Source organism: Lampris incognitus, chromosome 1 (assembly GCF_029633865.1).
Source record: "Lampris incognitus isolate fLamInc1 chromosome 1, fLamInc1.hap2, whole genome shotgun sequence".
Taxonomy (NCBI): domain Eukaryota; kingdom Metazoa; phylum Chordata; class Actinopteri; order Lampriformes; family Lampridae; genus Lampris; species Lampris incognitus.
Genome location: NC_079211.1, coordinates 66,830,600 through 67,118,957, shown reverse-complemented (window position 1 = coordinate 67,118,957; position 288,358 = coordinate 66,830,600). Strand labels below are relative to the sequence as shown.

At 45.0% G+C, this 288,358-nt stretch overlaps 1 protein-coding gene across 1 annotated transcript; it reads left to right on the top strand.

Moving 5' to 3' along the window:
* The first annotated feature begins 57,495 nt into the window (after positions 1 to 57,495).
* fnbp1a (formin binding protein 1a) lies at positions 57,496 to 245,222 on the top strand. The gene is made up of 17 exons (XM_056278074.1): positions 57,496 to 57,522; positions 58,916 to 59,031; positions 82,797 to 82,853; positions 106,657 to 106,804; positions 130,815 to 130,877; positions 131,003 to 131,101; positions 131,279 to 131,293; positions 137,489 to 137,617; positions 145,742 to 145,888; positions 155,740 to 155,931; positions 160,622 to 160,813; positions 209,949 to 209,963; positions 211,666 to 211,775; positions 223,578 to 223,710; positions 228,209 to 228,363; positions 241,867 to 242,003; positions 245,044 to 245,222. The coding sequence occupies exons 1-17, from the start codon at positions 57,496 to 57,498 to the stop codon at positions 245,220 to 245,222; spliced, it is 1,914 nt and encodes a 637-aa protein (XP_056134049.1).
* The last annotated feature ends 43,136 nt before the right edge of the window (positions 245,223 to 288,358 follow it).

Here is a 288,358-nt window from a genome sequence, read left to right as displayed (position 1 = left end):
TACCCTACTGTGACTCTCACATGTCCAGTAGTTTTTATTTATTGTTTAGATATACAGATGTACCCTACTGTGACTCTCAGATGTCCTGTAGCTTTATTTGTTCTTAAGCTGTACAGATGTACCCTACTGTGACTCTCAGATGTCCTGTAGTTTTATTTGTTGTTAAGCTGTACAGATGTACTCTACTGTGACTCTGATGTCCAGTAGTTTTTATTTATTGTTAAGCTGTACAGATGTACCCTACTTTGACTCTCAGATGTCCAGTAGTTTTTATTTATTGTTAAGCTGTACAGATGTACTCTACTGTGACTCTCAGATGGCCTGTAGTTTTTATTTGTTGTTAAGCTGTACAGATGTACCCTACTGTGACTCTCAGATGTCCTGTAGTTTTATTTGTTGTTAAGCTGTACAGATGCACCCTACTGTGACTCTGATATCCTGTAGTTTTTATTTGTTGTTAATCTGTACAGATGTACGCTACTGTGGCTCTCAGATGTCCTGTAGTTTTATTTGTTGTTAAGCTGTACATATGTACTCTACTGTGAGTCTCAGATGTCCAGTAGTTTTATTTATTGTTAAGCTGTACAGATGTGCCCTACTGTGACTCTCAGATGTCCAGTAGTTTTATTTATTGTTAAGCTGTACAGATGTACCCTACCGTGACTCTCAGATGTCCTGTAGTTTTATTTGTTGTTAAGCTGTACAGATGCACCCTACTGTGACTCTCAGATATCCTGTAGTTGTTATTTGTTGTTAAGCTGTACAGATGTACCCTACTGTGACTCTCAGATGTGCTGTAGTTTTATTTGTTGTTAAGCTGTACAGATGTACTCTACTGTGACTCTGATGTCCAGTAGTTTTTATTTATTGTTAAGCTGTACAGATGTACCCTACTGTGACTCTCAGATGACCTGTAGTTTTTATTTGTTGTCAAGCAGTACATATGTACTCTACTGTGACTTTCAGATGGCCTCTAGTTTTATTTATTGTTAAGCTGTACAGATGTACCCTACTGTGACTCTCAGATGGCCTGTAGTTTTTATTTGTTGTTAAGCTGTACAGATGTACCCTACTGTGACTCTCAGATGTCCTGTAGTTTTATTTATTGTTAATCTGTACATATGTACTCTACTGTGACTCTAATGTCCAGTAGTTTTTATTTAATGTTAAGCTGTACAGATGTACCCTACTGTGACTCTCAGATGTCCTGTAGTTTTATTTGTTGTTAAGCTGTACAGATGTACCCTACTGTGACTCTCAGATATCCTGTAGTTTTTATTTGTTGTTAAGCTGTACAGATATACCCTACTGTGACTCTCAGATGTCCTGTAGTTTTATTTATTGTTAAGCTGTACAGATGTACCCTACTGTGACTCTCAGATGACCTGTAGTTTTTATTTTTTGTTAAGCTGTACATATGTACTCTACTTTGACTTTCAGATGGCCTGTAGTTTTTATTTGTTGTTTAGCTGTACAGATGTACCCTACTGTGACTCTCAGGTGGCCTGTATTTTTATTTATTGTTAAGTTGTACAGATGTACCCTACTGTGACTCTCAGATGACCTGTAGTTTTTATTTGTTGTTAAGCTGTACATATGTACTCTACTTTGACTTTCAGATGGCCTGTAGTTTTTATTTGTTGTTTAGCTGTACAGATGTACCCTACTGTGACTCTCAGGTGGCCTGTATTTTTATTTATTGTTAAGTTGTACAGATGTACCCTACTGTGACTCTCAGATATCCTGTATTTTTTATTGGTTGTTAAGCTGTACAGATGTACCCTACTGTGACTCTCAGATGGCCTGTAGTTTTTATTTATTGTTAAGCTGTACAGATGTACTCTACTGTCACTCTCAGATAGGCTGTAGTTTTTATTTATTGTTAAGCTGTACATATGTACCCTACAGTGAATCTCAGATGTCCTGTAGTCTTATTTGTTGTTAAGTTGTACAGATGTACCCTACTGTGACTCTCAGATGTCCTGTAGTTTTATTTGTTGTTAAGCTGTACAGATGTACCCTACTTTGACTCTCAGATGTCCTGTAGTTTTATTTGTTGTTAAGCTGTACAGATGTACCCTACTGTGACTCTCAGATGTCCTGTAGTTTTATTTGTTGTTAAGCTGTACAGATGCACCCTACTGTGACTCTCAGATATCCTGTAGTTTTTATTTGTTGTTAAGCTGTACAGATGTACCCTACTGTGACTCTCAGATGTCCTGTAGTTTTATTTGTTGTTAAGCTGTACATATGTACCCTACTATGACTCTAAGATGTCCTGTAGTTTTATTTGTTGTTAAGCTGTACAGATGTACCCTACTGTGACTCTCAGATGTCCTGTAGTTTTATTTGTTGTTAAGCTGTACAGATGTACCCTACTGTGACTCTCAGATATCCTGTAGTTTTTATTTGTTGTTAAGCTGTACAGATGTACCCTACTGTGACTCTCAGATGTCCTGTAGTTTTATTTGTTGTTAAGCTGTACAGATATACCCTACTGTGACTCTCAGATGTCCTCTAGTTTTATTTGTTGTTAAGCTGTACAGATGTACCCTAATGTGACCCTCAGATGTCCTGTAGTTTTATTTGTTGTTAAGCTGTACAGATGTAACCTACTGTGACTCTGAGATGTCCTGTAGTTTTTATTTATTGTTAAAAAGTACAGATGTACTCTATTGTGACTCTCGGATAGACTGTAGTTTTTATTTATTGTCAAGCTGTACAGATGTACCCTACTGTGAATCTCAGCTGTCCTGTAGTTTTATTTATTGTTAAGCTGTACAGATGTACCTTACTGTGACTCTCAGATGTCTTGTAGTTTTATTTGTTGTTAAGATGTACAGATGTACCCTACTATGACTCTCAGATGTCCTGTAGTTTTATTTGTTGTTAAGCTGTACAGATGTACCCTACTGTGACTCTCAGATGTCCTGTAGTTTTATTTGTTGTTAAGCTGTACTGATGTACCCTACTGTGACTCTAAGATGTCCTGTAGTTTTATTTGTTGTTAAGCTGTACAGATGTACCCTACTGTGACTCTCACATGTCCAGTAGTTTTTATTTATTGTTAAGCTGTACAGATGTACTCTACTGTCACTCTCAGATAGCCTGTAGTTTTTATTTATTGTTAAGCTGTACATATGTACCCTACTGTGACTCTCATATATCCTGTAGTCTTATTTGTTGTTAAGCTATACAGATGTACCCTACTGTCAGTCTCAGATGTCCTGTAGTTTTATTTGTTGTTAAGCTGTACAGATGTACCCTACTGTGACTCTCAGATGTCATGTAGTTTTATTTGTTGTTAAGCTGTACAGATGTACCCTACTGTGACTCTCACATGTCCAGTAGTTTTTATTTATTGTTAAGCTGTACAGATGTACTCTACTGTCACTCTCAGATAGCCTGTAGTTTTTATTTATTGTTAAGCTGTACATATGTACCCTACTGTGACTCTCAGATGTCCTGTAGTCTTATTTGTTGTTAAGCTATACAGATGTACCCTACTGTCAGTATCAGATGTCCTGTAGTTTTATTTGTTGTTAAGCTGTACAGATGTACCCTACTGTGACTCTCATATGTCCTGTAGTTTTATTTGTTGTTAAGCTGTACAAATGTACTCTACTGTGACTCTGATGTCCAGTAGTTTTTATTAATTGTTAAGCTGTACAGATGTACCCTACTGTGACTCTCTGATGTCCAGTAGTTTTTATTTATTGTTAAGCTGTACAGATGTACCCTACTGTGACTCTCACATGTCCAGTAGTTTTTATTTATTGTTAAGCTGTACAGATGTACTCTACTGTCACTCTCAGATAGCCTGTAGTTTTTATTTATTGTTAAGCTGTACATATGTACCCTACTGTGACTCTCAGATGTCCTGTAGTCTTATTTGTTGTTAAGCTATACAGATGTACCCTACAGTCAGTCTCAGATGTCCTGTAGTTTTATTTGTTGTTAAGCTGTACAGATGTACCCTACTGTGACTCTCATATGTCCTGTAGTTTTATTTGTTGTTAAGCTGTACAAATGTACTCTACTGTGACTCTGATGTCCATTAGTTTTTATTTATTGTTAAGCTGTACAGATGTACCCTACTGTGACTCTCTGATGTCCAGTAGTTTTTATTTATTGTTAAGCTGTACAGATGTACTCTACAGTGACTCTCAGATGACCTGAAGTTTTTATTTGTTGTTAAGCTGTACATATGTACTCTACTGTGACTTTCAGATGGCCTGTAGTTTTTATTTGTTGTTTAGCTGTACAGATGTACCCTACTGTGACTCTCAGGTGGCCTGTATTTTTATTTATTGTTAAGTTGTACAGATGTACCCTACTGTGACTCTCAGATATCCTGTATTTTTTATTGGTTGTTAAGCTGTACAGATGTACCCTACTGTGACTCTCAGATGGCATGTAGTTTTTATTTGTTGTCAAGCTGTACAGATGTAACCTACTGTGACTCTCAGATATCCTGTAGTTTTTATTTGTTGTTAAGCTGTACAGATGTACCCTACTGTGACTCTCAGATGTCCTGTAGTTTTATTTGTTGTTAAGCTGTACAGATATACCCTACTGTGACTCTCAGATGTCCTGTAGTTTTATTTGTTGTTAAGCTGTACAGATGTACCCTACTGTGACCCTCAGATGTCCTGTAGTTTTATTTGTTGTTAAGCTGTACAGATGTAACCTACTGTGACTCTGAGATGTCCTGTAGTTTTTATTTATTGTTAAACTGTACAGATGTAACCTACTGTGACTCTCAGATGTCCTGTAGTTTTTATTTATTGTTAAAAAGTACAGATGTACTCTATTGTGACTCTCAGATAGACTGTAGTTTTTATTTATTGTCAAGCTGTACAGATGTACCCTACTGTGACTCTCAGCTGTCCTGTAGTTTTATTTATTGTTAAGCTACACAGATGTACCTTACTGTGACTCTCAGATGTCTTGTAGTTTTATTTGTTGTTAAGATGTACATATGTACCCTACTATGACTCTCAGATGGCCTGTAGTTTTTATTTGTTGTTAAGCTGTAGAGATGTACCCTACTGTGACTCTCAGATGTCCTGTAGTTTTATTTGTTGTTAAGCTGTACAGATATACCCTACTGTGACTCTCAGATGTCCTCTAGTTTTATTTGTTGTTAAGCTGTACAGATGTACCCTACTGTGACCCTCAGATGTCCAGTAGTTTTTATTTATTGTTAAGCTGTACAGATGTACCCTACTGTGACTCTCAGATGACCTGTAGTTTTTATTTGTTGTCAAGCTGTACATATGTACTCTACTGTGACTTTCAGATGGCCTGTAGTTTTTATTTATTGTTAAGCTGTACAGATGTACTCTACTGTGAACCTCAGATATCCTGTAGTTTTTATTTGTTGTTAAAAAGTACAGATGTACTCTATTGTGACTCTCAGATAGACTGTAGTTTTTATTTATTGTCAAGCTGTACAGATGTACCTTACTGTGACTCTCAGATGTCTTGTAGTTTTTATTTATTGTTAAGCTGTACAGATGTACTCTACAGTGACTCTCAGATGACCTGTAGTTTTTATTTGTTGTTAAGCTGTACATATGTACTCTACTGTGACTTTCAGATGGCCTGTAGTTTTTATTTGTTGTTTAGCTGTACAGATGTACCCTACTGTGACTCTCAGGTGGCCTGTATTTTTATTTATTGTTAAGTTGTACAGATGTACCCTACTGTGACTCTCAGATATCCTGTATTTTTTATTGGTTGTTAAGCTGTACAGATGTACCCTACTGTGACTCTCAGATGGCCTGTAGTTTTTATTTGTTGTTAAGCTGTACAGATGTACCCTTCTGTGACTCTCAGATGTCCTGTAGTTTTATTTGTTGTTAAGCTGTACAGATATACCCTACTGTGACTCTCAGATGTCCTCTAGTTTTATTTGTTGTTAAGCTGTACAGATGTACCCTACTGTGACCCTCAGATGTCCTGTAGTTTTATTTGTTGTTAAGCTGTACAGATGTAACCTACTGTGAATCTGAGATGTCCTGTAGTTTTTATTTATTGTTAAACTGTACAGATGTAACATACTGTGACTCTCAGATGTCCTGTAGTTTTTATTTATTGTTAGAAAGTACAGATGTACTCTATTGTGACTCTCAGATAGACTGTAGTTTTTATTTATTGTCAAGCTGTACAGATGTACCCTACTGTGACTCTCAGCTGTCCTGTAGTTTTATTTATTGTTAAGCTATACAGATGTACCTTACTGTGACTCTCAGATGTCTTGTAGTTTTATTTGTTGTTAAGATGTACATATGTACCCTACTATGACTCTTAGATGTCCTGTAGTTTTATTTGTTGTTAAGCTGTACAGATGTACCCTACTGTGACTCTCAGATGTCCTGTAGTTTTATTTGTTGTTAAGCTGTACTGATGTACCCTACTATGACTCTCAGATGTCCTGTAGTTGTATTTGTTGTTAAGCTGTACAGATGTACCCTACTGTGACTCTACGATGACCTGTAGTTTTATTTGTTGTTAAGCTGTACATATATACTCTACTGTGACTTTCAAATGGCCTGTAGTTTTTATTTGTTGTTTAGCTGTACAGATGTACCCTACTGTGACTCTCAGGTGGCCTTTATTTTTATTTATTGTTAAACTGTACAGATGTAACCTACTGTGACTCTCAGATGTCCTGTAGTTTTTATTTATTGTTAAAAAGTACAGATGTACTCTATTGTGACTCTCAGATAGACTGTAGTTTTTATTTATTGTCAAGCTGTACAGATGTACCCTACTGTGACTCTCAGCTGTCCTGTAGTTTTATGTATTGTTAAGCTATACAGATGTACCTTACTGTGACTCTCAGATGTCTTGTAGTTTTATTTGTTGTTAAGATGTACATATGTACCCTACTATGACTCTCAGATGTCCTGTTGTTTTATTTGTTGTTAAGCTGTACAGATGTACCCTACTGTGACTCTCAGATGTCCTGTAGTTTTATTTGTTGTTAAGCTGTACTGATGTACCCTACTATGACTCTCAGATGTCCTGTAGTTTTATTTGTTGTTAAGCTGTACAGATGTACCCTACTGTGACTCTCAGATGACCTGTAGTTTTATTTGTTGTTAAGCTGTACATATATACTCTACTGTGACTTTCAAAAGGCCTGTAGTTTTTATTCGTTGTTTAGCTGTACAGATGTACCCTACTGTGACTCTCAGGTGGCCTTTATTTTTATTTATTGTTAAGTTGTACAGATGTACCCTACTGTGACTCTCAGATGTCCTGTAGTTTTATTTGTTTTTAAGCTGTAGAGATGTACCCTACTGTGACTCTCAGATGTCCTGTCGCTTTATTTGTTCTTAAGCTGTACAGATGTACCCTACTGTGACTCTCAGATGTCCTGTAGTTTTATTTGTTGTTAAGCTGTACAGATGTACCCTACTTTGACTCTCAGATGTACAGTAGTTTTTATTTATTGTTAAGCTGTACATATGTACCCTACTGTGACTCTCAGATGTCCTGTAGTTTTATTTGTTGTTAAGCTATACAGATGTACCCTACTGTCAGTCTCAGATGTCCTGTAGTTTTATTTGTTGTTAAGATTTACAGATGTACCCTACTGTGACTCTCAGATATCCTGTAGTTTTTATTTGTTGTTAAGCTGTACAGATGTACCCTACTGTGACTCTCAGATGTCCTGTAGTTTTATTTGTTGTTAAGCTGTACAGATGCACCCTACTGTGACTCTGATATCCTGTAGTTTTTATTTGTTGTTAAGCTGTACAGATGTACGCTACTGTGGCTCTCAGATGTCCTGTAGTTTTATTTGTTGTTAAGCTGTACAGATGTACCCTACTGTGACTCTCAGATGTCCTGTAGTTTTATTTGTTGTTAAGCTATACAGATGTACCCTACTGTCAGTCTCAGATGTCCTGTAGTTTTATTTGTTGTTAAGCTGTACAGATGTACCCTACTGTGACTCTCAGATGTCCTGTAGTTTTATTTGTTTTTAAGCTGTAGAGATGTACCCTACTGTGACTCTCACATGTCCAGTAGTTTTTATTTATTGTTTAGATATACAGATGTACCCTACTGTGACTCTCAGATGTCCTGTAGCTTTATTTGTTCTTAAGCTGTACAGATGTACCCTACTGTGACTCTCAGATGTCCTGTAGTTTTATTTGTTGTTAAGCTGTACAGATGTACTCTACTGTGACTCTGATGTCCAGTAGTTTTTATTTATTGTTAAGCTGTACAGATGTACCCTACTTTGACTCTCAGATGTCCAGTAGTTTTTATTTATTGTTAAGCTGTACAGATGTACTCTACTGTGACTCTCAGATGGCCTGTAGTTTTTATTTGTTGTTAAGCTGTACAGATGTACCCTACTGTGACTCTCAGATGTCCTGTAGTTTTATTTGTTGTTAAGCTGTACAGATGCACCCTACTGTGACTCTGATATCCTGTAGTTTTTATTTGTTGTTAATCTGTACAGATGTACGCTACTGTGGCTCTCAGATGTCCTGTAGTTTTATTTGTTGTTAAGCTGTACATATGTACTCTACTGTGAGTCTCAGATGTCCAGTAGTTTTATTTATTGTTAAGCTGTACAGATGTGCCCTACTGTGACTCTCAGATGTCCAGTAGTTTTATTTATTGTTAAGCTGTACAGATGTACCCTACCGTGACTCTCAGATGTCCTGTAGTTTTATTTGTTGTTAAGCTGTACAGATGCACCCTACTGTGACTCTCAGATATCCTGTAGTTGTTATTTGTTGTTAAGCTGTACAGATGTACCCTACTGTGACTCTCAGATGTGCTGTAGTTTTATTTGTTGTTAAGCTGTACAGATGTACTCTACTGTGACTCTGATGTCCAGTAGTTTTTATTTATTGTTAAGCTGTACAGATGTACCCTACTGTGACTCTCAGATGACCTGTAGTTTTTATTTGTTGTCAAGCAGTACATATGTACTCTACTGTGACTTTCAGATGGCCTCTAGTTTTATTTATTGTTAAGCTGTACAGATGTACCCTACTGTGACTCTCAGATGGCCTGTAGTTTTTATTTGTTGTTAAGCTGTACAGATGTACCCTACTGTGACTCTCAGATGTCCTGTAGTTTTATTTATTGTTAATCTGTACATATGTACTCTACTGTGACTCTAATGTCCAGTAGTTTTTATTTAATGTTAAGCTGTACAGATGTACCCTACTGTGACTCTCAGATGTCCTGTAGTTTTATTTGTTGTTAAGCTGTACAGATGTACCCTACTGTGACTCTCAGATATCCTGTAGTTTTTATTTGTTGTTAAGCTGTACAGATATACCCTACTGTGACTCTCAGATGTCCTGTAGTTTTATTTATTGTTAAGCTGTACAGATGTACCCTACTGTGACTCTCAGATGACCTGTAGTTTTTATTTTTTGTTAAGCTGTACATATGTACTCTACTTTGACTTTCAGATGGCCTGTAGTTTTTATTTGTTGTTTAGCTGTACAGATGTACCCTACTGTGACTCTCAGGTGGCCTGTATTTTTATTTATTGTTAAGTTGTACAGATGTACCCTACTGTGACTCTCAGATGACCTGTAGTTTTTATTTGTTGTTAAGCTGTACATATGTACTCTACTTTGACTTTCAGATGGCCTGTAGTTTTTATTTGTTGTTTAGCTGTACAGATGTACCCTACTGTGACTCTCAGGTGGCCTGTATTTTTATTTATTGTTAAGTTGTACAGATGTACCCTACTGTGACTCTCAGATATCCTGTATTTTTTATTGGTTGTTAAGCTGTACAGATGTACCCTACTGTGACTCTCAGATGGCCTGTAGTTTTTATTTATTGTTAAGCTGTACAGATGTACTCTACTGTCACTCTCAGATAGGCTGTAGTTTTTATTTATTGTTAAGCTGTACATATGTACCCTACAGTGAATCTCAGATGTCCTGTAGTCTTATTTGTTGTTAAGTTGTACAGATGTACCCTACTGTGACTCTCAGATGTCCTGTAGTTTTATTTGTTGTTAAGCTGTACAGATGTACCCTACTTTGACTCTCAGATGTCCTGTAGTTTTATTTGTTGTTAAGCTGTACAGATGTACCCTACTGTGACTCTCAGATGTCCTGTAGTTTTATTTGTTGTTAAGCTGTACAGATGCACCCTACTGTGACTCTCAGATATCCTGTAGTTTTTATTTGTTGTTAAGCTGTACAGATGTACCCTACTGTGACTCTCAGATGTCCTGTAGTTTTATTTGTTGTTAAGCTGTACATATGTACTCTACTGTGACTCTGATGTCCAGTAGTTTTTATTTATTGTTAAGCTGTACAGATGTACCCTACTGTGACTCTCAGATGACCTGTAGTTTTTATTTGTTGTCAAGCTGTACATATGTACTCTACTGTGACTTTCAGATGGCCTGTAGTTTTTATTTATTGTTAAGCTGTACAGATGTACTCTACTGTGAACCTCAGATATCCTGTAGTTTTTATTTGTTGTTAAAAAGTACAGATGTACTCTATTGTGACTCTCAGATAGACTGTATTTTTTATTTATTGTCAAGCTGTACAGATGTACCTTACTGTGACTCTCAGATGTCTTGTAGTTTTTATTTATTGTTAAGCTGTACAGATGTACTCTACAGTGACTCTCAGATGACCTGTAGTTTTTATTTGTTGTTAAGCTGTACATATGTACTCTACTGTGACTTTCAGATGGCCTGTAGTTTTTATTTGTTGTTTAGCTGTACAGATGTACCCTACTGTGACTCTCAGGTGGCCTGTATTTTTATTTATTGTTAAGTTGTACAGATGTACCCTACTGTGACTCTCAGATATCCTGTATTTTTTATTGGTTGTTAAGCTGTACAGATGTACCCTACTGTGACTCTCAGATGGCCTGTAGTTTTTATTTGTTGTTAAGCTGTACAGATGTACCCTTCTGTGACTCTCAGATGTCCTGTAGTTTTATTTGTTGTTAAGCTGTACAGATATACCCTACTGTGACTCTCAGATGTCCTCTAGTTTTATTTGTTGTTAAGCTGTACAGATGTACCCTACTGTGACCCTCAGATGTCCTGTAGTTTTATTTGTTGTTAAGCTGTACAGATGTAACCTACTGTGAATCTGAGATGTCCTGTAGTTTTTATTTATTGTTAAACTGTACAGATGTAACATACTGTGACTCTCAGATGTCCTGTAGTTTTTATTTATTGTTAGAAAGTACAGATGTACTCTATTGTGACTCTCAGATAGACTGTAGTTTTTATTTATTGTCAAGCTGTACAGATGTACCCTACTGTGACTCTCAGCTGTCCTGTAGTTTTATTTATTGTTAAGCTATACAGATGTACCTTACTGTGACTCTCAGATGTCTTGTAGTTTTATTTGTTGTTAAGATGTACATATGTACCCTACTATGACTCTTAGATGTCCTGTAGTTTTATTTGTTGTTAAGCTGTACAGATGTACCCTACTGTGACTCTCAGATGTCCTGTAGTTTTATTTGTTGTTAAGCTGTACTGATGTACCCTACTATGACTCTCAGATGTCCTGTAGTTGTATTTGTTGTTAAGCTGTACAGATGTACCCTACTGTGACTCTACGATGACCTGTAGTTTTATTTGTTGTTAAGCTGTACATATATACTCTACTGTGACTTTCAAATGGCCTGTAGTTTTTATTTGTTGTTTAGCTGTACAGATGTACCCTACTGTGACTCTCAGGTGGCCTTTATTTTTATTTATTGTTAAACTGTACAGATGTAACCTACTGTGACTCTCAGATGTCCTGTAGTTTTTATTTATTGTTAAAAAGTACAGATGTACTCTATTGTGACTCTCAGATAGACTGTAGTTTTTATTTATTGTCAAGCTGTACAGATGTACCCTACTGTGACTCTCAGCTGTCCTGTAGTTTTATGTATTGTTAAGCTATACAGATGTACCTTACTGTGACTCTCAGATGTCTTGTAGTTTTATTTGTTGTTAAGATGTACATATGTACCCTACTATGACTCTCAGATGTCCTGTTGTTTTATTTGTTGTTAAGCTGTACAGATGTACCCTACTGTGACTCTCAGATGTCCTGTAGTTTTATTTGTTGTTAAGCTGTACTGATGTACCCTACTATGACTCTCAGATGTCCTGTAGTTTTATTTGTTGTTAAGCTGTACAGATGTACCCTACTGTGACTCTCAGATGACCTGTAGTTTTATTTGTTGTTAAGCTGTACATATATACTCTACTGTGACTTTCAAAAGGCCTGTAGTTTTTATTTGTTGTTTAGCTGTACAGATGTACCCTACTGTGACTCTCAGGTGGCCTTTATTTTTATTTATTGTTAAGTTGTACAGATGTACCCTACTGTGACTCTCAGATGTCCTGTAGTTTTATTTGTTTTTAAGCTGTAGAGATGTACCCTACTGTGACTCTCAGATGTCCTGTCGCTTTATTTGTTCTTAAGCTGTACAGATGTACCCTACTGTGACTCTCAGATGTCCTGTAGTTTTATTTGTTGTTAAGCTGTACAGATGTACCCTACTTTGACTCTCAGATGTACAGTAGTTTTTATTTATTGTTAAGCTGTACATATGTACCCTACTGTGACTCTCAGATGTCCTGTAGTTTTATTTGTTGTTAAGCTATACAGATGTACCCTACTGTCAGTCTCAGATGTCCTGTAGTTTTATTTGTTGTTAAGATTTACAGATGTACCCTACTGTGACTCTCAGATATCCTGTAGTTTTTATTTGTTGTTAAGCTGTACAGATGTACCCTACTGTGACTCTCAGATGTCCTGTAGTTTTATTTGTTGTTAAGCTGTACAGATGCACCCTACTGTGACTCTGATATCCTGTAGTTTTTATTTGTTGTTAAGCTGTACAGATGTACGCTACTGTGGCTCTCAGATGTCCTGTAGTTTTATTTGTTGTTAAGCTGTACAGATGTACCCTACTGTGACTCTCAGATGTCCTGTAGTTTTATTTGTTGTTAAGCTATACAGATGTACCCTACTGTCAGTCTCAGATGTCCTGTAGTTTTATTTGTTGTTAAGCTGTACAGATGTACCCTACTGTGACTCTCAGATGTCCTGTAGTTTTATTTGTTTTTAAGCTGTAGAGATGTACCCTACTGTGACTCTCACATGTCCAGTAGTTTTTATTTATTGTTTAGATATACAGATGTACCCTACTGTGACTCTCAGATGTCCTGTAGCTTTATTTGTTCTTAAGCTGTACAGATGTACCCTACTGTGACTCTCAGATGTCCTGTAGTTTTATTTGTTGTTAAGCTGTACAGATGTACTCTACTGTGACTCTGATGTCCAGTAGTTTTTATTTATTGTTAAGCTGTACAGATGTACCCTACTTTGACTCTCAGATGTCCAGTAGTTTTTATTTATTGTTAAGCTGTACAGATGTACTCTACTGTGACTCTCAGATGGCCTGTAGTTTTTATTTGTTGTTAAGCTGTACAGATGTACCCTACTGTGACTCTCAGATGTCCTGTAGTTTTATTTGTTGTTAAGCTGTACAGATGCACCCTACTGTGACTCTGATATCCTGTAGTTTTTATTTGTTGTTAATCTGTACAGATGTACGCTACTGTGGCTCTCAGATGTCCTGTAGTTTTATTTGTTGTTAAGCTGTACATATGTACTCTACTGTGAGTCTCAGATGTCCAGTAGTTTTATTTATTGTTAAGCTGTACAGATGTGCCCTACTGTGACTCTCAGATGTCCAGTAGTTTTATTTATTGTTAAGCTGTACAGATGTACCCTACCGTGACTCTCAGATGTCCTGTAGTTTTATTTGTTGTTAAGCTGTACAGATGCACCCTACTGTGACTCTCAGATATCCTGTAGTTTGTATTTGTTGTTAAGCTGTACAGATGTACCCTACTGTGACTCTCAGATGTGCTGTAGTTTTATTTGTTGTTAAGCTGTACAGATGTACTCTACTGTGACTCTGATGTCCAGTAGTTTTTATTTATTGTTAAGCTGTACAGATGTACCCTACTGTGACTCTCAGATGACATGTAGTTTTTATTTGTTGTCAAGCAGTACATATGTACTCTACTGTGACTTTCAGATGGCCTCTAGTTTTATTTATTGTTAAGCTGTACAGATGTACCCTACTGTGACTCTCAGATGGCCTGTAGTTTTTATTTGTTGTTAAGCTGTACAGATGTACCCTACTGTGACTCTCAGATGTCCTGTAGTTTTATTTATTGTTAATCTGTACATATGTACTCTACTGTGACTCTAATGTCCAGTAGTTTTTATTTAATGTTAAGCTGTACAGATGTACCCTACTGTGACTCTCAGATGTCCTGTAGTTTTATTTGTTGTTAAGCTGTACAGATGTACCCTACTGTGACTCTCAGATATCCTGTAGATTTTATTTGTTGTTAAGCTGTACAGATATACCCTACTGTGACTCTCAGATGTCCTGTAGTTTTATTTATTGTTAAGCTGAACAGATGTACCCTACTGTGACTCTCAGATGACCTGTAGTTTTTATTTTTTGTTAAGCTGTACATATGTACTCTACTTTGACTTTCAGATGGCCTGTAGTTTTTATTTGTTGTTTAGCTGTACAGATGTACCCTACTGTGACTCTCAGGTGGCCTGTATTTTTATTTATTGTTAAGTTGTACAGATGTACCCTACTGTGACTCTCAGATGACCTGTAGTTTTTATTTGTTGTTAAGCTGTACATATGTACTCTACTTTGACTTTCAGATGGCCTGTAGTTTTTATTTGTTGTTTAGCTGTACAGATGTACCCTACTGTGACTCTCAGGTGGCCTGTATTTTTATTTATTGTTAAGTTGTACAGATGTACCCTACTGTGACTCTCAGATATCCTGTATTTTTTATTGGTTGTTAAGCTGTACAGATGTACCCTACTGTGACTCTCAGATGGCCTGTAGTTTTTATTTATTGTTAAGCTGTACAGATGTACTCTACTGTCACTCTCAGATAGGCTGTAGTTTTTATTTATTGTTAAGCTGTACATATGTACCCTACAGTGAATCTCAGATGTCCTGTAGTCTTATTTGTTGTTAAGTTGTACAGATGTACCCTACTGTGACTCTCAGATGTCCTGTAGTTTTATTTGTTGTTAAGCTGTACAGATGTACCCTACTTTGACTCTCAGATGTCCTGTAGTTTTATTTGTTGTTAAGCTGTACAGATGTACCCTACTGTGACTCTCAGATGTCCTGTAGTTTTATTTGTTGTTAAGCTGTACAGATGCACCCTACTGTGACTCTCAGATATCCTGTAGTTTTTATTTGTTGTTAAGCTGTACAGATGTACCCTACTGTGACTCTCAGATGTCCTGTAGTTTTATTTGTTGTTAAGCTGTACAGATGTACTCTACTGTGACTCTGATGTCCAGTAGTTTTTATTTATTGTTAAGCTGTACAGATGTACCCTACTGTGACTCTCAGATGACCTGTAGTTTTTATTTGTTGTCAAGCAGTACATATGTACTCTACTGTGACTTTCAGATGGCCTCTAGTTTTATTTATTGTTAAGCTGTACAGATGTACCCTACTGTGACTCTCAGATGGCCTGTAGTTTTTATTTGTTGTTAAGCTGTACAGATGTACCCTACTGTGACTCTCAGAGGTCCTGTAGTTTTATTTGTTGTTAAGCTGTACAGATGTACCCTACTGTGACTCTCAGATATCCTGTAGTTTTATTTGTTGTTAAGCTGTACAGATGTACCCTACTGTGACTCTCAGATATCCTGTAGTTTTTATTTGTTGTTAAGCTGTACAAATGTACTCTACTGTGACTCTGATGTCCAGTAGTTTTTATTTATTGTTAAGCTGTACAGATGTACCCTACTGTGACTCTCTGATGTCCAGTAGTTTTTATTTATTGTTAAGCTGTACAGATGTACTCTACAGTGACTCTCAGATGACCTGTAGTTTTTATTTGTTGTTAAGCTGTACATATGTACTCTACTGTGACTTTCAGATAGACTGTAGTTTTTATTTGTTGTTTAGCTGTACAGATGTACCCTACTGTGACTCTCAGGTGGCCAGTATTTTTATTTATTGTTAAGTTGTACAGATGTACCCTACTGTGACTCTCAGATATCCTGTATTTTTTATTGGTTGTTAAGCTGTACAGATGTACCCTACTGTGACTCTCAGATGGCCTGTAGTTTTTATTTATTGTTAAGTTGTACAGATGTACCCTACTGTGACTCTCAGATGTCCTGTAGTTTTATTTGTTGTTAAGCTGTACAGATATACCCTACTGTGACTCTCAGATGTCCTCTAGTTTTATTTGTTGTTAAGCTGTACAGATGTACCCTACTGTGACCCTCAGATGTCCTGTAGTTTTATTTGTTGTTAAGCTGTACAGATGTAACCTACTGTGACTCTGAGATGTCCTGTAGTTTTTATTTATTGTTAAACTGTACAGATGTAACCTACTGTGACTCTCAGATGTCCTGTAGTTTTTATTTATTGTTAAAAAGTACAGATGTACTCTATTGTGACTCTCAGATAGACTGTAGTTTTTATTTATTGTCAAGCTGTACAGATGTACCCTACTGTGACTCTCAGCTGTCCTGTAGTTTTATTTATTGTTAAGCAATACAGATGTACCTTACGGTGACTCTCAGATGTCTTGTAGTTTTATTTGTTGTTAAGATGTACATATGTACCCTACTATGACTCTCAGATGTCCTGTAGTTTTATTTGTTGTTAAGCTGTACAGATGTACCCTATTGTGACTCTCATATGTCCTGTAGTTTTTATTTATTGTTAAGCTGTACAGATGTACCCTACTGTGACTCTCAGATATCCTGTAGTTTTTATTTGTTGTTAAGCTGTACAGATATACCCTACTGTGACTCTCAGATGTCCTGTAGTTTTATTTATTGTTAAGCTGTACAGATGTACCCTACTGTGACTCTCAGATGACCTGTAGTTTTTATTTGTTGTTAAGCTGTACATATGTACTCTACTTTGACTTTCAGATGGCCTGTAGTTTTTATTTGTTGTTTAGCTGTACAGATGTACCCTACTGTGACTCTCAGGTGGCCTGTATTTTTATTTATTGTTAAGTTGTACAGATGTACCCTACTGTGACTCTCAGATATCCTGTATTTTTTATTGGTTGTTAAGCTGTACAGATGTACCCTACTGTGACTCTCAGATGGCCTGTAGTTTTTATTTATTGTTAAGCTGTACAGATGTACTCTACTGTCACTCTCAGATAGGCTGTAGTTTTTATTTATTGTTAAGCTGTACAGATGTACCCTACAGTGAATCTCAGATGTCCTGTAGTCTTATTTGTTGTTAAGTTGTACAGATGTACCCTACTGTGACTCTCAGATGTCCTGTAGTTTTATTTGTTGTTAAGCTGTACAGATGTACCCTACTTTGACTCTCAGATGTCCTGTAGTTTTATTTGTTGTTAAGCTGTACAGATGTACCCTACTGTGACTCTCAGATGTCCTGTAGTTTTATTTGTTGTTAAGCTGTACAGATGCACCCTACTGTGACTCTCAGATATCCTGTAGTTTTTATTTGTTGTTAAGCTGTACAGATGTACCCTACTGTGACTCTCAGATGTCCTGTAGTTTTATTTGTTGTTAAGCTGTACAGATGTACTCTACTGTGACTCTGATGTCCAGTAGTTTTTATTTATTGTTAAGCTGTACAGATGTACCCTACTGTGACTCTCAGATGACCTGTAGTTTTTATTTGTTGTCAAGCTATACAGATGTACCCTACTGTCAGTCTCAGATGTCCTGTAGTTTTATTTGTTGTTAAGCTGTACAGATGTACCCTACTGTGACTCTCATATGTCCTGTAGTTTTATTTGTTGTTAAGCTGTACAAATGTACTCTACTGTGACTCTGATGTCCAGTAGTTTTTATTTATTGTTAAGCTGTACAGATGTACTCTACTGTCACTCTCAGATAGCCTGTAGTTTTTATTTATTGTTAAGCTGTACATATGTACCCTACTGTGACTCTCAGATGTCCTGTAGTCTTATTTGTTGTTAAGCTATACAGATGTACCCTACTGTCAGTCTCAGATGTCCTGTAGTTTTATGTGTTGTTAAGCTGTACAGATGTACCCTACTGTGACTCTCATATGTCCTGTAGTTTTATTTGTTGTTAAGCTGTACAAATGTACTCTACTGTGACTCTGATGTCCAGTAGTTTTTATTTATTGTTAAGCTGTACAGATGTACCCTACTGTGACTCTCTGATGTCCAGTAGTTTTTATTTATTGTTAAGCTGTACAGATGTACTCTACAGTGACTCTCAGATGACCTGTAGATTTATTTGTTGTTAAGCTGTACATATGTACTCTACTGTGACTTTCAGATGGCCTGTAGTTTTTATTTGTTGTTTAGCTGTACAGATGTACCCTACTGTGACTCTCAGGTGGCCTGTATTTTTATTTATTGTTAAGTTGTACAGATGTACCCTACTGTGACTCTCAGATATCCTGTATTTTTTATTGGTTGTTAAGCTGTACAGATGTACCCTACTGTGACTCTCAGATGGCCTGTAGTTTTTATTTGTTGTCAAGCTGTACAGATGTAACCTACTGTGACTCTCAGATATCCTGTAGTTTTTATTTGTTGTTAAGCTGTACAGATGTACCCTACTGTGACTCTCAGATGTCCTGTAGTTTTATTTGTTGTTAAGCTGTACAGATATACCCTACTGTGACTCTCAGATGTCCTCTAGTTTTATTTGTTGTTAAGCTGTACAGATGTACCCTACTGTGACCCTCAGATGTCCTGTAGTTTTATTTGTTGTTAAGCTGTACAGATGTAACCTACTGTGACTCTGAGATGTCCTGTAGTTTTTATTTATTGTTAAACTGTACAGATGTAACCTACTGTGACTCTCAGATGTCCTGTAGTTTTTATTTATTGTTAAAAAGTACAGATGTACTCTATTGTGACTCTCAGATAGACTGTAGTTTTTATTTATTGTCAAGCTGTACAGATGTACCCTACTGTGACTCTCAGCTGTCCTGTAGTTTTATTTATTGTTAAGCTATACAGATGTACCTTACTGTGACTCTCAGATGTCTTGTAGTTTTATTTGTTGTTAAGATGTACATATTTACCCTACTATGACTCTCAGATGTCCTGTAGTTTTATTTGTTGTTAAGCTGTACAGATGTACCCTACTGTGACTCTCAGATGTCCTGTAGTTTTATTTGTTGTTAAGCTGTACTGATGTACCCTACTATGACTCTCAGATGTCCTGTAGTTTTATTTGTTGTTAAGCTGTACAGATGTACCCTACTGTGACTCTCAGATGACCTGTAGTTTTATTTGTTGTTAAGCTGTACATATATACTCTTCTGTGACTTTCAAATGGCCTGTAGTTTTTATTTGTTGTTTAGCTGTACAGATGTACCCTACTGTGACTCTCAGGTGGCCTTTATTTTTATTTATTGTTAAGTTGTACAGATGTACCCTACTGTGACTCTCAGATATCCTGTATTTTTTATTTGTTGTTAAGCTGTACAGATGTACCCTACTGTGACTTTCAGATGTCCAGTAGTTTTATCTGTTGTTAAGCTGTACAGATGTACCCTATTGTGACTCTCATAAGTCCTGTAGTTTTATTTGTTGTTAAGCTGTACATATGTACTCTACTGTGATTCTCAGATGTCCAGTAGTTTTATTTATTGTTAAGCTGTACAGATGTACCCTAATGTGACTCTCAGATGTCCAGTATTTTTATCTGTTGTTAAGCTTTACAGATGTACCCTACTGTGACTCTCAGATATCCTGTAGTTTTATTTGTTGTTAAGCTGTACAGATGTACCCTACTGTGACTCTCAGATATCCTGTAGTTTTTATTTGTTGTTAAGCTGTACAAATGTACTCTACTGTGACTCTGATGTCCAGTAGTTTTTATTTATTGTTAAGCTGTACAGATGTACCCTACTGTGACTCTCAGATGGCCTGTAGTTTTTATTTGTTGTTAAGCTGTACAGATGTACCCTATTGTGACTCTCAGATGTCCTGTAGTTTTATTTGTTGTTAAGCTGTACAGATGTACCCTACTGTGACTCTCAGATATCCTGTAGTTTTATTTGTTGTTAAGCTGTACAGATGTACCCTACTGTGACTCTCAGATATCCTGTAGTTTTATTTGTTGTTAAGCTATACAGATGTACCCTACTGTGACTCTCAGATATCCTGTAGTTTTTATTTGTTGTTAAGCTGTACAAATGTACTCTACTGTGACTCTGATGTCCAGTAGTTTTTATTTATTGTTAAGCTGTACAAATGTACCCTACTGTGACTCTCTGATGTCCAGTAGTTTTTATTTATTGTTAAGCTGTACAGATGTACTCTACAGTGACTCTCAGATGACCTGTAGTTTTTATTTGTTGTTAAGCTGTACATATGTACTCTACTGTGACTTTCATATGGCCTGTAGTTTTTATTTGTTGTTTAGCTGTACAGATGTACCCTACTGTGACTCTCAGGTGGCCTGTATTTTTATTTATTGTTAAGTTGTACAGATGTACCCTACTGTGACTCTCAGATATCCTGTATTTTTTATTGGTTGTTAAGCTGTACAGATGTACCCTACTGTGACTCTCAGATGGCCTGTAGTTTTTATTTGTTGTTAAGCTGTACAGATGTACCCTTCTGTGACTCTCAGATGTCCTGTAGTTTTATTTGTTGTTAAGCTGTACAGATGTACCCTACTGTGACCCTCAGATGTCCTGTAGTTTTATTTGTTGTTAAGCTGTACAGATGTAACCTACTGTGAATCTGAGATGTCCTGTAGTTTTTATTTATTGTTAAACTGTACAGATGTAACATACTGTGACTCTCAGATGTCCTGTAGTTTTTATTTATTGTTAGAAAGTACAGATGTACTCTATTGTGACTCTCAGATAGACTGTAGTTTTTATTTATTGTCAAGCTGTACAGATGTACCCTACTGTGACTCTCAGCTGTCCTGTAGTTTTATTTATTGTTAAGCTATACAGATGTACCTTACTGTGACTCTCAGATGTCTTGTAGTTTTATTTGTTGTTAAGATGTACATATGTACCCTACTATGACTCTCAGATGTCCTGTAGTTTTATTTGTTGTTAAGCTGTACAGATGTACCCTACTGTGACTCTCAGATGTCCTGTAGTTTTATTTGTTGTTAAGCTGTACTGATGTACCCTACTATGACTCTCAGATGTCCTGTAGTTGTATTTGTTGTTAAGCTGTACAGATGTACCCTACTGTGACTCTCAGATGACCTGTAGTTTTATTTGTTGTTAAGCTGTACATATATACTCTACTGTGACTTTCAAATGGCCTGTAGTTTTTATTTGTTGTTTAGCTGTACAGATGTACCCTACTGTGACTCTCAGGTGGCCTTTATTTTTATTTATTGTTAAACTGTACAGATGTAACCTACTGTGACTCTCAGATGTCCTGTAGTTTTTATTTATTGTTAAAAAGTACAGATGTACTCTATTGTGATTCTCAGATAGACTGTAGTTTTTATTTATTGTCAAGCTGTACAGATGTACCCTACTGTGACTCTCATCTGTCCTGTAGTTTTATGTATTGTTAAGCTATACAGATGTACCTTACTGTGACTCTCAGATGTCTTGTAGTTTTATTTGTTGTTAAGATGTACATATGTACCCTACTATGACTCTCAGATGTCCTGTTGTTTTATTTGTTGTTAAGCTGTACAGATGTACCCTACTGTGACTCTCAGATGTCCTGTAGTTTTATTTGTTGTTAAGCTGTACTGATGTACCCTACTATGACTCTCAGATGTCCTGTAGTTTTATTTGTTGTTAAGCTGTACAGATGTACCCTAATGTGACTCTCAGATGACCTGTAGTTTTATTTGTTGTTAAGCTGTACATATATACTCTACTGTGACTTTCAAAAGGCCTGTAGTTTTTATTTGTTGTTTAGCTGTACAGATGTACCCTACTGTGACTCTCAGATGTCCTGTAGTTTTATTTGTTTTTAAGCTGTAGAGATGTACCCTACTGTGACTCTCAGATGTCCTGTCGCTTTATTTGTTCTTAAGCTGTACAGATGTACCCTACTGTGACTCTCAGATGTCCTGTAGTTTTATTTGTTGTTAAGCTGTACAGATGTACCCTACTTTGACTCTCAGATGTACAGTAGTTTTTATTTATTGTTAAGCTGTACATATGTACCCTACTGTGACTCTCAGATGTCCTGTAGTTTTATTTGTTGTTAAGCTATACAGATGTACCCTACTGTCAGTCTCAGATGTCCTGTAGTTTTATTTGTTGTTAAGATTTACAGATGTACCCTACTGTGACTCTCAGATATCCTGTAGTTTTTATTTGTTGTTAAGCTGTACAGATGTACCCTACTGTGACTCTCAGATGTCCTGTAGTTTTATTTGTTGTTAAGCTGTACAGATGCACCCTACTGTGACTCTGATATCCTGTAGTTTTTATTTGTTGTTAAGCTGTACAGATGTACGCTACTGTGGCTCTCAGATGTCCTGTAGTTTTATTTGTTGTTAAGCTGTACATATGTACTCTACTGTGAGTCTCAGATGTCCAGTAGTTTTATTTATTGTTAAGCTGTACAGATGTACCCTACCGTGACTCTCAGATGTCCTGTAGTTTTATTTGTTGTTAAGCTGTACAGATGCACCCTACTGTGACTCTCAGATATCCTGTAGTTTGTATTTGTTGTTAAGCTGTACAGATGTACCCTACTGTGACTCTCAGATGTCCTGTAGTTTTATTTGTTGTTAAGCTATACAGATGTACCCTACTGTCAGTCTCAGATGTCCTGTAGTTTTATTTGTTGTTAAGCTGTACAGATGTACCCTACTGTGACTCTCAGATGTCCTGTAGTTTTATTTGTTTTTAAGCTGTAGAGATGTACCCTACTGTGACTCTCACATGTCCAGTAGTTTTTATTTATTGTTTAGATATACAGATGTACCCTACTGTGACTCTCAGATGTCCTGTAGCTTTATTTGTTCTTAAGCTGTACAGATGTACCCTACTGTGACTCTCAGATGTCCTGTAGTTTTATTTGTTGTTAAGCTGTACAGATGTACTCTACTGTGACTCTGATGTCCAGTAGTTTTTATTTATTGTTAAGCTGTACAGATGTACCCTACTTTGACTCTCAGATGTCCAGTAGTTTTTATTTATTGTTAAGCTGTACAGATGTACTCTACTGTGACTCTCAGATGGCCTGTAGTTTTTATTTGTTGTTAAGCTGTACAGATGTACCCTACTGTGACTCTCAGATGTCCTGTAGTTTTATTTGTTGTTAAGCTGTACAGATGCACCCTACTGTGACTCTGATATCCTGTAGTTTTTATTTGTTGTTAAGCTGTACAGATGTACCCTACTGTGACTCTCAGATGTCCTGTAGTTTTATTTGTTGTTAAGCTGTACAGATGCACCCTACTGTGACTCTGATATCCTGTAGTTTTTATTTGTTGTTAAGCTGTACAGATGTACGCTACTGTGGCTCTCAGATGTCCTGTAGTTTTATTTGTTGTTAAGCTGTACATATGTACTCTACTGTGAGTCTCAGATGTCCAGTAGTTTTATTTATTGTTAAGCTGTACAGATGTGCCCTACTGTGACTCTCAGATGTCCAGTAGTTTTATTTATTGTTAAGCTGTACAGATGTACCCTACCGTGACTCTCAGATGTCCTGTAGTTTTATTTGTTGTTAAGCTGTACAGATGCACCCTACTGTGACTCTCAGATATCCTGTAGTTTGTATTTGTTGTTAAGCTGTACAGATGTACCCTACTGTGACTCTCAGATGTCCTGTAGTTTTATTTGTTGTTAAGCTGTACAGATGTACTCTACTGTGACTCTGATGTCCAGTAGTTTTTATTTATTGTTAAGCTGTACAGATGTACCCTACTGTGACTCTCAGATGACCTGTAGTTTTTATTTGTTGTCAAGCAGTACATATGTACTCTACTGTGACTTTCAGATGGCCTCTAGTTTTATTTATTGTTAAGCTGTACAGATGTACCCTACTGTGACTCTCAGATGGCCTGTAGTTTTTATTTGTTGTTAAGCTGTACAGATGTACCCTACTGTGACTCTCAGATGTCCTGTAGTTTTATTTATTGTTAATCTGTACATATGTACTCTACTGTGACTCTAATGTCCAGTAGTTTTTATTTAATGTTAAGCTGTACAGATGTACCCTACTGTGACTATCAGATGTCCTGTAGTTTTATTTGTTGTTAAGCTGTACAGATGTACCCTACTGTGACTCTCAGATATCCTGTAGTTTTTATTTGTTGTTAAGCTGTACAGATATACCCTACTGTGACTCTCAGATGTCCTGTAGTTTTATTTATTGTTAAGCTGTACAGATGTACCCTACTGTGACTCTCAGATGACCTGTAGTTTTTATTTTTTGTTAAGCTGTACATATGTACTCTACTTTGACTTTCAGATGGCCTGTAGTTTTTATTTGTTGTTTAGCTGTACAGATGTACCCTACTGTGACTCTCAGGTGGCCTGTATTTTTATTTATTGTTAAGTTGTACAGATGTACCCTACTGTGACTCTCAGATGACCTGTAGTTTTTATTTGTTGTTAAGCTGTACATATGTACTCTACTTTGACTTTCAGATGGCCTGTAGTTTTTATTTGTTGTTTAGCTGTACAGATGTACCCTACTGTGACTCTCAGGTGGCCTGTATTTTTATTTATTGTTAAGTTGTACAGATGTACCCTACTGTGACTCTCAGATATCCTGTATTTTTTATTGGTTGTTAAGCTGTACAGATGTACCCTACTGTGACTCTCAGATGGCCTGTAGTTTTTATTTATTGTTAAGCTGTACAGATGTACTCTACTGTCACTCTCAGATAGGCTGTAGTTTTTATTTATTGTTAAGCTGTACATATGTACCCTACAGTGAATCTCAGATGTCCTGTAGTCTTATTTGTTGTTAAGTTGTACAGATGTACCCTACTGTGACTCTCAGATGTCCTGTAGTTTTATTTGTTGTTAAGCTGTACAGATGTACCCTACTTTGACTCTCAGATGTCCTGTAGTTTTATTTGTTGTTAAGCTGTACAGATGTACCCTACTGTGACTCTCAGATGTCCTGTAGTTTTATTTGTTGTTAAGCTGTACAGATGCACCCTACTGTGACTCTCAGATATCCTGTAGTTTTTATTTGTTGTTAAGCTGTACAGATGTACCCTACTGTGACTCTCAGATGTCCTGTAGTTTTATTTGTTGTTAAGCTGTACAGATGTACTCTACTGTGACTCTGATGTCCAGTAGTTTTTATTTATTGTTAAGCTGTACAGATGTACCCTACTGTGACTCTCAGATGACCTGTAGTTTTTATTTGTTGTCAAGCAGTACATATGTACTCTACTGTGACTTTCAGATGGCCTCTAGTTTTATTTATTGTTAAGCTGTACAGATGTACCCTACTGTGACTCTCAGATGGCCTGTAGTTTTTATTTGTTGTTAAGCTGTACAGATGTACCCTACTGTGACTCTCAGAGGTCCTGTAGTTTTATTTGTTGTTAAGCTGTACAGATGTACCCTACTGTGACTCTCAGATATCCTGTAGTTTTATTTGTTGTTAAGCTGTACAGATGTACCCTACTGTGACTCTCAGATATCCTGTAGTTTTTATTTGTTGTTAAGCTGTACAAATGTACTCTACTGTGACTCTGATGTCCAGTAGTTTTTATTTATTGTTAAGCTGTACAGATGTACCCTACTGTGACTCTCTGATGTCCAGTAGTTTTTATTTATTGTTAAGCTGTACAGATGTACTCTACAGTGACTCTCAGATGACCTGTAGTTTTTATTTGTTGTTAAGCTGTACATATGTACTCTACTGTGACTTTCAGATAGACTGTAGTTTTTATTTGTTGTTTAGCTGTACAGATGTACCCTACTGTGACTCTCAGGTGGCCTGTATTTTTATTTATTGTTAAGTTGTACAGATGTACCCTACTGTGACTCTCAGATATCCTGTATTTTTTATTGGTTGTTAAGCTGTACAGATGTACCCTACTGTGACTCTCAGATGGCCTGTAGTTTTTATTTATTGTTAAGTTGTACAGATGTACCCTACTGTGACTCTCAGATGTCCTGTAGTTTTATTTGTTGTTAAGCTGTACAGATATACCCTACTGTGACTCTCAGATGTCCTCTAGTTTTATTTGTTGTTAAGCTGTACAGATGTACCCTACTGTGACCCTCAGATGTCCTGTAGTTTTATTTGTTGTTAAGCTGTACAGATGTAACCTACTGTGACTCTGAGATGTCCTGTAGTTTTTATTTATTGTTAAACTGTACAGATGTAACCTACTGTGACTCTCAGATGTCCTGTAGTTTTTATTTATTGTTAAAAAGTACAGATGTACTCTATTGTGACTCTCAGATGTCCTGTTGTTTTATTTGTTGTTAAGCTGTACAGATGTACCCTACTGTGACTCTCAGATGTCCTGTAGTTTTATTTGTTGTTAAGCTGTACTGATGTACCCTACTATGACTCTCAGATGTCCTGTAGTTTTATTTGTTGTTAAGCTGTACAGATGTACCCTACTGTGACTCTCAGATGACCTGTAGTTTTATTTGTTGTTAAGCTGTACATATATACTCTACTGTGACTTTCAAAAGGCCTGTAGTTTTTATTTGTTGTTTAGCTGTACAGATGTACCCTACTGTGACTCTCAGGTGGCCTTTATTTTTATTTATTGTTAAGTTGTACAGATGTACCCTACTGTGACTCTCAGATGTCCTGTAGTTTTATTTGTTTTTAAGCTGTAGAGATGTACCCTACTGTGACTCTCAGATGTCCTGTCGCTTTATTTGTTGTTAAGCTGTACAGATGTACCCTACTGTGACTCTCAGATGTCCTGTAGTTTTATTTGTTGTTAAGCTGTACAGATGTACCCTACTTTGACTCTCAGATGTACAGTAGTTTTTATTTATTGTTAAGCTGTACATATGTACCCTACTGTGACTCTCAGATGTCCTGTAGTTTTATTTGTTGTTAAGCTATACAGATGTACCCTACTGTCAGTCTCAGATGTCCTGTAGTTTTATTTGTTGTTAAGATTTACAGATGTACCCTACTGTGACTCTCAGATATCCTGTAGTTTTTATTTGTTGTTAAGCTGTACAGATGTACCCTACTGTGACTCTCAGATGTCCTGTAGTTTTATTTGTTGTTAAGCTGTACAGATGCACCCTACTGTGACTCTGATATCCTGTAGTTTTTATTTGTTGTTAAGCTGTACAGATGTACGCTACTGTGGCTCTCAGATGTCCTGTAGTTTTATTTGTTGTTAAGCTGTACATATGTACTCTACTGTGAGTCTCAGATGTCCAGTAGTTTTATTTATTGTTAAGCTGTACAGATGTACCCTACCGTGACTCTCAGATGTCCTGTAGTTTTATTTGTTGTTAAGCTGTACAGATGCACCCTACTGTGACTCTCAGATATCCTGTAGTTTGTATTTGTTGTTAAGCTGTACAGATGTACCCTACTGTGACTCTCAGATGTCCTGTAGTTTTATTTGTTGTTAAGCTATACAGATGTACCCTACTGTCAGTCTCAGATGTCCTGTAGTTTTATTTGTTGTTAAGCTGTACAGATGTACCCTACTGTGACTCTCAGATGTCCTGTAGTTTTATTTGTTTTTAAGCTGTAGAGATGTACCCTACTGTGACTCTCACATGTCCAGTAGTTTTTATTTATTGTTTAGATATACAGATGTACCCTACTGTGACTCTCAGATGTCCTGTAGCTTTATTTGTTCTTAAGCTGTACAGATGTACCCTACTGTGACTCTCAGATGTCCTGTAGTTTTATTTGTTGTTAAGCTGTACAGATGTACTCTACTGTGACTCTGATGTCCAGTAGTTTTTATTTATTGTTAAGCTGTACAGATGTACCCTACTTTGACTCTCAGATGTCCAGTAGTTTTTATTTATTGTTAAGCTGTACAGATGTACTCTACTGTGACTCTCAGATGGCCTGTAGTTTTTATTTGTTGTTAAGCTGTACAGATGTACCCTACTGTGACTCTCAGATGTCCTGTAGTTTTATTTGTTGTTAAGCTGTACAGATGCACCCTACTGTGACTCTGATATCCTGTAGTTTTTATTTGTTGTTAAGCTGTACAGATGTACCCTACTGTGACTCTCAGATGTCCTGTAGTTTTATTTGTTGTTAAGCTGTACAGATGCACCCTACTGTGACTCTGATATCCTGTAGTTTTTATTTGTTGTTAAGCTGTACAGATGTACGCTACTGTGGCTCTCAGATGTCCTGTAGTTTTATTTGTTGTTAAGCTGTACATATGTACTCTACTGTGAGTGTCAGATGTCCAGTAGTTTTATTTATTGTTAAGCTGTACAGATGTGCCCTACTGTGACTCTCAGATGTCCAGTAGTTTTATTTATTGTTAAGCTGTACAGATGTACCCTACCGTGACTCTCAGATGTCCTGTAGTTTTATTTGTTGTTAAGCTGTACAGATGCACCCTACTGTGACTCTCAGATATCCTGTAGTTTGTATTTGTTGTCAAGCTGTACAGATGTACCCTACTGTGACTCTCAGATGTCCTGTAGTTTTATTTGTTGTTAAGCTGTACAGATGTACTCTACTGTGACTCTGATGTCCAGTAGTTTTTATTTATTGTTAAGCTGTACAGATGTACCCTACTGTGACTCTCAGATGACCTGTAGTTTTTATTTGTTGTCAAGCAGTACATATGTACTCTACTGTGACTTTCAGATGGCCTCTAGTTTTATTTATTGTTAAGCTGTACAGATGTACCCTACTGTGACTCTCAGATGGCCTGTAGTTTTTATTTGTTGTTAAGCTGTACAGATGTACCCTACTGTGACTCTCAGATGTCCTGTAGTTTTATTTATTGTTAATCTGTACATATGTACTCTACTGTGACTCTAATGTCCAGTAGTTTTTATTTAATGTTAAGCTGTACAGATGTACCCTACTGTGACTCTCAGATGTCCTGTAGTTTTATTTGTTGTTAAGCTGTACAGATGTACCCTACTGTGACTCTCAGATATCCTGTAGTTTTTATTTGTTGTTAAGCTGTACAGATATACCCTACTGTGACTCTCAGATGTCCTGTAGTTTTATTTATTGTTAAGCTGTACAGATGTACCCTACTGTGACTCTCAGATGACCTGTAGTTTTTATTTTTTGTTAAGCTGTACATATGTACTCTACTTTGACTTTCAGATGGCCTGTAGTTTTTATTTGTTGTTTAGCTGTACAGATGTACCCTACTGTGACTCTCAGGTGGCCTGTATTTTTATTTATTGTTAAGTTGTACAGATGTACCCTACTGTGACTCTCAGATGACCTGTAGTTTTTATTTGTTGTTAAGCTGTACATATGTACTCTACTTTGACTTTCAGATGGCCTGTAGTTTTTATTTGTTGTTTAGCTGTACAGATGTACCCTACTGTGACTCTCAGGTGGCCTGTATTTTTATTTATTGTTAAGTTGTACAGATGTACCCTACTGTGACTCTCAGATATCCTGTATTTTTTATTGGTTGTTAAGCTGTACAGATGTACCCTACTGTGACTCTCAGATGGCCTGTAGTTTTTATTTATTGTTAAGCTGTACAGATGTACTCTACTGTCACTCTCAGATAGGCTGTAGTTTTTATTTATTGTTAAGCTGTACATATGTACCCTACAGTGAATCTCAGATGTCCTGTAGTCTTATTTGTTGTTAAGTTGTACAGATGTACCCTACTGTGACTCTCAGATGTCCTGTAGTTTTATTTGTTGTTAAGCTGTACAGATGTACCCTACTTTGACTCTCAGATGTCCTGTAGTTTTATTTGTTGTTAAGCTGTACAGATGTACCCTACTGTGACTCTCAGATGTCCTGTAGTTTTATTTGTTGTTAAGCTGTACAGATGCACCCTACTGTGACTCTCAGATATCCTGTAGTTTTTATTTGTTGTTAAGCTGTACAGATGTACCCTACTGTGACTCTCAGATGTCCTGTAGTTTTATTTGTTGTTAAGCTGTACAGATGTACTCTACTGTGACTCTGATGTCCAGTAGTTTTTATTTATTGTTAAGCTGTACAGATGTACCCTACTGTGACTCTCAGATGACCTGTAGTTTTTATTTGTTGTCAAGCAGTACATATGTACTCTACTGTGACTTTCAGATGGCCTCTAGTTTTATTTATTGTTAAGCTGTACAGATGTACCCTACTGTGACTCTCAGATGGCCTGTAGTTTTTATTTGTTGTTAAGCTGTACAGATGTACCCTACTGTGACTCTCAGAGGTCCTGTAGTTTTATTTGTTGTTAAGCTGTACAGATGTACCCTACTGTGACTCTCAGATATCCTGTAGTTTTATTTGTTGTTAAGCTGTACAGATGTACCCTACTGTGACTCTCAGATATCCTGTAGTTTTTATTTGTTGTTAAGCTGTACAAATGTACTCTACTGTGACTCTGATGTCCAGTAGTTTTTATTTATTGTTAAGCTGTACAGATGTACCCTACTGTGACTCTCTGATGTCCAGTAGTTTTTATTTATTGTTAAGCTGTACAGATGTACTCTACAGTGACTCTCAGATGACCTGTAGTTTTTATTTGTTGTTAAGCTGTACATATGTACTCTACTGTGACTTTCAGATAGACTGTAGTTTTTATTTGTTGTTTAGCTGTACAGATGTACCCTACTGTGACTCTCAGGTGGCCTGTATTTTTATTTATTGTTAAGTTGTACAGATGTACCCTACTGTGACTCTCAGATATCCTGTATTTTTTATTGGTTGTTAAGCTGTACAGATGTACCCTACTGTGACTCTCAGATGGCCTGTAGTTTTTATTTATTGTTAAGTTGTACAGATGTACCCTACTGTGACTCTCAGATGTCCTGTAGTTTTATTTGTTGTTAAGCTGTACAGATATACCCTACTGTGACTCTCAGATGTCCTCTAGTTTTATTTGTTGTTAAGCTGTACAGATGTACCCTACTGTGACCCTCAGATGTCCTGTAGTTTTATTTGTTGTTAAGCTGTACAGATGTACCTTACTGTGACTCTCAGATGTCTTGTAGTTTTATTTATTGTTAAAAAGTACAGATGTACTCTATTGTGACTCTCAGATAGACTGTAGTTTTTATTTATTGTCAAGCTGTACAGATGTACCCTACTGTGACTCTCAGCTGTCCTGTAGTTTTATTTATTGTTAAGCTATACAGATGTACCTTACTGTGACTCTCAGATGTCTTGTAGTTTTATTTGTTGTTAAGATGTACATATGTACCCTACTATGACTCTCAGATGTCCTGTAGTTTTATTTGTTGTTAAGCTGTACAGATGTACCCTATTGTGACTCTCATATGTCCTGTAGTTTTTATTTATTGTTAAGCTGTACAGATGTACCCTACTGTGACTCTCAGATATCCTGTAGTTTTTATTTGTTGTTAAGCTGTACAGATATACCCTACTGTGACTCTCAGATGTCCTGTAGTTTTATTTATTGTTAAGCTGTACAGATGTACCCTACTGTGACTCTCAGATGACCTGTAGTTTTTATTTGTTGTTAAGCTGTACATATGTACTCTACTTTGACTTTCAGATGGCCTGTAGTTTTTATTTGTTGTTTAGCTGTACAGATGTACCCTACTGTGACTCTCAGGTGGCCTGTATTTTTATTTATTGTTAAGTTGTACAGATGTACCCTACTGTGACTCTCAGATATCCTGTATTTTTTATTGGTTGTTAAGCTGTACAGATGTACCCTACTGTGACTCTCAGATGGCCTGTAGTTTTTATTTATTGTTGAGCTGTACAGATGTACTCTACTGTCACTCTCAGATAGGCTGTAGTTTTTATTTATTGTTAAGCTGTACAGATGTACCCTACAGTGAATCTCAGATGTCCTGTAGTCTTATTTGTTGTTAAGTTGTACAGATGTACCCTACTGTGACTCTCAGATGTCCTGTAGTTTTATTTGTTGTTAAGCTGTACAGATGTACCCTACTTTGACTCTCAGATGTCCTGTAGTTTTATTTGTTGTTAAGCTGTACAGATGTACCCTACTGTGACTCTCAGATGTCCTGTAGTTTTATTTGTTGTTAAGCTGTACAGATGCACCCTACTGTGACTCTCAGATATCCTGTAGTTTTTATTTGTTGTTAAGCTGTAGAGATGTACCCTACTGTGACTCTCAGATGTCCTGTAGTTTTATTTGTTGTTAAGCTGTACAGATGTACTCTACTGTGACTCTGATGTCCAGTAGTTTTTATTTATTGTTAAGCTGTACAGATGTACCCTACTGTGACTCTCAGATGACCTGTAGTTTTTATTTGTTGTCAAGCAGTACATATGTACTCTACTGTGACTTTCAGATGGCCTCTAGTTTTATTTATTGTTAAGTTGTACAGATGTACCCTACTGTGAATCTCAGATGGCCTGTAGTTTTTATTTGTTGTTAAGCTGTACAGATGTACCCTACTGTGACTCTCAGAGGTCCTGTAGTTTTTATTTATTGTTAAGCTGTACAGATGTACCCTACTGTGACTCTCAGATATCCTGTAGTTTTATTTGTTGTTAAGCTGTACAGATGTACCTTACTGTGACTCTCAGATATCCTGTAGTTTTTATTTGTTGTTAAGCTGTACAAATGTACTCTACTGTGACTCTGATGTCCAGTAGTTTTTATTTATTGTTAAGCTGTACAGATGTACCCTACTGTGACTCTCTGATGTCCAGTAGTTTTTATTTATTGTTAAGCTGTACAGATGTACTCTACAGTGACTCTCAGATGACCTGTAGTTTTTATTTGTTGTTAAGCTGTACATATGTACTCTACTGTGACTTTCAGATAGACTGTAGTTTTTATTTGTTGTTTAGCTGTACAGATGTACCCTACTGTGACTCTCAGGTGGCCTGTATTTTTATTTATTGTTAAGTTGTACAGATGTACCCTACTGTGACTCTCAGATGTCCTGTAGTTTTATTTGTTGTTAAGCTGTACAGATATACCCTACTGTGACTCTCGGATGTCCTCTAGTTTTATTTGTTGTTAAGCTGTACAGATGTACCCTACTGTGACCCTCAGATGTCCTGAAGTTTTATTTGTTGTTAAGCTGTACAGATGTAACCTACTGTGACTCTGAGATGTGCTGTAGTTTTTATTTATTGTTAAACTGTACAGATGTAACCTACTGTGACTCTCAGATGTCCTGTAGTTTTTATTTATTGTTAAAAAGTACAGATGTACTCTATTGTGACTCTCAGATAGACTGTAGTTTTTATTTATTGTCAAGCTGTACAGATGTACCCTACTGTGACTCTCAGCTGTCCTGTAGTTTTATTTATTGTTAAGCTATACAGATGTACCTTACTGTGACTCTCAGATGTCTTGTAGTTTTATTTGTTGTTAAGATGTACATATGTACCCTACTATGACTCTCAGATGTCCTGTAGTTTTATTTGTTGTTAAGCTGTACAGATGTACCCTATTGTGACTCTCATATGTCCTGTAGTTTTTATTTATTGTTAAGCTGTACAGATGTACCCTACTGTGAATCTCAGATGTCCTGTAGTCTTATTTGTTGTTAAGTTGTACAGATGTACCCTACTGTGACTCTCAGATGTCCTGTAGTTTTATTTGTTGTTAAGCTGTACAGATGTACCCTACTTTGACTCTCAGATGTCCTGTAGTTTTATTTGTTGTTAAGCTGTACAGATGTACCCTACTGTGACTCTCAGATGTCCTGTAGTTTTATTTGTTGTTAAGCTGTACAGATGCACCCTACTGTGACTCTCAGATATCCTGTAGTTTTTATTTGTTGTTAAGCTGTACAGATGTACCCTACTGTGACTCTCAGATGTCCTGTAGTTTTATTTGTTGTTAAGCTGTACAGATGTACCCTACTGTGACTCTCAGATATCCTGTAGTTTTATTTGTTGTTAAGCTGTACAGATGTACCCTACTGTGACTCTCAGATATCCTGTAGTTTTTATTTGTTGTTAAGCTGTACAAATGTACTCTACTGTGACTCTGATGTCCAGTAGTTTTTATTTATTGTTAAGCTGTACAGATGTACCCTACTGTGACTCTCTGATGTCCAGTAGTTTTTATTTATTGTTAATCTGTACATATGTACTCTACTGTGACTCTGATGTCCAGTAGTTTTTATTTAATGTTAAGCTGTACAGATGTACTCTACTGTGACTTTCAGATGGCCTGTAGTTTTCATTTGTTGTTTAGCTGTACAGATGTACCCTACTGTGACTCTCAGGTGGCCTGTATTTTTATTTATTGTTAAGTTGTACAGATGTACCCTACTGTGACTCTCAGATATCCTGTATTTTTTATTGGTTGTTAAGCTGTACAGATGTACCCTACTGTGACTCTCAGATGGCCTGTAGTTTTTATTTGTTGTTAAGCTGTACAGATCAACCCTACTGTGACTCTCAGATGTCCTGTAGTTTTATTTGTTGTTAAACTGTACAGATATACCCTACTGTGACTCTCAGATGTCCTCTAGTTTTATTTGTTGTTAAGCTGTACAGATGTACCCTACTGTGACCCTCAGATGTCCTGTAGTTTTATTTGTTGTTAAGCTGTACAGATGTAACCTACTGTGACTCTGAGATGTCCTGTAGTTTTTATGTATTGTTAAACTGTACAGATGTAACCTACTGTGACTCTCAGATGTCCTGTAGTTTTTATTTATTGTTAAAAAGTACAGATGTACTCTATTGTGACTCTCAGATAGACTGTAGTTTTTATTTATTGTCAAGCTGTACAGATTTACCCTACTGTGACTCTCAGCTGTCCTGTAGTTTTATTTATTGTTAAGCTATACAGATGTACCTTACTGTGACTCTCAGATGTCTTGTAGTTTTTATTTGTTGTTAAGATGTACATATGTACCCTACTATGACTCTCAGATGTCCTGTAGTTTTATTTGTTGTTAAGCTGTACAGATGTACCCTACTGTGACTCTCAGATGTCCTGTAGTTTTATTTGTTGTTAAGCTGTACTGATGTACCCTACTATGACTCTCAGATGTCCTGTAGTTTTATTTGTTGTTAAGCTGTACAGATGTACCCTACTGTGACTCTCAGATGACCTGTAGTTTTATTTGTTGTTAAGCTGTACATATATACTTTACTGTGACTTTCAAATGGCCTGTAGTTTTTATTTGTTGTTTAGCTGTACAGATGTACCCTACTGTGACTCTCAGGTGGCCTTTATTTTTATTTATTGTTAAGTTGTACAGATGTACCCTACTGTGACTCTCAGATATCCTGTATTTTTTATTTGTTGTTAAGCTGTACAGATGTACCCTACTGTGACTCTCAGATGGCCTGTAGTTTTTATTTGTTGTTAAGCTGTACAGATGTACCCTACTGTGACTTCCTGATGTCCTGTAGTTTTATTTGTTGTTAAGCTGTACAGATGTAACCTACTGTGACTCTCAGATGTATGTAGTTTCTATTTATTGTTAAGCTGTACAGATGTACCCTACTGTGACTCTCAGATGTCCTGTAGTTTTTATTTATTGTTAAGCTGTACAGATGTACCCTACTGTGACTCTCAGATGTCCTGTAGTTTTATTTGTTGTTAAGCTGTACAGATGCACCCTACTGTGACTTTCAGATATCCTGTAGTTTTTATTTGTTGTTAAGCTGTACAGATGTACCCTACTATGACTCTCAGATGTCCTGTAGTTTTATTTGTTGTTAAGCTGTACATATGTACTCTACTGTGAGTCTCAGATGTCCAGTAGTTTTATTTATTGTTAAGCTGTACAGATGTACCCTATTGTGACTCTCAGATGTCCTGTAGTTCTTTTTGTTGTTAATCTGTACAGATGTACCCTATTGTGACTCTCATATGTCCTGTAGTTTTTATTTATTGTTAAGCTGTACAGATGTACCCTACTGTGAATCTCAGATGTCCTGTAGTCTTATTTGTTGTTAAGTTGTACAGATGTACCCTACTGTGACTCTCAGATGTCCTGTAGTTTTATTTGTTGTTAAGCTGTACAGATGTACCCTACTTTGACTCTCAGATGTCCTGTAGTTTTATTTGTTGTTAAGCTGTACAGATGTACCCTACTGTGACTCTCAGATGTCCTGTAGTTTTATTTGTTGTTAAGCTGTACAGATGCACCCTACTGTGACTCTCAGATATCCTGTAGTTTTTATTTGTTGTTAAGCTGTACAGATGTACCCTACTGTGACTCTCAGATGTCCTGTAGTTTTATTTGTTGTTAAGCTGTACAGATGTACCCTACTGTGACTCTCAGATATCCTGTAGTTTTATTTGTTGTTAAGCTGTACAGATGTACCCTACTGTGACTCTCAGATATCCTGTAGTTTTTATTTGTTGTTAAGCTGTACAAATGTACTCTACTGTGACTCTGATGTCCAGTAGTTTTTATTTATTGTTAAGCTGTACAGATGTACCCTACTGTGACTCTCTGATGTCCAGTAGTTTTTATTTATTGTTAATCTGTACATATGTACTCTACTGTGACTCTGATGTCCAGTAGTTTTTATTTAATGTTAAGCTGTACAGATGTACTCTACTGTGACTTTCAGATGGCCTGTAGTTTTCATTTGTTGTTTAGCTGTACAGATGTACCCTACTGTGACTCTCAGGTGGCCTGTATTTTTATTTATTGTTAAGTTGTACAGATGTACCCTACTGTGACTCTCAGATATCCTGTATTTTTTATTGGTTGTTAAGCTGTACAGATGTACCCTACTGTGACTCTCAGATGGCCTGTAGTTTTTATTTGTTGTTAAGCTGTACAGATCAACCCTACTGTGACTCTCAGATGTCCTGTAGTTTTATTTGTTGTTAAACTGTACAGATATACCCTACTGTGACTCTCAGATGTCCTCTAGTTTTATTTGTTGTTAAGCTGTACAGATGTACCCTACTGTGACCCTCAGATGTCCTGTAGTTTTATTTGTTGTTAAGCTGTACAGATGTAACCTACTGTGACTCTGAGATGTCCTGTAGTTTTTATGTATTGTTAAACTGTACAGATGTAACCTACTGTGACTCTCAGATGTCCTGTAGTTTTTATTTATTGTTAAAAAGTACAGATGTACTCTATTGTGACTCTCAGATAGACTGTAGTTTTTATTTATTGTCAAGCTGTACAGATTTACCCTACTGTGACTCTCAGCTGTCCTGTAGTTTTATTTATTGTTAAGCTATACAGATGTACCTTACTGTGACTCTCAGATGTCTTGTAGTTTTTATTTGTTGTTAAGATGTACATATGTACCCTACTATGACTCTCAGATGTCCTGTAGTTTTATTTGTTGTTAAGCTGTACAGATGTACCCTACTGTGACTCTCAGATGTCCTGTAGTTTTATTTGTTGTTAAGCTGTACTGATGTACCCTACTATGACTCTCAGATGTCCTGTAGTTTATTTGTTGTTAAGCTGTACAGATGTACCCTACTGTGACTCTCAGATGACCTGTAGTTTTATTTGTTGTTAAGCTGTACATATATACTTTACTGTGACTTTCAAATGGCCTGTAGTTTTTATTTGTTGTTTAGCTGTACAGATGTACCCTACTGTGACTCTCAGGTGGCCTTTATTTTTATTTATTGTTAAGTTGTACAGATGTACCCTACTGTGACTCTCAGATATCCTGTATTTTTTATTTGTTGTTAAGCTGTACAGATGTACCCTACTGTGACTCTCAGATGGCCTGTAGTTTTTATTTGTTGTTAAGCTGTACAGATGTACCCTACTGTGACTTCCTGATGTCCTGTAGTTTTATTTGTTGTTAAGCTGTACAGATGTAACCTACTGTGACTCTCAGATGTATGTAGTTTCTATTTATTGTTAAGCTGTACAGATGTACCCTACTGTGACTCTCAGATGTCCTGTAGTTTTTATTTATTGTTAAGCTGTACAGATGTACCCTACTGTGACTCTCAGATGTCCTGTAGTTTTATTTGTTGTTAAGCTGTACAGATGCACCCTACTGTGACTTTCAGATATCCTGTAGTTTTTATTTGTTGTTAAGCTGTACAGATGTACCCTACTATGACTCTCAGATGTCCTGTAGTTTTATTTGTTGTTAAGCTGTACATATGTACTCTACTGTGAGTCTCAGATGTCCAGTAGTTTTATTTATTGTTAAGCTGTACAGATGTACCCTATTGTGACTCTCAGATGTCCTGTAGTTCTTTTTGTTGTTAATCTGTACAGATGTACCCTATTGTGACTCTCATATGTCCTGTAGTTTTATTTGTTGTTAAGCTGTACAGATGTACCCTACTGTGACTCTCAGATGTCCTGTAGTTTTATTTGCTCTTAAGCAGTACAGATGTACCCTACTGTGACTCTCAGATATCCTGTAGTTTTATTTATTGTTAATCTGTACATATGTACTCTACTGTGACTCTGATGTCCAGTAGTTTTTATTTAATGTTAAGCTGTACAGATGTACCCTACTGTGACTCTCAGATGTCCTGTAGTTTTATTTGTTGTTAAGCTGTACAGATGTACCCTACTGTGACTCTCAGATATCCTGTAGTTTTTATTTGTTGTTAAGCTGTACAGATATACCCTACTGTGACTCTCAGATGTCCTGTAGTTTTATTTGTTGTTAAGCTGTACAGATGTACCCTACTGTGACTCTCAGATGTCCTCTAGTTTTATTTGTTGTTAAGCTGTACAGATGTACCCTACTGTGACCCTAATATGTCAAGTAGTTTTATTTGTTGTTAACCTGTACAGATGTAACCTACTGTAACTCTCAGATGTCCTGTAGTTTTTATTTATTGTTAAACTGTACAGATGTAACCTATTGTGACTCTCAGATGTCATGTAGTTTTTATTTATTGTTAAAAAGTACAGATGTACTCTACTGTGACTCTCAGATAGACTGTAGTTTTTATTTATTGTTAAGCTGTACAGATGTACCCTACTGTGACTCTCAGATGACCTGTAGTTTTTATTTGTTGTCAAGCAGTACATATGTACTCTACTGTGACTTTCAGATGGCCTCTAGTTTTATTTATTGTTAAGCTGTACAGATGTACCCTACTGTGACTCTCAGATGGCCTGTAGTTTTTATTTGTTGTTAAGCTGTACAGATGTACCCTACTGTGACTCTCAGATGTCCTGTAGTTTTATTTGTTGTTAAGCTGTACAGATGTACCCTACTGTGACTCTCAGATATCCTGTAGTTTTATTTGTTGTTAAGCTGTACAGATGTACCCTACTGTGACTCTCAGATATCCTGTAGTTTTTATTTGTTGTTAAGCTGTACAAATGTACTCTACTGTGACTGACATGTCCAGTAGTTTTTATTTATTGTTAAGCTGTACAGATGTACCCTACTGTGACTCTCTGATGTCCAGTAGTTTTTATTTATTGTTAAGCTGTACAGATGTACTCTACAGTGACTCTCAGATGACCTGTAGTTTTTATTTGTTGTTAAGCTGTACATATGTACTCTACTGTGACTTTCAGATGGCCTGTAGTTTTCATTTGTTGTTTAGCTGTACAGATGTACCCTACTGTGACTCTCAGGTGGCCTGTATTTTTATTCATTGTTAAGTTGTACAGATGTACCCTACTGTGACTCTCTGATATCCTGTATTTTTTATTGGTTGTTAAGCTGTACAGATGTACCCTACTGTGACTCTCAGATGGCCTGTAGTTTTTATTTGTTGTTAAGCTGTACAGATCAACCCTACTGTGACTCTCAGATGTCCTGTAGTTTTATTTGTTGTTAAGCTGTACAGATATACCCTACTGTGACTCTCAGATGTCCTCTAGTTTTATTTTTTGTTAAGCTGTACAGATGTACCCTACTGTGACCCTCAGATGTCCTGTAGTTTTATTTGTTGTTAAGCTGTACAGATGTAACCTACTGTGACTCTGAGATGTCCTGTAGTTTTTATGTATTGTTAAACTGTACAGATGTAACCTACTGTGACCCTCAGATATCCTGTAGTTTTTATTTATTGTTAAAAAGTACAGATGTACTCTATTGTGACTCTCAGATAGACTGTAGTTTTTATTTATTGTCAAGCTGTACAGATGTACCCTACTGTGACTCTCAGCTGTCCTGTAGTTTTATTTGTTGTTAAGCTATACAGATGTACCTTACTGTGACTCTCAGATGTCTTGTAGTTTTATTTGTTGTTAAGATGTACATATGTACCCTACTATGACTCTCAGATGTCCTGTAGTTTTATTTGTTGTTAAGCTGTACAGATGTACCCTACTGTGACTCTCAGATGTCCTGTAGTTTTATTTATTGTTAAGTTGTACAGATGTACCCTACTGTGACTCTCAGATATCCTGTATTTTTTATTTGTTGTTAAGCTGTACAGATGTACCCTACTGTGACTCTCAGATGGCCTGTAGTTTTTATTTGTTGTTAAGCTGTACAGATGTACCCTACTGTGACTTTCTGATGTCCTGTAGTTTTATTTGTTGTTAAGCTGTACAGATGTAACCTACTGTGACTCTCAGATGTATGTAGTTTCTATTTATTGTTAAGCTGTACAGATGTACCCTACTGTGACTCTCAGATGTCCTGTAGTTTTTATTTATTGTTAAGCTGTACATATGTACCCTACTGTGACTCTCAGATGTCCTGTAGTTTTATTTGTTGTTAAGCTGTACAGATGCACCCTACTGTGACTTTCAGATATCCTGTAGTTTTTATTTGTTGTTAAGCTGTACAGATGTACCCTACTATGACTCTCAGATGTCCTGTAGTTTTATTTGTTGCTAAGCTGTACATATGTACTCTACTGTGAGTCTCAGATGTCCAGTAGTTTTATTTATTGTTAAGCTGTACAGATGTACCCTACTGTGACTCTCAGATGTCCAGTAGTTTTATCTGTTGTTAAGCTGTACAGATGTACCCTATTGTGACTCTCAGATGTCCTGTAGTTCTTTTTGTTGTTAATCTGTACAGATGTACCCTATTGTGACTCTCAGATGTCCTGTAGTTTTATTTGCTCTTAAGCAGTACAGATGTACCCTACTGTGACTCTCAGATGTCCTGTAGTATTATTTATTGTTAATCTGTACATATGTACTCTACTGTACTCTGATGTCCAGTAGTTTTTATTTAATGTTAAGCTGTACAGATGTACCCTACTGTGACTCTCAGATGTCCTGTAGTTTTTATTTATTGTTAAGCTGTACAGATGTACCCTACTGTGACTCTCAGATGTCCTGTAGTTTTATTTGTTGTTAAGCTGTACAGATGCACCCTACTGTGACTTTCAGATATCCTGTAGTTTTTATTTGTTGTTAAGCTGTACAGATGTACCCTACTATGACTCTCAGATGTCCTGTAGTTTTATTTGTTGTTAAGCTGTACATATGTACTCTACTGTGAGTCTCAGATGTCCAGTAGTTTTATTTATTGTTAAGCTGTACAGATGTACCCTACTGTGACTCTCAGATGTCCAGTAGTTTTATCTGTTGTTAAGCTGTACAGATGTACCCTATTGTGACTCTCAGATGTCCTGTAGTTCTTTTTGTTGTTAATCTGTAAAGATGTACCGTATTGTGACTCTCTGATGTCCTGTAGTTTTATTTGTTGTTAAGCTGTACAGATTTACCCTACTGTGACTCTCAGATGTCCTGTAGTTTTATTTGTTCTTAAGCAGTACAGATGTACCCTACTGTGACTCTCAGATGTCCTGTAGTTTTATGTATTGTTAATCTGTACATATGTACTCTACTGTGACTCTGATGTCTAGTAGTTTTTATTTAATGTTAAGCTGTACATATGTACCCTACTGTGACTCTCAGATGTCCTGTAGTTTTATTTGTTGTTAAGCTGTACAGATGTACCCTACTGTGACTCTCAGATATCCTGTAGTTTTTATTTGTTGTTAAGCTGTACAGATATACCCTACTGTGACTCTCAGATGTCCTGTAGTTTTTATTTATTGTTTAGATGTACAGATGTACCCTACTGTGACTCTCAGATGTCCTGTCGCTTTATTTGTTCTTAAGCTGTACAGATGTACCCTACTGTGACTCTCAGATGTCCTGTAGTTTTATTTGTTGTTAAGCTGTACAGATGTACCCTACTTTGACTCTCAGATGTCCAGTAGTTTTTATTTATTGTTAAGCTGTACATATGTACCCTACTGTGACTCTCAGATGTCCTGTAGTTTTATTTGTTGTTAAGCTATACAGATGTACCCTACTGTCAGTCTCAGATGTCCTGTAGTTTTATTTGTTGTTAAGCTGTACAGATGTACCCTACTGTGACTCTCAGATGTCCTGTAGTTTTATTGGTTTTTAAGCTGTAGAGATGTACCCTACTGTGACTCTCACATGTCCAGTAGTTTTTATTTATTGTTTAGATATACAGATGTACCCTACTGTGACTCTCAGATGTCCTGTAGCTTTATTTGTTCTTAAGCTGTACAGATGTACCCTACTGTGACTCTCAGATGTCCTGTAGTTTTATTTGTTGTTAAGCTGTACAGATGTACTCTACTGTGACTCTGATGTCCAGTAGTTTTTATTTATTGTTAAGCTGTACAGATGTACCCTACTGTGACTCTCAGATGTCCAGTAGTTTTTATTTATTGTTAAGCTGTACAGATGTACTCTACTGTGACTCTCAGATGGCCTGTAGTTTTTATTTGTTGTTAAGCTGTACAGATGTACCCTACTGTGACTCTCAGATGTCCTGTAGTTTTATTTGTTGTTAAGCTGTACAGATGCACCCTACTGTGACTCTGATGTCCTGTAGTTTTATTGGTTTTTAAGCTGTAGAGATGTACCCTACTGTGACTCTCACATGTCCAGTAGTTTTTATTTATTGTTTAGATATACAGATGTACCCTACTGTGACTCTCAGATGTCCTGTAGCTTTGTTTGTTCTTAAGCTGTACAGATGTACCCTACTGTGACTCTCAGATGTCCTGTAGTTTTATTTGTTGTTAAGCTGTACAGATGTACTCTACTGTGACTCTGATGTCCAGTAGTTTTTATTTATTGTTAAGCTGTACAGATGTACCCTACTGTGACTCTCAGATGTCCAGTAGTTTTTATTTATTGTTAAGCTGTACAGATGTACTCTACTGTGACTCTCAGATGGCCTGTAGTTTTTATTTGTTGTTAAGCTGTACAGATGTACCCTACTGTGACTCTCAGATGTCCTGTAGTTTTATTTGTTGTTAAGCTGTACAGATGCACCCTACTGTGACTCTGATATCCTGTAGTTTTTATTTGTTGTTAAGCTGTACAGATGTACCCTACTGTGACTCTCAGATGTCCTGTAGTTTTATTTGCTCTTAAGCAGTACAGATGTACCCTACTGTGACTCTCAGATGTCCTGTAGTATTATTTATTGTTAATCTGTACATATGTACTCTACTGTGACTCTGATGTCCAGTAGTTTTTATTTAATGTTAAGCTGTACAGATGTACCCTACTGTGACTCTCAGATGTCCTGTAGTTTTTATTTATTGTTAAGCTGTACAGATGTACCCTACTGTGACTCTCAGATGTCCTGTAGTTTTATTTGTTGTTAAGCTGTACAGATGCACCCTACTGTGACTTTCAGATATCCTGTAGTTTTTATTTGTTGTTAAGCTGTACAGATGTACCCTACTATGACTCCCAGATGTCCTGTAGTTTTATTTGTTGTTAAGCTGTACATATGTACTCTACTGTGAGTCTCAGATGTCCAGTAGTTTTATTTATTGTTAAGCTGTACAGATGTACCCTACTGTGACTCTCAGATGTCCAGTAGTTTTATCTGTTGTTAAGCTGTACAGATGTACCCTATTGTGACTCTCAGATGTCCTGTAGTTCTTTTTGTTGTTAATCTGTAAAGATGTACCGTATTGTGACTCTCTGATGTCCTGTAGTTTTATTTGTTGTTAAGCTGTACAGATTTACCCTACTGTGACTCTCAGATGTCCTGTAGTTTTATTTGTTCTTAAGCAGTACAGATGTACCCTACTGTGACTCTCAGATGTCCTGTAGTTTTATTTATTGTTAATCTGTACATATGTACTCTACTGTGACTCTGATGTCTAGTAGTTTTTATTTAATGTTAAGCTGTACATATGTACCCTACTGTGACTCTCAGATGTCCTGTAGTTTTATTTGTTGTTAAGCTGTACAGATGTACCCTACTGTGACTCTCAGATATCCTGTAGTTTTTATTTGTTGTTAAGCTGGACAGATATACCCTACTGTGACTCTCAGATGTCCTGTAGTTTTTATTTATTGTTTAGATGTACAGATGTACCCTACTGTGACTCTCAGATGTCCTGTCGCTTTATTTGTTCTTAAGCTGTACAGATGTACCCTACTGTGACTCTCAGATGTCCTGTAGTTTTATTTGTTGTTAAGCTGTACAGATGTACCCTACTTTGACTCTCAGATGTCCAGTAGTTTTTATTTATTGTTAAGCTGTACATATGTACCCTACTGTGACTCTCAGATGTCCTGTAGTTTTATTTGTTGTTAAGCTATACAGATGTACCCTACTGTCAGTCTCAGATGTCCTGTAGTTTTATTTGTTGTTAAGCTGTACAGATGTACCCTACTGTGACTCTCAGATGTCCTGTAGTTTTATTGGTTTTTAAGCTGTAGAGATGTACCCTACTGTGACTCTCACATGTCCAGTAGTTTTTATTTATTGTTTAGATATACAGATGTACCCTACTGTGACTCTCAGATGTACTGTAGCTTTATTTGTTCTTAAGCTGTACAGATGTACCCTACTGTGACTCTCAGATGTCCTGTAGTTTTATTTGTTGTTAAGCTGTACAGATGTACTCTGCTGTGACTCTGATGTCCAGTAGTTTTTATTTATTGTTAAGCTGTACAGATGTACCCTACTGTGACTCTCAGATGTCCAGTAGTTTTTATTTATTGTTAAGCTGTACAGATGTACTCTACTGTGACTCTCAGATGGGCTGTAGTTTTTATTTGTTGTTAAGCTGTACAGATGTACCCTACTGTGACTCTCAGATGTCCTGTAGTTTTATTTGTTGTTAAGCTGTACAGATGCACCCTACTGTGACTCTGATATCCTGTAGTTTTTATTTGTTGTTAAGCTGTACAGATGTACCCTACTGTGACTCTCAGATGTCCTGTAGTTCTTTTTGTTGTTAATCTGTACAGATGTACCCTATTGTGACTCTCTGATGTCCTGTAGTTTTATTAGTTGTTAAGCTGTACAGATGTACCCTACTGTGACTCTCAGATGTCCAGTAGTTTTTTTTATTGTTAAGCTGTACAGATGTACTCTACTGTGACTCTCAGATGGCCTGTAATTTGTATTTGTTGTTAAGCTGTACAGATGTACCATATTGTGACTCTCATATGTCCTGTAGTTCTTTTTGTTGTTAAGCTGTACAGATGTACCCTACTGTGACTCTCAGATATCCTGTAGTTTTATTTGTTGTTAAGCTGTACAGATGTACCCTACTGTGACCCTCAGATGTCCTGTAGTTTTATTTGTTGTTAAGCTGTACAGATGTAACCTACTGTGACTCTCAGATGTCTGTAGTTTCTATTAATTGTTAAGCTGTACAGATGTACCCTACTGTGACTCTCAGATGTCCTGTAGTTTTTATTTATTGTTAAGCTGTACAGATGTACCCTACTGTGACTCTCAGATGTCCTGTAGTTTTATTTGTTGTTAAGCTGTACAGATGTACCCTACTGTGACTCTCAGCTGTCCTGTAGTTTTATTTATTGTTAAGCTATACAGATGTACCTTACTGTGACTCTCAGATGTCTTGTAGTTTTATTTGTTGTTAAGATGTACATATGTACCCTACTATGACTCTCAGATGTCCTGTAGTTTTATTTGTTGTTAAGCTGTACAGATGTACCCTACTGTGACTCTCAGATGTCCTGTAGTTTTATTTGTTGTTAAGCTGTACTGATGTACCCTACTATGACTCTCAGATGTCCTGTAGTTTTATTTGTTGTTAAGCTGTACAGATGTACCCTACTGTGACTCTCAGATGACCTGTAGTTTTATTTGTTGTTAAGCTGTACATATATACTCTACTGTGACTTTCAAATGGCCTGTAGTTTTTATTTGTTGTTTAGCTGTACAGATGTACCCTACTGTGACTCTCAGGTGGCCTTTATTTTTATTTATTGTTAAGTTGTACAGATGTACCCTACTGTGACTCTCAGATATCCTGTATTTTTTATTTGTTGTTAAGCTATACAGATGTACCCTACTGTGACTCTCAGATGGCCTGTAGTTTTTATTTGTTGTTAAGCTGTACAGATGTACCCTACTGTGACTTTCTGATGTCCTGTAGTTTTATTTGTTGTTAAGCTGTACAGATGTAACATACTGTGACTCTCAGATGTCTGTAGTTTCTATTTATTGTTAAGCTGTACAGATGTACCCTACTGTGACTCTCAGATGTCCTGTAGTTTTTATTTATTGTTAAGCTGTACAGATGTACCCTACTGTGACTCTCAGATGTCCTGTAGTTTTATTTGTTGTTAAGCTGTACAGATGCACCCTACTGTGACTTTCAGATATCCTGTAGTTTTTATTTGTTGTTAAGCTGTACATATGTACTCTACTGTGAGTCTCAGATGTCCAGTAGTTTTATTTATTGTTAAGCTGTACAGATGTACCCTACTGTGACTCTCAGATGTCCAGTAGTTTTATCTGTTGTTAAGCTGTAAAGATGTACCCTATTGTGACTCTCAGATGTCCTGTAGTTCTTTTTGTTGTTAATCTGTACAGATGTACCCTACTTTGACTCTCAGATGTCCAGTAGTTTTTATTTATTGTTAAGCTGTACATATGTACCCTACTGTGACTCTCAGATGTCCTGTAGTTTTATTTGTTGTTAAGCTATACAGATGTACCCTACTGTCAGTCTCAGTTGTCCTGTAGTTTTATTTGTTGTTAAGCTGTACAGATGTACCCTACTGTGACTCTCAGATGTCCTGTAGTTTTATTGGTTTTTAAGCTGTAGAGATGTACCCTACTGTGACTCTCACATGTCCAGTAGTTTTTATTTATTGTTTAGATATACAGATGTACCCTACTGTGACTCTCAGATGTCCTGTAGCTTTATTTGTTCTTAAGCTGTACAGATGTACCCTACTGTGACTCTCAGATGTCCTGTAGTTTTATTTGTTGTTAAGCTGTACAGATGTACTCTACTGTGACTCTGATGTCCAGTAGTTTTTATTTATTGTTAAGCTGTACAGATGTACCCTACTGTGACTCTCAGATGTCCAGTAGTTTTTATTTATTGTTAAGCTGTACAGATGTACTCTACTGTGACTCTCAGATGGCCTGTAGTTTTTATTTGTTGTTAAGCTGTACAGATGTACCCTACTGTGACTCTCAGATGTCCTGTAGTTTTATTTGTTGTTAAGCTGTACAGATGCACCCTACTGTGACTCTGATATCCTGTAGTTTTTATTTGTTGTTAAGCTGTACAGATGTACCCTACTGTGACTCTCAGATGTCCTGTAGTTCTTTTTGTTGTTAATCTGTACAGATGTACCCTATTGTGACTCTCTGATGTCCTGTAGTTTTATTAGTTGTTAAGCTGTACAGATGTACCCTACTGTGACTCTCAGATGTCCAGTAGTTTTTTTTATTGTTAAGCTGTACAGATGTACTCTACTGTGACTCTCAGATGGCCTGTAATTTGTATTTGTTGTTAAGCTGTACAGATGTACCATATTGTGACTCTCATATGTCCTGTAGTTCTTTTTGTTGTTAAGCTGTACAGATGTACCCTACTGTGACTCTCAGATGTCCTGTAGTTCTTTTTGTTGTTAATCTGTACAGATGTACCCTATTGTGACTCTCTGATGTCCTGTAGTTTTATTTGTTGTTAAGCTGTACAGATTTACCCTACTGTGACTCTCAGATGTCCTGTAGTTTTATTTGTTCTTAAGCAGTACAGATGTACCCTACTGTGACTCTCAGATGTCCTGTAGTTTTATTTATTGTTAATCTGTACATATGTACTCTACTGTGACTCTAATGTGTAGTAGTTTTATTTAATGTTAAGCTGTACATATGTACCCTACTGTGACTCTCAGATGTCCGGTAGTTTTATTTGTTGTTAAGCTGTACAGATGTACCCTACTGTGACTCTCAGATATCCTATAGTTTTTATTTGTTGTTAAGCTGTACAGATATACTCTACTGTGACTCTCAGATGTCCTGTAGTTTTTATTTATTGTTTAGATGTACAGATGTACCCTACTGTGACTCTCAGATGTCCTGTCGCTTTATTTGTTCTTAAGCTGTACAGATGTACCCTACTGTGACTCTCAGATGTCCTGTAGTTTTATTTGTTGTTAAGCTGTACAGATATACCCTACTTTGACTCTCAGATGTCCAGTAGTTTTTATTTATTGTTAAGCTGTACATATGTACCCTACTGTGACTCTCAGATGTCCTGTAGTTTTATTTGTTGTTAAGCTATACAGATGTACCCTACTGTCAGTCTCAGATGTCCTGTAGTTTTATTTGTTGTTAAGCTGTACAGATGTACCCTACTGTGACTCTCAGATGTCCTGTAGTTTTATTTGTTTTTAAGCTGTAGAGATGTACCCTACTGTGACTCTCACATGTCCAGTAGTTTTTATTTATTGTTTAGATATACAGATGTACCCTACTGTGACTCTCAGATGTCCTGTAGCTTTATTTGTTCTTAAGCTGTACAGATGTACCCTACTGTGACTCTCAGATGTCCTGTAGTTTTATTTGTTGTTAAGCTGTACAGATGTACTCTACTGTGACTCTGATGTCCAGTAGTTTTTATTTATTGTTAAGCTGTACAGATGCACCCTACTGTGACTCTCAGATGTCCAGTAGTTTTTATTTATTGTTAAGCTGTACAGATGTACTCTACTGTGACTCTCAGATGGCCTGTAGTTTTTATTTGTTGTTAAGCTGTACAGATGTACCCTACTGTGACTCTCAGGTGGCCTGTATTTTTATTTATTGTTAAGTTGTACAGATGTACCCTACTGTGACTCTCAGATATCCTGTATTTTTTATTGGTTGTTAAGCTGTACAGATGTACCCTACTGTGACTCTCAGATTGCCTGTAGTTTTTATTTGTTGTTAAGCTGTACAGATCAACCCTACTGTGACTCTCAGATGTCCTGTAGTTTTATTTGTTGTTAAGCTGTACAGATATACCCTACTGTGACTCACAGATGTCCTCTAGTTTTATTTGTTGTTAAGCTGTACAGATGTACCCTACTGTGACCCTCAGATGTCCCGTAGTTGTATTTGTTGTTAAGCTGTACAGATGTAACCTACTGTGACTCTGAGATGTCCTGTAGTTTTTATGTATTGTTAAACTGTACAGATGTAACCTACTGTGACTCTCAGATGTCCTGTAGTTTTTATTTATTGTTAAAAAGTACAGATGTACTCTATTGTGACTCTCAGATAGACTGTAGTTTTTATTTATTGTCAAGCTGTACAGATGTACCCTACTGTGACTCTCAGCTGTCCTGTAGTTTTATTTATTGTTAAGCTATACAGATGTACCTTACTGTGACTCTCAGATGTCTTGTAGTTTTATTTGTTGTTAAGATGTACATATGTACCCTACTATGACTCTCAGATGTCCTGTAGTTTTATTTGTTGTTAAGCTGTACAGATGTACCCTACTGTGACTCTCAGATGTCCTGTAGTTTTATTTGTTGTTAAGCTGTACTGATGTACCCTACTATGACTCTCAGATGTCCTGTAGTTTTATTTGTTGTTAAGCTGTACAGATGTACCCTACTGTGACTCTCAGATGACCTGTAGTTTTATTTGTTGTTAAGCTGTACATATATACTCTACTGTGACTTTCAAATGGCCTGTAGTTTTTATTTGTTGTTTAGCTGTACAGATGTACCCTACTGTGACTCTCAGGTGGCCTTTATTTTTATTTATTGTTAAGTTGTACAGATGTACCCTACTGTGACTCTCAGATATCCTGTATTTTTTATTTGTTGTTAAGCTATACAGATGTACCCTACTGTGACTCTCAGATGGCCTGTAGTTTTTATTTGTTGTTAAGCTGTACAGATGTACCCTACTGTGACTTTCTGATGTCCTGTAGTTTTATTTGTTGTTAAGCTGTACAGATGTAACATACTGTGACTCTCAGATGTCTGTAGTTTCTATTTATTGTTAAGCTGTACAGATGTACCCTACTGTGACTCTCAGATGTCCTGTAGTTTTTATTTATTGTTAAGCTGTACAGATGTACCCTACTGTGACTCTCAGATGTCCTGTAGTTTTATTTGTTGTTAAGCTGTACAGATGCACCCTACTGTGACTTTCAGATATCCTGTAGTTTTTATTTGTTGTTAAGCTGTACATATGTACTCTACTGTGAGTCTCAGATGTCCAGTAGTTTTATTTATTGTTAAGCTGTACAGATGTACCCTACTGTGACTCTCAGATGTCCAGTAGTTTTATCTGTTGTTAAGCTGTAAAGATGTACCCTATTGTGACTCTCAGATGTCCTGTAGTTCTTTTTGTTGTTAATCTGTACAGATGTACCCTACTTTGACTCTCAGATGTCCAGTAGTTTTTATTTATTGTTAAGCTGTACATATGTACCCTACTGTGACTCTCAGATGTCCTGTAGTTTTATTTGTTGTTAAGCTATACAGATGTACCCTACTGTCAGTCTCAGTTGTCCTGTAGTTTTATTTGTTGTTAAGCTGTACAGATGTACCCTACTGTGACTCTCAGATGTCCTGTAGTTTTATTGGTTTTTAAGCTGTAGAGATGTACCCTACTGTGACTCTCACATGTCCAGTAGTTTTTATTTATTGTTTAGATATACAGATGTACCCTACTGTGACTCTCAGATGTCCTGTAGCTTTATTTGTTCTTAAGCTGTACAGATGTACCCTACTGTGACTCTCAGATGTCCTGTAGTTTTATTTGTTGTTAAGCTGTACAGATGTACTCTACTGTGACTCTGATGTCCAGTAGTTTTTATTTATTGTTAAGCTGTACAGATGTACCCTACTGTGACTCTCAGATGTCCAGTAGTTTTTATTTATTGTTAAGCTGTACAGATGTACTCTACTGTGACTCTCAGATGGCCTGTAGTTTTTATTTGTTGTTAAGCTGTACAGATGTACCCTACTGTGACTCTCAGATGTCCTGTAGTTTTATTTGTTGTTAAGCTGTACAGATGCACCCTACTGTGACTCTGATATCCTGTAGTTTTTATTTGTTGTTAAGCTGTACAGATGTACCCTACTGTGACTCTCAGATGTCCTGTAGTTCTTTTTGTTGTTAATCTGTACAGATGTACCCTATTGTGACTCTCTGATGTCCTGTAGTTTTATTAGTTGTTAAGCTGTACAGATGTACCCTACTGTGACTCTCAGATGTCCAGTAGTTTTTTTTATTGTTAAGCTGTACAGATGTACTCTACTGTGACTCTCAGATGGCCTGTAATTTGTATTTGTTGTTAAGCTGTACAGATGTACCATATTGTGACTCTCATATGTCCTGTAGTTCTTTTTGTTGTTAAGCTGTACAGATGTACCCTACTGTGACTCTCAGATATCCTGTAGTTTTATTTGTTGTTAAGCTGTACAGATGTACCCTACTGTGACCCTCAGATGTCCTGTAGTTTTATTTGTTGTTAAGCTGTACAGATGTAACCTACTGTGACTCTCAGATGTCTGTAGTTTCTATTTATTGTTAAGCTGTACAGATGTACCCTACTGTGACTCTCAGATGTCCTGTAGTTTTTATTTATTGTTAAGCTGTACAGATGTACCCTACTGTGACTCTCAGATGTCCTGTAGTTTTATTTGTTGTTAAGCTGTACAGATGCACCCTACTGTGACTTTCAGATATCCTGTAGTTTTATTTGTTGTTAAGCTGTACAGATGCACCCTACTGTGACTTTCAGATATCCTGTAGTTTTTATTTGTTGTTAAGCTGTACAGATGTACCCTACTATGACTCTCAGATGTCCTGTAGTTTTATTTGTTGTTAAGCTGTACATATGTACTCTACTGTGAGTCTCAGATGTCCAGTAGTTTTATTTATTGTTAAGCTGTACAGATGTACCCTACTGTGACTCTCAGATGTCCAGTAGTTTTATCTGTTGTTAAGCTGTACAGATGTACCCTATTGTGACTCTCAGATGTCCTGTAGTTCTTTTTGTTGTTAATCTGTACAGATGTACCCTATTGTGACTCTCTGATGTCCTGTAGTTTTATTTGTTGTTAAGCTGTACAGATTTACCCTACTGTGACTCTCAGATGTCCTGTAGTTTTATTTGTTCTTAAGCAGTACAGATGTACCCTACTGTGACTCTCAGATGTCCTGTAGTTTTATTTATTGTTAATCTGTACATATGTACTCTACTGTGACTCTAATGTGTAGTAGTTTTATTTAATGTTAAGCTGTACATATGTACCCTACTGTGACTCTCAGATGTCCTGTAGTTTTATTTGTTGTTAAGCTGTACAGATGTACCCTACTGTGACTCTCAGATATCCTATAGTTTTTATGTGTTGTTAAGCTGTACAGATATACTCTACTGTGACTCTCAGATGTCCTGTAGTTTTTATTTATTGTTTAGATGTACAGATGTACCCTACTGTGACTCTCAGATGTCCTGTCGCTTTATTTGTTCTTAAGCTGTACAGATGTACCCTACTGTGACTCTCAGATGTCCTGTAATTTTATTTGTTGTTAAGCTGTACAGATATACCCTACTTTGACTCTCAGATGTCCAGTAGTTTTTATTTATTGTTAAGCTGTTCATATGTACCCTACTGTGACTCTCAGATGTCCTGTAGTTTTATTTGTTGTTAAGCTATACAGATCTACCCTACTGTCAGTCTCAGATGTCCTGTAGTTTTATTTGTTGTTAAGCTGTACAGATGTACCCTACTGTGACTCTCAGATGTCCTGTAGTTTTATTTGTTTTTAAGCTGTAGAGATGTACCCTACTGTGACTCTCACATGTCGAGTAGTTTTTATTTATTGTTTAGATATACAGATGTACCCTACTGTGACTCTCAGATGTCCTGTAGCTTTATTTGTTCTTAAGCTGTACAGATGTACCCTACTGTGACTCTCAGATGTCCAGTAGTTTTTATTTATTGTTAAGCTGTACAGATGTACTCTACTGTGACTCTCAGATGGCCTGTAGTTTTTATTTGTTGTTAAGCTGAACAGATGTACCCTACTGTGACTCTCAGATGTCCTGTAGTTTTTATTTATTGTTAAGCTGTACAGATGTACCCTACTGTGACTCTCAGATGTCCTGTAGTTTTATTTGTTGTTAAGCTGTACAGATGCACCCTACTGTGACTTTCAGATATCCTGTAGTTTTTATTTGTTGTTAAGCTGTACAGATGTACCCTACTATGACTCTCAGATGTCCTGTAGTTTTATTTGTTGCTAAGCTGTACATATGTACTCTACTGTGAGTCTCAGATGTCCAGTAGTTTTATTTATTGTTAAGCTGTACAGATGTACCCTACTGTGACTCTCAGATGTCCAGTAGTTTTATCTGTTGTTAAGCTGTACAGATGTACCCTATTGTGACTCTCAGATGTCCTGTAGTTCTTTTTGTTGTTAATCTGTACAGATGTACCCTATTGTGACTCTCATATGTCCTGTAGTTTTATTTGTTGTTAAGCTGTACAGATGTACCCTACTGTGACTCTCAGATGTCCTGTAGTTTTATTTGCTCTTAAGCAGTACAGATGTACCCTACTGTGACTCTCAGATGTCCTGTAGTATTATTTATTGTTAATCTGTACATATGTACTCTACTGTGACTCTGATGTCCAGTAGTTTTTATTTAATGTTAAGCTGTACAGATGTACCCTACTGTGACTCTCAGATGTCCTGTAGTTTTTATTTATTGTTAAGCTGTACAGATGTACCCTACTGTGACTCTCAGATGTCCTGTAGTTTTATTTGTTGTTAAGCTGTACAGATGCACCCTACTGTGACTTTCAGATATCCTGTAGTTTTTATTTGTTGTTAAGCTGTACAGATGTACCCTACTATGACTCTCAGATGTCCTGTAGTTTTATTTGTTGTTAAGATGTACATATGTACTCTACTGTGAGTCTCAGATGTCCAGTAGTTTTATTTATTGTTAAGCTGTACAGATGTACCCTACTGTGACTCTCAGATGTCCAGTAGTTTTATCTGTTGTTAAGCTGTACAGATGTACCCTATTGTGACTCTCAGATGTCCTGTAGTTCTTTTTGTTGTTAATCTGTAAAGATGTACCGTATTGTGACTCTCTGATGTCCTGTAGTTTTATTTGTTGTTAAGCTGTACAGATTTACCCTACTGTGACTCTCAGATGTCCTGTAGTTTTATTTGTTCTTAAGCAGTACAGATGTACCCTACTGTGACTCTCAGATGTCCTGTAGTTTTATTTATTGTTAATCTGTACATATGTACTCTACTGTGACTCTGATGTCTAGTAGTTTTTATTTAATGTTAAGCTGTACATATGTACCCTACTGTGACTCTCAGATATCCTGTAGTTTTTATTTGTTGTTAAGCTGTACAGATATACCCTACTGTGACTCTCAGATGTCCTGTAGTTTTTATTTATTGTTTAGATGTACAGATGTACCCTACTGTGACTCTCAGATGTCCTGTCGCTTTATTTGTTCTTAAGCTGTACAGATGTACCCTACTGTGACTCTCAGATGTCCTGTAGTTTTATTTGTTGTTAAGCTATACAGATGTACCCTACTGTCAGTCTCAGATGTCCTGTAGTTTTATTTGTTGTTAAGCTGTACAGATGTACCCTACTGTGACTCTCAGATGTCCTGTAGTTTTATTGGTTTTTAAGCTGTAGAGATGTACCCTACTGTGACTCTCACATGTCCAGTAGTTTTTATTTATTGTTTAGATATACAGATGTACCCTACTGTGACTCTCAGATGTCCTGTAGCTTTATTTGTTCTTAAGCTGTACAGATGTACCCTACTGTGACTCTCAGATGTCCTGTAGTTTTATTTGTTGTTAAGCTGTACAGATGTACTCTACTGTGACTCTGATGTCCAGTAGTTTTTATGTATTGTTAAACTGTACAGATGTAACCTACTGTGACTCTCAGATGTCCTGTAGTTTTTATTTATTGTTAAAAAGTACAGATGTACTCTATTGTGACTCTCAGATAGACTGTAGTTTTTATTTATTGTCAAGCTGTACAGATGTACCCTACTGTGACTCTCAGCTGTCCTGTAGTTTTATTTATTGTTAAGCTATACAGATGTACCTTACTGTGACTCTCAGATGTCTTGTAGTTTTATTTGTTGTTAAGATGTACATATGTACCCTACTGTGACTCTCAGATGTCTGTAGTTTCTATTTATTGTTAAGCTGTACAGATGTACCCTACTGTGACTCTCAGATGTCCTGTAGTTTTTATTTATTGTTAAGCTGTACAGATGTACCCTACTGTGACTCTCAGATGTCCTGTAGTTTTATTTGTTGTTAAGCTGTACAGATGCACCCTACTGTGACTTTCAGATATCCTGTAGTTTTTATTTGTTGTTAAGCTGTACAGATGTACCCTACTATGACTCTCAGATGTCCTGTAGTTTTATTTGTTGTTAAGCTGTACATATGTACTCTACTGTGAGTCTCAGATGTCCAGTAGTTTTATTTATTGTTAAGCTGTACAGATGTACCCTACTGTGACTCTCAGATGTCCAGTAGTTTTATCTGTTGTTAAGCTGTACAGATGTACCCTATTGTGACTCTCAGATGTCCTGTAGTTCTTTTTGTTGTTAATCTGTACAGATGTACCCTATTGTGACTCTCTGATGTCCTGTAGTTTTATTTGTTGTTAAGCTGTACATATGTACCCTACTGTGACTCTCAGATGTCCTGTAGTTTTATTTGTTGTTAAGCTGTACAGATGTACCCTACTGTGACTCTCAGATATCCTATAGTTTTTATTTGTTGTTAAGCTGTACAGATATACTCTACTGTGACTCTCAGATGTCCTGTAGTTTTTATTTATTGTTTAGATGTACAGATGTACCCTACTGTGACTCTCAGATGTCCTGTCGCTTTATTTGTTCTTAAGCTGTACAGATGTACCCTACTGTGACTCTCAGATGTCCTGTAGTTTTATTTGTTGTTAAGCTGTACAGATATACCCTACTTTGACTCTCAGATGTCCAGTAGTTTTTATTTATTGTTAAGCTGTACATATGTACCCTACTGTGACTCTCAGATGTCCTGTAGTTTTATTTGTTGTTAAGCTATACAGATGTACCCTACTGTCAGTCTCAGATGTCCTGTAGTTTTATTTGTTGTTAAGCTGTACAGATGTACCCTACTGTGACTCTCAGATGTCCTGTAGTTTTATTTGTTTTTAAGCTGTAGAGATGTACCCTACTGTGACTCTCACATGTCGAGTAGTTTTTATTTATTGTTTAGATATACAGATGTACCCTACTGTGACTCTCAGATGTCCTGTAGCTTTATTTGTTCTTAAGCTGTACAGATGTACCCTACTGTGACTCTCAGATGTCCAGTAGTTTTTATTTATTGTTAAGCTGTACAGATGTACTCTACTGTGACTCTCAGATGGCCTGTAGTTTTTATTTGTTGTTAAGCTGTACAGATGTACTCTACTGTGACTCTCAGATGTCCTGTAGTTTTTATTTATTGTTAAGCTGTACAGATGTACCCTACTGTGACTCTCAGATGTCCTGTAGTTTTATTTGTTGTTAAGCTGTACAGATGCACCCTACTGTGACTTTCAGATATCCTGTAGTTTTTATTTGTTGTTAAGCTGTACAGATGTACCCTACTATGACTCTCAGATGTCCTGTAGTTTTATTTGTTGCTAAGCTGTACATATGTACTCTACTGTGAGTCTCAGATGTCCAGTAGTTTTATTTATTGTTAAGCTGTACAGATGTACCCTACTGTGACTCTCAGATGTCCTCTAGTTTTATTTGTTGTTAAGCTGTACAGATGTACCCTACTGTGACCCTCAGATGTCCTCTAGTTTTATTTGTTGTTAAGCTGTACAGATGTACCCTACTGTGACCCTCAGATGTCCTGTAGTTTTATTTGTTGTTAAGCTGTACAGATGTAACCTACTGTGACTCTCAGATGTCCTGTATTTTTTATTTGTTGTTAAGCTGTACAGATGTACCCTACTGTGACTCTCAGATAGCCTGTAGTTGTATGTGTTTGGAGTCAGTGGTGTGCTCAGTCCTCTCTGTAGTTAAGTAATATATTTGTTGGGTGCTCTTTGGTCCAAGGTTAGTAGTTTTAGATGAGGAAAAGAGAACAAATCTCTCTGAGCAAAGGCACTCCATGTAATTAAAATGTCTTTATTGGAACTTGGACATATCCAAAAAGGACCTAAAAAAGCCCACGCGTAGCGGCTCGGGCCTTCTGCAGGGCATAGTTAGACACAACAGGAGTGAATGGTTTTTGTGCAGCACAGAGCACAGGTGGTAGTTGCTTGACTGGATTTGAAGCAGCCAATTGCTAAGCCCCGTCCCTCACACAGATCCTAGATAGCAGTCACGTGCCAAACACAGTTCTTTGTAAAAAGAAAACAAAAACACAGATTAAGTGTACACACACCCACAACTACTATAGCACAATAAAGGTACATGTTCACAGTGACTCGGAAAGACAGTAGACTATAAATTAGACATTTTTTATAAAAAAGGCCTAACATTGCCTTAAAATTCCAGATCCAAAAAGTTTCCTGCTGCAGCAACTTTTTCAATCTATCCCCCCCACGTACAGCTTTATTTATCATCTCAATACCCTGGACTCTTAAGGATGAAGGGTCGCTATGGTGCATTTCTCTATAGTGTTTGGCCATTGGATAATCTTCATTGTTGATCCTTATTGCATGTTTGTGTTCAGAAAAACGTTCTTTTAATTTCCTCTTTGTCCTACCTACGTAAAAGCACCCACATGGGCACTGTAGGCGATATACAACAAACTCAGCATTACAACTGATAAAGCCATTGGTTTTGTATTCTTTTGGGGTTTTCAGGTCAAGGAATGTCTTGCACTGAATGACACCCACACAGTGTTTACATGATCCTTAAGAGTCCAGGGTATTGAGTTGATAAATAAAGCTGTACGTGGGGGGGATAGATTGAAAAAGTTGCTGCAGCAGGAAACTTTTTGGATCTGGAATTTTAAGGCAATGGAATATCCCGGTTTGAAGGAGGAGATAGACTATAGGCCTTTTTTATAAAAATGTCTAATTTATAGTCTACTGTCTTTCCGAGTCACTGTGAACATGTACCTTTATTGTGCTATAGTTGTGGGTGTGTGTACACTTAATCTGTGTTTTTGTTTTCTCTTTACAAAGAACTGTGTTTGGCACGTGACTGCGCTCTAGGATCCGTGTGCGGGGCGGGTCTTAGTGAGGGGCGGGTCTTAGTGAGGGGCGGGTCTTAGCAATTGGCTGCTTCAGATCCAATCAAGTAACTACCACCTGTGCTCTGTGCTGCACAAAAAACATTCACCCCTGCTTTGCCTCACACGGAGTGCCTTGCTCAGAGAGATTTGTTCTCTTTTCCTCATCGAGCCTGTACTTGTATTTGTTGTTAAACTGTACAGATGTACCCTACTGTGACTGTGAAGTAAAAAAATATATATCAGTAAGGCAAAGAGTCCACTTGATTTACCTATAAAACACACTCGCACACACATGCACACACATATGCACAAACACACACAAACACAAAGATACTGTAGTGTGTGATACTAGCTGACAGACTCATGAGAGTTGCGTGATGGAACACACAGTACCTAGAGGTTAACATTTCTGGTGTCCTTCTGGTAAGTTGACGTTGTCTTGTATTTTTTGTGATTAAGGACCAGTTTGACAATCTTGAGAGGTATACAAGCTGGGGGATTGACTTCCTGGAGCGCTACACAAAGTTTGTCAAGGAACGGGCCGACATTGAACTCAGCTATGCCAAACAGATCAGGTAACTACAACAAACACACAACTTCCCACCTTAAAGATCAGATAACTACAACAAACACACAACTTCCCACCTTAAAGATCAGGTAACTACAATAAACACACAACTTCCCACCTGAAAGATCAGGTAGCTAAAATAAACACACAACTTCCCACCTTAAAGATCAGGTAACTACAATAAACACACAACTTCCCACCTTAAAGATCAGGTAACTACTATAAACACACAACTTCCCACCTTAAAAATCAGGTAGCTACAATAAACACACAACTTCCCACCTGAAAGATCAGGTAGCTAAAATAAACACACAACTTTTCACCTTAAAGATCAGGTAACTACAATAAACACACAACTTCCCACCTTAAAGATCAGATAACTACAACAAACACACAACTTCCCACCTTAAAGATCAGGTAACTACAACAAACACACAACTTCCCACCTTAAAGATCAGGTGACTACAATAAACACACAACTTCCCACCTGAAAGATCAGGTAACTACAACAAACACACAATTTCCCACCTTAAAGATCAGATAACTACAATAAACACACAACTTCCCACCTTAAAGATCAGGTAACTACAATAAACACACAACTTCCCACCTTAAAGATCAGGTAGCTACAATAAACACACAACTTCCCACCTTAAAGATCAGGTAACTACAATAAACACACAACTTCCCACCTTAAAAATCAGGTAACTACAATAAACACACAACTTCCCACCTGAAAGTTCAGGTAGCTACAATAAACACACAACTTTTCACCTTAAAGATCAGGTAACTACAATAAACACACAACTTCCCACCTTAAAGATCAGGTAACTACAATAAACACACAACTTCCCACCTGAAAGATCAGGTAGCTACAATAAACACACAACTTCCCACCTTAAAGTTCAGGTAACTACAATAAACACACACCTTCCCACCTTAAAGATCAGGTAAATAAAAAAACAACAAAAAAAACCATGTAAAGTTGGTAAAAATCATGTAAAGTTTGGTAAAAACCATGTAAAGTTGGTAAAAACAATGTAAAGTTGGTAAAAACAATGTAAAGTTTGGTAAAAAAAACCATGTAAAGTTTGGTAAAAACCATGTAAAGTTGGGGAAAACAATGTAAAATTTGGTTAAAAAAAACCAACCATGTAAAGTTTGGTAAAAATCATGTAAAGTTGGGTAAAAACCATGTAAAGTTTGGTAAAAACCATGTAAAGTTGGGTAAAAACCATGTAAAGTTTGTTAAAAACCATGTAAAGTTGGGTAAAAACCATGTAAAGTTGGGTAAAAACCATGTAAAGTTTGCTAAAAACCATGTAAAGTTGTGTAAAAACCATGGTCTTGGTGGTCTGTGATGTTAGCATAGCAGGATAAACACACAATACCATTTTGGACCTGTTGATTATCAGCATTGACAGACACAGACATACAGACACAGACACAGTAAGAGAGAGACCCATGGACACAGAGACAGACAGACAGACACAGACAGACAGAGACACACTGACAGAGAGACAGACCGACACCCAGACACCGACACACAGACAGAAACAGACACACAGACGCACAGACATGTGTGTGTGTGTGTTTGAGTATATATATATATATATATATATATATATATATATATATATATATATATATATATATATATTCACACCACATGCCTCAGAAAACTTCTTGGCGTAAAGTGGGATGACAAGATCCCTGACACAGAGGTCCTCACTCGCTCTGGACTGCCGAGTATACACACCATCCTCATGCAATCCCAGCTTCGTTGGGTGGGCCACGTATTTCGCCTGCCAGACCACCGGCTCCCAGAGAAACTGTTATATGGTGAACTCAAGCAAGGCAAATGCTCCCATGGTGGTCAAAACAAGCGTTTCAAAGACATCTTGTAGCGCCGCATTATGTAATAATGTAACAAATTTTCACATCATTATGTATTAACGCCACATTTCGTAATAACTTGCCACATTTTGTAATAAAATTCTTGAACGCAATATGTAATAAAGTTTGCCGCATTTTGTAATAAGTTGTTGCATATTGCACCGGTTATTACAAAATGCGGATGTTACACTTTTTTATGAAGAAAATGTAATAATTTGGTGCATTATATAATAAACCACCAAAATTTATGTCTTGATTTGAAAAAAACATAACGTCAGAACAACATTGATTTTAAGCATTCTAGCATGACTCAACTAAGAATTAATTTTACAAACTAGTAAGATGTTTCATTAGTCAAAACTTATTCAAATATAACTGTTTACTATAATCATAGAGAATGTGTTTGAATGTTCAGAGACAAAAACTGCACTAAATGTGTGTTACAGACACAAACATTATCAGTGCACTGAAATGTCAGGAGACATACACACATCTGCATTATGTTATGCATATATACGTGATAGAAAGCAGACAAAAGAAAGAAACAAATATGGAATAGAAAAAACTTTATTCCAGTTCCATTTGTGTTAATGCAACATAGTTGTCCTTTTCTATAGTGGTTAACAATAGTATAAACTGACTAAAAACAGCCTAAACAATCTTTCAAATCAAAATGAGATATTTCTAATCATGTTATTAAAATAAAAAAGAAGGCTAGTCACACTTGCCGATTAACAAAAAGATTTGCAATATTTCCAATATACAAGAAATTTACTTACAACTTGAAAAAAAAACATCTTCTCTAGTAGCAACAGTAGAAATACCTTTTCCTCCAACATAGACTTCTCTTAAAACAACCATCACTTAGTAAGATTAAAGATAAACAGTCAGAAAATTATTGAACTAGGTACAACAGACACATACTGTTCAAGGTTAAATGTGATCTGTCACATTTGGAAGTTCCTCCTATCATTCTTTCCTTTATTCATTCACTATTTACATCATATCTCTCCTTCCTTCCTTCCTTCCTTCCTTCCTTCCTTCCTTCCTTCCTTCCTTCCTTCCCATACTATGTTTTCCAAAAAATGTCCTTGATTTTGAAATGTCCACAGCTTGTGTGCCTCAACAAGACCCAGGCCCTCATCCACTTGCTATTTTTTCCAAATAGCTCCTTTAATCTCGCTGAGAGACCACTCCCACGTCCAGCTGATTTATATAGCTTCATAATACTAATGACACTGCCACTGTCATGTTCCAACTGAAGGCTTTCAGCTAAAGATTCCCTGATGTAGATTTGAGGAAGAAATCGTGATGCAAGGTCTTGAAAAAGTTTAGAAACCCTGTTGAATACACCGAGCATTGACATGTCAGCATGTAGTGTCAACTGAATAACTTATGCAAGCAATTCTGTCGGCAGGTTGTGCATGTCACAATTTCCATCATCATATAGAAGGGCATCATCATGGGGTATATCCAGGGGATCATGATGGTGTTCATCCAGAGCACAGTCATCTGGTTCATCCATGAAATGGTGATGGTTTTCAACAAACGTAGCATCATGGCATTCATTCAGGGCATCATCATGGAGAACATCTGGTTCATCATCTTCTTGGTTTGATCCATTCTCATATCTTTGACATGTCCTTTCCCTCTCAGCTTCCACAATATTCTCAATGAATGAAGACGCTGACCCCTCCAGACTAAGATAATGTGCTCCATGCTCCTCTGCAATATGTCCAAGGACCAGCAATGGCAAGCTTTATGAGTATGTGTTAGACTGAGATATAATAGAAGAGGCATCAGTTCCCAGTGTGGAGATAATGAGAAATTGGACACTGAAAATCTCAGCTGCCCTTTGTAGTGTGATGTGATCTCCATAGGTCCCAAATTGTGACATGCTATCCAAGTATACATCCAAGTCATTTCCATCAACATAGTGAGACAAAGGTGTTCCATTTACGGTAAATGGATTAGACCTGAGATCTTGAACTATTTCATCCCTTAGGGTTGCTGCTGATCTGAATATTCCTAATGAAGCAAGCTGATCAGCTATGGCACTAAACTGGCAATTTCCATCGGGTGCTGGGTCAAACCGTACACTCACATCTAAGGAGCTATAGTCCCTCAGTCTGTCTTCATGTGTGTATGTCATCAAAAGTGGATGCAAAGTTAGAACTGACTTCGAAGATTTAGAGCGCTTTTTTTCTTGTTGCCGTGTTGTACTGATCACATCAGAAACAAAGAACCATTTTTCATGCACTTTAGCATCACCAGGAATCTTGAACTGAACTTTGTATTTTGAAAGCTTTATGTTACGTTTCATGATCCTACCAGGCAACACGCGATACCGTTTTGAAACTCGATGGGCACCATCTTTCACTCTCACCAAAACAGCTTCACTGACATGATAAACAGATGGAGGATTTTGTTTAGATGCATGCCGGATCATCCGTTTACTGCAATGCTCAGTGGCTTTCTTTGCCATTTGTCTTTGTCTTCTTCGTTTTTCCTCAAATCTGAGCCGCTGTTTCAGGGAGGGTAAATTACTTTGTAGATCATTTGTGGATTGTTCACCAATGCCACTGGATGGAGAACCTGCCAGGGGATGCATCACCGTGTTACTTTTTCTCCCATAGTATACTTGAAATGGAGACATCCAACTTAAAACTTCCTTTGGGTCTTCATTTAGCACTCGGGAATATGACGGCAAATGTTTAACCCAGTTAACCCCTTTCCTCTGACAATTCACAAGGTCATACATGATCTTTTTCCTCAGCACTCTGTGGGTCCTCTCTACCTTTCCTTGGCTTTGGGGATGGTACGGTGAACTCTCAATTGTTCTCACTTGCATTGATTCCATCAGCCTTCGCACAGCTCCTTTAAACTCTCTGCCTTGATCATGCTGCAAAACTTGAGGTGGGCCATGTTCAGTGTAGATATCATAAAGATGTCTTGCAATCTCTGAGCTGTCTTTACTTTTTAATGGTTTAAGCCATGTGTATCGACTAAAGACATCAATCACAGTGAGGATGTATCGATATGTGAAATGGCCATGCTTGATCTTCCACTTTCCCATATCAAGGAGGTCAATCTGATGCCGATCCTGTACTTCTTTGGCCCTGATGGGCCTCGGAATGGGTTTATTTCCAAATCTAGCCTTGTGGAGTTGGTAGCGTCTGGAGCAGTCCAGTGTTTTTTGAACCTTTCTTTCACTAATGCCAGAGTGTTGCTCATTTAGTCGCTTATTCAGCTTCCTCGCACCTGATCCCTTTGTGTCATCCAGACCTTTTTTTACAATGCCACCAACTGCAGACTTCATAGCTACTGGCTTCCCGGCACATAGCAAGGTCTCTCCATCCTCGCTCAGAGAGTAGAGATTCCTATTTCTCCACAGCCTCACCAGAGCACTTTGTTGCACTCTTGTACGTGCATTGACAGGAACATTGAACTCTCCCTTTAGTTTCTTCACAATGACTTCATAGACATATTTAGTCATTGATTGTTGTTGTCCATATCCAATGCAGACAACCCAAAGGGTACAGGCCACAATTATGCTGAACTGTAGAGCTGTCAAAAAATATTTTGTTTAATTGAATATATCACGTTGTTGTATTATGTTATAGCGGTAACTTACAGTAGTTTGCTGTTATTGGTCCCCGAAATTAATCTGTCATTTCAGAAACTTTCTAAAACCAATCTAGCATCTGCTAGTTTAGCTTATCATTGCTAATCAGATCATGGTTACTAACTTAAAAGTTTGGGCTTTAATCTGTTAGCATTTTATATTAGTTGCAAATCAATCAACATACATTTCTGAGAGATTCTCTGAATCTGAAATCTGATATTTGTTCATACCTTTCATCGTGTTGCCTTTCAAATATTTTCCATCTTAAGTGGTCAGAGGGCATGGCAAAACTGAAGCCAAAGTGTTTGGATCTCCTCCTGGTGGCTGGCTTTAGTACACGCACACATGCTATCACCACTATGTTGTGAACCAAACCAAAAAATAATGTATAATGCTAGTCCAGTTAGAGAATTTTAATTTTTCCTAATTGTTATACATATTATGAATGTAGATGGACAATGATTTTGATGGTTTATTAAATTAATTAAACTGCATTATTTTTTTTGTTTCATATTTGTTTCTGTCTTTTGTCTGCTTTCTATCACGTATATATGCATAACATAATGCAGATGTGTGTATGTCTCCTGACATTTCAGTGCACTGATAATGTTTGTGTCTGTAACACGCATTTAGTGCAGTTTTTGTCTCTGAACATTCAAACACATTCTCTATGATTATAGTAAACAGTTATATTTGAATAAGTTTTGACTAATGAAACATCTTACTAGTTTGTAAAATTAATTCTTAGTTGTGTCATGCTGGAATGCTTAAAATCAATGTTGTTCTGACGTTATGTTTTTTTCAAATCAAGACACAAATTTTGGTGGTTTATTATATAATGCACCAAATTATTACATTTTCTTCATAAAAAGTGTAACATCCGCATTTTGTAATAACCGGTGCAATATGCAACAACTTATTACAAAATGCGGCAAACTTTATTACATATTGCGTTCAAGAATTTTATTACAAAATGCGGCAAGTTATTACGAAATGTGGCGTTATTACATAATGATGTGAAAATGTACTACATTATTACATAATGCAGCGCTACACACCTTGAAGGTTTCGTTAAAGGCCGTCACCATCAATTACGACACATGGGAACAGAAAGCTCTGAACAGAGGAGAGTGGTGCGCAGCTGTCCAAAATGGTGCCAACACATATGAGGTTGGCAGGACTGCTGCAGCAGAGCGCCGCAGGCAGGCCAGGAAAGACCGTGCCAGCAACCCTCCAGCTACTCCCACTATCCCATGCCCACACTGCCAAAGAACATTCAGGGCACAGATTGGACTAACCAGCCATCTTCGCACCCACAGAATTTGGCCCCTACAGGAAGACTAGACGGTCCTTGTTACTGCGACATATATATTTGTAGCGCCTCCGGTGCAAACTAGGGGTAGCAGTAAAGGTGCTAACATCTAACTAGGTGCGCTGAGGGGTTTGCCTTGACTAACTCACGAGAGGAGTTGATGTGTAGTTGAACAGTTGACACTTTTATTGCCTCACAACTGCAAAATATGCACAACGTTGACTTTTACATAAAGAATTGAAATAAAACAAAATAGAGCTCTTTACATTAAATTAAATAATAAACCAAAGAAAACCTCGTTCAAATCACAACCCTCAATGAGTGTTAGCAGTTTCAGGTGAAATAAAGAAAAGTTCAGTTCCTTGTCCTTCAGTGTATGTGTTGGTCCAAGAGTTCGGGTCCGGATCCGTGAGTGTATTGAATATATTTCAGAGATGACTATTTCTCCCCTGGTAGAGGAAATAGGCTGGTGTGTATGAGTTCTTATCTGGTGTCTGGATGACTGATTCAGGCTTGTCAGATGTTTCCTGGGACAGATCCCACGGTAGGCCACCGCCTCTATGATCGTCCACAGTCTCATGGGGCTGGGCTCGCCATCACTATCTTCCAAATTCTACCTGGTAGTTAAAAAAAAAAAACAATCTACACAAATAGTGCAGAATAGAAAGTATTTCATTTTACATGTTTCTAACATGAGATCTCATTAATTTCTTTTCCTTCAGAACATCTTACAATATGCTTTCTGTTACACTTCTCTGGCTTGAGAACATGTATACAGATAAGTGTTCCTGTTAAACAGGATAAAAATAAATAATTAGGCAATGCAGTGTTTTCTGGTTCAGCGTTCCTCAGCATTGTAAGGAAACCGCCAAGGTCCGTCAGTCCTTGGGGGGGGACAAAAGCACCACACTGCCACCTCCTGGCGAGGCTGAAACCTTACCAGTCCCTGGATTATAGCAAAGGGAGTATTATTGTCATAATGGCTCACAGTGGAATAATAAGCATATTATTAATATAATAATGATATAACCAAAGAAAATAAATAAACAACATAACAGCATACATTACATGTGACCACACATATTGTGGGTGTCACACGCTCACTGACAAAAAGAAATTGACTCCACACATTTCCAAACTTCAAAACCCTCTACATTTTCTGAACACTAGAAGCTAAGTCTAAGGTAAGTATAAGCTCATGTGTGTGTGTGTGTGTGTGTGTGTCTCAGCAGCATGCGGGGTAAATGGGCATGTTTGGGTGTGGGTGTGTACCTATGCGTGTATGATTATCTGTATAAAATGGTGCTGCATATTGCATAGGTGAAGTGTAAGGTAGGATTTGGTGAGGTATAGGATATGGTAGCACCTGGAGCGCTGTGTGGTAAGTCACTGGGTATGTCGGCATCTCCCAGACTGGCATCGATGGTGGTCCATAGGCCCCCACTGCATGGCAGGCTGTTTGGTAAGAGGGCTGGCCTAATGAATTGTACATCAGCATCCTGGTAAGCCTTCTTTCACGAGTGGATCTCCGAGCTTGTGGCTGACTAGCCCAGTCATCATCAGGCTGCTCATTGATTGTTTGAGGGGCTTCTGGCTCATCCTCTTGCTGCAGCACCTCTTCCTGTTCACACTCCATAGGTATTTGGTCTCCAGGTATGTGTCCCTCTTCCATCCATTCCTCCTCATTTGTGCTGTGTCGAGTTTCTCTGTTCTGTTACAGGCATGCTTCCTCTTCTTTCATTGACATGTATACCTCTTCTCGGTTCTCTTTCAGGTATGTGTGCCCTGGTTGGTTCAGATCTTTTGGTGGTTGTTGTGTGATGGGAGACCCTCTGAGGCCCTCGTACAGGCTGTGGTACTGTCCTCTCCAGTCCTCTCCTTACTGGTATTCTCAGCCAGTATGTTGGTTCATCATCCGATGAGTCACTGCTTGGGTTCCATTCACTCTCTTTCCTTGTGTTTGGTTGACTGTTCCTTGTTCTCTGTCGGGGCTGGGGTTCTCTGGATGGAGCAGGTAGGTGTCTGGGTAAGTTCCTCTTTCTTCCAGATGTGGATGTCATTGACTGTCAGGGTAAGTCGACTGGTAGTTCATTGACCAGGTGGAGCAGGTTGCGGTGTAGTGTTCGTACTCTGTGCCCGTCTGTTTCTGAGGCCACTTTGTAGACTGGTCCATCAGCAATCTGCTCCTTCACCACATGAACTTTGTTTTCCCAGTAGGATGTTAGCTTCCCTGGCCCTCGTCTCTCACTCAGATTATGCACAAGGACATGGTCACCTGGTTCAAGCACAACACCCTTTGTGTGCTGGTCATAGTAGCTCTTTGCACGAGCACTTGACTGTTGACTGTTCTCAGAGGTGAGTCTGTAAGCTTCCTTCATTCTTGAGGCCCACTTTTCTGCATAGCCTCTTGGAGAAGTGGTTTCCTCTTCAGTGGCCAATCTGAAGATCATGTCCACAGGCAGACGTGGGTGACAGCCGTACATTAGGTAGAAGGGCGAGAACCCAGTCGCTTCATGCCTGGTACAGTTATAGGCGTGGATGACTTGTGGTAGGTGCTTTTTCCACCTTTCCTTTTTCTTCTCCTCCAGAGTCCTCAGCATTTGCAGCAGAGTCCAGTTGAATCTCTCAGCAGGATTTCCCTGGGGGTGGTAAGGGGTAGTCCTTGAGTGACCCACTCCACTCAGCTGTTGCAGAGTTTTGAAGAGCTCATTCTCAAATTATCTTCCTTGGTCGTGGTGTAGTTCTCATGGGTAGCCGAACCGTGGGATGAAGTCATCAAACAGCTTCTCCGCAGCTGTCTTTCCGGACTTGTTTCTGGTGGCACAGGCCTGAGCAAACCGGGTGAAATGGTCTACGACGACCAGGATGTACTCAAACCCTCCCTTGCTAGATTCCAAGTGAAGATAGTCGATGGAGACGAGCTCTAGAGGTGAGCTGGTGGTAATGCTCTTCATGGGCGCTCTGATGTGTGAGACTGGTTTTTTCTGCTTTATCCAGGGGCATCTTCTTGTCACATAGGCCTCTACATCCTGCTTCATGTATGGCCAGTAGCATCTGTCTCTCGCTAGGCCCAGTACTCTCTCAGTGCCCAGATGGCCCATGTCACCATGAAGGTGCTTCAAGACCAACGGCCGGCACTAGCCAGGTAGGACAAGTTGAGTCCTCTGGTTGGTTTTCCTGTATAGTAGGTCATCTTTGAGGTGCAGTTTCTCCCACTCGTGCAGAAGTTTCCTCGCCAGGCCACTCGCTGTCCAGGGCAGCAACATAAGCAACATCCCGATGCCTGGCAGCTCTGCTGCCTTCCCATGTCGCCAGGATAGTGTCCCTGGATAGTTCCTCCGTGCACAAGTCCACATAGCTGTTGATGTCGAATGGCAGTCTGGACAGCGTGTCTGCGTCTACGTTTGCTTTTAGGCATCCCACTGCCCGGTGTCCCTCTTCTCCACAAGTGAAGCAATGGTTGCAGTTAGTCCGGCCACTGTCAATGCAGTTACGGCAGCCAAATGGCCTCTCTCTTCTAACCTGTCTAGCCTGTCTACTGGGACCTTGGCATGCACACTGGGGCTGAGGCTCAGCTGGCGAGGGCTTGGCTGCTGCTGTAGCATTTGACTGTAGGGAGTTTACTACCTTATTCATGGCCTGTACCTGAGCAGTCAGCTGATGAACTAGCTCATCTCTAGCAGTAGTATCTCTACTACTCTTTTCTGTGTTGGCCTCACTAGTGTTAACCTCACTACTCTGCGCATGAGCTACTTTGGGACAGGTGCTACGCACGCCCAAGCATCGTTTTCTCTCACTCTCCTCACTAGTTGTCTTAGTAACTTGTTTTAGGAGTGCCTCCTCCGTAACTGTAGGGTCTGAGAGGAGGGACCTTAACTCCCGCCTGATATCATCATGTTTATAACTCATACCCTGATAGACTGTACGAAGGAATATGTTCTGTGCTGTATGTGCCTCATACTGAATATCTGCATCTGTCTGCCTAGATGTGAATATCACTTTCTGTTTGAGGCCTATCATTCTATAAAGAAACTGCTGCGGTGTTTCATGTTCATGCTGTTTGGCATTCATTAAGTCCTGAACCAATTCAGTGCTACTTTTCTCTCCTAAGTGTGACTGTAGGAAGCTCTTTAGCTCTGCTAGTGTTATCTCATCTTTGCTGGCGAGCATCTCTTTGAAGTTGCCGGGCTTTATGATGCGAAACACTGCTCTAATGATTTCGTCTTCAGTGTGCTTCTCTTTCAGGCCTTGGTCAATCTGTTTACTGGCATTGCTGTAGCTTATGTCGGATGCATTGTCCCCGATTTGTCCGCAATGGATTTTGAATTCCTTCCTCTGGAGGAGGGGGAGGTCTTTGAGAGCAATCATGCTTTCAGTGGCGTTCATGGAGTGTTGGTCAGTGCTTGAACGAGGTGACTGCATGACATGTGGACTGCGGAACAGGTTACAGTCATCATCAGTGGGCTGATTGTCTGATATGTGTGGTGGGGTGAGTGAGACACTACCCTGGTTAAGCTTTCGGCACAACTCATCATAGCTAGATATCAACTTACTTAACTGTGATTCGATGACAGTTTGAGAGGTCACCACTGTTGTGACAGTTTCAGTGTGTGTATCTGTGGCATGTGGGTTAGTGTGTACAACATTAGCAACAGCAGCATCATCAGACACATTAACAGCTCTAACATCGCCCCCACCCTCTGTAGGGGGTGCACTCTGACCATGCCCCTGAATTCTCTGGTCAATCGTCTCTTTTAAGAAGAGTAACTGTGATACACCCTCGTCTTCCAACTCAAGCAAGCATTCACTGTCCATGTATGAACAGACATAGTTAGCACAGCCCTCCTCATCATGTTTGTTCAACTTTAACTTAGCTTGGTCTTGGTCAGGTGCTCCCCTCAGAGAACATAAAAACAGCTGCGCCACGCCTCCCAATTATTATTGCTATTATTACTATTATTGTTGTTGCTATAACGTATGTTCCACTCAGGTATAAAAACGGGTTTCAACAATAAATTATATATCTTTGAAGATGATCTTTTATTTTTTATACATCTTTTTCAAACATTTTTAAACATCTTTATCTTTGTTTTAAACAGCTTTTTTAAATTTTTTAAACGTTTTAAACATCTTTTTAAACATTGTAAACATATTTTTAAAGTGGGGTTTACCTGCCTTAGCTATGCGCAGCGCCACTCGGCATGATGCTTCGGTTGCCATGGTATTTACGGTGCTAAATGTGTCACTGACTTTCTTCTGTCACCGCAGTTCCTTTAGCTTCCTATCCAACACCGCCTGTGGCTTGGTCACCAGACCTGGGTGTTTGGTATCAATATGACGCCGGAGTTTACATGGTCTCATACTGTCGTTAGCTAGCACCTCTTTAACGGCAGATAACACACTGTAGCAGTGGGGCGTCATCAGGACCAATCCATGAAAATCCAAACTGTGAATAATCCTGGTCCTACTTCCTCCGTGTTCTGCTTGCCCCAGACGCTGCCTCCTTTCTCACTGTAGGTCATGTTACTGAAAACCCATCCATTTTGCTCCAAGCATTGCTGAAGTTAACTAAATTTAGCTAGATGTTTACGGTTACTTTTTCTTCACGTTTTTTTTTCACGATGCGCCTCCCTTGAAGCTCTCTGGCGCCCCCCCAGGGGAGGCGCGCCTCACACTTTGAAAACCCCTGGTCTAGTGCACAGTCATCAGACACCCTTGGCTCTCAAAGAAGTCCCTCGCTCTGGCCACAGTCAGACGCCCTGGATTTCCGCAGCCCCTCGCTCCGATGACGTGACCCACTGGTCCACAGGTTCAGGATCACTGGATCAACAACTTCAACCACGCCGCTGATCCCGGCTCGAGCCCCCACAAATCTGTTACACTTCTCTGGCTTGAGAACATGTATACAGAGAAGTATTCCTGTCAAACAGGATAAAAAGAAATAATTAGGCAATGCAGTGTTTCCTGGTTCAGCGTTCCTCAGCATTGTAAGGAAACCGCCAAGGTCCGTCAGTCCTTGGGGGGGAACAAAAGCACCACACTGCCACCTCCTCGTGAGGATGAAACCTTACCAGTCCCTGTATTATAGCATAGGGAGTATTATTGCCATAATGGCACACAGTGGAATAATAAGCATATTATTAATATAATAATGATATAACCAAAGAAAATAAATAAACAACATAACAACATACATTACATGTGACCACACATATTGTGGGCGTCACATTTCCATTAACATGTACATATATGAATTGCAATATCATTACTTAATCACTATATAGATAATTGTCTGTGAATGTTCTCATCCATCCAGGTCATGGTTATCCAAAGGAGTTGAATCAAATGCAACTCGACTTGGTATATATCCGTGAAGACGTTTCACCTCCCATCCAAGAGGCTTCCTCAGTTCGTGCCTTTCTGACTAGACCAAGCTAGTCTGACTGGCTGGTGATGAGACTCAGAATTTATCCTGTAGGAGTCGTTGTCAGAACTATAGATGTCCATGGCTCTTTGTGTTCCGATATTTTTCGACTCACACCACCCTCTGGAACACAAACTGAGCGTCATCAGAACTCTGCAACACAGAGCTGACAATGTGCGCAGCAGCACTCAGGCCCAACGAGAAGAACACAAACACCTGAGGGAAGCTTTAAAAACCTGCGGCTACCCCAGTTGGACCATTGTGAAAACTGCAACACCTTCCAGAAAGACCAACCAGGTGAGCGACGAGGAGAAAAGGAACACCCGTATGTTTCTGGGGTCTCCGAGAAACTCAGGAGAATTTCTAACAAACACCGCATCCCGGTATACTTCAAACCCAGCAACACACTCCGACAAAGACTGGTTCATCCCAAAGACCGTGTACCACACACCCGGAAAAGCAGTCTGGTGTATGCTGTACAATGCAATGAGGATTGCACTGACCTATACATAGGGGAAACCAAACAACCACTATACAAACGGATGGCCCAACACAGAAGGCCACACTCTTCTGGACAAGACTCAGCAGTCTATCTACACCTAAAGGAGAAGACACACTCCTTCGAGGACAGCAACATACACGTTTTGGACAGAGAAGATAGACGGTGTGAAAGAGGGGTGAAGGAAGCCATCTATGAGAAACTGGAAAAACCATCCCTCAACAGAGGAGGAGGTCTGCGACACCACCTATCTCCCACCTGCAATGCCGTCCTTTCATCTCTACCCAGGAGACTCAAGAAGCCTAGCCTCCAAGAACAACAGTCGCTCACTAACGGCTCCAACCACTCTCATGACCACTGAATAATGACGTCGAAACTAACCCCCCCAACCACAGTCGCTGCTAAACAAATGCAAATCAATAATCAATAGCTCCGATGGCGACGGGCGCGGCTGGACACTGGTACACAAAAGAGCCACGCATATCAATAGCTCTGACAGCGACTCCTAGAGGCTAAATATCGGAGTCTCATCAGCAGCCAGTCAGACTAGCTTGGTCTAGTCAGAAAGGCAGGAACTGAGGAAGCCTCTTGGATGAGAGGCGAAACGTCTTCATGGATATATACCAAGCCCAGTTGCCCTTGATTCAACTCATTTGGATATATATATAATTATGTTACACAAATCAATGCGATCACAGTGTAGTCTCAATACAAACCATTTAAGTGCGCTAACCACTTAAACCTTATGGCTTTAACGTCAACAGGATAAGTGCCACGCATCTTTAATGCTACACAATTCCCCAATGCTTCGCTGGCTAAGCTAGCACTTAGCACTAGCTAACTATTGGCGTTAGCTATCTATAAAACATTCAACATGACACAATGACACAATACGTACCAAAGTACGGGCTATTCAAACATTAGACATTCTTATAACCCCGACTGGTTTCATGAAGAGTATCTTAATAGCTATATGATCCAGCGTTATCTTTTCCCTTCAGTGGTTAGCAATTAGCTAGCACAAAAACCTGCTTTACTCACTGGAGTTCCAAATACTTAAAACTCGACAGACCTTCGTCTCGGAAGCTCACAGACGAGGTTCTGATGACACATAACACGTTTCACAATCAAAAAAATGTCAATACTCTAACTTTCTGAGGCTATGTATAATAAAATTCAGTCATTGGTTCAAGAGCACAATTTCCAGGATGTTCAGAAAAAGAAAAGAGAAAAGAAATGACGACTGCGTGTAGCAGTCTCTACCCTAGAAAGTTGCATAGTGCGCCCCTTAAGGACTTGCATGTCACTACACCTCTAAATCAATGACTATTAGTAGCCCTATGTGTCATATGGGTTACACCCTCCCCCCTTGACTCTGCATGAGTCCCTTCATGCGCTGACCTATTGCCAGTCTAAAAGACTAAACAGGGGGAGCCTTATAGTCAATAATGGTGTCAAGCGCTACATTAAAGCTTTCTAAGAGACTCTGTGCAAAGGAGATTAAGGGTGTCCCCAACTGGGGGTAGTGAAAACGGCGGGGTGGCCGTCGTGACCTCTCAGATTTACGTGTAGAATCATTTGTTTCTTCATGTGCCACATCTTCACTTGCCTTTCCTTTATCAGTCGTCTTACAGTTTGGTTCATCATTCATGTCAGTATTTTGCTGAACTTTCTCAACAGCTTTGTCATCTTCAGGATCCTCCAGAATAAAAGGAGATGTGTCATATTCATCAACAGCAATTGCCGGAATTTATTTATCATGCCCGGTGAAGTTGTATCCTCTCCAGTAGGGGATTGCTCATACCTCGTGTCTGGCGTCTGTCCTTCAACCATATCAGGGGGCGTCTGAGCAGGTTCAGCTGGCATTACAGAATGACCAACATGAGATTCGTCCTGAGGATGAGAGGTCATTGGTAGAGCTGGTGAGCATTTACCATCCGCTGCTTGCATTACAGTGGCTTTCTGCATCCTTGGAATTTCATACACATGAACATATCTTTCCTCAGGAAGGACAGACAGCTGGGTGGGAACGAAAGGTGAGTCGTCCTCAAACTCAGAGTGCTCCTCTAGAGGCTGAGGTGGACCACGCCTGGTTCTTGGCCTGTGGGCCTTTGGCTCATCTTGTTCAACTTCCTCTGCTTCAGATAAGTCACCACAAGGGAGTAAGAGGTCTCTGTGTAAGGTTCGGATAGGACCATCTCCATGTATGGGCTGTACTTTGTACACAGATAGGTCTTCCATCTTTTCCAGAATTTTGTACATGGTGGATTCCCACCTACCCGCAAACTTGTGTTTGTTTTGCAACCGCAGATTTCTTACCAACACTTAATCACCTTCCTCTAGTGTTGACTCTCTTACTGCCTTGTCAAAGCGGCGTTTGTTTCATTCAGCAACCTTTTGCGAATTCTTGCGCGCAATCTGGTAACTCTCCTCGAGCCGTGCTTTCAGGTTTCTCACATAGTGGAAGTAGGATTTAGGTGAATCATCTTTAACAGGTAAGCAGAACGTAATGTCCACTGGTAACCTAGGCTGATGCCCAAACATTAACTCGTGTGGACTGAAACCGGTGACCTCTTTCTTGGTGCAGTTGTAAACATGGGTTAATGGCTTTACGTAGTCACATCAGTGACTTTTCTTCTTGTCGCTCAGGGTTCCTAACATGCCAAGAAGTGTTCGATTGAACCGTTCAACTGGATTTCCCCGTGGGTGATAGGGACTAGTGCACACTTTGGTGATACCCGCTACAGCGCAGAGCTCCTTAATGAGACGAGACTCAAAGTCCCTGCCTTGATCACTAAGTAGACATTCTGGAAAGCCGTAATGCACTAAATACTGCTCCCAAAGGCACTTCACAACTGTTGTAGCCTTCTGATCTTTGGTGGGTATGGCAACTGCATACTTGGTAAAGTGATCGGTTGTAACCAAGACATCTTTTGGGTTATGACTGTCCAGTGATAAATAGTCCATGCATACCAGTTCCATGGGACGAGTTGTTTGGATATTTACAAGAAGTGTGGATTTTTCAGGTAGGGTTTTCCTCCTGACACAGCGTCCACATGACTTGATCTTTTTCTCTACATCTGCTGCCATCTTAGGCCAATAAAATCTTGACCTAACTAAGTCAAGGGTTTTCTCCAACCCCAATATCCTCATGGAGGCATGTGAGAATGGTGGACTTTAGAGACTTGGGGACCACGAACTAGTAAGTGATGTCGTCCTCGGATCGATGAGTTCTATAGAGAAGACCATCTCTCAATTCCAACCGTTTCCATTCTTTGAGCATCAACTTGAGCTCTGAAGACTCAGGACTGAGATTGGGGTTTGCTTCACCTCCTGTCTCCAATAGATTGAAAACATGTCCAATGACTGGATCAGACCTTTGATGATGTTGGAGTTCTGCCTCACTGTAGGTACGTATGGTGGAACAACCTGGTCCCTCGTCTCCATACGCATCTGGCACCACATCAGCATGAAAGGCAAGGGATTCTACCAAGGCGATAGAGGCAGGCTGTTGCCGGCTTCACCCAAGAGATGAGGGTGATACAAGGCCTTAACCATGTCAGCTTGTAGGTCTTGTCGATCGGAGGAGACAGATGGTGAAGGCAGGTGGTGAGAAGCAAATTGTTTCCTTCACTCGCTTTCCTCGAGAGAATCATGGTTGTCATCCAGAGTGTCATGAGGCTGCCTTGATAGGCCATCAGCGTCTTGGTTGCATGTTCCAGCACGATACTTGACATTAAAGTCAAAGGTGGAGTGGGCTGCTAACCAGCGATAACTGGCAGCATCAAATTTAGCTGCCTTCAGAATGTATGTCAATAGATTGTTATCCGTAACAACCGTGAATGTGTTTCCATAGAGATAGTCTTGACATTTCTCCACAATGGCCCATTTCAAGGCTAGAAATTCCAGCTTGTGGGCCGGGTACCACTTTTCACTGGGGGAAAGACCTCTGCTTGCATAGGCAATAACTCTCATCTCGCCATCTTGTTCTTGGTACAGGGCAGCCCCTAAACCAGTAGTGCTTGTGTCTGTGTGGAGAACATACAGTAGTTTGGGATTCGCGAATCCAAGCACTGGTGAGGAAGTGAGTTTTTCTATGATTGTCTTAAAAGCCTCTTGAAAAGCAGGTGTCCACCGGTTTGCAAAGGGTTCTTTCAGGTTGAAATACCCCCCAGGGCAAGGTGTTGCTTTTCTACCCTTTAAGGGTAGAAAAGCAACACCTTGTAAGGTGGATAGCCTCTGGTAAGATCATTCAAGTGTTTGACTATTTTAGAAAAGTCCCCAACAAACCGGCGATAATATCCTGCAAAGCCTAAGAAGGACTTAAGCTCACTCAGAGTTTGAGGCCTTGGCCGGGTGCTAAGAGCACTGATTTTCTCAGGGTCGGTCTCTACCCCTCTGCTGGAAACAATATGCCCCAAATAGCGCACTGAGCTCTGGAAGAAGCGACATTTTGCTGGGGAAAGTTTCAAGCCGTTCTCTCTCAATTGCTGGAGGACATGTAAAAGCCTGGTTTCGTGCTCCTCTAATGTACTTGAAAAGACTATGACATTATCCAAGAAAACCAGTACTTCCTTCAGATTAAGACTGCCTATACATTTGTCCATTAACCGTTGGAAGGTACTGGGGGCATTGGTGATGCCCTGAGGCATGCGATTGAACTCGTCAAACCGCAGAGGACACACAAACGCAGTCCTAGGCTTATCACACTCCTCCATCTCAAGTTGGTAATAACTAGACTTGAGATCCATTGCAGAGAACCATTTGGATCCGGCAAGAGCCGAAAAAGCCTCCTCCAGGTTTAGAAGTGCATATGCGTCTCGTATCGTCAGTGCATTTAACTTGCGATAATCAATGCAAAGGCGGACTTCTCCGCTCTTCTTTCGAACCACCATGATTGGTGAAGAGTAAGGGGACTCTGATTCATGAATCACTCCTGCATCTAGGAGGGTTAGCAGATGCTTCCTCACAGCTTCATAATCATTTGGGTGAATTGGTCTGAACTTTTGCTTGAAGGGTGTTTCGTCTTTTAGGTTTATATGATGTTTCACTTTGGATGCATGCCCAAAATCCAGGTCATGCTGGGCGAAAACATCAACATAAGCACGTAGACTCTGAGTTATCCTATCCTTCCACTCTTCTTGGAGAGGAGAATCACCAAAATCAAATGTTAGATCTGACTTGGTATGTTCACTGGCTGGCTGAGAAGTGACATTACAACACTTCCCGGTGTCAACGTTTCTGTTGGAAGCAGGTAAGTTGTCCCAGATCTCTTTGGGAGTATGAAGCTCTGCAATGACACAGTTTGAGGGGAGTGTTATGGCATGCTCGGTTTAATTTTTTACCCACACAAGCAACTTGTGAGGACGCTGCTTGGGCAAAGTGACAAGACAAAACTCTGCAAGGATTCCACCAGGCAAGGCAGATGTTGTTGGGTGTTTGACAATGGTGCACTCACTGGTGGCGTTAGCCTTGATGTATCCCTCAAGAAGAACTTTACCTTGAGCAGGTATCACTTGCTGGACTTGACCTTTAAGAGTCATTATGCCCACTCTCCGTTGAGCTCACCTTTTCCCTGAGCTTAAGTGTATGAAGAATCTGTCTACAGCCATAGACAGGAGACAAGTCACTTGGCTTTTTGCCATGACAGTGTTCATCTTACAAGACGTCAAGTGCATTTGTTCCAATAAGTACAGGTAGGTCACAGTGAGAGCGCAAGTCTGGGACTATTAACGCTAAAGTAGAAACTTCAGGCTCAGACTCAACAAAATTCTCTGGAAAGTTAAAGATAAGAGGTACATATCCTAAGTATGGAACATTTTGGCCATTAGCACCTTCAACATCCAGGCCATCGATGGGTTGAATGGGGTGCTCTGACAGATTTCTGTCGTAGAAAGAAGCAGATACAGTGGTCACTTGAGACTCAGTGTCGAGGAGACAATTACAGTTAACTCCTGACACAGTGACATTAGCTATACATTTCTTTCCTACAAGGCCTTTAGATAGTTTGGGTTGACGTTCGGCCTTGTTAGAGTGAATGGATGCTTTAGTCTGAAGTTTCGCTTTGGGACATTCATGCTTAGTTTCAGTTCCTGACAGTCTCTCCTCAGGAACTGCACTCAGTTTAAATCAAGCTCATTCTGTTCCTCCCCGGCCTGCTGTCTTTGTTTAAACTCCTTATGATTTGTCGCAACCAGTTCAGCATTTGCCTCATTACTGCAGGAAGGCAAAATATGGCCATCCTCAAAACAATATCCTGGGCGGGGCTTCTTAGCGAGTTTTGACCCGCCTGGGCATAATGAATTTTGCTCAGTAGAGGCCTTGGTTTTAGCCTTTAATTTCTTACTTGGCTTAGCAGGGGTCTGGCTTGAACCACTACTCAGAGTTGCCTTCAGAGAAGACATTTGTGCTTGTAACTTAGCAAGTTGCTTTTCTATCTAACATGCATTAATGGAAGATGCCCCATCTGCAGCAGTCGCTATGTCCATGTCATCACTGGCATACTCCTCCACTGTAAGAGAATTTGCCTGGACTTTGGTTTTGGGAAATCCCAAGTGCTGTTTCATTCGGGTGGACTTAGCAGCTTGCCGGCCCTCCTCGGTGCGTACCAGAAGTAGCAACTCAGAAGACGGGGGTGGGTCATTCTTCTTCTGCTCTAGCTGGAGGCTGGTAATTAAGTTATTATTCCAGCAACATCTACAGAACTGTTTAAGCAGCTGGTGCTCTGAGTCACTAGCTGCAATGCCTCCACTTTTAACAACTTTACTCAGGGCTGTCTGCAATCGCTGTAAATAGCTAGACGCCTTTTCACCCGAGTTCTGATTAGTGTTCAGGAATTCTGTAAAAAGCTCATCTCCATCATCAACAATGCTATATGCTGAGTCCAGTTGGCTAAGATAGTCATGGGGGTTTCCTTTAGGCCAGAGATGCTTAATGATGTTGGCAGCGGGTGGAAGAAGGCTCTCAACCATTTTCCTGACAGTAAGTTTGCCAGACACAGTGGCATCTGTGAGAAGGAACTCAACATTATTGCGCCAGGTGTCATAATCAGACTCAGCATGTAGGCATGGGATTTTCCCTGAGAAAGGCCTAAGCTTGGCATGGCCATGATAATAGGAAGACATTTCACTGTATCTAACGACATGCTCAGCCACTACTTTCTGGACCTTATGAGTGGAGAGCTGGTCAGGTGGTAAGTAGAGGACTTCTTTCTTAGGTAAGGGTGATGCCTCTGCCTCCAAAATGAATGGGAGTAGGTCATGGTTATGAGTCAAATCAGTGCCAGCTGTTGGCTCAGCTTCGGCTGTATTGCTAGCGGGCTGCAGTTCCTGGCTAACTACTAATATGTCTGATCCAGTTGTGTCATAGAAGACTTCTGAATTCTAGCCAGTTCATTTAGGTTTTTAGAAGACTTCTGATGCAGTTATCTAGCAGAAGCTTCTCAAAGTCTGCTCCACTTAGTTTAGCAATACCTGCAGTTCGGCTGAGTAAGAATGGATTAAGCTTGAACTTTTGTCAGCAGTATACGACTCAGACAGAAGCTGAATGTGATGGACAACATTTGGTTTATGGCTGAATCTTTTGCAGGGCAAGGTATTCTGAAGAAACTGAATGGGTTCACCTGATGTGAATTCCACTATAGCTGTATCTTTAAACGGGGCTTCAGAACTGGTTACTTTAATTATCCTTTCAATAGAACCAAGCTCTCCTAAGTACTCAATAACTTCATTGTCTACCTCATCACCAGTCAAGCCTCCAACTAGGACAGAATTAGGCACTTTAACATTTTCAGATTGAATTACATCCATATTTTAGGCTTTCTTATTACCACAAAATAAACCTAGGTAGCTGGTATCAGTGTTCACAGATACAGTGCACAAAAGTGTCAAACTGCTCAACTTTCATTTAACAAGGAGCTCAAAAGCACTCCTAGCTGGCTCAGAAAGTTTTGTGTAGCACCTGCGGGGCAAACTAGGGGTAGCAGTAAAGGCGCTAGCATCTAACTAGGTTCGGTGAGGGGTTTGCCTTGACTAACTCATGAGAGGAGTTGATGTGTAGTTGAACAGTTGACCATTTTATTGCCTCACAACAGCAAAATATACACAACGTTGACTTTTACATAAAAGAATTGAAATAAAACAAAAGGAGCTCTTTAAAGTAAATAAAATAATAAACCAAAGAAAACCTCGTTCAAATCACAACTCTCAATGAGTGTTAGCAGTTTGAGGTGAAAGAAAAATTCAGTTCCTTGTCCTTGAGTGCATGTGTTGGTCCAAGAGTTCAGTTCCTGACCCATGAGAGTATTGAATATACTTCAATGATGACAATTCTACCCTGGGAGAGGAAATAGGCTAGTGTGTATGAGTTCTTATCTGGTGTCTGGATGACTGATTCAGGCTTGTCAGATGTTTCCTGGGACAGATCCTACGGTAGTCCACTGCTTCTATGATTGTCCACAGTCTCACTGGGCTGGGCTCACCATCACAATTTTCCAAATTCTATCTGGTAGTTAAAAAAAACCCCAATCTACACAAATAGTGCAGAACAGTAAGTATTTCTAATGTGAGATCTCATTAATTTCTTTTCATTCAGAACATCTTACAATATGTATGTGAATGTTCTCATTCATCCAGGTCATGGTTATCTAAAGGACTTGAATCAAGTGCAACTGGACATGGTATATATCCGTGAAGACGTTTCGCCTCTCATCCAAGAGGCTTCCTCAGTTCGTGCCTTTCTGACTAGACCGAGCTAGTCTGACTGGCTGGTGATGAGACTCAGAATTTATCCACGACTCCAAAGAGGATAAATTCTGAGTCTCATCACCAGCCAGTCAGACTAGCTTGGTCTAGTCAGAAAGGCACGAACTGAGGAAGCCTCTTGGATGAGAGGCGAAACGTCTTCACGGATATATACCAAGTCTAATTGCACTTGATTCAACTCCTTTGGGTCACGTTAGTTGTTCAGTTGTTTTGCTTTACGGTTGGCTAGCAAGAGACCCAATGTTTGATAATTTTTTAGGAGCTCATCTCGTGTGTGCGCTCGCTCTCTCTCTCTTGCTGTCTGAGTGTCTGCGGCTCTCTCTGTCTCTGTCTCTCTCTCTTCTCTCTCTCTCTGTTCTATTCAATTCAATGTGCTTTATTGGCATAACATACGTTTTTGTACATATTGCCAAAGCATGTAAAAGAACAACAACAATGATTATGATATCAAACAACAATAGCAGTTGTTGTTGTTTGATATCATAATTAACAATAGCAACAACAATAGCAATAGATGCCGTCACATCTCTCTCTCTCTCTCTCTCTCTCTCTATTCAATTCAATTCAATTCAATTCAATATGTGCTTTATTGGCATGACATACATTTGCGTACATATTGCCAAAGCATGTAAAACAACAACAACACAATACAACAATGATTAAAATAATAACAGCAACAACAATGATTATGATATCAATAACAACGGTAGCAATAGGTACCGTCACCCACTGTCTCTCAGGTTGTGGCAGGAAAATATAAATCTTGCTGCAATGCTCACCGCTGTCCCCCCTCCCAGGACCACCCACAGCTTACCTGCGTCCTCCATTTTCTGGTACTCTGGAATCACTTGTTCCAGCTCCTTGATAAGGAGCCGGAACATGTGAGCTGGAACACACACTCTCTCTCTCTCTTTCTCTCTCTCCAGAGTTTTGATTGATTTAAAATTTCATAAACTAATGAACAGCAGGGTTGTGTTTTTAAACCAGTGGCATTATAATGAAGTCATGTGTTCAGTGACGAATGATGAATTAATGTTTAGTGACGTTTTCCGATTATTTTATTTCTGTGTCTTTGTTTCAAAGCTGCTGTAAATGTGCGACCACATATTAAAGTTGTTTTTTTAAAACGTAAAAAAGACTCTCTCTCTCTCTCTCTCTCTCTCTCTCTCTCTCTCTCGCTCTCTCTCTCTCTCTCTCTCTCTCTCTCTCTCTCTCTCTCTCTCTCTCTCTCTTCCTTTCTCTCTGTCTCTGCAGGAACCTTTCTAAGAAGTACCAGCCTAAGAAGAGTTGTAAGGAGGAGGAGGAGAGCAGGTCAGTGCTGCAACTATGTTCGTCAGTCAGTTTATCAGAGTCCAGTGGAGATACATGTGAACTATAAGATCAGAGTGCAGTGGAGATACAAGTGAACTAGAAGATCAGAGCCCAGTGGAGATACGGGTGAAGCAGAAGATCAGAGCCCAGTGGAGAGACAAGTGAACTAGAAGATCAGAGTGCAGTGGAGATACAAGTGAACTAGAACATCAGAGTGCAGTGGAGATACAAGTGAACTAGAAGATCAGAGTCCAGTGGAGAGACAAGTGAACTAGAAGATCAGAGTCCAGTGAAGAGACAAGTGAACTAGAAAGATCAGAGGCCAGTGGATGTACAAGTGAACTCAATGATCAGAGCCCTGTGGAGATACAAGTGAACTAGAAGATCAGAGGTCAGTGGAGAGACAAGTGAACTAGAAGATCAGAGGTCAGTGGATATACAAGTGAACTAGAAGATCAGAGGTCAGTGGAGATACAAGTGAACTAGAAGATCAGAGGTCAGTGGAGAGACAAGTGAACTAGAAGATCAGAGGTCAGTGGAGATACAAGTGAAACTAGAAGATCAGAGGTCAGTGGAGATACAAGTGAACTAGAAGATCAGAGGTCAGTGGAGATACAAGTGAACTAGACGAGACTTCTGTCTGCTACATTGTGAGCGCTCATGTCCACATCATCAACTTACTATGAGACATCACACAATTACCACTTCAATCACTACTGCACATGTTGCGTTGCTATTCTCACTTTAAAGGCACAGTCTGTGATTTATTTACCAGTGGAAAATGGAGGTATGTTTACACACATATTTGAAAAATCCAAGTTTTAGATTGACAATCGGCATGTTGTGTGTTTGTGAAGTGCTGCTGATACAAAGTGTGGGTCTGTTTTACTGCAGTCTTCACAACCATGAGCCATGTGGACAAACCTTCTACAGTCTAACAACACATTAAAGTCAAGTGTAGCTGTGGTTTCATGTTAGTCCTCCTGTCCACACACCTGCCAGTCAGTTTCAGAGGTAGCAGGTCTACCCTTCTGTTTACTAAGAATGGTACCTTTACTATGGCAGTACTACTTTATTAGCATTATATACTGGCCTCACATAATTTTTCTACCATACATATCACATTACTATTATAACTTTAATATTGTACTTAGATTATATTAGTATGTATTTACAGTTCTAACTTTAATATTGTACTTAAATTATATTAGTATGTATTTACAGTTCTAACTAATATTGTACATAATGTTTATTAGTATGTATTTACAGTTCTAACTTTAATATTGTACATAATGTATATTAGTATGTATTTACAGTTCTAACTTTAATATTGTACTCAAATTATATTAGTATGTATTTACAGTTCTAACTTTAATATTGTACATAATGTATATTAGTATGTATTTACACTTCTAACTAATATTGTACATAATGTTTATTAGTATATATTTACAGTTCTAACTTTAACATTGTACTTAATGTATATTAGTATGTATTTACAGTTCTAACTTTAATATTGTACTTAATGTATGAGTATGTATTTACAGTTCTAACTTTAATATTGTACTTAAATTATATTAGTATGTATTTACAGTTCTAACTTTAATATTGTACTTAAATTATATTAGTATGTATTTACAGTTCTAACTTTAATATTGTACTTAGATTATATTAGTATGTATTTACAGTTCTAACTTTAATATTGTACTTAATGTATATTAGTATGTATTTACAGTTCTAACTTTAATATTGTACTTAATGTATATTAGTATGTATTTACAGTTCTAACTTTAATATTGTACTTAAATTATATTTGTATGTATTAACAGTTCTAACTGTAATATTTTACTTAAACTACACTGCTCAAAAAAATAAAGGGAACACATAAGCAATGCAATGTAGCTCCAAGTCAATCACACTTTTGAGATATCAACCTGTCCAGTTAGGAAGCAACACTGATTTGTGAATCAATTTCACCTGTTGGTAAATTGTCTAATTTCCACCAGGTGGAAATTAGACAATTTGCAAGACAACCCCTATAAAAGGAGTGGATTTGCAGGCGGTGGCCACAGACCATTTGCCTGTCCTCATCTTTTCTGGCCGATCTTTGGTTAGTTTTTCATTTTGCTAGTGCCCTCACCACTAGAGGTGGCATGAGGCGGTATCTGCAACCTACAGAAGTTGCTCAGGTAGTGCAGCTCATCCAGGATGGCACATCAATGTGTGCTGTGGCAAGAAGATTTGATGTGTCTCCCAGCACAGTGTCAAGAGCATGGAGGAGGTACCAGGAGACAGGCCAGTACACCAGGAGACGTGGAGGGGGCCGCAGGAGGACAACAACCCCGCAGCAGGACCGCTATCTGGTCCTTTGTGCAAGGAGGAACAGGAGGAGCACTGCCGGAGCCCTACAAAACGACCTTCAACAAGCCACTAATGTGCAGGTTTCTGCTCAAACAGTGAGAAACAGAATGCATGAGGATGGTATGAGGGCCCGACGTCCACAATTGGGGCCTGTGCTCACAGCCCAACACCGTGCAGCCCGATTGACCTTTGCCAGAGAACATCTTGGTTGGCAGATTCACCATTGGCGCCCTGTGCTCTTCACAGATGAGAGCAGGTTCACACTGAACACATGTGACAGACGTGAGAGAGTCTGGAGACGCTGTGGAGAACGTTCTGCTGATGGCAACATCCTCCAGCATGACCGGTTTGGCGGTGGGTCAGTGATGGTCTGGGGAGGCATATCCTTGGAGGGCCACACAGACCTCTACGTGCTAGCCAGAGGTACCATGACTGCCATTAGGTACCGGGATGAGATCCTCAGACCCATTGTCAGACCATATGCTGGTGCAGTGGGCCCTGGGTTCCTGCTCATGCATGACAATGCTCGTCCTCATGTGGCCAGAGTGTGTCAGCAGTTCCTGTATGTCAAGGGCATTGATGCTATGGACTGGCCTGCACGTTCCCCAGACCTGAATCCAATCGAGCACCTCTGGGACATCATGTCTCGTACCATCCGCCAACGCGATGTCGCACCACAGACTGTCCAAGGAGTTGACCGATGCCCTGATCCAGGTCTGGGAGGAGATCCCTCAGGAGACCATCCGTCGTCTCATCAGGAGCATGCCCAGACGTTGTAGGGAGTGCATACAGGCACGTGGAGGCCACACACACTACTGAGCCTCATTTTGAATCGTCTTGAAGAATTTCCACAGAAGTTGGATCAGCCTATGTTCTCATTTTCCACTTTGATTTTGAGTATGATTCTGAATCCAGACCTTAATGGGCTAATGATTTTGATTTCCATTGATCATTCTTAGGTTATTTTGCTCTAAACACATTCCTCTGTCTAATAAATAAAGATTTTCAGCAGAAATAGTTCATTCATCGAGGTCTATATTGTGTTTTTAGGTGTTCCCTTTATTTTTTTGAGCAGTGTATATTACTATGTAGTTGCAGCTCTAACTTTAATATTTACTTAAAGGATATTAGTATGTATTTATATTTCTAACTTAAATATAGTACTTCAACTATTGTTAGGGTTTGTGGAAGAACCCAAGTGCATGACACCAGACGGAGAAGGGGTTTACCCGAAACTGGTGTACTTTATTCCTCGCGCGTACAACAGTCAAACACAGACAGGCAATAAGCGACAAGAAAACGGAAAGTCCAAGGGAAAAAACTCACGGGTAATCCAAAACGGGAACACGACAGGATACTTCCACGGGGAAACTTTGCAAAGGAAACCATAAACCAAGGGCTGGGGTGAGCTCGGAGAGAAAAGCACCGTAAGGGAAGAGTAGCCACTACTGCGACGAGATTACGGCACGAACTGACAACGGGCGCTGGGAGACCACCAAACTAAGCCCAGCCCTGACGGCTAAACCCGGCCCTGACGAGCTGATTGGCTGCCGGCGCGGGGTGGGCGGGCCACGGCGCGGGGTGGGCGAGCCCTAACAGTACCCCCCCCCCTCCAAGGGAGCCACCAGGCGACTTGCCCGGCTTGTCGGGATGGGAATGATGGAACTCAGTGAGTAGCCCAGGGTCCAGGATGAGCTGGCAGGAGACCCAGCTACGTTCCTCCGGACCGTAGCCCTCCCAGTCCACCAAATACTGGAACCCCCGTCCTCCGTGCCGGACGTCCAGCAGCCGGTGGACCTTCCACTGGGGGTGCCCATCCACGATCTCAGGGGGAGGCGGAGCTGGGGCCGGAGGATTCAGAGGACTGTGGGAGACAGGCTTAACGCGAGACACATGAAAAACGGGATGGATCTTCAAGGAAGCCGGAAGCTTCAGACTCACCGCCGCGGGGCTGAGAACCTTCCTGATCTCAAAGGGGCCGACAAACCGGGGGTTCAGCTTCTTCGCGGTGGACTGAAGCGGGAGATCCTTCGAGGACAGCGACACCCTTTGGCCTGGTTGGTACGTAGGCGCTGGGGACCGGCATCACTCAGCTGCCCAGAGCAGAGCAGCTGTGGTCACCTCCCAGACGTGACAACACCGGTTCAGATGGGCCTGCATGGAGGGAACTGCCACTTCCGACTCCTGCGCAGCAAAGAGAGGCGGCTGGTAGCCCAGGGACATCTCAAAAGGTGAGAGGCCGGTGGCAGAGCTGACCAGGGAGTTGATGGCATACTCGACCCAGGGGAGGCTCCAGGAGCTGGGCTTCTTGGCAGCCACGCACCGGAGGGCGGACTCCATGCTCTGGTTCATCCTCTCCGTCTGCCCGTTAGTCTGTGGGTGATATCCAGAGGAGAGACTAACAGAGGCACCCAACCCCTTACAAAAGGCCCGCTATACCTGGGAGACGAACTGGGGCCCTCGGTCCGAGACGACATCCAGGGGAAGGCCGTGGAGACGGAACACGTGGCCCGTCAGGAGGTCCACCGTCTCAGAAGCCGATGGGAGTTTGGGGAGGGCCACCAGGTGCACTCCCTTACTGAAGCGGTCCACCACTGTCAGGATCACAGTGTTACCCTGGGAGGGAGGCAGTCCGGAGACAAAATCCAACGCCACATGGGACCAGGGCCGGCTTGGAGTTGGGAGGGGCTGCAGCAGACCCGCGGGTGCCTGGTGAGAGGCCTTGCTGCGAGCACAGACGGAGCAGGCCTTTACGAAGTCCCTGAAGTCGTTCCTCATGGTGGGCCACCAGAAACGCCCAGCCAGAAAGGTGAAGGTGCGGTGGACACCCGGATGGCAAGCAAACTGACTGGCATGGCCCCACTGAAGAACCCGGGACCGGACTGAGTCCGGGACGAACAGGCGGCGTGGAGGCACGTGGCTCGGGGCGGGATGGGAGCGCAACGCCTGCCTGACCACGGTCTCGATGCCCCAGGTAACCACGCCAACCACTCTGGCCTCAGGAAGGATGGGAGTCGGCTCCTCTGTAGCTGGCTCCCTCCTCGGGTGTTGTCGGGACAGCGAGTCTGTCTTCGTGTTGCGGGACCCGAGGCGATAAGTCAGCGTGAAGTCAAACCGACTGAGGAAGCCGGCCCACTGTGCCTGCCGACCATTGAGGCGCTTGGTTGCTCGGATGAACGTCAAGTTCTTATGGTCAGTCCAGATGGTGAACGGCTGTTCCGCCCCCTCCAGCCAATGGCGCCACTCCTCCAGAGCAGCCATCACTGCCAGCAGCTCCCGGTTCCCAAAATCGTAGTTCTCCTCGGCGGGGAGGAACCAGCGAGAGAAGAAGGCGCATGGATGGACCTTCTGGTCAGACGCTGACCGCTGGGAGAGGACAGCCCCCAACCTGGTGTCCGAAGCGTCCACCTCCACAATGAACTGCCTCTTGGGGTCGGGGTGGAGCAGGACCGGGGCGCTGGTGAACCTCTCCTTGAGGGACTGGAACGCAGAGCGGGCAGCCGGGGACCAGATGAACGGCTGGGAGGAGGAGGTCAGCCTGGTGAGAGGTTCTGCCACGCAGCTGTAGTTCCGGATGAACCTCCGATAGAAGTTCGCAAACCCGAGGAAGCTCTGTAATTCCTTCCGTGATGTGGGATCGGGACAGTCCACCACAGCCTGGATCTTGCGGGGGTCGGCCCGGGTCTGTCCCCTCTCAACGACGAAGCCCAGGTAGTCAACGGAAGGGGAATGGAACCGGCACTTCTCTACCTTGACGAAGAGCCGGTTCCGGAGGAAACGTTCGAGTACCCGGCGGACATACTGGACATATTCCTCGAGGGTCCTGGAGAAGATGAGGATGTCATCGAGGTACACCACCACAAACTCGTCGAGCATGTCGCGGAGAATGTCATTCATGAGAGCCTGGAATACCGCCGGGGCGTTGGTGAGGCCAAACGGCATGAAAAGGTACTCATAATGACCCCGGGGCGTCTTGAAGGCTGTCTTCCACTCGGCCCCCTTCCGGATCCAGACCAGATGATAGGCACACTGGAGGTCCAGCTTAGTGAAGAAGGTAGCCTGGGTGAGGGGCTCAAGGATGGAACTCATGAGAGGAAGGGGGTACTTGTTCTTGACGGTTATCTCATTGAGTTGGCGATAGTCAATGCAGGGTCGGAGGCCCCCGTCCTTCTTCTTCACGAAAAAGAATCCAGCTGCCACCTGGGAGGACGAGGGCCAAATGAGCCCCGCTGCCAAGGACTCGGAGATGTACTCATCCATCGCAGCCTTCTCGGGGATGGTCAGATTGTACAGACGACTGCTGGGAAGGGGTGCCCCAGAGTGGAGGTCGGTAGCACAGTCATAAGGCCGACGGGGAGGAAGAGATTGGGCCCGAGTCTTGCTGAAAACCTCACCTAGCTCATGGTACTCAGGGGGAACAGAGGAGAGGCCGGGAGGCGGGGCACTAGGGGCACATCCGGGGGATGGGGCGGGAGCAGCCTGGAGACATTGGGCATGACAGGAGGAGCTCCACTCCATGATGGTACCGGAGGCCCAGGCGAGGTTTGGCTCATGCTGCACGAACCAGGGGCGCCCTAGGATCACAGGGACTAACGGGGGCTGGATGATGTAGAACCGAAGTCTCTCCCCATGGTTCCCTGCTATGGTGAGAGAGACAGGGTGGGTGCGTTGGGTGACGCTGGCCAGGCAGCGCTCGTCCAGTGCGAAGGCCTCCATGGGCTTCTCCAGCGTCTCTAGCGGGATGTTAGCCTGGGCAGCAAACTCTGAGTCTAGGAAACACTCATCAGCCCCCGAGTCGAGGAGTGCACCCACCGTGAGCCGCTGGTCAGCCCAGGCCAGGGTAACGCTAACTAGATGGTTCTGTGCGGCAGGACGGCGGGAACAGGAAAGGCGGCTCACTAGGATCTCCCGGGGCCCCAGTGAGCCTAGTCTTTTGGCCGAGTGGGGCAACCGCTAATCAGATGTCCCTTCTGGCCACAGTAGAGGCATTGACCCGCCTTGAACCGGGCCTCCCGTTCGGCCGGACTATGGCGCGTGCGCCCCAGCTGCATAGGTTCCTCCCCCGTCGTGGTCTGGGGCGCGGGGGGAGAAACGGCCACAGGGAAAGTGGGGCGAGCAGGAGTAGGGGTCCTGTCAGGAGTGCTGGACGACTGGGGAAAGGACGGGGATCCACGCAAGGCTCGCTCGCGCCTCCTCTCCCGGAGGCGTCCGTCGATGCGAATGGCGAGCTTGATCAGGTCATCGAGGGAGGTGGGCTCCTCCCGGGTGGCTAGCTGGTCCTTGACAGCCTCGCTGAGACCTCTCCGGAAGGTGACCCGAAGTGACCGGTCGTTCCAGCCGCTCTCAGCTGCGGACAGCCTGAACTCCACTGAGTAGTCTGTGACACTGCCACTGCCCTGCTGGATACTGCTCAGCCGAGCACCAGGGTCCTGGCCACCGACTGGATGGTGGAATACCTTCCGTAGTTCCGCCTCAAAGTCCTGTAGGTGAGGCAGAAACTGGCCCTCATGGACCAGGAAGCAGTGGCCCACTGAGCTGCTCGACCTGTGAGCAGGTTGGTCACGTAAGCGACACGGGCAGCATCAGACGTGAACATGCTGGGTTGGTGCAGGATGACCAGCTCACACTGCATGATGAACGTGGCACAGGTCTCAAAGTCGCCATCAAACGGTCGTGGGCTGGAGAGGCAGGGCTCCCGGGGAACTGGGTTGAGCCCCACACGGTTAACCGGGGCAGCGGGCCAAGGGGGCTTGTTACCCACGACTCCAGGGGCAGGCTGGCCAGGCGGCTGGATGGTGAGAGCCGCCGTGATGGTTTGCAACTGCCGCAGGATCTCTGCTTGTTGGCTCGCCAACGCCGCCTGCTGCCTCGTTAGGTTACCCACACAGGCCTGGAGGGGCGGGACCCGAGTCTGAAGATCGCTCACCGCAGCAGAGGCCGCCGTTAGCTGCTGGGTGTGGGAGTTGATCAGTTGGATCTGTCTGATGAGAGCCGCTTGAACGGGAGTGGTCGGTATACTCTCAGCTGGGGTCGTCATGGTCAGTTCGTACTGTTAGGGTTTGTGGAAGACCCCAAGCGCATGACACCAGACAGGGATGGGGTTAGCCGAAACTGGCGTACTTTATTCCTTGCGCGTACAACAGTCAAACACAGAAAGGCAATAAGCGACAAGAAAACGGAAAGTCCAAGGGAAAAAACTCGCGGGTAATCCAAAACGGGAACACGACAGGATACTTCCACGGGGAAACTTTGCAAGGGAAACCATAAACCAAGGGCTGCGGTGAGCTCAGAGAGAAAAGCACCGTAAGGGAAGAGTAGCCACTACTGCGACGAGATTACGGCACGAACTGACAACGGGCACTGGGAGACCACCAAATGTAAGCCCAGCCCTGACGGCTAAGCCCGGCCCTGGCGAGCTGATTGGCTGCCGGCGCGGGCTATTTTACTATGTATTTGCAGTTCTAACTTTAATATTTAGTTAAAGTATATTATTATGTATTTATAGTTCTAACTTTAATATTGTACTTAAACTATATTAGTATGTTATTACATTTCTAACTTTAATACTGTTAGAACTGTAACAATGTGACTCCTCTAAGAATCGTCACCTTAACGTGGTGGAGGGGTTTGTGTCCCATGATCCTGGGAGCTGTGTTGTTGGGGGCAATAGCCCCTGATAGGGTATCCCAAGGCAAATTGGTCCCAGGGGAGGGGCCAGACTAAGAGCTATTCCCAAAAAACCCAGTTAATTTACACCAGCAGAGTTACAGCACCCTGCCCGGAAAAGGGAAACTGGGGGCCCCTCCTGGAGCCAGACCTGGGAGGGGAGCTTGCCGGCAAGTGTCTGGGGGCTGGGACCAGCCCGAAAAAACAACATGGAGCTACCACCCCATGGACCCACCACACGCGGGGATGAGCATTGGGGTAGGGTGTAATGCAAGCCGGGCGGCAGGCAAAGGCGGGACCAGGGCGTGCCAACTTCCAGCATCGCAGCTTGGTCCTCGGGACGTGGAATGTCACCTCTCTGACAGGGAAGGAGCCTGAGCTGGTATGGGATGTGGAGCGGTACCAACTAGATATAGTGGGACTCACCTCCATACATAGCATGGGCTCTGGTACCAAACACCTGGAGAGGGGTTGGACTTATTACTTTTCCGGAGTTGGCAAAGTTGACAGGTGGCGTGATTGGGAGGAACGGTCTCCCTCGTCTGAACCCGAGCGGCGCCTTTTTATCGGATTTCTGTGCGAGTCATGGATTGGTAATAACAAACACCATGTTCGAACATAAGGTAGTTCATAAGTGTATTTGGTACCAGAACACCTTAGGCTGAAGATCGATAATAGACTTTGTGGTTGTATCATCAGATCTGCGGTGTATGACACTCGGGTGAAGAGAGGAGCAGAGCTGTGAACTGATCACCACCTGGTGGTGAGTTGGATCAGATGGCCAGGAAGGCTGCCGGACAGACCTGGCAAACCCAAACATGTAGTGACGGTGAACCGGGAACATCTGGCAGAGGGCCCTGTCCGTGAGGTCTTCAACTCCCACCTCCGGAAGAAATTCTCGTGTATCCCGAGGGAGGCTGGGGACATGGAGTCTGAGTGGGCCACGTTCAAAGCCTCTATTGTAGATAAGGCAGGCAGGAGCTGTGGTCAAAAGGTCATCGGTGCCTGTCGAGGCGGCAACCCAAGAACTCGCTGGCAGACATCAGTGGTGAGGGAAGCCGTCAGGCTGAAGAAGGAGGCCTTTCAGACATGGTTGGCCCAGGGTTCCCCTGAACCAACAGACATGTACCATGAGGCCAGAAAGGCTGCTGTTTCGGCGGTCGCGAAAGCAAAAACTTGGGTTTGAGAGGAGTTCGGCAAGACTATGGAGGAGGAATTTCGGTTGGCCTCAAGGAAATTCTGGCAAACCATCCGGCGACTCAGGAAGGGGAAGCAGGGCTTGACTCAGGCTGTGTTCAGCCGGGGAGGGGAACTGTTGACCCGGACTGGGGGTGTTGTCGAGCAGTGGAAAGAACACTTTGAGGAGCTCCTGAACCCGACTAACCCGTCCTCAGTGGAGGAGGTAGAGTCTGAAGACTCAGGGGAAGTCCCACCCATATCCCTGGCAGAGGTCTCTGAGGTAGTTAAAAAGCTCCTCGGTGGCAAGGCGCCGGGTGTGGATGAGATTCGCCCTGAGATGCTGAAGGCTCTGGACATTGTTGGGCTGTCTTGGTTGACACACCTCTTCAGTGTCGCGTGGAGGTCGGGGACAGTACCTTTGGAGTAGCAGATTGGGGTGTTGGTTCCCATATTCAAAGAGGGGATCACATTGCTCAGCCGCCCTGGGAAAGTCTACTCTAGGGTGCTCGGAAGGAGGCGCCGACCCATTGTCGAAACTCAGATCCAGGAGGAACAATGCGGATTCTGTCCTGGCCATGGAACAATGGACCAACTCTTTACCCTTGCGGAAGTGCTGAGGGGGGCATGGAAGTTTGACCAGCCAGTCTACATGTGTTTTGTGGACTTGGAGAAGGCTTACGACCCTATACCCCGGGGCACTCTGTGGGGGGTACTGCGGGAGTATGGGGTACAGGGATAGTTGCTACAAGCCATCCAGTCCTTGTATAACCAAAGTGAGAGCTGTGTCATCATTCTTGGCACAAAGTCAAATATGTTTTCGGTGGGTGTTGGACTCCGTCAAGGTTGTCCCTTGTCTCCGATTCTGTTTGTGATATTCTTGGACAGGATCTCAAGGCGCAGCCATGATGAGGAGTGTGTCCATTTTGGGAACCTCGGAATTACATCTCTGCTCTTCACAGATGATGTGGTTTTGTTGGCTTCATCAGAATGCGAACTCCGGCACGCACTTGGGTGGTTTGCAGCTGAGTGTGAAATGGCCGGGATAAGAGTCAGCACCTCCAAGTCTGAGACCATGCTTCTCTACCGGAAAATGGTGGATTGCTCCCTCCAGGTTGAGAATGAGTTTTTGCCTCAAGTGAAGGAGTTCAAGTATCTCGGGTCTTGTCCATGAGTGAGGGTAGGATAGAGCGGGAGATTGACAGGCAGATTGGCGCAGCATCAGCAGTAATGCAGACGTTGTACCGGACCGTTGTGGCGAAGAGGGAGCTGAGCTGGGAGGCAAAGCTCTCAATTTACCAGTCAATCTTCGTTCCAACTCTCACCTATGGTCATGGGCTTTGGGTAGTGACCGAAAGGGTCAGGTCGTGGATACAAGTGGCTGAAATGAGTTTCCTCCATAGGGTGTCTGGGCTCAGCCTTAGAGATAGGGTGAGGAGCTCGGACATCCGAAGGGAGCTCGGGGTAGAGCCGCTGCTCCTTCGCATCGAAAGGAGCCAGTTGAGATGGTTCGGGCATCTGATTAGTATGCCTCCTGGGCGCCTTCCTTTCGAGGTTTACCGGTCACGGTCAACTGGGAGGAGACCCCGGGGTAGACCCAGAACGCGCTGGAGGGACTACATGTCCAATCTGTCCTGGGAATGCCTTGGAATCCCTCGGGAGGAGCTGGAGTGTGTTCCTAGGGGGAGGGAGGTCTGGAGTGCCCTATTTGCTTGCTGCCACTGCGACCCGACCCCGGAAAAGTGGCTGAAGATGAGATGAGATGAGATGAGACTTTAATATGGTACTTAAAGTACATTAGTGCGTATTTACAGTTCTAACTTTATATTGTACTTAAAGTATATTAGTATGTATTTACTGGCCGTACATAATTATTCTACTGTGGCGGATACTAGGGGCTATGCCTCTCACCCAGCAGGACTGTGAGCTGGGGGCGTGGTTTACGTTCCCGGGCTCGCTGGTGCAGGGTTGTTCCTGCTGCAGTTGGTTTTTGGAGTTGAGGAATAAACATCAAACTCGCCTTGGTCTGCTGTGTTTTTCCTCATTCCTGCCACATTGGTGACCCCGAATTGAACATGTTTGGAGCAGAAGAGGGGTGTGAATCCACTTTGGCCACGCCGCCCCAACTCTCACAGCCGGCCGTTCTCGCCGCGGCTGTGAAACTCTCAGAGTTCTGGCAGAGCGAGCCGGCCTCGTGGTTCCAGCATGTCGAGGCGCTGTTCCACCTGCGTGGAATCTCCGCGGACGACTCCAGATACTATTCGGTCGTCGCTGCGCTGGACCAGCAGTCCACACGCCGGGCCATGCAGCTGTTGCGCGCCCCTCCGCAACACGATAAATACGTCGCCCTCAAACATCTTCTGCTCCGGAGGTACAGTCTATCTACCGCAGAGAGGGCAGATAGAATCCTTTCCCTATCCGGTTTGGGCGACGGGACGGCTGTGGACCTCATGGACAATATGCTGTCGCTGCTAGGCTCAGACGAAGGTGGGTTCCTTTTCCCGCACGTTTTCCTGCGCCAGTTCCCGTCTCCTGTGCGCGCGGCTTTGGCTAACTCCCCGTGTCTGGCCGCTGGTGACTGCCGAGGTTTGGCTGAGGAGGCCGATCGGGTCCTGCTGGCTACCAGACGGTTCTCTGTGCAGAGAGTGGCATCGGAGCCTCTGCAGCCGACGTCGGAGGACGCGGACCCGGCAGTGGTGGCTGAAGTGACTGCCCGGAGACGGCGCGGGAGAGGCCTCTGTTTCTTCCACCAGCGGTTCGGCAGCAAAGCGAGGCGCTGCGTCCCTCCGTGCACGTTTGAGGCGGCGGGAAACTCCAGGGCAGCGCTCAGTAGCAGCAGTGGGCGCTGGCGGACGTAGGGAGATGCTCTTCATTAAGGACACGATGTCAGGAAGACGGTTTCTGGTGGACTCAGGCTCGCAAAAGAGCCTACTCCCTCCTGCTAAGATAGACAGGTCGGCGGAAGGTGGCGGCCCACAGTTGAGTGCAGCTAACGGTTCGTCCATTGCAACGTTTGGCACAAGGTTGGTGACTGTTTGCTTCCACGGGCGCCATTTTGAGTGGGACTTTTTTAGTGGCCGCCATTACTGTTCCTATTATCGGCGCGGATGTTCTGTGTGCTAATGGTCTGCTGGTTGATGTTGCAAACCGCCGTTTAATTGATGCTGTGTCTTTCGCCACTGTTCCGTGCGAGACAGGGGGAGCCGGGCCGTTAACACACGCTAACTTTTTAGCATTAGGGGATGTTTTTCAGCGTTTGCTGGCGGATTTTCCATCGGTGACTACGCCTGCCTTTTCCACCGCGGTTACTAAACACGGGGTACAACATTTCATTCCCACTCTGGGACCGCCAGTTTTTGCGCGCGCGCGGCGCCTCGACGCGGTAAAATTGGCTCCAGCTAAGGAGGAGTTCGCCATCATGGAGCGTCTGGGTATAGTGAGGCGTTCCAACAGCCCGTGGGCCTCGCCGCTTCACATGGTGCCCAAGGCGGATGGGTCGTGGCGGCCTTGCGGCGATTTTCGCCGCCTGAACAACGTCACCGCCAATGACCGTTATCCCATCCCACACATACAGGACTTTTCCATACGCCTGGCAGGTGCCACTATTTTCTCTAAGGTGGACCTGGTGCGCGGCTATCATCAGGTTCCCGTGCGCGCAGAGGACGTGCCCAAGACCGCAGTGATCACACCGTTTGGGCTTTTTGAGTTCATGCGCATGCCTTTTGGCTTGAAGGGGGCAGCGCAAACCTTTCAGAGGCTGATGGACTCAGTGTTGCGGGACCTTGCTTTCGTGTTCGTTTATCTCGACGACATATTAGTGGCCAGTCAGTCAGTTGAAGAGCACCTGGCGCACCTGAAACAGGTTTTCCGTCGTCTGGACGAACACGGCCGGATAGTCAACCCGGCCAAGTGTCATTTTGGACTGCCGGTGATTGACTTCTTGGTGTAGCACACTTGATAAGAATGACACTTACAAGGGCTGGTGTTTTTGTTGTTTTACTCTATCTGTCAAATAGACATTACAGAGGACACGTTTTCAGAGCACGGCTCACTATACGAACGGCAACACTCATCTGACGACTCTACCCGAATGTCCCAGAGTGCACCGGGAGAGCCAGCACTACGTCACACAGGCTAGAAGCAATTAACCTGCAGTGCCCTCCTGTGGCGAGAACCTGCTATCACAACAACACAGCAGACAATTCCCTCTTTACTAGTAGTGAGTGGTCAATGAAGGTAAGTATATAAAATAAAAAATAGATGGGGGGGGCTACTAAATCCCAAGTACCCCACACTCTCCCCTCAAAAAGATAATGGCGTCCCGACATAACAAATCTACCAGTCCACATTGCATAACTTTTCATTGAAAAGATAGGTTATTACTAAGCAGGAGTCAATCTGGATACTGTACTGTAATCAGTCATAACATATAACACACATCTCCTATTAAAGGTATATGTTTGCAGTAAATAATGTGCACTTGAATCCACTGCTTCGTCCGTCTTGAGGCCGGGGAGCTATAGTATCTGACTAAAAGCAAATAACTTTGTAATAGTAATATCCCTGGTGGTAACAGGTGTGTTCTAAAACACCAATGCTACAGTAACTCTATGTCTGGTGATCACAAGACAACTAAAATCACATAGCTATAACAATTGTAACATGTCAAAAGTTTTTTGGTTTTTTTTTATTTTTATTATTTTTTAAATTTATTTATTTATACTGACTTGTCTGATTTGCTTATCTACCAGACACACTAGGCTGCCCTAGTCTGTGATAAGTAAACACTGGTGTAGGTTTTCTATTTCTCAAAGGATATGTTTTTTCTCTGGCAGGCTGCACAGCTTCCCCTGGAGGAGGCTGCAAGGCATCTTCTGGTGGAGGCTGCAAGGCATCTTCCGGGCTCTTGTCGTCATCGGGCTCATCCTCTTCTTCAGCTCCAGATGTCTCGCCATTCTCTGACACTGTCCCATTGTCCTCTATTGTTGCAGGCTGCTCCGCAAAATCCTCTTCATCTTGACCGTCTCTTTCCTCCGGATAGAACTCCAAGGCGTCTGGGCTCAGCTGACTCTGGATCCGCTCACTGGCTCTGACTGTTGGTCGTCCCACGATGCATCTCCAGTTATCCTCATCATCTGAGTCACTGTCCTGTTCTTGGTTCCACTGCATTTGTCTGTCTGTCTTCTTTCTCTCCCGTCTAGGTTTCACAGGTAAGTCCTCTTCTCTTGGTTCCACCGGCAGGAAGTCGCATGGCAGAAGAAGGTTCCTATGCATGATTCTGGTTCGTCCTTTTCCATTCTCCGGCTTCAGCTCATACACAGGGCTGTCAGCGTGCTTCCTCTGTGTTACTACATGCACCTGGTCCTCCCAGAATGGTCTTAATTTCCCCGGTCCTCCTTTCTCGTTCAGGTTGCGGATGAGAACTCTGCATCCGGGATACAGCTCTGTCCCGTGGGCCTTTTTGTCGTCTAGTGTTTTGTTTCTGGCCCCCTCCTTCCAAGCTGTCTCTGATGCTAGGCGATAGGCGTCATTCATGCGGGCCTTCCACTTCTCTGCATATTCTTGATGGGATAGTGCCTGGTCCTTTGCTCTAAGGCCAAACATCAGGTCAATGGGAAGTCTTGGATTTCTGCCGAACAACAGATAGTAAGGTGCAAATCCGGTCGCTTCATTTCGGGTGCAGTTGTATGCATGTATCACCTTTGGGAGTGACGCTTTCCAATCCGTTTTCGCAACCGCTGGCAGGTTTCTCAGCATCGCCAGAACCGTTCTGTTGAAACGCTCGACCTGACCATTTCCTTGCGGGTGATACGGTGTTGTGTGAGAACCCCTGACTCCACTGTACTCCTGCAGCTTGGCGAAGAGCTTATTGTCAAACTCCTTCCCTTGGTCATGGTGCAGCGTCGCCGGGAAACCAAATCTCAGCACAAAGTCCCCGAATACCTTCTCTGCGGCGGTCTTGGCAGCTTTGTTTCTGCATGCATAGGCTTGAACAAAACGGGTAAAGTGGTCCATAACCACCAGTATATACTCGTACCCTCCCTTACACTTCTCTAAGTGTAAGAAGTCAATGGAGACCATCTCAAATGGGTGTGTGGTCACGATGTTGGTGAGAGGGGCTCTGGTTGGTTTGTTGGGGCGCTTGGTCTTCAGGCAGCTACACACCTGTGTGATGTAATGTTCCACATCTTTCTGCATGTGAGGCCAATAGAAACGGTCCCTCAACAGGTGCAACACCCTCTCCACGCCTAGATGGCCCAGGTCTCTGTGCAGTTCTTTATACACCAGCTCATGGAACTTTTTCGGCAGGACTAGCTGAGTTCGGGTAGCTGTTTTCCGGCGCAGGATGCCATCATCATCAAGGCACAGCCGATGCTTCTCTCTCATGAGTGTCGCAACACCCCTGCTCGCACACTGTGTTTTTCCCCGAGGCCACTGATTGGAGGTTATGTACTTCAGCACCCCACCAATGACAGCATCCTCCCTCTGGGCGTCTCTCACCGTCTGACTGGATATCTCTGCCACAGGTGATGTATGTTCCTTCTCAAACTCGGCTAGTGCTGTGGCTATGGTTACCGGACACATCCAAGGCTCAGCTCTCTCCAGCTGTACTGACAGCGCCTGGGTCACACTGTTCATGACCTCGGGGTGTACTTCTTGTGAACAGGTCTGCATGTACTGCTCCATCGGCATGCGTGAGAGGCCATCTGCGTCCCCATTGGCTCGTCCAGGCCGGTACTTGATAGAGAACTGGAAATCGGCTAACTCTGCTACCCACCTGTGGGTGGTCGCATTCAGTTTGGCTGTCGTGAGCACATAGGTGAGGGGATTATTGTCTGTGTAGACAGTGAATGATGGAGCGTGGTAGAGGTAATCTCTAAATCTCTCACATATGGCTCATTTCATCGCGAGGAACTCCAACTTCCCTGAGTGGAGATGGTAGTTCTTCTCAGGAGTTGTCAGTGTCCTAGACCCGTACGCGATGACTGCCAGCCCACCCTGTGACTGTCTTTGATACAATACTGCCCCGAGGCCCTCTCGTGACGCGTCGCAGTGAAGGATAAAGGGCTGTTCAAAGTCTGGGTAGCCCAACACTGGTGGCTGGATGAGGAATTCAATCAACTGACAGAGGACCTGTTGGTGTTCAGCTGTCCACTTAACTGGGTGGGAGGAGGGCAGATGGTCTCGGGAGCCCTTCCTCCCCTTGTCCTTTCTCTTTTGTTTGAGCTTCCCCGCTGCTGTCTTCTCTGGGGTGAGGAGGTCATAGAGAGGCCTTGCAATTCGGGAGAAGTTAGGTATGTAGGGCCGGTAATACGAGATGAATCCCAGCATCTTCCTGAGCTCTCCGATGGTCGTAGGTTCTCTCTCCTTCAGTGCCTGGACCGGGGCCACATCAGCGGGGTCCATTGTGTATCCATCCTTGGTCACAAGCCTTCCCAGGAACCTTACTTGGTTTTTGAAGAGTTCACATTTTCTTGCCGTCAGCTTGATTCCATGGCTTCTGTAGCGGTGCAGTACTCTTCTCAGGTGCTGGAGGTGTTCGTCGAATGTGGTTGAGTGGACCAGGTTGTCATCTAAATACGGCTGACAAATGTCGTCCCTCAGCCCAATCAAACATTCCTCCATGGACCTCTGGAACTGTGCTGGTGCTGAGGACAGTCCGAAGGGAATTCTCACCCATTCATATAATCCCCACGGGGTGATGAATGCAGTCAGTGGGCGGCTGGACTCCTCAAGAAACCCCTGGTGATATGCCTTCCCCTGATCCAAGACAGAAAACCAGGCACTCCCCTTCAGGCTGTCGAGCATATCCTGGATGCGTGGTATTGGATGGCGGTCTGGGATGGACCTCTTGTTCAACTCACGGTAGTCACAGCAGAGGCGGAGGCTCCCATCCTTTTTCCGCACACACACGATTGGGCTTGAGTAGGGTGATTTTGACTTAGTTATCCAGCCTCTGTTCAGTAAATCCTCGAGGTATTCCTTCACTTCTTTATGAAGAGGCTTTGGGACTGATGTGTATGTCCGCTTCACCGGTGTGGTGTCACTCAGGCGGATCTTGAGCTGGAGTGATGGAATAGTCCCCACATCATGGTCATCGCGTGCGAACACACTACTCTCCTCCCGCAGTAGCTCTCTCACCTGCAGTTGTTGTTCAGGTGTCAGGTGGTTCAGAGGGACAGGCGGGTCCCATAGATCTTCCTCCTGGTGTTCCGTCTTGACATCACCTGGCCCTTTCAGCTTTGTTGTGTCTCTAATCACAGGTCTTCGTTCTGTACCTGTTGTGGAGGTCCCTGGGATGACTGGGTCCACTGTACTAGTCCCATCCACATCCAACGGCTTCACGGCGGCAGCGTAGATGGCTTTAGTTCTTTGGGTCTGCCCCAGGGGAGTCCGTGGCAGCAGTGTGATGTCATGAGCTGTGACGTTAGTCACTGGGACAGCGATGCGTGACCAGGTTCCCTTCTGTAAACATACAATGTTTTCATCCACCTTCAGGCCCTCTGGCCACTTTGGGTTCACATTAGGCTCAAAGAGGACGTTCTGGTCTGCTTGGAGGGGCCCTGCTCTAACACCACACTTAACAGTCTTTGTCTGGCCCGCCGGAATAGTCATGCTTTCTCGGCCCACTTTAACCATCCCCTCACCTTCCATATCATCTCGGCTCTTTATCAGCTTCACGAGGACTTCAGCCTTCTTGTAGTCAACCGCGAACGCAATGCTTAGTGCCTTTGTGATTACACTTGATGGCTGTCCAGCTCCAGACTCTAACAGGTGTTCAATTACATTGTAACCGATGATCGGTTCTTCTGCGGTGCCCTGGTGTGTGGTTACTAGTATTGGCACAGTGAGTTCCATTGGTGGGGTCTGAGTGGTGCTATTCGGTGCTAACTGGACAGTCACTTCCACCCATCCAGAGAAAGGAATGGTTGTCTGGTTTGCTGCTTTACCAGTCAGGGTGCCAGGGCCAAGGATCTCTTCTGTGGTTCTCACCTTGGTGTGTGGGAGATGTTTTCTCCTCCATTCTTCACTGATTAGGCAGACCTGCGACCCGGTATCCCACAATGCCTGTGTGGCTACACCATCAATGTAACAGTTTATCATGTATTTCTTTCCAATTAGGTTCAGCAGCTGTGACTGGCGTTTTGAGGAGATATGACTCACTGTGGGTGCTTGCTGTTCCCGCCCTGCCTCGTCTCGCTGTCGGGCAGACACTCTGGCTTCTAGTAGCTGAATACTGTCGTCGATGAGCTTGCTGGTGACAGTACAGCTAGATGTGTCTACCTGCTCCGATTTTTCAGGCCTCTGAGCTCTACACCCTCTTGAAAGATGGCCACTCTGTCCGCATTTGAAACAGTGGTTGCACTGGTCGCCCCTTTCACTGTCTTGACAGGCTTTGCATCCGCGCTTCCTCACAGGCTGCTGCTGACGAGAAGGTCTTTGGCCAGAGGAGTGGTTCATGGCTTTTCTCATCTGTTCCATTTCTCCTTTCAGCTGTTGGATTATCTCGTAGAACGCAGACTCCTTTTGGTTCCCTGCCTGTGTCTTAAGGGCTTTCACACTCGCGGATGTTGATGGCGACGACTCCTGACCCCCGACCACTGCAGCTTCCGCTCCTAGATACTGATGTGCCTCAGCTCGCACTTCCCGCACTCTGGTTTCCTTACTGTGGGAGCTCTTCTTGAATTTCCGCTGTCTCTCTGACTCAAAACTTGCGGCCTCTATCATCTTAACAATGAGAACATCATCAGTAGTTGCTTGATCATCGAGATAGCTCTTGAGCTGATATTTTACCTGGTCACTCACTAGCCCAGTTCCCACAGCTCTTAGGAACTTCTTCTGTATCAGTTCAGGGCTGTATTGTTCATCAGAGCCAGGCTCTCTCGCTGCTGCTAAGAGTCTCTCTTTACATGCTATGGCTCGGAACAGGAAGTTCTGTGGTGACTCCTGACTGTCCTGTGTGATGTTGATTAGTCGGTGATATAAGTCCACAGAGCTATCCTCTTTGAAATGGCCTTTCAGAATGGTCCTCAGCTGAGGGAGGGTGAGTTCGGTTTTGATCTCTAACAAGTCACGGAGAGTCAGCCCAGGGCTGATGGCTCGGATTACAGCCTCTATTATCTCCAACTCGCTGTGGCCTTTTCTCACCCCCATATCAATCTGATGCGTAAGATTTATATAAGACAATTTGTCTATCTGCCCCCGTTCTCCTATTTGGCCATTTATCTTAAAGTCTCTGCGTATGGTCACTTCAGGGGGTTGGATTACTGACGGGATTGGGTTTGAAGGTTGACTAGGTCTACTGGGTTCTTTAAGACTTAGTTTCTCACTGAGGCGTGATATCTCTTCCTCAAGCGCTTTTGTGGATGCAGTAAAGCTGGACTGTAAGGCCTGATATTGTTCATGTAAGCTTGCCAATTCAGCAGCATCCTTGTTAGTACTGTCTGCACCTGCACCAGTATGTGACTCCGCCCCTCTCTGCTTCATTTCACTAGAGAGGTCCACTAGTCTGGACAGAAACTGACGTGCTACCTCTTCATCCTCCTTCTCAATTGCTTCATCCACAGTCTCACTAATAAGTCTGATCAGCGCATGCCTCTTTGTCTGGTTTTCAGTGGGGACTTTAGCAATAACACACACCTCTTTTAACTGGTCCAGCCCTAACTGCAGGAGGGTCTCACTCAGCCTGTCTTGCAGTTGCTCAAGCTCCAGTTCCATTGTTGGTCACGTGTTCTCACTCCGCTCCCCACTTCTTCTCCTGACAATGGTGGCAATGGCGCTGATCCCGGGTTTCGGCACCAATATTTGTAGCACACTTGATAAGAATGACACTTACAAGGGCTGGTGTTTTTGTTGTTTTACTCCATCTGTCAAATAGACATTACAGAGGACACGTTTTCAGAGCACGGCTCACTATACGAACGGCAACACTCATCTGACGACTCTACCCGAATGTCCCAGAGTGCACCGCGAGAGCCAGCACTACGTCACACAGGCTAGAAGCAATTAACCTGCAGTGCCCTCCTGTGGCGAGAACCGGCTATCACAACAACACAGCAGACAATTCCCTCTTTACTAGTAGTGAGTGGTCAATGAAGGTAAGTATATAAAATAAAAAATAGATGGGGGGCTACTAAATCCCAAGTACCCCACATTGGGTACCGCATTTCGCCGCAAGGCGCGGTCCCGTTGCCTTCTAAGGTCCAAGCGGTGGCGGAATTTCCCCGCCCGGTCTCTGTTAAGGCATTGCAGGAATTCTTGGGCATGGTGAATTTCTATAACTGTTTCCTCCCTCGCGCTGCCCACCTCCTTCAGCCACTTTACGAAGCCCTGCGGCTTAAGAAGGCTAACGACCTTGTCGACTGGACTCCCGAACAGGTCCAGGCCTTTGACGGAGCTAAGTGCGCCCTGGCTAACGCTGCCCTCCTCGCCCATCCCACACCCACGGCGTCCATAGCTTTAACAACCGATGCGTCTGACATAGCCGTGGGGGCTGTGGTTGAACAGCGTGTGGCGAATGCGTGGCAGCCACTCGCATTTTTTAGCCGCAAACTGCGGGATAGCGAGCGCAAGTACAGCGTTTTTGACCGGGAGTTACTGGCACTGCACCTTGCAACCCGGCATTTCCGCTTCCTGCTGGAGGGTCGCCCATTCACGGCTTATGTGGATCATAAGCCGCTGACTTTTGCCATGTCCAAGGTGACTGAGCCGTGGTCTGCACGTCAACGGCGCCACCTAGCGGCGATCTCCGAGTTCACAACGGACATTCAGCATGTGGCCGGGAAGTCCAACCCTGTTGCTGATTGTCTGTCGCGTGTGCTTGTGTGTCCTGTGCACCTCGGTGTGGATTTCTCCGCTATGGCTGCCGACCAGCCCAGCGACCCGGACGTCCTTGCCCTTAGGTCAACGCGTACCGGTCTCAAGCTAGAGGACGCTGTGATGCAGGAAGGCAGTCCTGCCCTCCTCTGCGATGTCTCCACCGGCCGTCCCCGCCCCGTTGTTCCAGTGGCCTGGCGCCGTCGAGTTTTCGATTCGATTCACTCCCTCTCGCACCCTGGAGTTCGGGCGTCGGTGAAGTTGGTCGGTTCCAAGTTCGTCTGGCCTGGCCTCCGCATGGACGTCAAGGGGTGGGCAGCTGCATGTGTAGCGTGCCAGCGCGCTAAGGTCCACCAGCACACTAAATCGCCCCTCGAACCGTTTCCGACCCCGGCCAGACGTTTCGACCACGTGCATGTGGACCTGGTGGGCCCTCTACTTTCTTCACAGGGTTTTACGCACCTACTCACAATGGTAGATCGGACCACCAGGTGGCCAGAGGCTGTTCCTCTATCCTTCACAACATCCTCGGATGTTGCAGCACTTTTCTTTCCTCCTGGGTCGCCCGTTTCGGCACTCCGTCAGATATCATCTCAGACAGGGGCCCCCAGTTCGTGTCAGAGCTCTGGTCGGCACTTGCGCGATCCTTGGGTGTGCAGGTACACCGCACTACCGCGTATCACCCTCAGGCTAACGGCTTGTGTGAACGTTTTCACCGGTCGCTCAAGGCGGCGCTGCGCTCTCGGATGGTAACTGGGTGGAGCGTTTACCTTGGGTTATGCTCGGGTTGCGTTCGGCTCCTAAGGAGGACCTCGACGCGTCACCCGCTGAGCTGGTGCTCGGTCAGCCGCTCCGCGTCCCAGGGGAATTGTTGCCTGGGAGTTCCGCTCCTCGACCCCGTCCGGCCGTTTATCATTTTTTGTCCGACAGCACTCGGGTTCCAGGCCCCGCTCACCACTGTTTTCCGCGGTCGTTCGTGCCTGCGGAGCTCATGTCGGCTCGTTTTGTTTTAGTACGGCATGGTGCTCACCGCTCGCCCCTCCAACCCCCATACGATGGCCCATTTCGGGTTCTTGAGACGGGTCCTAAGGGTTTTGTGCTAGATATGGGTGGGCGTAGGGAGCGTGTCACGCTTAATAGGCTTAAACCGGCGCACAGGGTGGCAGGCGAAGTTGTGTTTCCGGCCCAGGTTCCCCGTCGGGGTCGTCCTCCTTCCAGGACCCCGGCAGTGTCTTCACGGGTTCAGCGTTCTGCTTCTCAGCCGGCTTTGGACTGTGTTTCACCTACTGTTCCGGCTGTGGGACGGCGCAGCCGTTATGTCAGGCTGCTTAAGCCTCAAGTGAGACACTGATTTTCTTTCCAGGAGTCCCTCCTGGGTGTTCGGGGGGGGGGGGGGGCTGTGTGGCGGACACTAGGGGCTATGCCTCTCACCCAGCAGGGTTGTGAGTTGGGGGCGTGATTTACGTTCCCGGGCTCGCCGGTGCAGGGTTGTTCCTGCTGCAGTTGGTTTTTGGAGTTGAGGAATAAACATCAAACTCGCCTTGGTCTCCTGTGTTTTTCCTCATTCCTGCCACACTACTATACTTATTACATTACTATTATAACTCCAATATTGTACTTAAACTATATTAGTATGTAATTACATTTCTAACTTTAATCAGGTCAAGGAAGCCAGTCAGGTAAAAGAAGCCAATCAGGTGCAGAAAGCCAGCTAGGTGAAAGAAGCCAATCAGGTGAAAGAAGCTAACTAGGTAAACGACGCTAATCACTTGACTGCCTCCAGGTACTCATGGTGTCGTGCGTTTATGGCGACTCTGGGAGAGCTGAGCGACTACGCTGGCCAGAGGGAGGCGCTGGCGGACAACCTGCAGACACACATAATCAGCGAGCTCCTACGATACACACAGGATCTGAAGGCAGAGAGGAAGTCGGTAAACCACACACACACACACACACACACACACACACACACACACACACACAATCTGCAAAGACATCCATCCATCCATCCATCCATGCATTATCTGAACCACTTATCTTGCTATCAGGATTGCAGGGATGCTGGAGCCTATCCCAGCAGTCATTGGGCGGCAGGCGGGGAGACAACCTGGACAGGCCGCCAGACCATCACGGGGCCGACACACACACACACACACACACACAAACACACACACATTCATACCTAGGGACAATTTACTATGGCCGATTCGCCTGACCTACATGTCTTTGGTTCTCCTGAGCTACATGTCTTTGATTCACCTGACCTACTTGTTTTTGATTCACCTGACCTACATGTCTTTAATTCACCTGACCTACATGGCTTTGGTTCACCTGACCTACATGTCTTTGATTCACCTGACCTACATGTCTTTGGTTCACCTGACCTACATGTCTTTGGTTCACCTGACCTACATGTCTTTGATTCACCTGACCTACTGTTAGGGTTTGTGGGAGACCCCAAGCGCACGACACCAGGCAGAGATAGAGATCGCCGAAACTGGCGTACTTTATTAATAGTTCATACAACGGTCAACACGGAAGGACAAGGAGCAACTAGGAAACAGGAAGCCCAAAATGAACCGAAATGCCCCTTTAAGGTCCACCGAGAAAACACACACGGCAACGAAAAGAGCCCAGTAATCCACTTTGTGTGGGTAGTCCCAACAAACAGAGAAAGTACACGAAACTCGCGGGTAATCCACTTTGGGGGACGCGGCAGGATGATTCCGCAGGGAAAAACTCCACAGAGAAAACGGTAAATCCAAGGGCTGAGATAAAGAATACACATGGAGGGAAGAGTAGCCACTTCACCGAGGAGGTTACGGCACGAACTGGCAATGGGCGCTGGGAGACCATCAAACTTAAGCCCAGCCCTGACGAGCTGATTGGCTGCCGGCGCGGGTGGGCGAGCCGTAACAGTACCCCCCCCCCTCCACGGGAGCCACCGGGCGACAGGGTCCAGGATGAGCTGGCGGGCGACCCAGCTACTTTCCTCCGGACCGTACCCTTCCCAGTCCACCAAATACTGGAACCCCCGTCCTCGCGGACCTTCCACTGGGGGTGCCCATCCACGATCTCAGGGGGAGGCGGAGCTGGGGCCGGAGGCATCAGAGGACTGTGGGAGACAGGCTTAACCCGAGACACATGAAAAACGGGATGGATCTTCAAGGAAGCCGTAATTCCTTCCGGGATGTGGGATCGGGCCAGTCCACCACAGCCTGGATCTTGCAGGGGTTGTCCCGGCCGTGTCCCCTCTCGACGACGAAGCCCAGTTAGTCAACGGAAGGGAAATGGAACCGGGACTTCTCTGCCTTGACAAAGAGCCGGTTCTGGAGGAGACGTTCAAGTACCCGGCGGACATGCTGGACATGTTCCTCTAGGGTCCTGGAGAAGATGAGGATGTCATCGAGGTAGACCACAATGAACTCGTCGAGCATGTCGCGGAGAATGTCATTCATGAGAGCCTGGAATACTGCCGGGGCGTTGGTGAGGCCGAACAGCATGACCAGGTACTCATAATGACCCCGGGGCGTCTTAAAGGCTGTCTTCCACTGGTCCCCCTTCCGGATCCGGACCAGATGATAGGCACACCGGAGGTCCAGCTTAGTGAAGACAGTAGCCTGGGTGAGGGGCTCAAGGGAGGAACTCATGAGGGGAAGGAGGTACTTGTTTTTGATGGTTGTCTCATTGAGTTGGCGATAGTCAATGCAGGGTCGGAGGCCTCCATCCTTCTTCTTCACGAAAAAGAATCCAGCTGCCACCTGGGAGGACGAGGGCCGAATGAGCCCCGCTGCCAAGGACTCGGAGATGTACTCGTCCATCACAGCCTTCTCGGGGATGGTCAGACTGTACAGACGACTGCTGGGAACGGGTGCCCCAGAGTGGAGGTTGATAGCACAGTCATAAGGCCAATGAGGAAGAAGAGATTGCTGAAAACCTCACCTAGCTCATGGTACTCGGGGGGAACAGAGGAGAGGTCGGGAGGAGGGGTACTAGGGGCACATCGGGGGGATGGGGCGGGAGCAGCCTGGAGACATTGGGCATGACAGGAGGAGCTCCACTCCATGATGGTACCGGAGGCCCAGGCGATGTGTAGCTCATGCTGCACGAACCAGGGGCACCCTAGGATCATAGGGACTAACGAGGGCTGGATGATGTAGAACCGAAGTCTCTCCACATGGTTACCTGCTATGATGAGAGAGACAGGGTGGGTGCGTTGGGTGATGCTGGCCAGGCAGCGCTCGTCCAGTGCGAAGGCCTCCATGGGCTTCTCGACTCGGGGGCCGATGAGTGTTTCCTGGACTCGGAGTTTGCGGCCCAGGCTAACATCCCGCTAGAGACGCTGGAGGAGTGCACCCACCGTGAGCCGCTGGTCAGCCCAGGCCAGGGTAACGCTAACTAGATGGTTCTGTGGGGCAGGACGGTGGGAACAGGAAAGTCGGCTCACTAGGATCTCCCGGGGCCCCAGTGAGCCTAGTCTTTTGGCCGAGTGGGGCAGCCACTGATCAGATCTCCCTTCTGGCCAAAGTAGAGGCATTGACCCGCCTTGAACCGGGCCTCCCGTTCGGCCGGACTATGGCGCGTGCGCCCCAGCTGCATAGGTTCCTCCCCCGTCGTGGTCTGGGGCGCGGGGGGAGAAACGGCCACAGGGAAAGTGGGGCGAGCAGGAGTAGGGATCCTGTTAGGAGTGCTGGACGACTGGGGAATGGAGGGGGATCCACGCAAGGCTCGCTCGCGCCTCCTCTCCCGGAGGCGTCCGTCAATACGGATGGCGAGCTTGATCAGGTCCTCGAGGGAGGTGGGCTCCTCCCGGGTGGCTAGCTGGTCCTTGACAGCCTCGCTGAGACCTCTCCGGAAGGTGACCCGAAGTGACCGGTCGTTCCAGCCGCTCTCAGCTGCGGCCAGCCTGAACTCCACCGAGTAGTCTGTGACACTGCCACTGCCCTGCTGGATACTGCTCAGCCGAGCACCACGGTCCTGGCCACCGACTGGATGGTGGAAAACCTTCCGTAGTTCCGCCTCAAAGGCCTCGTAGGTGAGGCAGAAACTGGCCCTCATGGACCAGAAAGCAGTGGCCCACTGAGCTGCTCGGCCTGTGAGCAGGTTGGTCACGTAAGCGACCCGGGCAGCATCAGACGTGAACATGCTGGGTTGGTGCAGGAAGACCAGCTCACACTGCATGATGAACGTGGCACAGGTCTCAAAGTCGCCATCAAACGGTCGTGGGCTGGAGAGGCAGGGCTCCCGGGGAACTGGGTTGAGCCCCACAGGGTTAACCGGGGCCACGGGCCCAGGGGGCGGGTTACCCACGACTCCAGGGGCAGGCTGGCCCGGCGGCTGGATGGTGAGAGCCGCCGTGATGGTTTGCAACTGCCGCAGGATCTCTGCTTATTGGCTCGCCAACACCGCCTGCTGCCTCGTCAGGTTACCCACACAGGCCTGGAGGGGCGGGACCCAAGTCTGAAGATCTCTCACCGCGGCGGAGGCCGCATCTAGCTGCTGGGTGTGGGAGTTAGTCAGGCGGATCTGTTCGATGAGGGCCGCTCGAAGCGGGCTGGCCGGTACGCTCTCCGTGTCGGCTGGGGTCGTCATGGTCAGTTCGTACTGTTAGGGTTTGTGGAAGACCCCAAGCGCATGACACCAGACAGAGATGGGGTTAGCCGAAAACTGGCGTACTTTATTCAAACATAGGAAGGCAATGAGCGACAAGGAAAAAACGGAAAGCCCAAGGGGGAAAAAACTCGCGGGTAATCCAAACGGGAACAAGGCAGGATACTTCCACGGGGAAACCTTGCAAGGGAAAAACAAGAACCAAGGGCTGGGATGAGTTCGTAGAGAAAAGGACTGTGAGAGGAGAGTCGCCGCTACTGCGGGGAGGTTACAACACGAACTGACAACGGGCAAGTGGGAGGCCACCAAACTTAAGCCCAGCCCTGATGACTAAGCCCGGCCCTGACGAGCCGATTGGCTGCCGGCGTGGGGTGGGCGGGCCACGGCGCGGGGTGGGCGAGCCATAACACCAAGGCTGCCATCCATGTGAAAGACAACCCAGTTCCACGATTTTTTCGTCCCAGGTCTGTCCCCTACGCCAGCCATTCTCAACCGGTGGGCCGCGGCCCACGCAGAGCACCACCCAGTGGGCCGCGGTGGTACTGCCCAAATAGTTAGCCAGAATGAAAATATTTGTCTGTCAAGTAGTGATTTCACGTCTAATTACACAATACCTAAATGGCACAGGGATTAGTGTTAATATATAGTTTTAATTAAAATACACAGCCTTTTTTTAAATTAATAAATGATGAAGATAACTGCACATGACCCGGAACGTCATCAGTTAGAGACAAACGTCTTGTCGCTGTTAGTTCCGGTGTGTGAAGGAGAGTGCAAACAAGCATTTATATTGTATTTCGACTACAGTAAAACGAGGGATCGGTTTCTAAAGAGAAAGGGTGAAGGAGGCGAGACCTCTGCACCAGCTAAGATACCGAAGCGTGTGGTCAGAAATTACGACCCTGAATACATTAAGTTTGGATTCACAATGGCGGGTAGTGACGCAGAGCCGAAAGCACAACGTGTCGGATGTGGCGAAGTCCTCTCAAATGAATCATGAAAACCATCAAAGCTGCAGAGACACTTAACACCATCACCCTGGACGTGTTGGAAAGCCAAAAGAATACTTCCAGAGGAAGCGAGACGGGCTTCAAGCACAACAGGAAGCCGCAAGTGCGCTAACAACGCAACCAAAAGCTGTTGTGGAAGCGAGTCCCCTGGCGGCTGCTCGTGTAGCAGGAAAGCGTCTACAGTACCAGAGGATCTGGTCCGGCCTAGCGCCGCGGACATGTGCCTAGAGTTACTGGGGAGGCAGCGGCCACGGAAACCTAGACCGTGCCGCTGTCGACCCACACAGTGAGTAGGGGAACTGCTAATAGAGGCGATGACATCGAAGCCAACTTCTGGAGAGAATAAAGGCAAACCCACATTCTGCCATACAGCTGGACGAGTCCACTGACGTCAGCAGCGCCGCTTTATTGCCGGTTTTTGTGAGATACAGCTGGGACGGTCATTTTCACGAAAATCTACTTTTTTGCAAAGAGCTTCCCACCAGAAGCACGGCAGACGAATGCTTCCGCTGCCTTGATAATGACGTCACTGGAAAAGGACTAGATTGGAAACATTGTGTCGGTCGGTGTCTGCGTGGACGGCGCTGCATCGGTGACAGGACTACATCGTGGTGTTGTCAAGCAAATCCAGGAGAGGGCACCGGAGGCGAAGTGGACGCGTTGTTTCTTACATCGGGATAATCTGGCTACGAAGAAGACGTCGCCAGAGCTGCATGACGTCATGAATGTGGCTGTGAAAACTGTCAACTATGTTAATAAAAAGGCAGTCAGCTCGAGATGTGTGAGAGGACGGATGCAGATCACGTGCAGCTCTTGTATCACAGTGAAGTAAGGTGGCTTTCAAGAGGACATGTGCTTCATTGCCTGTTCTAACTGAGGAAAGAAGTGCATGCTTTTCTTGATGAGAAGCAGTCCCCTCTGACAGAGCATTACATCGATGATGCCTTTTGTGCAAAACTAGCCTCTTTATCAGACATATCTGATCAGTTGGATCAGCCGAATATGTCAATGCAAGGAAGAAACAGCACCGTGTTTTTGGTTTCAGACAAAATTGAGGGGTTCAAGAAAAAAAATACATCCTTTGGAGCAGGAGAGTCAAAGAGGGACGAATGGATGTGTTCTCACTCCTGAGTGAAACTTTGGAAGGTTCTCCTCCTGTTCACATTTCCAGTGTTGTCACCCAGCATTTAACTCGGTTGTCAAATACATTTTCTGATTACTTCCCAGAAGACCCCCGGAATGGAAATCTTTGGATTTTAGACCCGTTCTCAGTGGATCCTGCATCTGAAGACATGGCCTTGTCCACTGTGTTGGACAACCAGCTGATGTAACTAGTATCAGCTGACAGCAGCCTGAAGCTTCAACTCACACAAGTTGACCTCGCTTCATTCTGGATATTGGCTGCCAATGAATATCCTTCTCTGTCGCGACGGGCAATCAAATGTCTGTTGCCTTTCACCACCTGTGTGAGTCAGGGTTTTCCATTGGGACTGTCGCAAAATCAAAGGCTAGGGACAGATTGCAAGTAACTTTGAATGCTACTCTGCAAATCAGCCTGTCACCCATCCCACATCAGCTTGATCTGATCATTTCTCAGAAGCAACCCCACGTATCTCTCTGAGGGCAAGTAAAATATTTAATTCAATCATTGCTCCTGACAGTGACGTAGGAGCAGTCGATTACAGGTCAGAATACCCCTTTATTGATTTAATTTGTTATAAGGTTTTACATTTATTCGGTATGTGGGCCCTGACTGTCTTGACACATACCCACGTGGCCCTTGGGTTACAAAAGGTTGAGAACCCCTGCCCTACGCCGTGCGAGCAAAAGTAGATGAAGAAATAGACAGACTGTTGAAAGAAGGCATAACCACACCGGTGAAATATTCAGATTGGGCAGCCCCAGTTTTGCCAATCTTGAAGCCTGGGGGAACCGTGAGATTATGTGGAGATTACAAACTCACCATGAACACTGTTTCCTCACTGGAGCAATATCCAATACCTTGGGTAGATGACCTTTTCGCAACACTGCTTGAGGGAAAACAGTTTACAAAATTGGATATGAGTCACGCATATCAGCAAGTACTCATGGACGATGTCTGTGAATGTTCTCATTCATCCAGGTCATGGTTATCCAAAGGAGTTTTCACGGATATATACCAAGTCCAGTTGCACTCATGGACGATGAATCAAAGAAATACTTGACAGTGAACACGCACTGTGGTTTCTTCACATACTGCCGTTTGGAGTGGCCTCAGCACCAGCTATATTCCAAAGGACCATGGAGGATCTGTTAAGAGGAATTCCGCGAGTGGTAGTGTACCTTGACACAATTTTGGTGAGTGGAGTGGATGAGGCAGACCACCTAAAAAACCTTGACTCAGTGTTGACAAGGCTGGAAAAGGCTGGGCTGCGCTTAGGAGGAATAAATGCACCTTCCTAAAGGAGGAAGTGGAGTATTCGGGACATCGGGTGGATGCACAGAGACTTCACCATGTGGAAAGAAAAGTGAAAGCCATCCAGGAAGCTCCTGCTCCCAGTCATATTTAGGTTTTCTAAACTATTACAACAAATTCAATTCAATTCAATTCAATTTATTGTCATTAAAAACAATGTGCAGGCACATGTAAAAAATAAAATGAGGGCTGTGGCTTCACCAAACAGTGCAAGACAGACACAGACAAAGACAGCAAACACAGTATAAGATATGCACACATGAAGACCACACACAATTTAAGATATACACACATGAAGACCACACACAATATAAGATATACACACATGAAGACCAAACACAGTATAAGATATACACACATGAAGACCAAACACAATATAAGATATACACACACGAAGACCAAAAGCTAAAAATAAGTTAAAAGAGAGCTGGAGTACAAAATATTTAAAATATCTACAGACATTCAGTGGGTGACCAGGTTCAGGTGGGCAACAGCTTGTGGAAAGAAGCTGTTTTTGAGCCTGGTAGTGCGGGCTCTGAGGCTCCTGTAGCGCCTCCCAGAGTGCAGGGGGGAGAACAGTCCATGGTTGGGGTGGGTGGGATCTCTGCTGATGCTCAGACCCCTTCGAAGGCAGCATTTGTGATAAATGTCTTTTATGGCTGGGAGCTGGGTACCGGTGATATGCTGGGCTGCCTTGACAACCCACTGCAGAGCTTCTGGTCTACTGAGGTGCAGTTGCCGTACCACACTGACATGCAGATGGTCAGGATGCTCTCTATGGCGCAGTGGTAGAAGTTGGTGAGAATTTGGGGGGATAGATGGGGGCTCCTCAGCCTCCTCAGGAGATGCAGGTGTTGTTGGGCCTTTTTCACAAGGGCCTGGGTGTTTGATGTCCAGGAAAGGTCCTCGCTGATGTGGACTCCAAGGAATTTAAAGCTGGAAACACGCTCCACTTCCACCTCATTGATGTGTATGGGGGAGTGGCTGCAGCTTCTAGACCTCCTGAAGTCCACAATCAGCTCCTTCGTCTTCTGCACATTGAGGACAGGATTGGTGGTAGTACACCATGATGTGAGGTGCTCAATCTCGTCTCTGTAGGCCATCTCGTCATTGTTGGTGATACGGCCAATGACTGTGGTGTCATCTTCAAACTTAACTATAACGTTTGAAGGGTGAGTTGGCAGGCAGTCGTGGGTAAAGAGGGAGAAAAGGAGGGGGCTCAGAACACAGCCTCGAGGGGCACCTGTGCTGAAGGTCAGGATGGAGGAGGTGTGGTCACCTAACCTAACAGACTGAGGTCTGTTGGTCAGGAAGTCCAAGATGCAGTTACAGAGGGAGGGGTTGAGGCCAAGGGAGAGGAGTTTGGTGGTTAGTTTGGCGGGGATGATAGTGTTGAAGGCAGAGCTGTAATCTATAAACAGCATCCGGATGTATGTGTTGTTAAGTTCAAGGTGGGTCAGAGCAACGTGCAGGGCAGTGGCAATGGCATCCTCAGTAGACCTTTTGGGACGGTAGGCAAACTGATGTGGGTCGAATGTGGGGAGGGGGGGTGAGATAATGTTTTTGATGTGAGCCAGAACCAGTCTCTCACAGCACTTCATGGCAATGGGGGTGAGTGCTATGGGTCGGTAGTCATTCAGACATGTGGGTGTTGGTTTCTTGGGGACAGGAATGATAGAGGTGGTCTTAAAGCATTAGGACAGTGGATTGGGAAATTCCTTCCCAACCCAGCGACCTTGTTGGCTCCACTGCATGAACTTTTAAGATGAGATACGCAATGGAAGTGGAAAAAGGAGCAGGAAGATGCTTTTCAAAAATCGAAGGCCTTGCTGAACACATCAAATGTGTTAGTTCACTACTCAGCTGACTGAGAATTGAGTCTGTCATGTGACGCGTCACCATATGGAGTGGGCACGTTTTATCATACAGGATTGATGATGGTAGTGAGAGGCCCTTAGGATTCATGTCACGCACACTGATGCCTGCTGAGACAAGATACTTTCAGCTTGACAAAGAAGGCTTGGCAGTTATGTTTGTTGTTGAGAGGTTTCACAAGTACTTACATGGGCGAGACTTCACCATCTACATAGATCATAAACCGCCGAGCTACCTCTTCAATGAGAAAAAAAAAACCACAAATGGGTTCCCCGAGAGTTCAGAGATGGGCTGTGCACCTGAGCACCTACGAGTACAACATAGTGTACAAACCAGGAAAACCCCACGCCAACGCAGATGCGTTGAGCAGACTGCCTCTGTCTGAAACACTGAGGAAGAAGGAGAAAACAGAACAAGTCTTGGTGGTGGATCTACTAGATGAGACACTGGTGGACCCAAACCAAATAAAAAGCTGGACAGCTAAGGATATGATATTGTCACAAGTCCATGCTTACGTCCTAAAAGGCTGGCCTGCAGAGACAGACGCTTGCTTCAAGCCTTATCATCAGCGGAGAATGGAGCTGAGTGTGAGGCATGGTTGTGTGCTCTGGGGAGCCTGAGTTATCATACCTACAAAAGGCAGAGATGAAATGCTAAAGTTACTACACCAAACCCACACCGGCATGTCAAAGATGAAAGGCCTGGCTAGATCTTATCTATGGTGGCCAGGAATGGACCCGGACATTGAAAAGGCAGTGCAGTCTTGTGAGGAGCGTCAGACACACCAAAAGGCACCACCAACTGCACCGTTACATCCCTGGGGTGGCTGGAGTCGCCATGGTCAAGGATTCATGTGGACTATGCGGGGCCTTTCCTAGGAGAAATGTTTCTACTGATAGTGGACGCTCATTCAAAGTGGATGGACATTTACCCGATGAAGACAGCGACGTCACAGGCTACCATAGAGAAACTACGCCAGAGTTTCAGTGTGTTTCAGTGTGAAGATGTTGGTGTCAGACAATGGAGCCTGTTTCACAAGTGCAGAGTTCGAGTCGTTCATGAAACAAAATGGCATCTGTCATATGAGATCAGCGCTGTTCCACCCATCCTCTAATGGGCTGGCAGAGAGGCCGGTCCAAACCTTCAAAGAGGGGATGAAAAAGATGAAGGGGGAGACTGTGTAAACCAAGCTGTCAAGGTTCCTGTTCAGTTATGGCATCACACCTCACGTGACAATAGGCGTGTCACCTGCAGAGTTGATGATGTCACGGAGACTCAGATCCGCTTGGGACTTGGTCATGCCAGATGTGAAAAGTAAAGTGCAGCAGAAACAGACTCATGACACAAACAGGAAACAGAAGTTTCCCACCAGGAGATGACATTTTCATCAGAAACTACTCATATGGACTTAAATGGATTCCTGCTGTCATGGAGAGCTCCTCAGGTCCAGTATCCTACACTGCTCGTTGGAAGTGGTCAAACCATGGAGAGGCATGTGGCTCAAGTGAGAGCTAGACTAACAGACGCTGCGCCAAGCTTGGAGTCTGAAAGAGACTTGGTGTTGACCAAGGCTCTGTGGGCCCCTTGCCTGCAGTGATGACCGAGGGAGACGGATCAGCTTCAGGTGAGCCACCGGAGCCACAGCCTGCTCCGCTTATCCAGGTTCAACCAGACTCACCTGTTGCCCCAGACGTGCAACGCTCAGACAGGGAGAGACGTTCACCTGCGCACCTCAGAGATGTTGTTAGTTATTGAGATCTTTTCCAGGAATAGAGCCACAATAAAACTCTGATCTCACTGGAAGGACGTACCTTCCACGTTTGAAAAACAAACACGAAAAGAGACTTCCAGTAGGATATTAAGAAAAAAAAGGGTTACACAGCATTGTAATGTGATGCACTTTACATTGTAATGTGGTTATTGTGAGTTAAATAGTTATGGTATTTGGTATTTTCTATAAGTAGCGAGTTGTTGACTTAAAGGTGGGGGAGATGTGGTATCCTAGTGTAACCTGCACGGCAGGGGAATGGGCCTTTGCTTGTGCAGGGACAGTTTACCGTCTAATGTCTAAGTTCAGTGGAGATTGGTGTAGGTTTTTTTCTAGACCAGATTCTAGTACTCACCCCAAAGACAACACACACACTCGTGGGTATAGTTTACAATAAAAAAAACCAATTTATTTCAACAGTTCAAAGTAAAGTTATTTCAATATCAATACTAAATGAGATGTGTTACATATATATATATATATATATATATATATATATATATATATTATACGTTTTAAAAGTTCTTCCTAATATTCTATTTATTGTCTATATCTATCTATATTCTATCTTATACCCTTCTAATATATTACTTATGCAACCATATTCTACATTAACAAATTAAACAGAATAACCCAAAATAAAGTATGAGTGCACTCAAAGAAAGGAATAAAGAAAAGAAAAGGGGGAATGATTCAGTCTTCCAATTTGTGCAAGGTGCAATGTCCAGATCCTACCACAATCACAGGGGCAAGTTAATGTAGAGGGCGATGATGATGAATCCAAATCCAGGGCGATGATGGGGGCAATCCAAAAGGGGGTATCCAAGGGTTCCAAAAGGTGTAGCAAGGGGGGTTGTTCGGGGTACTAAGAAAACCAGTCTGCACAAAATTGTACAGATTCCTTATTAATTGCAATCTCTATCAAACAATTACAAGCAAAATAAAAAATACCCAAATCTAGAGTCAATTCTCAGAATCAAATCATTTTCTACATATAACTAATATGCGGCTGAATGACACCAGCCTATTGCTGTAAGAACAGTTAAAACAACGTCATCGCAGCCAGGCTGCATGACGGTCAGGCGGCACTACCAACGTGAATTCACATCTAGCTGGTTGCTATGGTTTCCATGGATGCCATGTAGCCCCAGTTGGCTCGGTGGCTAGTGGCAACCGGAGCTTACAGGTTTTTTAACAACAAGCATATTATTATATTAAAGTGTCTAACATTCCTACATCAAATAAACCCTATGGACCGGGTGTCCTGACTGGTTTTAAAGCTCTGAATCATATGGGAAACTTATAAGGATCATAGATATACGTTTTAGCTGGGTTAGCTTAGCTTAGCAACCAATGGAAAACTGTCACTCTTTAGATTTCAAGATTTTAAAGTCTTACCAGGATTCCAGCAGCGTACAACACACGAGAGACAAGAGTCTTCCTTCTTCCTTCAACAGGAGATCATCTGTCTTTGGATAAAATCAAGATATCCTACGTAAATGGCTACGATTACATGGAACACAGAAAGCTGCTTACTTTTAGCTTTGGCTAGCGGCTCATCAATGAAGCTTCGTGGGGGGGATCTTTATGTCGTAGTTCAAATGTCCTGTAGTTCAAATATCCGTAATTCAAGTATCCGTCGTCAAAGTTGTCCGTATTTCAAAATATCCGTATTTCTCTTCTCTTCCAGTCTTTCTCTCGTCAGATTCATTCTCTCTTCTCTATTGTTGACGGTTGTTTGTTATGGTTTAGCCCCCTAGAGGCTACTAGTGGAACTTACATATGTCACAGGGTACATGTAATCATGTGGGTTACACTAGCATTTGCATTGTTATTTCCTAATGATAAATACTTACCGGCTAATGGCTAAGAAAAATACTAAATAATACATATTCATACTTACCTTGGTTAATCCTGTTGTAGACTAATGATATGGTTATTACTGAAGAGTCCACTAGGCGGCGACATGGTTATGCTGTTAAGAGTGTGTGTTCTGTAACCATAGAAGAAGAGTTACCGGAGTCGGCGTCCGCAAGCTCGGTGTGGATAACACTTTCGACATGTGAATGTAACTTGCAAAAAGTTGAAACGAAGTTTGAGATGTTGTGGACAATCCATCTTTATGAGATACAACACATAATAACGAAATGAATCCATTCTTCATAAGATACAACACATAATAACGAAACGAATCCATTCTTCATAAGATACAACACATAATAACGAAACGAATCCATTCTTCATAAGATACAACACATAATAACGAAACGAATCCCGCTCCATCCTACCCTCACTCGTGAACAAGACCCCGAGGTACTTGAACTCCTTCACTTGAGGCAACAACTCATTCCCAACCCGGATGAATCAATCCACCATTTTCAGGTAGAGAACCATGGCCTCAGACTTGGAGGTGCTGACTGTCATCCCAGCCATTTCACACTCAGCTGCAAACTGCCCCAGTGCGTGCCGGAGGTCACATTCTGATGAAGCCAACAAAACCACATCATCTGCAAAGAGCAGAGATGCAATTCTGAGGTTCCCAAAATGGACACACTCCTCACCTTGGCTGCGCCTGTCCATGAATATCACAAACAGAATCGGAGAGAAAGGACAACCTTGGCGGAGTCAGACACCCACCAAAAACGTGTTTGACTGTGCCGATAATACGGACACAGCTCTCACGTTGGTTATACAAGGCCCTTTTGATGGACTGCTGCCCGCTGCTAACAGACCGCTGCTCACCGCTGCTGCTGGAACACTGAAGAGCGCAGCTAGACAACTGCAAGCTGCTGATGTAGGAGGGAATGAATGAATAATGAGAGGGACGTTTACCGTCTGGGAAAATGGTCCTAATCACATTCCATCCCAGCGGTGCCTCCAAATGTTATACCCTGAAAAGGGAGAGAATCAATAAAGAGAGTGCTCACGATGTTCACTCTTTGGCGTCTTTATGGAGAATGAGGCAGCCATGGCGTGAGCTCCCTCTTCTGGGCTTCTACAGAAATAACCAATCAGGGCGTCCATGTAGCATAACGGCCTATGCTGTTGTCTGCCAACACGGGGATCGCCAGTTTGAATCCCCGTGTTACTTCCGGTTTGGTCGGGCGTCCCTACAGACACAGTTGGCCGTGTCTGCAGGTGGGAGGCCGGATGTGGGTAAGTGTCCTGGTCGCTGCACTAGCGCCTCCTCTGGTCGGTTGGGGCGCCTGTTCGGAGGGGGGGGGTAAAGTGATCCTTTCACGTGCTACGTCCCCCTGGTGAAACTCCTCACTGTCAGGTGAAAAGAAGCGGCTGGTGACTCCACGAATATCGGAGGACACATGTGGTAGTCTGCAGCCCTCCCCGGATCGGCTGAGGGATTGGAGCAGTGACTAGGACGGCTCAAAAGAGTGAGTCAATTGGCCAAATACAATTGGGGAGAAAAAGGGGGAAACAACCGCCCCCCCCAAAAAAAGACCAATCAATCGCCGAGAACAGCTTCTCTGTCACTTGGGAGCTTGTTCCAAAAATTAGCAATACTTTTAAGTTCTAATTTACTGGACTGGTGTTGTGACTTCTCTTATGTACACTATTGTAGTGTTACTATTCGTGGGTTACTAACTTAATCACTATTATATATAAGTACACGGAGACGAGGATGCGGCACAAGTCTGATCTTTACTGACGGAGACATCACACACTACTAGGCTCGACCAGTGTATTACAGAACTCAGTAGTGGTGACAGTCCAACACAATCGAGCACCGAGTGCTCGATCCAATACACCACAACTGGTATGTGCATGAACTTAAATCTCCCACATCTGCACATTACAGTTTGTATTTTTGCATGTTGTATCTTCATTGTAACTGACAAAAAGGGTGCCACGATAGTGAAATACCACACAAGCACCCCATTACATCAACATTTCGGTTGATAATCAGCCAATATGCGAGCTGTATATGTATCTCGGTGTATCTGTGATCAGCGTGTTGGTATTGATTCTACAACATCATAATTAATGTTGCCCTAGGACAGGGGTGGACAAACTTTTTGGCTCAAGGGCCACACTGGGTTTTACACACTGTTCATCACACTGAACATTTGCTCACACACATAGGTAGAACCAAATAACACCAGCATCTTCTGTGCCATCTGTCGGATGTTTGGAAACTTGTTCTCGTTCAGTGAGGCATAAAACTCATCCAGTTTGACGGAGTTGAACTTCTCCTTCAAGACAGAGTCGCACTGGAGGTCAGTCAGCTCCAACTGCAGTTTCTGTGGTGCAGTCTCATAGTCGAGTTACAGGGGACATGACACCAGCTGCGGTGACTTCTCAATCTTTTCAAAATCAGAGAATCGACGCCAGAATTCTCCGTGCAGGTGGTTCGGTGATTTGCTGTATTTCCTTGCAAGCTGAGGCGTCTCTTCCCGCGTCGCTGGTGTCGGGAAATGAGCGAATCGTTAGTTCATTACTTGCCTTGAGAACAAAGTTAACTTGGCTTTGAAAGCTTTCACGTTCGAACACAGTTCGTGCACAAATACTTCCTTCTCCTGTAGCTTCACGTTCAGCTCGTTCATGTGTGCCCACATGTCCACAGCGAACACAAAGTCCCAAAGCCAGCCTGCGTCGCTCAGCTCAGGAAAACCGTCGGCTTTCCCCATTGACCCAATCTCCCCTCTAAGCTGCCACCCTCACTGACACACTTTTCCCAAACATAGCCAACGGACATTGGAGTGGTAAAGTGAGTCATGATGGTCAGCATCAGTTTCTTCAAGGAATCTAATGAATTGATGATGACTAAGTCCCCTCGCCCGTATGAAGTTCACAGGTTTTACGACTGGCTTCACTACGTGATCAAGCTGCAATTCAGTCTTGCAGGGGGCTTCCTGTGGACAACACAATGTAGGAAAATTACCTCCAACCCAGGGTCCTCTTCTTTCACCTTGTCCTGGATTCTTTTCAGCAGTCCGACTTTTTCCCTGTTAAATGGGCGATCCATCTGTGGTGACATCTGCCAGTTTACACCAAGGTAGCTTCAGCCTCTCAATGCAACCAGACACCCTGTCGTGTAAATCCCATCCTCTCGTTGTGCCTTTCATGGACTTCAAGGATAAAAACTCATCCGTGATTTCAGAATTGTCATTAATTCCTCTGACAAAAAAATAAGAGGTGTGCAGTGTCCTTTATGTCACCGCTTTCATCCAGTGCTAACGAATAAAACTCAAAAGGACTCTGCTTTCTTGATCAACCCACAAGCCAGGTCTTCGTCAGCTAGTTGTGTAGGGCGAGTCACTGTTCTGCGCGATAAGCTCGTGTTTTCAAATGTGCTTTTGCTCTCTGGACACAGAAGACTTGTGGTCTCCACCATACGTTCCTTCAAAAGCTCTCCTTCCCAGAAAGGCTTGCTCGCTTTCGCTAATGTAGTATATGCCAGTGGATAACTTGCCCTTGTGCTGGACTCCTGAATTGTAGACTGGCGGGTAAAAATATTTTGCTTAGCCTGTAAATTGGCTGCTAACCTCGAAGCTGTACTCACCCTTTCTTGGGATGACAAATTGCTAGCGTACACTACCATTCAAAAGTTTGGGATCACCCAAACAATTTTGTGTTTTCCATGAAAAGTCACACTTATTCACCACCATATGTTGTGAAATGAATAGAAAATAGAGTCAAGACATTGACAAGGTTAGAAATAATTATTTGTATTTGAAATAAGATTTTTTTTACATCAAACTTTGCTTTCGTCAAAGAATCCTCCATTTGCAGCAATTACAGCATTGCAGACCTTTGGCATTCTAGCTGTTAATTTGTTGAGGTAATCTGGAGAAATTGCACCCCACGCTTCCAGAAGCAGCTCCCACAAGTTGGATTGGTTGGATGGGCACTTCTTGCGTACCATACGGTCAAGCTGCTCCCACAACAGCTCAATGGGGTTCAGATCTGGTGACTGCGCTGGCCACTCCATTACCGATAGAATACCAGCTGCCTGCTTCTGCTCTAAATAGTTCTTGCACAATTTGGAGGTGTGTTTAGGGTCATTGTCCTGTTGTAGGATGAAATTGGCTCCAATCAAGCGCTGTCCACTGGGTATGGCATGGCGTTGCAAAATGGAGTGATAGCCTTCCTTATTCAGAATCCCTTTTACCCTGTACAAATCTCCCACCTTACCAGCACCAAAGCAACCCCAGACCATCACATTACCTCCACCATGCTTAACAGATGGCGTCAGGCATTCTTCCAGCATCTTTTCATTTGTTCTGCGTCTCACAAACGTTCTTCTTTGTGATCCAAACACCTCAAACTTGGATTCATCCGTCCACAACACTTTTTTCCAGTCTTCCTCTGTCCAATGTCTGTGTTCTTTTGCCCATCTTAATCTTTTTCTTTTATTGGTCAGTCTCAGATATGGCTTTTTCCTTTGCCACTCTGCCCTGAAGCCCAGAATCCCACAGCCGCCTCTTCACTGTAGATGTTGACACTGGTGTTTTGCGGGTACTATTTAATGAAGATGCCAGTTGGGGACCTGTGAGGCGTCTGTTTCTCAAACTAGAGACTCTAATGTACTTATCTTCTTGCTCAGTTGTGCAACGCGGCCTCCCACTTCTTTTTCTACTCTGGTTAGAGCCTGTTTGTGCTGTCCTCTGAAGGGAGTAGTACACACTGGTGTAGGAAATCTTCAATTTCTTAGCAATTTCTCGCATGGAATAGCCTTCATTTCTAAGAACAAGAATAGACTGTTGAGTTTCAGATGAAAGTTCTCTTTTTCTGGCCATTTTGAGCGTTTAATTGACCCCACAAATGTGACGCTCCAGAAACTCAATCTGCTCAAAGGAAGGTCAGTTTTGTAGCTTCTGTAACGAGCTAAACTGTTTTCAGATGTGTGAACATGATTGCACAAGGGTTTTCTAATCATCAATTAGCCTTCTGAGCCAATGAGCAAACACATTGTACCATTAGAACACTGGAGTGATAGTTGCTTGAAATGGGCCTCTATACACCTATGTAGATATTGCACCAAAAACCAGACATTTGCAGCTAGAATAGTCATTTACCACATTAGCAATGTATAGAGTGTATTTCTTTAAAGTTAAGACTAGTTTAAAGTTATCTTCATTGAAAAGTACAGTGCTTTTCCTTGAAAAATATGGACATTTCAATGTGATCCCAAACTTTTGAACGGTAGTGTAGTTAGCATGCTTAGTGGGAAAGTGTCAGCTGACATTATATTCCTTGAATAAATCAGACATATGGCCTTCGATCGGACTTCAGTGAAAAAAATATTTTGCAGTCCACTCTTTCCTAAAACCCCGGCAATCGCTGTCGACTTTTCGCTTCTTTGGTCCGCTCATTTTGTGAAAGTAGGCGACTGCTACATGCTGTGATGCTCAACACAAGAGGCCAAAGTGAAGGTCAGCTCAGGTGAAGAGATGAGTGACTCTTGGCCTCCACATTAGAAAGGGTCGGTTGTATTTGCATCACGCTATCTAGTGGAACCAACCTTAACGTATTGCGGAGAAAAATCGCCAGTACCAGTCATTTAAATTAATTATAGTTTTAATTTAAATGCCCGCCGGGCCGGATTAAACGCCCAATGGGCCGTATGTGGCTCGCGGGCCATAGTTTGCCCACCCCTGCTCTAGGACCATTACTGCAACTGACCGATCTCACATTGTTGTGCTGTTAGGCCTTTGCGACTCGGGGGTAGGGGTTATGGGGTGGGGGGGTGTAAAGCTTTGAAATAAAAACTCAAATACCACGAGCTGCGTTTTCGACTCTTTAGTGAAGCCTTTGCATAACAACAACGGTACATATGTTAGTGCCTCTGCTAGCCATGGCTGCTACCCATGTTCTCTCCAGCTCCCTTACTTCCAGGCGTAACGTCAACCAAGAGCATCTCACATATACAACACTTAACCTAGAGCGCCCCCTTGTGACCAGAATAAACACTAAAACTAACACCAGAAACATTACTAAACATGTTACAAAGCATGGCCATTACAACCCTCCTTTGCTTACATTTTTTTAACAATAACTATTAACCAGTCCGACTCAAACTTTATCTTGCATTGTACCTTTTAGTCAGTTGCATTGTACATTTTAGTCAGTTCACTTTAAAGTCAGAGAAAGCTTATGACAGAGTGCCGAGAGAGGAGGTGTGGTATTGTATGAGGAAGTCAGGAGTTGCAGAGAAGTATGTAAGAGTGGTGCAGGATACGTATGAGGGAAGTGTGACAATGGTGAGGTGTGCGGTTGGAATGACAGATGGGTTCAAGGTGGAGGTGGGATTACATCAAGGATCGGCTCTTAGCCCTTTCTTGTTTGCAATGGTGATGGACAGGTTGACGGACAAGATCAGGCAGGAGTCTCCATGGACAATGATGTTCGCGGATGACATTGTGATCTGTAGCGAGAGTAGGGTGCAGGTTGAGGAGAGCCTGGAGAGGTGGAGGTATGCACTGGAGAGAAGAGGAATGAAAGTCAGTAGGAGCAAGACGGAATACCTATGCATGAATGAAAGAGAGGACAGTGGAATGGTCAGGATGCAAGGAGTGGAGGTGACAAAGGCATTTGAGTTTAAATACTTGGGGTCAACTGTCCAAAGTAACGGAGAGTGCAGTAGAGAGGTGGAAAAGAGAGTGCAGGCAGGTTGGAGTGGGTGGAGAAGTGTGTCAGGAGTGATTTGCAACAGAAGGGTATCAGCAAGAGTTAAAGGGAAAGTTTACAAGATGGTTGTGAGACCAGCTATTTTATATGGTTTGGAGACAGTGGCACTGATGTAACGAAAAAGGACAGGATTAGGAACGATTATATTAGAGGGACAGCTCAGGTTGGACGGTTTGGAGACAAAGCAAGAGAGGCAAGATTGAGATGGCTTGGACATGTGTGGAGGAGAGATGCTGGGTATATTGGGAGAAGGATGCTGAATATGGAGCTGCCAGGGAAGAGGGGAAGAGGAAGGCCAAAGAGGAGGTTTATGGATGTGGTGAGGGAAGACATGCAGGTTGCTGGTGTGACAGAGGAAGACGCAGAAGACAGGAAGAAATGGAAACGGATGATCCGCTGTGGCGACCCCTAACGGGAGCAGCCAAAAGTAGTAGTAGTAGAGGTATGACGGGGGTCTTCTATTTACCCTGACTGGGTATCTCTGAACAGGTGACTGTGGCCCAGGGGGTTAGGGGCTAAAGGCTCTGGGATTTGTTCAGGGTGGCTTTCGGTCCAGTCCATGCCTTTCAAACCACATTGCTGAGAGTGGTGATTTTCAGCCACCGGGAGGATCTTGAAGTGGGATGACTTTCTAGAGATGACATAATCACTGTGTTTGGCTGTCACCATGGAGCCTTGATGGTGATGACCCTGTATGGGCGGGGACTGTAAGCAAGGGCGTAGCTTCCCTTCCTTCTTCTGACGACACAGGACCCTGTCGCCTACTTTCACAGCCAAAGGAGCAGCATGGCCATCCTGTCAGCATTGTGTTTCATCATGTTCTTTGCCACTGCATCTGCTAGTCGTAGCTTTGCATCAGCCTGAGACTGGAAGGGAAGAGGAGATTCAGGCAGCTTGATTCTGAGGGGCCTACCGAACAGCACTCTGCAGTGAGGCTCGGCACGGTAGTTGCGGAGGAATGCGTATAGAGTCTGTTTCCATGGGCGACCTTCAACATGGGCAGCACGTGGGGTCCCTTCAAGGGTACACATGAAGCGTTCAGGCCGCAAGTGCCATGGTTCTACCGAGTGAGAGGAGTTCGGTCAACGCCATCTCTGATTTCTGTAGCGCGTGACACCGCGGTTTATGACGTGTGCACGTCTGAGTGATCCTAGTTTTGATCTCTTTCAACATCAGGAAAGTCGCAAGTTGCTGCTAGTTGCCGCAGCCTGGTGTGATAGGAGTCGAGTGTTTCCCCTGCTAGTTGCTTGGCTTGTCTGAATGTGTAGGTCTCGTAGACTATGTTGATTTTAGGGGAGAAGTACTCACTCGGTTTGTCTTTTGCTCATTTATAGCCCTTTGCTTCCCCGGTGTCAGTGAGGGTATCGAGGATGTCCTGTACGCCTTCCCCTATATCATGTAGACGCATCGCACGCTTCCTTGTGTCCTCCTTTACATCCAGAGCAACTACCCAGTTGTCAATGCGCTGTAGCCGCTTCTTCCACCGGACAGCTGAGTCCTGTTCGTCACTTATATCAAAGGCAGGGAACGACGGCAATGCAGCAGCCATGTTAGTGGAAAAAACTTTGAATCCTCGTCGCCGGTGTAAAGTTTTGAAATAAAAACTCAAATACCATGAAGCTGCGTTTTGGAATCTTCAGTGGGACTTTTGCATAATGACAACGGTACATCTGCCAGTGCATCCGCTAGCCCTGGCTGCTAACACTGTTTTCCCGAGCTCTGCTACTTCCGGGCTTAACGTGAAGAAACAAGAGCGTCTCACATATTGACCCTTTGAACGTGACGTCACGTCCCACTCGCGGGGAATATGGATGTCATGACGGACGGCAGAAGATCAATGGATTTCGCCTCCTCCAGCAGAGCTTTGCCTGGTTTCCAGGGAGGCTGTCCCCCCTGTGGTGGCCCACTAGTGCAGCTCCTGTCTTGCAGGTGTTTCACGGCGGACTCTAGTGCATACAGCAGAGCCATGATGTGGGAGCAGACCTCTCCAAGGCCTGCTTTACATGTGCAGTGGCCGCACACAACGGTTCCCTCCTTCTTCACAGACACCCATGCTTTCAGCTGGCTCGAGGACAGAGCCTGACTATGATGGACCTGAAATTACACATAGTGCAGGCGGGTCATTCCATGGAAAGTGTTAAGATTGGACTTTGGAAGTTTGAGGTTTTTGATCATGTAAACTACTAATAAGACATGTTAGTCCCTAGCTAACGGGTCTGACCCTTTAGCCGAGCGGTTAGTGATGTTGCCTTGTGGTGCAGTACACCCCGTAGGGAATCCGGCATCGGGCAAGAAAATAACCGGTTACAATCATAACCAAATTATATATATATATATATATATATATATATATATATATATATATATATATATATAATTATGAGGTACATCCCCCTGCTGTGAGCGTAGCACTGTGGTTCTGTAACCCAACAAGCTACAAAGAAGTGGTCAGCATCCATACTTTTGTATGCTTTTAGGTCAGCTCCTGTGTGTGTGTGGGGACACTCTGTTGGTAACAGAGTGGTACAGACCGTGTGGACTGAACTCGGGCAGACTGGACGGTCTTGCTAGATCCGTGAACACATCGGTAGGAAGAAGGTACGGGTTGGTAGCTAACCCTGCTATCGCTAGCTAACCCTGCTATCGCTAGCTAACCCTGCTATCGCTAGCTTCCCCACATATAGCTCTTTGTCCGTGCTACAAGGTGACTCACTTCACAGGACAACTCCACAACATTACTCTGACTATTGGTAGCCATCACTTCCATTTAAACTATAATAGCTACTCATCCGTCGCAATGTTTTGTTTGTTTTTGTTCTTCGCTTTTGAATTTCCCGGTCTATCACTTCCTGCCGTCCGTCATGGCGCAGTCTCCCTCGTCACGTGATAATTGTGACGCGTTTGCAAAGGGTGAATACAACACGTAACCTAGAGCGCCCCCTTGTGACCAGAATAAACATTAAAACTAACACCAGAAACATCACTAAACATGTTACAACGCATGGACATTACAGGGGAGACGGTTGTGGGATTTTGTTGTGGGCTAGTGTGGGTCAGCCATCGCTTAGGCGAAGGTCAGCTATCGGTTAAAGTTAGGGTAAGGTAGGTGTTAGGTTAAGGTTAGCGTTAGGTTGAGTTTATGTCAGGTTATCTTTGCTAGTTTTCTGGTCTTTTCCCCCCGTGTCGCAAAGGCACGACATCACAGCGTGATGGGACCGTTGCAGTGATGGTCCTGAAGCAGCGTTAATGATGATGTGGTGGTGGGAACACCGCCAACACGGCCATACCAGAACGTGCAGGTTTTCCTGGCTGGTCAAAATTAACTTCAAAGCTTTAATCTTATGTAATCTTGATTTAACTAATTAGAATTATGGCTTGCCAAAAACTGTGACTCATGCAATATTGTGTGTTCATTATGTAGGCTTGACTACATTTAGGTCTAAACATTAAGACAAAACTTATTCATTTCATTTACAATAACATGGTGGTTTTTCAGACACAAACAATATCTTGTCTGTCGCTATTTGTGTGCATGTTCTCGCTCTTTGCGAGGAGATGAGCTACTCAAGCAAAAGCCACCAATAAATGAAACAAGTTGTGCAAGCTGTCAGTCATAGGCAGCTAAAGTAATGTAACTTGGCAAACCATTAGGTTAACTTCTGAGCTAAGTAAGTAAACATAACGACAATGTGTGTGGCAATGTTTTAGCTTTTTTGTTGCGAAGAGAAATGTACGGATGTTTGACGTATGAAAACACAAAGAAGTCTGGTGATGGCTATAAATGTTAAACACAAAGAAAAATAAAGAATAAACTGTACAAAGTGTTAACTTATGTAGCTGTAACATTACTTAGTAAGGTTTGATCTCACAAGTTCCATCTTGCATCAGCTCAGAAAGAATAGCAGAGTAGTAGAGGAGTAGCAGAAAGAGATACATAACTTCCAGATAGTGAACATAGTGAACAAAGATGCTAACTGTTTTTTAATTCCAGGAATTTTCTAGTGAGATGACGTCCCAGTGCACTAAAACAATTTTGACATTGAGACATCCGAAAAAAGGCACAGCTATCTTGGTAATTCAGTACCTACTGAAGTAGCGAGCAGTTTGAGACAAACAGTTATTAGTTGTAGTAGAAGGAGAGATAGTAGTAGTAGTAGTAGTAGTAGTATTAGTAGTGGCAACAGCCATGGGTGCATGTCCATGAATACTGGGATGGCATCCAACGCTTTACCTCTGTCCCCGTCGACAGGGTTGATAGTTGTGTCAGGAAGGGCAGAGGACATAACATTTTGCCAAATCAGTATGCATATTGACAAGAGCATACCAGATCGGTCAAGGCCCAGGTTAACAACGGCCACCATTGGTGCTGTGTCCTCACAGGGTACCGGTGGGACCTATAAAATCCACGTGGCGACCCCTGAGAAACAGGGAACAAGCTGAAAGCAGAAGAATAGTGGTAGTACAGTTGTAAAAATAGTAGTAGTAGGAAAAATGTTTCAAACAGTAGTAACAGTAGAAATAAGAACAGCATGGAAGAAGAGATAGGGTGTTACAATCAGTTTGTGTTCTTTTTGCAGCATTTCCAAGATGGCCGCCGGGCCCAGCATCACATTGAGGGTTCCTGGAAGCAGCTGGAGTCAGTGAGTGACCCCTGTGAATCATCTGTCTGTCTAGAGTTGGTCAATGGTATTCCTCCTGTTAGTTTAATGGATAGATGTGTTGGTGTTAATTTCCACAGTATCATGTTGTTGTTCTTTGTGTTTAGACTAAACGGCGGTTCGAGCGAGATTGTAAGGAGGCTGAACGAGCTCAACACAACTTTGACAGAATTGACACTGACAACAGCAAGGCTGATACAGAGAAGGTAAAGTCAACTATTAGTGAGTTGTTAGTTATTCACTAAGTTGTTGATTAGATGCCCAATGAGTTTTTACTTATTAGTAAAACAGTGAGCTGTAATTAATTATTTCTTTTCAATTACTTGGTGAGTTACTAGTTACTTGATGAGTATTGTTAACCCAGATACCCTTCTCTGTTCCAGCACTGCTCCCTTAAGGTACGTTAGACTGACACACACTCCTAACCCTAACACAAAGAAAGGTGAATCAGTTCATCTGGACACAACGTTTATTGACAGATACGTTTCATCATCATCTAAGTGACCTCTTCAGTCTCAACTGATTGCAAGTGTCCCCACCCTTATAAAAAATACAGTGGTATAACAATGGAAGCCAATGATCGGTTTCATATGCAAATTTGAGCATGACCATATTACTTGCTGGTTGTCCATCGTGCCGAGTGATGACCATCTTCTTCTACTTGTGGGTCCTTTGCGGACTCAGATAGCAGAAGATACCTGCGCAGAGATGGTTTTTAAAGTGGCATGGGGGGTGCGCTTCTCCCAATGCCACATGACTTGATTGTAGAGGAGATGGTTCCGATGGCAAGGGGGATCCCTAGACGACCGGCACCTCCACACAACTGCAGGGGGCTGCCGGAAATCCAGTTTTTCGGAAACCGCATCGAAGCGTGCCGCCACAGCTTGCTTTTCTGTTGGGGTAAGCTCCCTTAGCCTTATGTCTTCCAGACTCACCCACAAGGCAGCGGGGCAGTGGTTGATAGGTGCCAGGGCGTGTCCACCAGGGTGGGCCTGCACACCATATCTCTGGGGCCCACTGCTGCTCCGAGATCCCCTGCCAAGTTAGCCTGGGGCCGCAAGACCCCAGTTACCATGTGTGGCCACGGGGAGGCCTGGCAGGAGTCTTGGTGAAGAAGAGGCTATGTACTGGCAAGGGAAGGCTTACACGCTAGGATGCTTCCCTATTCGCCACAAAGGCTAGCCAGTGGCAGCAAGCTAAGGGCAGGAAGGACACAAGCGGGTTGGAAGAACACGTGCACCTTCCCTCCAACTACACACTGCTGCACTAGACGCATCACAACACCCTGTGTGTATGTACACGCACACACACACAACACTTTATAGTTAATGGGGGCGGGAAGTGCTATTGGTCAAACAGCACTCACCACCACCAGGCTAACTATGACCATTAACTAGAGTTACAGTGTCCATGTGTACTATTCACAGAATATTTGAGAATGTTTGCAATCACAGCATTGTAAGATGGTGAAAGATGTACTTTTAGCGGGGCTAAGAATTTATTCCTGCCACTACCGGTGCTCCCAGGGCTCTGTATTGGGACCCCTCCTATTTATCATTTACCTACTACTTCTTGACCACATTTTCAGGAAATTTGGCATTTCATTTCACTGCTACGCGGATGATACCCAGCTTTATCTATCCACCAAACCTACCTCCACTCTTCCACCCACTTCCCTTTCTGACTGCTTACTAGAAATTAAATCCTGGTTTTCATACCACTTCCTCAAACTTAATAGTGATAAAACTGAGGTCCTCCTATTAGGCACTAAATCTACTTTGACCAAACCTGATAGTTTTTCTCTGACTATTGACAATTCTATAGTTCCTCCATCGCCTCAGGTTAAGAGTCTGCATGTCATCCTGGGTGCTGGGTGTCATCCTGGATGACACCCAGCACATTTTCTTTTGAAGCCCACATCAACAATGTTACTCAGTCTGCATACTTCCACCTATGCAATATTAACCATCTTCGGCTGTCACTTACACCTAAAAACACAGCCATACGCACTCACACCCTGGTTACATCCCGTATTGACTACTGTAATTCTGTCCTCTTTGGTCTTCCCCTCAAGTGTCTTCATAAACTTCAATTGGTCCAGAATTCATCTGCCCATATCATTACCAGAACTCCTTCCATAGATCATATCACTCCTGTTCTTCAGCAGCTACATTGGCTCCCTGTTAAATACTGTATTGGCTTCATGATCTTGCTCCTCACCTTTAAGGCCCTTAATAACCTAGCACCTTCATATCTTTCCAAACTCCTTCAGATCCACATGCCCTCACGCACTCTCAGATCCTCTCCTGCTCTCCAACTCACTACACCATCGGCCCACTTGGCTACCATGGGGTCTAGAGCCTTCAGTCATTCTGCCCCCCACCTATGGATCTCTCTCCCACAAAACCTTCACAACATTGACTCTCTTTCAACCTTCACATCCCATCTCAGAACGCACCTTTTCACACTGGCATGTTCAGTCTGATCCACGCTTCATTGAGTTTTGTGCAGATGATGATTTTATACTTATCTGTTGTGTTCACGTTTGATTGTCTACCCTGCTTTGTTTTGATTTTATGCTGTCTGATACAGTGCTGCGTGTTTGTTATTGTGTTCTGTAAGGTGTCCTTGACTGCTCTGAATGGTGCTCACAAATAAAATGTATTATTATCTGTCACCATCTTACAATGTTGTGATCGCAACCATTCCCAAATCCTCTGTGAATAGTATACATAGCCTTTGTAACTCTAATTAAAGATCACACCATATTTGCATATGAAACTGATCGTTGGATTCGATCGTTATGCCACTGTATTGTGTACACTGTCTGTTTGTTCCCTTGCCATTCGGGAAAAGATACTGCACCATCAAAACCCGAACTAACAGGCTGAGGAACAACTTCTTCAACAGAGCTTTAGCCTCCATTGCCCCGCCACCCCCACTCCCCCATCTCCCACACACACACACACACACACACACACACACACACACACACACACACACACACACACACACACACACACCTGCCTATAGATGCTGAGGACTAACTGGTACCAAAGCCGCTGCAATATGGACAACTACGTGCAATAATCCCATGCACTATTTTGAAATTTAAAAGCCGCTGCTATTTTCTACTGTCTCATCATCATTTTTGCTACACTTGTTTTTGCTACCTCACTTGTTTTACTAAATGCTGTTTGTCCTTGTTTTTATCTTGTTTTTTAATCATTTACCTTGTCTAGTACTGCTGGTCTAAGAGTTCATTCATTCATCTTCAGCCACTTCTCTGGGGTCGGGTCGCAGTCACAGCAAGCTATGTAGGGCACTCCAGACATCCCTCTCCCCAGCAACGCCCTCCAGCTCCTTGTGGGGGATCCCAAGGCATTCCCAGGCCAGATTGGACATGTAGTCCCTCCAGCGAGTTCTTGGTCTACCCTGGAGTCTCCTCCCAGTTGGCTGTGCCCGGTAACCTTCAAAGGAAGGTGCCCAGGAGGCATCCTAATCAGATGCCTGGACCACCTCAACTGGCTCCTTTTGATGCGAAGGAGCAGCGGCTCTACTCCGAGCTCCCTCCGGATGTCCGAGCTCCTCACCCTATCTCTAAGGCTGAGCCCAGACACCCTACAGAGGAAACTCATTTCAGCCGCTTGTATCCACGATCTCACCCCTTCGGTCACTCCCCAAAGCTCATGACCATAGGTGAGGGTTGGAACGAAGATTGACTGGTAAATTGAGAGTTTTGCCTTCCGGCTCAGCTCCTTCTTCACCACGGCGGTCCGGTACAACGTCTGCATTACTGCTGATGCTGCACCAATCTGCCAGTCAATCTTCCGCTCGATCCCATCCTCACTCGTGAACAAGACCTCGAGATACTTGAACTCCTTCACTTGAGGCAATAACTCATCCCCAACCTGGAGGGAGCAATCAGGGCGAGAACCAGGGCCTCAGACTTGGAGGTGCTGACTCTCATCCCGGCCATTTCACACTCAGCTGCAAACTGCCCCAGTGCACACTGGAGGTCACGTTCTGATGAAGCCAACAAAACCACATCATCTGCAAAGAGCAGAGATGCAATTCTGAGGTTCCCAAAATGGACACAGTCCTCACCTTGGCTCCACCTTGAGATCCTGTCCATAAATATCACAAACAGAATCAGAGACAAAGGACAACCTTGGTTGAGCCTGACACCCACTGAAAATGTGTTTGACTTTGTGCCGAGAATATGGACACAGCTCTCATTTTGGTTATGAAAGGACTGGATGGCATATTGCAACTGCCCGGTACTCCATACTCCCGCAGTACACCCCCCCCCCCGACACACACACACGCACACAGAGTGCCCCGAGGTACACGGTCATAAGCCTTCTCCAAGTCCACAAAACACATCTAGACTGGCTGGTCAAACTCCTGTGCCAAGGTTAAGGAGTTGGTTCCTTGTTCCACAGCCAGGATTAAATCCGCATTCCTGGATCCTAGGTTCGACAATGGGTCGGAGCCTCCTTTCCAGCACCCTAGATTAGACTGTCCCATGGAGGCTAAGCAGTGTGATTCCCTCATAATTGGAGCACACCCTCCGGTCCTCTTTTTCAAATATTGGAACCACGACCCCAGTCTGCCACTCCACAGGTATTGCCCCTGGAGTGGCAGACTGGTTCTTCAGTGTCTCTATGTGACACTGAAGAAGCATGTCATCCAAAACAGCCCCACACCGTCCAGAGACCTCAGCATCTCATGGCAAATCTCATCCACACCCAGTGCCTTGTCACTGAGGAGCTTCTTAACTACCTCAGAGACCACTGCCAGGGATATGGGTGGGTCTTCCCGAGTCCTCAGACTCTACCTCCTCTACTGATTCCATGTTAGCCAGTTTCAGGAGCTCCTCAAAGTGTTCTTTCAGCCACCCGACAACATCCCCAGTCCTGGTCAGCAGTTCCCCTCATGGGCTAAACACAGCCTGAGTCAAGCCCTGCGTCCCCTTCCTGAGTTGCCGGATGGTTTGCCAGAACTTCCTTGAGGCCAACCGAAAGTCCTCTTCAATAGCCACGCTGAACTCCCCCCACACCCGAGTTTTTGCTCCTGCGACCACCGAAGCAGCAGCCCTTCTGGCCTCCTGGTACCTGTCTGCTTCTTCAGGAGACATCTGTGCAACATGATCTCACAGAAATACATGAAATGACCACGACCTCTTAACACTTGCATTATGTGGTAGTGGCACATCATGTGTTAAAATTACGTGCCGGAACCATGGAAACAAGGCCAATGGAAAGGATCATTTTGACTGAATTTATTATAATGCCTTAGTTTCGATTTTTCGTTCTCTAAAAACACTGAATTGTGTGTGATATAACTCATGTTGATGTAATGAGGTTAGGGTTAGGGTTAGGGTTTTTAGAGAACAAATATATTATCTACGGCACTATAATAAATTCAGTCAAATGACAATAAAAATAACCATAAAACAAAATTTTGTTGACTAGAAAATATTAAACACCGCTCATTGCATGATATTGTTGAATCAGGGAATTTGTGTGTCCAGCACGACAAAGGATCCTAATTGACTTTCAATTGGCATTATTTCCGCGGTGCCAGCAAGTTCTTAGGTTGCCACCACGACTGGCACCAATGACCTTATGACCACAGCTCCTACCTGCCACATCTGCAATAGAGGCTTTGAACATGGCCCACTCAGACTCCATGTCCCCAGCCTCCCTCGGGATATATGAGAACTTCCTCTGGAGGTGGGAATTGAAGACCTCACAGACAGGGCCCTCTGCCAGACGTTCCCAGTTCACCTTCACTGCACGTTCAGGTTTGCCAGGTCTGTCCGGCAGCCTTCCCTGCCATCTGATCCAACTCACCACCAGGTGATGATCAGTTGACAGCTCTGCTCCTCTCTTCACACAAGTGTCCAAAACATACGGCCGCAGATCTGATGATATGACCACAAACTCTATCATCGATCTTCAGCCTAAGGTGTTCTGGTGCCAAGTACACATATGAACTAACTTATGTTCGAAGATGGTGTTGGTAATGGCCAATCCATGATTTGAACTGAAGTCCAATACCAAGGCACTGCTCGGGTTCCGATTGGGGAGGCTGTTCCTCCCAATCATGCCCCTCCTGGTTTCTCCATCATTGTCCACGTGAGCATTGAAGTCCCCCAGCAGAATTATACAGTCCCCAGGCAGAACCCTATCCAGGACACCACCCAGAGACTCCAAGAAGGCCGGATACTTCAAGGGAAGAGGAGAAGAGGAAGGCCAAAGAGGAGGTTTATGGATGTGGTGAGGGAGGACATGCAGGTGGCTGGTGGGACAGAGGAAGATGCAGAGGACAGGAAGAGATGGAAATGGATGATGCGCTCTGGCGACCCCTAACGGGAGCAGCCGAAAGTAGTAGTAGTAGTAGTAGTGGTAGTAGTAGTTGTGGTAGTAGAATATTTTACAATATGTGTTGTGTATTTGAAATACTATGTATTATTTGTTTGTATTGTGTTTGATTTCATATCATATTGCGTTGTGTTGACTCGTTAAATGTTTTTTCTAATATTATTCAGTGTACTTGTGTGTATTTGTGCATGTGTGTTGGTCCAGGCCCGTCAGACCGCCCAGCAGAAACAACAGGCTGCTGAAGACTCCAAGAGAGAATACCTGTCCAGTTTAAACCAGTTTAACCAGGACCAGCACCAACACTACCACACACTGGTACCAGTGATATACCAGGTGACTGCCGTTTTGTCTATTTCTGTTGTAGTTGCATGTGTGTGTCTAGTGAGAAGGGGTATCGCTGTCTGAAAGAGAAAAGTAAATGATAATATAATCTTAATCGTGGGACAAAATGGCGGACATTGCGTGTCGAGGCTCAGCTGCTCCTGTTTTTAGTCGGTCTTTAACAAACCTGCGATTTACAAGACTGTGGACAGAAAAGTAAGTGTGCATGATGTGTTGCTTAACTTCCTCGCTGTATACTGCACCAGTGATATAGTCCCCAAAATGAACTGTCTCCTCCAGGCCCTCGTCACATACCCATAAGAAGTTGTTGAACTGACTTGTGCATCCCCAGTAGCTGGGTTCAGCCACAAGGGGTGCACAAACTAGTGCATTCTTAGTGCTGGTCCCAAACCCGGATAAATAGGGAGGGTTGCGTCAGGAAGGGCATCCGGTGTAAAATCTTTGCCAAATCAAACACCTACTACTACTACTACTTTCGACTTCTCTTGTTAGGGGTCACCACAGCGAATCATCCATTTCCATCTCCATCCATCCACCCATCTGCAGTAGATTTAAGTTGGATGCACTTCGTGACATCTGAGGCAAATGTGTGATATTGGGCTATACAAATAAACTTTACTTGGCTTGTCTACTTCCAGCTGCCCCCTCTAAGGGTCACCACAGTAGATCATCGTTTCCATCTCGTCCTGTCCTCTGCATCTTCCTCTGTCACACCAGCCACCTGCATGTCCTCCCTCACCACATCCATAAACCTCCTCTTTGGCCTTCCTCTTCTCCTCTTCCCTGGCAGCTCCATATTCAGCACCCTTCTCCCAATATACCCAGCATCTCTCCTCCACACATGTCCAAACCATCTCAAACTGGCCTCTCATTTTTTTTCTCCTTGCTTTGCCTTGCTTAATCAATAATAATAAATATAATCCCAGATTTTTCTTTGACAGTGTAGCTAAGTTTACTAAAAAGCAGCCATCTATTAGCAGCTTACCATTCATGGCACTTGAGTTTCTAGACTTTTTCTGCAATAAGATTGAGATCAGTAAAAAAAAAATAGTTCTTCAACTCCAGCTAATCCTGCAGATCCTGTTTTACCAGATTGATATCTATACAATGAGTCACTGATAGTCCCTGTTGTTTCAGCTTTTGAGACTAGATAGTTCTCTTGGCTTAGGTCCTACTTATCTGGAAGAACACAGTATGTCTGCTATAATAATATTACATCGAAATTCTCTGATGGTAGAAGAAGACACTTGTCATTGTACATAAATGCAACAAAATGTGTTTTCTGCATTCAACCCACACTCTGAGCAGTGGGCAACTGCAGGGCAGCACCTGGAGGCCAACTCCAGCTCTTCTTGTCATGCCTTGGTCAGGAACACCCAGGAGTATTAACCCTAACATGCAGGTTTTTTGCTGGGAGGAGGAAACCAGAGCACCTGGAGAAAACCCACAGACACTGGGAGAACATGCAAACTCCACACAGAAAGGACCTGGGAAGGCCCGAGGTTCAAACCCAGGTCCGTCTTGCTGTGAGGCAACACTGCTAACCACTGGACCACTGTGCTGCCCAGAAAATAGATATACCTCAGGGCTCAATTCTTGACCCTCTACTTTTCTCTCTTTATATTTCGCCTCTTGGCCAAATTATACGCAGTTACGGAATAAATTTCCATTGCTATGCTGATGATACTCAGCTGTATGTGCCTATAAGGGCTGATGATCATACTCAAATCACTAACTTAGAGGCCTGCTTGGCTACTGTGAAAAACTGGATGTCACTTAACTTTCTGCTTTTAAATTCAGATAAAACCAAGATGCTGGTCATTGGCCCTGCTAGACACAGACACCAATTTGATCAAGTAACGATAACAATCGACAACTCTGTGGTTTCACAAAGTGTGGCAGCCAAAAATCTTGGTGTTACGTTTGATCCCAGCCTTTCCTTTGATAAGCACATTAAAGAAATCACCAAGACTGCCTTTTTTCATTTACGTAACATAGCTAAAATTCGGTCTTTTCTCTCCATGGCTGATGCAGAGATTCTAATACATGCATTTGTTTCATACAGACTTGATTACTGTAATGTTGTGTTCTCAGGTCTGCCACATGCTAGTACTAAAAGTCTTCAGATGGTTCAGAATGCTGCTGCTAGAATCCTAACTAAAACTAGGACATTTGACCATATTACACCAATTCTTGCCTCCCTTCATTGGCTTCCTATCCATGTTAGATCAGAATACAAGGTGCTTCTGCTGACTTATAAAACCCTAAATGGGCTTGCCCCATCCTACCTGTCTGATCTCCTTAAACCTTACATGCCATCTCGAGCTCTTCGTTCTCAAAATACAGGGCTCCTGTGTGTACCCAAAGTTAAAAAAGAAGTCAGCTGGTGGCAGCAGGGCCTTTTGCTGTCGGCCCTCTTCAGAATAACCTGCCTGCTGCCGTCTGACAGTCTTTGGAGTCTTTTAAATCCAAACTTAAAACTCAAATTTTTACCTTAACTGAAGCAAGACGGTGGCCCAGTTGTTAGCAATGTTTCCTCACAGCAAGAAGGTCCTGGGTTTGAACCCCAGGCGCCCCAGGTACTTGCTGTGTGGAGTTTGCATGTTCTCCCTGTGTCTGAGTGGGTTTCCTCCGGGTGCCCCGGTTTCCTCCCACCATCAAAAAGACATGAAAGTTAGGTTAATACTTCTGCCTGCACCACTGAGCAAGGCAATAGGAAACAGAACTGGAGTTGGTCCCCAGGTGCTGCACCACAGCTGCCTGCTGCTCCTATACAATAAAATGGGTTGAATGCAGAAGACAACTTTCGTTAAAAAAGTGGCTTTCTTTCTTTCTTAACCTACAATTAGTTGCCTTTAAGTCGAGTACTTCACAACCTGTACTGCATGGTGGGTCAGTTTCTGTCTCAATGAATTTACCAACCACTGTTCTGGCGATGAGACCATCGAGTATAGATTATAGAGTACAGATTATAGAGTATAGATTATAGAGTATATCTAAAGCAATTGAATCAAGTGCAACTGGACTTGGTATACAGTGCATCCGGAAAGTATTCACACCCCTTCACTTTCCCCACATTTTGTTATGTTACAGCCTTATTCCAAAATTGATTAAATTATTTTTTTTCTCATCAATCTACACAAAATACCCCATAATGACAAAGTGAAAAAAGTTTTGTAGAAATTTTTGAAAATTTATTAAAAATAAAAAACTTAAATATTGCATGTACGTAAGTATTCACACCCTTTACTCAGTACTTGGTTGAGGCACCCTTGGCAGCGATTACAGCCTCAAGTCTTCTTGGGTATGAAGCTACAAGCTTGGCACACCTATATTTGGGGTATTTCTCCCATTCTTCTCTGCAGATCCTCTCGAGCTCTGTAAGGTTAGATGGGGAGCGTCACTGCACAGCTATTTCCAGGTCATTCCAGAGATGTTCAATGGGGTTCAAGTCTGGGCTCTGGCTGGGCCACTCAAGGACATTCACAGACTTGTTCCGAAGCCACTCCTTCGTTGTCTTGGCTGTGTGCTTAGAGTCGTTGTCGTGTTGAAAGGTAAACCTTCGCCCCTGTCTGAGGTCCTGAGCACTCTGGAGCAGGTTTTCATCAAGGCTCTCTCTGTACATTGCTCCATTCATCTTTCCCTCGATCCTAACTAGTTTCCCAGTTCCTGCCGCTGAAGAACATCCCCACAGCATGATGCTGCCACCACCATGCTTATCTATAGGGATGGTATTAGCAAGGTGATGAGAGATGCCTGGTTTCCTTCAGATGTGACATTTGGCATTCAGGCCAAAGAGTTCAATCTTGGTTTCATCAGACCAGAGAATCTTGTTTCTTATGGTCTGAGAGCCCTTTAGGTGCTTTCTGGCAAACTCCAAGCGGGCTGTCATGTGCCTTTTACTGAGCAGAGGCTTCCGTCTGGCCACTCTACCATAAAGGCCTGATTAGTGGAGTGCTGCAGAGATGGTTGTCCTTCTGGAAGGTTCTCCCATCTCCACAGAGGAATGCTGGAGCTCTGTCAGAGTGACCATCGGGTTCTTGGTCACCTTCCTGACCAAGGCCCTTCTCCCCCGATTGCTCAGTTTGGCTGGGCGGCCAGCTCTAGGAGGAGTCCTGGTGGATCCAAACTTCTTCCATTTATGATTGATGGAGACCACTGTGCTCTTCGGGACCTTCAAAGTTGTAGAAATTTTTTTGTACCCTTCCCCAGATCTGTGCCTCGATACAATCCTGTCCCAGAGGTCCACAGACAATTCCTTTGACTTCATGGCTTGGTTTCTGCTCTGACGTGCACTGTCAACAGTGGGACCTTATATAGACAGGTGTGTGCCTTTCCAAATCATGTCCAATCAATTGAATTTACTAGAGGTGGACTCCAATCAAGATGTAGAAACATCTCAAGGATGATCAGTGGAAACAGGATGAACCTGAGCTCAATTTTGAGTGGCATAGTGAAGGGTGTGAATACTTATGTACATGTAATATTTCAGTTTTTTATTTTTAATACATTTGCAAACATTTCTGCAAAACCTTTTTCACTTTGTCATTATGGGGTATTGTGTGTAGATTGAAGAGAGAAAAAAAGAATTTAATCAATTTTGGAATAAGGCTGTAACATAACAAAATGTGGGGAAAGTGAAGGGCTGTGAATACTTTCCGGATGCACTGTACGTATATCCGTGAAGACATTTCGCCTCTCATCCAAGAGGCTTCCTCAGTTCGTGTCTTTCTGACTAGACCAAGCTAGTCCGACTGGCTGCTGATGAGACTCAGAATTTATCCTCTAGGAGTCGTTGTCAGAGCTGTTGATGTCCACGGAACTTTGTGTTCCGATGTTTAGCAACGCCCGTCGTTATCAGAGTTATTGATGTGCATGGCTCTATATGATCCGATGTTAAGCAGCGACGGTCGTTGGGGGTGTTAGTTTCGACTTCATTGTTCAGTGGTCATGAGAGTGGTTGGAGCCGTTAGTGAGCGACTGTTGTTCTTGGAGGCTAGGCATCTTGAGTCTCCTGGGTAGAGATGAAAGGACGGCATTGTGAGTGGGAGGTAGGTGGTGTCACAGACCTCCTCCTCTGTTGAGGGATGGTTTTTCCAGTTTCGCATAGATGGCTTCCTTCACCCCTCTTTCAAACCATTTATCTTCTCTGTCCAAAATGTGTATGTTGCTGTGCTCGAAGGAGTGTGTCTTCTCCTTAGGTGTAGATAGACTGCTGAGTCTTGTCCTGAGGAGTTTGGCCTTCTGTGTTGGGCCATCCGTTTGTGTAGTGGTTGTTTGGTTTCTCCTATGTATAGGTCAGTGCAATCCTCATTGCATTGTACAGCATACACCAGATTGCTTTTCTGGGTGTGTGGTACACGGTCTTTGGGATGAACCAGTCTTTGTCGGAGTGTGTTGCTGGGTTTGAAGTATACCGGGATGCGGTGTTTGTTGAAAATTCTCCTGAGTTTCTCGGAGACCCCAGAAACATACGGGATGACTGTGCTATTCCTTCTGTTCCTTTTCTCCCCGTCGCTCACCTGGTTGGTCTTTTTGGAACGTGTTGCAGTTTTCACAAAGGTCCAACTGGGGTAGCCGCAGGTTTGTAAAGCTCCCCTCAGGTGTTTGTGTTCTCCCTGTTGGGCCTGAGTGCTGCTGGGCACATTGTCAGCTCTGTGTTGCAGAGTTCTGATGACGCTCAGTTTGTGTTCCAGAGGGTGGTGTGAGTCGTAAAGTAGATATTGGTCTGTGTGTGTAGATTTCTTGTGAACCCCAATGTGGAGGCTCCTGTCTTCCCCAATGTGGAGGTCACAGTCCAAGAAGGGCAAACTGTTGTTCTTTACATCTTCCCTTGTGAACTTAATGTTCTTGTCCACTGAGTTGATGTGTTTGGTAAACGCTTGCACCTCTTGTGTTTGGATTTTGACCCATGTGTCATCCACATATCTGAACCAGTGGCTCGGAGGTGTTCCTCTGAAGGAGTTCAGGGCCCTGTGTTCTACCTCTTCCATATATAAGTTGGCCACAATGGGCGATGCTGGTGAGCCCATTGCACAGCCGTGTTTCTGTCTGTAAAACTGGCCCCTGTATTGGAAATATGTAGTGTTCAGGCAAAGGCCCAGTATTTGGCAAATCTGGTCTGGGCTGAGGTTGGTCCTATTGTGGAGGGTGTCATCCCGTAGCAAACGTTGCCTCACAATTTCCAAAGCCTCCATGGTTGGGATGCAGGTGAATAACGAGGTCACGTCGTAGGATACCATGGTTTCATCTGGTTCCAGTTTTACACCGGGGACCTTGTTCACGAAGTCAATGGAGTTTTGGATATGGTGAGGTGTTTCGCCCACTAAAGGGGTCAAGATGTTGGCTATATGTTTGGCAATGTTGTATGTGACTGAGTTTATGCTGCTGACGATGGGCCTGAGGGGGGTTCCATCTTTAAGGATCTTAGGGAGTCCATATATGCATTGAATGTTATCTTGTGGGTAGAGACGGTGGTATTGTATCCGGTCAATGGTTCCTCCTTTCTGTAGTTTCTGTAGGTACTCTATTATTCTCCTCTTGTAACCACTAGTAGGATCGCGTCTCAGAGGTTCATAGGTGTCGGTGTCGCTGAATAATGACGTGATCTTGGCGTGGTAGTCTGTTGTGTTGAGGATCACCGTGCATCTCCCCTTATCTGCTGGAAGGATAGTGATGTTTTCATCCTTGCTCAGGGCTGTCATGGATTTCCTTTCCTACATGGTTAGGTTGGAAGGAGGGGGTTTCGCATTGGACCGAGCTGCTGATACCTTTAACCAAAGCTGTTCCGCCTCGGTTTCCGTTAGAGTTTCTGAGTCTCATCACCAGCCAGGCAGACTAGCTTGGTCTAGTCAGAAAGGCACGAACTGATGAAGCCTCTTGGATGAGAGCTGAAACGTCTTCACAGATATATACCAAGTCCAGTTGCACTTGATTCAATTCATTTGGATAACCATGACCTTGATGAATGATAACATTCACAGACATTATAGAGTATAGATTATAGATTACAGATCATAGAGTATAGTTCAGATTATAGAGTACAGATTATAGAGTATAGATTATTGAGTTTTGCAACTGTTCTCTTCTCTCTCACATCTTTTCTCTCTGAGTGCTGTCTTCTCCTTTCTCTTCTCCCATGAATTTTCTAGAGAAAGAAAACAGAAAAACTCACGTTACCTGAGTTACATGAATCATGTAACTCATGTTTTACTACATTTACCATTGAGGTTAAGAATTGTGGTTCATATCAAGTAGGTCCATCAGCAATGATTTTGCAACCAAATCATGAATGTTTACTCAATCACTTTGAGAAGTTAGCTGTTTTCAACTCTCATTCGTGAACTCGCCATGGCATCAGAGCTTCTGCGAGTTTTCCAGGGTAGCAGATGTCTGATTTGATACTCATGTTAGTTTGAGAGATTCAAGTAGCTGGAATATTCATGTCCAGATTATTTGGTAAATCAAATACAAACCCTTCCTTCGTTTTCCAATTTTCACATTTTTAAGCAATGGATAGCCCTCACAGGCAATAAAACAAAATGCATGGAAACAGTCTATTTAGAAATGATTTCAAAAGGTTTTTGGTGGAGAGGAATCTTGGCTCAGCCCCTGAAGGTTAACAGTCTAGTCAACACCGCTGGTCCCAGGTTTGATTCACAAACCTGTAAAAACACCATCAAGCACGATACTTAACCCTCGCTGCTATAGGAAGGGTTAAGTATGTGTGGAGTTAGGGTGAAGGAGAGCTGCCCTAACCCTAACTGGCTACTTGAAAGAAGTTTCCCCCATGGGCAATTAACCACGTGCATCAACAATCAGTTCCAGCGTGCAGAAATATAGAGAAAGAAATCAACATTCTTATCCCACCCAGACCACTGCAACTGTAAATATCACTGCACATATTAAATCACGTGGGACAGTCCACGGAAGACTGTTTTCTGTCCCTCATTAAGACCAATGGCAGTCCTGATGGACAAAGTTTGTTCGGCAGGTTGACAGGCAAATGGTGGGCAGCCGCATGTCTCATCTCACTCCTCTGTCCTATAGAGGCCACAGCCACAACCCTCCCTGGCTGTTCAGTGCCACATTGTGAACTGTTTTGTGTTTGTACAGCGTATTCAGGATATGGAGGAGAGGAGGATAGAGAGACTCGGAGAAGCTATGCGTTTGCTGGCAGAGGTGGAGAGGAAAGTTCTTCCAGTTGTGAGCCGATGTCTGGATGGCATGATGGATGCTGCCGACAGTATCCAGTCTAGAATGGTAAGTGACTTTTGACCTGACTCCGGGCCAGTGGTCATATCCTTGTAAACATACAGCTTTAGACACTTTTACACGATATGGGTACATTTACTCTACCACAGTGACCACCAGCACCACAGTGACATTGGCCGATTCCCATTTGTTCCACACATCTGACCCAGATCAGATGCACACGGCAGAAAGACCCATGGTATCTGGTTTCTGAAGATGAGACACAGCCCTCCTTCATATTTGGTATCAAATTCTGATTCAATTCCAACTAACAAAATCCAAGCTGAATTTGAACGCTCCGATGGGAATTTTCCTCCAGACACAACTTGTGACATCATACTCAGCGTCTCACGTCATGTCCTGGTTGGAATTACCTGGTGAAAACAAGAGCTCCGTCAGGAAAGGGGGCGGGAATAATGACTGGTCAAACAGAGGAAGGGGGTCCCTTCTCAATTCTTCAATTCTTCAATTCTTCAGATCAGATGAGTGTGCAACAGCCACGCCCATACACACTGTGTGTGTATGAACTCATGAGACCGGTTGTGCATGCCTATTCAAAATATGATTGCATATTTGCTATTGTTGGTATGATAATTGTTTATTGCTGAACTCGTAGATTTGAGTTTTGTTGCATTATGAATTATTCAGTTTCCTTCCATACGCTGTTTTCATGTGTTGCAACACTTCCACATGTTCTCAGAAACGTGAATCACTTCATCTGGACACAGTGTTTATGGACACAAATGGCTCATCATCATCTAAGTGTCCTCTTCAGTCTCACCTGACTGCAGGTACCCCACCCTCATAAACTGACTGCAGGTATCCCACCCTCATAAACTGACTGCAGGTACCCCACCCTCATAAACTCACTGCAGGTACCCCACCCTTATAAACTGACTGCAGGTACCCCACCCTTATAAACTGACTGCAGGTACCCCACCCTCATAAACTGACTGCAGGTACCCCACCCTTATAAACTGACTGCAGGTACCCCACCCTTATAAACTGACTGCAGGTACCCCACCCTCATAAACTGACTGCAGGTACCCCACCCTTCTAAACTGACTGCAGGTACCCCACCCTCATAAACTGACTGCACGTACCCCACCCTCATAAACTGACTGCAGGTACCCCACCCTTATAAACTGACTGCAGGTACCCCCACCCTTATAAACTGACTGCAGGTATCCCCACCCTTATAAACTGACTGCAGGTACCCCACCCTTACAAACTGACTGCAGGTATCTGTACTGTAGCTATTGTGCTGTTTATTAACGTATAAACTTTTTCTTTTTTGACTGTAAAACCATTTAACCTCTGTGATGATAATATGCTATACAACTAAACTTACCTTGCCTATAAGTTTATAAGGGTGGGATACCTGCAGTCAGTTTATAAGGGTGGGGTACGTGCAGTCAGTTTATAAGGGTGCGATACCTGCAGTCAGTTTATAAGGGTGGGGTACCTGCAGTCAGTTTATAAGGATGGGGTACCTGCAGTCAGGTGAGACTGAAGAGGTCACTTAGATGATGATGAAACGTTTGTCCCACTAAACGTTGTGTCCAGATGAACTGATTCAACTTTCTGTGATATGCTTACCTGGATCATTGTGCATGCATCAAGACTATTCACACTTTGTTTCACTGATGTTGTATCCCATGCACAGAAGGATTATTTATTCATTTAAAATCACCATATGAAGAAAACCTCATTCCCATTTTATTTTTGTCTCATGAAGACAGTTTGGTCAAGGAATGAATGAATGAATCAATCAATCAACTGAGCAACACCACCTGAACAGGACAGTGAAGACAGCTAGCAAGATCATTTGTGACCCTCTCCTCTTCCTCTTGGAGATTTACCATCAACGCTGTGTTCACAGAGCCTCCAGCATCCTTAAGGTCTCTGCCATCCTTCTCATAACCTGTTTTCCCTCCTGCCTCAAGTCAAGTCAATTTTATTTGTGTAGGCCAATATCACAAATTACATATTTGCCTCAAGGGGCTTTACAGCAACACAACATCCTGTCCTTATTCCCTCTCATCGGATAAGGAACAAGTCCCTTAAAAAAAACCTTTAACAGGGAGAGAAAATAGGAAGAAACCTTAGAGAGAGCAACAGAGGAGCATCTCTCTCCCAAGAGGGAGAATGTGACATGATGTTGTCTTTACATAATTTACACAACACAACATTGAAAGAGGATAACAGCATTATAATGGAATTATATAATTTATGAAGAACATAATGAGGAAGATGCCAAGCACTGCAACAGCCAGGACCAAGGCCATGCAACCAGCATCACCATGTAACAAGAAAAAAAAGTCATACATCTTAGTGAGAGAAGGACATAACATTGAAACAGGGTAACAAAATTACAGTGGTACTGGAAAGTTTGGGAACCTTTAGAATTTTCTATTTTTCTGCATAAATATGACCTAAAACACCATCAGATTTTCACTTCTTCTTCAAGGCCTCCTTGTTAGCGAGGGTTGCCAGCACCATCAGCATGGCATGCTTGCCAAACAAGTCTCCTCCAGTTCTTTCTGTGGCCTGAGCTGATCTTGTTGCGTCCAATATTTTCAGACTAAGCCATTCTCTGATGTCATCATGATAATGCCTTTTTGGTCGGCCTCTCTTTGCTGGTGTAGTTCCCAAAATCGTTGCCTTCATTAATTTACTTCCACCTGGACGACAGGTATGCCCAAAGAATGATCGCTTTCTTTTCATTATATGTGCCATTAGTTCTCTTTTTGTTCCTAATTCATCAAGGATGCTCGCATTTGTTCGTTTCTCAGTGCAACTTATTCAAAACATCCTACGATAAAGCCACATCTCTGCAGCCTCAATCCTGTTTACCATTGTTTTCTTCAATGTCCAACTTTCAGCTCCGTATGACGACACTGGCCAGACGAGTGCTTTAAGTAGACTGACTTTCACTTCTTTTCTTACTAACTATCTTTCCATATTGGTACCATCTCCATCAGTCTTTCCTTTGCTAGGGTAATTCTGATTTTTATGTCATCTGTATAGTCACCATAATTTTTCTTAATTGAACCCAAGTATTTGAAGCGCTCTAGATGTTGTACATCTTGTCTATCTGATTCACCCACTTTCATGCACTGTCTTTCACATTCAAACTGACTAACCTCCTTTTCCCTGCCTCATTTACTTGACTCAACATTTCGTTTGGATCTTGCTGTCCATCAGCTGCTAGTACCGTGTCATCTGCAAATCTAAGATTGCTTATCTTATAACCACCTATGCTCACTCTGTATTCATCTATATCTGCCTCACTCATCACTTGTTCTGTGTCTAGTGTGGCGATATAATGCAACCTTGACGTACACCCTTCTCTATTGGAAAAGCTTCTGTGTTGTCACCATTCCATCTCACCACTGCTGTCTGGCCAATATATAGACCTTGAAGTAGCGCAACGAACGAGGTGTCTAGGGAAACCCATTTCCAGCATGGTGTTAAAGAGCTGTGCGTGGCTTACTGAATCAAATGCCTTTGAATAATCAATGAAAATCAGCAGTGCCTTATTATCTGTGTAGGATGCCTTTTCAATGAGTGTTTGCAGTGTTACCAGCATTTCTGTACACCCTCGTCCTCGTCTGTGACCTGCTTGCTCATCTGATACCTCTGTTTCCATCTTGTTTATCATTCTGTCTGACAAGATGGATAGCGTGATTTTACTTGCGTGACTAATGAGGCTTATTGTACGATAGTTTGCACAGTCTTTGCTGCATCCAGATTTTCACACATGTCCTAAAAGTAGATAAAGAGAACCTACTTAAACAAATGAGACAAAAATATTATACTTATTTATTGAGGAAAATGATCCAATATTACATATCTATGAGTGGCAAAAGTATGTGAACCTTTGCTTTCAGTATCTGGTGTGACCCCCCCCCCCCCCGTGCAGCAAAAACTGCAACTAAACGTTTCTGGTAGCTGTTGATCAGTCCTGCACATGGGCTTGGAGAAATTGTAGCCCATCCCTCCGTACAGAACAACTTCTACTCTGGGATGTTGGTGGGTTTCCTCACATGAACTGCTGCTTCAGGTCCTTCCACAACATTTTCATTGGATTAAGGTCAGGACTTTGACTTGGCTATTCCAAAACATTAACTTTATTCTTCTTTAACCATTCTTTGGTAGAAGGACTTGTGTGCTTAGGGTCGTTGTCTTGCTGCATGACCCATGTTCTCTTGAGATTCAGTTCACGGACAGATGTCCTGACGTTTTCCTTAAGAATTTGCTGGTATAATTCAGAATTCTTTGTTCCATCAATGGTGGCAAGCCGTCCTGGCCCAGATGCAGCAGAACAGGCCCAAAGCATGATACTACCACCACCGTGTTTCACAGATGGGGTAAGGTTCTTCTGCTGGAATGCAGTGTTTTCCTTTCTCCAAACATGACGCTTCTCATTTAAACCAAAAAGTTCTGTTTTGGTCTCATCCGTCCACAGAACATTTTTCCAGTAGCCTTCTGGCTTGTCCACGTGATCTTTAGCAAATTGCAGACGGGCAGCAATGTTCTTGTTGGAGAGCAGTGGCTTTCTCCTTGCAACCCTGCCATGCACACCATTGTTGTTCAGTGTTCTCCTGAAGGTGGACTCATGAACATTGACATTAGCCAATGTCAGAGAGACCTTTAGTTGCTTAGACGATACCCTGGGCTCCTTTGTGACCTGGCCGACTATTACACGCCTTGCTCTGGGAGTGATCTTTGATGGTCGACCACTCCTGGTGAGGGTAACAATGGTCTTGAATTTCCTTCATTTGTACACAATCTGTCTGACTGTGGATTGGTGGAGTCCAAACTCTTTAGAGATGGTTTTGTAACCTTTTCCAGCCTGATCAGCATCAACGCTTTTTCTGAAGTCCTCAGAAATCTCCTTTTTTTCTTTCCATGATACACTTCCACAAACATTTGTTATGAAAATCAGACTTTGATAGATCATCATCATCATCATCATCAGTTCCGTAACCTATGGAGGTCATAGGAGCACAGCTGATGCCTATCCATTGCAGCTCTCCTCGCCTCCACTACGCTCATCTGTAGCCATTCTCCGACGTTGCTTACCCAGGATTTTCTTGGTCTCCCTCTCTTCCTAGTCCCTTCTACCAGGCCTTGCAGGATGTCCTTTGCAAGTGTCCTGTCTGTTCTTAAACGTGCCCAAACCAGTTTAATTTCCTTTTTTTTACCATTGTCAGTAAACTATCATGGTGACCAATAGCTTCCTTAACTCTGTTCAGCACTTCAATGTTGGTGACACGCACTGTGTATGGGATTTGCAGCATTCTTTTATATGCTCTAAGTTCTAAATTCAAAGATAGATGATAGAGCCCTGTTCATTAAATAAAACAGGCGCCCACTCACACCTGATTGTCATCCCATTGATTGAAAACACCTGACTCTAATTTCACCTTCAAATTAACTGCTAATCCTAGAGGTTCACATACTTTTGTCACTCACATAATATGTAATATTGAATATGTTTCCTTAATAAATAAATGACCAAGTATAATATTTTTGTCTCATTTGTTTAATTGGGTTCTCTGTATCTACTTTTAGAACTTGTGTGAAAATCTGATGATGTTTTAGGTCATATTTATGCAGAAATATAGACAATTCTAAAGGGTTCACAAACTTTCAAGTACCACTGTATATGGATTTATCAGATATATACAAAGAAAATGTGATGAGGAGGATACCAAGCAGCGTCCAGGTGGTGACCATCATCACCATGGAGACCTGGGAGGAGGACAGACTGCATGTGCACTCAAGGGAGACTTACATCACACCCTTCACACACAGAAGAAGAGAAAGGAGATGACATCATTTAGAGAGAGAGAGAGAGAGAAAATACATGTGAGAGAAGAGAACAGTTTGCAATAGTTATTAATCATTCATTCATTCATTCATTCATTCATTCATCATCAGCCAATTCTCCGGGATCGGATCGCAGGGGCAGCAAGCTAAGTAGGGCACTCCATACGTCCCTCTCCCCAGCAATGCCATCCAGTTCCTCGTGGGGGATCCCAAGGCATTCCCAGGCAGACTGGACATGTAGTTCCTCCAGCGTGTTCTGGGTCTACTCCAGGGTCTCCTCCCAGTTGGCTGGGCCTGGTAAACCTCCAAAGGAAGGTGCCCAGGAGGCATCCTAATCAGATGCCCAAACCATCTCAACTGGCTCCTTTCGATGCGAAGCAGCAGCAGCTCTACTTCAAGCTCTCTCCAGATATCCAAGCTCCTCACCCTATCTCTAAGGCTGAGCCCAGAAACCCTACGGAGGGAACTCATTTCAGCCACTTGTATCTGCGATCTCACCCTTTTGGTCACTGCCCAAAACTCATCACCACAGGTGAGGTTTGGAACGAAGATTGACTGGTAAATTGAGAGTTTTGCCTTCCAGCTCAGCTCCCTCTTCACCACAATGGTCAAGTACAACGTCTGCATTACTGCTGATGCTGCACCAATCTGCCTGTCAATCTCCCACTTCATCCTACCCTCACTCGTGAACAAGACCCCGAGATACTTGAACTCCTTCACTTGAGGCAACAATTCATACCCAACCCCGAGGGAGCAATCCATCATTTTCTGGTAGAGAACCATGGCCTCAGACTTGGAGGTGCTGACTCTCATCCTGGCCATTTCACACTCAGCTGCAAACCACCCCAGTGCACACTGGAGGTCACGTTCGGATGAAGCCAACAAAACCACATCATCTGTGAAGAGCAGAGATACAATTTGGAGGTTTCCTAAATGTACACACTCCTCACCTTGGCTGCGCCTTGAGATCCTGTCCATGAATATCACAAACAGAATCGGAGACAAGGGACAACCTTGGCGGAGTTTGACACCCACTGAAAACGCGTTTGACTTTGTGCCAATAATGCGGACACAGCTTTCACTTTGGTTATACAAGGACCGGATAGTTATTAGTCATAATCAGTTAAGTCATCAATTAGTCATAATCTATATGCTATAATCTCGTCAGCAGAACAGTGCTTGGTAAATTCATTGAGACAGAAACCGACCCACAATGCAGTACATGTTGTGAAGCACTCAATTTAAAAGCAACTAATTGTAAACTAAGGCAAAAAGATGAGTTTTAAGTTTGGATTTAAAGGACTCAACAGACTCTAATGGTCTGATGGCAGCAGGCAGGTTATTCCACAACAATGGAGCCCGATAGGAAAAGGCCCTGCTGCCACCAGCTGACTTCTTTTTAACTTTGGGTACACACAGGAGCCCTGTATTTTGAGAGCGAAGAGCTCGAGATGGCATGTAAGGTTTAAGGAGATCAGACAGGTAGGATGGAGCAAGCCCATTTAGGGTTTTATAAGTCAGCAGAAGCACCTTGTATTCTGATCTAACATGGATAGGAAGCCAATGAAGGGAGGCAAGAATTGGTGTAATATGGTCAAATGTCCTAGTTTTAGTTAGGATTCTAGCAGCAGCATTCTGAACCATCTGAAGACTTTTAGTACTAGAATGTGACAGACCTGAGAACAGTACATTACAGTAGTCAAGTCTGGATGAAACAAACACATGTATTATAATCTCTGCATCAGCCATGGAGAGAAAAGACCGAATTTTAGCTATGTTACGTAAGTGAAAAAAGGCAGTCTTGGTGATTCCTTTAATGTGCTTATCAAAGGAAAGGCTGGGATTAAACGTAACACCAAGATATTTGGCTGCCACACTTTGTGAAACCACAGAGTTGTCGATTGTTATTGTTACTTGATTAAATTGGTGTCTGTGTCTAGCAGGGCCAATGACCAGCATCTCGGTTTTATCCAAATTTAAAAGCAGAAGATTTAGTGACATCCAATTCTTCAAAGCACCCAAGCATGCCTCTAAATTAATCGTTTGAGTACGATCATCAGCCATTATAGGCACATACAACTGAGTATCTTCAGAATACCAATGGAAATTTATTCCATAACTGTGTATAATTTGGCCAAGAGGTGAAATATGAAAAGAGAAAAGTACAGGGTCAAGAATTGAGCCCTGAGGCACACCATATTTAACGCCAGAGAATTTTGATGTAATATTACTATAGTATACACAATGTGTTCTTCCAGATAAGTAGGACTTCAGCCAAGAGAGAGCTAAGCCAGAGACACCAAAATTACAATTTAATTTGTCCAATAGTTTGGATAATGGAATGGGAAAAAAAGTGATCAATGGTGTCAAAGGCTGCACTGAGGTCCGGTAATAGAAGCACAGAAGTGGAATCAGAGTCCATAGCTATTAAAAGCTCGTTCATCAATCTGGTCAGAGCAGACAGTAAACATAAGATAGCATTGGGGATTGCTTTAGTTTTGGATATAAATGTGATACGAGTGCCAATCAAATCATATCTAAGGCAGAAATTCTCACATGACAAGATACTGCTACTGATATCAGCTAAGTGAATCACTGACCAAATACCTTTCTCCATCCACTTCTTGTTGTACAGCGACTTGTTTCTAACCATCATGTATCTGCTATTTCACATCGGACTGTTTCTTACCGTGATGTATCTGTTATTCCATATTGGAGTGTTGAGAGGGCTGAAATTATGATTGTTTGAAAGTTTCCAATTCAAAAGGACCTGCTGGTGAAAAAGTGATAATTTATCTGGAAGTCTTTGAATAGTGAAATCGTATTTGAATAAGAATTCTATACCTCCAAATTTATTGAACATTACTCTTGGAATATGGTACCCAAAGTTGTTATTCAGAAACGATTTTAACCAATTGAATTTCAGGGTTCTGTTCATGAAATCAAAATCAATGGCTTATAGGCCTCCATCTTTACATGCTTTGGTCACCTCTGCTCTCTTAACATAATGAATTTTCCTCTTCCAAATGTAATCAAAATTAACCTGATTGATCTTTTAATGGCTCTGTTAGGGATAGCAATTGACTATGCTGGGTAGATGGACCTTGAGATACTTTCCATTTCAGTTAAAAAGATTCGACCGAATAAGCTAATGTCTTTCAGTAGAGACATTACATTTGCTAATGTTAATTCCACGTATGTGTGACTGTACCCTAAGACCTAAATGAAGACTCTGTGCCAAAATGTTGGTCTGTTAAATGCCATTTTACCAACTAGAGTAAAGTCTCTAAACTTCCCATAAAGGCTTTAGTGAACAGAACACTTAGTTCATCTATTTCTTAAATATTTAACATCTCATGAGCTTAAAAACATTAACCCTGACTTCCTGGGTCATGATATTGGTATCAGGGTCATGGTTTGGGGGCTGGGTTACAGTTTGGGGGTGGGGTCATGGTTTGTGGTTAGATCTTGTACTACATTACAATACATTACATTACAGTTATTTAGCCAAAGCTTTTATCCAAAGCGACTTACAATAAGTGCATCATTTAATGTAGGCGGTCAGGAGAACTACTAGTCATCAGAGGTCAGAAGTGCATATCCTCTCTAAACAAGCATCTAAGAGCAAAACCAGTGCTAAAGTAAAAGCACGGGAAAGAGGTTTTTTTTAATGAGTGAATACAATAAGTAGTAAGAACAAGTAACAGGGTAGTAGTTCTTGAAGAGGTGAATTTTCAACCTGCCTGCGCCGAAAGATAGGCAGCAACTCTGCTGTCCTGATATCACTGGGGAGTTCAGTCCACCACTATGGGGCCAGGACAGAGAAGAACCATGACCGGGTCGATCAGCAGCAAGGGCCTCTGAGTGATGGGGCAACAGGCGTCCCGAGGCAGCAGAGCGAAGTGGCCGGGGGGGGGGGGGGGTAGGGCTTGACCATGGCCTGGAGATAGGAAGGAGCTGTTCCTTTCACTGCCCTGTAGGCTAGCACCAGAATCTTACTAATGGTGTCTGTTGGTCTCCAGGATACACGGCAGGTGGTGGACGTTTATAAATCCGGCTTTGAGCCCCCAGGTGACATTGAGTTTGAGGATTTCAGTGCCACCATGAGACGCAGCATTTCTGAGTCCAGTTATCTGGACAACCGAGCTGAAGGACGAAGATACTGTAGAAGAACCAGCCGAGGGAAACTATGGCCTTTCACTCGCAAGAACAGGGTAAATGCAAACACACACACACACACAAACACACACACACACACACACAGCCTGCACCAACATTCTTCTGCTAGGCAGTCTGATGAGTCTGCATCAACATGTTTCTGCTAGGCAGTCTAATAAGCTTGCACCAACATGTTTCTGCTAGGCAGTCTGACGAGTCAGCACCAACATGTTTCTGGTAGGCAGTCTGATGAGCTTGCACCAACATGTTTCTGCTAGGCAGTCTGATGAGCCTGCACCAACATGTTTCTGCTAGGCAGTCTGATGAGCTTGCACCAACATGTTTCTGGCAGGCAGTATGATGAGTCTGTACCAACATGTTTCTGCTAGGCAGTCTGATGAGCTTGCACCAATATGTTTCTGCTAGGCAGTCTGATGAGCCTGCACCAACATGTTTCTGCTAGACAGTCTGGCGAGTCTGCACCAACATGTTTCTGCAAGGCAGTCTGACGAGTCTGCACCAACATGTTTCTGCTAGGCAGTCTGAGGAGTCTGCACCAACATGTTTCTGCTAGGCAGTCTAATGAGCCTGCACCAACATGTTTCTGCTAGGCAGTGTGACGAGTCTGCACCAACATGTTTCTGGTAGGCAGTCTGACGAGTCTGCACCAACATGCTTCTGCTAGGCAGTCTGATGAGCTTGCACCAACATGTTTCTGCTAGGCAGTCTGACGAGTCTGCACCAACATGTTTCTGCTGGGCAGGGTGACGAGCCTGCACCAACATGCTTCTGCTAGGCTGTGTGACAAGCCTGCACCAACATGTTTCTGCTAGGCAGTGTGACGAGCCTGCACCAACATGTTTCTACTAGGCAGTCTGATGAGCCTGCACCAACATGTTTCTGCTAGGCAGTCTGACGCGTCTGCACCGACATGTTTCTGCAAGGCAGTCTGACGAGCCTGCACCGACATGTTTCTGCTAGGCAGTGTGACAAGCCTGCACCGACATGTTTCTGCTAGGCAGTGTAATGAGCCTGCACCAACATGCTTCTATTAGACAGGGTGATGAGTCTGCACAAACATGTTTCTGCTAGGCAGTCTGAGGAGCTTGCACCAACATGTTTCTGCTAGGCAGTGTGATGAGCCTGCACCAACATGTGTCTGCTAGGCAGTGTGACGAGCCTGCACCAACATGTTTCTGCTAGATAGTCTGATGAGCTTGCACCAACATGTTTCTGCTAGGCAGTCTGAGGAGCTTGCACCAACATGTTTCTGCTAGGCAGTGTGATGAGCCTGCACCAACATGTTTCTGCTAGGCAGTGTGACGAGCCTGCACCAACATGCTTCTGCTAGGCAGTGTGACAAGCCTGCACCAACATGCTTCTGCTAGGCAGTGTGACGAGCCTGCACCAACATGTTTCTACTAGGCAGTCTGATGAGCCTGCACCAACATGTTTCTGTTAGGCAGTGTGACGAGTCTGCACCAACAGTTTCTGCTAGGCAGTCTGACGAGCCTGCACCAACATGCTTCTGCTAGGCATTGTGAAGAGCCTGCACCAACATGCTTCCGCGAGGCAGTCTGACTAGTCTGCACCAACATGTTTCTGCTAGGCAGTGTGACGAGCCTGCACCAACATGCTTCTACTAGACAGTGTGATGAATCTGCACAAACATGTTTCTGCTAGGCAGTCTGACGAGTCTGCACCAACATGCTTCTACTAGACAGTTTGAAGAATCTGCACAAACATGTTTCTGCTAGGCAGTGTGACGAGTCTGCACAAACATGTTTCTGCTAGGCAGTGTGACGAGTCTGCACAAACATATTTCTGCTAGGCAGTCTGACGAGTCTGCACCAACATGTTTCTGCTAGGCAGTCTGATGAGCTTGCACCAACATGTTTCTGCTAGTTAGTCTAATGAGCCTGCACCAACATGTTTCTGCTGGGCAGTGTGACGAGTCTGCACCAAAATGTTTCTGCTAGGCAGTCTGATGAGTCTGCACCAACATGTTTCTGCTAGGCAGTCTGACGAGTCTGCACCAACATGTTTCTGGTAGGAAGTGTGATGAGCCTGCACCAACATGTTTCTGCTAGGCAGTGTGACGAGTCTGCACCAACATAATTCTGCTAGGCAGTGTGATGAGCCTGCACCAACATGCTTCTGCTAGGCCGTGTGACGAGCCTGCACCAACATGTTTCTGCTAGGCAGTCTGATGAGCCTCACCAACATGTTTCTGCTAGGCAGTCTGACGAGCTTGCACCAACATGTTTCTGCTAGGCAGTCTGATGAGCCTGCACCAACATGTTTCTGCTAGGCAGTCTGATGAGCTTGCACCAACATGTTTCTGGCAGGCAGTATGATGAGTCTGTACCAACATGTTTCTGCTAGGCAGTCTGATGAGCTTGCACCAATATGTTTCTGCTAGGCAGTCTGATGAGCCTGCACCAACATGTTTCTGCTAGACAGTCTGACGAGTCTGCACCAACATGTTTCTGCAAGGCAGTCTGACGAGTCTGCACCAACATGTTTCTGCTAGGCAGTCTGAGGAGTCTGCACCAACATGTTTCTGCTAGGCAGTCTAATGAGCCTGCACCAACATGTTTCTGCTAGGCAGTGTGACGAGTCTGCACCAACATGTTTCTGGTAGGCAGTCTGACGAGTCTGCACCAACATGCTTCTGCTAGGCAGTCTGATGAGCTTGCACCAACATGTTTCTGCTAGGCAGTCTGACGAGTCTGCACCAACATGTTTCTGCTGGGCAGGGTGACGAGCCTGCACCAACATGCTTCTGCTAGGCTGTGTGACAAGCCTGCACCAACATGTTTCTGCTAGGCAGTGTGACGAGCCTGCACCAACATGTTTCTACTAGGCAGTCTGATGAGCCTGCACCAACATGTTTCTGCTAGGCAGTCTGACGCGTCTGCACCGACATGTTTCTGCAAGGCAGTCTGACGAGCCTGCACCGACATGTTTCTGCTAGGCAGTGTGACAAGCCTGCACCGACATGTTTCTGCTAGGCAGTGTAATGAGCCTGCACCAACATGCTTCTATTAGACAGGGTGATGAGTCTGCACAAACATGTTTCTGCTAGGCAGTCTGAGGAGCTTGCACCAACATGTTTCTGCTAGGCATTGTGATGAGCCTGCACCAACATGTGTCTGCTAGGCAGTGTGACGAGCCTGCACCAACATGTTTCTGCTAGATAGTCTGATGAGCTTACACCAACATGTTTCTGCTAGGCAGTCTGAGGAGCTTGCACCAACATGTTTCTGCTAGGCAGTGTGATGAGCCTGCACCAACATGTTTCTGCTAGGCAGTGTGACGAGCCTGCACCAACATGCTTCTGCTAGGCAGTGTGACAAGCCTGCACCAACATGCTTCTGCTAGGCAGTGTGACGAGCCTGCACCAACATGTTTCTACTAGGCAGTCTGATGAGCCTGCACCAACATGTTTCTGTTAGGCAGTGTGACGAGTCTGCACCAACAGTTTCTGCTAGGCAGTCTGACGAGCCTGCACCAACATGCTTCTGCTAGGCATTGTGAAGAGCCTGCACCAACATGCTTCCGCGAGGCAGTCTGACTAGTCTGCACCAACATGTTTCTGCTAGGCAGTGTGACGAGCCTGCACCAACATGCTTCTACTAGACAGTGTGATGAATCTGCACAAACATGTTTCTGCTAGGCAGTCTGACGAGTCTGCACCAACATGCTTCTACTAGACAGTTTGAAGAATCTGCACAAACATGTTTCTGCTAGGCAGTGTGACGAGTCTGCACAAACATGTTTCTGCTAGGCAGTGTGACGAGTCTGCACAAACATATTTCTGCTAGGCAGTCTGACGAGTCTGCACCAACATGTTTCTGCTAGGCAGTCTGATGAGCTTGCACCAACATGTTTCTGCTAGTTAGTCTAATGAGCCTGCACCAACATGTTTCTGCTGGGCAGTGTGACGAGTCTGCACCAACATGTTTCTGCTAGGCAGTCTGATGAGTCTGCACCAACATGTTTCTGCTAGGCAGTCTGACGAGTCTGCACCAACATGTTTCTGGTAGGAAGTGTGATGAGCCTGCACCAACATGTTTCTGCTAGGCAGTGTGACGAGTCTGCACCAACATAATTCTGCTAGGCAGTGTGATGAGCCTGCACCAACATGCTTCTGCTAGGCAGTGTGACGAGCCTGCACCAACATGTTTCTGCTAGGCAGTCTGATGAGCCTCACCAACATGTTTCTGCTAGGCAGTCTGACGAGCCTCACTAACATGCTTCTGCTAGGCAGTGTGATGAGCCTGCACCAACATGTTTCTGCTAGGCAGTCTGACGAGCCTACACCAACATGTTTCTGCAAGGCAGTGTGATGAGCCTGCACCAACATGTTTCTGCTAGGCAGTGTGACGAGCCTGCGCTAACCTGTTTCTGCTAGGCAGTGTGACGAGCCTTCACCAACATGTTCCTCCTAGGCAATGTAATGAGCCTGCACCTACATGTTTCTTCTAGGCAGTCTGACAAGCCTGCACCAACATGTTCCTGTTAAGCAGTCTGACAAGCCTTTTAAAACATGTTCCTGCTAGGCAGTGTGACGAGCCTGCACCAACATGTTCCTGCTAGGCAGTCTGACAAGCCTGCACCAACAAGCACACACACACACAGAAATGCAGGTGAAATCTCACTCAGCAGTAATTTAGCAGATTACAGAAAATGACTTCCTATCGCTCCTTCTTCTCTCTCTCCTATTCTTATGTTTTTATCTAGCTGATGACCCTACTCCCCTCACCCCATCAGCCCCCCCCTCCCCCACCAACCTCCCCCTCCCCAGGGGGTGTGGCCAGTAGTACGCAGTCTGCACCTCCTCCTACGAGAGAGCCAATCACACAGCGGCTTAACAATCTCATGACCTCTGGCTCCAAAACCAGGAAGCAGTGTCTGCGCAGCCTTAAGAGAGGGGTATACAGACACACACACACACACGCACACACACAAGGGGCAAATTTTGCACAAATGTACAGAGGAAATTTTATTCCAATATAAAAATTAAGAGACAATAGTAAATCAATTATTTTTACCTACTCTTTACCCTTGCGGTAGTGCTAAGGGGGTATGGGAGTTTGACTAGCCAGTCTACATGTGTTTTGTGGACTTGGAGAAGGCTTATGACTGTGTACCCCGGGGCACTCTGTGGGGGGGTACTGTGGGAGTATGGGGTACCAGGGCAGTTGCTACAAGCCATCTGGTCCTTGTCTAACCAAAGTGAGAGCTGTGTCCGCATTCTTGGCTCCAAGTCAAAGAGATTTTCTGTTGGTATTGGACTCTGCCAAGGTTGTCACTTGTCTCTGATTCTGTTTGTGATATTCGTGGACAGGATCTTAAGGCGCAGCCAAGGTGAGGAGTGTGTCCATTTTGGGAACCTCAGAATTGCATCTCTGCTCTCGCAGATAATGTGATTTTGTTGGCTTCATCAGAACGTGACCTCCAGCACGCACTGGGGCAGTTTGCAGCTGAGTGTGAAATGGCCGGGATGAGAGTCAGCCCCTCCAAGTCTGAGGCTGTGGTTCTTTACTGGAAAATGGTGAATTGCTCCCCCCGGGTTGGTGATGAGTTGTTGCCTCAAGTGACGGAGTTCAAGTATCTCGGGGTCTTGTTCACGAGTGAGGGTAGGATGGAGCGGGAGATTGACAGGTGGATTGGTGCAGCATCAGCAGTAATGCAGACATTGTACTGCACAGTTGTGGTGAAGAAGGAGCTGAGCTGGAAGGCATAGCTCTCAATTTACCAGTCGATCTTCATTCCAACCCTCATCTATGGTCATGAGCGTTGGGTAGTGACCGAAAGGATGAGATCGCAGATACAAGCGGCTGAAATTAGTTTCCTCCGTAGGGTGTCTGGGCTCAGCCTTAGAGATAGGGTGAGGAGCTCGGACATCTGGAGGGAGCTTGGAATAGAGCTGCTGCTCCTACGCGTCGAAAGGGACCAGTTGAGGTGGTTCGGGCATCTGATTAGGATGCCTCCTGGGTGCCTTCCTTTGGAGGTTTTCCGGGCACGGCCAACTGGAGGAGACCCGGGGTAGACCCAGAACTCACTGGAGGGACTACATGTCCAATCTGGCCTGGGAATGATTTGGGATCCCCCAGAAGGAGCTGGAGGGCGTTGCTGGGGAGAGGGACGTCTGGAGTGCCCTACTTAGCTTGCTGCCACCGCGACCTGACCCCGGAGAAGCGGCTGAAGATGAATGAATGAATGAATGAATGAATGAATGAATGAATGAATGAATGAATGAATGAATGAATGAATCAATGAATGAATCAATGAATGAATGAATGAATGAACGATTTTTACTATAGTACCAGGGATAATCAACTTATATATTTAAATGTCAAAAAGAAAAAGTAAATAAAAAAATGAAAATGTATATCGAAATGACAAATGGATATGAAATGGTAATGTGAAAATATAAAGCGAAATTGAAAACCTGAAAGAGAAAACAATAACAATAATAATAATGATAATGATAATAATAAGAATAATAATAATAAGGACGACAATCAGCAGAAGGGTCTACTCACCATCGTCAAGACCTCAGCAACGACATCACGATGGAATTCGGAATTGACAAGTGTGCCAAAGCCTTTTTCATGAAAGGAAGACTTACCAAGACTGCAGACTTAGACCTTGACACTGACACCTAATCAAAGTGCTAGACAGCGATACCACATATAAGTATAAGTATAGCACATATAGTATACCTAGGAGTGAATGAAGGAGACGGCATACAACACTCAACCATGAAGGAGAAGATCCGGAAAGAGTACCTCAGGAGAGTGCGTATGGTACTGAAGAGCAAACTCAATGCAGCTAACAGAATTGAAGCTACCAACACCCTAGCGATACATGTAGTGACGTACAGCTTCAGCATCATCAATTGGAAACTGAACAACATCAAGAGACTAGACACCAAGACAATAAAGATGCTGACCTTGGAGAAGATACACCACCTGAAAGCAGAAGTCGACAGGCTGTACCTACCAAGAGCTTCAGGAGGACGGGCCTAGTCCAACTCGAACTGACCTTCGAGACTACCACTATCGGGCTGGATGCGTGTCTGACAAAAACAGATGACCCACTCCTCCGAAGAGTAAAACATCAGATCTACTCCATCAGTAAAGAAGCTGTGCAATTCAAGAAAGAGCTTGATGTCCCAGAAACCCCATCAACAGAAAATGAGTTGACTACCATCTACGCCAAATGAGTGAAGCAGAAGGCAAAACACCATGGCCAGCGGCAATGGCAAAAAACCTGGGAGGACAAAGCAATGCATGGGAAGTACCCAAAAAGAATTAAAGATGCAGATGTGGACCAACAAAAGACACACCAGTGGCTGAGGAGCACCGGGCTGAAAGCAGAGATGGAGGGCCTGATAATCGCGGCACAAGACCAGAGCCTGGCAACCAGATCCTATCACCATCGCATCATCAAAGATGGAAAAGACCCAAAATGCAGAATCTGTGGAATGTACCAAAAAACCATCGACCACATTGTCTCAGGCTGCCTGGAACTGGCAAAGACCGAGTACATGTACAGGCACAACAAGGCAGCAGCATACCTGCACTGGAAGATCTGCAGGAATTACAAGATCAAGACGACTGAGAAGTTATATTATAGTAACCTAGTTCCTGTCCCAAACACCAGTTATATTATAGTAAACGAGTTCCTGTCCCAAACGCCAGTTAGATTAGAGTAACCTAGTCCCTGTCCCAAACGTCAGTTATATTATAGTCACCGAATCCCTGTCCCAAACACCAGTTATATTATAGTAACCGAGTCCCTGTCCCAAACGCCAGTTATATTATAGTAACCGAGTCCCTGTCCCAAACACCAAGTTATATCATAGTCACCGAGTCCCTGTCCCAAACGCCAGTTATATTATAGTAACCGAGTCCTTGTCCCAAACGCCAGGTATATTATAGTCACCGAGTCCCTGTCCCAAACGCCAGGTATATTATAGTAATTTTTGTCCTTGTCCCAAACGCCAATTATATTATAGTAACGAAGTCCCTGTCCCAAATACCAAGTTATATTATAGTCACCGAGTCCCTGTCCCAAACGCCAGTTATATTATAGTAACCTAGTCCCTGTCCCAAACGCCAGTTATATTATAGTCACCGAGTCCCTGTCCCAAACGCCAGTTATATTATAGTCACCGAGTCCCTGTCCCAAACGTCAGTTATATTATAGTAACCTAGTCCCTGTCCCGAACGCCAGTTATATTATAGTCACCGAGTCCCTGTCCTAAACGCCAGTTATATTATAGTCACCGAGTCCCTGTCCTAAACGCCAGTTATATTATAGTCACCGAGTCCCTGTCCCAAACACCAGTTATATTATAGTAATGTAGTCCCTGTCGCAAACGTCAGTTATATTATAGTCACCGAGTCCCTGTCCCAAACATCAGTTATATTATAGTAACCGAGTCCCTGTCCCAAACGCCAGTTATATTATAGTAAACGAGTCCCTGTCCCAAACACCAAGTTATATCATAGTCACCGAGTCCCTGTCCCAAACGCCAGTTATATTATAGTAACCTAGTCCCTGTCCCAAACGCCAGTTATATTATAGTCACCGAGTCCCTGTCCCAAACGCCAGTTATATTATAGTCACCGAGTCCCTGTCCCAAATACCAAGTTATATTATAGTCAGCGAGTCCCTGTCCCAAACACCAGTTATATTATAGTAACCGAGTCCCTGTCCCAAATGCCAGTTATATTATAGTCACCGAGTCCCTGTCCCAAATACCAAGTTATATTATAGCCACAGAGTCCCTGTCCCAAACGCCAGTTATATTACAGTAACCGAGACCCTGTCCCAAACACCAAGTTATATTATAGTCACCGAGTCCCTGTCCCAAATACCAAGTTATATTATAGCCACAGAGTCCCTGTCCCAAACGCCAGTTATATTACAGTAACCGAGACCCTGTCCCAAACACCAAGTTATATTATAGTAACCGTGTCCCTTTCCCAAACGCCAGTTATATTATAGTAACAGAGTTCCTGTCCCAAACGCCAGTTATATTATAGTAAACGAGTCCCTGTCCCAAACGCCAGTTATATTGTAGTAACCGAGTTCCTGTCCCAAACGCCAGTTATATTATAGTAAACGAGTCCCTGTCCCAAACGCCAGTTATATTGTAGTAAACGAGTCCCTGTCCCAAACGCCAGTTATATTATAGTAAACGAGTCTCTGTCCGAAACGCCAGTTATATTATAGTAAAAGTGTCCCTGTCCCAAACGCCAGTTATATTATAGTAACCTAGTCCCTGTCCCAAACGCCAGTTATATTATAGTAACCGAGTTCCTGTCCCAAACGCCAGTTATATTATAGTAAACGAGTCCCTGTCCCAAACGCCAGTTATATTATAGTAAACGAGTCCCTGTCCCAAACGCCAGTTATATTATAGTAAACGAGTCCCTGTCCCAAACGCCAGTTATATTATAGTAAATGAGTCTCTGTCCGAAACGCCAGTTATATTACAGTAACAGAGTCCCTGTCCCAAACGCCAGTTATATTATAGTAACCTAGTCCCTGTCCCAAATGCCAGTTATATTATAGTAACCGAGTCCCTGTCCCAAACGCCAGTTATACTGGTTAACGTCTAATGCCCCTCAGCTGGGATAATGCTGAATTTGTAACCAAACTCTGTTTCCTTTTTCCTAGTCTTAATACTCACTATTTAATCCTAGGTGGGGACTGCAACTGCGTGATTGACCCCAAACTGGACCACTCCAGTCCTAAAAATACACCCCCTTCTAAAATGTCCAAAGCCATATCATCACATATGAACCGAATGGGGTACGTGGATCCATGGAGATTTCTTTACCCAAAGACTAAATAATGTTCATATTTTTCTCATGTGCATCACTGGTATACTAGAATAGATTATTATTATTATTATTATTATTATTATTATTATTATTATTGACAAGACGCTTCTCTCAGCCATGATGGGTTAATTTGCAGTAAGTGAATTTCCCCAATTGGATTAATAAAGGAAATTTAATCAAATCTTAATCTTAATCTTTTTGTTAAACTAGAATATGAAGCCATTGTGATCTCGGATCATGCCTGTCTCTTTCTTGAACTGTCCTTCCCATCTGCTGCCACCCAATGCCCTCTATAGAGGCTAAAGTCCTCTCTATTATCAGACAACTTTTTACAATTACAAGTTAGTTTAATTTAGCAGACGATTTTATCCAGAGCGACGTACATCTGAGAGTTAATCCAACAGAAGCAAGCCTCTAGTCAGGACGCAACAACGCAAGTAAGTGTCAAAAGAAGTGTCAGGTCCGATATGACATACTATGTGTCAACAGGCAGTGCAAAGCATGAATAGAAGTATTTTTTAAGACCATCAGGTGTGGAGGTGTTGGAGAAAGAGCTGGATCTTTAGCTTCTTCTTAAAGAAGGAGAGGGACTCAGCTGATCGAATGGACGTGAAGGAAGTGCCTGGTGCCTTGCATTGGCAGAGCGTAGTGAGAGGGACTGAGTGTAGACCTGAATGGGGGAGTTCAGGTAGGCGGGAGCTGTTTTAGTTGCTGTTTTGTAAGCAGGGATCAAGGTTTTCGATTTGATGCGGGCAGCAACTGGGAGCCAGTGGAGGGATATGAACAGTGGAGTGACATGTGCTGTTTTGGGCTGGTTGAAGACCAGACGTGCCGCCGCGTTCTGGATTATTTGCAGAGGCCTGAAAGTGCATGCAGGGAGACCTGTGTTAACATGTATAAAACTGTACTCTGTGGCGCGAATTTCCCTTACGGGTGTTTTGTATATTGTACTGTTTGTACCTTATAAGCCACCGTAGGTTCAGCCGTGATGTTATCACGTAATCCGGCGTGTGCACTTGTACAGTGTGTGCATGAGATCAAAAAAAAGCGCGGTGGTCACATCTAATGTGAGCTCTGTATAAAAGTGAATACAAATGCATTGTGAAGAAAGACAATAAATTCACCATCGTTGTTGAAAACAAATCTGTTTATTTGTAAGTACGCAAAGTATAATCCGCTGAAGAAAAACTCCTCAACAGGTTCTGGGCCCTGGGATTTCAAGTAAGCAGACAACATTCAGAAGAAGTTTACCGCGGAGCTTAAATGAATGGACGGTGCTAAAAGGCTAACGTTATTTCCGAAAAAGTAAAGAGGTTAGCAAAATAGCACGGTGGCTATATTAGCGGGAAACATTCACCTAATAGCCATACAGTACGGCACCTAGTTTAGCAGGAGAAGTTCGACTAATAGCCATACAGTACGGCACCTAGTTTAGCAGGAAAAAGTTCAGCTAATAGCCATACAGTACGGAACCTAGTTTAGCAGGAGAAGTTCGGCTAATAGCCATGCAGTGCGGCACCTAGTTTAGCAGGAAAAGTTCACCTAATAGCCATACTGTTAGGGTCTGAGGAAGACCCCAAGCGCACGACACCAGACAGAGATGGGGTTAGCCGAAAACTGGCGTACTTTATTCAAACATAGGAAGGCAATGAGCGACAAGGAAAAAACGGAAAGTCCAAGTGGGAAAAAACTCGCGGGTAATCCAAACGGGAACAGGGCAGGATACTTCCACGGGGAAACCTTGAAAGGGAAAAACATGAACCAAGGGCTGGGTTGAGTTCGTAGAGAAAAGGACCGTGAGAGGAGAGTCGCCGCTACTGCGGGGAGGTTACAACACGAACTGACAACGGGCACGTGGGAGGCCACCAAACTTAAGCCCAACCCTGATGACTAAGCCCGGCCCTGACGAGCCGATTGGCTGCCGGCGTGGGGTGGGCGGGCCACGGCGCGGGGTGGGCGAGCCCTAACAGTACCCCCCCTCCACGGGAGCCACCAGGCGACTTGCCCGGCTTGTCGGGATGGGAATGACTGAACTCAGTGAGCAGCCCAGGGTCCAGGATGAGCTGGCGAGAGACCCAGCTACGTTTCTCCGGACCGTAGCCCTCCCAGTCCACCAAATACTGGAACCCCCGTCCTCGGCGCCGGACGTCCAGCAGCGGGCGGACCTTCCACTGGGGGTGTCCATCCACAATCTCAGGGGGAGGCGGAGCCGGGGCCGGAGGCATCAGAGGACTGTGGGAGACAGGCTTAACCCGAGACACATGAAACACGGGATGGGTCTTCAAGGAAGCCGGAAGTTTAAGACTCACCACCGCGGGGCTGAGAACCTTCCTGATCTCAAAGGGGCTGACAAACCGGGGGTTCAGCCTCTTCGCGGTGGACAGCCACACCCTTTGGCCTGGTTGGTACGTAGGTGCTGGGGACCGGCGTCGGTTGGCTCCCCGACCGGCGCGCTCAGCTGCCCGGAGCAGAGTGGCTCTGGTCACCTCCCAGACGCGACGACACCGGTTCAGGTGGGCCTGCATGGAGGGAACCGCCACTTCCGACTCCTGCGCAGCAAAGAGAGGCGGCTGGTAGCCCAGGGACACCTCAAAAGGTGAGAGGCCGGTGGCAAAGCTGACCAGGGAGTTGATGGCATACTCGACCCAGGGGAGGAACCGGCTCTAGGAGCTGGGCTTCTTGGCGGCCACGCACCGGAGGGCAGACTGCACGCTCTGGTTCATCCTCTCTGTCTGTCCGTTAGTCTGTGGGTGATAGCCAGAGGAGAGACTAACAGAGGCACCCAACCCCTTACAAAAGGCCCGCCATACCTGGGAGACGAACTGGGGCCCTCGGTCTGAGACGACATCCAGGGGAAGGCCGTGGAGACGGAACACGTGGCTCGTCAGGAGGTCCGCCGTCTCAGAAGCCGATGGGAGTCTGGGGAGGGCCACCAGGTGCACTCCCTTACTGAAGCGGTCCACCACTGTCAGGATCACAGTGTTACCCTGGGAGGGAGGCAGTCCAGAGACAAAATCCAACGCCACATGGGACCAGGGCCGGCTTGGAGTTGGGAGGGGCTGCAGCAGACCCGCGGGTGCCTGGTGAGAGGCCTTGCTGCGAGCCCAGACGGAGCAGGCCCTTACGAAGTCCCTGACGTCGTTCCTCATGGTGGGCCACCAGAAACGCCGAGCCAGAAAGGTGAAGGTGCGGTGGACACCCGGATGGCAAGCAAACTGACTGGCATGGCCCCACTGGAGAACCCGGGGCCGGACTGCGTCCGGGACGAATAGGCAGCGTGGAGGGACGTGGCTCGGGGCGGGATGGGAGCGCAACGCCTGCCTGACCACGGTCTCGATGCCCCAGGTAACCACGCCAACCACCCTGGCCTCAGGAAGGATGGGAGTCGGCTCCTCTGTAGCTGGCTCCCTCCTCGGGTGTTGTCGGGACAGGGAGTCTGCCTTCGTGTTGCGGGACCCGGGGCGATAAGTCAGCGTGAAGTCAAACCGACTGAGGAAGCTGGCCCACCGTGCCTGCCGACCATTGAGGCGCTTGGTTGCCCGGATGAACGTCAAGTTCTTATGATCCGTCCAGATGGTGAACGGCTGTTCCGCCCCCTCCAGCCAATGGCGCCACTCCTCCAGAGCAGCCACCACTGCCAGCAGCTCCCAGTTTCCGACATCATAGTTCTCCTCGGCGGGGAGGAACCGGCGAGAGAAGAAGGTGAATGGGTGGACCTTCTGGTCAGACACTGACTGCTGGGAGAGGACAGCCCCCAACCTGGTGTCCGAAGCGTCCACCCTCTACGATGAACTGCCTCTTGGGGTCAGGGTGGAGCAGGACCGGGGCGCTGGTGAACCTCTCCTTGACGGACTGGAACGCAGAGCAGGCAGCCGGGGACCAGATGAACGGCTGGGAGGGGGAGGGCAGCCTGGTGAGAGGTTCTGCCACGCAGCTGTAGTTCCGGATGAACCTCCGATAGAAGTTCGCAAACCCGAGGAAGCTCTGTAATTCCTTCCGTGATGTGGGATCGGGCCAGTCCACCACAGCCTGGATTTTGCGGGGGTCGGCCCGGGTCTGTCCCCTCTCAACGACGAAGCCCACGTAGTCAACGGAAGGGGCATGGAACCGGCACTTCTCTGCCTTGACGAAGAGCCGGTTCCGGAGGAGACGTTCGAGTACCCGGCGGACATGCTGGACATGTTCCTCGAGGGTCCTGGAGAAGATGAGGATGCCATCGAGGTACACCACCACAAACTCGTCGAGCATGTCGCGGAGAATGTCATTCATTAGAGCCTGGAATACCGCCGGGGCGTTGGTGAGGCCGAACGGTATGACCAGGTACTCATAATGACCCCGGGGCGTCTTAAAGGCTGTCTTCCACTCGTCCCCCTTCCGGATCCGGACCAGATGATAGGCACACCGGAGGTCCACCTTAGTGAAGACTGTAGCCTGGGTGAGGGGCTCAAGGGTGGAACTCATGAGAGGAAGGGGGTACTTGTTCTTGACAGTTATCTCATTGAGTTGGCGATAGTCAATGCAGGGTCGGAGGCCCCCGTCCTTCTTCACGAAAAAGAATCCAGCTGCCACCTGGGAGGACGAGGGCCGAATGAGCCCCGCTGCCAAGGACTCGGAGATGTACTCGTCCATCACAGCTTTCTCGGGGATGGTCAGACTGTACAGACGACTGCTGGGAAGGGGTGCCCCAGAGTGGAGGTCGATAGCACAGTCATAAGGTCGATGAGGAGGAAGAGATTGGGCCCGAGTCTTGCTGAAAACCTTACCTAACTCATGGTACTCAGGGGGAACAGAGGAGAGGTCGGGAGGCGGGGTACTAGAGGCACGTCGGGGGCATGGGGCGGGAGCAGCCTGGAGACATTGGGCATGACAGGAGGAGCTCCACTCCATGATGGTACCAGAGGCCCAGGCGATGTGTGGCTCATGCTGCACGAACCAGGGGCGCCCTAGGATCACAGGGACTAACGGGGGCTGGATGATGTAGAACCGAAGTCTCTCCACATGGTTACCTGCTACGGTGAGAGAGACAGGGTGGGTGCGTTGGGTGACGCTGGCCAGGCAGCGCTCGTCCAGCGCGAAGGCGTCCATGGGCTTCTCCAGCGTCTCTAGCGGGATGTTAGCCTGGGCCGCAAACTCCGAGTCCAGGAAACAATCATCAGCCCCCGAGTCGAGGAGTCCACCCACCGTGAGCCACTGGTCAGCCCAGGCCAGGGTAACGCTAACTAGATGGTTCTGTGGGGCAGGACGGCGGGAACAGGAAAGTCGGCTCACTAGGACCTCCCGGGGCCCCAGTGAGCCTAGTCTTTTGGCCGAGTGGGGCAGCCGCTGATCAGATGTCCCTTCTGGCCACAGTAGTGGCATTGTCCCGCCTTGAACCGGGCCTCCCGTTCGGCCGGACTAAGGTGCGTGCGCCCCAGCTGCATAGGTTCCTCCCCCATCGTGGTCTGGGGCGCGGGGGGAGAAACGGCCACAGGGAAAGTGGGGCGAACAGGAGTAGGGATCCTGTTAGGAGTGCTGGACGACTGGGGAATGGAGGGGGATCCACGCAGGGCTCGCTCGCGCCTCCTCTCCCGGAGGCGTCTGTCGATGCGGATGGCGAGCTTGATCAGGTCCTCGAGGGAGGTGGGCTCCCCCCGGGTGGCTAGCTGGTCCTTGACAGCCTCGCTGAGACCTCTCCGGAAGGTGACCCGAAGTGACCGGTCGTTCCAGCCGCTCTCAGCTGCGGCCAGCCTGAACTCCACCGAGTAGTCTGTGACACTGCCACTGCCCTGCTGGATACTGCTCAGCCGAGCACCACGGTCCTGGCCACCGACTGGATGGTGGAAAACCTTCCGTAGTTCCGCCTCAAAGGCCTCGTAGGTGAGGCAGAAACTGGCCTTCATGGACCAGGAAGCAGTGGCCCACTGAGCTGCTCGGCCTGTGAGCAGGTTGGTCACGTAAGCGACCCGGGCAGCATCAGATGTGAACATGCTGGGTTGGAGCAGGAAGACCAGCTGACACTGCATGATGAACGTGGCACAGGTCTCAAAGTCGCCATCAAACGGTCGTGGGCTGGAGAGGCAGGGCTCCCGGGGAACTGGGTTGAGCCCCACAGGGTTAACCGGGGCCGCGGGCCCAGGGGGCGGGTTACCCACGACTGCAGGGGCAGGCTGGCCCGGCGGCTGGATGGTGAGAGCCGCCGTGATGGTTTGCAACTGCCGCAGGATCTCTGCTTGTTGGCTCGCCAACGCCGCCTGCTGCCTCGTTAGGTTACCCACACAGGCCTGGAGGGGCGGGACCCAAGTCTGAAGATCTCTCACCGCGGCGGAGGCCGCATCTAGCTGCTGGGTGTGGGAGTTAGTCAGGCGGATCTGTTCGATGAGAGCTGCTCGAAGCGGGCTGGCCGGTACGCTCTCCGTGTCGGCTGGAGTTGTCATGGTCAGTTCGTTCTGTTAGGGTTTGTGGAAGACCCCAAGCGCACGACACCAGACAGAGATGGGGTTAGCCGAAAACTGGCGTACTTTATTCAAACATAGGAAGGCAATGAGCGACAAGGAAAAAACGGAAAGTCCAAGGGGGAAAAAAACTCGCGGGTAATCCAAACGGGAACAGGGCAGAATACTTCCACGGGGAAACCTTGCAAGGGAAAAACAAGAACCAAGGGCTGGGATGAGTTCGTAGAGAAAAGGACCGTGAGAGGAGAGTCGCTGCTACTGCGGGGAGGTTACAACACGAACTGACAACGGGCACGTGGGAGGCCACCAAACTTAAGCCCAGCCCTGATGACTAAGCCCGGCCCTGACGAGCCGATTGGCTGCCGGCGTGGAGTGGGCGGGCCACGGCGCGGGGTGGGCGAGCCATAACACATACAGTACGGCACCTAGTTTAGCAGGAAAAGTTCAGCTAATAGCCATACAGTACGGCACCTAGTTTAGCAGGAAAAGTTCGGCTAATAGCCATACAGTACGACACCTAGTTTAGCAGGAAAAGTTCGGCTAATAGCCATACAGTACGGCACCTAGTTTAGCAGGGAAAAGTTCAGCTAATAGCCATACAGTCTGGCATCTAGTTTAGCAGGAAGTAGGTCAGCTAATAGCCATACAGTACGGCACCTAGTTTAGCAGGAAGAAGTTCGGCTAATAGCCATAACGTACGGCACCTAGTTTAGCAGGAAAAAGTTCAGCTAATAGCCATACAGTACGGCATGTTACGGCTCGCCCACCCCGCGCCATGGCCCGCCCACCCCGCGCCGGCAGCCAATCAGCTCGTCAGGGCCGGGCTTAGCCGTCTGGGCTTAAGTTTGGTGGCCTCCCACGCGCCCGTTGTGAGTTCGTGTTGTAACCTTCTCGCAGTAGCGGCTACTCTTCCCTCACAGTCCTTTTCTCTCCGAACTCACTCCAGCCCTTGGTTTATGTTTTCCCTTGCAAAGTTTCCCCGTGGAAGTATCCTGCCTTGTTCCCGTTTTGGATTACCCGCGAGTTTTTTCCCCTTGGACTTTCCGTTTTTCTTTGTCACTCATTATCTTCCTGTGTTTGACTATTTGTACGCGTAAGGAATAAAGTGTAGTGGTTATGGGGCTACATAATTCCCCTTATTGAGCTAGTAGGAACGTTAGTTTACAGCTGCTGTTTCCTCGGTTCGGGTTTACAGTGACACACTTCCGCTGCGCGGGTTTTTTAGGTTGTTGTAATGGTGGAAGGAATAAATGGTGCACGTTGTGTAGCCGAAAGAGAATGTTGTCACGACTCCTACTTGAGCTCCTCTACACTGGTGACCCCGACGTTTGTCTCTTGGTAGTTATCAGAGACAGTCTTTTGAACGAACATGGTTGACGAAATCAACGCGGTTTCTCTCAAATTGCCAGAGTTCTGGGAGTCATCGGCAACGACATGGTTCGCCCAGGCGGAAGCGCAGTTTGCTATCCGCAAAATAACGGATGATGCTACTAAATACTACTACGTGGTATCGGCGCTCGGATGTTCGACTGCAACTAGAGTGGTGAGTCTCCTTACAGATCCTCCGGCGGCAGACAAATACAAGGGGCTCAAAGACCACCTTTTGAAGATTTTTGAACTTTCCGACGCCGAGAGGGCCCACCGTCTCTTTTCTTTGCAAGGCTTGGGTGACAGCAAGCCATCCGAGCTCATGGACAAAATGCTGAATCTGCTGGGACCGGCGCACACACCTGATTTCCTCTGTCCAACTGTTTCTGTGACAACTGCCTGCTCAGGTGCGGACCGCTTTGGCTAACACCAGCATTACCGATTGCCGCAAGCTAGCTGAAGAAGCTGACAAGTTCTTCCTGGCCAGCCAACAGCAGCACTGCGCGTCCGCGCTCACCCCTGCCCACCCCCACACGCCACCACCTGGTGACTCCATGGTGGTCGCCGCGGCAACCCCCGGTCGGCGACATGAGCCCGGCCTGTGCTTTTACCATGCAAAGTTCGGGGCCAAGGTGAAAAAGTGCACCTCCCCGTGCAATTTCAGCTTGTCGGGAAACGCCAAGGCCGGCGCTCACTAGTGGCCATGGGCGTCGGCGTGGAGCACAACAGGCTACTAATCCTGCGAGACTCCATCTCGGGGCGGCGTTTCCTATGCGACACTGGGGCGCAGAGGAGTGTCGTACCTGCATCGAGTGTGGACGCCCTGTCGGGCGCTCACAGCCCTCCCATGGAAGCCGCTAACGGCAGCTCTATCCGTACGTACGGCACGAGGCACATTGACATGTGTTTTAACGGACAGCGGTTCAGCTGGGATTTTATCACCGCCGACGTGGCATTTCCCCTCCTCGGTGCAGATTTTCTTTGTGCTCATGGGCTGCTGGTGGACGTCAGGAATCGACGCCTGATTGACGCCGTCACCTTCGCTCCACACGCGTGTGCACTCAGCGATACAGGCTCCGTCAGGCTGTCCAGCATGCTCTCCAATGAGGACGTGTTTCTCCATCTTCTCTCCGAGTTCCCTGACCGCACTCAGCCCACATTCTCGTCATCTACGACCAAACATGGGGTTGAGCACCACATCGTCACCACCGGCCCGCCGGTGCACGCCCGAGCTCGGCGCCTCGACCCGACCAAGCTCTCTGTCGCCAAGGCGGAGTTTGAGAACATGGAGCGCCTCGGCATCATCCGTCGCTCCAGCAGCCCATGGGCTTCACCCCTCCACATAGTGCCTAAGCCTGGCGGTGGGTGGCGTCCATGTGGTGACTACCGTCGGCTCAATGACGCAACAACACCGGACCTACCCGGTCCCTCATATCCAAGATTTCTCCGCCCCCCCGGCTGGGAAAGTGATCTTTTCCAAGGTGGACCTCGTCCGTGGATACCACCAGGTGCCCGTCCATCCCGCTGATGTCCCCAAAACGGCTGTGACAACTCCGTTCGCACTGTTCGAGTTCCTGCGCATGCCGTTTGGGCTTAAGAACGCCGCGCAGTCCTTCCAACGCCTCATGGACTCAGTGTTGCGGGACCTGCCTTTCCTCTTTGTGTACCTGGATGACATCCTGGTCGCTAGCACCTCCGTGTCTGAGCACTTGTCCCACCTCAGAGCCCTTTTCGAGAGACTCAGCCTGCACGGGTTGATAGTTAACCCGGCCAAATGCCAGTTTGGTCTGAGCACCATCGACTTCCTGGGCCACCGGGTCACCAAGGACGGGGCGGCCCCCCTTCCAGCTAAGTTGGAGGCCGTCGCAGATTTTCCACGCCCACACACGGCCCAGTCCCTCCGGGAGTTCATTGGCATGGTGTCCTTCTACCACCGGTTTATCCCCCGGGCTGCCGATCTCCTCCGCCCCCTATATGAGGCTCTGAAGGGCACAGCCTCCAAACACGCTGTGGACTGGTCTGCAGAGAGGGACACGGCTTTTAAGGATGTGAAGGCCGCCCTGGCTGACGCGGCGATGCTGGCACACCCTGTGTCTGGAGCGCCCACTGCCATCACGACGGACTGCGGTTTACGAGCAGTGGGTGAGCGACGCGTGGCAGCCGCTTGCCTTCTTCAGCCGGCAGTTGAACCTGAGAGAGCGCCAATACAGCACCTTTGATCGTGAGCTGCTTGGCCTTTTCCTCGCTGTTAGGCACTTTCGTTTCCTACTGGAGGGCCGTCAATTCACGGCTTTCGTCGATCACAAACCGCTGGTGTTCGCGATGGCCAAGGTGGCAGAGCCATGGTCAGCCCGCCAGCAGAGACAGTTGGCCTACATCTCAGAGTTTACCACCAACGTGAGGCATGTCGCTGGGAAGTCCCACCCGGTCGCTGACTGTCTCTCCCGGGCCATCGCTGGTGCCGCCCATTTGGGACTCGACTACAGCCAGATGGCGGCTGACCAGGCCGCCGACCCAGGAGTGCAGGCATGCAGGACCGTCGACACAGGGCTGCAGTTGGAGGATGTAGCTTTCGACGACGCCGGCGCCACGCTCCTGTGCGACATCTCTACGGGTCAGCCCCAACCAGTCGTTCCGACTGCTTGGAGGCGACGGGTCTTCGACGCAGTCCATGGGCTGTCTCACCCTGGCAGAAAGCCTTCACAGAGGTTGGTGGCGGCAAAGTTTGTCTGGCATGGACTCAAAAAGGATGTGAAGGACTGGGCTGACACCTGTGTGGAGTGCCAACGCTCCAAAGTGCTCCGGCACGTCAAAGCGCCCCTGATACCTTTCACGGTACCTGAGATGAGGTTCGACCACGTGAATGTGGACCTGGTAGGCCCCCTACCCCCCTCCTGTGGTTTCACATACCTGCTCACCATGGTCGACAGGACCACGCGATGGCCAGAGGCCGTCCCGCTTTTGTCCACGACAGCGCCTGAGGTTGCCCGAGCGTTCATCGGAACCTGGGTCGCCCGCTTTGGCACCCCATCTAACCTCTCCTCGGACAGAGGGCCGCAATTCACGTCAGCGCTCTGGGAGGAGATCGCCGCGGGTTTAGGGGTGAGGCTCCATCGCACCACAGCATATCACCCTCAGGCGAATGGATTGGTCGAGAGGTTCCATCGCTCGATGAAGGCCACATTGCGGGCTACCCTCAAGGACGACCGCTGGGTCGACAAACTGCCTTGGGTCATGCTTGGGCTCAGGACGGCTCCCAAGGAGGACCTCCAGTCCTCATCCGCCGAACTGGTCTACGGACAGCCACTTCGGGTCCCGGGGGATTTCCTTCCCACGCCACAGCTCCCTGGTCCGCCAGATGCCAACGGACTGCGCTGCAGGAGGCTTTTGCACCGGTCCCCACTTCTCAGCATGGCGGCTCTCAGTCCTATGTCCCCACGGAGCTGCGGTCGGCGGAGTATGTTTTCATCCGTCACGACGCGCACTGCGGTCCCCTGCAGCGACCCTACGACGGCCCATTTCGGGTACGAGACACTTGAGATAAGCACTTTGTGGTGGAGGTTGGCAGCAGGCTGGGGCGGGTTTCTGTGGACCGCCTCAAGCCTGCTCACCTGGACTTAGACCGCCCTGTTGGTCTTGCCCTGCCCCCACGGCGGGGGCGCCCCCCGGCTCTGCCTCCCTCCCCCGGCGAGCCGCCCCCTGCTTCCCCAGCCCCTCCCTTTCCCCCGGTCCAGCTGTGAGGACTCTGCTGCTTTGCCTGCGGTTAACCAGCCCCCAGCTCCTGTTCAGCGGAGCCGTTGGGGCAGAGAGATCCGCCCCCCTCGCCACACTGACTTTTTGTATTAAGGCGAATTCTGGGGGGACGTGTGTAATGGTTATGGGGCTACATAATTCCCCTTATTGCGCTAGTAGGAACGTTAGTTTACAGCTGCTGTTTCCTCTGTACGGGTTTACAGTGACACACTTCCGCTGCGCGGGTTTTTTAGGTTGTTGTTGTAATGGTGGAAGGAATAAATGGTGCACGTTGTGTAGCCGAAAGAGAAAGTTGTCACGACTCCTGCTTGAGCTCCTCTACAAAAGTACGCCAGTTTTCGGCTAACCCCATCTCTGTCTTGTGTCGTGCACTTGGGGTCCACAAACCCTAACACGGCACCTAGTTTAGCAGGACGAAGTTCAGCTAATAGCCATACAGTACGGCACCTTATTTAGCAGGAAGAAGTTCGGCTAATAAGTGCATGCAGCAAGCGGGCTACCGGCGGTGAATAACGGTGGAGACGACACGCTAACAAGATGGCTAACAGAGCATCTCGAAGCATATCATCGCAACTCATCTTCGATGGAAAGGAAGATAAGTATGACATTTGGGAAATAAGATTCCTTAGTCATTTGCTTTCGTTAAAATTGAAAGACACTATCTTGCATGAGCCTGGCGCAGAGGGAGACGCAGTTAAGTTAGCTGAAGACTTAAAAAGGAAGGAGGACTGATATGCTGAATTAGTGAGATGCATAGATGATAAAAGCCTTTCCCTGATCCGTCATGATGCGCCAGGTGATGACAGAAAAGCCTTGAAAATGTTAAAAGAACATTATTCGGGTAGAAGCAAGCCACGGATAATTAGCTTGTATGCTAAGCTGTCGAGACTCCGCATGGGTGACAACGAAACGGTCAACGATTACCTTATAAGGGCAGAGGACGCTATTTCAGCTTTAAGGGACGCGGGAGAAGCCATGAGTGAGGGACTGTGCATAGCCATGATCCTAGAAGGGCTCCCTGACTTTCTCAAGCCGCTTGTAGTTCATGTGACGCAGAATGAAGACAGCGTAACCTTCACAGATTTCAAGAGAAGGCTGAGAAACTACGAAGAGGCTGAAAGAAGGAGCGCAGCTGACAGCACGGACAACGTGATGAAGACGGCGACATGACAAGGCCGTGGCCTTCTACCAAAAGTCCAGAGAATAACAGAAGGGAAGAAACAAAGAGCGTCACATGTTACAGGTGCGGAAGAAAAGGACACAAAGCGAAGGGCTGCAAAGCAAAAGTGTGGTGCAATTACTGCAAGAGGGACAACCACGCCGAGTCCATGTGCAGAAGAAAAGGACAAGACGATGCCAGAAAAGTGTTCGACGAGGATGAGGAGGTCGACGACCAGGACCACGTCTTTAAAGCAATGTGTCGCAAAGAGGAGAGAAACGACATCCCACAACGGAAGCCCCCGAGCAAGGTGAAGATGAAAGGCCTCATGGTGGACGGCAGCGCAACGTCGCACATTATTAACGACATAAAGAAGTTCATCAGCTTCGACAGCTCATTCAAGCCGGGCAGCCATTCGGTCGAGTTAGCTGATGGAACAAAATGCAGCGGGATGGCCCAATGCAGAGGAACGGCGTTGATCTACCTAGGAGGCAGCGAGGGGAAACAACACAGAGCACAGCTGCGAGACGACGCTCTGTACATGCCGTCTTACCCCTCTGACATCTTTTCTGTTGCCAGGGGTACAAATGGAGGAGCGACGATCACATTCAGAAAGGGGGACAGCTACATGGTCACCAAAAACGGTAACACTTTCAACATATATGAAAATGGTAACCTGTACTACTTACCTTTGATGAAAATTCAGACCATTGTAAAGCATGTTATGATGTACAAACATGTGATGAATTGGATATATGTAGTGTTCAGGCAAAGGTCCAGTAGTTGGCAAATCTGGTCTGGGCTGAGGTTGGTCCTATTGCGGAGGGTGTCATCCCGTAGCAAACATTGCCTCACAGTTTCCAAAGCCTCCATGGTTGGGATGCAGGTGAATAACGAGGTCACGTCGTAGGATACCATGCTTTCATCTGGTTCCAGTTTTCGCCTTGGACCTTGTCCACGAAGTCAATGGAGTTTTGGATATGGTGAGGTGTTTCGCCCACTAAAGGGGTCAATATGTTAGCTATATGTTTGGCAATGTTGTACGTGACCGAGTTTATGCTGCTGACGATGGGCCTGAGGGGGGTTTCATCTTTAAGGATCTTAGGGAGTCCATATATGCATGGAATGTTATCTTGTGGGTAGAGACGGTGGTATTGTATCCATTCAATGGTTCCTCCCTTCTGTAGTTTCTTAAGGTACTCTATTATTATCCTCTTGTAACCACTAGTTGGATCGCGTCTCAGAGGTTCATAGGTGTCGGTGTCGCTGAGTAATGACATGATCTTGGCGTGGTAGTCTGTTGTGTTGAGGATAACCGTGCATCTCCCCTTATCTGCTGGAAGGATAGTGATGTTTTCATCCTTGCTCAGGGCTGTCACCGCTTTCCTTTCCTCCATGGTTAGGTTGGAAGGAGGGGGTTTTGCATTGGACAGAGCTGCTGATACCTTTAACCTAAGCGCTGACCTATACATAGGAGAAACCAAACAACTACTACACAAACGGATGGCCCAACATAGAAGGCCAAACTCCTCAGGACAATACTCAGCAGTCTATCTACACCTAAGGAGAAGACACACTCCTTCGAGCACAGCAACGTACACATTTTGGACAGAGAAGATAAATGGTTTGAAAGAGGGGTGAAGGAAGCCATCTATGCGAAACTGGAAAAACCATCCATCAACAGAGGAGGAGGTTTGCGACACCACCTATCTCCCACTTACAATGCCGTCCTTTCATCTCTACCCAGGAGACTCAAGAAGCCTAGCCTCCAAGAACAACAATCCCTCACTAACGGCTCCAACGACTCTCGTGACCACTGAACAATGAAGTCGAAGCTAACACCCCCAACGACCGTCGCTTCTAAACAAATGCAAATCAATAGCTCCGATGGCGACGAGCGCGGCTGGACATCGGAGCACAGGAGAACCACGCATATCAATAGCTCCGATAACGACGGGCGCGGCCAAACAACGGTACACAAAAGAGCCACTCATATCTATGGCTCTGTTAGCGACGGGCGTTGGTAAACATCGGGAAACAAAGAGCCATGGACATCTATAGCTCTGACAACGACTCCTAGAGAATAAATGCTGAGTCTCATCATCAGCCAGTCAGACTGGCTTGGTCTAGTCAGAAAGGCATGAACTGAGGAAGCCTCTTGGATGAGAGGTGAAACGTCTTCACGGATATATGCCAAGTCCAGTTGCACTTGATTCAACTCCTTTGGACATTTAGCTGTTGTCTTCAGAAGTGTGATGTCGTTATTTTCACAATATTCTTGGAATAGCTTAGACTTGAACTGTGGACCATTATCTGATTTACAGGTGACTGGTAAGCCGTGACGGCTAAATATTGACTCTAGGCTATCAATAACCTCTGTTGTTGTAGATGTCAAGACATCATACTCGTAATAACGACTATACTACCACAAGAATGGAATGGTTGGATGGCAGGGGTCCCAGCAAGTCTACGGTCACATCCTGCTAAGGCCCATCTGGAAGGGGTGTGGGTCTCAGTGGTTCTGGTGGGTCGGGTCTGGCTACTATGTGGCAACCGTGGCAGGCTTTGCAGTGTTCTTTAGCTGCTCGATCATCCCCGGCCACCAAATCTTGGTCCTCAGGTGCTGTTTTGTCCCCACTATCCCGATATGTCCCTCATGTGCTAAAGCCAGTGCTCATGCGTGTAGGACGTGGGGTAACACAATGTGTACGTGTCCCACGGAGGACCAAATATCCCACTATGCACAGTTCATTCGCTATGGCTGCATATGCTTTGCAGTTCTCCCATTTGTGATTGCCTTTCGTACCTCGATCAGCTCTGGGTCGGCCACAGAGACCTCCTCCTCCTCTCTGTTCATGAGTGTCTTTGGCGTGGCGCTGACAGTGACAAACCTCACGTACTCGTCCGAGCTGTGATTGTGTCTCTCACGTTGTGCTGTCTCACCCAGCAATCGTGACAGTGGGTCTGCGATATTTTGCTTTATTTTGGCCTCTATTGCCCCCCTGAGGCTGAATGGTATGTGCTCAAGAGGCTGGGCGACAGGCTTCACGTCTGGGTTGATGTGTAAGCTAACCTGCTTGGAGTTCAGTTTCTAACCCCTTGGAATAGCTTTGGATACTGCTGTTCAAGTGACGGTTTTATGTTCAATACAGCTGCAACATCGACTCCTGTTTTCAAAACTCCCAGTCTCATGGCTGTCTCCTGTCCTAGCAAAACCTCTCCCATGCCGTTAACCACAATGAACTCTGCCTGCTCAGTTTTATTTCCGACTGCAATCTCACACGAGAATACACCTTTAACAGATAGTGGTTGGCTAGCACCATAAGAGAACAGCTTCTTCTCTGTCTTGGGAATGTATGAATGACACTTAATACATTGTGATTTTAGTCTCTCCCATGTGTTTTCACCCATCACATTACTGGTCGCCCCTGAATCAACTAACATCTGCAGTTTTACTCTCCCACAGAAAAGGTACGTCTCTCAGCTGTGTTATTCTCTTTAACAACGAATGCGTAGTCACCTTGTTCCTCAGCATTACTCACACGTTGTTTTGCACCTTAAGGCTTGGTGCGACATCCTGCTGAAAAGTGGTCCTTTCCGTTGCACTTATGACACGTCTGTCCGCGTGCGGGGCATTTCGGGTCCCTGCCCAGGTGGTCTGTATGTCCACATCTGTAACACTTTGAAGTATACCGGGACCGTGTACCACACACCCAGAAAAGCAACCTGGCGTATGCTGTACAATGCAATGAGGATTGCACATAGGAGAAACCAAACAACCACCACACAAACGGATGGCCCAACACAGAAGGCCAAACTCCTCGGGACAAGACTCAGCAGTCTATCTACACCTAAAGGAGAAGACACACTCCTTCGAGGAGTGGGTAGAGATGAAAGGACGGCATTGTAAGTGGGAGATAGGTGGTGTCGCAGACCTCCTCCTCTGTTAAGGGATGTTTTTTCCAGTTTCACATAGATGGCTTCCTTCACCCCTCTTTCAAACCATCTATCTTCCCTGTCCAAAATGTGTCAGAGCCATTGACATCAATAGCTCTGATAACGACTCCAAAGAGGCTAAATATCTGAGTCTCATCACCAGCCAGTCAGACTAGCTTGGTCTAGTCAGAAAGGCACGAACTGAGGAAGCCTCTTGGATGAGGAAGAAACGTCTTCACGGATATATACCAAGTCCAGTTGCACTTGATTCAACTCCTTTGGATAACCACGACCTGGATGAATGAGAACATTCACAGACAGGTCTCACCAGTGTTTTGAGATAACTTGTGAAAAGTTCGCCGAGCAAATGCTGCATTAACTTGGGGTACAAAGTACTGACTCAAAGCGCGGACCGCCGCCGCATAATCTGTCACCTCCCCTGTGGTGGCTAACGTTGAGAAGATGTCTTGTACATCTGGTCGGGCAAGGTGTAAGAGCAGAGCCCTTCTTCTCTGCTTTATGGTGCCCTTAGCGTCGTTAGTTAAAATGAGCCCTTTGCCATCAGCATAGAGTTCGAACGACGTCAACCATCTTGTCCGTCTCGGACCAAGCGTGGCTGGTTCGCCAAAGCATGCGAAGTTCTGAATCCCGGATTTCTCCATGTTAACAGTTCAAACCTAATCACCTCCAGTTAAAGCGAACATGGTCGCTATATCCTCGTCGCCTTTGTTATGTTTACGTCTTAATACTTGAAATTAGACCATCACAATATTCACTGAATCAAATCAAAACAAACGACAAACGCATACTCGCATTTCAACACTTTAATGAGTTAATTCTCTTGTTACCACATTTCCGGGTATGACATCACTCCTTACGGGTACCCACAGGTGTCAAATCCAAACGCAATACATGACAACAACCAGTTGCCTTTGTAGTCACGCAGAACAGAATACAGAGCCCGGGAGCGCCCCCAGTGGAAGCGGGAACGTCCGACTGACGTCTGAGGCGTCCTCGTACAGATAGGACGACCCGGGTCCTCTGGTCTCGAGCAGCGATTGTTGTGGTTTATACTGATGAGGAGACTGGCGGGTAGTCCTTTTTATGAACTTTATTCAGGAACAAAGAACAACAACTGTACACGCGTATCCTAACCGACTTCAGTTCTGCTTACGTACAGCCGCCTGAGAGCACGACTACTGGACTCTCGTCGTATTACCTATAGTATAGGCTCACCACCGTATTACTCCGTGTATATGTTCAAACCCATATACTACATCCCCCTTTTTCCACAGAACAAAAAACAAAACAATCACATTATAGACTTGTTTGTTCCACTATTTATCAGTTTGAACTTAATGCATTAAGAAACAAATGCCTTTGTTCGTCTTTTCTTAAACTTCAAAATGGAGATATAACACTGTCCACAAGACCACTATGAACTGTTTAAAGGTCTGGCTTTGAATGTTTACTATATCTATTCTTGACATCAGTTCAGTGTTACATTCTTCATACATTCATTGTTCATACTAGACATTCATTACATTTTCTTTTTTTTCTCTTCTTCTTAAGAACTCTGTACACTCTTTGTACCCAGTCTTTGTACACTGTCACCGGGGTCAGAGATTTCTAGCACATGACCCTCCGTAGGAGCATAAGTTTTACTGTTTGCCCATTTGAAAATCACTGAATTTGGTAGGCTGCTTTACCAGCCTGCCACTTCTGGTGTGTTGGACCTGTGCGTCTGAACAGTTGACTGGTTGTTCCACATTTCTTGTCGCGTCATCATGTACATGTGGTTCCGCAGGCTCGCTTGGAGGTGGCTGCTCAGTGACACTGACATTACCGTCCTCTATTTCAGTATGTGTGTCATTCCGAATTGTTCTCAAGTGCATCCTATTCCTCCTGTACCTTTGTCCTGCAGCTGTCACAACATTATACGACCTCAGCTCCTGTCTCTTCTGTTCTACCAGGGCAGGTTTCCAGCCTTGTGGAGTCTCTATACTGACAGCCATTCCTGGTTCGAGCACAGAGAGAGGTATTGCATGTTGGTTGTAGTACTCTCCTTGTCTTTGTTGCAGGTTAAGTAGCCTCTGCTTGACTCTTGTCGGATGCCTCAGTTTGAGCACAGCACGGGCTACGGGCAATGTGCTTCTTAGGACCCAACTCATCAGCATTTCTGCAGGAGAGAGACCAAGTCCAGTCACAGGAGTGTTCCTTAACGTCAACAGAGCCAGGTGGGGGTCTGTCTTAGTCTGCTCCGCCTTCTTTAGCATGAATTAATGGTCTTTATTGTGCGTTCTGCCATCCCATTAGACTGTGGATAGCCTGGGCTTGAGAATGTCCATGTTATGCCCCAGTCACTTGCAAACTGACTCATCTCAGCACTAGCAAATGGCATGTTGTCACTCACCACTTCCTTCGGAACACCATGTCTGGAAAACACAGCCTTCAGCTTTGCTATTACTGTGCTTGCTGTTTTGCCACCTCAGGATATTTTGAGAAATAATCTACTGTGAGGAGGAAAGATTTGCCTTGTATCTCAAACATGTCCACACCTACTTTGTACCATGGGAGCTCTGGCAGCTCATGGCATTTTAGTGGCTCCTTTTGATTCTTTGGTAGGTGTTGTTGACAGGTGGGGCAGTTCCCAACCATTTGCTCCATATCAGCCGATATGCCTGGCCAATATAGATACTTGCGTGCCTGTTCCTTGGTCTGTTGTAATCCTTGGTGGACTATGTGCAGTCTCTGTAGCATGTCTGATCTCAACTTTTTAGGGATAATGAATCTGTCTCCTGTCATCAGGACCCCCCCCCCCCTTTACTGTGATTGTGTCTCTGATTGGCCAATAGACTTTAAGCTCAGCATCTGTCTGTTTTTTGTGCTTTGGCCACCCTCTCTGGTGAATGTCTAGTAGCTTTTGCGAGGTCTGGTCCTCCTCAGTTGCCATCTTAAGTCTCGTGCATCTCTCCTCCCAAAGCCTCAGTTGCTTCCATGGCATAGACCACCTTTTCATCTGTAGTCATGGACTCTTCTTGTGTTTCCACAGCACCAATCGCTCTGGATAAAGTGTCTGCTATTAGCATTTCCTTTCCAGGTGTGTACTTGATGTGGAGATCGTAACGCCGAAGCTGTAGCAGCATTCGTTGTAGTCTGGCAGGTGCCTGTCCTAATGGCTTTGTGAATATAGCCTCCAGAGGCTTGTGGTCTGATTGCACCACCACATGTGCACCAAACACGTATTGGTGGAATTTTCGTGTCGCAAACACGACCGCAAGCAATTCTTTTTCAATTGGCGCATAGTAGCGCTCGGCCTGTGTTAGGGCTCTGGATGCCTATGCCACTGGCTGTCCTTGCTGCAGCAGGCATGCACCTAGCCCATCTTTTGTGATGCATCAGCTTGGAGGACTATCTGCTGTTTTGGGTCGAAGAGTTTCAGCACTGCAGCCTCAGTTATTGCTGTCTTGATTTTGTTTAGGGAAGCATCATGTTCATGTGACCACAGCCACTGCATATCTTCCCTCAGTAGCTGCCGTAAAGGTGCTGTCACTGCTGCTTCATTAGGTATGTATTGGGACAGGTACTTAGTCATACCTAGTAGCCTTTGTAGACCCTTTCTATCTTTTGGTGCTGGCATGTGTACAATAGAATTCACCTTGTCACTGTCTGGCCGTACTCCCTCAGGGTTTATCACGTGTCCCATGTACTTCACCTCCGTCACTTTGTACTGCACTTTGTCTGCATTGAACTTGACATTCATCTCTTCGGCTCTCTGTATTACCTTGTGCAGTATCTCAGCATGTTCCATCTCATCAGCTGCAGCGATGATCATATCGTCGGCTATCACCTGTACACCATCAACGTCACCAAATGTTCCACTGTTCTTCTGTTGGAAGACTTCGCTGGCTGATTTTATACCGAATGGGAGATGATTGAACCTGTAACACCCCCATGGCGTGTTGAAGGTGAATAACAGTGACGGTGCTCTGTCCAACTTAATTTGCCAGTATCCGTCTTTTTCATCGAGTATTGTAAATATTCTCTTGCCAGACAGTCTGCTTTGGACTTCTGTAGGTGTCGGCATGGAGTAGTGCTGTCGTCTGATGGCTTTGTTCAGCTCTCGAAGATCAAGGCAAAGTCTGAGTGAGCCATTTTTCTTTTCAGTTATTACCAAGCTGTTCACTCACTGTGTCGGTTCTGTTACAGGAGTGATGACATCAGCTTTTTCCAGCTGACTCAGTGTCTTTTTCAGTTTGTCCATGATGGCAAACGGGGTTTTTCTGCAGCCATGGATCACGGGATCACTTCTGGGTCAGTGTGAATATGATGCTCACCAGGGAACTCCCCAAGCCCCTTGAACATCTCTGGATACTGCTTCACCAACTCTTCTTTGGTTGCAGGTGAGCTCTCCTTGATTTCATCAACACGTCTGACCAAGTTCAAACTCCTCACATGCTGCTCTTCCAAGAATTGGAGATGCTGACTGCTTAATGACATAGAACTGGAGCTTGGACTCTGCTCACTCAGTACTGCATTTCAGGTATAGGTGCTACCGGCTGGCTTTATCTGGTTACCTCCATAAGCTCTTAATATTGTGTTTGTGGGACTAAGGCATACTTTGCCTGGGAGTTTTCTAACCTGTCCTAGAGGGAGAACAATAGCGTCAGCACCCGTGTCTAGTTTAAAGATGATGGGCACTCCTCTAATTGACAAAGTAGCTTGCCACGGCATATCACTAGCTTTATTCAGTGCATTTACTTGGGTGCACTCCAGACTGCCCACAAATAGTGAATCCACTGTCTGCACTGCTTGCACTCCTTTCATTCTGCACATCTTGGCAAAGTGATGGCCCTTCCTACAAGCTCTGCACTTCATTCCATACGCTGGATATGCTTTTGGGCCATGTGTCTTTCCGCATCTGTTCCATACTTTTGTTTGGTTGACATATTTCTCCTTTTTATGATGAGCATTGAACGCTGTTTTGTTGACATTCGCTTTATTTTGCCTTATTGGTCTTGTTGCCTCTGTTATTGCATGCACCTAATTTTCCTTCTTTGCGCACACCATTATGCTGATTTGCTCTGTGGCTAATTATGATGCCCTGCAAGTATCAATGGCTTTAGTCAGGTCAGGTTAGTTTCTCTCAGCAGTTTCTCTTTCAGGTGCTTATCTGTAACACGGAAAACGATTTTGTCTCTCAGCATGTCATTTTCGGTTATTCCGAACTCACAGTCTTTGCTCCTGTGTTTTAGCTCTGGGACAAATTTGTCAATGTGCATCGGTTCTTGCATTGCATACGTCCAAAATTGGTGCCTCTCAAATACCACGTTTTACTTTGGCGTACAGTAGTCTCTGAAAGCCTGCAATATGTGGTCCACCTGCACGTCTTCGGGCTCGGCCCTGGCTATATCAAGTGTGTTGTACACCTCGAGCGCTTCTTCGCCTAGCGTGTGCAGTAATATCGCCACTTGCACCTCCTTTTCCTTTTTCGACATTTCAGTTGCCGTCTTGTACAACCTATATCTTTGCTCCCATCTGCGCCAGTTTTCACATATGTTGCCTATTAATACTAACGGAGAAGGTGACTTAAACTGTTCCATTTAGTTTTCTCTTCCGCGTTAGCGTAACCCCAAACTCTACTGACTTTAGTGCCGTCGGACCCAACACGTTTACATTTAGTCACTGGGACTTTTCAACAAGCTCACCAGTCTCTTCTCTCGGTCTCTCGTTTTCTTCGGCGATTAAACATCAAACGCCGCCACTTCTGACACCATGTTGTGGTTTCTACTGATGAGGAGACTGGCGGGTAGTCCTTTTTATGAACTTTATTCTGCAACAAAGAACAACAACCGTGCATGCGCATCCTAACAGACTTCAGTTCCGCTTACGTACATCCGCCTGAGAGCACGCCTACTGGCCTCTCGTCGTATTACCTATAGTATAGGCTCAACACCGTATTACACCGTGTATATGTTCAAACCCATGTACTACAGATAGCGAATAGTTCTGCTACGAGCAGCCAGCTGCACTTCTATCGGTGCAGAGTCTTTCCTTCACGGCGGAATCGATGCAAAGATGGCTGATGTTGGACGTGTTCATGGTCTATTCCCGGAACGTTGTCCGACTCTTTAAAACTACAAAAACAAACAAACGAACAAACAAACGAACCGACGTTAGCTGAAAGGCTTAGCTCAGGCTACAAGACAATACACTCTCTCTCCGTGGAGCTGTGCTACCTGCTACATAGCAGGACCCCGCGCCCGCAGAAGTCCTGAACACGAGGGAGACTTCAGCTGCACGTGTTGCCTACATGCACACACGGTCCACTTTTTAACCCGCCGCCTGTAACATCGACAAACTGTAACATATAACTTTAATTTAAACGTCAAACCATCCACTATCCCAAACTCACTCATCACTTCCTGAACTTTCTTTTCCTTTCTTCCCGCTCTCCCCCAGCACCATCTCCTGGTTTTGTTTTGTTTTGTTTTTTGGTTTTTTTTTTCCCTTTTGGGTTCGTCCCTCCCCTCACGCAAACGACTGGGTAATTGAAATGTAACGTACACGGTTATAGGCTGCTGGCACGTGCGTTTGCTCTTCATGAGCATTCTGCGTTAATTAACGTGTGCATCACGTTTCTACCACATGACCCATGATACTGACCAGGTATAGAATAACTGCAGCTAACGCTGCAAACACACATGGACTGGCTATTGCTACTACTACTACTACTACTACTACTACTACTACCACTACTACTAATACTACTACTACTACTATTAATACTACTAGTACTACTACTACTACTATTACTACTACTTTCGGCTGCTCCCATTAGAGGTCGCCACAGCGGATCATCCGTTTCCATCTCTTCCTGTCCTCTGCATCTTCCTCTGTCACACCAGCCACCTGCATGTCCTCCCTCACCACATCCATAAACCTCCTCTTTGGCCTTCCTCTTCTCCTCTTCCCTGGCAGCTCCATATTCAGCATCCTTCTCCCAATATACCCAGCATCTCTCCTCCACACATGTCCAAACCATCTCAATCTTGTCTCTCTTGCTTTGTCTCCAAACCGTCCAACCTGAGCTGTCCCTCTAATATAATCGTTGCTAATCTTGTCCTTCTTCGTTACTCCCAGTGAAAATCTTATCATCTTCATCTCTGCCACCTCCAGCTCCACCTCCTGTCTTTTCATCAGTGCCACTGTCTCCAAACCATACAACATAACTGGTCTCACTACCATCTTGTAAAGCTTCCCTTTAACTCTTGCTGGTACCCTTCTGTCACAAATCACTCCTGACACTCTTCTCCACCCACTCCACCCTGCCTGCACTCTCTTCTTCACCTCTCTTTTGCACTCCCCGTTACTCTGTACAGTTGACCCCAAGTATTTAAACTCATAGGCCTTCATCACCTCTACTCCTTGCATCCTCACCATTCTGCTGTCCTCCCTCTCATTCGTGCATATGTATTCTGTCTTGCTGCTACTGACTTTAATTCCTCCTCTCTCCAGTGCATACCTCCACCTTTCCAGGCTCTCCTCCACCTGCACCCTACTCTCGCTCCAGATCACAATGTCATCTGCAAACATCATCGTCCATGGAGACTCCTGCCTGATCTCATCCATCAACCTGTCCATCACTATTGCAAACAAGAAAGGGCTCAGAGCTGATCCCTGATGTAATCCCACCTTCACCTTGAACCTATCTGTCATTCCAACCACACACCTCACCACTGTCACACTTCCCTCATACATATCCTGCACCACTCTGACATACTTCTCTGCCACTCTCAACTTCCTCATACAATACCACACCTCCTCTCTCAGCACCCTGTCGTATGCTTTCTCTAAATCCTAAAATCAATAAATTCCTTAATGTTCGACACATTAAGGTCAAGGAAGTCATCATCGCGCCACTCAACAAAGGCAGGTAGGGCACAACCGTGATCTGACTCCGAGTCCTGAAGAAGAGACAAAAGTGTGGTATAGACAGAGAATTTCACCAGGTAGCTACGCTCTTTAGAAGACCTGCAGCTGTCTGTATACAAAATAAAAAGCAGGAGGGAAATAACGCAACCCTACGGTGAGCCCCTGTTTGAGACCAGGACATTGGACATACCTCCATTAACTAAAACCTGCTGGGTTCTGTCTGTTAAAAAGATTAAAAGCAACATCCAAAGCTGACCAGTTAAATTAAAATAAGCAAGCCGCTGGATCAAAACGTCAGGTTGTATCTTCTTAAAAGACGAAGAGAAGTCAGCAAATAAGTCTCACATGAGAACTGGGTTTCTCCAGGTGCTTATATAGTTTGTCGAGGATAAAGAATTTTGCATCCTTCACATCCTTGACAGCTTGATAAGCAAACTGCAAGGGGTCTAGTTTGCCACCAACTAGGGAGACGACCTCAGCAGCAGCCACCTGCATGTCCTCTCTCCCCAGTTTGTGTTTTAGTGTTATGAGGTTAATCTCGCTAGTTGCAGCTAAGACTTCACACAGTAACCATGCTTACTTTTGCTAGCAGCTAACTATAGCTTAAGGGTTAGAGTTAATCTCTATCGATGGATCAAGAGAGGAGGACAGCACATCACTTCTGGACCCTGTAGACATCCCCGGACCTCGTGGATTGATTGATTGATTGATTGATTGATTGATTGATTGATTGATTGCTTTTTCCCTGTTTATTTCTCCTTGATTGTACTTCGCCAAACCAATTGCCCCACTCTTTCGAGCCGTCCCTGTCGCTGTTCCACCCCCTCTGCCCAACTGGGGAGGGCTGCAGACTACCACATGAATCCTCCAATACATGTGGAGTCACCCGCCGTTTCTTTTCACCTGACAGTGAGGAGTTTCACCGGGGGGATGTAGCGCGTGGGAGGATCGCGCTATTCCCCCCCTCCCCCTCACGAATAGATGCCCCGACTGGCCAGAGGAGGCGCTAGTGCAGCGACCAGGAAACATACCCACATCCAGGTTCCCACCCATAGAGATTTGGATTTCTTTTTTGGCATCGGCCTTGTGGATTATTAATTTTTGGCATCGGCCTTTTTGAATGTACCGTGGACAGAACGGTGTGATGTTTTACGTACTGTATTATGCGTGCATGCGGTTTCACTACACTAAGTTCCAATGTAACATTATATGGCAAATACTCCAACATTCTGCACCACCGTTGTGGGCCAACGTATTTCTGTTCATTTAATGTAAAGTTTGCATATTACGTTGAAGTAACAATCAAATTCAATGAAGCGAGAATTCAGGGGAAAGCCGGGAATCGAACCTGGGTTCCCTGCACCACGGATGACTGCGCTAATCAGTTAACTAAAGGGTCAGACCCGTTAGCCAAGGGCTAGCGAGTGTAGTCATTCGTCATCAATTGCTGATCATCAGATGAATCATCAGTGCCACCTCATTTGGTGATAGAAATCTGACGTATATTTAAGTGAGAATGTTCCAGATTGTTATTTAATGAACCATAACCTGGAACATTCACATCTAGAAAATTAAGGACCTGAAATCAACAGTCACACCATCGACATTATTTATCATGTAATGTTCTTGTGCACGTAAAACAACAGTGGCTCTCCTGCTGCTGTCTTTAGAAATGGTGGTTGGAGATGGAGCGAAGTGATGCATGTCTATGAATGTTCTCATTCATCCAGGTCATGGTTATCCAAAGGACTTGAATCAAGTGCAACTGGACTTGGTATATATCAATGAAGACGTTTCGCCTCTCATCCAAGAGGCTTCCTCAGTTCGTGTCTTTCTGACTAGACCAAGCTAGTCTGACTGGCTGGTGATGAGACTCAGCATTTATCCTCTTCGGAGTCATTATCAGAGCTATAGATGTCCACGGCTATTTGTGTCCCGATGTTTACCAACGCCCGTCGCTAACAGAGCCATAGATATGAGTGGCTCTCCTGTGCTCTGATGTTTGGCCGCGCCCGTCGCCATTGGAGCTATTGATTTGCATTTGTTTAGCAGCGACGGTCGTTGGGGGTGTTAGTTTCGACTTAATTGTTCAGTGGTCATGAGAGTCGTTGGAGCCGTTAGTGAGCGACTGTTGTTCTTGGAGGCTAGGCTTCTTGAGTCTCCTGGGTAGATATGAAAGGACGGCATTGTAAGTGGGAGATAGGTGGTGTCGCAGACCTCCTCCTCTGTTGAGGGATGGTTTTTCCAGTTTCGCATAGATGGCTTCCTTCACCCTTCTTTCAAACCATCTGTCTTCTCTGTCCAAAATGTGTACGTTGCTGTCCTCGAAGGAGTCTGTCTTCTCCTTTAGGTGTAGATAGACTGCTGAGTCTTGTCCTGAGGAGTTTGGCCTTCTGTGTTGGGCCATCCGTTTGTGTAGTGGTTGTTTGGTTTCTCCTATGTATAGGTCAGTGCAATCCTCATTGCATTGTACAGCATACACCAGATTACTTTTCCGGGTATGTGGTACACGGTCTTTGGGATGAACCAGTCTTTGAAAGAGTGTGTTGCTGGGTTTGAAGTATACCGGGATGCGGTGTTTGTTGAAAATTCTCCTGAGTTTTTCGGAGACCCCAGAAACATACGGGATGACTGTGCTCTTCCTTCTGTTCCTTTTCTCCTCGTCGCTCACCTGGTTGGTCTTTTTGGAACGTGTTGCAGTTTTCACAAAGGTCCAACTGGGGTAGCCGCAGGTTTGTAAAGCTCCCCTCAGGTGTTTGTGTTCTTCTCGTTGGGCCTGAGTGCTGCTGGGCACATTGTCAGCTCTGTGTTGCAAAATTCTGATGACGCTCAGTTTGTGTTCCGGAGGGTGGTGTGAGTCGTAAAGTAGATATTGGTCTGTGTGTGTAGATTTCCTGTAAACCCCAATGTGGAGGCTCCTGTCTTCCCCAATGTGGACGTCACAGTCCAAGAAGGGCAAACTGTTGTTCTTTACATCTTCCCTTGTGAACTTAATGTTATTTTCCACTGAGTTGATGTGTTTGGTAAACGCTTGCACCTCTTGTGTTTGGATTTTGACCCATGTGTCGTCCACATATCTGAACCAGTGGCTCGGAGGTGTTCCTCTGAAGGAGTTCAGGGCCCTGTGTTCTACCTCTTCCATATATAAGTTGGCCACAATGGGCGATACTGGTGAGCCCATTGCATAGCTGTGTTTCTGTCTGTAAAACTGGCCCCTGTATTGGAAATATGTAGTGTTCAGGCAAAGGTCCAGTAGTTGGCAAATCTGGTCTGGGCTGAGGTTGGTCCTAGGAGGAGAGACCAAGTCCAGTCACAGGAGTGTTCCTTAACGTCAACAGAGCCAGGTGGGGGTCTGTCTTAGTCTGCTCCGCCTTCTTTAGCATGAATTAATGGTCTTTATTGTGCGTTCTGCCATCCCATTAGACTGTGGATAGCCTGGGCTTGAGAATGTCCATGTTATGCCCCAGTCACTTGCAAACTGACTCATCTCAGCACTAGCAAATGGCATGTTGTCACTCACCACTTCCTTCGGAACACCATGTCTGGAAAACACAGCCTTCAGCTTTGCTATTACTGTGCTTGCTGTTTTGCCACCTCAGGATATTTTGAGAAATAATCTACTGTGAGGAGGAAAGATTTGCCTTGTATCTCAAACATGTCCACACCTACTTTGTACCATGGGAGCTCTGGCAGCTCATGGCATTTTAGTGGCTCCTTTTGATTCTTTGGTAGGTGTTGTTGACAGGTGGGGCAGTTCCCAACCATTTGCTCCATATCAGCCGATATGCCTGGCCAATATAGATACTTGCGTGCCTGTTCCTTGGTCTGTTGTAATCCTTGGTGGACTATGTGCAGTCTCTGTAGCATGTCTGATCTCAACTTTTTAGGGATAATGAATCTGTCTCCTGTCATCAGGACCCCCCCCCCCCCTTTACTGTGATTGTGTCTCTGATTGGCCAATAGACTTTAAGCTCAGCATCTGTCTGTTTTTTGTGCTTTGGCCACCCTCTCTGGTGAATGTCTAGTAGCTTTTGCGAGGTCTGGTCCTCCTCAGTTGCCATCTTAAGTCTCGTGCATCTCTCCTCCCAAAGCCTCAGTTGCTTCCATGGCATAGACCACCTTTTCATCTGTAGTCATGGACTCTTCTTGTGTTTCCACAGCACCAATCGCTCTGGATAAAGTGTCTGCTATTAGCATTTCCTTTCCAGGTGTGTACTTGATGTGGAGATCGTAACGCCGAAGCTGTAGCAGCATTCGTTGTAGTCTGGCAGGTGCCTGTCCTAATGGCTTTGTGAATATAGCCTCCAGAGGCTTGTGGTCTGATTGCACCACCACATGTGCACCAAACACGTATTGGTGGAATTTTCGTGTCGCAAACACGACCGCAAGCAATTCTTTTTCAATTGGCGCATAGTAGCGCTCGGCCTGTGTTAGGGCTCTGGATGCCTATGCCACTGGCTGTCCTTGCTGCAGCAGGCATGCACCTAGCCCATCTTTTGTGATGCATCAGCTTGGAGGACTATCTGCTGTTTTGGGTCGAAGAGTTTCAGCACTGCAGCCTCAGTTATTGCTGTCTTGATTTTGTTTAGGGAAGCATCATGTTCATGTGACCACAGCCACTGCATATCTTCCCTCAGTAGCTGCCGTAAAGGTGCTGTCACTGCTGCTTCATTAGGTATGTATTGGGACAGGTACTTAGTCATACCTAGTAGCCTTTGTAGACCCTTTCTATCTTTTGGTGCTGGCATGTGTACAATAGCATTCACCTTGTCACTGTCTGGCCGTACTCCCTCAGGGTTTATCACGTGTCCCATGTACTTCACCTCCGTCACTTTGTACTGCACTTTGTCTGCATTGAACTTGACATTCATCTCTTCGGCTCTCTGTATTACCTTGTGCAGTATCTCAGCATGTTCCATCTCATCAGCTGCAGCGATGATCATATCGTCGGCTATCACCTGTACACCATCAACGTCACCAAATGTTCCACTGTTCTTCTGTTGGAAGACTTCGCTGGCTGATTTTATACCGAATGGGAGATGATTGAACCTGTAACACCCCCATGGCGTGTTGAAGGTGAATAACAGTGACGGTGCTCTGTCCAACTTAATCCGCAAACATCATCGTCCATGGAGACTCCTGCCTGATCTTCTCCGTCAACCTGTCCATCACCACTGCAAACAAGAAAGGGCTCAGAGCCGATCCTTGATGTAATCCCACCTCCACCTTGAACCCATCTGTCATCCAACCACACACCTCACCACTGTCACACTGCCCTCATACATATCCTGCACCACTCCTACATCCTTCTCTGCAACTCCCGACTTCCTCATACAATACCACACCTCCTCTCTCGGCACCCTGTCGTATGCTTTCTCTAAATCTACAAAGACACAATTTAACTCTTTCTGACCTTCTCTATACTTCTCCATCAACACTCTCAAAGCAAACATCACATCTGTGGTGCTCTTTCACGGCATGAAACCATACTGCTGCTGCTGATCACCACCTCTCCTCCTCTTAACCTAGCTTCTATTACTCTTTCCCAAATCGTCATGCTGTGGCTGATCAACTTTATACCTCTGTAGTTGCTACAGTTCTGCACATCGCCCTTGTTCCCTGAAAATCGGTACCAGTATGCTTCTCCTCCACTCCTCAGGCATCCTCTCACTTTCCAAGATTGTATAAAACAATCTTGGAAAGTGAGAGGTAATTACTCGAACTTTATCTGACAATGGAAATACATTCATGTCAGGCTGAAAACAGTAATGAAATGGAATTATGAAAAACCTAATAATAATAATAATAATAATAATAATAATAATAATAATAATAATAGCATTTATTTTCCAATTTTCCCCCTTTTTCTCCCCAATTGTATCTGGCCAATTACCTCACTTTTTTTTAGCCATCATCGTCGCTGCTCCACGGGAGCCCCGACCGACCAGTGGAGGCGCTAGTGCAGCGACCAGGACAAATACCCATATCCGACTTCCCACCCGCAGACACAGCCATTCGACGCTCTACCAAATTGGGGGTAACATGGGGATTCTACCTGGCGATCCCGTGTTGGTAGGCAACGGAATAGACTGCTATGCTACCCGGACTCCTCATGATAACATTTTCAAGGGCGCGCCATCTTAATAACTTAGAAACCGCTGCTGTTAGCACAGAGTTAAATCTGAAGTTAGACACACCTGTCACTGGAGGAAGTGGCGAGCTCTGTTCAAAGTCTGACAAATGGCAAACCCCCAGGTCCCGCTGGGTACCGTAATGAACTGTTTAACTTTTCAGATAAACTAGCTCCCCTCTTTTAGGAATGTTTTATGATGCTATTTCATTAGGGTCTTTGCCTCCAACATCTCACTTTTGTTAAAATCTGGCAAGGAGCCTATAAACTGTGCCTCCTACCGTCCTAGTTTGATTTTGAACGTGGACGTTAAAATACTGGCAGAAATGCCAGCAAGCCGGTTGGATACTCTTTTTGTGGATATTATTTCAGATGACCAGACATGTTTTATGACGGGCCGCCACTCTTCTTTCTGGTGTACGTCGGCTCCTAAATGTTATTCATTCTGCATTTCCATCGGATGCCGGAGAGGTAGTTACCTCACTGGATGTAGAAAAAGCCTTTTACAGAGTGGAATGGGGATTTTTATTTTCCATCTTGAAAAAAAATGGTTTTGGGGGAAAAAAATCACGTCAATGGTCTCACAAGGAACCCACAGGGCTGCCCCCTTTTGCCTCTTTTATTTGCTATAGCCATTGAACCCCTCTCCACAGCGCTACAAGCATCCCCATTGACTAAGGGCATTTGTTGTTGAGGTGTTGAACATCGTTTGTCCTTATATGCAACGATTATATGTCACTGACCCTGCTGCCTGTGTGTCAGAAACATCAGATGCTTTCTGCAGATAGACATTACATTTCATGAAGAACGAATGTATTGCAGTTAACAACTCTGCATTGTGTCTGTGGATGTTCTCATTCATCCAGGTCATGGTTATCCAAAGGAGTTGAATCGAGTGCAACTGGACTCGGTATATATCCGTGAAGACGTTTCTTCCTCATCCAAGAGGCTTCCTCAGTTCGTGCCTTTCTGACTAGACCAAGCTAGTCTGACTGGCTGGGGATGAGACTCAGTATTTATCCTCTAGGAGTCGTTGTCAGAGCCATAGATATGCGTGGCTCTCCTGTGCTCCGATGTCCAGCCGTGCCCGTCGCCATCGGAGCTGTTAATTTGCATTTGTTTAGCAGCGACGGTCGTTGGGGGTGTTAGTTTCGACTTCATTGTTCAGTGGGAGGTAGGTGGTGTGTCTATGCGAAACTGGAAAAACCATCCCTCAACAGAGGAGGAGGTCTGCGACACCACCTATCTCCCTCTTACAATGCCGTCCTTTCATCTCTACCCAGGAGAGTTAGTCCATGGGCCAGACGATATTTCGGTACACTCAAGGTGGCAAAACTTACTTATAATTTTTGAAAGGATCCATGTCTGTAGATGATATTTTGGTATGATAACCATTCCTGAGTGGCAGCTGTATCACAGTTATCAGCTCATGAAGTTAACCACCCCCTAAAGTAAATTGCATTTTAGACGCTGGTGAATATCCTGGTTTAGCCTCATGGTCAGGACATTTTTCAATGTTCTATAATATTGTCTTTGGTATCATTTTAAAGGGGACCTTCTTAGCTTTCATTCAAACCCTATTGTGGATATTTCTCACAAATATAGAGGTCACTTGAGCTCTTCAACCCGTCAATAACACACATCTTTCTGCAATGTTCGCCTAAACTATATACTTTCTTTTAGCCCTGTGGCATCTAGGAATATCAGGGACACAAAACACAAAAACTGGAATACTCACAGGACTGTAAAGATTCATAAAATGTATAATATACCCATACTATTTCATTGTGTGAGGTGATTGTGAGCCTTAAATGAGAACTAGACCAAAGCCAGTTAGGTCACAAACTGGTCTCTCTACATTTGTTTAAATACACAATCAAAATACATGATAAAAAGGAATACCATAGTGAGGTAATGAACTATTTTAATATTTTAAACAACATTGACATTTACATATACTTAGTCAATAATACATGTAATCCCATATCATTAGTGGGTATATGTAATGGTAATGGGTAGGGTAATGGGTATATGTGAATATGGTTACATTATTGTTATCAAGCTCTGGGTAACCAAGTCCAGAATCAACATCCTGTGCATCAATAGACTACTACCACAGTAATACCATCAGAATCATCACACTGTCATTCATCAAACTGCTCGTTTCTCTCATCATCTGACTCCCTAAGTTCAAAGTCCAGTTCTGGACCATCCTGCTGTTTTTGGTTACTGCAGGTCTGTAACCTGCACATGTCTGTGCATGGAAGTCCATTTGACAGGCACATGCAGCTTGGCATTTTGCATGAATTCACACACTTGCATGTTAGCATTTCCAAGACCACATCTGGTGCAGGTGGGGAGCGCATCCAGTAAATGGCCAGCTTGCCTTCATCGTCTGTCCATCCATACTCAGTAGGGCTTGGCACCACAGGGTTAGCCTGCAGACAGCACTTAAATATTGCTGCCTGATAGTTGGCTCGTTGAACATGCATAAAGAGACAGTCTCTACATGGTGGCAGCTGGCTGGATTCAACCTCTCCCCTTTTGGTGCAGAAGAGCTGGTAACGCAGTTTGTTCACCTCAGCAGTGCTGCTATTAGCTACATACATCCGACAGGTGAACTGCTCAATTTTCTTGAACAGCTCATCACTCACATTCCATGTCTGTCCCAGTTGACTTAAAGTATCTTGGCAGGAAGTGTGCTTTCTCACTATCTTCAGGGCATTCAGCTTCCCTCGACCAGCGAATGCACTGACAGTGTCGCAGCCTGTGAAGGCATGTAAGCCAATTAGGCTGTCACAGATGCTGTCTCCAAGTGAACTTGCCAGTTTGGTGATGTCGACAAACCGTGTGCGGTTCTGAGTCCCACACTTCTGGTAGATGGGACAGGTGATGTCCTTCTGGAAGCCAAGACAAAGCACCATGACATCAGTGTCCTCAGCTGTGATGATAACTGACTTTGAGCCCGCATTTGCTGCATGCAATGCATGCAGGAGCAGACGGGTGTCAGCTTCTTCATGTGTGGAGTGCAGTTCTGCTGCTTCCTCACACCCATCTTCTGTCAACTTGTAGCAGGTTTCCTCACAGGTCATGTACAACACCTTGCCATGCAGCATAGCTCTGTATCGTGGGATTTTCCACTCTTCCACCAGAAACTTGATGAGACTGGTCTTGTTGGAGGAACTGCACAGAAATTTTCTCCACTGCTGGACGTGGTGTCCCCCTGCAAGATTCTTGTACTGGAGAGTGATGTCTCCACCCCGGTTCAGTCGTTCAGCATCTTTGATCGAAGTCTGGTGATAGACATCAAAAACAACATCAATCCCCCCACTCTGTGCTCCCTCACAGAGGACCTGGGTCAAGGCTGACTCTGCCACCTGTGCAAAGGTTTTGTTGTTGCCATTCATTTTTTGGACCAGGCTCATCCCATCAATGATGGAAGTAGATGGGATTGGGATGTCTTCTGCAGGAGATACATTCTTTTCAAGCTCTCTGGCAAGTGCAGCCTTGTTTGTTTTTCGTAAGGACCCATCAGCATTTGCCAGTGCCCATGGTAGTGGGCCCAATGGGTAGGCAAGGACATCCTTCAGATTCACCTTCCTGCTTTCAGCCACCAGGATCATGTGACTGAAAAGGTTTCTATCTGCCTTCAGAACCACATCCTGTGCTTTCTTTCCATGAGCTTGTTTTGTGCTGACATTGGAGAATGTTTTCAGACTTTGCTTGGTCATCTTGTCGTGGAATTTCACAGGTGGTGGGTCTGCATCTAACCTTGTTTGCTGGAATGCTTGGTAGGCCTCTTCTCCTTTCTCAAGAGCTCTCAAGAGATCTATGGTCACATCAGGTGGAGCCATGTTGCCAGTGGAGAGGCTAACCAAATCAATCTCATCAGGGGACATAGGATTGAGCCAGTTATTCTCCATAAGGTCCATGAGAGACTGGACATCTGCTTCATCTCTCTTGATCCTTGGACTCTGTAGATCTGGAATGAGACCATTTGCACCTGCCTTGACCTGTCAGGTCTCTCAGCTGTCTGAGGTACATGCTTCTATACTCAGTTGTGAGATAATATTTGGTCACAGTTCCTGGCTTCAAGCTGAATCCCTTTGTCCCTCCAGCTGTTTGGGTGTCTTTGTTCACCGTTTCTTCTATAGCTTGGTCAACAGGGATTCAGCCAAAGGGATTGGTGGAGCCCATTTGGACTGAGAAGCCTCCTTCCATGAATTCTGTGTACACATCTGGGTGTGTGATGGGCAGCTCAGACATCTGGGCGTAGTAGTAGGGGAGGTAGCGTGCATAATTCATCCTGTCATAAGCAAAGCACCATGGGATCATTGCTCGAATGCTAGCCAAGTGTAGCATCCAGTCTCCCTCTCTGGATGCTCGGATGAGCCCCAACAAGATTTCAACCATGTCCAAATAGGACATCCAGAAGTTCGAGAGGCTGCCGTTTCCACCTCTAAGGAACTCACGGTAGACTTCAAATAGATCCATGATGCGTGTACAAGAGCTGTTCTCGAGGACCTCCTTCAAAGCATGTTGTGAGACTTCTTTCCCAAGGCTGTCAATGGTCTTCAGTGTCTCATTCAGGTGAACCATGTCATTCCTGTGAGTTTCTTCCAACCAGGACAGGAAACCATTCAAGATCAGTCGCATGAGAGCCTCATACAGGAGCTTGTGTAGTCGCACTGCCCTGTTGTACTTGCGGCCATCCATAACACCAGCAATTGAGCCTTCTGCAATCATGCCAGACTCAATGCAGAGGTCTTTGAGTCCAGCATCTTGGAAACGCTTTCCTATTATTGCCAGCAGTGTGCAGATGGTGTGGAATACCCCAAGCCTAACGATGATATCATGGAACTTGTCATGGTGTTTCCATGTGATCTCGACAGCCTTCGCATACAGGGCTTTGTCAAAGACAGACAACCTTCCTCAGGCCTAAGCACTGCATGATGCTCAGTGACTGGTTAAGCACCTCGTTGACAGTAGACATTTGTGTCGCTGGAGCATTGATGGTAGGCAGATAGCCTATATTGTCGGGGATGACCGTCATCTCTCCTCGAGTCAGGATGTTGAAGCCTGTCCAGCTGCTGACTGACTGTTCTTCTTGTTGTGACATGCGTGCTAGGACCCAAAGAAGGTTTTTCTCTCTGGCAAGCTTAGTATTGGCTGCAGTATCGGCATCTGACTTTTTGCTTTGCGGTGGCCCTACCCGTTGTCCAGCATTGTAAGTTGGTAACATTGGTGGGGGTCCATCAATGCTTCTCTTCTTTGTTTTGGGAACAGTGGGCATGGGTTGGACAGGAAGTGGGTTGACTGGCTTTGCTTGCACAGCAATCCCATGGACTCTGTGAGATGTTCCCTCACCACTGACAGTTTCTTCAAGACGGTCGATATTGTCTCAGGCTAAAGTTGTGAATATGCCAGGATGGATGTTAGCTGGAAGGGCAATGCCACTCCCTGATGATGAGAGTTTCTGGAGACACAGGGCAGTGTTGATCTCTTCCATCTGTGAATAGGACACACTGTGACCAAGTCGGTTGAGGATGTTTATCAACTCTACATTTCCTGTCAACGATTTGACACTGAATGGCAGAACAATGTGCTTGGAAGGCTTGGTATTTCCACATGTCACTGCATATACTATGTCATGGCCAAATGACTGCAGAAGGCACTGCACTCTCTGGGATGCATGATCAGGATCATTTGAGCCTGTGAGTAGAGAGTACAGGAAGATAATGAGCGACTCTGGAATGGTAGGACATTCTGCTTCTGGTTTGACTTCAGGCGGCCAGGTTTGAGGAACATCTTGACTTTTAATGTCTGCTCTCAATTTGATGGCTGCTTTGGCTATAACATCTTGTGCACTGACACTTTTCAGGGTCTGCAGCTCCCTTTTGAGAGACTGGTTTTCTTTGGCAAGTTCCCTCATGGAAAAGTTATCGGGATAGAGGAGGAATTTTCCTTTCTCATCAGGGAATATCTGCAAGGCTCCAGCAAACTCACTCTCCAGGTTTCGCCTTATGTGCTTCTTGGTTGATTCCTTGACTTGGGCAATGCCTTGGGAGTTCATTGAAGCTACCAGTCTAGACGAGAGATCAGTCATTGTCATCACTTGAGGATTGCCAAAAAGCTCCATCCTGATGAAGAGGAACAGCTCATTGTATGCCTTATTCACAGCAGCTTCATACTAGGCTGCAACATCATCATCTTCATTGCTGGCAACCTCTCCTTTGGAAATCTCTTCTTTGGTGTAAAGTCTATAGCATGACCTGTGGTAGTGCCCTTCAGCTGCTACAAGGTCTCTACTCACAATGGCAAGGATTCTGCTGTCCCTTTTCTTTGTGGCTGCACTCCTGATCTTTGCATCAGCTCGCAGTTCTCGACACTGCACCAATACTTCTCTCGTATTCTGTCTCTTGGAATATTTGCTGTTTTTCTGACAAAATATGCACTCTGCATCATAAGTCCTAGATGTACTTGGAGCATGTCGAGCTACTCTCTTAGATTGTTTCTCTTCAGCAGAGAGACAACTTTTCTTTTCTTTTGCAAGGAGGCCATCAAGAATTTGCTTCATAGTGAAGATACTGCGACACTTTCTGTGGTAGTAGATTGCTGGAATCTGTCCCTCAGGAATGTCTTTTGCCAGTTTCAAAACTGGTGCATGATTTCGTATCTGAGCTGCCCTGAGCAGAGTTCTCCATGAGTCGACACTTTGTAGTGAAACCAGCTTATCTGTATCATCAGAACAGTGGATAATGCACTCCACCCGTGGGCGCTTTGGTATTGGGTAAAAACTTGCTTGTTCACCAGTGGCCATATTCAGTCAGTTTTCACCCGCCACATACAAACAAATACATGTAACTTAGGTGTATGAACACTACTAAAACAAAGTTTACTTTGCTTCACCAGCGTCATATTACCATTATTTATCTTACTTAGCCACAAATAGATACATTACCTAGTTGCTATGCAACAGCTGTATTTTGTCCACATGAGGCCGCTAAAATCAACACAAGATGAAAGTTCCTCGTAGCCACTTTAACTAATCATATTAACATATACATTAAAAGAACATGCTAACATTATGGGAAATTAGCTTACAATCTTCTCCAGAGTGAGACAAGAAGATAGATACCAGTTTCCTCTATATGTGTTTAGTAGAAAGCTATCTGGCTGCACGTTAGCCTAGCTTAGCACAATGAATGGAAGTACACAGTACTGGTTATCCTTGGTTGTTGGCCAACTAAGAACTGTCCCAGAGTTTAAGCTAGGCTAATCAGTACCAGGGGTGTTGAAATGCTATATTTGTAAAAATCTGGGCAAATACACAATCGTGAGAGGCACAGAAACAGGTTTCCTGAAAGAAAAATGAAATAGCTGCTCATTTGGAAAGGTTATCATGTATTGTTTTACTTCTGTTAGTGTACCAAATAAAATGGCACCAGTGAAGTTGTGTCACCTTGGGTGATATCGATATCTGGTCTGACCCATGGACTAACTGGCTTTGGTCTAGTTAGTTTCTTAGGAATAATGCCCTTCTAATTTAAGGTTCACAATCACCTCACACAATGAAATAGTATGGGTATATTATACATTTTCTGAATCTTTACAGTCCTGTGAGTATTCCAGTTTTTGTGTTTTGTGTCCCTGATATTCCTAGATGCCACAGGGCTAAAAGAAAGTATATAGTTTAGGCGAACATTGCAGAAAGATGTGTGTTATTGACGGGTTGAAGAGCTCAAGTGACCTCTATATTTGTGAGAAATATCCACAACAGGGCTTGAATGAAAGCTAAGAAGGTCCCCTTTAAAATGATACCAAAGACAATATTATAGAACACTGAAAAATGTCCTGACCATGAGGTTAAACCAGGATATGCACCAGCGTCTAAAATGCAATTTACTTTAGGGGGTGGTTAACTTCATGAGCTGATAACTGTGATACAGCTACCACTCAGGAATAGTTATCATACCAAAATATCATCTACAGACATGGATCCTTTCAAAAATTATAAGTAAGTTTTGCCACCTTGAGTGTACCGAAATAGGAAATTTTGGGCTCTGGCCCATGGACTAAGTCAAGAAGCCTAGCCTCCAAGAACAACAGTCGCTCACTAACGGCTCCAACGACTCTCATGACCACTGAACAATGAAGTCGAAACTAACACCCCCAACCACCGTCGCTGCTAAATAAATGCAAATCAATAGTTCCGATGGCGACGGGCGCGGCCAAACATCGGAGCACAGGAGAACCACGCATATCAACAGCTCCGATAACGACGGGCGCGGCCAAACATCGGTACACAAAAGAGCCACGCATATCTATGGCTCTGTTAGCGACGGGCGTTGGTAAACATCGGATCACAAAGACCATGGACGTCAATAGCTCTGACAACGACTCCTAGAGGATAAATATCTGAGTCTCATCACCAGCCAGTCAGACTAGCTTGGTCTAGTCAGAAAGGCACGAACTGAGGAAGCCTCTTGGATGAGAGGCGAAACGTCTTCATGGATATATACCAAGTCCAGTTGCACTTGATTCAACTCCTTTGGCTAACTCTGCATTAATGATCAACCATTGTGAACTTCCTTTTCGTTTTTCTAAAACTAGTTTAAATACCTGGGTATACATATCGCTCGTTCCATTACATCTCTACATAAAGAGAATTTTAAAACCCTTGTTGAAAAAGTGAGATCAGACCTTTAGAGTTGGACAGTTGTTCCTCAAGCTTTAACTGGCAGAGTTTAATGTGTGAAAATGAACGTTTTGCCGGACTTCTTTATCTTGTTATGTGTTTGCCTCTTTTTATGCCCAAATCTTTGTACTCTCAGTTGACAGCTTGATTTCAACCTTTATATGGAGGAGCAGTGATCCACGCATGAATAAATCTCTGCTTCAGATAAACAGCTCAAAAGGGGGCTTAGCTCTTCCAAACTTTGTTTTATTATTGGGCAGTAAACATCCAAAAGATCATTTTTTGGCTACATCATCCAGACATGGACTATAGCGACAGACATGGGTGCAAGTCCATGAATACTGGGATGGCATCCAGTGCTTTACCTGTGCCCTCGTGCACAATGTTAGTGGTTGTGTCAGGGAGGGCATCCGACATAAAATTTTGCCAATTTAGTATGCGGCTTGACAAGACCAAAGTATGGAGCCTCGACCAGATCGGTCAAGGCTCCATACCGGATCGGTCAAGGCCCGGGTTAACAACGGCCGCCACTGGTGCTGTGCCCTCACAGGGTACCAATGGAAACTGTAAAATCCGCTGTGGCGACCCCTGAGAACAGAGAATAAGCCAAAGAAGAAGAAGATCCAGACATGGACTGGTGCCGTATGGAGGCTGACTCCTCGTCGTCTTCCCTTCGAGCTCTTGTTTGCACCCCTTACCGTCATGCCCCTCCTGACATACCTCTAGCCTCATTGTCACACCCATGCTTAACAATTGGACACAATTCCGTCAGCATTTTAAATTTCAAAATTTCTCCTGCTGGGGTCTATTTGTAATAATTATTTATTCCTCCCTGCAAAACTGAATGCTATTTTTGGGAAGTGGTAGTAGCCTAGCATACTAGCTGCTGGAAATAGGCTACAACTTCACTGAGCTGTAGTTATATCTGGAGCAAATTTGCACTCATCTCATTTTCGGTGCCAATAAATAACTGAAATTACCCTGACACTGCACTGTAAGTTAACTTTACTTGAAGTTAGCCAGATCATCCACGCAGTGATTAAGCCACACAGAATAGCTATGTTGGCTAAGTTAGCTAGCTACATGTCATGGGCACCAAAGGGAGGGGCCGTGAATAAAGACCTTTCTTTTGAAAAAACTTTGTGACTAGCTGTCGCCCCTTAATGTCACTCGCAGCTTTTCTTTATTTATTTTTTTGTCTTTCTTTTCTTTTCTGACAACCTGATTTAGCTTCGGACGACATCTCTTCGTCTCTTTACCTAACGTTATTCTACTGTAATCAACTGTTCTAGGCTAGCGCGCTCTGTAAGACTGAACCATGCAATGCATAGAGAGAGGGGGGAAATAAGGCCAATCCATCCTGATAATTTTGCCAAAAATGGAGAAACAAAACACAAGTTTGTTTCATTTGTAACTTTTTAATATATACAATTATAATTTTAAGTACATTCACTCACTTATGATAATAATAACAATACAAATAATAATAGTGTTCTCTGAAGGGCCCCTGTCAGTGCTGGGCCCTTGGAATCGTCCTAACCCCGCCCCCCCTTACGGTGCCCCAGATGACTGGTGGTGGAGAGCCACTGCATATGTCCATCCCACTTCCTCCTGTGCCCGTCTGAGTCTAATGCAGTTTAAGGTTCTGCATCGAATTCATCTCTCTAAAATGAAACTTTCAACATTTTACCCTGAAGTAGATGGCAAATGGGACTGCTGTCCAGCTGAACTAACACACATGTTACAATGTTACAATTTCATTTAGCAGACGCTGATCATGCCCTAAATTGGTAAGTTTGTTGTCTTCCTTTTTTTGGAATAATTTCTGAAGTCATTGGAGTGGAGTTTCCACCTGGTGTAGGGATAGCTATTTTTGGAATGCCAGGCTTATTTGAAAATGTCACATCGATTCAGCTAAACATGATCACTTTCGATTCTCTTCTTGCTTGCAGAAGGATACTATTTCGTTGGAAGTCCCCTGCACTCCCTTCGTCACCATCCCTGATAGGGAACATGATGATGTTCCTTAAAGTAGAAAAAAACATAATTTTGCCATTCGCGGATCAGCCCAGAAGTTATAATCTACCTGGCAGCCCCTCTTAGCTTATTTTGACCAGCTAACAGTGCTTCCCTAGGATTAAGACCACTTCTGTTATTTGTATTATATTTCTTAATTTCAATTGGATGCTGTGTATCAGTGTAGACTGCTATACTTATGTCACATGGGATTTGTTTTTCTCCAATCACTATACGATTATGACAGATATGAATTGGGTAAGACAGGATCTGCAGGACTAGCTGGAGTTGAAGAACAAATTTTGTTTCTGATCTCATCAACCTTATTAGAGAAAAAGTCCAGAGACTCATGGGCCGTGAATGGTGAGCAGCTAATAGACGACTGCTTTTTAACAAGTTTAGATACAGTCTCGTCTCGTCTCGTCTCGTCTTCATCTCGTCTTCATCTCATCATCAGCCGCTTCTCCAGGGTTGGGTCGCGGTGGCAGCAAGTTAAGTAGGATACTCCAAATGTCCCCCTCCCCCAATACTAACGGCGAGGGGCTCAGTGGCGACTGCAAAGAGCAATGGGCTGATAGAACAGCCGTAGCGTGATCCGCGATGTATTAAGAACCGAGCTGATTTTCTTAGTTTGTCAGGTTGGAGGAAGACGGGTGAGCATACAGTGTTGTAATCCATGAGACAAATTGGCCACCAAACCCAAATTCCTCCAATACAATCACCCATTCTAGGCCCATTCCACTTGATCAAATGCCTTCTCCACATCTAGGCAAAGGAAAGCCACCTTAGAATCCTTCCGAAACCTATGGTACATTATGTTCTTTAGTCTTCTGATGTTCAAAAAATGAAACTCTATTGGGGACAAAGCCAGTTAGATCAGCATGGATGATGGCTGGAATATATTTATTTAACCTGTTTGCTAATAACCTCATGAACATTTTCAAGTCTGACTTCAGTAATGCAATAACACGAAAAGACGAAGGCTCTGTCTCATCCCTACCCTCTTTTAGTAATAAGGAAATATTGGCTTCATATAGTGTGCAGGGGAATTTCCGAATTTCTAATGAATGGGTGAACATGAGGCAGGCTGAAACTTTCATCTGCAGTTGCTCCAGGATGGTGCTGTGGTTGTTTTGGATCACTGACTCTGTGGCTGCAATCGATTCCATCAATGGGACTTAGCGCGGCATGACAGCAAAATTCTGCCCCTTCACAAGGATGTCTTTGCTCACCTGGGTGAGTTGTCTGCTGGACAGATGGACAGATTCTTCACCCTCTTGTCCACATCACTGGCGTGTGTCTGGCATCAGTCTCTCTGCATACCATTGAGGGTGCAGTCTGTTGCCTGCCAATATCTCCGGTGTTCAGAACTTCTTTTGTTGCCTCGTTTGCGACTGTCCATTCTTTGCTAGATGAGTCTTATCTGTGAACTCAATCCCCTGTTGAAAAGTGGTGTCATCTAGATGCTCTATTAGTCTCTGTTGGATCTGCTCCTTTTTGGCTTTCAAAGCATCTGGTAAAATGTGTTGTCTCACCCGTTCATTCAGCAGCTGACTCTGTGACCTCTGGAGGATCTTGCTAGCTCAGTGGCCCTTGACCCAATATTCAATTTGCAGGCTGTTAGGTTTACTCCTGCTCTGTCTGCACCTGATGCTGAATCTCAGGTGTTTTCTGTAGTCAACCATCTTACACGCCATTTGCTCATACTCACGTACAATTTTAAGGCAATCCTTGCCAAAATGTGTCAAAATATCTTGATGCATTCTCAATAATCCAAGTGTGCAAATCCCAGAAAGTTGCATCAGTTTATTTGGACACAAAGTTTAATGGAGGATACATTTCATCACACATCTTAGGACTTCATTAGTCTCAGCTGACTGTAGGTATCCTCAACCTTATAAACAGCACAATTGCATAATGATCTGGTTTCATATACAAATTGTCATGGCCATTAATTCAAATTATAATGGCCAAGTGTACTATTCACAGAGGATTGGGGAATCACTGTGATCCCAGTGTTGCAAGATGGCGACAGATGTACTCTTATCCCCCCTTCTCGGTTCAGGGATGGTCATTGCCTCCTCGTGTAGATGGTCTCTTTGACTCCCTGTTTAAACCAGCATTCAAACCAGCTGGGGATACTAAGGGTACATGTGTCACCATCTTATGTTGTTGCACTTGTTCTCTAATCCTATGTGTATAGTACACATGGCCATTGTAACTCGAATTAATGGTTATGGCAATTTGCATATGAAACCGGTTAGACCACTGGTTTCGGTCGTTATGCAGCGGTGCTGTTTATGAGGTTTGGGATCAGCTGAGACCGAGGAGGTCAATGAGAGGAAACATTTCAACCATTAAACCTTCTGCCCAGATGAATTGATTCTGGGAACTCTGGGAAATAGAAAAGAATGAAAAGTATTTGCTGTAGTTAAGAGAATATAATAACTCTGAAAGAGGTGTAGACTTCATGTTTTTGAAGTCATGGTCAGGCGTTGTCAGGTTCTCACAGCTTTCTAAAATGAAAAAACAAATTGTCAGGCTCACATGCGAGTCTCGTGGTTGAAATCTTCAGACCACAACGTCCAGTTCAGAGCTACCTTTCAGATGAAAGTGCTCAGTCTTTAAGGCCTGTTTCAGTAAAGCCCTGAATGAGTTTCAACATCCAGCTGATGGTGAAACTAGATGAAGCACAATGACCCAGGCTGAATCTGGCTGACTGTGTCGAAGTTAATATGGCGCTATTCTTTCCTCCATGCTTCTCTTTGGAATCTACAGCTGTCACTCAAACTGGTGAGAAGGTGTCTGTCTCTCTCTGTGTGACCAAATCTGTCTTTCTGTCTGTCTACTGGCCTGTCTATTTGTGTGTTTTCCTTTGTCTGTTATCCAGCCTGCCTACAAGTCTGTCTGTCTGTCTGTCTGTCTCTGTCTGTCTGTCTGTCTGTCTGTCTCTTTATCTCTGTCTGTCTGTCTGTCTCATTATCTCTGCCTGCCTGCCTGCCTGCCTGCCTGTCTGTCTGTCTGTCTATCTATCTCTTTATCTCTGTCTGTCTGCCTGCCTGCCTGTCTGTCTGCCCGCCTGCCTGTCTGTCTGCCCGCCTGTCTGTCTGCCTCTGTCTCTTTATCTCTGCCTGCCTGCCTGTCTGTCTGTCTGTCTGTCTGTCTATCTGTCTCTTTATCTCTGTCTGTCTGTCTGTCTGTCTGTCTATCTGTCTCTTTATCTATGTCTGTCTGCCCACCTGTCTGTTTGCCTGTGTCTCTTTAGCTCTGCCTGTCTGTCTGTCTGTCTGTCTATCTGTCTCTTTATCTCTGTCTGTCTGTCTATCTGTCTATCTGTCTCTTTATATCTGTCTGTCTGTCTGTCTATCTATCTCTTTATCTCTGTCTGTCTGTCTGTCTGTCTGTCTGTCTGTCTGTCTGTCTGTCTGTCTGTCTGTCTATCTGTCTCTTTATCTCTGCATGCCTACCTCTCTGTCTGTCTGTCTATCTGTCTCTTTATCTCTGTCTATCTGTCTCTTTATCTCTGTCGGTCTGTCTGTCTGTCTATCTGTCTCTTTATCTCTGTCTGTCTGCCTCTGTCTCTTTATCTCTGCCTGCCTGCCTGTCTGTCTGTCTGTCTATCTGTCTCTTTATCTCTGTCTATCTGTCTCTTTATCTCTGTCGGTCTGTCTGTCTGTCTATCTGTCTCTTTACCTCTGTCTGTCTGCCCGCCTGTCTGTCTGCCTCTGTCTCTTTATCTCTGTCTGCCTGCCTGTCTGTCTGTCTATCTGTCTCTTTATCTCTGTCTGTCTGCCTGCCTGCCTGCCTGTCTGTCTGTCTGTCTGTCTATCTGTCTCTTTATCTCTGTCTATCTGTCTCTTTATCTCTGTCTGTCTGCCTGCCTGTCTTTTTCTCTGTCTGTCCGCCTGTCTGTCTGCCTCTGTCTCTTTATCTCTGCCTGTCTGTCTGTCTATCTGTCTCTTTATCTCTGCCTGTCTGTCTGTCTATCTGTCTCTTTATCTCTGCCTGTCTGCCTGCCCGCCTGTCTGTCTTTATCTCTGTCTGTCTGCCCGCCTGTCTGTCTGCCTCTGTCTCTTTATCTCTGCATGCCTGTCTGTCTATCTGTCTCTTTATCTCTGTCTTTCTGCCCACCTGTCTGTCTGCCTGTGTCTCTTTATCTCTGCTTGTCTGTCTGTCTGTCCATCTGTCTCTTTATCTCTGTCTGTCTGCCCACCTGTCTGTCTGCCTCTGTCTCTTTATCTCTGCCTGCCTGCCTGTCTGTCTGTCTGTCTCTTTATCTCTGTCTGTCTCTTTATCTCTGCCCGCCCGCCTGTCTGTCTGCCTCTGTCTCTTTATCTCTGTCTGCCTGTCTGTCTGTCTGTCTGTTTATATCTGCCTGCCTGTCTGTCTGTCTGTCTCTGTCTCTGTCTCTGTCTGTCTGTCCGTCCGTCTGTCTGTCTCTTTATCTGTGTGTGTGTGTGTGTGTGTGTGTGTGTGTGTCCATACATCCATGCAGGGCTCTGTTCCAGAGGACTGCAGTCATCTTCCTCCAGAACAGAGAAGGAAAAAACTTCTGAACAGAATCGGCAAAATAAACACAGAGATCCAGAAAGAAAGACAACAGAGGTATGTTTTTATTTATATAAACACAGAGAAACAGAAAGAAAGACAACAGAGGTATGTTTTTATTTATATAAACAGAAACACAAAGAAAGACAACAGAGGTATGTTTTTATTTATATAAACAGAAACACAAATAAAGACAATAGAGGTATGTTTTTATTTATATAAACACAGAGAAACAGAAAGAAAGACAACAGAGGTATGTCTTTATTCATATAAACAGAAACACAAAGAAAGACAGAAGAGGTATGTTTTTATTTAAATAAACACAGAGAAACACAAAGAAAGACAACAGGTATGTTTTTATTTAAATAAAAACAGAGAAACACAAAGAAAGACGAAAGGTATGTTTTTATTTAAATAAACACAGAGATCCAGAAAGAAAGAAAACAGAGGTATGTTTTTATTTAAATAAACAGAAACAGAAAGAAAGACAACAGAGGTATGTTTTTGTTTAAATAATCACAGAGAAACGCAAAGAAAGACAACAGCTATGTTTTATTTAAATAAACACAGAGAAACGCAAAGAAAGACAACAGAGGCATGTTTTTATTTAAATAAACACAGCGAAACACAAAGAAAGACAACAGGTATGTTTTTATTTAAATAAACACAGAGAAAGACAAAGAAAGAAAACAGGTATGTTCTTATTTAAATAAACGCAAAGAAACACAAAGAAAGACAACAGGTATGTTTTATTTAAATAAACACAGAGATCCAGAAAGAAAGACAACAGAGGTGTGTTTTTATTTAAATAAACAGAAATAGAAAGACAGACAACAGAGGTATGTTTTTATTTAAATAAACAGAAACAGAAAGAAAGAAAACAGGTATGTTTTTATTTAAATAAACACAGAGAAACACAAAGAAAGATAATAGGTATGTTTTATTTAAATAAACACAGAGAAACACAAAGAAAGACAACAGAGGTATGTTTTTATTTAAATAAACAGAAACAGAAAGAAAGAAAACATAGGTATGTTTTCATTTAAATAAACACAGAGAAACACAAAGAAATATAACAGGTATGTTTTATTTAAATAAACACAAAGAAAGACAACAGAGGCATGTTTTTATTTAAATAAACACAGACATCCAGAAAGAAAGACAACAGAGGTATGTTTTTATTTAAATAAACACAGAGAAACCCAAAGAAAGACAACAGGTATGTTTTTATTTAAATAAACACAGAGAAACAGAAAGAAAGACAGCAGGTATGTTTTTATTTAAATAAACAGAGAAACAGAAAGAAAGACAACAGAGGCATGTTTTTATTTAAATAAACACAGAGAAACAGAAAGAAAGACAACAGAGGTATTTTTTTTCACTGAAAATACCCATTAATCCCATTAAACCACCAAATAGAGGAACAACTTAAAATACTTTCAATAAATGAATGGTAAAAAATACATAAGATGCCGTTACCACATTAAAGGAGTTAAGCCTCCGCAGTAAGTGAATTCTTTGTTGTCCAAGCTTGAAGTGAATCTGTGTTCACATTGAACTTGAGTTGGGAGTCGAACACGGCTCCCAAGTACATATAAGTGTCAACAATTAGAATATCCTCACCATGTATAGTGCTAGCTTTGGGTTTATCACTACTACTACTATTACTACTTTCGGCTGCCCCCGTAAGTGATCGCCACAGCGTTTCCATCTCTTCCTGTCCTCTGCATCTTCCTCTGTCACACCAGCCACCTGCATGTCCTCCCTCACCACATCCATAAACCTCCTCTTTGGCCTTCCTCTTCTCCTCTTCCCTGGCAGCTCCATATTCAGCATCCTTCTCCCAATATACCCAGCATCTCTCCTCCACACATGTCCAAACCATCTCAATCTTGTCTCTCTTGCTTTGTCTCCAAACCGTCCAACCTGAGCTGTCCCTCTAATATAATCGTTGCTAATCTTGTCCTTCTTCGTTACTCCCAGTGAAAATCTTATCATCTTCATCTCTGCCACCTCCAGCTCCACCTCCTGTCTTTTCATCAGTGCCACTGTCTCCAAACCATACAACATAACTGGTCTCACTACCATCTTGTAAAGCTTCCCTTTAACTCTTGCTGGTACCCTTCTGTCACAAATCACTCCTGACACTCTTCTCCACCCACTCCACCCTGCCTGCACTCTCTTCTTCACCTCTCTTTTGCACTCCCCGTTACTCTGTACAGTTGACCCCAAGTATTTAAACTCATAGGCCTTCATCACCTCTACTCCTTGCATCCTCACCATTCTGCTGTCCTCCCTCTCATTCGTGCATATGTATTCTGTCTTGCTGCTACTGACTTTAATTCCTCCTCTCTCCAGTGCATACCTCCACCTTTCCAGGCTCTCCTCCACCTGCACCCTACTCTCGCTCCAGATCACAATGTCATCTGCAAACATCATCGTCCATGGAGACTCCTGCCTGATCTCATCCATCAACCTGTCCATCACTATTGCAAACAAGAAAGGGCTCAGAGCTGATCCCTGATGTAATCCCACCTTCACCTTGAACCTATCTGTCATTCCAACCACACACCTCACCACTGTCACACTTCCCTCATACATATCCTGCACCACTCTGACATACTTCTCTGCCACTCTCAACTTCCTCATACAATACCACACCTCCTCTCTCAGCACCCTGTCGTATGCTTTCTCTAAATCCTAAAATCAATAAATTCCTTAATGTTCGACACATTAAGGTCAAGGAAGTCATCATCGCGCCACTCAACAAAGGCAGGTAGGGCACAACCGTGATCTGACTCCGAGTCCTGAAGAAGAGACAAAAGTGTGGTATAGACAGAGAATTTCACCAGGTAGCTACGCTCTTTAGAAGACCTGCAGCTGTCTGTATACAAAATAAAAAGCAGGAGGGAAATAACGCAACCCTACGGTGAGCCCCTGTTTGAGACCAGGACATTGGACATACCTCCATTAACTAAAACCTGCTGGGTTCTGTCTGTTAAAAAGATTAAAAGCAACATCCAAAGCTGACCAGTTAAATTAAAATAAGCAAGCCGCTGGATCAAAACGTCAGGTTGTATCTTCTTAAAAGACGAAGAGAAGTCAGCAAATAAGTCTCACATGAGAACTGGGTTTCTCCAGGTGCTTATATAGTTTGTCGAGGATAAAGAATTTTGCATCCTTCACATCCTTGACAGCTTGATAAGCAAACTGCAAGGGGTCTAGTTTGCCACCAACTAGGGAGACGACCTCAGCAGCAGCCACCTGCATGTCCTCTCTCCCCAGTTTGTGTTTTAGTGTTATGAGGTTAATCTCGCTAGTTGCAGCTAAGACTTCACACAGTAACCATGCTTACTTTTGCTAGCAGCTAACTATAGCTTAAGGGTTAGAGTTAATCTCTATCGATGGATCAAGAGAGGAGGACAGCACATCACTTCTGGACCCTGTAGACATCCCCGGACCTCGTGGATTGATTGATTGATTGATTGATTGATTTGCTTTTTCCCTGTTTATTTCTCCTTGATTGTACTTCGCCAAACCAATTGCCCCACTCTTTCGAGCCGTCCCTGTCGCTGTTCCACCCCCTCTGCCCAACTGGGGAGGGCTGCAGACTACCACATGAATCCTCCAATACATGTGGAGTCACCCGCCGTTTCTTTTCACCTGACAGTGAGGAGTTTCACCGGGGGGATGTAGCGCGTGGGAGGATCGCGCTATTCCCCCCCTCCCCCTCACGAATAGATGCCCCGACTGGCCAGAGGAGGCGCTAGTGCAGCGACCAGGAAACATACCCACATCCAGGTTCCCACCCATAGAGATTTGGATTTCTTTTTTGGCATCGGCCTTGTGGATTATTAATTTTTGGCATCGGCCTTTTTGAATGTACCGTGGACAGAACGGTGTGATGTTTTACGTACTGTATTATGCGTGCATGCGGTTTCACTACACTAAGTTCCAATGTAACATTATATGGCAAATACTCCAACATTCTGCACCACCGTTGTGGGCCAACGTATTTCTGTTCATTTAATGTAAAGTTTGCATATTACGTTGAAGTAACAATCAAATTCAATGAAGCGAGAATTCAGGGGAAAGCCGGGAATCGAACCTGGGTTCCCTGCACCACGGATGACTGCGCTAATCAGTTAACTAAAGGGTCAGACCCGTTAGCCAAGGGCTAGCGAGTGTAGTCATTCGTCATCAATTGCTGATCATCAGATGAATCATCAGTGCCACCTCATTTGGTGATAGAAATCTGACGTATATTTAAGTGAGAATGTTCCAGATTGTTATTTAATGAACCATAACCTGGAACATTCACATCTAGAAAATTAAGGACCTGAAATCAACAGTCACACCATCGACATTATTTATCATGTAATGTTCTTGTGCACGTAAAACAACAGTGGCTCTCCTGCTGCTGTCTTTAGAAATGGTGGTTGGAGATGGAGCGAAGTGATGCATGTCTATGAATGTTCTCATTCATCCAGGTCATGGTTATCCAAAGGACTTGAATCAAGTGCAACTGGACTTGGTATATATCAATGAAGACGTTTCGCCTCTCATCCAAGAGGCTTCCTCAGTTCGTGTCTTTCTGACTAGACCAAGCTAGTCTGACTGGCTGGTGATGAGACTCAGCATTTATCCTCTTCGGAGTCATTATCAGAGCTATAGATGTCCACGGCTATTTGTGTCCCGATGTTTACCAACGCCCGTCGCTAACAGAGCCATAGATATGAGTGGCTCTCCTGTGCTCTGATGTTTGGCCGCGCCCGTCGCCATTGGAGCTATTGATTTGCATTTGTTTAGCAGCGACGGTCGTTGGGGGTGTTAGTTTCGACTTAATTGTTCAGTGGTCATGAGAGTCGTTGGAGCCGTTAGTGAGCGACTGTTGTTCTTGGAGGCTAGGCTTCTTGAGTCTCCTGGGTAGATATGAAAGGACGGCATTGTAAGTGGGAGATAGGTGGTGTCGCAGACCTCCTCCTCTGTTGAGGGATGGTTTTTCCAGTTTCGCATAGATGGCTTCCTTCACCCTTCTTTCAAACCATCTATCTTCTCTGTCCAAAATGTGTACGTTGCTGTCCTCGAAGGAGTCTGTCTTCTCCTTTAGGTGTAGATAGACTGCTGAGTCTTGTCCTGAGGAGTTTGGCCTTCTGTGTTGGGCCATCCGTTTGTGTAGTGGTTGTTTGGTTTCTCCTATGTATAGGTCAGTGCAATCCTCATTGCATTGTACAGCATACACCAGATTACTTTTCCGGGTATGTGGTACACGGTCTTTGGGATGAACCAGTCTTTGAAAGAGTGTGTTGCTGGGTTTGAAGTATACCGGGATGCGGTGTTTGTTGAAAATTCTCCTGAGTTTTTCGGAGACCCCAGAAACATACGGGATGACTGTGCTCTTCCTTCTGTTCCTTTTCTCCTCGTCGCTCACCTGGTTGGTCTTTTTGGAACGTGTTGCAGTTTTCACAAAGGTCCAACTGGGGTAGCCGCAGGTTTGTAAAGCTCCCCTCAGGTGTTTGTGTTCTTCTCGTTGGGCCTGAGTGCTGCTGGGCACATTGTCAGCTCTGTGTTGCAAAATTCTGATGACGCTCAGTTTGTGTTCCGGAGGGTGGTGTGAGTCGTAAAGTAGATATTGGTCTGTGTGTGTAGATTTCCTGTAAACCCCAATGTGGAGGCTCCTGTCTTCCCCAATGTGGACGTCACAGTCCAAGAAGGGCAAACTGTTGTTCTTTACATCTTCCCTTGTGAACTTAATGTTCTTTTCCACTGAGTTGATGTGTTTGGTAAACGCTTGCACCTCTTGTGTTTGGATTTTGACCCATGTGTCGTCCACATATCTGAACCAGTGGCTCGGAGGTGTTCCTCTGAAGGAGTTCAGGGCCCTGTGTTCTACCTCTTCCATATATAAGTTGGCCACAATGGGCGATACTGGTGAGCCCATTGCATAGCTGTGTTTCTGTCTGTAAAACTGGCCCCTGTATTGGAAATATGTAGTGTTCAGGCAAAGGTCCAGTAGTTGGCAAATCTGGTCTGGGCTGAGGTTGGTCCTATTGTGGAGGGTGTCGTCCCGTAGCAAACATTGGCTCACAGTTTCCAAAGCCTCCATGGTTGGGATGCAGGTGAATAATGAGGTCACATTGTAGGATACCATGCTTTCATCTGGTTCCAGTTTTACGCCTTGGACCTTGTCCACGAAGTCAATGGAGTTTTGGATATGGTGAGGGGTTTTGCTCACTATGGGGGTCAAGATGTTGACTATATGTTTGGCAATGTTGTACGTGACCGAGTTTATGCTGCTGACGGTGGGCCTGAGGGGGGTTCCACCTTTATGGATCTTAGGGAGTCCATACATGCATGGAATGTTATCTTGTGGGTAGAGACGGTGGTATTATATCCGATCAATGGTTCCTCCTTTCTGTAGTTTCTGTAGGTACTCTATTATTCTCCTCTTGTAACCACTAGTAGGATCGCGTCTCAGAGGTTCATAGGTGTCGGTGTCACTGAGTAATGACGTGATCTTGGCGTGGTAGTCTGTTGTGTTGAGGATAACCGTGCATCTCCCCTTATCTGCTGGAAGGATAGTGATGTTTTCGTCCTTGCTCAGGGCTGTCACAGCTTTCCTTTCCTACGTGGTTAGGTTGGAAGGAGGCAGTTTCGCATTGGACAGAGCTGCTGATACCTTTAACCTAAGCTATTCCGCCTCGGTTTCCATTAGATTGTTTTTCCTTATGGCTGATTCTGTGGATGTGACGAAGTCAACTATAGGTAGTTGTTTGGGTGTTATGGCGATGTTCAGTCCTTTGGCTAAGACCTCCTTTTCTGATTGGGTAAGTACCTTGTCCGACAGATTATTGATCCATCTGTTCTGCGTTCTGTTTTGTGTGGGATGTTGTCTTTTGTCTCCAGGTAAGTATATCTGCTTGGCTACTGTTGTTGGTTCGTCGCTATACGTTTTGAAACTTCCTTGTCTGCCTTTTTTTGGTTTTGTGGTGTTGAGATAGTTGGGCTTTCTTGGTGAAATCGGTGATCCTCTCCAAGACATCACCAGGCAAGTGGGATGTTATTTGCTGGAGTAGTTGGTCAGATTTCTTCTTCAGCCCTTCAATAGTGAAATGGACCTGTCTCACTCTTTTATTCAGGAGTTGATTCTGTGCCTTCTCTATGATTCTGTCTGCTCTATGTCCTTTCATTGTGGTACACAAGCGCAGGCTAGTGGGTATGAGCCTGTGTTGGCTGTATCTCAGATTGAATCGCAAGTGGTTTCTGTAGTCTGCAATCTTCCGTGCCATCCTTTCATATTCCCTCACACAATTTTAAGTGTGTCAGTCCCAGATTTTTCCGCAACATGTCTGTGAATGTTGTCATTCATCCAGGTCATGGTTATTCAAAGGAGTTGAATCAAGTACAACTGGACTTGGTATATATCCATGAAGACGGTTCGCCTCTCATCCAAGAGGCTTTCTCAGTTCGTGCCTTTCTGACTAGACCAAGCTAGTCTGACTGGCTGGTGATGAGACTCAGCATTTATCCTCTAGGAGTCATTGTCAGAGCTATAGATGTCGATGGCTCTTTGTGATCCGATGTTTACCAACGCCCGTCGCTAACAGTCATAGATATGCGTGGCTCTTTTGTGTACCAATGTTTGGCCGCGCCCGTCGTTATCGGAGCTATTGATATGCATGGCTCTCCTGCGCTCCGATGTCCAGCCGCGCCCGTCGCCATCCGAGCTATTGATGTGCATTTGTTTACCAGAGACGGTCGTTGGGGGTGTTAGTTCCGACTTCATTATTCAGTGGTCATGAGAGTCGTTGGAGCCGTTAGTGACCCACTGTTGTTCTTGGAGTCTGGGCTTCTTGAGTCTCCTGGGTAGAGATGAAAGGATGGCATTGTAAGTGGGAGATAGGTGGTGTCGCAGACCTCCTCCTCTGTTGAGGGATGTTTTTTCCAGTTTCGCATAGATGGCTTCCTTCACCCCTCTTTCAAACCATCTATCTTCTTGTCCAAAATGTGTACGTTGCTGTCCTCGAAAGAGTGTGTCTTCTCCTTTAGGTGTAGATAGACTGCTGAGTCTTGTCCTGAGGAGTTTGGCCTTCTGTGTTGGGCCATCCGCTTGTGTAGTGGTTGTTTGGTTTCTCCTATGTATAGGTCAGTGCAATCCTCATTGCATTGTATCTGTGAATGTTCTCATTCATCCAGGTCATGGTTATCCAAAGGAGTTGAATCAAGTGCAACTGGACTTGGTATATATCCGTGAAGACGTTTTGCCTCTCATCCAAGAGGCTTCCTCAGTTTGTGCCTTTCTGACTAGACCAAGCTAGTGTGACTGGCTGGAGATGAGACTCAGTCATTGCATTGTACAGCATACACCAGATTGCTTTTCCGGGTGTGTGGTACATACGGGATGACTGTGCTATTCCTTCTGTTCTTTTTCTCCTCGTCGCTCACCTGGTTGGTCTTTTTGGAATGTGTTGCAGTTTTCACAAAGGTCCAACTGGGGTAGCCGCAGGTTTTTAAAGCTCCCCTCAGGTGTTTGTGTTCTTCCCGTTGGGCCTTAGTGCTGCTGGGCACATTGTCAGCTCTGTGTTGCAGAGTTCTGATGATGCTCAGTTCGTGTTCCAGAGAGTGGTGTGAGTCGAAAAGTAGATATTGGTCTGTGTGTGTAGGTTTCCTGTAAACCCCGCACCATATCCAAAACTCCATTGACTTCATGGACATGGTCCAAGTCGTAAAACTGGAACCAGATGAAACCATGGTATCCTACGATGTGACCTCATTATTTAACTGCATCCCAACCATGGAGGCTTTGGAAACTGTGAGCCAATGTTTGCTATGGGACGACACCCTCCACAATAGGACCAACCTCAGCCCAGGCCAGATTTGCCAACTACTGGACCTTTGCCTGAACACTACATATTTCCAATTTAAGGGCCAGTTTTACAGACAGAAACACGGCTGTGCAATGGGCTCACCAGCATCTCCCATTGTTGCCAACTTATATATGGAAGAAGTAGAACACAGGGCCCTGAACTCCTTCAGAGGAACACCTCCGAGCCACTGATTCAGATATGTGGACGACACATGGGTCAAAATCCAAACATAAGAGGTGCAAGCGTTTACCAAACACATCAACTCAGTGGACAAGAACATTAAGTTCACAAGGGAAGACGTAAAGAACAACAGTTTGCCCTTCTTGGACTGTGACGTCCATATTGGGGAAGACAGGAGCCTCCACATTGGGGTTCACAAGAAATCTACACACACAGACCAATATCTACTTTACGACTCACACCACCCACTGGAACACAAACTTAGCGTCATCAGAACTTTGCAACACAGAGCTGAGAATGTGCCCAGCAGCACTCAGGCCCAACGAGAAGAACACAAACACCTGAGGGGAGCTTTACAAACCTGCGGCTACCCCAGTTGGACCTTTGTGAAAACTGCAACACGTTCCAAAAAGACCAACCAGGTGAGCGACGAGGAGAAAAGGAACAGAAGGAAGAGCACAGTCATCCCGTATGTTTCTGGGGTCTCCGAGAAACTCAGGAGAATTTTCAACAAAGACCGCATCTTGGTACACTTCAAACCCAGCAACACACTCCGACAAAGACTGGTTCATCCCAAAGACCATGTACCACACACCCGGAAAAGCAATCTGGTGTATGCTGTACAATGCAATGAGGATTGCACTGACCTATACATAGGAGAAACCAAACAACCACTATACAAACAGATGGCCCAACACAGAAGGCCAAACTCCTCAGGACAAGACTCAGCAGTCTATCCACACCTAAAGGAGAAGACACACTCCTTCGAGGACAGCAACATACACATTTTGGACAGAGAAGATAGATGGTTTGAAAGAGGGGTGAAGGAAGCCATCTATGCGAAACTGGAAAAACCATCCCTCAACAGAGGAGGAGGTCTGCGACACCACCTATCTCCCACTTACAATGCCGTCCTTTCATCTCTACCCAGGAGACTCAAGAAGCCTAGCCTCCAAGAACAACAGTTGGTCACTAACGGCTCCAACCACTCTCATGACCACTGAATAATGAAGTCGGAACTAACACCCCCAACGACCGTCGCTGCTAAACAAATGCAAATCAATAGCTCCAATAACGACGGGCACGGCCAAACATCGGTACACAAAGAACCACTCATATCTATTGCTCTGTTATTGACGGCCGTCGGTAAACATCGGAACACAAAGAGCCATGGACATCTATATTTCTGACAACGACTCCAAAGAGGATAAATTCTGAGTCTCATCACCAGCCAGTCAGACTAGCTTGGTCTAGCCAGAAAGGCACTAACTGAGGAAGCCTCTTGGATGAGAGGTGAAACGTCTTCATGGATATATACCAAGTCCAGTTGCACTTGATTCAAGTCCTTTGGATGATGATAGCATGATGACACATTAATTGACCAATCATGGTTGACAGCGCTGTTAGCTTCTCAAAGTTTTCCATAATCAGATTTAGTATTTCCTCTTGAGTAGGGCAGAAATTAGGATCGGGGAATCACAGAAGGTTGAATCAGTTGATCTGGACACAACGTTTATTGACAGATACGTTTCATCATCATCTAATTGACCTCTTCAGTCTCACTTGACTGCAGTGGTGATACTAACTCTCTCCGCACCCTTATAAACAATACAGTGGCATAACGACCGAAATCAAAGATTAGTTTCATATGCAAATATGGTGTGACCGTTAACTAGATTTACAATGGTCATGTGTACTATTCACAGAGGACTGGGGAATAGTTGCAATCACAGTATTGTAAAATGGTGACAGATGTATGCTTAGCCCCCCCCCCCCCGTTCGAATCAGGGATGGTCATTCCCTCCTCACATAGATGGCCTCTTTGACTCCCCATTCAAACCAGTGTTCCTTCCTATCAAGGATGTGCACCTCCTCGTCCTTGAAAGAGTGGCCACTGGCCTGTAGATGGTGTAGATTGTGGAGTCCTGGCCTGTAGATGGTGTAGACTGTGGAGTCCTGGCCTGTAGATGGTGTAGACTGTGGAGTCCTGGCCTGTAGATGGTGAAGACTGTGGAGTCCTGGCCTGTAGATGGTGTAGACTGTGGAGTCCTGGCCTGTAGATGGTGTAGACTGTGGAGTCCTGGCCTGAAGTGTTAGCTCTCCAGGAGCTATTAAAGAAGATGAATCAGTTCAGCTGGATACAATGTTTATTGACATACGTATATGTTTCATCACTCGTCTAAGCTACATCTTCAGTCTCAGCTGACTGCAGGTGTCCCCACCCTTATAAACAATACAGTTGCATTATAAAGAGTGGGGACACCTGCAGTCAGCTGAGACTGAAGATGTAGCTTAGATGAGTGATGAAATTTATCTGTCAACAAACGCTGTATCCAGATGAACTGATTCAACCTTCTTTGACTTTCTTACTTGGGTTATTCAGCATGTATCAAGACATCTCCAGGAGCTAACACATCACTTAACACACGATCCGCTAGGATGCAGGACCTGTGTCCGAAGCCAGAGCATTGACATTGGACACAAAATCAGAACAAAAAACTTAATGGGACCATTAAGTTCCTGCTTGTTAACATCCTACATTGGATAACAGCTATAAAGGTAAACAGGGACACTATTATTGAGAGATGTCTCAACAACATGGTTGTTATAGTAACCCAGGGACTGTTGCTAAGGGTTGCTACAGTAACACAGTAACTATGATGCTGAGGGTTGCTATAGTAAAATGGGAAAGGTAGAAGAGAACAGGATTCTACATGCTAACGTGTGTGTGTGTGTGTGTGTGTGTGTGTGTGTGTGTGTGTGTGTGTGTGTGTGTGTGTGTGTGTGTGTGTGTGTGTGTGTGTGTGTGTAGAGATGCTCTTACTAAAATGAGGGAGGTGTATGAGAGGAGTCCTGAGATGGGAGATGCCAGAAGCCTTGAGCCTCGGATGGAGGAAGTTTCACAGAGCTTAGAGAGACTTGAAGAAGAGCTTCACCGACACCAAGTATGTCAACATACACTTTATACACACCACCTGCAAACTATTGACTGATATAGTTATTCATTTGAGGAAGTGGATAAGTGTCAAGTTTGGTGATGTTCTTGCCCTTCTGAAAATGTACACAAAACCTAGGCAATTTATCTGCCTAATCTAAAAAATGGCATGGAGAGGTCCAGCTGGGCACTGGAGGCCCTGTAGTGGTTTACAGCATGTACAGTGGAGCAGTGGCAGTTCATTAAAGTAGGGTGCTGGGGCATCAGCCCACTCCAAATATCTTGAGGAGAAAGTCTACTTAAATATAATTTTCTTCTTCTTTTGGCTAATCCCGTTTGGGGTCACCACAGCGGATCATCCGTTTCCATCTCGTCCTGTCCTCTGCATCTTCCTCTGTCACACCAGCCACCTGCATGTCCTCCCTCACCACATCCATAAACCTCCTCTTTGGCCTTCCTCTTCTCCTCTTCCCTGGCAGCTCCATATTCAGCATCCTTCTCCCAATATACCCAGCATCTCTCCTCCACACATGTCCACACCATCTCAATGTTGCCTCTCTTGCTTTGTCTCCAAACCGTCCAACCTGAGCTGTCCCTCTAATATACTTGTTCCTAATCCTGTCCTTCTTCATCACTCCCAGTGAAAATCTTATCATCTTCAACTCTGCCACCTCCTGCTCCACCTGTCAACTCAAATGCCTTCATCACCTCTACACCTTGCATCCTGACCATTCCACTGTCCTCCCTCTCATTCACGCATATATATTCTGTCTTGCTCCTACTGACTTTCATTCCTCTTCTCTCCAGCACATTCCTCCATTTCTCCAGGCTCTCCTCAACTTGCACCCTACTCTTACTACAGATCACAATGTCATCCGCGAATATCATCGGAGACTCCTGCCTGATCTCGTCCATCAACCTGTCCATCACCATTGCAAACAAGAAAGGGCTCAGAACCAATCCTTGATGTAATCCCACCTCCACCTTGAACCCATCTGTCATTCCAACCACACACCTCACCACTGTCACACTGCCCTCATACATATCCTGCACCACTCCTACATACTTCTCTGCAAATCCTGACTTCCTCATGCAATACCACACCTCCTCTCTCGGCACCCTGTTGTATGCTTTCTCTAAATCTACAAAGACACAATGCAACTCTTTCTGGCCTTCTCTATATTTCTCCATCAACACTCTCAAAGCAAACATCACATCTGTGGTGCTCTTTCATGGCATGGAACCATACTGCTGCTGCTGATCATCACCTCTCCTCCTCTTAACCTAGCTTCTATTACTCTTTCCCATATCTCCATGCTGTGGCTGATTAACTGTATACCTCTGAAGTTACTCATCGGAAGTGTCTTGGGGTGGAGTATGACCGTCTTCCCTCTGGGTCCCTCTGGGTCCTCAGGTGTGTGTAGAGGTGGATCCTGGAGTCACAAAATGGGAGGACGCTTGCGTGTGACAGCTTTTTACATGGAGTGGCTGATGCACCTGTAGCCACCACATGATCCATGACAAGGGGTGGCCAGAGTCCAATTGCATGGAGAACCAAGAGAACTGGAATCACCATCTGTTGCAGCCTTCATCCACATTCACTGCCATTGTGACCTGGAGACATCTTCCGCCAGTTCCGCCGTTGAGGTCTTTGTTGGATTGCGCTTCATCTGGAAACTCCCCCTTGACCTATCCACCTTGAGTCTACCAGGAGCCAAGCTGCAGACGGCATAGCTCTTGGGATCACTGGTACAAACAAGCTTCTCCACCATGGCAAGGTGGCGATCCAGGAGAAGTAGTTACTACAGTTCTTCACATCACCCTTATTCTTGAAAATTGGTACCAGTACACTTCTCCACTCCTCAGGCATCCTCTCACAGCCACCTCTTCCGGACCAACCGCCTTTCCACTCTTCATCTTCTTCATAGCTGCCCTCACTTCCTCCTTACTAATCCACTGCACTTCCTGATTCACTATCCCCACATCATCCACCCTTCTCTTTCGTTTTCTTCATTCATCAGCTCTTCAAAATACTCCTTTGACCTTCTCAGCACACTCCTCGCTTGTGAGCACAGTTCCATCTCTACACTTCATGACCCTAATCTGCTGCACATCCTTCCCAGCTCGGTCCCTCTGTCTAGCCAATCAGTACAAGTCATTTTCTCCTTCCTTAGTGTCTAATCTCTCATACAACTCACCATACACCTTTTCCTTTGTGTTTGCCACCTCTGTTTACCTTACGCCACATCTCCTCGAGCTCCTGTGTACTTTCTTCATCTCTCTGACTATTCCACTTCTTCTTTAAAGACCTCTTTCTCTAAAATTTGCTGTATTTGCTCATTTGTATTATTCAATCTTGGTCATTATTTATTTTATTTTGCATGTTTGAAATAACGACATTTTATTTGATTCCACCACCATGTCTCCTTGTCTTCCTTCCTCTGTCCTCAAGATATGTAATAAATTATTCTACAAATAAAAAAAATATATTTTAGGAAGGATGATATGATTTTTTGTTTGCACACTATTTCCTCTCATTTCTTCAAAATGTTGTGACACTTAGTCTTTCATAAAAAAATGTGATATATGGACACTCCTAATACAGAGTTTGAGTTGTGTTGGTGTTTTAAGAATGCATATTCTTTCAGATATTGACGTGATTAATATGGTCTTCTATTTTATTGTTATTACTGCAGGTGTTTTAAATTTCTTGTCTGAATCATTTAAGTGTCCTAGTACAACTAAATTTAAAGTGTCCATTCAACACAGAGCACCATTGTTTACTTTGGAAGTCCAGTGAGCAAACACTAAGTGTTTGCTTTTCCACTTTTCTGCAAGAATTAAAAGGCCTCTGGATTCAGTTCCTAAACCTTCAATGCAACAGACCCGAACACAAAAAGTTATGACAATGTGTTCTTGTGTTGATGAGTTATGACAATAAACTACTAGGCAGAGGGCAGAATAAGCTTCCTGTGCTCCTGCCACTGAGACACGTTGCAGTACTCATTTGCATTCAGAATCTGATCACTTCTGAGATCCAGTGACACTGTCATCAAACTGTGGCAGAAGACAAAACTTGATAATATTAAACCAAGGTGGATGAACTTCAGAGGAAATAGGAAATTACATCTAGCTACCGATGCTGTTAATCTGATTTTGTAAGTTTCAATCATTCTTTGTGCTCCAGTGGTAGCATTATCATCTCTTTTTTTTGGTTTTGCTGTTCAAATGTCGGGCTTCTGACTACTGCGGTGACTGTGGTCAAAATGCTGACGTCATATACATCAGACCTCACTGTAGCCTAATGGTTAAGATCATTATTCTCATTAAGTTTCCTTTGATATCTTATGCATTTTTCCAAAAATTCATCTGAAGGAAAGGAATGGAAAGTGTTAACACAAAAAGTTACTTTTCCCCTAATACCCACTGATCCTGAAACCTGAAACCTAATCATCATGACGAAACACCTGATCTTGAAACCTGAAAACTAATCATCATGATGAAACACCTGATCCTGAAACCTGAAACCTAATCATCACGATGGAACACCTGATCCTGAAACCTGAAACCTAATCATCATGATGAAACACCTGATCCTGAAACCTGAAAACTAATCATCATGACGAAACACCTGATCTTGAAACCTGAAAACTAATCATCATGATGAAACACCTGATCCTGAAACCTGAAACCTAATCATCATGATGAAACACCTGATCCTGAAACCTGAAACCTAATCATCATAATGAAGCACCTGATCTTGAAACCTGAAACCTAATCATCATGATGAAACACCTGATCCTGAAACCTGAAACCTAATCATCATGATGAAACACCTGATACTGAAACCTGAAACCTAATCATCATGATGAAACACCTGATCCTGAAACCTGAAACCTAATCATCATGATGAAACACCTGATCCTGAAACCTGAAACCTAATCATCATGATGTAACACCTTATCCTGAAACCTGAAACCTAATCATCATAATGAAGCACCTGATCTTGAAACCTGAAACCTAATCATCATGATGAAACACCTGATCCTGAAACCTGAAACCTAATCATCATGATGAAACACCTGATCCTGAAACCTGAAACCTAATCATCATGATGAAACACCTGATCCTGAAACCTGAAACCTAATCATCATGATGAAACACCTGATCCTGAAACCTGAAACCTAATCATCATGATGAAACACCTGATCCTGAAACCTGAAACCTAATCATCATGATGAAACACCTGATCTTTTCAACTTTCTTACCATGTAATAACTGTAGCAGTGGCGTTTCTATAGCGTACATAATACTTCCCAGTGGTGTCTCCGTCGCCGTAACCCACCCTATCAAGGTCGTTTAATTCTGTCGCCTGCTGAATCACTTTGTACTTTTACAACACTATAGCCACTCTCTTTCTGTGTGTGTGTGTGTGTGTGTGTGTGTGTGTGTGTGTGTGTGTGTGTGTGTGTGTGTGTGTGTGTTTGTGTTTGTACGTGTGTTTACAGGGTTGGCTAGCAGAGATGGAGAACAGGGTAGAAGAGTCCAGTGGCAGACGACAGAGTGGTGGATGTGGGTTTGATTCCCAGGACACAACACCAGGCAGCAGCAGCCTGAGCCAACTGGACAACTTAAACCACCAGGGGCCAGCCAGCAGAGAAAGGTCTCTGATGAACTAACTAACTGTATCACTGCTTATTGGATGATTTGAATGACCGCTGGCCAGCCAGCAGAGAGGGACAGACTCCACATGTGACGTTATGGGCAGGAACAGCACTGTTCCTCAGCAGAAACGTTAGGATGCTGCAGGTCGGGATGTTTGTATAGCGGCCCATCTCACTGTCAGTGTCAGAGGCGTCACAGTCAAACGATGGAAGACAGCTAGATACCCTAGACCTGCTCTCTGTCCAGACAGCCTTGTTCTGGCTTAGAAGCAGCATCAGAGGAGGGGTCCCTCTTTAGAGATGGATGACAGATAGATAGATAGATAGATAGATAGATAGATAGATAGATAGATAGATAGATAGATAGATAGATAGATAGATAGATAGATGGAGGACAGAGAGATAATTTTTGAACGTTACAACAACTCTTTATTTAACGAGAAAAAAAAAACAATCTGACAATGACATCATCAAATATAGGCACTCCTCTACATCAACATGCACAAGAAGAGTTGAACTTCCAGAGACGTGTTTTTTTTACATCACATTGTGATAACATTTTTTTTATATCACATTATGTAAACCCAGTCTCTCACAGCTCAGGCTGGGCAGCTCCGGGAGATGGTCAAGGCCAATCAAGCCTTGCAAATCCAGGTACAGGAGCTCCGGTTTCTTCCAGACGAGATCCGCTCTTTGGTAACCCAGCAACAACAGACCTATGCCAACCAGGCAGCCAGACAGGCTCAGTTGGAGCAGACTATTCAGGAGCTCTCCTCCGCTCTGCTCTCTCACCACTGCCGCCGCCTCAGCCGCTGCCTCCGCTCCACCCGACATCACAACCACTACCACAGCTCCCGGCCCCGCTCCCCTGCCAGCCTCGTTCCATCGGGAGCCGTTCGTTCCCGCACCGGAGCGTTATGACAGTGACTTGGGGGGCTGTCGGGCCTTTCAGACCAAGTGCGCCCTGGTGTTTGACCAACAACCCCTTTCCTATCCTACCGACCGCTGCTGCGTCGCCTATCTTGTGGGCTGTCTGAGGGGTTCCGCTCTCACCTGGGGTAGCGCTGAACTGGAGAGGGGAACCACTGCTTGTGCCACGTACAAGGTTTTCACCACGGCGACAAAGAAGGTTTTCGATCACCTTATCTGCGGCAAGGAGGCCACCAAACGTCTCCTCACGCTCCGACAGGGCGCACGCAGTGTGGTGGAGTTCGCTGTGGAATTCAGGACCCTCGCTACGCAAAGTGGGTGGAACAACGAGGCGCTCCAGGCAGCGTTCCACAATTCGCTAAGCGAGGTTCTTAAGGATGAGCTGGTATCTCATGATGCACCCCGTGACCTCGACCATCTCATCTCGCTCTCAATCACCATAGACAATCATCTCTGCAAACGTTGCAGGGAGAGAGCCACAAAGTCGTCACCGTCCGGGACCACTTCCACTGCACTTCGGCGCGCCCCCCAGTCTCCCCCTGCTCCTGTTGGGTTGGAGGAGGAACCCATGCAGGTCAGCCGGACCCGCCTCTCTGTGGCAGAACGGGAACACCGGAGAGCTAGGGGTTTATGTATGTAATGCGGACTTAAGGGACATCTACTGGAGACCTGTCCTACCTGCCCAAGGACACCCAAAAGACTAGGCTCATCAGTCAACAGGGGATACCTGCTGAGCCGAATCGCTCATCCCCAGCCTCCTACCCACTCCACCAGGTTTGACTCCACTCTCGCCTAGCAGGGGCGTAACTCTCTCGGTCGGAGCTTTCATCGACTCGGGGGCCAACGAGAGTTTTATCGACAAGGACTTTGCCCACAACGCGGTTCTTCCCCTTGTCTCTCTGGACAACTCAATCACTGCCTTCGCCCTGGATGGTCATCTTATGGGTCCCATCACTCATTGCACTCTGCCCCTCACTCTGACCATCTCTGGGAACCATGTGGAGGAGATCCGTTTCTTCATTATCCTTACCCCCGACGCACTTCTCATCCTGGAATGACCCTGGCTGGAACTCCATGAGCCCCATATCTCCTGGGCCTCCACACGCATCCTTAGCTGGAGCACCTCATGCCACACCTGCTGCCTCCGGGGAGCCCGGACTCCCTCGCGGGTCATATCCCCTAGTCCCTGTCCTCCTGACCCCTCCTCGGTACCCCCCCATCTACCACGACCTTGGTGAGTTGTTCAACAAGGAGCGGGCCCACACCATTCCTCCTCACTGCCCCTACGACTGTGCGATCGAGCTCATTCCTGGGTCACCTCTCCCTGCCAGTCATCTCTACAACCTCTCCCTCCCCGAGAAGGCAGCCATGGAGGCCTACATCGGTAAGTGTCTGGCCGAGGGGCTCATCCGGCCCGCTTCTTCCCCGGTGGCAGCAGGTTTTTTCTTTGTCAAGAAGAAGAGTGGAGAGCTCTGGCCCTGCATTGATTATACACAACTAAACAACATCACCGTAAAGAACAAATACCCACTCCATCTCATGAGCTCCAACTTCAGACCCCTCATGGGGGCCACCATCTTTATCAAGTTGGACCCCCAGAGCACCTATCACCTTGTCCGTATTCGGGAGGGTGATGAATGGAAGACAGCATTCAAGACACCCCGAGGCCATTATGAGTATCTGGTTATGCCTTTCGTCCTCACTAATGCCCCAGGGGTCTTCCAGGCACACATGAACGACGTCCTCCGGGACATGATCAACGTGTTCGTGGTCCTCTACTTGGACGATATTCTAGTTTACTCTTGGACCCTGGAGGAGCACCACCAACATGTCCGGATGGTTTTCCAATGCCTCCTGGAGAACCGGCTCTTCGTGAAGGCAGATAAGTGCACCTTTCATGCATCTTTGGTGGAGTTTCTCGCCCTGATCGTGGACGGTGGAGCCACCAGACCTGACCGCCGCAAGATCCAGGCATAGAGATTCAGACGGACAGATTATGTATGGAGCTATCACAGATGGTGAAGCAGCAGCCATAAAGACGAAGTCGCTTCAGTTCCTTAAAGTAGGTGTTTGTGTTGACACACTGTTGGAGAAGAAGTTACGGGATAGTAATTTTCTATGGCAGTGGACTATGAGTCTGCAGGGGTCCCTAACCACTGTGCCACAGACCGGCACCAGGCCGCAAAGCATTTGCTACCGGGCCATGAGGAAACGATTGTCTCTGGCTTAGCAAAAAACAACACTGAGTGTATCATAAGAAGACGTTTTCTTAGCCTTCTGCAGTCATTAAGTTCCCTCATCACCTGTGCAGTCTTCCTCTGCCAGCTGATATTTCCTCATTGCATGATAAAGTTAACCACTTCAACTTTTAACAAATCAGCTCTCGACATAGTGGCTCCTATGAAAACTAAACAGAAACCACAGATTACAGTAACACCCTGGAGGACTGAGCAAATACGTTTGCTCAAGAGGGATTGCTGTAGAGCAGAGCGAATGTGGAGAAAAAGTAAGCTTACAATCCATGGCGAGATTTTTAGAAAATCTATATTTGTTTATAAAAAAGCTATGCGCTGTGCAAGGCAGGTTTATTTCTCTGGCGTTATAAATGAAAACAGGAACAACTCCAGAGTCATATTTCCCACAATCGACTGCCTTATAAATCCTCCCCAGTCTCATGAGCAGTTATGCCCTGTATCTAAATCAAAATGTGATGAGTTTGCAATCATTATTTGATAATGAAATCATTAAATCCGAATAAGTATCATGAATAATGTTGTTAATCCAAACAGTCAAACTATTAGTAACGACTCTCAGGGAAATCTAATTTCTCTTTGCAAAATTAGTGAAGAGGAACTTCGTAAAACCATCTTGCAGATGAAGTCATCCATCTGCTCTCTGGATGAAATTCCCACTGCCTTTTTTAAAGAGGTCTTAGTTAGTTTGATTGGTGATGTTCTAGATATTGTAAACTGTTCTTTAGAATCTGTTATTTTTCCTGATTCACTGAACACAGCTATTGTAAAGCCCTTACTTAAGAAGAAGAATCTTGATTTGTCGGTGCTGAGCAATTATAGGCCAATTTCAAATCTGCCTTTTCTGGGCAAAATTTGGAAAAGGCAGTGTATAAACAATTGGATGAGTTTTTGCATGAAAACAAGATTCATGATACATTTCAGTCTGGTTTCAGAAAAGGACACAGTGTTGAAACAGCACTTGTAAAAGTAGTCAACAATCTCAGAGTGAGCACTGATAATAAAAAACATTTCCATTCTTTTACTCCTTGATCCGACAGCTGCCTTTGACACAGTCGATCATGATATACTTCCAGACCACCTTGGGAATTGGATTGGCCTTTCAGGCACTTCCCTATCATGGTTATACACGCATCTTAATGGCAGAAGCTATTTTGTTAGTCTTTCTGACCATTACTCGGACAAACGTTAATTTTCTCAGGTATTTTGCAGGGTTCCATTCTTGGTCCTTCATTGTTCTGCCTGTACATGCTGCCACTTGGGAAAATTAACTGTGATCATGGAGTGAATTTCCATTCTTATGTTGATGATACTCACTTACATTTATCTGTAGCACCAGATGACCCCAATGCTCTCAATATCTTGATGAGTTGTCTGTTTAGTATTAAACAGTGGATGAGTGAATATTTTTGCAAATTGAACGACAAGACAGAAATTCTCATAATAGGTACTAGTGTGTTACAGACACAAAATGATGCTTGGGGCTCAGTTTGGTGTAACACATTTAATTTTTGTAGGAAAGCTGTAGAAAAGTAGAGAATGTAAAATATTATCAGAGCGCTGAATCTTTCTGTAGTGGTCTTATCACTCGCATCATGTACTGATGAAGTTTCTGGAATCACCAACATACAGATGCTTCGGGAATACTAGACTCACTGCGCCCTCTGTTGGCCAAAGGTACGTCATAGTTACCAGTAATAATGTAATGACACGTATGTAGATCATAGTTACCAGTAATGATATAATGACATTAATTTCTGTACTTTGACAAGCATGTGTTTTTCCTGTACATTTACAAAAAAAGTTAAAATGGGGGGCACCTGTTTACATTAGCCAATTTTAGAATGCAGGGCCTCTGTTTGCATTAACAAATTTTTACCCAGTGCCACACTCTCCCCCACAAAATTAAATGTCTCCTGACATTTCTGTTAACATTCCTCGAATTTTAAACAACACACTTCAACAGCACACTCCTTCAACCTTCCAAGGCCTCCAGAAGGATCTAGGCTCACTCATTTGAGTTTCTGATACCTTACAAGTTCGGGTGACTAACGAAGGCTGACTTAAGGTGTCATAACTCAGCACAACTGGTCGCTGTCTCTGCCGAGATGGACGTTGTCTCACCTGCTGTGGCAGGTCTGTGTCTGACTCAGAAATGTCTGCCTCATCGCTGCCCTGACACTGTAAAGTGAATTCAGGCCTCTGAAGCTCAGGAGGCAACTCCTGTTCAGACGGATGTTGTAGTGGCACATCGTCTTTGCACGGTAGTGGCACATCCTTTTCACACAGTATGGGCACATCCTCTTCACACAGCAGTGGCACATCCTCTTCACACGGTAGTGGCACATCCTTTTCTTCTAAGTACTGATGTCGAGGGCTCTGCTGAAACTGGAAAGGCGCTCCGTGTGGGTTCAGTATTGTTTGCCTTTGCTGGTCTCCGCCGTCAGCACCCTGATGCCACTGGTATGTGAGGCCATACTCCTCATTTGAGTCGCTGTGTGGGTCTGGCAGTTGCAGTGGTTTTCTCAGTGACACAGTCCTACTCCTTGAGGGGGCCCTACGGTCATTCTTTGGATGCAATGTTGGATTGACCGGGCTGTGGTTGATCGGCTGTTCTTTGATTGATTGGTCCAGTCAGCTTGGTCTCTCAAGTGGCACATGATCACAGGGTAGCAGGAGGTTTCTGTGAACCACCCGGTTCCTACCTTTACCACCTTCTGGTCTAACTTCGTAGATGGGGCTGTCATCACTCTTTCTCTCTTTCACTTGGTACACTTGGTCTTCCCAGTATGACTGAATCTTTCCAGGCCCTCCTCTAGGAGTGAGATCGCGGATGAGGACCCGGTCATCAGGCTGGAGATCTCTCCCTTGTACCCTCTTGTTGTAATGGGCCTTCTCCCTAGCTGCACCCTTGCTGGCTGCCCTGGCTACAATCTGGTAGGCATCTTCCATTTTCTTTTTCCATTGTGTCATATAATCTTGGTAGCTCTCCTGGGTCTCATCTGTTTTCAGGTTAAACAGCAGGTCACTTGGGAGGAGAGGTGATCGTCCGAAGAGAAGATAATAACGTGACTACCCCGTTGCTTCACTACGTGTGCAGTTGTAGCTAGGGACTCCTTCCAATCATCTTTTTCTTTGTCGGCGAGGGTCCGCAACATGGACAGCAGGGTTCGGTTAAATCTCTCTACCTGCCCATTTCCCTGTGGTTGGTAGGGTGTTGTGTGTGATCCCCGGATGCCTGAGAGGTCTTCCAGGCTTGCTAGTAATTTGTTCTCGAACTCCCTGCCCTTATCATGATGCAGCTTCCTTGGAAACCCGAACTTGAGTGTGTAATCGTTAAAAATCTTGTCTGCCACAGTTTTTGCAGATTTGTTCCTTGTAGCATACGCTTGCGCGAACCTGGTGAAGTGGTCCATGACCACTAGGATGTATTCGTATCCATGTTTACACTTGTCCAGGTGAAGAAAGTCTATTGAAACCAGCTCAAATGGGTAGGTAATGTAAATTGGTGTCAAAGGTGCTCGAGTTGGCTTGTTGGGCTTCTTTTTCTTTAGGCACTCGCAGGCACGGGTGACAAAGTGTTCTACATCCTTGTGCATTTGTGGCCAATAGAACCTGTCTCTAATGAGGCCGAGAGTTCTTTCCACCCCCAGGGAATGTTAGGCTTTGGAGAGGAGCAGCTGGTCTCATCTGGAGGTTTTTCGACGTAGTATACCGTCTTCATCAACATGAATTTTCAACCACTGTTTCAGTAGTGTGGCCATAGCACAGTGCTCTGCCTTCAGCTCTGTTTGGTCTCTTATCTCGCTGCTTGTACCACATGAGTCTTTCGAGGACATAATCTTCCTCCTGGGCTCTGCGGATCTATACTGGAGTGAGGGGCTGGTTTGAGTTACCACTGTCACTGTCTTTCACCAGGTCTAAGGCATTAATGTGTACCACACCTGTTCCTTGGCGAGGGCTTTTTCTCTCTACAGCCACACCTTCCATAGATGCACATATGATCTCCTGACGCAACTCCTCGGTGCACTTCTGCATGTAAGCCTCCATATCCATTGGCATTTGGGAGAGCCCATCCGCATCTGACTTGTTTCTTCCTGGACGATACCGTATGGAGAAATTGAAGTCGGCCAGCTCCGCTAACCACCTGTGTCCTGTGGCATTGAGCTTAGCAGAGGTGAGAACGTACGTCAATGGGTTGTTATTTGTGTACACTACAAATAATGGAGCATGGTATAAGTAGTCACGGAAACGCTCGCAGATGGCCCACTTCAACGCTAAGAACTCTAACTTCCTGGAGTGAAGATCGTATTTCTCCTCTGACTGACTCCGTGTGCAGGAACCATAGGCTATCATTCTCATTTTTCCTTCTTGACGCTGGTACAGCACAGCACCCAATCTTTCCTGGGATGCATCACAATGTACCACGAATGGCTCCGCCCAAAACCGGAGGCTGGGTGAGCAGGTCAATAAGCTGATTTAGCACCTTCTGGTGAAAGCTAGTCCTCTGTATTGGTGTGTGTGATGGTAGGTGCCCTTTCTTTGTCTTGTCTAACCTCTTGTGTCTTCTAGTGTCCACTGTTTTCTCACTTGATGTGATGATGTTGCTGTGTGGAATGGTCAACAGCTCATACAATGGACTGGCCACTCAGGAGAAGTTGGGAATGAAGGCCTGGTAATATGAAAGGAAACCCAACATCTGAAGCAGGTCACCGACTGTTGCTGGTCTTCTCTCTTTCAGGGCTTCCACTGGAGCAGTCTCTGCAGTATCCTCAGTATCCTCTCTGGTGTATCCTTCTCCAGTCACCATCTTCCACAGGAACCTCACGCTGTGCTTAAACAATTCACACTTCTTTGGTGTGAACTTCACTCCATGTTGCCTGCATCGTTGGAGTACTGCACGGACATGTTCTAGATGGTCTTCAAAGTTGCTACTGTGTACTAGGTTGTCGTCCAAATATGGCAAGCAAATGGTGTCCCTCAGGCCAGCTAGGCATTGCTCCATGCTTCTCTGGAATTCTGGCCAAATGGGATGCGCACCCACTGATAGAGCCCCCAAGGTGTTATGAACTACCCAGTCGCACGGACTTTCGATCGTGATACCATCACGATTATGATGTGGTCACGAAGGTTAGGGTTAGGGTTAGGGTTCTATCATATCGTGACCACATCACGTAAATCAGGTCATAATCGTGATGGTATCACGATCGAAAGTCCGTGCGACTGGGTTGGTTATGACTGCTGTCAATCGTCGGCTCTTAATAAAAGAAGCCCTGGTGGTACGACTTGCCTTGATCCAACACTGAGAAGCAGGAGCTCCCTCCCAAAGAATCCAGCATGTCCTGTATTTTGGGTATGGGGTGGCGATCGGGGACTGACTTTCAGTTCAGCTCCCGGTAATCACACCACAACCGTAGGCTGCCGTCCTTCTTACGCACACAGGTTCTCGAGATAGCGTGACCCACCCCTTGTTCACCAGGTCCTGTATCTACTCCTTCACCTCCTTGTGAAGCGGCTTTGGGACTGACATGTAAGTTTTCCTTACTGGGCTTGTGTCCTGTAGGGTTATATGCATCTTGAGGGATGGGATGCAGCCTACATCATCCTCATCAAATGCAAAGGCTTGGTACTCTTCTCTTAGAGTTCTCCTCACAGCTTCTTACTGGGTCTCTGTGAGGTGATTCAGATCGACAGGTGAGGTCCACATTTGCGGCTTTGTGTCATTTTTACAGCCAGGTGGCATACCAGTGGCCTTTAACTCAATGCTTTCTGAAGAGTTGAGTAATTGCTCTTTCTCCTTGGCCTGGACAGCTGCTGCATAGACCGTCTTCACTGCCTGTAGATGGCCCACAATGCTGCGCTGCTCCAAGAAGATGTTGTGATCTGTGGTGCTTGCTATGGGGATGGGCACATACATCACCTTTCTATTTGGAATACACACCAGCACTTCATTGGCAACCAGATCATCTTGTAGTGGGTGGAGCACATCTGGTGACAACAGCATATCTTGTCCCCGGAAGTGTGAACTGGCATATGCCCTGATATGAACAGTAGTGACTTCTTTGGCCGGCATGAACACTCTCTTCCCTCCAGTCCTGACGACACCAGTTTCCTGGTCAGAATCTGTGTTTTGCATTAGCTTCACCATTGTCTGTGCAGTTTTCCCTGTTATGGCGAAGGCTCTGCTCATCTTGTGTGCCAGCCATTTTCTCCCCACTGTGGCTCTATCCTCAGCTCTGCTTAACACTGCTTCGATGGCTTTGTAGCCTATTATGGGGTCGTTGGCAACAGCTGGGTCGGGTCACTGGACACTAACATTGGCACTCTTAGCTCTGTCATCGTAGGGGAATCACTGTTTAATTTGAAGCTTACCTCAATCCAACCCATGCAAGGTATTGGCGTCTCGTTGGCTGCCAGAACCGTCAGGGTCTCATGTCCCAATATCTCTTCAATGGACCGGATGGTTGTGTGAGGGAGGTGCTGTTGTCGCCAGTGTCAATTACTAAGCTAGACTGTGCCCCTGTGTCCCACAACACCTTTGCTGGGTAGTTGTCTAGGTGGCAGTGGACAATGCATCGTTTCCCTATCAGGTCAATGAGCTGTGCCTGGTGCTGGGGAGGCAGATATTGAACAGTGCATTGGTTGGCTGAAACACCTGCTGTCTCTTTAGCCCCTGGAGTTGGCTGGGATGAGCTACTCTCCCTGTCTCTCTTAGTATTACTGCATGGCCGCGGTTGGGATTGGGAGGTTTCCTGGAGAGCTACTGATGGTCCCGCTTCAGCAGTCCTTGGCCGTTTCCCGTCTGTATGTCCTGTGCTCTGCACCCTCGAGAGAAGTGGCCCATCTGCCCACATTTGAAGCAGTGTAAGCAGTGTCCACCCACCTTTTCTTCTTGACAGTTCTTGCAGCCTCTCTCACACTGTCCGGGTCTCAATGATTTCGTGCTGGCCTCCATTGCAGTGAAAAGCATATGTTTTGTTTCAGTTTGGAGTTCTTCCAACATCTGCTGTACATCTGAACTCTCCACTCTAGTCTCCTTACCTTTCACTGTTCCAACGGCTATGGCAGCGCCAGGCTCTTTAGGTTGCTGAGAAGCTTGAGCAGGTGAATTGCCCATGTGTGCCCCTGTATGAAGCTCCTGGACTTGGGGACTCCTAGCGGTGGTGAGCCTTTTTCGCTTCTCCTGCCTTTCACCTTCCAAACGGGTTGCCTCGTGGACTCTCTCTATCAGTTCCTCATCCATTTTGCTAATATCTCTGAGGTAGGGCAGGATCTTAAATTTAATAGAGTCGCTCAGCAATCCTGTTTCAACTAAGCGAAGGAACTTACGTTGAATGGTGGCTCTGCTGTATTGTTCATCAGTGTCTTCCTCTGTGGCCTTCAATAGGAGTTTTTCCTTCAGTTCGTTTGCTCGAAACACAAAGTTCAGGGTTGACTTCTTAGGGTCTTGAGATATGTTAATTAGCTGGTGGTAGAGGTCGGTCGCACTGTCGACCTTGTAGTGGCCTTTCAGGATGGTGAGCAGTGTTGTCAGTGTGAGCCCACGTTTTATCTCCAGCTTATCTCTCAATGGCGGCCCTAGGCTGACGGTTTCTGTTATTTCAGTCTCCAGGTGGCCCTTTTCCAGCCCTGCTTGGATTTGGCGGTTTAAACTGGAATAAGATAACCTGTACCTCTGCCCACTCTCTCCAGTCTGACCAAAAATCATAAATTCTCTTCTTAATGTAACTTCAGGCCATTTCGGAACTTGTTCTGTCTTGTTTTTGAACTGAATGTCTTTGCTCTTTGTACGTTTTTGTTCTGGCCTCGTTTTAACTGTCTCATTCCTAGTGAGTTGTGATGAGGTGGGCTCTTCAGTAACTGACTCTTTGTCGGAACCACGATTCTCCAACTCTACGATGAATGGCAACAGGTCAGTAAGGTATTAACTAACCTCCTCCTTGTTCGCCTCCATCTCATCCAGCTCTCCTTCAGCCATCTTGATGAGCGCCCTCCGGGGTCTGCTGTGATACTCTTCACTGCCCAGGTCATGACACTTCAGGTACCTGCAGGCTGCTAAAAGACAATCTCCCCCACACTGCCATAAGGCTGCACTCACTTCATCGCGAAGCTGCTCGCTGTCGGTCATGGCTGATCAAGGCTCGTCTCTGGGAAGGGGTTGTCGTTGATCTTTACTGCCCCCTCCTGGCCGGCTCGCCAAAATATGTTAGACACAAAATGATGCTTGGGGCTCAGTTTGGTGTAACACATTTAATTTTTGTAGGAAAACTGTAGAAAAGTAGATAATACAAAATATTACCAGAGCGCTGAATCTTTCTGTAGTGGTCTTATCACTCGCATCATGTACTGATGAAGTTTCTGGAATCACCAACGTACAGATGCTTCGGGAATACTAGACTCACTGCGCCCTCTGTTAGCCAAGCGTACGTAGCTCATAGTTACCAGTAATAATGCAATGGCACATATGTAGATCATAGTTACCAGTAATAATATAATGACGTTCATTTCTGTAGTTTGACAAGCATGTGTTTTTCCTGTACATTTACAAAAAAATAAAAAATAAAATGGGGGGCACCTGTTTGCATTAACCAATTTTAAAATGGGGGCCTCTGTTCGCATTAACCAATTTTAACCAAGAGCCACAAGTGCACAGAGAGAAAGTATATCAAGTAGAATGGGAAGCCTGGTGGTACAGAATAAGACTGTGGTAAAAAACCTGGGTGTCATCATTGACTCTGAGTTGGATTTTAAATCACATAACAGTCTTACAAATGCTGCCTTTTTTCACCTAAGAAATATTGCTAGAATTAGACCCTACCTCTCCCTAGAAAACGCCAAAAAGCTGACGCATGCTTTTATCTCTTCGCGTCTGGACTATTGCAATGCACTTCTTACTGGTTTACTCGGAAAAGAAAAAAAGATCGACTTGGCTGCAACTAGTACAGAACGCGGCAGCAAGGGTCTTAACAAAAACTAGGATGAGAGATCACATGACCCCAGTTTTAGTGCCTTTGCACTGGCTTCCTGTAGCGTTGAGGATGGATTTGAAAATGATTTTGCTTGTGTTTAAAGCTCTACATGGTTTAGCACCCTCATACCTATGCTGTCTGACTGCTTATCTGATGATGCTCTGAGCCGCTCTCGAAGATCCCCTGGTGCTGGCCTGCTCAGTGTCCCGAGAATGAACTACAAAAAGTGTGGCGACACAACATGTTGTTTTTACGCACCAACGGCTTGGAATAGACTCCCCCCACAAATAAGAGAAGCAACGTCCGTAGATACTTTTAAGAATCAGCTCAAGACCCATTTTTATGCTCTTGCTTTTAATTAATTCCACTTTATATTTCTTTTTATTCTTCTTTCTTATCTTGTACTGTGGTTTTATTTCTTGCCTTTTTTATGCTTTTTTGCGTAGGTCTGTGTTATTTTATCTGTACTGCTTTTGAGTTTTATTGTTTCCCCTGTTTTTAATGTAAATGCACTTTGAGCTGCATTTTGAAAGGTGCTATACAAATATAGTTTATTATTATTATTATTATTATTATTATTATTATATGATTCGGGAAAATTCCCAAGTAATCAACATATAAAATTATAGGCTGTTTGTGTGGTAATTACATTGAACATGGTGCGGTCTGTCTATGCTGCACCTTTCCTCGACCACCATGCCCTGTCTCACCACGACAGGTTGAAGATGCTAATGTTGAGCTTGAGTAATGCAACGCATGTGAGGTTATCAGTCAGTCATCACCCACTGACCTACTGCATGTGCATGTGCAGCTAGCTAGCTGCCATGAGTAAAACATCACCCACTGACCTACTGCATGTGCATGTTGCAGCTAGCTACCATGAGTAAAAAACAAATGTGGCTTGAGCATTTCTTCGGAAGAGGTAGGGGAGATAACAGACCTAACGATGGTGGTAACGCAGAAACAGCAGAGGCCAAGACTTAAAAAAAAAGTTTCCTTCAAAAAGAAATAGGGTGGGTGGCTACTAAAAAACGCCTTGATTGTGAACGAAGACTTGCATGTCATGACCGTCTTGTTGCAGGGAAACAAGCCCAAGGGTCCCACTGATTCAGTGAATGTTTTTAATATGTTCATGCGAGGAAAATATGCACTGTGTTTAATATCCAAACGTTACTTAAATGTTATGATGCGATTGACTTGTAACCCTAACCTATATTCCGCTTGTGATTGACCCCCCCCAGGCCCTGCCCTATGGTATAATACAGAATGGTGATATACATTATGGCTGCCATACAGAGGTCTGGGTATACATTCTAATTTCTCTGTCTGCCTGTCTTTCTGATTACAATAGCCCTGATGGCAGCTATACAGAAGACAACAGTGCAGAGCTGAATGTAAAATCTCGCAGTTCAGAGTTTGATGATGACTTCGATGATGAGGAGCCATTGCCCAGCATCGGCACCTGCAAGTCCCTCTACCCATTCTTAGGTACTGCCCTCACTTCTGTTCTGTCTATGGCCAGTTTAGGCTCCAGAATATCAACAATGCTAACAGCTTTCTTAGCATTTGTTAGTTGGTCCTCTTGCTGTCAAGATACAGCACAAATCTTTGAAAATTGTGATGGGAATAACTTTTATTATTTGCTTCCACAAGTGTTTATTCATATCAGTAACATGACTTTGTGCTAGCAAAGCCATCGGTATGATGTAGGCGGTTGCCAATCACTTCATAAATCCCCAGTTAGCATCAAATTATAATTTCATTCAAAACACTGTATACATCTAGTTTATATATATATATATATCAACACAGATACAGGAAAAAACATTTTAATGCATAGCAGTACTTGTCTGTTTCGTGCGTCTCGCACACAGTTGATGAGTGTGAGACGCACGAAACAGGCCTGTACTGCTATGCATCTTTTTTCCTGTATCCATGTTGATATATTCCGCTCATCATTAGTCGAGCACTCAACACTATTGGCGGTTTCGGAAAAAAACGCTACATATATATATATATATATGATGTTGGAAAGAAAACTTTAATTCATTAAAGTTTTTTTTTCTACATCATCTATCTTTATATATTTGAAGGGTGAGTTGGCAGGCAGTCGTGGGTAAAGAGGGAGAAAAGGAGGGGGCTCAGAACACAGCCTTGAGGGGCACCTGTGCTGAGGGTCAGGGTGGAGGAGGTGTGGTCACCTAACCTAACAGACTGAGGTCTGTTGGTCAGGAAGTCCAGGGTCCAGTTACAGAGGGAGGGGCTGAGGCCGAGAGGAGTTTGGTGGTTAGTTTGGGGGGGGTGATAGTGTTGAAGGCAGAGCTGTAATCTATAAACAGCATCCGGATGTATGTGTTGTTAAGTTCAAGGTGGGTCAGAGCAATGTGCATGTGGATGTTGGTTTCTTGGGGACAGGAATGATAGAGGTGGTGTTAAAGCATTGGGACAGTGAGAGGTTAACTATAGGTGTGAAGACCTCAGCCAGCTGGTCGGCACATTCTCGGAGGACCCGACCCGGTATGCCGTCTGGTCCGGCAGCCTTCCGTGTGTTCACTCTGCGCAGTGATTCTCTGACCTCTGCGACTGATAGAGTGAGCACCTAGTTTTCTGGGTGGCTGGGGATTTTTGTTGCTGGGTCAGTATTGTCCTTGTCGAAGCGGCCATAGAAATGATTTAGCTTGTCTGGCAGGGAGGCATCATGGACAGTGGGACCACGATTAGAGCTTTTGTAGTCTGTGATAGACTGAATGCCTTGCCACATTCGCCGGGGATCAGAGTTATTGTGAAAGTGGTCCTCTATTCGTAGGGAATATTTATGTTTGGCTGTTCTGATGCCCTTTTTGAGGTTGGATCTGGCTGCGCTGTAGGCCTCACAGTTACCTGACTTGAACACTGCATCCCGGACTTTCAGCAGCTGCCGGACCTCACTGGTCATCCAGGGTTCCTGGTTTGGAAAGGTGCGGACTGATTTTTTTGTTGTGACACTCTCAGTGCAAAAGTTAATGTAGGCTAGTATGGCAGATGTCTGTTCATTAATGTCTATAGGGGAGCCATGGGTCACTGAATGTGCAAAAATACTCCAGTCTGTGTTTTCAAAACAGTCCTGGAGTTCAGAGACTGCTCCCTCTGGCCGGACAGTGATTGTCTTTACTGCTGGCTTGACCCGTTTTATTAGGGGTTTGTAGGCTGGGACCAGAAACAGGCAGAGGTGGTCAGAATGCCTCAAGAACTGTTGATTCAAGTCTACACGGCAATAATCCAGTCTGTCCTCTGCACATCCATCACTGTCTGGTTTGGTCCGGCCACCAAACAGGACAGGGACAGACTACAACAGACAGTTAGGTCTGCAGAGAAAACCACTGGTGCCAACCTGCCCTCCATTCAGGACTTCTACACCTCCAGACTCAGGAGACGGGCAGGCAACATCACTGCAGACCCATCACACCCTGGTCACAACCTGTTCCAACTCCTCCCCTCTGGTAGGCGCTACAGAGCACTGTACCCCCAAACAACCAGATATAGAAACAGTTTCCTTCCTCGGGCTGTCATTCAAGTGAACACTTAACACTGTCAATGAATCCACCATGTTGTATATACTGTACATGTTGTACATACTGTAGTGTACATGTTGTACATACTGTACTGTTGTATATACTGTAGTGTACATCGTATGTATACTGGTACTGTATGATGTCCATGTACCTCCGGCATGTATGTCAGTGAGCTGCTAACATGTATTTCAGCATCTCTGATGTATTCTCTGCACCATTACACCTTATCACCTCTTATGTCTCCTGTATGAGTCAGTCCTTGTGTATATATGTGAAGATTGTTGTGCTGTAGTGTTGTTATTCTATGTTAAGTACACTGAGATTGTTGTGTAGTAGTGTTGTTATTCTATGTTAAGTGCACTGAGATTGTTGTGTAGTAGTGTTGTTATTCTATGTTAAGTGCACTGAGAGAGCCACGACACCAGAGTCACATCCCATGTGTGTGCAAACCTACATGGCCAATAAACATGAATCTGATTCTGATATCTTATAATTCCATTATAATTGTGTTATCCTCTTTCAGTGTTGTATTGTGTAAATTGTGCAAACACAACATCATTGTACGTTATGCGTCTTGAGAGATATTTTCTGGTGCTCTCCCTGAGGATTCTTCCTCTTGTTTCTCCAGGCTGGTATAGGTTTTTAGGGAGTTGTTCCTTATCCGATGTGAGGGTCTAAGGACAGGATGTTGTGTTGCTGTAAAGCCCATGAGGCACATGTGTAATGTGTGATGTTGGGCTACACAAATAAAACTGACTTGACCTGACTTGACTATTTATACATTGTTTTATAGTGGTATGTAAGACTAATGAACCATTATAATAGATTTATATGTGTTTATAATTTATTAGGATGAATTTATCATAAAATCCAATATATTTGAAATTATATGTAAATTTTGTAATATTGTACCTGTTCCTATTCCAAAGCAGAGCCTACATTTCCATGCTTATGTTTTTGTTTTTTGTTTTTTTTAGGTCAGAATGAAGGCACCATTTCAATGGTGGAGGGGGAACTACTTTCTGTTGTGGAGGAAGACAAAGGAGACGGCTGGACCAGAGTACGACGGAACCAGGAAGAGGAGGGATACGTCCCCACTTCCTACATTAAAGTCTTCCTGGACAATAACACCAAAGGTGCTATGACCTACATATGAGCTGCAGATGAACAACAGACATTTATTTATAACATGTTGCATTAAATAAACAAAGAACGTCACAGAAGCTCTCAGTTTAGGTACATATCAAGTACACACCACATACAGCTTTAAAGTCATTTAGGTAAGAGCTACATGAAAGTAGCTTGAGTATCTTATATGATCTACATATGAACTGTGGTCACATGTGAGGCTCATATGATCTGTACATTTGATGTATGTGGGACATATGACCTCCCTATAACCTGCTGAATTCTGACCTCTATAACCTCTCAACTCTCTGTAAAATAAGTTTGATTCAGACATGAACTTCCATGTGACACTGCATATGAGCATCTTATGAGCAGGTTATGACATCATATGAGCAGGTTATGAGCCTCCTATGAGCAGGTTATGCCATCTAAGCAACATCTCCCAACCTCCCTGTGACAGTTATATGGCCTCAATATCACATCAATACAACGTCATGGCACTGATGTCACCTGATAATGAACAGACGCCATAAGCTCATTAATCCTTCCTTTTAACCTCTGTATAACCCTTATGACCTCTAAACGAACTCCATGAAACCCATGTGAACTCTACATGACCTCTGACCTCTGTTGTAGCTGTAAACAGTTGATCTACAACAGCGTGTCCTCTGTCCCAAGAGGCTGCTGTAAATGTTAGTGTGTGTGTGTGTGTGTGTGTGTGTGTGTGTGTGTGTGTGTGTGTGTGTGTGTGTGTGTGTAGCTTGATTGGCTCTAGCCTTATCTCCCAACACAAGCATTGATGTCACTACGTGGTTTCTATGACTTCAGGCAGCCAGTTTGTTTATTCCCTCTGGACAGATGTGTGGCATATGGACAGATGTGTGGCATGTATCTGCCTCTCTCCTATATCCTACTATATTATTCTCTGCTTGTGTGTTCCTGTTTACATGTGTTGAATGTATAAAGTGAAGAACGGTTCCTCAGGGCCAGCTGCCTGTCTGTGTGCCCTCACGCTGTACGCTTATCTAGAGCCTGCCTGTCTTCTAGACTTTAGCGCCCCCTGGCTTCTCTAGAGCCCGTCCATGTCTTCTAGACTGTAGCACCCCCTGGCTTCTCTAGAGCCCGTCCGTGTCTTCTAGACTCTAGCGCCCCCTGGCTTCTATAGAGCCTGTTTGTGTCTTCTAGACTCTAGCGCCCTCTGGCTTCTCTAGAGCCTGTCTGTATCTTCTAGACTCTAGCGCCCCCTGGCTGCTGCATGCAAACTCTGAAGCATGTTTGACCCATACAACTCCACCAAATACACACACACACAAACACACACACACATGGGTCCAGTCTCCATTAACAACTATACAGGTTACTGAACAAAATAATTTGACTTTGCCGAACGAAATACTACTACTCCTCAAATAATACGCCGCTGTTAAAATGACATCATGGTTTCCGAGCTACTGGTCTACAGCGGTTTATTACTTGCTTACTTACTTACTAATCAATGGTGGTGTATTACTATAAACCTACTAGTCTACAGTAGTTTAATAATACTAATTTACTAGTCGATTACCAGCCTAGTAGTACACATTCATGTTATGTTATATTACAACAGTTGGGAGCCTGTGACAACACAAGAGTTACTACCCTCCAAAACAAATATCTCTGCTTCTCCAAGACATGTTTTGGTCACCAGTCCAGAAGTCACTACCCTCCAAAACAAAGCTCTCAGCTTCTCCAAGACATGTTTTGGTCACCAGTCCAGAAGTCACTACCCTCCAAAACAAATCTCTCTGCTTCTCCAAGACATGTTTTGGTCACCAGTCCAGAAGTCACTACCCTCCAAAACAAAGCTCTCAGCTTCTCCAAGACATGTTTTGGTCACCAGTCCAGAAGTCACTACCCTCCAAACAAAGTTCTCAGCTTCTCCAAGACATGTTTTTGTCACCAGTCCAGAAGTCACTACCCTCTAATACAAAGCTCTCAGCTTCTCCAAGACATGTTTTGGTCACCAGTCCAGAAGTCACTACCCTCCAAAACAAAGCTCTCAGCTTCTCCAAGACATGTTTTGGTCAACAGTCCAGAAGTCACTACCCTCCAAAACAAAGGTCTCAGCTTCTCCAAGACATGTTTTGGTCACCAGTCCAGAAGTCACTACCCTCCAAAACAAAGCTCTCAGCTTCTCCAAGACATGTTTTGGTCAACAGTCCAGAAGTCACTACCCTCCAAAACAAAGGTCTCAGCTTCTCCAAGACATGTTTTGGTCACCAGTCCAGAAGTCACTACCCTCCAAAACAAAGCTCTCAGCTTCTCCAAGACATGTTTTGGTCACCAGTGGAAGCCAGTGCTTTAAACGGTCATGAAATGGACAGAAAATGGTCGTCTATCCTCTCCTCATTTCTCTAAAGTGGTAAACTTGTGGGATGGCAGGGAGAGAGGGGTAGTGTGGCGGCAGTGGCTCAGGACGTAGAGCAGGTCATTTGTAACTGGGGTCACCAATTCGATCCTCTGCTTCTTCTGGCAGAATTTGAAGGTTTACTTGAGCAATATAGCTAATCCCTAACTGCTCCCGATGTGTGTGTGAGAGAGTTGAATGTGATCCATTCATTCAATGTAAAAGCACTATATAAAATGCAGTCTATTTACCATTTAGTGTGATGACAGCATTAGTCATGCCAGATGCTCATATGCGTGGCTTGTTGCTTGGTAAGAGAGTAAACAATGCTCATATGCGTGGCTTGTTGCTTGGTAACAGAGTAAATGATGGAGACTGAAACCGAGTCAGCTGCATTGTATCAGAGTTGTATGCTACAGAGGAATGGAGATCCCCTCTTAAATCACCTACTTCAATAAGTTCTAAATGGTTCGTTTGATTACTCACAACGGTAATCAGGACACTTGCACTGCAACAGTGTAGCAGTTCATATCAAGTCTCGCAAACATTTTGTGACCCGTAATGAAGCTCCAGAGACAGGAGTAATGCCAGCAGTTGTGGGTGAGCTAGTTAAGATAAAGGCACACAAACCAGAGATGCATTTACACAACGTAATACTAATACAACAATAGATTATTGAGAATGAGTCAAGACTAATAGTATTCTGCCCTCCCTGAACGTTGGTGTTTAGTTTGGCAGATAGGTAAACAATTCTTCAAATGACAGACAAAGGCTTCCAGGTCCAGTCTGAATGTTTGTGCCTCCCAAAAAAGGGCACTGTAAAACTACAAAAACACAAGCAAAAAACGCATTAAATCACGTTTTAGTCACTAAATTATACAGCATAATTTAAAGCCTTAATAACCCGAAACATAGCTGATGTAACTGCCTAGACAATGTGGAAAATTAGAGCTAGTCCGCTAGCGTAATGCTAACATAAAATGGCAATTGCCATAGACGCGCGAACAGAAATTAGCATCGCGATATTATTGTTACGGCTCGCCCACCCCGCGCCGGCAGCCAATCGGCTCGTCAGGGCCGGGCTTAGCCGTCAGGGCTGGGCTTAAGTTTGGTGGCCTCCCACGCGCCCGTTGTCAGTTCGTGTTGTAACCTCCCCACAGTAGCGGCTACTCTTCCCTCACGGTCCTTTTCTCTCCGAACTCACTCCAGCCCTAACGAGGCAGCAGGCGGCGTTGGCGAGCCAATAAGCAGAGATCCTGCGGCAGTTGCAAACCATCACGGCGGCTCTCACCATCCAGCCGCCGGGCCAGCCTACCCCTGGAGTCGTGGGTAACCCGCCCCCTGGGCCCGCGGCCCCGGTTAATCCTGTGGGGCTCAACCAAGTTCCCTGGGAGCCCTGCCTTTCCAGCCCACGACCGTTTGATGGCGACTTCGAGACCTGTGCCATGTTCATCATGCAGTGTGAGCTGGTCATCCTGCACCAACCCAGCATGTTCACATCTGATGCTGCCCGGGTCGCTTACGTGACCAACCTGCTCAAAGGCCGAGCAGCTCAGTGGGCAACTGCTTCCTTGTCCACGAAGGCCAATTTCTGCCTCACCTACGAGGCCTTTGAGGCGGAACTACAGAAGGTTTTCCACCATCCAGTCGGTGGCCAGGACCCTGGTGCTCGGCTGAGCAGTATCCAGCAGGGCAGTGGCAGTGTCAGAGACTACTCGGTGGAGTTCAGGCTGGCCACAGCTGAGAGCGGCTGGAACGACCGGTCACTTCGGGTCACCTTCCGGACAGGTCTCAGTGAGGCTGTCAAGGACCAGCTAGCCACCCGGGAGCAGCCCACCTCCCTCGAGGACCTGATCAAGCTCGCCATCCGCATCGACGGACGCCTCCGGGAGAGGAGGCGTGAGCGAGCCCTGCGTGGATCCCCGTCCATTCCCCAGTCGTCCAGCACTCCTAACAGGATCCCTACTCCTGTTCGCCCCACTTTCCCTGTGGCCGTTTCTCCCCCCGCGCCCCAGACCACGATGGGGGAGGTACCTATGCAGCTGGGGCGCACGCGCCTTAGTCCGGCCGAACGGGAGGCCCGGTTCAAGGTGGGTCAATGCCTCTACTGTGGCCAGAAGGGACATCTGATCAGCGGCTGCCCCACTCGGCCAAAAGACTAGGCTCACTGGGGCCCCGGGAGATCCTAGTGAGCTGACTTTCCTGTTCCCGCCGTCCTGCCCCACAGAACCATCTAGTTAGCATTACCCTGGCCTGGGCTGACCAGCGGCTCACGGTGGGTGCACTCCTCGACTCGGGGGCTGATGAGTGTTTCCTGGACTCGGAGTTTGCTGCCCAGGCTAACATGCCGCTAGAGAGGCTGGAGAAGCCCATGGAGGCCTTCGCGCTGGACGAGCGCTGCCTGGCCAGTGTTACCCAACGCATCCACCCTGTCTCTCTCACCATAGCAGGTAACCATGTGGAGAGACTTCGGTTTTACATCATCCAGTCCCCGTTAGTCCCTGTGATCCTAGGGCACCCCTGGTTCATGCAGCATGAGCCACACCTCGCCTGGGCCTCCGGTACCATCATGGAGTGGAGCTCCTCCAATGTCTCCAGGCTGCTCCCACCCCATGCCCCCGACGTGCCCCTTGTACCCCGCCTCCCGACCTCTCCTCTGTTCCCCCAGAGTACCATAAGATAGGAGAGGTTTTCAGCAAGACCCGGGCCCAATCTCTTCCTCCTCATCGGCCTTATGACTGTGCTATCGACCTCCACTCTGGGGCACCCCTTCCCAGCAGTCGTCTGTACAGTCTGACCATCCCCGAGAAAGCTGCGATGGACGAGTACATCTCCGAGTCCTTGGCAGCGGGGCTCATTCGGCCCTCGTCCTCCCAGGTGGCAGCTGGATTCTTTTTCGTGAAGAAGAAGGATGGGGGCCTCCGACCCTGCATTGACTATCGCCAAGTCAATGAGATAACCGTCAAAAACAAGTCTTCACTAAGCTGGACCTCCGGCGTGCCTATCATCTGGTCTGGATCCGGAAGGGGGACGAGTGGAAGACAGCCTTTAAGACGCACCGGGGTCATTATGAGTACCTGGTCATGCCGTTCGGCCTCACCAACGCCCCGGCGGTATTTCAGGCTCTCATGAATGACATTCTCCGCGACATGCTCGACGAGTTTGTGGTGGTCTACCTCGATGACATCCTCATCTTCTCCAGGACCCTCGAGGAACATGTCCAGCATATCCGCCGGGTACTCAAACATCTCCTCCGGAACCGGCTCTTCGTCAAGGCAGAGAAGTGCCGGTTCCATTCCCCTTCCGTTGACTACTTGGGCTTCGTCGTTGAGAGGGGACACGGCCGGGACAACCCCTGCAAGATCCAGGCTGTCGTGGACTGGCCCGATCCCACATCACGGAAGGAATTACAGAGCTTCCTCGGGTTTGCGAACTTCTATCGGAGGTTCATCCGGAACTACAGCCGCGTGGCAGAACCTCTCACCAGGCTGACCTCCCCCTCCCAGCCGTTCATCTGGTCCCCGGCTGCCCGCTCTGCGTTCCAGTCCCTCAAGGAGGTTCACCAGCTCCACCCCGACCCCAAGAGGCAAGACATCGTAGAGGTGGACGCTTCGGACACCGGGTTGGGGGCTGTCCTCTCCCAGCGGTCAGCGTATGACCAGAAGGTCCACCCATGCGCCTTCTTCTCTCGCCGGTTCCTCCCCGCCGAGGAGAACTACGATGTCGGGAGCTGCTGGCAGTGGTGGCTGCTCTGGAGGAGTGGCGCCATTGGCTGGAGGGGGCGGAACAGCCGTTCACCATCTGGACTGATCATAAGAACTTGACGTTCATCCGAGCAACCAAGCGCCTCAAATGTCGGCAGGCACAGTAGGCCAGCTTCCTCAGTCGGTTTGACTTCACGCTGACTTATCACCCCGGGTCCCGCAACACGAAGGCAGACTCCCTGTCCCGACAACACCCGAGGAGGGAGCCAGCTACAGAGGAGCCGACTCCCATCCTTCCTGAGACCAGGGTGGTTGGCGTGGTTACCTGGGGCATCGAGACAGTGGTCAGGCAGGCGTTGCGCTCCCATCCCGCACCGAGCCACGTGCCTCCACGCCGCCTATTTGTTCCGGACGCAGTCCGGCCCCGGGTTCTCCAGTAGGGCCATGCCAGTGAGTTTGCTTGCCACCCGGGTGTCCACCGCACCTTCACCTTTCTGGCTCGGCGTTTCTGGTGGCCCACCATGAGGAACGACGTCAGGGACTTCGTAAGGGCCTGCTCCGTCTGTGCTCGCAGCAAGGCCTCTCACCAGGCACCCGCGGGTCTGCTGCAGCCCCTCCCAACTCCAAGCAGGCCCTGGTCCCATGTGGCGTTGGATTTTGTCTCCGGACTGCCTCCCTCCCAGGGTAACACTGTGATCCTGACAGTGGTGGACCGCTTCAGTAAGGGAGTGCACCTGGTGGCCCTCCCCAGACTCCCATCGGCTTCTGAGATGGCGGACCTCCTGACGAGCCACGTGTTCTGTCTCCACGGCCTTCCCCTGGATGTCGTCTCGGACCGAAGGCTCCAGTTCATCTCCCAGGTATGGCGGGCCTTTTGTAAGGGGTTGGGCGCCTCTGTTAGTCTCTCCTCTGGCTATCACCCACACACTAAAGGACAGACAGAGAGGACGAACCAGAGCATGGAGTCCGCCCTCCGGTGCGTGGCCGCCAAGAAGCCCAGCTCCTGGAGCCGGTTCCTCCCCTGGGTCGAGTATGCCATCAACTCGCTGGTCAGCTTTGCCACCGGCCTCTCACCTTTTGAGGTGTCCCTGGGCTACCAGCCGCCTCTCTTTGCTGTGCAGGAGTCGGAAGTGGTGGTTCCCTCCGTGCAGGCCCATCTGAACCGGTGTCGTCACGTCTGGGAGGTGACCACAGCTGCTCTGCTCCGGGCAGCTGAGCGCGCCAGTCGGGGAGCCAACCAATGCCAGTCCCCAGCGCCTACGTGCCAACCAGGCCAAAGGGTGTGGCTGTCCTCGAAGGATCTCCCGCTTCAGTCCACCATGAAGAAGCTGAACCCCCGGTTTGTCGGGCCCTTTGAGATCAGGAAGGTTCTCAGCCCCGCGGCAGTGAGTCTGAAGCTTCCGGCTTCCTTGAAGACCCATCCCGTGTTTCATTTGTCTCGGGTTAAGCCTGTCTCCCACAGTCCTCTGATGCCTCCGGCCCCGGCTCCGCATCCCCCTGAGATCGTGGATGGGCAACCTCAGTGGAAGGTCCGCCGGCTGCTGGACGTCCGGCGCCGAGGACGGGGGTTCCAGTATTTAGTGGACTGGGAGGGCTACGGTCCGGAGGAACGTAGCTGGGTCTCCCACTAGCTCATCCTGGACCCTGGGCTGCTCACTGAGTTCCATCATTCCCATCCCGACAAGCCGGGCAAGTCGCCTGGTGGCTCCCGTGGAGGGGGGGGGGTACTGTTATGGCTCGCCCACCCCGCGCCGTGGCCCGCCCACCCCACGCCGGCAGTCAATCGGCTCGTCAGGGCCGGGCTTAGTCATCAGGGCTGGGCTTAAGTTTGGTGGCCTCCCACGCGCCCGTTGTCAGTTCGTGTTGTAACCTCCTCGCAGTAGCGGCTACTCTTCCCTCACGGTCCTTTTCTCTCCGAACTCACCCCAGCCCTTGGTTCATGTTTTTCCCTTGCAAAGTTACCCCGTGGAAGTATCCTGCCGTGTTCCCGTTTGGATTACCCACGAGTTTTTCCCCTTGGACTTTCCATTTTTCCTTGACGCTCATTGCCTTCCTATGTTTGACTATTTGTACGCGTAAGGAATAAAGTTCGCCAGTTTTCGGCTAACCCCATCTCTGTCTGGTGTCATGCGCTTGGGGTCTTGCACAAACCCTAACAACTATCTCACCAAATGATTCACTTACAGGCATATATTTCCTATGCTCTGTGGAAACGAACTAATAGCTGCTGACGTCACACTGCTAGCTCAATCTGCTCCTCAGTCTTTGACCCTCGACACTGAATCAGTCACAATAACCCATTCCATCCATTATCTTAACCGCTTATCCTGCTCTCAGGGTCATGGGGATGCTGGAGCCTATCCCAGCAGTCATTGGGCAGTAGGCAGGGAGACACCCCTGGACAGGCCGCCAGGCCATTACACAGGGCTGACACACACACACACACACACACACACACACACACACACACACACACACACACACACACACACGCACACACACACACACACACACACACACACACACACACACAAACTAATTCCTAGGGACAATTTAGTACGGCCAATTCACCTGACTTACATGTCTTTGGACTGTGGGAGGAAACCGGAGCACCCGGAGGAAACCCACGCAGACACGGAGAGAACACGCAAACTCCACACAGAGGACGACCCAGGATGACCCACCAAGGTTAGACTACCCCGGGGCTCGAACCCAGGATCTTCTTGCTGTGAGGCGCCCGCGCTAATCACTGCGCCACCGTGCCACCAGTCACAGTAACCACATGTTCAAAACTCTATTCCACCTAGTGGTGTGGTGGAGGTATTGCGCACCAGGATAGGCAGCACACGCTCCGCCTGGTATAATACGTTATACAACACATTGTATTTACGAAAGCGTAAAATGACCTCTGAAACAGGTCGCAAATATAATTTAGGAGTGCCATGCTTGACTACCCTATCTTCTACCTTGCCTTGGGCCACTCGGTTCTTCTGACTTGTGAGTCCTTCAACAGTACAATGTCTCCCACTTGCAGATTAGGCCTCTCAGAATTCCACTTTCTCTTTGCTTGAAGCGTTCTTAGTAGGTATTCCTGCCTCCACTTCTTCCAGAAAGTATCAGCAAGTCCTTGAACCTTTTTCTAGTGCTTGTTGGAGAGGTCATTAACATCAAAGTCCCCTGAAGGTGCAGACAGTGTATGCTGCTTTTGTGTCAACAACATTGATGGAGTGAGAATTGCTGGTGCTTCTGGATCAGAAGATACAGGAGCCAGTGGTCTTGAGTTTATGATGCCAGTGACCTCTGCCATCAGAGTGGTTAAGTACCTCGTGTGTTAGATACGATGGATTCACCTTGAGAAGATGGGCATCCAAAAATGCGGAGAGCGATGCCAATCATCCTTTCCCACACTGTACCCATGTGGGAAGAGTGGGGAGGGTTGAATGTCCAGGTACATTTGTTGTCTTTAGGGTAATTTTGTAGCTCAGAATCTTCTGTGTTGAGGTTGAGAAACGTCTTCATTTTGGCAACTCCTCTGTTGCTCTCCCCGAGGCATCTTCCTATTTTTTCCCTGTTAAAGGTTTTTTTTTTTAGGGAGTTGTTCCTTATCCGATGCGAGGGTCTAATCACAGGACGTTGTGTTGCTGTAAAGCTCCCTGAGGCAAGTTTGTAATTTGTGATATTGGGCTATACAAATAAAATTGACTGGCCTTGACTCGAGTCAAATAACACCCTTATCTGGTCTGGCTTTTGGGGATGACAAACATCAAATATGGGTAGGTTACCAACTCTACTCATCTTCCTTTAATGGGGGAGCCCGCTCTGCTTGTTTTTCATTGAACTTTTTTTTTTGCATGAAGTCAATTAATTGTTTTCTCATCTGTGGGTTTTTGTCTAGGGTCTAGGGTGCACCGTAGGGATGAGAAATGCTCTACGGCTTGAGATTGGTTATTGGGAAAGCGGTTCTGTAGTGACTGAAAAGGAAAGGGGGCAACCCAAGTGTTTGAACGGTCTTTATACACTTGTTGTTCTAGTTTCCCCAGGAAAATCTCATCTTCAGTTGACAAAACAGATTTGTCATCGTGCTGTGTTCTCTGAAACACTTGGCTGCCAAGATCACCTGTCTCTCTCTCCAGGTGGTATGTGGAGCTTTAAAGACTCATGTTTGGAGTGTGACAACTGAGCCTCTCCTTGACCTGAATGCTGTTCAGGCATGGACTCAAGAGTGAAGCTCGTCCATCTTGTAGGATGTTGGTCCTGTATAAACTAATGCTAGCTGACTTATGTGCCTTCCCAAGACACACTTCTCCCACAATGACCCAACCAAGGTCAAGGCGTTGAGCATATGGTTCATTCTGGAGTCCATTATGCTGTTCCCTGACTTTGTGCGCACACAGAATGTCTCTGCCAAGGAGGAGGAGAATGTCAATATCTGGATCAATTTCTGGGATTTTGCCCTCAACTGATTTGAGGTGTGGGTAGTGATAAGCAACTTCTGGTGATGGGATTTCTGTTCTATCATCAGGTATCATATCACACTCAGAGAGTAGGCAGGGAAAGCCGAGTTGCACCATCAACATACTCAATGATGAAGTTGCTGGCACGTCTCCCTGCTACCTCCATGACACCTGACTGAGCATGTTTTCAATGTATATGGTTCCGGATGTCCATCAACATTGAAAAGGTTGAAAAAGTCTGTCTTCACTAATGACTAGTTACTTTGTTAATCTAGAACAACATACATCTTGACTGCTCCATCTGCTTGACCCACAGAATACTAGAGCATGATCCTAAACTGGCTGAGCTTCCACGTATGTCTGTACATTTTGACGTCACAGCAGGAACATTTTGGTTATGTTTGTTACCCACCATGGTCTTCTGTGGTAACAGAGCTTTCCAATCTTTGTGGAAGAGGACCTGGATGTAGTAATGTGGGATAACTTCCACTACCACACTCTGTGCACTGCACTCTTATTACAGTCTTTGGCAATGTGGTGAATGGAATAAAATGGTGAGGGAATATGAAAGGATGGCTCGGTAGATTGCAGACTACAGAAACCACTTGCGATTCAATCTGAGATACAGACAACACAGGCTCATACCCACTAGCCTGCACCTGTGTACCACAATGAAAGGACATAGAGCAGACAGAATCATAGAGAAGGCACAGAATCAACTCCTGAATGAAAGAGTGAGACAGGTCCATTTCACTATTGAAGTGCTGAAGGAGAAATCTGACCAACTAATCCAGCAACTAACATCCCACTTGCCTGGTGCAGTCTTGCAGAGGATCACTGATTTCACCAAGAAAGCCCAACTATCTCAACACCACAAAACCAAAGAAAGGCAAACAAGGAAGTTTCAAAACTTACAGCGACGGACAAACAACACTAGCCAAGCAGATATACTTACCTGGAGACAAAAGACAGAACATCTCACACAAAACGGAACACAGAACAGATGGATCAAGAATCTGTCGGACAAGGTACTTACCCAATCAGAAAAGGAGGTCTTAGCAAAAGGACTGAACTTCGCCATGACAACCAAAAAACTACCTATAGTTGACCTCATCACATCCACAGAATCAGCTATAAGGAAAAACAATCTAATGGAAACCAAAGCAGAACAGCTTAGGTTAAAGGTATCAGCAGCTCTGTCTAATGCGAAACTCCCTCCTTCCAACCTAACCATGGAGGAAAGGAAAGCTGTGACAGCCCTGAGCAAGGATGAAAACATCACTATCCTTCCAGCAGATAAAGGGAGATGCACGGTGATCCTCAACACAACAGACTACCACGCCAAGTTCATGTCATTACTCAGCGACACCGACACCTATGAACCTCTGAGACGCGATCCTACTAGTGGTTACAAGAGGACAATAATAGAGTACCTACAGAAGCTACAGAAAGGAGGAACCATTGATCGGATACAATACCACCGTCTCTACCCACAAGATAACATTCCATGCATATATGGACTCCCTAAGATCCATAAAGATGGAACCCCCCTCAGGCCCATCGTCAGCAGCATAAACTCGTACAACATTGCCAAACATATAGCCAACATCTTGACCCCTTTAGTGGGCAAAACACCTCACCATATCCAAAACTCCATTGACTTTGTGAACTAGGTCCAAGGCGTAAAACTGGAACCGAATGAAACCATGGTATCCTACGACGTGACCTCGTTATTCACCTGCATCCCAACCAAGGAGGCTTTGGAAACTGAGGCAACGTTTGCTACAGGATGACACCCTCTACAATAGGACCAACCTCAGCCCAGACCAGATTTGCCAACTACTGGACCTTTGCCTGAACACTACATATTCAGGGGCAAGTTTTACAGACACAAACACGGCTGTGCAATGGGCTCACCAGTATCTCCCACTGTGGCCAACTTATATATGGAAGAGGTAGAACACAGGGCCCTGAACTCCTTCAGAGGAACACCTCCGAGCCACTGGTTCAGATATGTGAACAACACATGGGTCAAACTCCAAACACAAGAGGTGCAAGCGTTTACCAAACACATCAACTCAGTGGACAAGAACATTAAGTTCACAAGGGAAGACGTAAAGAACAACAGTTTGCCCTTCTTGGACTGTGACGTCCACATTGGGGAAGACAGGAGCCTCCACATTGGGGTTCACAAGAAACCTACACACACAGACCAATATCTACTTTTGGACTCACACCACCCACTGGAACACGAACTGAGCGTCATCAGAACTTTGCAACACAGAGCTGACAATGTGCCCAGCAGCACTCAGGCCCAACGAGAAGAACACAAACACCTGAGGGGAGCTTTAAAAACCTGCGGCTACCCCAGTTGGACCTTTGTAAACTGCAACACATTCCAAAAAGACCAACCAGGTGCGCGACGAGGAGAAAAGGAACAGAAGGAATAGCACAGTCATCCCGTATGTTTCTGGGGTCTCCGAGAAACTCAGGAGAATTTTTAACAAACACCACATCCTGGTATACTTCAAACCCAGCAACACACTCCGACAAAGACTGGTTCATCCCAAAGACCGTGTACCACACACCCGGAAAAGCAATCTGGTGTATGCTGTACAATGCAATGAGGATTGCACTGACCTATACATAGGAGAAACCAAACAACCACTACACAAACGGATGGCCCAACACAGAAGGCCGAACTCCTCGGGACAAGACTCAGCAGTCTATCTACACCCAAAGCTAAAGGAGAAGACACACTCCTTCGAGGACAGCAACGTAGTACATATTTTGGACAGGGAAGATAGATGGTTTGAAAGAGAGGTGAAGGAAGCCATCTATGCGAAACTGGTAAAACCATCCCTCAACAGAGGAGGAGGTCAGTGACACCACCTATCTCCCACTTACAATGCCGTCCTTTCATCTCTACCCAGGAGACTCAAGAAGCTTAGCCTCCCAAGAACAACAGTCAGTCACTAACGGCTCCAACGAATCATGACCACTGAATGGAGCACTAACAAAGTCGAAAGTAACACCCCCAACGACCGTCACTGCTAAACATCGCATCACAAAGAGCCATGCACATCAATAGCTCTGATAACAACCGGCTTGGCTAAACATCGGAACACAAAAGAGTCACGCATATCAATACCTCTGCTAACGATTGCTAAACATCGGAACACCAAGAGCCATGGACGTCAATAGCTCTGATAACGACTCAAAAGAGGATAAATATCTGAGTTTCATCACCAGCCAGTCAGACTAGCTTGGTCTAGTCAGAAAGGCAGGAACTGATGAAGCCTCTTGGATGAGAGGTCAAACGTCTTCACGGATATATACCAAGTCCAGTTGCACTTGATTCAATTCCTTTGGATAACCATGACCTGGATGAATGAGAACATTCACAGACACGTGGTGAATGGAACAGCAATATTTAAAACAGACATTTTTGTCTCTCAGGAGAGCTTTTCTTTCTTCCAAGCTCTTACTCTCGAAGAGGTGACATTTTAACAGAGGGTGTGGCTTACAGTGCAGTGGACATTGTTTATCAGGGTCTGTGATGCTCTTGTCTGTGGAAGTGTTTGGGCGAGCTCCTGCTGCACTTGAAATCACTGTCTTCCTGACAGAAACTGGGGGCTGGTTTTTCCGCTTTATCATTTTCTCTCTTCCGAGATTGATGGTGATGGCACCAGTGACAGGCAAAGCTAGGGTCGTTGCGAGTCTTAGCCTCCTCGTTTATGAAGCTGGCAAAAATGAAAATGAAGGATAGGACACGCCATTGTCTTTCTTGAACTTCGAGGCAACCGTTACCCATCTGTCTTGAAGGTTGTATGGGACCTTTGCCAAAATAGGATTGACCATGTGCTGTGTCATGATATGAAAGGCCCGGGAGATAGCTTTTCAGTTTTGCCGCTTGCAGTTCAAGCAAAGATCCGCTTGTTATCTCAAGCGCTGGTTTTCTCTGTTTGTCAGCTTGGGAAAGTGCTCAATTTCCTTTAACAGTGCATGCTCAATGATTTCTGGTGCACCAAAACAATCCTCCAGCCTCTGCCACACTTTTTAAGACCTGCGCTGGGGTGGTTTATGTATGCAGCTCTGATTCTCTTAGTTTGTGCAGCTGACTGTGGCCCAAGCCATTTGGAAAGCAAGTCTAACTCCTCTTGATGTGACAGATTCAGAGCTTGAGCTGCACTTTGGAACGAAGCTTTCCAAGCCCAGCAGTTCTCTGGTTGATCATCAAATTTCAGCAAACCTGAGCTGACCATCTCTCATCACATCAGATATTTTGCAAGCTCTGAGGTGTCAGTGTACTTACCACTTCCAGGTCTGGGTGTCAATACATTGAGCTGAAGATGGTGAAATCAATCATTGTTGATTGACTGTCCTCCATAAGCCCAGCTTTAAGGCTGTCTCTTTAGCCTCAACGCACAGCTGCACTGTGGTGTGATCGTTCCTGCCATGTGTGTAGCTGAGATGAATTGCAAGGGTTTAAACTCCTGACTGTCGTACTCACTGTGCTGGCGACAACTTGGTTCTTTGTAGACTTTTGCTAATGCATCGACGGCCATGGCTGGCTGTGGCACTGGTGGAAATGAAAGTTCAAGAAGATTTACCTGAAGAGTCTGCAGATCAAAGTTGAGTTTTGACTGTTGCTGCACTTACTCTTGTGTTCACTGAGCGTGGTTAATAGGTGGCATGTTGTCTAGTTGGGGCTGTTGTAGGTCTCCAATTTCTTGCGCGGGCACTTCCCAAACTTGAGCCTCAGCTAGTGCTGCCGCAACCGCTTTCTGTGATTTGAGTACATGCAGCTCAGCGTCTAGATCAGCTTGTTGTGTCAGAATGTGTGCTTCCTGCTATGCAAAAGAAAGTTGGATGCGTGCAGCTGCTGCGGAAGCTTTAGATGATGATGTGAGCTGGATGGAGTGTGTAGAACCAGAGACTCTTGATCTTGTTTCCAGTGCGTCTTCCATTCTTTTCTCTGCAGGACTTGACATGATTGATGAGCTTTCACACTTGAAACTTCAGTGTGGACCGTCTCACTCGAGGCAGAGCATGATGAGAAGGATGCCTTTTTACTATTCTGCCCTCCTTGAACGTTGGTGTTTAGTTTGGCATATAGGTAAACAGTTCTTCAAATGACATACAACGGCTTCCAGGAACAGTCTGAATGTTTATTGCCTCTGAAATAAAGGCACTGTAAAACTAAAAAAACACAAGAAAAAACGCATAGAATCACGTTTTAGTAACAAAACATATTCACTAAATTATACAGGATAATTTAAAGCCTTAATTACTCAAAACATAGCTGATATAATTGCCTCAACAATGTGGAAAATAGAACTTAGTCCGCTAGCATAATGCTAACATATCATGGCAATTGTCATAGATGCGCTAACAGAAATAAGCATCGCGATATTATCTTACCAAACGATCCACTTTACTTCAAAATGCCTGACATAAAACGAAATGTGTGCTCATACTTACATGCATATACTATTTGCTATGCTCTGTGGAAACGAACTAATAGCTGCTGACGTCACACTGCTAGCTCAGTCTGCTGCTCACTCTTCTACACTCCACACTGAATCAGTCACAGTAACCACATGGCCAAACTCTATTCCATTTAGTGGTGTTGTGGAGGTACTGCGCACCAGTTCAGGCAGCACAAATAGAATTTTAAAAAAAGTTTGATGGAATTATCTTGTTTTTTTGTTGTTGAGTGTCCCTGTTTGGTAACGTTATGCTATTAATAAACTTCAGCGCCTCCAGGCAGCCATTGGTTTCCATTAATTTCGGTAGAGCCTTGAAATCCAATTGCAGAAACTTGAAAATTGATTGAGATTGGTAATCTATCATTGTGGATGTTTAGTCAACTTCATTTTTTTTGGGGGGGGGGGTCAAAGTTACCATATCAATGCGGGACTACGCGGTTGAACTGATTTAAGAAATTGTCCAGGGCTTTTCAGAAGCATCATCCCACAACGATAAGGTGGCTTTGACAGAAAATAAAGGTGACTAAATGTTCACTGTGATGGACAACACTACGATATAATTTGGAAAATGGTAGAGAGAAATATAAAGTATATGCCATCGTAGTAAATGGGCTAAAACAGCTAACCCTAATCCTAAATAAACAGCCCTAGTTTTTTCTTGTGTTTTGTAATCTTAACGTGGACGGGAACATTTATTGTAACCTATCTGAGGATGCTGGAATGGAGGGAAACTTTTCAACCTGCTGTTAACATGGAATCTGTGTTTTCCATTCTTTGCAGACATCCCCTGTGTGGCTGTTGCTTTCCCACATTGTTCCTGTCCTGTGTTAGCCCCTTGTTCTGGCTATACTTTGTAGAAACCACACCAGTCTTCTGACTTCAGGGCAGCTGCTGCAAGCCCATTTACGTCTGGCACAAGTCAACTCTGCCATAGAAACACATATAGATGCAGTGGTCGTATAACGCCAGCTCAACACTGTCGTCATCATGTGAAGAAGGGCGTTTTTATACTACTGATGTACAAATACATACACATAAACTTAAAAACACAAAATAAAATACAATAATAACAAATGGTTCAACCAAAATAAAACTTGATCGTATAGTTCACAACAGTATCACATTTCACTGCTTAATATAGTAAACATTTTACACAGTAGCATTCCCTGCACCCGTTTTAATATGAAATTAATATAAGTACATCATAGAAAAACTGTATTCAGCAAAACAACACACCTGGAAAAAACAAAATATACATAGAGCTGCTGTGATCGTACAGTGTCAGCTCAACTCCAGCTCTGTTCGTACACACATGTGACCAAATCTTAGCAAGCACATCTTAGCTAGCACATCTTAGCTAGCGGAGAACTATGGCGGCCATTACGTGCCTCGTTAACTTCAGTGAACTTTTCATCTATCGTGAAGTTTAGCAAAAGAAACACTATAAACAAGTACAGCATGAAAAATGTTGTGCATACATTTATACATCGATTGCCGTAACTGGATTGCAGTTTTAGCAATGTTCTAACACTTTTTTAGCCATATTTGGAGTGAGCTGTGTATAACAACCCAACATACCAACTCTGTCGCCGTCATGTGAAGAAGGGCCAGAGATGCCACCACATAATACACTTGACCACAACCCTCACAACTAGGAGGCGCTAAGTAAAAGATGCCAGGTTTTAATATATATAAAGAACAATAACATATTTTGCCGAACTTCAACAAGTTTATAACATTCCATTCTTATCTCTGTTATACCTGCAGTATCCATAAGTATGGCCATCCATACAGCGGCTGTCGTTCGTATAGCACGCTGACAGCCGTTGCTGGCACGCATGGGCTTTGGAGAAGTGAAAGAGAGGTGACACTGGAGGTCGTAGCTTACTTGACGATATCTCAAATTCTCCAAAACTTATTGTCGCGAATTCGGGGGGGGGGGTAGCTGGGAACCGCCGCAGCCGGGACGCGAACCCGGGTCTCCCGCACCACGGGCGACTACGTTTCTAAAGAGTCCTACCCGTTCACCAAGGGCTAGCGAGTCCAGTCACCCGTTGGCGTTACAGTATTATCTAAGGCAGGGGTCGGGAACCTTTTTGACTGGGAGAGCCATAAAAGCCAAATATTTCTAAATATATTTCATTGAGAGCCATATAGTATTTTTAACGTATAATAAATTAAATATGTCTTACTTTTAATGCGACTTCTGGTGCTGCATGGTTTTGCTGATGGCCTTGTAGTCTGGTTCATACGTGGTGAGGTTGAGCTTCATGCAGGCGTTGAGGCTTCCATCAGTTAAACGTGAGCGTAGGTTGGTCTTAATGTTCCTCATATGCGAGAAAGACTGTTCACATGCATATGTAGAGCCAAACATGGTCAATACGGCAATACTCACACGCTGCATTGTGTGGTATGTCACAGGAAGCTCGTTCCAAGTTTTAAGAATCAGCTGGTCTTCAGGTTGAAGATTTTTAATTTCTGTCCACTTGTGTTCCCTCGCCAGCTCTGCTCGCTGTCGCGCAAGACTTTCCAACTCTCCATTAAGTGACTTGAACTTACTCATCCACATGTCTGATGCCTTCAGGTCAGCAACTTCCAGCTCAAAGTCTCCGATAGAGACCCCGGGGATGCATGTCAGGTCGATTTTGTCCACTGCACACTCATGTGGATGAGTGATGAACTTGAAAAGACCAGTGCGCGCACGAAATTCTCCAAAACGTGCTTTGAATGACTGCAGGAGATTGAACGTAAAGCCAGCTAGCTGCTGGAGATCCAGATGTTGAGTGGAGTCACTTGCTAAGCATGCATCTCTAAATTGTTGCAGTCTTTCAAAGTGCAGAAGACGACCTGTTTCAATGTCCCTGAGAAAGACTTCCAGCTTGCTTTCAAATGCAAACACTGCTTGTTGAAGGGATGAGATTGTATTTCCAATACCTTGCATTTTCACATTGAGCTGGTTCAGATGGCCAGTTATGTCCACGAGATAGTGAAACTGCAGGAGCCAGTCAGTGTTGTCTAGCTCAGGATGCTTGACGCCTTTCATTTCAAGAAAAGTCCGGATTTCACTCAGGCAAGCTGCAAAACGGCTGAGCACCTTCCCCCTTGACAACCAACGCACGTTGCTGTGTAAAAGCAGACCGGGATAATGATTCCCAACTTCTTCTAACAGAGCTTTAAACTGGCGATCATTTAAAGCTCGGGCAACAATAAAGTTGAACACTCGAATGACCAGAGACATCACCTCGCCAAGCTCCTGGCCACACGTCTGAGCGCAAAGCGCCTCCTGGTGCAGGATGCAATGAAAACTTAGGATGGCTCTCTTTTCATGTTCACGGAGAAGCGCTACAAATCCTTTGTTCTTCCCCAACATACAGGGTGCACCGTCAGTATAGACAGAAATAAGTTTATCCATCGGTAGTTTTTTTCTTTAGCAAACTCCATGAAAGACATGAATAAATCCTCTCCTCTTGTTGTCCCTTTCATTGGCAAAACAGCCAAGCTTTCCTCACGCAGTGTGTCACCTGCAGCATACCTGGCAATGATACTGCACTGAGATAGATGGCTAACGTCTGTTGACTCATCTAACGCGAGAGAAAAGTATGTCCCGGCGTTTATGTCCTTAATTTGTGTTTCCTCGACTTGATTTGCCATCATGATGCTACGATCGTGCACAGTTCTTGCTGACAGGGGCATGTCTTTTATTCGTTTGATTATCTTGTCTTTATTTGGGAAGTCATCAAACAGTTCATTGGCCACATCAAGCATGAATGTTTTGGCATACTCACCATCTGTGAATGACTTTCCATTCCTTGCTATTGCCAAAGCCCCCGCAAAGCTAGCGGAATTCCCGTCCCCTTGCTTGGTCCACACACGTAGTTGCTGCTGACTCGTCTGCACTCTCCGCTGTAGCTCCTCGCATGCCCTTTTCCTGCTGTCCCCCGCTGGAGATTTCGATGCAAATGAAGCATGGTGCGTATCGAAGTGCCGCTTTATATTTGACCGTTTCATCGATGCAATTTTATCATTGCATATTAGACATACCGCAGATCCTGCTCTCTCCACAAATGCAAATTCCTCTGTCCACGCAGCCTGGAATGCACGGTAATCATCGTCTTTTTTTCTTTTCGCCATCTTTTCCGTTACAAGGGTTGAAGCGGATAAACTAGTTGGCTATCTGATAAAATTGATTTCTTCACCTTTACAATGACCCGGACATGCTCGCGAGCCATTGGTTCCCGACCCGACCCACGGGTGATCCGTGACCCGTGAAATTTATCTTCAAAACTAATTTCTGTTTACTTTAAAATGACACAGTATTATTAAGAAATATCACAAGTATTTTAAAATCAGTTCCAAACTGATTTTTTTGAAAAAAAAATAATTTTCAACTCAAAATTGTCTGGGAGCCATATGCCGTCACCGGAAGAGCCATATATGGCTCGCGAGCCATAGGTTCCCGACCGCTGATCTAAGGGATGATCCAAGACAAGATGTGGTAAAGGATTTTAACGCTCACCTCGTCATGGATTAGCCTACTTATGCCATGGTGATTTACCAAACAATTCAAGTACTGAATTGTTTTTTTATCGAATGGTTCGGATTCAGAATGAACAAAGACATGTAGCAAAAGTTAGCCAGCGAGCTAACTAACGCTTTACAAGTTCAGTGCACCTGCTACTTATTCAGCGGCTTGCAACTTTGTGGCCAGCGCATGAACGTAGAATAGTGCTTAAAACGGAGCCAAACTACGGGTGATTTACACGGGTTTCACGCACATCCTCCAGCAAGATCAGAAACCAGTATTCTCTGTGACCGTGGTAGAACCAGAATCTGAACCATCTTTATCGGCCATGTAGGTTTGCACACACATGGGATGTGACTCTGGTTTCACGGCTCTCTCAGTGTACTTAACATAGAATAACAACACAACAATCTTCACATATGTACACAAGGACTGACTCATACAGGAGACATAAGAGGTGATAAGGTGCAATGGTGCAGAGAATACATCAGATATGCTGAAATACATGTTAGCAGCTCACTGACATACATGCCTGAGGTACATGGACATGACAGAGTGTACCAGTATACGTACAACGTACAGTACAGTATATACAACATGTACATCACAGTATGTACAACATGTACAGTACAATATATACAACATGTACAGTACAGCATATATAACATGTACAGTACAGTATGTACAACATGTACAGTACAGTGTATACAACATGTGCAGTACAATATATACAACATGTACAGTACAGTATGTACAACATGTACAGTAAAGTATAGCTAACATGTGCTGTACAGTATATACAGCATGTACAGTACTGTAGCTGTCTCAAAAGTAGAGACTTGGTTTGTTATAGTTTCATTATGATTTCATAAATAATTTCATGTGATAAATATGTGATTAAGAATATAAATACAGGTTAAAAATCTTTTAGTTGAAACAAGTGACTTTTACTTTGAAAATGTGTTATGATCACATGATTGCTGTATTTAGTTGCACCTACAACTACTGCATTATGGGAAAGAGACCCTCTACCGCTGTGCTGAGACGCCATGCAAAGTTCCAAATATTGATTCTACACATGGTCTGAGAGGCGCACACGGTAACTATTTCACATTCTGTATTATTGTATGTATCCTGTCATATCTTCATGTTTGTTGATCTTGTGTGTAATTGATTTTCTATATCGTTGTTATGTTACGTTGTACAATGATGGAACCTAGCCACGTGCAGCCATGATAGTAATTGTCGTTCTGTTGTTGTTCTTGACTTTAGTTTTCACGGTGTCTGAGGCGGCGAATGGGAGAGTAATAAACACTGGACATCAGTATGAATCGTGGCCTTTCATTAAAGTAAATTGGACCTGTGTAGCTACAGTGAAAACGTGACGCCGATGCTGCCAAGAAGAGAAAAGTGAAAGTAATCGCCAACGCGGCCAAGAGAAGCAGAGCTAGCCAGCGAGGGCGAGAGCTAGCAGTGACGTAGCTAGCCAGCGAGGGCGAGAGCTAGCAGTGGCGTAGCTAGCCAGCTAAACCACCGCCGAGGCGCACGAGAGGAAAACGGAGCAGGAGCAAGGTGAGCTGAAGAATTCCATTGAGAGAAAGTCTGCAGGCGAAGATGTGTAGAGCCGCGGTTTTACCACAAGGGGGAAGCGGTGGACAGTAAACGGTTCGGCATACTGCAAAGAGCAGCCATCAGTGTGGGACTGTCATTGTCGCTAAGAGGAGCCTGTGGATTGCATCATCCAAGAACCAGCGTCAGGTTTGAGTGATAACCCTGCAAAGTTATAAACGTCTGAAAAGGTACTATAGGAAAAGAGACATTGATTAATCAACATCAAAACCTATTGGCTATTCGTGAATGCTACTGCTGCATTGTTGTGAATGTTCTAGTGTGTGCTTGAAAATTAATGTTGATTTAATAGAAAGCCAACTATAGTAGAAAAGCTTTGGGTGAAGAGTGTAGGCTTATTTAATTCATTCAAGTTTATAAGGTTTATTTGAGTAGCCTAATTCATTACTCCTGAATATCAGTAGCCTACTTGGTTTTCACTCAAAAGAAGCACACCATTGTGGTAAGCATTTATTTGCACCTTACAATAACATTGTGATTGATACAGCACATTGCACAACATGTCGGAACATAGTGAAACATCACATGGTGGTGAATTAAGGAAACAATTAGAGTCTCTCCAACTAGAATTTATCAGATTATGTGAAGAAGCTGAAAAACAGGTGGATGATGCTGAAAAAAAGAAATCTGAGGTACTCATCAATGAGATATATACTGAAATAGTAACACACCAAACAACACTGAAGGAGCAAGAGGCTTCTAAAATGGAAAGAAGATTTAGCATGCAGTACGAAAAATGGAAAGAGGGAGTTAGAACTGCACGTAATAAACTGAAAGCTGAGTGCTCTGACCCAGAGTTGATCGATATGATGGAAGCCATTGAAGGGCTAGAGACACAAGTGAAGGATGCATATGATCAAATACGAGTCCAGGCTGCACCTTCCCCTGATATCAGAAGAAAGATGGATACCTGCGGAGCATCAACAATGAGGATGATGGATCTATTGAAGCGACGCATGAGTGAAACAGGACTCGACAAGTTTGATGCTGAAGCAGAAAATGCAAGACTGCATAATGTGCTGGATGTCGAGTATGCCCGGTCCATATTTGGGAGCACGGTCTCTAGGCCTGTCCCTAGCCACCACACAGGCCTATCAGCAGGGCAACATAGCCTCACAGTACAAAGAGTAGAGTGCACCGCCGCACTTACTGCAAAGAAGGCAGAAATAGAGATGACAGATGTGATTGTAGCACAACACCTAGAGCTTAGACGGCGAGAAAATCAGAGAGATCTAAAAGTAATAGCTGCCAAGCTTAAGGCATACTCTGAAGCTGATTTAGGTGAGAAATACGATGAAAATAAATCAATAAGCAGTGAGATAGATGTCACTCAGCCGGTACCTGAAAAGGAAGTTAAGAAAGAGGAAATGTGTAGGCCTAAGAGCAAAGATAATAAACAAACAAACAGTACTACTAACAATGAAACACCATTTGTACAAGCCCTACATGATGCAATGATACTTACCAGACTTCCCACACCCGAGCCCTCCGTCTTCTCAGGGGATGTGCTGAGCTTCCTAGAGTGGAGCACAAGTTTCAAAGCACTGATTTGAACGTCGCCGCACAAATCCAGCTGAAAAGTGTTAGATGGCTGCGAAGAGAATAAAAAGATGCTTCAAAAACTGCCGGACTGGGTGACCTCGCACTGGAATCGTCAGGTCACAAAGCAACTGCAACAAACAGAGGACTACCCAAGTTTCAAGGAGTTTGCTGATTTTCTTGCACAAGAAGCTGAAGTCGCATGCAATCCTGTGACATCCCTCCATGCGCTGAAACCTCCTGAAGAAAGGCAATCCAGAGATATTAAGCGCCCAAAGGCCAATGCATTCCTAACAAATGCATGACCAGAGAAGTCAATGACAGACAACACAAAGGAGTCTTCTGAACACAAGGAACAATCCTCATCATCGAACCCAGTAAAATGCATGTACTGTGAAGAGAGCCACTCTGTTCACAAATGCCAGAAGCTCCTTGGTCAACCTGTGGAAGAAAAGAAAAAGTTTGTAAGAGCCAACAACCTGTGCTTCGGGTGTCTTAGAAAAGGACACAACTCAAAAGACTGTAAGAGAAAGGCTACTTGTGGCATATGCAAGAAACAACATCCAACCCCACTTCATGAGGACAGCTCTCCCGCAGACAAAACATCTGCGTATGCCATGCAAGCAGCAGAAGAAGACGCATCGTCCACGGAAGCAGAAGAAACCACATCTTCTCAGTCTTGCTATGTAAACAGAGGCGATGACCGAAGCACATCCAGGATAGTGCCGGTATGGATGTCTTCGGACACCACCAAAACAGAGACCTTAGTATATGCCCTACTAGATACTCAGAGTAGCAACACGTTTGTAGACAGGGATGTATGTGAGAAGTTGGGGGCAGTTTTAGAACCAGTCAAGTTGAAACTTTCCACTATGATGGGAAAAGACTCTGTAGTTCAGAGTGAAAGAGTAAGTGGGCTTAGAGTTAGAGGGTTCACATCACAAATCACTATCAACTTGCCACCCGCATACACCAGGGATTTCATTCCCTTAGAACGATCCCACATACCTACCCCATACACTGCCAAAAAGTGAAAACATCTGAATAACATAGCACAAGAAGTACCAGAAAGAATGAATTGCGAGGTTGGACTCCTAATAGGCTACGACTGCTCCAGAGCATTAGCTCCACGACATGTCATCACTGGAGATGACTACGAGCCCTACGCCATCAAGACAGATCTGGGCTGGAGCATCGTCGGCGGTTCACCGCGGGTCGTAAGGTCAACAGACGTAACAGGTCTGTGCCATCGCATATCTGTCAAAGAACTTCCCCCACTGACTCCAGCCTCTGTCATCAGAGCACTTGAATCGGATTTCAAAGACACAAGCCCCGGGGAATAAAGCATATCACAAGATGACATACAGTTCCTACAGACGCTGAATGGAAGAATACACCAAAACGCTGATGGTCACCTGAAAATGCCCCTTCCCTTCAAGGCACGCCCTCAACTGCCAGACAATAAGCAGCTGGCATTAGTGCGACTGAAACACCTGAAAAGAAAACTTGAGAAGAATCCCAAGTTCAAGGACGACTACGTTCAATTCATGGAAGACATCTTCAAGGATGTTGACGCAGAAAGAGCTGGGAATGAACCCAAAGAAGGAAATACATGGTATATTCCACACCAAGGAGTCTATCACCCAAGAAAACCAGAGAAAATAAGGGTTGTGTTTGACTGCTTCGCCAAGTATGACGGCACAGCTCTGAATGATCACTTACTGACATGACCTGACCTTACAAACGGACTGACAGGAGTCCTCTGCCTGTTCCGCAAACATCCAATCGCAATCTCATGCGATGTGGAAAAAATGTTCCATAGGTTCCATGTGAACCAAGAAGACAGAGACTACTTACGCTTCATGTGGTGGGAAGATGGAGACTTGAACTCAGAACCAAAGGAATACCGCATGAAGGTCCATCTCTTTGGAGCAGCTTCATCTCCTTCTCAATTATGGAATGAAGTACCTAGCAAGCCAGCATGAAAAAGAGTATCCCTTAGCAGCCAACTTCATCAAAGAGAGCTTCTACGTGGATGATGGCCTCGTCAGTGTAGAGCACGTAGACACAGCCATTCAGCTGGTGAGAGAAGCACAAGAGGTGTTCATAGAGGGAAGATTACATCTTCACAAGTTCATATTCAACAACAGAGAGGTCTTGGAGTCAGTCCCTGAGAGTGAACGAGCCATTGAAGTTCGGGACGTGGACCTCAGTCATGATGAACTTCTAGTTCAGACCGTGTTGGGAGTAAAATGGAGTGTGAGCAGTGACACATTCTTCTTTAAAGTCACCCTGAAAGAGAGACCAGCAACGCGGCGTGGAATACTTTTGACTGTAGCCTCTGTGTTTGACCCACTGGGATTCCTGGCCCCCTTCCTATTACTGGGGAAGAAGATACTACTGGAAATGTGCCAAAGTGGCATAGGATGGGATGACCTCTCCCCGCTGAACTGAAGCCACGATGGGAGAGCTGGCTGAATGATCTAGAGGCTTTGCAAAAGCTCCAGATTCCAATATGATTTGCTCCTGAAAACCTGGAGAAGATCCTAAGAGTCGAGTTGCATCACTTTTCTGATGCAAGCAGCCAAGGGTATGGTCAGTGCTCCTACATCCGTGTGGTGAGTGAAGAAAAGGCGTATTGGTCCTTCATCTTGGGCAAGGCACGAGTGGCACCAACGAAAGTGGTCACCATACCATGGTTGGAGTTAACGGCTGCAGTGGTCTCTTCAGCGGTGAGCAGAATGCTAAAAGAGGAGCTGGAGCTCAACATCGACCAAGAGTACTTCTGGACCGATTCACAAGTAGTCTTAGGCTACATCAACAATGATGCCCGAAGGTTCCATGTCTTTGTGGCGAATCGTGTCCAAAGGGTCAGAGAAACGACTGACCCAACACAGTGGTACTACGTTGACACTAGTCAAAACCCTGCAGATCACGCCACAAGAGGCCTCAAAGTGACAGAGTTGATGAGCTCAAACTGGCTCACTGGACCGGGTTTCCTGTGAGAAAGAGAGATTACACTACCCACTACAACTCCAGAGCTTCTAATAGGAGATAGAAATCGAGGGAAAGAAGGTCAAAGGCTCATAAGTCCTTCCACTCTTGAGCGTCCCATACAGAAGTTAGTGGTACTTGTAGAAACCAACTAAATACTTACCTGTGAAGAGATCTTAACTGTAAAGGAGAGTAAAGTACAGTTAATATCTTGGGAAGAGTTGTTTAAAACATCAAATTGGTTCTTGAAATTACCAGATTTGCTCAATACTGTCGCGGGACTGGGTTTAGATGTTCTTATATTAAGTAGTTGGAGGCTGGGAATTATGGTGCGACAACACAGTCTCTGGCGTTAATTAGCCGGGCTAGGCTACGGGTTTAGCAACCCACCTTGCACTGCTCCTGCAGTCTGCAGACGATGACGGACGCTGGTTAGCCTGGCTGGGATGGTCTCACTCTGCAGACACTCGCACTGTCACTGGCTGCACACTCTGATCTCTCTCTGGGGGCTGGTAATCACTTTTACTGGTTCTATTATGGTCGTCGCTGGTTAGTCACTGTCTAGCGTCAGCTCAGTCGAGGTGTAGGAGTCAGGAATGTTACGTCTGATCGCTAACACGTTATGCTAAGCTAACACTGTGTGACAGTCTGTAAACCACTATAACAACTAACTCACGCTGTGCTGTGCAATGGATAACAATAGGCAGCACGCACGCATTCCTAAGTCTCTTCTCATTGGCTAACAGGGTCTCGCGTTACTTTAGTCAGACTGTCTGTCTGTCAGGGAGCTGTCCCGCAACACTACCCCCCCTTTAGATTGTTGAGTCCCTTCAACATAAAGATAAAATAACTCTGGGAACTAGAGTCGGAATTACACCCGGGACAAAACACCCGGCACACAACTAGGCCCGGAACTAAGGGCGTCAAAATAAACTGGTTGGGTGGTCACTATTAAAGTAGGACTCCTGTGACTAGCCTAGTAACCCCCTAAGTCAACTAGTCACGTCCGTCAAGATCAGTCTCGAACAGAGTCCCGGAGCCAGGCAGGCGGCCGGACTGGTCTGCCCCGTCTAGTGGTGGGGAGGGGCAGGGGCTCAGCAACGTCTGCTTCGGCTCCCTCTGGGTCAGGGGCGGAAGACTGCCCGCCTGGAACACGGGCTGCGGCCTCTCGGCGTCGAGTAGTGGTCGGCTCCCCTGGAGAACTGCTGGCAGCCAAGGGCGGAGACAAGGAGGGAGACACCTGGGCGCTCGTGGGGCTTTCATGGGGCTTTCATGGGGCTTGAGCTTGAGCCCGCTGGCTTGGACCCGCTCGAGGACGATGGCCAGGTTCTTCAACCCATCTTCAACACTGCGGCCAATGACGATGACGTCATCTAGGTACACGAGGAGGCTCTTCCACTGCAACCCGCGCAGGACAACCTCCATGGCCCTCTGGAAGGTGCCTGGCGCGTTGCAGAGTCCGAAAGGCATTCGGGCGTACTCGTACAGGCCATAGCGAGTAATGAAGGCCGTCTTGCATCGGTCAGCAGGATGGACTCCAATTTGCCAGTATCCACTCTGCATGTCTAACGTGGAGAACACGGTTGCGCCTTCCAGGGTGTCCAGACACTCTTCAATCCTTGGAAGCGGGTACGCGTAATTCAGCGTCAGTTCATTGAGTCTTCGGTAGTCGATACACCATCGAACGCCTCCATCTTTCTTCCTCACCCGGACCACAGGTGAAGCCCACTCAGACGTCGATGGCGTTATCACTCCAGCCTTCAGCATTTCCTGGAGGTGCTGTTCCTCCTCTTGCTGGAACCCCAGCGGTGTGCGGCGGGTTGCCTGGCGTACTGGGCGTCCCTCTCCGGTGTCGATGCGGTGCTGGACAGCATCAAAACAGCCCAGGTCGTCGTTTGCTGCTGCAAAGACCTCCTTGTGCTTGACCAGAAGCTGCAGTAGGGCTCTCTGCTGCCCCTCTTCGAGCTCCTTACTGGCGGCTGCATACAGGGATGACAGATGGTCTGGTAGATCCAAGGCTGTTGCGGACTCCAGCCGTCGCACTGACATTTGTTCCTTCTCCGCCGGGTTCGTGGGGTTCGGCTCTAGGGACGGGGTTTCCTCTGCCTCACCCAACACGCCCAAGCAAACACCTCTCCTTAGGGTCACTTCGCGGGGCGACAAGTTGCATAGTCGCACAGGGACTCTCTTGGCAACGTCGACTACTACACTGCCTGAAGAGACTCCTTCTGCAAGGCCAGTGGGCTCCAGGACGGCAGAAATTCCTGGCTTTGGGCCTTCCACTAGACCCCAGACGTCGCGTTCGCTCTCCGCTGGTAAAGTCGAGGGGCACTCCAGCAGTACTCTGGAAACCGTGTACTCTCCTAGCGACCTGCCTATGACGACAGTGCCGATCGGTTCTCCATCAACGTGTACTTGTCCTCCGACCGAAACTGTGACTCTGGCGGCTAGCATAAAGTCCAGACCCAGGAGAAAGGGGTCGCGGATGGGTGCGACGTAGACGTCCCAGTCCTTGGTCTTACGGCCCAAGCGGATGGTGACTCTATACTAAGGAGTCTCGGTCATTTCTTTCCCCTCCTCCGCGTTCCTCAGGACGGCAGTCCCCACACTTGGCTGACCAGCTAGCTCCAGCTGACGGAAGGTGTCTTCAGACATGACGGTCGCCTCCGCGCCGGTGTCCACAACGCACTTGAGTTCCAGTTTGTTGACCGTGATGGGCACTACCAGACTAGGACCATCTCCTGCTGCTCGGTTTATGCGGGGTGCTGGCTGGCTATCGGCCTTTTCCTTGACGTGAGGGCTCGGTGAGCGGGAGGTGCAGTCTCGTTGGAAGTGGCCCTGGCCTCCACACTGGTAACAGGAGCCTCTAGGGGTGGCGCCCGGACTCGGTGATTGGTAACGCCGCTGCCCATTAGTGCTGCTCGCCGGCCGCTCTAGAGTTCTGCCCCGTTCCTCCTTCTTCTGTTCGGCTGTGTCGGATGTCAGCTGCGGGGGGGGACGGTTTCCAGGAACGCCGCATTTCCTGCAGCAGCGCCGCTACCTCGGCTTTCAACTCCTTGATGTCAGCATTTAGGTCGGACTGCGTCGCGCCGGTGGCCGTCGATGTCGGGTTTGGCGCTCCCCCTTTACGCTCCGCTGGAGTACTGGTGACAAGGAGTTTGGGATGGTGACTTCGGTTGCGGCCATCCGCTACTGGGCCGACATTCTCCATTTCCGGGGGCAAAGCATATTCACGGGGTCTCACATCCGGTCCGTCTGGACGGGGGACCAGTGGAGTAGTTAACTCCATGTCCTGCACCTCCAATGTTGTAATGCTATGACTGGCTCCATGGCCACTATCAAAGCCCTCCTGATAGCCATTGAATGGCTGCGGGGAACTAGGGAGCGGGTGGAGTCCCGTGCTCAATTGCTGCACAGCGGGAGGTTGGGGATGTGGCACAACTCGCCCGACAAGTACCCCTTTAAGCATGCACTTCACCTCCTCCATTGATTGTTCCTGCTTTTCTTGGTTAAGGAGGGACCGCTCAAACATTTGGGCTAGACGACACATCTGCTTTTCCATTTCGCTTTCCACAGCACTATCCTCTCCCCCCCCTACAGCACCGTGCTCCACGTGCTCGATCTCCTCAGTAGGTTCCAACATCATCTAGATCACATGCAACGATGGCCTTGATAAAGTGCTACTGCACGTAATTAGCCGGTTGCTAGTTAGCAAGGACGCTAACGTAAATAGCAATAGCACCGCTATTCTGTATGGAGACAGAATGCAATCCAATTATCCCACTTCTGACACCACTTGTCGCGGGACTGGGTTTAGATGTTCTTATATTAAGTAGTTGGAGGCTGGGAATTATGGTGCGACAACACAGTCTCTGGCGTTAATTAGCCGGGCTAGGCTACGGGTTTAGCAACCCACCTTGCACTGCTCCTGCAGTCTGCAGACGATGACGGACGCTGGTTAGCCTGGCTGGGATGGTCTCACTCTGCAGACACTCGCACTGTCACTGGCTGCACACTCTGATCTCTCTCTGGGGGCTGGTAATCACTCTTACTGGTTCTATTATGGTCGTCGCTGGTTAGTCACTGTCTAGCGTCAGCTCAGTCGAGGTGTAGGAGTCAGGAATGTTACGTCTGATCGCTAACACGTTATGCTAAGCTAACACTGTGTGACAGTCTGTAAACCACTATAACAACTAACTCACGCTGTGCTGTGCAATGGATAACAATAGGCAGCACGCACGCATTCCTAAGTCTCTTCTCATTGGTTAACAGGGTCTCGCGTTACTTTAGTCAGACTGTCTGTCTGTCAGGGAGCTGTCCCGCAACAATACTTACATCCCAAATCACAGTAATTTGGTGGGAGTGTAGCTGTCTCAAAAGTAGAGACTTGGTATGTTATAGTTTCATTATGATTTCATAAATAATTTCATGTGATAAAATCTTATAGTTAGAACAAGTGACTTTTACTTTGAAAATTTGTTATGATCACATGATTGCTGTATGTAGTTGCACCTACAACTACTGCATTATGGGAAAGAGAACCTCTACCGCTGTGCTGAGACGCCATGCAAAGTTCCAAATATACATTCTACACTTGGTCTGAGAGGCGCACACGGTAACTATTTCACATTCTGTATTCTTTTATGTATCCTGTCATATCTTCATGTTTGTTGATCTTGTGTGTAATTGATTTTCTATATCATTGTTATGTTACATTGTACAATGATGGAACCTAGCCATGTGCAGCCATGATAGTAATTGTCGTTCTGTTGTTGTTCTTGACTTTAGTTTTCACGGTGTCTGAGGCGGCGAATGGGAGAGGAATAAACACTGGACATAAGTATGAATCGTGGCTTTTTATTAAAGTAAATTGGACCTGTGTAGCTACAATTACAGTGTATTCAACATGTACAGTACAGTATATACAACATGTACAGCAGTATATACAACATGTAAAATACAGTATATACAGCATGTACAGTTGAGTATGTACAGCATGTACAGTATATACAACATGTACAGTACAGTATGTACAACATGTACAGTAGTGTTTCTCAACCGGGGGTCCGCGGACCCCTAATGGTCCGTGGTGTAATTGCAAGGGGTCCGTGAAAATAAAATATATTTTAAAAAAAGATCCTATGACATTTATAGAAATAGGATTATTTTACTCAAATGTGACTGAGACCTTTATCTACCTAAACTATAAAGGGTAGCAGGACTTTTTTCTCTAATTACATCTGTTTCACAAGTGTAATTTATTGTATTTTAATAAGAGATCTCGCTCCCGTTTGCATTGTTAAAAGTTACTTCATAAAAATTCTGTTGTTACATATATCTGAAAGTTACTGAATACATATTCTGTTTTGTTACATATATCTGAAAGTTACTGAATACATATTCTGTTTTGTTACATATATCTGAAAGTTACTGAATACATATTCTGTTTTGTTACATATATCTGAAAGTTACTGCATAAGAATTCTGTTTTGTTAACTATATCTAAGTTACAACTGAAAGCTTTTATTTTTGCCCCAAAGAGTGAATAAATGCTATAATGCAATTTAAAATGCAGTTTCTACTGTTTCTACCAAATTGCAACCCCCTCCCCTAAGATCAGGTGGAGGGGTCCTCAGGGTAGATCAAAAATACGCAGGGGGTCCAGGACCCCAAAAAGGTTGAGAACCACTGCAGTACAGTATATACAACATGTACAGCAGTATATACAACATGTAAAATACAGTATATACAGCATGTACAGTTGACTATGTACAGCATGTACAATACAGTATATACATGTAAAATACAGTATATACAACATGTAAAATACAGTATATACAGCATGTACAGTTGAGTATGCACAGCATGTACAGTATATACAACATGTACAGTACAGTATGTATAACATGTACAGTACAGTATATACAACATGGTGGATTTATTGACAGTGTTAAGTGTTCACTTGAATGACAGCCCACGGAAAGAAACTGTTTCTATATTAGTCCATGGGCCAGACGATATTTCGGTACACTCAAGGTGGCAAAACTTACTTATAATTTTTGAAAGGATCCATGTCTGTAGATGATATTTTGGTATGATAACCATTCCTGAGTGGCAGCTGTATCACAGTTATCAGCTCATGAAGTTAACCACCCGCTAAACTAAATTGCATTTTAGACGCTGGTGCATATCCTGGTTTAGCCTCATGGTCAGGACATTTTTCAATGTTCTATAATATTGTCTTTGGTATCATTTTAAAGGGGACCTTCTTAGCTTTCATTCAAGCCCTGTTGTGGATATTTCTCACAAATATAGAGGTCACTTGAGCTCTTCAACCCGTCAATAACACACATCTTTCTGCAATGTTCGCCTAAACTATATACTTTCTTTTAGCCCTGTGGCATCTAGGAATATCAGGGACACAAAACACAAAAACTGGAATACTCACAGGACTGTAAAGATTCAGAAAATGTATAATATACCCATACTATTTCATTGTGTGAGGTGATTGTGAGCCTTAAATGAGAACTAGACCAAAGCCAGTTAGGTCACAAACTGGTCTCTATACATTTGTTTAAATACACAATCAAAATACATGATAAAAAGGAATACCATAGTGAGGTAATGAACTATTTTAATATTTTAAACAACATTGACATTTACATATACTTAGTCAATGATACATGTAATCCCATATCATTAGTGGTTATATGTAATGGGTAGGGTAATGGGTATATGTGAATATGGTTACATTATTGTTATCAAGCTCTGGGTAACCAAGTCCAGAATCAACATCCTGTGCATCAATAGACTACTACCACAGTAATACCATCAGAATCATCACACTGTTATTCATCAAACTGCTCGTTTCTCTCATCATCTGACTCCCCAAGTTCAAAGTCCAGTTCTGGACCATCCTGCTGTTTTTGGTTACTGCAGGTCTGTAACCTGCACATGTCTGTGCATGGAAGTCCATTTGACAGGCACATGCAGCTTGGCATTTTGCATGAATGCACACACTTGCATGTTAGCATTTCCAAGACCACATCTGGTGCAGGTGGGGAGCGCATCCAGTAAATGGCCAGCTTGCCTTCATCGTCTGTCCATCCATACTCAGTAGGGCTTGGCACCACAGGGTTAGCCTGCAGACAGCACTTCCATATTGCTGCCTGATAGTTGGCTCGTTGAACATGCATAAAGAGACAGTCTCTACATGGTGGCAGCTGGCTGGACTCAACCTCTCCCCTTTTGGTGCAGAAGAGCTGGTAACGCAGTTTGTTCACCTCAGCAGTGCTGCTATTAGCAACATACGTCCGACAGGTGAACTGCTCAATTTTCTGGAACAGCTCATCACTCACATTCCATGTCTGTCCCAGTTGACTAAAAGTGTCTTGGCAAGAAGTGTGCTTTCTCACTATCTTCAGGGCATTCAGCTTCCCTCGACCAGCGAATGCACTGGCAGTGTCGCAGCCTGTGAAGGCATGTAAGCCAATTAGGCTGTCACAGATGCTGTCTCCAAGTGAACTTGCCAGTTTGGTGATGTCGACAAACCGTGTGCGGTTCTGAGTCCCACACTTCTGGTAGATGGGACAGGTGATGTCCTTCTGGAAGCCAAGACAAAGCACCATGACATCAGTGTCCTCAGCTGTGATGATAACTGACTTTGAGCCCGCATTTGCTGCATGCAATGCATGCAGGAGCAGACGAGTGTCAGCTTCTTCATGTGTGGAGTGCAGTTCTGCTGCTTCCTCACACCCATCTTCTGTCAACTTGTAGCAGGTTTCCTCACAGGTCATGTACAACACCTTGCCATGCAGCATAGCTCTGTATCGTGGGAGTTTCCACTCTTCCACCAGAAACTTGATGAGACTGGTCTTGTTGGAGGAACTGCACAGACATTTTCTCCACTGCTGGACGTGGTGTCCCCCTGCAAGATTCTTGTACTGGAGAGTGATGTCTCCACCCCGGTTCAGTCGTTCAGCATCTTTGATCGAAGTCTGGTGATAGACATCAAAAACAACATCAATCCTCCCACTCTGTGCTCCCTCATGGAGGACCTGGGTCAAGGCTGACTCTGCCACCTGTGCAAAGGTTTTGTTGTTGCCATTTATTTTTTGGACCAGGCTCATCCCATCAATGATGGAAGTAGATGGGATTGGGATGTCTTCTGCAGGAGATACATTCTTTTCAAGCTCTCTGGCAAGTGCAGCCTTGTTTGTTTTTCGTAAGGACCCATCAGCATTTGCCAGTGCCCATGGTAGTGGGCCCAATGGGTAGGCAAGGACATCCTTCAGATTCACCTTCCTGCTTTCAGCCACCAGGATCATGTGACTGAAAAGGTTTCTATCTGCCTTCAGAACCACATCCTTTGCTTTCTTTCCATGAGCTTGTTTTGTGCTGACATTGGAGAATGTTTTCAGACTTTGCTTGGTCATCTTGTCGTGGAATTTCACAGGTGGTGGGTCTGCATCTAACCTTGTTTGCTGGAATGCTTGGTAGGCCTCTTCTCCTTTCTCAAGAGCTCTCAAGAGATCTATGGTCACATCAGGTGGAGCCATGTTGCCAGTGGAGAGGCTAACCAAATCAATCTCATCAGGGGACATAGGATTGAGCCAGTTATTCTCCATAAGGTCCATGAGAGACTGGACATCTGCTTCATCTCTCTTGATCCTTGGACTCTGTAGATCTGGATGAGACCATTTGCACCTGCCTTGACCTGTCAGGTCTCTCAGTTGTCTGAGGTACATGCTTCTATACTCAGCTGTGAGATAATATTTGGTCACAGCTCCTGGCTTCAAGCTGAATCCCTTTGTCCCTCCAGCTGTCTGGGTGTCTTTGTTCACCGTTTCTTCTATAGCTTGGTCAAAAGGGATTCGGTGGAGCCCAGTTGGACTGAGAAGCCTCCTTCCATGAATTCTGTGTACACATCTGGGTGTGTGATGGGCAGCTCAGACATCTGGGCGTAGTAGTAGGGGAGGTAGCGTGCATAATTCATCCTGTCATAAGCAAAGCACCATGGGATCATTGCTCGAATGCTAGCCAAGTGTAGCATCCAGTCTCCCTCTGGATGCTCGGATGAGCCCCAACAAGATTTCAACCATGTCCAAATAGGACATCCAGAAGTTCGAGAGGCTGCCGTTTCCACCTCTAAGGAACTCACGGTAGACTTCAAATAGATCCATGATGCATGTACAAGAGCTGTTCTTGAGGACCTCCTTCAAAGCATGTTGTGAGACTTCTTTCCCAAGGCTGTCAATGGTCTTCAGTGTCTCATTCAGGTGAACCATGTCATTCCTGTGAGTTTCTTCCAACCAGGACAGGAAACCATTCAAGGTCAGTCGCATGAAAGCCTCATACAGGAGCTTGTGTAGTCGCACTGCCCTGTTGTACTTGCGGCCATCCATAACACCAGCAATTGAGCCTTCTGCAATCATGCCAGACTCAATGCAGAGGTCTTTGAGTCCAGCATCTTGGAAACGCTTTCCTATTATTGCCAGCAGTGTGCAGATGGTGTGGAATACCCCAAGCCTAACGATCATGGAACTTGTTATGGTGTTTCCATGTGATCTCGACAGCCTTCGCATACAGGGCTTGGTCAAAGACACAGACAATCTTCCTCAGGCCTAAGCACTGCATGATGCTCAGTGACTGGTTAAGCACCTCGTTGACAGTAGACATTTGTGTCGCTGGAGCATTGATGGTAGGCAGATAGCCTATATTGTCGGGGATGACCGTCATCTCTCCTCGAGTCAGGATGTTGAAGCCTGTCCAGCTGCTGACTGACTGTTCTTCTTGTTGTGACATGCGTGCTAGGACCCAAAGAAGGTTTTTCTCTCTGGCAAGCTTAGTATTGGCTGCAGTATCGTCATCTGACTTTTTGCTTTGTGGTGGCCCTACCCGTTGTCCAGCATTGTAAGTTGGTAACATTGGTGGGGGTCCATCAATGCTTCTCTTCTTTGTTTTGGGAACAGTGGGCATGGGTTGGACAGGAAGTGGGTTGACTGGCTTTGCTTGCACAGCAATCCCATGGACTCTGTGAGATGTTCCCTCACCACTGACAGTTTCTTCAAGACGGTCGATATTGTCCCAGGCTAAAGTTGTGAATATGCCAGGATGGATGTTAGCTGGAAGGGCAATGCCACTCCCTGATGATGAGAGTTTCTGGAGACACAGGTCAGTGTTGATCTCTTCCATCTGTGAATAGGACACACTGTGACCAAGTCGGTTGAGGATGTTTATCAACTCTACATTTCCTGTCCACAATTTGACACTGAATGGCAGAACAATGTGCTTGGAAGGCTTGGTATTTCCACATGTCACTGCATATACTATGTCATGGCCAAATGACTGCAGAAGGCACTGCACTCTCTGGGATGCATGATCAGGATCATTTGAGCCTGTGAGTAGAGAGTACAGGAAGATAATGAGCGACTCTGGAATGGTAGGACATTCTGCTTCTGGTTTGACTTCAGGCGGCCAGGTTTGAGGAACATCTTGACTTTTAATGTCTGCTCTCAATTTGATGGCTGCTTTGGCTATAACATCTTGTGCACTGACACTTTTCAGGGTCTGCAGCTCCCTTTTGAGAGACAGATTTTCTTTGGCAAGTTCCCTCATGGACAAGTTATCGGGATAGAGGAGGAATTTTCCTTTCTCATCAGGGAATATCTGCAAGGCTCCAGCAAACTCACTCTCCAGGTTTCGCCTTATGTGCTTCTTGGTTGATTCCTTGACTTGGGCAATGCCTTGGGAGTTCATTGAAGCTACCAGTCTAGAAGAGAGATCAGTCATTGTCATCACTTGAGGATTGCCAAAAAGCTCCATCCTTATGAACAGCTCAATGTATGCCTTATTCACAGCAGCTTCATACTGGGCTGCAGCATCATCATCTTCATTGCTGGCAACCTCTCCTTTGGAAACCTCTTCTTTGGTGTAAAGTCTATAGCATGACCTGTGGTAGTGCCCTTCAGCTGCTACAAGGTCTCTACTCACAATGGCAAGGATTCTGCTGTCCCTTTTCTTTGTGGCTGCACTCCTGATCTTTGCATCAGCTCGCAGTTCTCAACACTGCACCAGTACTTCTCTCGTATTCTGTCTCTTGGAATATTTGCTGTTTTTCTGACAAAATATGCACTCTGCATCATAAGTCCTAGATGTACTTGGAGCATGTCGAGCTACTCTCTTAGATTGTTTCTCTTCAGCAGAGACACAACTTTTCTTTTCTTTTGCAAGGAGGCCATCAAGAATTTGCTTCATAGTGAAGATACTGCGACACTTTCTGTGGTAGTAGATTGCTGGAATCTGTCCCACAGGAATGTCTTTTGCCAGTTTCAAAACTGGTGCATGATTTCGTATCTGAGCTGCCCTGAGCAGAGTTCTCCATGAGTCGACACTTTGTAGTGAAACCAGCTTATCTGTATCATCAGAACAGTGGATAATGCACTCCACCCGTGGGCGCTTTGGTATTGGGTAAAAACTTGCTTGTTCACCAGTGGCCATATTCAGTCAGTTTTCACCTGCCACATACAAATAAATACATGTAACTTAGGTGTATGAACACTACTAAAACAAAGTTTACTTTGCTTCACCAGCGTCATATTACCATTATTTATCTTACTTAGCCACAAATAGATACATTACCTAGTTGCTATGCAACAGCTGTATTTTGTCCACATGAGGCCGCTAAAATCAACACAAGATGAAAGTTCCTCGTAGCCACTTTAAATAATCATATTAACATATACATTAAAAGAACATGCTAACATTATGGGAAATTAGCTTACAATCTTCTCCAGAGTGAGACAAGAAGATAGATACCAGTTTCCTCTATATGTGTTTAGTAGAAAGCTATCTGGCTGCACGTTAGCCTAGCTTAGCACAATGAATGGAAGTACACAGTACTGGTTATCCTTGGTTGTTGGCCAACTAAGAACTGTCCCAGAGTTTAAGCTAGGCTAATCAGTACCAGGGGTGTTGAAATGCTATATTTGTAAAAATCTGGGAAAATACACAATCGTGAGAGGCACAGAAACAGGTTTCCTGAAAGAAAAATGAAATAGCTGCTCATTTGGAAAGGTTATCATGTATTATTTTACTTCTGTTAGTGTACCAAATAAAATGGCACCAGTGAAGTTGTGTCACCTTGGGTGATATCGATATCTGGTCTGACCCATGGACTAACTGGCTTTGGTCTAGTTAGTTTCTTAGTAATAATGCCCTTCTAATTTAAGGTTCACAGTCACCTCACACAATGAAATAGTATGGGTATATTATACATTTCCTGAATCTTTACAGTCCTGTGAGTATTCCAGTTTTTGTGTTTTGTGTCCCTGATATTCCTAGATGCCACAGGGCTAAAAGAAAGTACATAGTTTAGGCGAACATTGCAGAAAGATGTGTGTTATTGACGGGTTGAAGAGCTCAAGTGACCTCTATATTTGTGAGAAATATCCACAACAGGGCTCGAATGAAAGCTAAGAAGGTCCCCTTTAAAATGATACCAAAGACAATATTATAGAACATTGAAAAATGTCCTGACCATGAGGCTAAACCAGGATATGCACCAGCGTCTAAAATGCAATTTACTTTAGGGGGTGGTTAACTTCATGAGCTGATAACTGTGATACAGCTGCCACTCAGGAATGGTTATCATACCAAAATATCATCTACAGACATGGATCCTTTCAAAAATTATAAGTAAGTTTTGCCACCTTGAGTGTACCGAAATAGGAAATTTTGGGCTCTGGCCCATGGACTATATCTGGTTGTTTGGGGGTACAGTGCTCTGTAGCGCCTACCAGAGGGGAGGAGTTGGAACAGGTTGTGACCAGGGTGTCTTGGGTCTGCAGTGATGTTGCCTGCCTGTCTACTGAGTCTGGAGGTGTAGAAGTCCTGAATGGAGGGCAGGTTGGCGCCAGTGATTTTCTCTGCAGTCCCAGCTGTCTGTTGTAGTCTGTCCCTGTCCTGTTTGGTGGCCAAACCAAACCAGACAGTGATGGATGTCCGGACTCTATCTCCACTCCTGTAGACTTCCTCTTTGCCCTGATGAAGTTAAAAATGTACGACAGCGCAGCACCGACGCTACTGTCCGTGGTGCCATCTTGATGTCCACCATAAGAAATGTATAATCAGCATTACACCATGCAAGCGTGGGTTTTATAGCCAAATTGTAATCGACACAGATTAACAACTGAAAAAAGTGAATTTAGGGTTGCATGCCCCTTTAAAGTAGTTTGACAACATAAATTCTGCCAGTGCTAGTGTATTGGGAATAAAAAGTACCTGCATGTTAATACGTTGAAGTTCGGCAAAATATTATGTTACGCCCCCAATGGAGTACTGTTCTAATGGTTTTTAATTATAGAAACGTTTATTGTATTCCTGGCGCCCTCTTATGGTATTAGTCGGCACTGGCTGTAATCACTCTAAATGTTCCCCTCGTCCCTTTTCTCAGGACCGGTGGAGAGAGTGGGGCTGGAGCAAGATAATAACACAACACAGTGCCAGTACAGCCTGGCGAGTCATGTGCTGCTGCGCAACAGTGCATGCGCCCATGCAGCCTGGCGAGTCATGTGCTGCTGCGCAACAGTGCATGCGCCCATGCAGCCTGGCGAGTCATGTGCTGCTGCGCAACAGTGCACACCAAAGACGAGGGGCAGCACTAGTGCTAACCATGTATTGCGGCTGATGGTTTACACTAGTGCTAGTGAAGTGCCAGGAGGTTATTTCACAATAAATAATATTTATAAATGTTAAACTTTTAAAAAACTATAGGCCTATAACCAGAAATTGTTTACGCTACCCTGTACTTTTGGCGCCCTCGCTCATGCGGCGCCTGTGTGCATTACACCCTCTGCACCCCCCCTTCCCCGTTGCGCCCCTGCTCACCAAACCGTGTGTAAATAACACAGATTTATATGGATGCAATTCATACACCAAATTCAATTTTCATGTGCAGCTGTTAGCTGTCATTTCCTCCAAATTACTTCAGGGCAAACCGTGGCCTGTAGTGACGATGAATATAGAGGAATCAGTTCATCTGGTCACAACGTTTCATCATCACCTAAGCGACCTCTTCAGTCTCACCTGACTGGAGGTACCCCCCCCTTATAAACTGACTGCAGGTATCCCCCCCTTATAAACTGACTGCAGGTACCCCACCCTTATAAACTGACTGCAGGTACCCCCACCCTTATAAACTGACTGCAGGTACCCCCACCCTTATAAACTGACTGCAGGTATCCCACCCTTATAAACTGACTGCAGGTACCCCACCCTTATAAACTGACTGCAGGTACCCCCACCCTTATAAACTGACTGCAGGTATCCCCCCCCTTATAAACTGACTGCAGGTATCCCCACCCTTATAAACTGACTGCAGGTATCCCACCCTTATAAACTGACTGCAGGTACCCCCACCCTTATAAACTGACTGCCGGTACCCCACCCTTATAAACTGACTGCAGGTACCCCCACCCTTATAAACGGACTGCAGGTAGCCACCCCTTATAAACAATACAGTGGTATAATGACACAAACCAACGACCAGTTTCATATGCAGATAGGTGAGATCATTAACTAGAGTTACAATGTTACAATGTTAGAGTTACTTGGGGTCAACTGTCCAAAGAAACGGGGAGTGCAGGAGAGAGGTGAAGAAGAGAGTGCAGGCAGGATGGAGTGGGTGGAGAAGAGTGTCAGGAGTGGTTTGTGACAGAAGGGTACCGGCAAGAGTTAAAGGGAAGGTTTACAAGATGGTAGTGAGACCAGCTATGTTGTATGGTTTGGAGACAGTGGCACTGATGAAAAGACAGGAGGAGGAGCTGGAGGTGGCAGAGTTGAAGATGATAAGATTTTCACTGGGAGTGATGAAGAAGGACAGGATTAGGAACGAGTATATTAGAGGGACAGCTCAGGTTGGACGGTTTGGAGACAAAGCAAGAGCGGCAAGATTGAGATGGTTTGGACATGTGTGGAGGAGAGATGCTGGGTATATTGGGAGAAGGATGCTGAATATGGAGCTGCCAGGGAAGAGGAGAAGAGGAAGGCAAAGAGGAGGTTTATGGACGTGGAGAGGGAAGACATGCAGGTGGCTGGTGTGACAGAGAAAGATGCAGAAGACAGGAAGAAATGGAAACGGATGATCCGCTGTGGCGCCCCCTAATGGGAGCAGCTGAAAGTAATAGTAGTAGTAGTAGTAGTAGTAGTAATAGTAGTAGATCAACCAGAGTTACAATCGCCATGTGTACTATTCACAGAGGATTTGGGAATGTTTTCAATCCCAGCATTGTAAGATAGTGACATGTACTCTTAGCCCCCACCACCACCACCACCACCACCCCCCCCCCCCGCCCTGCCGGTTCAGGGATGGCCGTTCCCTCTCAATATAAATGGCCTCTTTGACTCTCTGTTCAAACCAGCATTCCTCCCTATCAAGGATGTGCACCTCCTCATCCTTGAAAGAGTGGCCACTGGCCTGTAGATGGTGTACACTGTGGAGTCCTGGCCTTTAGATGGTGTAGACGGTGGAGTCCGGGCCTGTAGATGGTGTAGACTGTGGAGTCCTTCTCTGTAGATGGTGTAGACTGTGGAGTCCTGGTCTGTAGATGGTGTAGACGGTGGAGTCCTGGCCTGTAGATGGTGTAGACTGTGGAGTCCTTGTCTGTAGATGGTGTAGACTGTGGAGTCCTGGTCTATAGATGGTGTAGATGGTGGAGTCCTGGCCTGTAGATGGTGTAGACGGTGGAGTCCTGGTCTGTAGATGGTGTAGACTGTGGAGTCCTGGTCTGTAGATGGTGTAGACTGTGGAGTCCTGGTCTGATGTGTTAGCTCTCCTGTGTTGTGCCATCCTCTTTGCCAGCGTCTGTTTAGTTTCCCCAGTGTATAAGTCACGACAATCCTCCTGGTAGTCTTTCAGTGATGAGGATTTGTACATCCTTGATTCCTTGATAGGAAGGAACGCTGGTTTAAACCGGAGGGGGGGGGGGCTGAGAGTATATCTGTCATCTGTCACCATCTTACAATGCTGTGTTTGCAAAAATTCCCAAATCCTTTGTGAATGGTACACATGGCCATATTAACTCTAGTTAATGGTCACACCATATTTGCATATGAAACTGGTCGTTGGTTTGGATCGTTATGCCACTGTATTGTTTATAATGGTGGGGTACCTGCAGTCAGTTTATAAGGGTGGGCTACCTGTAGTTGGTTTATAAGGGTGGGGTACCTGCAGTCAGTTTATAAGGGTGGGCTACCTGTAGTCGGTTTATAAGGGTGGGGTACCTGCAGTCAGTTTATAAGGGTGGGCTACCTGTAGTCGGTTTATCAGGGTGGGGTACCTGCAGTCAGTTGAGACTGAAGAGGTCACTTAGATGATGACGAGGCGTTGTGTCCAGACGAAGTGGTTCTACGTTCTGGGATGTTCTTACCAGGATTATTGAGCAGG

Coding starts and splice junctions, on each gene's coding strand:
- fnbp1a (XM_056278074.1), top strand. CDS start 57,496: ATGGTTTTTGTGCAGCACAGAGCACAG. Junction 223,711..228,208: donor AAGAGCTTCACCGACACCAA/GTATGTCAACAT, acceptor GTGTGTTTACAG/GGTTGGCTAGCAGAGATGGA. Junction 228,364..241,866: donor GGGCCAGCCAGCAGAGAAAG/GTCTCTGATGAA, acceptor TGATTACAATAG/CCCTGATGGCAGCTATACAG.